Raw genomic sequence first — 288,358 nt, 5'->3', positions numbered from 1 at the left:
TTGTAAGGAGTTAAATCTATTAAGCACACAAACAAAAAGTAGTAAATGAATTCCGTGTCTGTGTAAGCATACTTTAATATCCTAGACCTAACTATGAATGAGGAACTTCAACCCAATGAGAGGAAAAGCTGCTCAGTATAATTATGTGGAAATTCATGATATTAGTTGCATTTTTACAGATTATCCTAATTTTGATAAATGTTGATTCTATATATTTTTTCTTTTCTTTTTTTTTTTAATTCTTTTTGGTCTACTGTCTGTCATTGCAGGCTAAGAGGAATAGTCATTAAAAGTACCACTGGGAGAAACCAGTTGATTATTACAACAATAAGGTGGATGAAGAACTGAGCAGAGGTGGTCATGTTGAGAATATCTCCTGTGGGATGTCAATTAAGAACAGGAGGTTCCTCAAGAAGTTAAAAATTGAGCTATTCTACAACCCAGAAATTGCACTACTAGGTATTTACCCTAAAGATACAAATGTAGGAATCCAAAGGGGCACCTGCACCTGAATGTTCATAGCAGCAATGTCCATGATGGCCAGACCAAGGAAAAGAGCTGAGATGTCCACTGACAGATGAGTGAATAAAGAAATGTGAATGTATACACACACACACAATGGGATATTAGCAATCAGAAAGAATAAATACCATTTACATCTACACGGATGGAACTGGAGTGAAAGTGAAATAAGTCAGAGAAAGACAATTATCATATGGTTTCACTCATGTGGGATTTAAGAAACAGTGGGAGGTCATAAGGGAAGGGAGAGAAAACTGAATGGGAAGTCATCAAAGAGGGAGAAAAACCTTGAAAGACTATTAACTATAGGAAACAAATGGAGGGCTGCTGGAAGGGAGGTGAGTGGGGGATGGGTAATTGGGTGATGGGCATTAAGGAGGGCATTAATGATGAACACTGGGTGTTATACGCAACTGATGAATTATTGTATTCTACATCTGAAACTAGTGATGTACTGTATTTTGGCTAATTGAATTAAAAAAGAAAAAAAAAAAAAAGATTGTTTTGCCCAAAAGCAATCATGCAGAAGGTCTCAGGATCTCTAAACTGGAACAGCCTACTTGAATACTTCTGGCTTATTTGGACTTCATTTTTAGCTTCTTCAATAAAACAATACAATTTTTTTTTAAAAAATGAACTTTCCAAACCAGTAGTATCTAACATCTAGTATAACACTTTCAGTTTTTGAATGGTACTTGTAGCAAACTTCTGTAAGAAAACAAAACTTTCATTAACTTTGAGTTTTTAAAGTTAAATATATATATATATATATATATATATATACCCACACATGTTTGGTTAAAAATAGCATACCTTACCACAGAAAAGGAGAAGCTAATTCATAGATAACCAGGTGACATTTGTGAAAGCTTAAAAATTACTTGGGGATTGATAGAAATATTGAGAGAGTAAACAACACACAAAATTTAAAGCCAGACTACTGTCTTAGAACATTAGAGTGCCCCCCTGAAAGCTAAAAATTTGGAAATACTGTTTTTTAATATAGTCTATTTTCAAATATTAATATACTGATCAATTGAACTAACTGAGAGAGAACTAAGGGACAAGAGAAATTTAGAAGGCAAATGGATGAGACCAAGTCCTAAGAAAGAGAATAGTGTATGGTGGCAGGTGTTCATCTTTTTTTGTTCTTCCAGTTGCCAAAAATTGTTCTCAGGAATGAAGACGTAGAGATTATTTTTTTACTATCACCTTCCAAATGCAAACTTCTAGGAATAATTGCCCTCATGTACTCTTAATTTTTTTCTGCCCAATTCCCCCGTGGCCTTCAATATGGCCTCTACAATGTCATAGTATTCCAGTAATATGTTTTGATGAGCCCATTAATAACCTCTCTGAGGCAAAATTATTGGACACTTTCATGCCCTCCCTACTTGAGCACTCATTAACACTTATCAAAGTTGTCAATTTGATCGTTTTTGTAACTCTTCCGTTTCCTCATCTGTTTTCAGCTTTATTTGTTTTCATACCAACTGTCTGGGCTTTGAATCTCATTCTGTTATGGTGGCCTTTTCATTATCCAATCTTCATGTAATAAACACTGTAAGACTTTTTTTCTTTCCTTATTCTTCCCTATACCATCTCTTTAGTTAATTTGATCTATGCTCATGATTTTGCATGTATTCTATCCATAACTTATTGTGAAATTAATTTTTAGTATAGACTTTTGTTCTGATTCCTAGGATTAACAAAAAATTCTATGATGACATTTAATATGTACCTGAATTTGAGATTGAGCAAATCCGTATTTATCTTTTGTGTTGTTGAGACTCTCATGTGTTTCTGAGCTTAGTAAATGGTACCACCAGCACCTAATTTATCATGCATTAGTTTGCCACTATAAATCTCATAATTTCTCTCCAATGGCGTATCAAATTATTCAATATTCCTATCTTACTTGTTAAATGTTCTTCAAAAACGTCCACTTCTCTTCATCAATATAGCCACTTCCTTAAATAAGACATCAGATCTTTCCTGTATGACTGCAGGATCTTCTTAGATAGACTGTCTACAATTATCTTAATTTTAAGTTAATTGAATTTTTACAGAGATCCATGATGTTTTTCTTAACAGTTGCCCAGATCATGTCATTTCCAAATTCAAAGACTTGCAGCAATTTCCTGTGTTTTTAGTCGAGTCTGAAATTATTAACCTGGTCTGTGACGTGCTGATTCATGCCTACTTCTGAGGTTTTTCTGTTCTATTCATAAGATTCTGGAAAAGGCTACTGTGATTCTGGCATATTTTCATCCCCAAATGCACCAGGTCCTTTCTTTCTACTTCAGGGCTTTCATGCTTGTTTCTCCTTTTGCCAGGGACATTTCTAATTCATGGTCCAATTCAAAGGCTGCTTTGTCTATTTCAACCTGTGTGTCCTTAGTTTATTACCATAGCACTATTTACTCCTGTAGAGAAAATTATATTATAATATTATAATATTATAATATTATAACTGTATTATAATTATCTAAATAATTATAACTGTATTATAATTATCTAAATAATTTTATGTATTGTCAATCTTCCTGATTAGACTTTATGGTCGTTTCTGGCTTGTTTACCACATTAATACCTTACAGAATATTTTGCTAGTAGTTGACTTAAAACTCATTCTTCACTGACTAAATGAATCCATGCATAATTAAACAAAATCATGAATGTAAGGAAGACGGTGAGATAAATTTTGAACTTTTTAAACTTGATATTCGTGCTGAGAATAGTATTAATAATATTAAGGGTAATAATAATGGCTAACATTCATTATACTATTCTTATGGGTCAGGCAACCTTCTGATATTTTACATATTTAAAAGACTTGAATTTATGGGTAACTCTCTAGTTTAGTCCTCTGAATTTCATCACATTTTTACCATTTTTGCTCTATTTAAATTTTCATTTTCCTCTTACCTACAGAAGGCATTACTTTGTTACTTTTCTCAGTATCACCTAACACAAGTTTATAAGTACAGTGTATTAAAGCTCCATTCTCTTTGTCACACAAAAGAATACAATATATATTTCCTTAGTTAATATCTAAGTGCTTGTTATGGTGCCCTCATTCAATGGATGCTCAATAAACATTGGGGTGAAAACAAAGAAGATATGTCTTATTCAAATGACTAGAATTCAATCAGTATTGTTTAACATCCTCAGCAATTTGTGTATTTGAAAGTTCAAATAAGGATCTCTAAAAAAAAGAGCATACCTGTGACAAAAAACAAACTTCTATTACTTTAAGTATATGTATTATTCTTTTGCAAGTTTAATTTGGTATCAGAAATAAAAGAAAATGGCTACCAAACAAAAGACACATTCAGATTATTATAGTGAAAGATATTGGTATATCAAACCACGTTTGATGTAAGGAGCCCTTCCATTTCTAGGCAAATAGAAAGGCTCTGCCAAGCCTGAATGTGGAAACTCCACGTTCTTTTTTGTTCTTTTAAAATTATTATTTATTGCTGATTATTGATTTATTGTTTTCTCTAAGCCCAGTGTGTAGTCAGGAGCCCGATGCTGAGCTAAAGACAAGGCCCCAGCAGGGCTCTCTCATGACCGAGATCATGACCTGAGTGGAAGTCAGGAGTCCTACACTTAGGCAACTGAGTCACCCAGGTATCCCAGAAACCGCGTTCTGAGAAGATTCTCTGATGGAGGAAATGAAAGCTAGAATGAAGGCTGGGGCACTGTTCCTCAGTTCCATGTCTCAGGCAATCTGACAAAGTGAATGATAACAAGCCTGATGGTGCAGCAAGTGAAAATTTGGTGTGAGTAGGTAATACTTTAATGAACAAATCCTAGTAAATACTGTGAAGAACACACCTTCGGCTGCCTTTTGTGTAATAGTATGTCTAACATGATTCAAATGCATTGTACCCTACTTAATTGCATGATAGTATTTAGATTAAAGAATCAGACAATGCTGTTGGCAGTATGAGCTGGTTTATGATTCAGTGAATAGTTTAGATGACTACATTAGGGGCTGCATGAATAAAATCATAAAAATTCAACTTTAAGTATAATTATTAAAAAATAATTTTGTTCATGTACTCTAGTTGATTGCCTAGTGAAGAATATTCATTTTAGACCAGAAAGTAGATTTTTGCATAGGAATCTAAGCATAAGAATCTCCTCCAGGTAGAGAATGTTTGTTTGTTCGTTTTCTGACAAGAACCCAGACATGAGCAATCAAAAGACTACATAATGTATCGGCATAAAGATTGTCAGATTTTATCCTCTTTTGGAGTCAGTGAATTGAGCAGAGTAAGTATATGTGAATGAGCCCATGCATTTTAAAGTATGTGGCATCAAGATAAGTGAATGTATATTCAGAGTACACAATTTTTTCAACCTATTTATTGATAGTTTCCAGAATTCTCAGTTTGCCAAATGAGTTGCCACTGAAATGTCATTTGTTTTAAAGTCAAACTTTCCAATATGCATACATGAGCATTCTGAGTAATATTGTAAGGGACATCTTGATCAGTATTATTAGGTGTAAGTGAAAACAGGAAATATTTGACAGGGCTGTTACTGCAATGATGCATTTTGGGCAGAAGGCTGCAGTATTAGATCATACTGAATGTCTCTAGAGATTGTATTAATCTCCACTGAATTAGCAACTAGCTGAGCATTTTAATATTCCTACTTTCTTCAAACATCTCAGAGTTGCTTTTTTTTTTTCCCCTTTGAATTAGGGATTCTTTTGAGACCAGTGTGTTCCAACATGAGAAGCAGTGAGCGCAATAGTTTAGGTAGTCCAAAGGACAGGAGAGCAAATGCAAAACCATTTGTTCTAATTTTATATCATACCTATATCAGGGATTAGTAACATCCTCCAAGTGGTAAAATTAAACAATATTTCACATGTATCACTGTGAAATATAAATTACAGACAGACCAATTACCTGAAAGGTTAACAGATCCATAAGAAATGATAGTAAACAAACATTTTACGCAGTAGAACGTGGCGTGTATTAATCAGTATAATCACTTTGAATCTTTAAAAAAAAGTAGGTGGGAGTTATGATAAAATCTATGCTTAATAATTAATCATGGACATCTAGTGTCACAAACACTGTAATTTGTTTTTTTTTTTATTTTTTTCATTTATTATTTTTTTTCACAAACACTGTAATTTGGATAGCACTAGAGGGAGATTTAAGCCAGATGAATTAAAATAAGGAAGGGATAGCTACAAATGTGTACTAAGTGGAGGTCCTTGTAGGCTCTTAAAAACTGGTTTAATAATAGGAGTGTCATGCCCAAAGAAGGAACAGGTCTGCACCAACATCTGGTTGCTTCCATTCTTCCACCACAAGTATCATCTCTGACTCTGGGTCCCAAACCATTCTATTGTCATATCCAGTTTCCCCATCCTATTGCATGAAGTTGGTGATACATTTCATGGCAGTGATTTTTTTAAAAGATTTTATTTATTTATTTGAGAGAGAGAGAGAGAGAAAGAGAGAGAGGCAAAGACAGACAGAAGGAGAAGCAGGCTCCATGCAGGGAGCATGACAGTGATTCTTTACAGACCCTGACTTCACTATACTAGGTTTCCCTATTTCATCTGCTTCAGAAAACCAGGAGGTGAATTAAAGTTTCTAAATTTATTAGAAAATTTGACCCCAGTCTCTCTCATTTTCCCCTGTGTTAGGCAATACTCAGTTTCAAGTGATGAAACATGAAACTCAAAGTTCCTTAAGTGGAAACATAACATTATCAATTCAAAAGAAAAAGAGAGAGAGAGAGAGAGAGAGAGAGAGAGAATCAAAGGAAAAGTCAAACCTAAGTAGAACTGGTCCAAAGTCTTGAAAATGGTGATCAGGAATCTCTTTTGCAATTCCTGATGTTATACTTTGCTTTTGCTTCATTTTTAGTTAGGCACTTTCTAAGTAGAATCAGAAGTGACCACCAGCAGGTTCAGATTTTTGTTCTCTATTGCTAATAGAATGAATATTCCTCTTTCTTAATGCATTTGTTTAAAACTTCAAAACTGTCTAGGCACCTGGGTGACTCAGTTGGTTAAGCACCCTCCTCTTCATTTTGGCTCAGGTCATGATCTCAGGATTGTGGGACAGAGCCCCATGTCAAGATCTCTCAAATGAAGAAATAAATCTTTAAAAAAAATAAAATAAAATAAAATTTCAAGACTGTCTAATAAGACAGTGGACATGGACTTATTTTTAATCAGTTGTTTTTGGAAGAAGGAGGACCCTCTCTTAAGTAACTCAATTTGGATTATCCTTGTCCAGAGCTAAGGGATGTCTGATCTGAAATATCCACACCTACAGTGGGCAAAAATAATTCCCTACAAAGAACTTGGTGTATTTGAAATAAAATAACAAACATGAGATGCCAGAGAGCATAATAGGTGATGATCTGAACACACCTTGGTCCAGAGAGCACATTCTCTGTCCAAAAATTGAAGCGGTTCATCACTGCAGAAAATAATTGCTTTGTCTCTTCATTATATTTCCCTTTTTCTGTGTACTACAATGCATGTTTTAGGCATGGCTCCTCCACAGAGCCAATCACATTAATTTAATGGGTCCAGTAATCAAGGTATAATATGCTAGGCCAATTAAAACTATTCCGGGTATTGATTTTGAAAATGAGGAGGTAAGTAGTTTAAGTATCAGTCTCTTGAGTGAGAAACTCCTTTTGCTGTTGCTGTCCTAATATTTTATTATATACATCTTAAATTATATACATCTTAAACTAAAAATATTATAAAACATGTCATGCTTTCTAGAATCCTGTTAGAAGAAGTTACACTTCTCACGGGGATCTATACTTGAGGTCTCTATTCCTTCAATCTTTCATCAATGCCACACTGACTTGATTATTGTAGCTTTACAACAAGTCTTGAAGTAGGATAGTGTCAGACCTCCAACTTGTTCTTCTCATTCATTTATATGTTGGCTATTTGGGGTCTTTTGGCTCTTTATATAAACTTTAGAATCAGTCAATATCCATGAAAGATTTGCAGGGGTATTCATTGAGATTGCATGGAATCTATAGACCAACGTGGAAAGAAGTGACATCTTGAAAATATTTTTAGTGTTCCTATTCATAAACATATAATTTATCTCCATTTATTTAGTTCTTTGATTCCATTCATCAGAGTTATATAGTATCTTGTACATCTTTTGTGAATTTTATCCTTAAGTATTTTATTTTAGGATGTAAATGGTATCGTGGTTTTAATTTCAAATACCACTTGCCTATTGATAGTGTATAGAAAGGGATTGACTTTTGTATTCTACATTGCTATAATTGCTTATTTGTTCCGGGACTTTTTTTTTTTTTTTTGTCTTTAAATTTTCTGCTTAGACAAAGATGTCATCTGCAAGGAAAGACAGTTTTATGTCTTCCTTACCAATTTGTATAACTCTTATTTTCTTTCTCTATAATTACATTAGTTAGAAGTTCAGTAACATGTTGAAAAGGAGTAAGAGGGGACATTCTTGTACCTGATTTTATTGGGAAAGTTTTGAGTTTCTCACCATTAAGTATGATGTTAGCTGAGAGATTTTGCAGATAGTCCTTATTACAGTTGAGAAATATCTCCCCAGGTGTTTTGTTGTTATTGTTGTTTGTTTATTTGTTTTTATCGTGAATGGGTGTTGGATTTTGTCAAATGTTTTTTTCTGCAACTATTTAGATGATCATGTGATTTTTCTTTTATAGTGTATTGATGTGATGGATCATATTAATTGATTTCCAAATCTTGTATCTACCTGGCATAACTGGGTGAAATCGCATGCATGTGTGGTGTATAATTCTTTTTATCTATTGTTGTACTCAATTTGCTAATATTTGTTCAGTATTTTGCACTCATGTTTATGAGGGATATTAATCTGCAAGGTTGTTGTTTTTTTCTTGTAATATCTCTGTTTGGTGTTGGTATTAGGGTAATGCTGTCTGCATAGAATGAATTAGAAAGTATTTACTGTACTTCTATCCTCTGAAAGAGATTGTAGAGGATTGGTATAATTCCTCCCATTAATAATTGTTAGAATTCACCAGTGAATCTCTCTAAGTCTACTATAATTTGTTTTGGAAGTCTATTAATTATTGTTTCTTTAATTGATAAGACTTTTTAGAATGTCAATTTCCTATGTGTTTCAAGAAATTGCGTATTTCAAGAAATTGGTCAATTTCATCTAGATTATCAAATTTGTGAGTATAGAACTGTTTATTGTGTTTGTTTATTACCCTTTCAACTACTGTGGGTTCAGGAGTGATGTCCCCTCTTTCATTTCTGATGTTAGTAATATGTGTCCTTTCTCTTTCCTTTATTTATTTATCTTTCTCCTTCCTTTTTTAATTAGCCTGGTCAGAAACTTCCAATTTTATTGATATAGAAGGGGATCAGCTTTTGATTTTATTGATTTTCCCTTTTGATTTCCTATTTTTGATGTCCCATTTCCTATTTTTGATTTTTTGCTTTAATTCCTATTATTTCTTTTCTTCGTACTTTGGATTTTTTTTTTAATTTTTATTTATTTATGATAGTCACACAGAGAGAGAGAGAGAGAGGCAGAGACATAGGCAGAGGGAGAAGCAGGCTCCATGCACCGGGAGCCCGACGTGGGATTCGATCCCGGGTCTCCAGGATCACGCCCTGGGCCAAAGGCAGGCGCCAAACCGCTGCGCCACCCAGGGTTCCCCGTACTTTGGATTTTATTTGCTCTTCCTTTTCTAGTTTCCACAGAGGAAACTTAGATTATTTCAAACTAATTTTTCAAGGTGTGTAGCTGTGTTCCTAGGATGAATGAATGAATGAATAAATAAATAATAAATGGGAGTCTTAAACACAATCCTTTTCATTCTCAATGCCACAATATATTTTACTTTCATCTTTACTTTATAATGTTTTCCATGCAATGCTTATGTAGTTCACACATTTTTATACATAAAGTTATGCAAAATAATGCAAATTAATGTTTTATAGTTTTATATAGGTTTCCATGACACTAAACAAATATAACTAGAACTCAAAAATGAAAAAAAAAAAAAAGATTTTGACAGTCTTTTCAATTCTCCTATCATCTCAGTATCAAAATAAATAGATAAATAGACATAGAGGCAAAACAACAGATGAATTAATAACTCAAAAATGTAACTCTGTAAGAGAATATATAGGCAGAAACTCCAGGTTCAAAACCAAGAACCTACACATAAAAAAAGTACTTTGCTATTAAATAAATATCCTTTTTATCCCCCCTAAGTATTCTGGAAAGCAGCAAGACACTCATAAAATCAATTGATTTAATCACATTGGAAGTGGTAGAGATGAATACAAGTGCTATTTTGCCAGAATTATGCTTCCTTTTTGTTAGTGAGCAAAAAAAGGAGCTACAGTGGCAGGATGAAGATCAATGTAAGAGAAATCATGTGCTTATACAGGAATGGGGCCAAATTCTGATGTACATCAGAATACATAATGCGGTATGATCAAATATAATTTATTCTGCTATAGTATGTATAGTTGTAATGCAAATATCCTCAGGCAATGTAGACTTAAAGACAGGAGAATAAGTAGAAGTCACAATATTCCAAAGAAAATTTTTGTGGAATTTAAATAATTTTAAGTAAACTAAGAAAGAAGAGATCAATAAATGCTTTGTTATAATTGAAGAGAAAGTCTTGAAGATACAGAAAGGAAAAATATCTGTAAAATTCTGAGTCATAGAAATAGACCAAAATATACTTACTCAAATTCCCTTTATACTTAAAGAGAGAAATGTTAAGCATTCATGAAATGTAGACTCAGTGGTCCCTAACTGGGGAAGGGGAGCATTAAAAAATTAAAAGCCATCATTAAAAATATGAATTAAAATAAGGAAAAATAATTGAAATCAGCGAAATTATTCTTAATTATTCAGTATTTGTGGGCTTATGTCATTATACATTTGTCAATATCATTGCAAGGAATGAACTCAGTGTGAACTCGTTAACAATACTGTATCGATATCGGTTCATCAATTGTAATGAAAATAGCACACTAATGCAAGAGTTTAATGTTAGGTGAAATTAGGGTAAAGGGAACAGGTGAGAGGGGATATGGGGATTCTTGGTACTTTTTAAAAGCATTTAATTAATTAATTAATTAATGAGAGGAAAAAGAGAGAGAGGTAATGTGAGGATGAGGAGGAGCAGAGGGAGGAAGACAAGCAGACTCTGTACTGAGTGTGGAGCCCGATGTGGGGCTGGATCTTAAGACCCAAAGACCATGACCTAAGCCAAAATCAAGAGTCCAATGCATAACCAACTGAGCCCCTCAGGTACCCCCTCTCTGTACTTTTTAGTTAATTTTTCTGTAGGCCTAAAACTTCTCCAAAAATAATGTCCATTAATTAAAAACAAAATAAATCAAAATGCAAACAATATGAGCTATCAATATATGTCTATTATAACAAGTAAAAACAGGTTAATCATTTCAAATGCTGATGAAAATGCAGAAAAACAAGAATCTCACTCATTGGTGGTAGAAATGAGAAATGGCAAAGTCTCTCTGAAAGGTAGTTAGGCAGTTTCTTACAGAGCTTAACAAAATCTTATCATAAGACACAGCAACTGTGAAGCTAGGTATTTATTCAATGTTGAAAACTTTTCAACTCATAGTTAAAAACCATGTACACATAAAAACCTGCACGCAAATGTTTATAGCTGCTTTATTCATAATTGTCAAAACCCAAAACAACTGAGAGACTTTTCAATAGGCATATGGATAAACAAATTATAGTAGATATGTAGATTATCATATTAATTTATGATTAAAAATCTGATTAGCCAAGAAAAATCATGGGGAATCTTAAACACATATTGAAAAGTGAAAAAAAAGTCATTCTGAAAGGACTGTACTGTATAATTTCAATTGTGTGCTGTTCTGGAAAAAGCAAAACTATAGAGATAGTGCAAAAAAATCAGTGGTTGTCAGGGATTTGGAGTTATGGTAGGAGGGCTTAAAAGTTGAATCACAGGGTGTTTTTTGTTTTGTTTTGTTTTTGTTTGTTCCTTTTTTATTTTTGAATGGCAAAACCATTCTGCATGATATTAAAGTGGTGAATAGATGATATTATACATTTACCAAATCAAATAGAACCTTACAACTTTTACAGTTACAAAATATAGCCTCAATGTATGCAAATTTAAGAATTATATACACGTTGTAAGGGGATCCCAGGATGGACTGCAGTTTGTAACATGAGAAGCTAAATGCATTATAAATATATGAAACAATTGCACTGAACACATCCTAAGGAAAAGTTGTTAACTTTAGATACCATAGGAGTCTACAAGAACATAAACAAAAAAGGAACTGCACAAAAGAACTGTCCTTTCATTGATAGCATCATTTCACACTAGAATAGGGGATAACAACTGACATTGTGTTATCCAGGTATCCTGGAACTAACACCTATCAAAAGGATGGCTGAATGTAGGAGCCAGGCTGCTCACCTGGAGTGGAAGTTTGTAAACAAGCAGCAGAAGAAGGTAGGATGATTCCCATGGTCATGGTTAAAGATAGAGACATCAGGAAGAAAGCGACATTAGAGTAAAATAATTATGGATATCTCCATACAGGAATATTTATATTGTGTATGGCTATATATTTCTTTATTCGGCCAACTGAAGGGGCTTAAAAGAAATGGCATTCTAGAGGAAAGATATCTGGTTCCCAGATCTTGATCTCCAATACCATATGCAATAAAAGGAATTTGAACTTTGTGGAGAAATGGTTGACTCTAAGGAATGAGCAATAAAGATTCAAGATGAACCTGGTGTAACTTGTGTGGACAAAGGTAAAAAAAAAATGCTTAGAAAATATTTCAACACTGCATTATGGGAGCTTATTAAGGGTATGGTCAGAGGTTCAGTTTTGTGCCCCCAAAAGATATGTCCAAGTCCTTACTGTCAGTATCTGTAATGGTGACCTTATTTGGAAATAACTTATGAGGCAATATGATGAAGTCACACTGGTAGAGTGACACCTGATCCAATGCCTGGTGTCCTTGTAAGATGAGGCAATTTGGGCACACGGGCGCTCTCCCTAGAGAGAAGAGAGCAATGTGAAGAAACAGTCACAGACAGAATGTGACCTGAGAATAGAAGTAGAAGTTGGAGAAATATTGCAGAAATATTTCTACAAGCAAATAATCCCAAGGAATACTGGCAACCATCAGAAACCAAGAGGAAAACCTGGAAGGGATGCTCCCTTAGATCTTTAAGTAGGAACCCTGTGCACACCTCGATTTTAGGCTTCTAGCCTCCAGAACTTCAAGAGAATGAATTCCAGCTGCTGTAAGTTGCTCAGTTTGTGGTATTGTTATGACAGTACTAGGAAACCAGTACACATTTTGGTACTGAGAAATGGGATGCTGCTGCCACAAATACTTAAAATATGAAAGTGGTTTTGGAATAGAGTAATGAGTAGAGATTGGAAGAATTTTGAAGCACATGATAGGAAAAAAACAAAACAAAACTAGATTTCCACAAAGAGAAAGCTGGTTAGAAATGTGGATTTTATTTTATTTTTTAAGATTTTATTTATTTATTCATAAGAGACACAGAGAGGGAGGCAGAGGCATAGGCAGAGGGTGAAGCAGGATCCCTGTGGGGGAGCCCGATGAGGGACTCAATCCCCTGACCCGGGATCATGCCCTGAGCCAAAGGCAGACATTCAACCACTGAGCCACCCGGATGTCCCCAAAAATGTGGATTTAAAATTAAATTATGGTGAATGTGCAGAGTAAAGTGAGTAATATGGTAGAAAAATCTTCGGTTTCTTATATATGTAATCATGAGCACACTGTTGGTAAAATATGTTAAAGGTGCCACTGGTGAAGCCTCAGATAGAAATGAGGAGCATGTTACTAGGAGGGTGACCCTTGGAAAGGTGACTCTTGTTTTTAAATGACAGAGAACTTGACTGAAATGTTCTACTGTTGGGTGGAAAGTAGGACTTTTTTTTTTTTTAAGATTTGATTCATTTATTCATGAGACACAGAGAGAGAGAGAGAGGCAGAGACATAGGCACAAGGAGAAGCAGGCTCCCTGCAGGGAGCCCAATGTGGGACTTGATCTCAGGACTCCAGGATCACACCCTGGGCCGAAGGCAGGCGCTCAACTGCTGAGCCACCCAGGCTTCCTGGAAAGCAGGACTTGTAAACAATGAATTTGTATTTTGAGTTAAGGTTTCCAAAGAAAGTATAAAAGGTGTGTCCTGGTTTTCCCTTGATGCTTATGGTAAAATGTGAGAGGAAAGAGATCCAACAAGGAAGGAATTGGTAAACAAAATGGAACCAACACCTGATGATTTGGAAAATGCTCAGCCTATCCATGTAGCTGCAAAAGATGAGAAAGCATGCTCTGCAGTGGGAACATTAAATATGTAACTGAAAAACCATTTGCTACATTTACAAAAAAGATTAGGCGTGTGGCTTATGGATCCAATCAGTATCTCAGCAGAAGCCAGAAATAGAGTTTGGGTTAACCAGAAAAGATCTGTAGGAACTCTACATCTCATGGCATGTATCCCCATAAATTGTAGGAAAGGCCAACAAGGATTATGAAAATTTCACACAGGCAGAAATACTATCAGCCAGGACTGACAAGGATGGAGATGAGATGAAATAAAATAAAATGACTCTGAGGGCAAAGTCAAGGAAGCAGAGGCCAGAGAAAGCAATGCTATTGGCCCAGTGTCTATGCCATGCAAAGGGGCCTCCCCAAGCCAAGAAAGGAGGGCCTTCAACCTGGTGAATCCAGAGGGTAGAGAATAGGTCCATAGGGAATTATTCTCAGATTTTAGAATCTATGAAATTTGCACTACCGAGTTTCAGATTTGTTGGGACCAAAGACCTTTTTTATTTTATTTATTTTTTTATTTGAGTGTAGTTGACACACAATGTTACATTAGTTTCAGGTATAAAATTTGGTAATTCAACTCTTCTATATGTTATACTATGCTCCCCACAAGTGTAGCTACCATATGTCACCATTCAACACTATTATAACATCATTAACTACCTTCCCTATGCTCTGCCTTTTACTCCTATAACGTATTTATTCCACAACTAGAAGCCTGTATCTCTCACTCACCTTCACTCATTTTTCCCATCCTCCCACTCCCCTCCCCTCTGGCAATCATTAGTTTGTTTTCTATATTTATAACCCTTGTTCTGCTTTTAGTTTGTTTGCTTATTCATTTGTTTTTTAGATTTACATATAAGTGAAATCATATGGCATTTGCCAAGACTTCTTTTAAGCTTCCAATTTCTCCCCCTTGAAATAATAATTCTATTTTATATACCACACTATCATTTTTTTTTAAAAAAATGAGTCATACAAATAATGTTATCTCAGTACAATAGGTCAAAATTATAATCAGAAAGCAGAAGGAAAATTTAAAAACTCATAAGTATGTCAAAATTTAAATGACATTGCCAAGTAACTAATAGATCAAAAATAAATTACAATATAAATTATAAATAGCTTTGATATTACTGAAAGTGAAAATAAAACATCAAATCTTCCAGGATGCAGCTAAAGCAGTGCACAGAGGAAAATTTACAACTGAAAAATGCTGTTTTTTAAAAAAGAAATCTCTAAAATCAATAACCTAACCTTCCAAATGTAAGAAATTAAATGATCATTAGAGCAAAGTAAACCTAAAAATGTACTGGTACTGGTATTTTATAGACAAGGCAACTAGACATTAAAAATAAAGACATTCACATTGAAAGGAAGAAGTAAAAGGATTCCTATTTTCAAACAGCATGTTCTTATAAATAAAAAACCCTAAAAGATTCATTTAAAAACTGTTAAAACCAATAAACAAGTTCAACAAGATTAATATGAAATGATCAGTTACAATATACTCACAATAAAATTTCAGCTATAAAATTAAATTAGAAATTTTGTAGAATTTAATTGAAGAGAATGAAATATTTAGGAATATATTCAACAAAAGTAATGCAAAACTTGTATACTGGAAGCTGTTGAATTAAAGAAGATCTAAATAAATGGGAAAACATTTGTTCATGGATCAAAAGACCTCCACTTTCCCTAACTGATGTAAAAATTTAAGACTAATTCTTACCAAAATCCTTACAGGATTTCTTGCAGAAATTGTTGAAAGTGATCCTAAATTTCTTATGTAAATGCAAGGAACCCAGAGTGGTCCAAACAATCTTAAAATAGAAGAAAGATTTGGAGGACCCATATCTCCTGATTTCAAGACTTACTACAAAGCTACAGTAATTAAGCCAGTGTGGTACTGACATATGGTGGACACATAGATCAGTGAAATAGAATGAAAAGTCCAAAAACAAACCCTTCATGTATGGTCAATTTATTGCAAGCAAAGGTGCAGGATCATTCAATGAGAAAAGAACAGCTTTTTTAATACAAATATTTCTAGAAAGATGGATATCTAGATGCAGAATAATAATGTCAGACCCTTGCTACAATTCATATACCAAAAAAACCCTCAAAAGGATTATAGAAATAAATAGAAGTACTACAATTATAAAACTCATCGAAAAAAAAAAACCAAAATAAATCTTTATCTGATTAGACAATGTTTTCTCATATATAACACCAAAAAATGTACAACTGACAAAATTTACAGTGGCCTCTATGAAAATTAAAAACTTTTGTGTTGCACACAATATCCTTTCAGAAGGGAAAAGACATCCCCAGAAAGGAAGAAGATATATGCAATGACTTCTAGATTTATATATTCTGGAGTTTATATTTATATTTATCAGGATATATAATTATTAAGCTCAATCATAAAAACCCAAATCATCTCATTTAAAAAATGGAAAAAGAATCTATAGACATGTCTCAATTGAAGATATATGTATGATCCATAAGCGTATGCAAAGACGTTCAACATCACTGGTCATTAAGGAAATACCAAAGAAACTGTGAGTTGCCACTTCATATCCAAGAGGATGGCTACTTTTCCAAGGACACAGCAAGTGTTGATAAGGCTGTAGAGAATTTGGATAGTAATACTTTTCTTGTGGGAACATAAAATGATGTACTCCGAAAACTATCTGTATTTCTTCAAAGCTTAAGCACGGTATTAAACATAGGATGAAGTTTTTCCACTTTCAGGTATCTACCTAAGAGATAAAAACATATATCCATGAAAAAAGTTGCACACAAACACAGATAGCAACACTATTGGTTTTAGCTGAAATATGGGGGGAAATGTCAAGTGTACATCAACGAATAAATGGATAAACATAATGTGACTCATACATCCAATGGAATATTTATCCATATAATATGAATGAAATCTTGATACGTACTGAAGACTACCTATGGTTTGATTCCATTCACGTGAAATGTCCAGCATAGGCAAACCTGTAGAAACAGGAAGATCCTCTGGTTCTGGAAGAATGTGGGATAAACAGCAGAAATTGCTGATAGACATAGGGTTTCTTCTTGGAGTGATAAAAATGTTTTAAATTTAAATTGTGTTGATTGTCTCACAATGCTCTGTCTATACTTTAAAAAACACTAAACTGTAGGTTTTAACTGGGTATATTTCATGGCATTTGAGTTATATCTCTCTAAATATGTTAAACAATTCAATCAAATTTGTTTCGATTTTTTTAAATTAAATTATTTTATCAATTTCCCCACGGAGTATTCGTCCTTTCTGTTAGATCTGAGTTTTGATTATTTTTCTACCTGTTTATATACCAATTTCAGCTTGATTTGCATGTTTTTAAAAATCAGATCAGTCATGAAGTAATTTACTGGAAAATATTTAGATGAGTCCCAGAAAGGACAACTGGAAAATTGTGAAATCTTAGTGGTTATGGCAGTTATGCTTAGACTGTATGAACACTGCTGCTTTAAAAAGTCATTATAAATCATACCAAAAATCATATGTAGGGAAAGGAAAGTGAGCAAACATTTTTCTTTTGAGATAAATATTTTTGTATCTCTTTATCAGGGAGATACAATTGTATGAAAGACTTTGCTAACTGCATTAGCTGCTCGTAGTGTATTTTCATTTCACAGTTGTTTGTTTATGCATCTGTGTTGTCATACAGCAAAGCACAAACATCTGCAGCAGGGTAAGTATATCATGAGCTTTAGAGAAAGGCAGATCTGAGAGTGAAATACGATCTTTGCCACTTACAAAATTGTGAAAGCAATTTAACTGACGAATCTCAGCATCCTCACTTGTTAAACAGGTAAAAGAGTACACACACGGTGACACCAAGCCAAACCCAGACTCACAGATACAGAGAGCAGGTTGGCTCTTGCCAGACAACATGGGCGAAGGGGTTCAGGTACAAACTTCCAGTTATAAAATAAATAAGTCACGGGGTGTAGGGTACAGCCTGAAAATATAGTCAATAATACTGTATTGACTTTGTATGGTGACAGGTAGTAGCTAGACTTCTTGTGGTGATTATTTCACAACGTACACAGATACTGAATCAGCATGTTGTACACCTGAAACTAATAGAATATTGTATGTCAATTAGGCCTTAATTAACATTTTTGGAAAAAAGAAAAGAGAAGCATACCTACATTGCAATATTGTGAGGATGAAAGTAAATGGTGAGTACTTAGTCTCCCCATGACAGATCTTGGCATTTAAAGAAGTTTGAACTTTGCAAGTGTGGGTATGGGTGTGGATGAATGTGTGTATATGTGATTATAGTATCTATATTTTTGTTACTATATTTTCTATTTAAATCTCTTAAGATATCGAGTTGCCTAAAAATGTCTTGAAATTTAGATATTATTCTGAAGTTCGTTTAATTCTTTTTTTTTTTTTTTTTTTTTCGTTTAATTCTTGAAGTTTAGATACTAATGACTATATTTTCACAGCTTATTGTCTAGGGTTTATTATTTTTGTTTTTGACTACTAAGGTAATGTTTTGGCTTATTCAAAGTATAAATGTGAGAGAATTTATCACCATTTTATATTCATCAAATACCTATCAGTTAATTTATTATTACCATCACAATTTAGTGGAGGATGAAATAGTTTATATCTATTTTAAATGGCTAAATACTTAATGTCTACCGTTATTTGAAACTAAGTAAAATTTCACGTATTGACAAAGTTTTATGGTATTATGCTTATTGTGTTAATTAGTTAAATAATCTTAGTTGATATCTGAACCTTTAAGAATTTTGAATCCTAAAACTTTCATCATGAATTGTTGATTAAGAATCATTTTACCTCGAATTTTCTAAAATAATATTTATTAGCCCAAAGTAAATCTTTTGAGAAGTGAAGCAAATCTATTTCCCAAGAGGTAGTACATCACACAGTGTTGGAACAAACAAACACAAAAACTGACAGTGTATTTACATTTGCCCCAGGAGAACTGGTACTTCCAAATTTTGTGACAAAAAATCTAATTCTTTGAAGGAAATTTGATCTTCTTGACAGTTCTATGAGTTATCATCTCAAGAGCAGAAAGAATTTTGCCACTTTCAGGAGGTCAAGACAACTTATTAGGAGATAAGAAAACATGATTTTTTTTTCATGGCATTCGGTACAATCTTTCTTTCTCTCTAGAACTTTAGACATTCCATTTGGGAATATCGTTCCATATTAAATAGTCCTTTTATTCAGTTAATGCCATTTAGTTGTTTTTATGTGAATCTTTTCCATGAGTGAAAGAAACAAAAGAAAGAGAGAGAGGGAGAGGCAGGGAGAGAGAAGTGATTCATCATGACTTAAAATGATTGCAAAAGACTTACTTTAAATATATTTTCTCTATATAAAAATTAGCATTTTGTACACTTCAATTTCTTATGTTATAGGATTGATTTATTTATTGTTATAGGATTTATAAATGAAATAAGGCTTATGCTTCATTTGATTTTAAATAGGATATAATTTGCCATTTCCAAAATGTGGAATTTCTAACACACACACACACACACACACACACACACACACACACAATTTATTAAATGTTGATTATTCCTTGAGGGTATTATAAATTGCCTATTCCTGCATTTTCCTGCATCTTACACTAGAGATTTAAGATAAGATTTTGTCGGTGAACATTCTGTGGAAGATGTATGCCTATGTGCATGTATGCCTATGTGGTAGGTGATGTATCAGACGACTCTAGAATGAGATGAAAAATTGTATGGAGCCTATGGATGTGACAAAACATGACTATATAATATGGCCCAAAATAGAATTAAAATTGGACTCTAAAATCATACTTGGAATACACTGAAATAAAATAATCTATGTGTGGTACCAAATTAGAACAGACTTCTTGAAGAGACTGATGCCTGAAAGAATTTAGTCCTGCTTATCTTTGAGATTGCATTTCCAATAATTGAAGAATCAGACCCTTTTAGACACATGATTATTATAATTATACGTGGTCATATTTGCCAACGAAAGGAATGTAGAGTAATGCAAAACATTTTACCCTTAGAATTAAATGACCTTAGATGGTTTGCCCTTTTACTTATTTATATCTAATTGGGGTTTATTGAAATGTGATTTTAAAATACTCATATCAATCAATATTCAATATACAATTTGATAATTATTAAATGTTTGCAATCATTTAATTACTGCTACATCATGATAGAGACCATTTCCGTCACCCAAAATATTCCCTCCTATTCTTTTGCAATCAGTCTCTTCCTGATATCCTCTAGCTCTCAGCAATCAAAAAACTGCTTTCTATCACTCTATTAAGCAAAGTCATATAACATGTAGTCTTTGGGGGACAGCTTTTTTCATAAGCCTTTGAGGATTAGCCACATCTTTTTGGATGCCTGGACCTAATTTCAACCTATGTGTATCCAGTAGTGTGACGGCTTCCCCACACAAACAAGAAATTCTCAGACACAAGCTGGGTGTCCTACAATTTAACTCAATTCAGACTACCTACCCAGAGATTGGGTCAGATTTCACAGGCTGACGTCTCAGTTCTGCGAGACTGCCTCCCCTGCCTGCCCAATTATAATGATAGTCATAAGCCCAGGTAATTACTTTTATTTCCAAATAACTAGCAATAAATAAGTTTCCCATGATCCCCTCCTAGTTTGATTAATGACAAGGGTGCCCTGCAAAACACAGAGTAAGATATTACTTACCAGATCACTGGTTTATTATAAAAATATAGAATTCAGAAACCACCAGATGGAAGTGACTCATCGGGAAGGGTATGGGGAAAGATTGCAGAGCTTTCATGCCCTCTCCAGGTGAGCTACTCTCCCCACATCTACACATGCTCACCAATCTACCTGAACCATGTCCTTTTGGGCTTTATGGGGGCTTGTTACATACACAGAACCGATGAAATCATTGACCACATGGTTGGTTCTCCTGGCAACCAGCCCCCATCCTTAGGTAGTGTCCAGAAGTCACCTTATCAACATAACAAAAGATATCTTTGTGGATTTCTTTATTTAGGAAATCCCAAGGCTTTTAGGGGCTCTCTGCCATAATTGGCGACCTAAACCCGATATACATATATTTTTAGTATAAGTCAAAATATAACACCATATGACTGTATATATCAGAAATCATTTCATATTCGGTATTGATTTGCATTCCATTATATGGATATAAACAATTTTTCAAATTATCAGATAGTATGAAGAATGCTATTATAAATATTAGTTCTCATGCTTTAATTTACTTTGGTAATTATGAACGAAATTGCTGAGTCTATGATACTCATGAATTTAACTTTATAGGAAATTGCCAAATTAGTTTTGAAAGTGGCTAGCCCATTTTGCTTTGCAATACATGAGAGTTCTTCACCAGTATTTGATAACAGTCTTTTTTAAAATTTAATTATTCTAGTAAGGATGTCTAGGTGTCTTATTATTAACATGCATTTACTAAATGACTAATAACACGGAGTACCTTGTTCTATGCTTAATTATCATTCAAATACCTTATTTGGTGAACTGTAACTTCAAATATTTTATCAAGTTTTATTGAATCATTTTTCTTTTTATTAAAAACTTGTAAGAGGTTTTTATATATTCTGGGTACAAGTTCTTTATCAAATATAGATTGTGCAGATGGTTCATTCTAGTCTTTCACCATTAAGCATAATGTTAGCTGTAGTATTTTACAATATGCCTTTATCAGCATGAGAAAGTTTCTTTCTGTTCCCGTTTTGTAGAGATTTTTATCATAAATCAATATAGAAGTTTATCAAATTCATGAGATTTTAATGATATTAAAAACTGGTTACTGGAAATGGATCCAGCATTTATTCTCTATCACTGTTTGAACTATAGCACTAGATAATCAAATAGAATATTACCAAAAGTATCTTTTTATAAAAATTATTCTAACATAAATAGAAATAAATGTTTAATCAAAATATCTCTATTTTGCAAACCTGGGTGCATGAATAAATAAAATAAAATATTTTATTTTACCTTTATTTATTCTTTCTCTAACTTTTCTTTCAATATGCAGGTGACAGTTTCTGTCTTCTACATGTTCCTTCTCTCTGAGGAACTTATTTTGATATTTCCTGCAAGGCAGTCCTACAGGAAAAAAGTCCTTCAAGGGGTGCCTGGGTGGCTCAGTCCTTTAAGCATCTGCCATTGGCTCGGGTCATGATCCCAGGGTTCTGTGGTCCAGCCCCACTGGCTCCCTGCTCTGTGGGGAATGTGCTTTTCCCTCTCCCTCTGCCATTCCCCTCACCTGTGCTCTCTGGCTCTCTCTGGCTCTCAGTCAAATAAATAAATAGAATCTTAAAAGAAATCAAACCAAAAGTTCTTCAATTTTTGTCTTAGTGATTCTTTATTGCTCCTTCACTTTTGAAGGATAATTTCATTGGCTACAAAATTCTAGTTTGGTGATAGTGTTTGTTTAAGCACTTTAAATATTTCACTACACTCTCTTCTTGATTGCATAGTTTCTAAAAATCAGTGGAATAGAATTCTTATCCTCGTACCTTTGTAGGTTATGTTTTTGGGTTTTGTTTTTGTTTTTGTTTTTTGCTTTTTCTTCTTTTCTTTTTTCCCACTTGTAGTTTTGAGTCTCAAGCTGGTCTATCTACATTTAGCCTCAGCAATCCATCAATTACCATTTAAAATGTCTACAGGTAGTAGCTCTACCTGTAGGTTTTTGACCCCGGGCTCTGTTCCACATAAACTGTCATTCTCTGTGTCTGCCTATCTGTCCCTCCAGTTTATAGGAGAGCAGTTTGTTCTGTTACCTCAATTCTCCAATGAATCTAGGAAATATTATTGATTTTCAGTTTGTTCAGCTTTGGTCTTGTTTTGAGAAAAGGAATGACAATTTCCAAGTTCTTTACATGTCAGACCAGAAACAGAAACAAATGTATAACACAAAATTATAGAACATGCAAATGATAGCACAGGAGAAAACTTACATGGCCTTGGGTTTGGCAATGAGTTCTTAGATACAACCTCAAAAGCATAATGCATAAAAGAAAAAAAAACTGATGTTAGACTACATTAAAATAAAAAAAAAGTACTGTTCTATTAAAGACACCATTAAGAGAATGAAAAACAAGCTACTGACTTGGAAGAAATATTTGCAAGAGACATGTCTGATAAAGAATTTGTGTCTGCAAAATGCAAATGTCTCTTAAAATTCCACAATAAGTAAACCAACAACCCAAGTAGAAAGTGGATAGAAGGCACACCTAGGTGGTTCAGCAGTTGGGCGTCTGCCTTTGACTCAGGGCATGATCCTGGATCTGGTCCCCTGTCAGGCTCCCACTGGGAAGTATGCTTCTCCCTCTGCCTGTGTCTCTGACACTTTCTCTGTTTCTCATGAATAAATAAATAAATCTTTAAAAAACAAACAAACAAAAAAAAAAGAAAGTGGATAGAAGATCTGAAAAGAAACTCATCAATGAAAATATGCAGATGGCAAATAAGTATATGAAAATATGCTCACCATCACAGGTTATTAGGGAATTGTAGGTTATGCATGACTAAATACCAAAAACATGACAACACCATGCTAGAGAAGATATGGAGCAGAAAGAACTCTCATTAATTGCTAATAGAAATGAAAAATGGTACAGCCACTTTGAAAGACAGGAAGTTTCTTACAAAGCTGAACATAGTCTTACCCATACATCCCTGCATTGCACCCCTAGGTATTGTTAATCTTAAAAGTAAAACTGACAGTTACTTTACTAGTGACAGTGGATTTATTCAAGAATAAAGGAGAAATGCAATCTGGGACAAACAAGCCATGGCAAAACCATGCGCAAGTGAGGGAACTAAGCAGAGGCACACTTTTCTTTTTTCTTTTTTTTTTAAGGAGGAAAGGGGTAACATAAAAAGTTGTTATGAACTAAAAACTCATTGGAATAAACTGGGAGCCAAAGCGTGGTGGCTTTTCATTTGCAGAGCTATTGCCAGAGGGGATGAGGAGAATGTCTCTTCTTTTGGCTGCACCTACGTGCAAGGTGAAGTCCAACTTTACGATTGACTAGAGTGGTTGGGTGTGGGAACTCCCCCAGCCCAAACCTCTCAACTCCACTTTGGTGAGGTTTCCATTACTAATATTTGTTGTATTTAGCAAAAAGAGTTGAAGACTTTTTCTAAACAAAAACATGCACACAGATTTTAGAGCAATATTATTCATAACTGTCAAAAACTAAAAGCAACTAAGATGTTAGGTGAATGGATAAACTGTGGATTATTATTATTTTTAAGACTATTTATTTATTCATGAGAGATGCAGAACGGCAGCGACATAGGCAGAAGGAGAAGCAGGTTCCAGGCAGGATGCCTTATGTGGGACTTGATTCCAGAACACCAGAATCATGTCCTGATTGAAGGCAGATGTTCAACCACTGAGCCACAGAGCCACTCAGGCATCCCAAGACTGTGGATTATTAATACAGTGGAGTACTATTTATTAATACAGAGAAATGAGCTATCAAGCCATAAAAAGAAATAGAGGTAACTTAATGCATATTGCTAAGTGAAAGAAGGCAGTCTGAGAAGTCTCTGTACTGCATGATTCCAATGAAATGACATTCTGGAAAAGATAAAACTAAAAAAAAAAAAAAAAGACAGAAAGGATTGTTGATGCCAGGCATCGTGAATAGGGAAAAAAATGAATAAATCAGGTACAGGAGAATTTAAAGGCAGTAAAATTCTTCCCTTGATACTGTAATAGTGGACATATGACATTACACATTTGGCAAAACCCATAAAACTGTATGACAAATAGTAAACCTTAATGTAAACTATAGAAACTTTAGTTAATAATAGTGTATCAATATTCACTCATTGACTGCAACAAATGCACTATGTTAATTCAAAATCTTAATCACAGGGAAAATTGGACAGAAGGAAGAGTATATGGGAATTCTCTGTATTTGTTTTTAATATTTCTGTAAATGCAAAACTGCTGAGTAATCAAATCCATCAATTAGAAGGAAAAATATAAAAAAAAAATGTAAATATCCTGAAACCATATATATTGAGAAGACAATTCTTGACTTTCTTAACTTTGGATCTTCTATCCAGCAGATATTTTAGTATATTGACAGAATTTCTGGATCTGTGTGAAAATTTCATGTCCTTGTTATTTAAAATTTTATGAGATTCTCATTATAGACATTGGCCCTCAGATTTTAAAACTCACATTAAAGACAAGAATGTTCATGTTAATTTTGAAGCCTATAATTATTTTCTTAAACTTTTATATTTATTTCTTAAGGTAGTTTACTCATAAGTAAAACACTTTATTCATAGGTAGTTCATTTTTCAAAGTCTTGGTACCATAATTCAATGATAGAAATTCCCTCCAAAACATGAAGTAACTAATAGAAAAAAAATTGATATTCATGTATTTGCCACTCTTTTCTTTCTAACATCACTTTCAGTTTACATGGCATTTTTGACTTCTGTAATGATCTTTGTTGTGCTTTATTTTTTCTCAGTTTAGAAACATTGACCTGTTCTAAGTGATTTTTGGCAGACATATTTCCATCTCAACCTTCATATTTGTGCCTTGAAGAATCCTGGAAGCAACATCACTTCCATTAGACTAGGAAGTTCATTTTTATGCCAGTTGGATGCACCAAAATCTTGACTTAACATTTACTGTGACTGTAATGCAATGAAGATAGATGGTTCAAACTATTTTTATTAAAAGTTCCGATCAGAATTGCATAATGGTTTGGCCACTGTAAATGTGGAAAACGCTAAATGAATTACTGCACATGAACTTAATCAACTTCATCTTGTTTATATCCAGGCTCCTCTCCAACTCATCAAGGTCATTTTGAATTTTAATCCAGTTTTTAAATGTGCTAATTGTCCCTCCAAATTGGTGTCATCAGCAAATTTAATAAAGACACTCTGGTTCATCACCCCAATCATTAATTTAAAAAATGTTTAATAGTAGCAGGCTAAGTAATAGCCCCTGCAAAAATATACTTAGCACTTAAATTTTCAAAAGATAATATTGTATAATCAATTTCCTGACAACTTGATGCTTTCCAGTGGTTAAAGATATTATCTATGCATATGTAGGTACACATATATATATATATGTGTGTGTTAAATACATACAAATTTTATTAATATATCAATTTATGTTTATTTGTATATGTGTAAGTGCTAGTGTCATGGAGAAGTATGGAGTTGGAAATATCAAAATAATTACTGATGTTTATATTATATTTGATGTTATTCAATATTTATATGAAATTTGAGTTTGGAAGTGATAATTGTGTCCAGATTTCCTACCTGAAGCTACAAACTTATCAGTTATAAACATACATGCGCTAATGAAAGAGGCTAATGAGAGAACTTTCATAGAAATTAAGAGCTGAGACCATGTCCAGGACATCAACGAAATTTAAGAGACGAGAAAATTGACAAGACCCACAAGGAATTCTGGGAAGTATCAACCAGTGAAATAAGTTAGAAATTGAAAAAGGAAATAATTTCCTGAAAATTAAGGGAAAGGCAGTTTTTGAGGAAGGATGAAGTGATCAACTGTATTAAGTACTGGCAACAGGTTAAGTAACTTGTAGACTTAGAACTGGTCCTTGGACTTTGCATTTGCTTTATGAATGTCATGAACAATTTTGTCGAGAGATGTTTTGAGGGAGAGTAGGAACAAAAGTTAGACTACAAAATATTTGAGAAAGCATGAAAGAGAAGAGGAAGTTAAATGGGGTATAATATTGGGTGAAACAGAAAAAATTTCCAGGTATAACTTTCAAAAAGAAGTGCCCAATAAGTTAACCTGTAATCAGAAGAGTGATAGAACTGCAAGCCATGTTCCAAAAATCCAAATATGACTGCAATTTCCAAATTTATGGTTTCTTTACTGTATTCTTAGAAGCCAATATATAGATACAGCTCCACTTTAAAGAGATCCATTCTTGAAACTAATCAATGTTATCCTTTTATAGATGATATATTTATGCTTATATTTTTAGGTCATAATAATATAAATAAAATTGCTATTTGTGATTTTTTATTCTTTCTAGAATTGAGAAAATTGCCTTCATTTCCAACCATTTTTTTAAAGTACAAGTTTAATTTTTTTGAACCTTAGGTTGAAACATACTATTGATCCATAAAAATGCATTTAATATTGAACTATAAGCAAATTAATTTTAATATATTTCAATGTTATAAAAAACAATTGCATAGGATATCATCATTTAGTTGAATTTTAATCGTTTTATAACAATTTAAAAAACAATGTGTTATTTGAAAGAATTGAGAAAATACCAACAATATAGCTTGACCAATAAAGAGATCAAGAGAGAGACCTATAGATATAATATCCTAATACATTTAGAGGGAATGTTGTTTAATTCCTAATCCTCATGGTACTTTACAGTATAGACAATTATTTTATAACAATGGCTCGGTGTTTTTTATAATCATCTTTTCATAGAGAGCTATTGGTATAAATTAAAAATCAAAATCACTTGACAATGTGTCATTACTATGTCAACATTCTTAATATGATAAACCGTAAGCTAACTCAGATTTTACAATTTCATTGAATATGAATTATATACACTATTTCCATTTAGCATAGTACATAGTACTAAGGTTATTAGTTTATAAAACTTAATATGTGACAGTTGTAGATTTGTTTTTTTCTATTAATTTCCAGCTGGAAATACAGATGGATGTTTCTAGATATATTTTGTTTTACTCTACCTGCTAAACCTGTTTGAGATGGATGGAGAATTAGGCAAGTTAGTTTCTATAACCTTTCTACAAAGACCAGCTTTCTCATTATTTTACTAAACAGGGCTTCATCTACCAACCACTCTCTGATTATGTATAAATACAACTGGCTTGTTTTTGTAATTGTACTCATGGGAATATATTAGTGACTCCAACTTTAATAACTTCTGATCCCCAGTGGGTGACTTTTTTTTCTATTTATTTGTTTCCTTAATCATAGTTAGCAGATATAATTCAATAAAAGAAATAACATGTCCTATATACTGGTTCTAATGCCTACCATTGTGAAGGAAATCACATTCTCAATTATTTCAACAAATACTTTTATGCAGATACACAGAAACATGTATAAATACACAAACACAGATATACAACAAAAATCAGTAATGCTTTCAAACAGATGTACAGTTTTATAAATTTTACCTATATTTGTTTTTTCTTATATGCCTTATGTTATAGACATATAAATAAATATATTTCAGCATCAGCATATGATTTAAGTCTAATTTGGACAAAACCTACATGTACAGATACACACAATATAATTATATGTACACACACACATATAATTATATATAATTGATGTGAACTCTGTTGTCTCATGAGCTCATAAGAAAGCATTTTACTGTCAAACCAGTTCATACACACACACACACACACACACACACAACTGGGAGATCTTTAAGGAATCATTTAGCTCTATGAAATTCACTTTTCTGAATTACAAAATAGAATAACAATGTCTGTTCCAGAAATATTGAGGTTTTTATCATAACAAAAAAAGGAAATTATATGAAAGATTTCTGTTGACTATAATAGACTTTTAAAAATATTGTTTTATATGACAAAAACGATTTCATGATAATAGTCTCCTCTCTAAGTTGCAGAATGATATACACGGTGAGCAAAAAGTAAAATTTTGAAAACTTACTACATTGAGGAAATGAAGGAAAGTATATTCAGAAATTTGAGGATTTAGTGATTCTATAGTAACTAGTAACATTACAACTTATTTTTTTCCAGGTCCATCAACTGAAGGTTAGTTTTGATATCAAGAAAGAGAACAGGAAGATAAAATGAGAAGAAATGATTCCTTTTCTGATGGTCACCTCCAGGAAAGATAGAGTCAAGCTATAAAAAAAGAACATAATTCCAGATTTACATCCCTCTCTTCTGAGAAGAGGCAGTGATAAAGGAGAAGTTTGATAAAAGGCCCATGCTTATTCCAGATAGAGTTAAAATTATGTCACAAAAATAGAGTTACATTTTTGTAATGAGAAGCTATAACTTTCCAAAATGCATGAGGGAATTACATTTCTTTTTCTTTTTTTTTTTAAGATTTTATTTATTTATTCAAGAGAGACACAGGCAGAGGAAGAAGTTGGCCCCATGCAGGGAGCCTGATGTGGGACTCCATCCCAGGACTCCAGGATCATGTGGTGGGCTGAAGGCAGGAGCTAAACCTCTGAGCCACCCAGGGATCCTGGGAATTACTTTTCTTTAATTCATCAAGGATATAAATAATTGTCACATTTTATTTATTAAATAAACTCCAAGTTTGACACCATGGCCACCCAATTTTATTGAGGTGAAAGACAATTGTACTTATCCTTCAAGATTTTAAAAGTTATGTAAAATGGACATATAACTACAGAAAATAAAATGTTGCATGCAGATGAGGCATTTTGCATATGAAGAAAACTCAAAATAATCTACATAAATATAAAATAAAATAAGTACATTGGACATTTAAAACTGTCCTCCAATTCCATTTTGTTGTATTTTTAAAATATTAAAATTAATTTATTCTGTATTACAGTGCCTGACATTAAACTTCTTGATTATAATGTGTCTGACATTAAGCTTTTGGTTGCAGAAGCATCCATTTCAGGACATTCATCTTGAATAAACATATGACACAGCCACTCACACAAAACTATATGAGGAATCAGGACACTACTTCCCATGACGTTCCCTTTTCAAGAACTCTGTATAACCTACACAGTTGATCCCTTAAATGACTTTGCTTTTCCCTTCCTACTCCTTAACTTCAATTCTGGCTCTGATGCTTTAAATTTGCCGATAAAGAGTAAACCTAAGAAACCCTGGGCATGCCACCTTCAACCCTAATAAGGGCAGAGCCCCAGTTCTTGTTCCCTCCCTCTCTCTCTACCCTTGGACCTCACTGTGTAGCCCTAGGGTGTGCTGTGTGCCCTCTGTGTGTAAAAAAAGGGCCTAGGTGAGTGCACTCAGGTATTCTTAGGCAAGAATATCAACCTCTTTAGATTGGGACTTATATAACACATATATATCTAGGAAAATACATTTCTAATGCACCTCTGGGATCAAAAAAGGAGCTAGGCATATCCAAATACAAGAAATGTATGGAGGTCAAGTAAGTGAAAGATGTTCAACATCACAAATCATTAGAGAAATAGAAATAAAAATCCAATGATATATCATCACAGAGCCATCAGGATGGCTACTATGGAAAATAAGAACAGAAAACAATGTGTCATTAAAAACGTGGAAAAATTGGAAGCCTTATGCACTTTTGGTGGGAATGTAACACAGTATAGTCATTATAAAAAATAGTATGACAGTGCCTCAAAAAATTAGAAGTATCATATAATCCATCAATTCCACTTCTGGCTTTATATCCAGAACAATGAAAAGCAGAATCTCAAAGAGATACCTACACACCCCTGTTCATAGCAGCTCTATTTATAATAGCCTAAATATGAAGCCAACCCAAATGTCCTTCTGGGGATCAATGAATAAATAAAAAGTAGTGTATACATACAATGGAATATCATGCAGCCTTAAATAGGAAGGCTGCTCTAACACATGCTACAACATGAGTGAATCTTGAGAAAATTATGTGTAGTAAACTATGGCAGTCAAGAAAGAACAAATATTGTATGATTCCACTTATATGAGATACCTGGAGTATTTAAGCTCATTGAGATTTCTTCCTGGGGTAGGGAGGTAAAATGGGGAGTTGTTCAATAAGTATAAAGTGTCTATTTTAAAGGATGACAAAGTTATATATATTGGTTTCACAACAATGAGATTATATAACACTACTGAACTGAACAATTAAAAATTATTAAGATGGTAAGTTTTGGGGATCCCTGGGTGGCTCAGTGGTTTGGTGCCTGTCTTCATCCCAGGGTGTGATCCTGGAGTCCCAGGATCAAGTCCCACATCGAGCTTCCTGCATGAAGCCTGCTTCTCCTCTGGGTCTCTGCCTCTCTCTCTCTCTCTCTCTCTCTCTCTTTCTCTCATGAATAAATAAATAAAATCTTTAAAAAAAAGATGGTAAGTTTTGTGCTATGTTTGCTTTTCCTATATTTAAAAGAGGGAAAGGAAAGAAGGAAAGAAGGAAAGAAGAAAGGAAAGAAAGAAAGAAAGAAAGAAAGAAAGAAAGAAAGAAAGAAAGAAAGAAGAAAGAAAGAAAGAAAGAAAGAAAGAAAGAAAGAAAGAAAGAAAAGAGAAAAAAAAGAAAGAGGGAAAAGAAACAGAAAAAGAAAGAATTATATAGGGAACCTATAGTATTGAATAGGCATAAAACCATGTCTACAGATTTTGGGGCTAAATTCCCAGTGGAATAGGAACTATATGTCAGGATACATTGGGCATGTTGAATTGTACTCCCTATATAAATACAGTAGCCTAGAAAGGGTGATCTTTTCAGAAAAAGTAAACTAAACAAACAAAAATAATTAAATTACATTAAAAATTTAAAAAATACAGCATGATTTACAGGTAATCATAGGCATCCATTTTTATTTGAAAAACAAAAGTATTTACAGAACGTAAGTTCTTTTTCTTTATAATTTTATATAGAATTACTGCAATGTATAAAATTGTAATTTTGCATATAATCAATTTTAAATGTTTATATGATTGTCCTTTTTACAAGAATATACCCCATTAAATTGTTGGATTTTTTTTTTCAGATTTTAGTTATTTATTCATCAGAGACACACAGAGAGGTAGAGGGAGAAGCAGGCTCCCTGCGGGGAACCTGATGTGGGGCTCCATCCCATGACCCTGGGATCAGGACCTGAGCCAAAGGCAGACACTTAACCGCTGAGCCACCCACGTGCCCCGAATTGTTTACTATTATATGACATTAGCTACTACTATACTTTTAATATCTTTAAAAATCAATGCATTAAGAAAAACATTTCTATTGTTTTTTATTGTTATATAACATTGAGATAATCTATTTAGAATACAACAAAGTTACTAACAAAGACTCATATCATAGATCATTTCTTATATTGAAATACAAACTGCTTCCATTGTTACTGATCTGCTATTTTTCGCTTTACAAAAATATATGTGTATAAATAAATGAAACATTTAACTTTTGCAAATTTAGGAAATAATTTGAATGAATCATAATAAAGAGCCCTCTGTTTTATCTTCTGTGACAACAGATGATTCATATTTGGGGGTTAATGAATGTAGGGTGTGTGACTATTTTTACAAAATGTTCTGCAAAGATACATTTTAAGCCTTGGAAGTTTAAGAGTCTTTCTATTGTATAATTAAACATCTCCAAGTGGTAGGAAAATCACTAAAGAAAGCAACTGAGTCTTTTAATCAGAAACAAGGACTCCCCCCACTCCCTTCATCTGCCTTGCCAAATTCCACAATGTAAAATGATGAGACCATAAAAATGGAAAATTTGGGTCATGTCTTCACAAAATGAGACATGTCATGGCATTGAGGCAAACAGCAATATCAAATTCATTCTATGCCAATCAAAGTTGCCTTTTCAAATTATTCTAAGCAGTATGATCCTAGTCCTTTTAAATGTGACTAGAATACCTCCTGTAGTCATGAAAACCCCAAAGAACAAATTGATATTTTTCACTCGGTCTCATTAAAACATCCCATATGTAAGTGTTTTAGTTTGTTTTGTTTTTGTTTGTTACTTACCTGTTTACACTTTTTACACCATTTTCTGTTATCGAACTTATTTTCTCTTAATTTCAAGTAACTTTATTGTATTTCTCAATTACAAGATTCCTCTAAAAAATACAAGAGGTAAAATTTCCTTCAGGACCAAAAAAAATATTGGAGGAGGACTACTGGTTCATCCAGGAAACATTGTACAAATTGAGTTTACAATGTCAGGAATGTCTGAAACTTTATCTGCTAGCTTGCACATGTGGTCCCGATGCAAATTTCTTTGAGCAGATGTTGAGAAAGCAGTGAAATTCTAGTCAATAGGATCATTCACAAGTTCAGTCTGGTCTTTGTAAATATAATCCAGCATAAATGATGCGTAGAGTCCTTAGCTGTGTTCCTTATGTGCTGTAGTCATACTGAAGGGCCTCTGGGACGAGACATCTGGAAGTACATGCCATTGTGTTTGACTAATCATTCTCCTGGATTTCACCTTAAAATTGCCATGTATTTCAAGAAATTCAGAAGAGCAAACACACACACACACAGAGCTGGAATAAGGAATAATTTATATTGTAATAATGTATCTATTATGAATACATAATAGTATAATAATACTATAGCACATTATATATAATAAGCAATCTTAAGTATACATATATATTTTAATGTATGGTGATATACTTTTGTTTGGTGAGATCATTGCATATATATCATATATATATGATACCACCTGTCTGCCTTATATAATTTCCTGTTCAGAGTTCATAAATAAAGTAAAATATTAATTGATATGAGCCATGTTAGCAAATGTTTAGAATATTGAAAAACTATTTATCAAACCTCATTAATTTACAGAATGACCAGAATTTTTGTTGCCATTTTTAAGTGCTTGATTTTTTTTTTTTTTTGCTTTTTTCCTTTAAATTTTATAAAGCTTCATCTGTCAATCAGAAATATCAACTAATGTCTCCTTACATAGATATACCTTGATAGGGGGACCTGCCTGAGTGGCTTAGTCGGTTAAGCATCTGCCTTTGGCTTGTGTCATGATCCTGGGGTCCTGAGATGGAGTCCTGTGTTGGACTCCCTGCTCACTGGGGAGTCTGCTTTTCCTTCTCCCTGTTTCTGGGTGCCCATGCATGCTCTCTCTTTCAAATAAATAAATAAAATCTTAAAAAAAAAAAAAAAACGTGGATATACCTTGATAGACATTACCAGTGTTTACTAGTATCATATTCACTTTCAACTTGGAATGACATATGGATGTCTAGTTCCCAGCATTGTTTAAGTAGCAAGACTGTTAGGAATATGTTTATGTCCCTCCAAAATTCAGATGTTGAAACCCTAATGTTTAATGTGATGTTATTAGGTAGGGGGCCTTTGGGAAGTAATTAGGTCATTAGGGTGGAGCCCTTATGAGAAAGATTCCAGGGAACTCTCTCTATACATCTTTTGAGAGATAGAGACCAAGGAAAGTGATCACTGAGGCCAAAAAAGTGTTTGCTACAATAAAATATTTACTAATTTTGTTGTCTGATAAATTCTCAAGAATCATATAGCCCTACTAAAACTAAAACATTAAAGATAAATATTGGAAAACAGAAATTTAGGTGAAAAAATGCTGGTTACTATTTGGCTGCATCTGACAAAATATTATAAGAAAGAGATGAGCTTGGGGGAGAAAAAGTCCAGTTTGCAAGCAGAAACAAAAGGAAATAAAGACAAGTTACACATTTAGAGGCTTACAAGATTAGAATGGCTGACTACTTTTAGTCCACAGAACACAAGAGTTTTAAGTGAGGTTTGAATGAAAAATACCTCAGTCTAGTATATGCCTGAATTGCAAGGATTATTAGTTCAAGCGCTGGTGCCAAGCAAAATTGCTTGATGAATAAAAATACTCATGGCAAAGTTTAGGTCAAGGGTATTATATTAGTTTCCTAAGGCGGTAATGACAAAGTACCACAAAGCGGCTTAAAACAAAAATTTATTCTCCTACAGTTCTAGAGGCTAAAGTCCAAAATCAACAAAAACCCAACAAGATTGGTTCCTCTGGAAGCTCTGAGGGATAATATGTTCCATACCTCTCTCCCCGCTCCCAGTTTGATGGCAATCCTTATCAAGTAGACATCTAACTCCAATTTTTGTCTCTTTTTTTCACATGCCATTATCCCTGTGTATGTCTGTATATCTTTGTCTCTCCTTGTAAGACAACCAGTGATTGGATTGAGTCAATTTTTAACCTTGACTTACATCTTAATTATATCTGCAATGATCCTACTTCCAAATGAAATCACACACTGATCATTACGAATTGAACATTTTTTTGAGGAACAAGATTCAATACACAAAAAGGTACTATCTTTGCATTGAAGGCCAACAATCAGCAAGTAGTTGCAATGAAGTTAAGAAAAAGAAATATGGGGCAGCCCGGGGGGCTCAGCAGTTTAGCACCCCCTTTGGCCTAGGGTGTGATCCTGGAGACCTGGGATCGAGTCCAATGTCAGGCTCCCTGCATGGAACCTGCTTTCTCCCTCTGCCTGTGTCTGTGCCTCTCATGAATATATAAATAAAGTCTCTAAAAAAAAAAAAAGAAAGAAAGAAAAAGAAATATGGGTTAAAAAAGATGAGTAAATTAAGCTCACAATGATATCTAATAGAGAATTTTGAATGTGGTTGTTGTGTGTAGAACGATAGGAAGCAAACAGATTAGAACCCAGCTAGGCTTTGTTTGTTCATTTTGCTTTTGAGATCAATGTTGGGATGGATTGATTAGAAATATGTTTTACTCATCAATTATTGGCCGGAGCAATTATAAGCCATATAATCTTAGGTAGTGTACTTACTCTCCTGTACTTCAGTGTTTGTGTCTTTAAGGTGGAAATAATCATGACACATAACTCATATGGAATTTGAGGGCACTAAAAGCATTTAAATATGTGAAGGAAATCCTAAGAATAGTGTCTGATAAACAGTAAGAATTCAATCAATTTTGGCTATCCTTATTGGAGTATATTTATGACAAATTCAATCTGTAACTGTATCTACACCTTTAAAAGTGAAGATGAATATATGTTCTATAACAAACATCCCTGACATATCAGAGGCTTAGGATATTGAAGTTGATTTCTCACAAAAAGTCTGTTTTGCATCTAATCATTGGGAGGCCATAGTTATGTTAGGCATTGGAAATATGACATCCTTGGAAGCTGCAGTCTCTTCTCAGTCATCTTGGAATCTTTACATCTAATGGTTTTCATGGAAAAACATGTGTATGGATTAGTGACCTCTTTGTAACAAACTACACTAATTATTGGTGGGTTAAAGCAACAATTATTTTGCCCAGGATTTGATTGTTTGGCAATTTGACCTGGGATTACAGGGTGCTATTCTTCTAGTCCCTGCTCATCTCTGCTGATGGTCTTCAAGCATCTACAGTCTCTTGGGTGGGTTGATAAGGAGATAACTGATTTAGTTGACCTCAGCTGCAATTCCTCTCCCCTGCTCCATGCTTCTATTATGCTGACCTGAGTGTATTTCCATTGCAAAACCAGATTTTACCAAATTTCTATTATCAAAGAAGCATTCAGTGAATGAGGAAGTAAGCTCCATCTATTGACTGGAAAAAACTGGAAAACCACATGGTAAACACTTTCCAAAGACCCTAATTGGGAGCAAAAATAGACATTACTTGAAACAGAAGATAAGTGGAGAAATTTCTGATTCCTGCAATAGCTAGTAGAATTTGCTGAATGAAAACCTTTTAGAAATTAGAATGGTAATTGTTTCCAGTCCTATATATAAAGCTCTAATATTCATACTACCTTCTTATTCTGAAATATCCTATGTGTTTTGTATTACTGCTTTAATAAATTATCACAAAAATATTGGTTTAAAAATAAGATAAATGTGCTATAATTCTCAAGTTTAGAACTTTTAAGATCAAGGTATTGGCAAAGTTATATTCCTTCTAGATCCTCTAGGGAAGAATCATTTGCTTTGCTTTATTCAGTTTCTAGAAATTGCCTACGATTCTTGGCTCATGTCTCCATATCACTCTGACCTCTGCTTCTTCCCTTTTTTTCACTGTTACCCTTCTGACTTTCCCCTGGGATTATTCTGGGCCTACTTCAATAATTCAGATCAATCTTTTCATTGCAAAGTCTTGGTTTAATCAGGTCTTTAATGTCCCTTTAGCCATGTAAAGCAATATATTCACAGGTTTCAAAGATTAAGTTGTGGGTATTTGGTGGAGGTGTTGGGTAGCTATTGGTGGAGGATTGGGTCTTTAGATGGATAGGCTGTGGCATGGATGGTCCTAAATATCAAAATATATTCTAATTATGCTTTTAGGTACTTCTAGTATCTTTGTGCTATGCCATTTTTACCTATGTACAGAAATTTGAAGAAGTCCTATATGGGTATTTTTTAAAATGGTAAAGTCAATCACTTGCCTTTGCCTTAGACTTTTCCAGTTATTTTTATGGAAATGTTAATTTTAATTTTTCCAGTTTATTGAGATGTAATTGATATATAACATTGTGTCGGTTTGGGGTATACAGTAGGGTTGATTTGATATATATTGCAAAATGATTACCACCATAACTTTAGCTAACACCTGCATAACATGGCATAATTATCATTTCTTTCTGTGGTGAGAACATTTAAGATCTACTTTCTTAGCAATTTTCAAGTATATAATACAGTGCTATTAACTACAATCACTATGTTGTGCATTAGATCCCCAGAGAAATTGCCAATTTTAAACATGCTAATATTAAAAATAAAAATAATGTGTGATACAAATTTAAAAGCATAATTTGAAGATAGGAATAAGAATATTGAATATATTATAACACATTCCCTTAATTCCATTAAAAAATCCCATAGGAGGAAAAAAAAATGTTTGTTAATTATGGTGTTCTCGGAAAATACTATTATCTTTTAGAGAAAATTCATAGGAATGCGTGCTTTAAATATGCCTCCACTGTTCCAATCTAGATTATAGAAAATAAGTTTACGTGATCAATAACTTCTAAGGTTAAAAAGAATTTTTATGACTTTTGATAATTTTTCCATCATATAAATTCTCCAATGCATTTAGAAGTAAAAGAAAATCTTAATAGTCTCTGTCAAATCACTGTATGTTTCCTATTACCTGATTATAAAATACTATTGGATTTTTAAAGTTTTGTTTCTTTAGTTTTGTCAAATTAAGAATCATCAATACTACCATGTGATTAATCTAAGACTAAACTGAGCTAAATTGTCTGTGATGTGTTAATAAAAGTCACGTTGAAACATGAATTGGGCAGACTAAGGGTTTATTCATCTTGTGGGAAGAAAATAAAAGTTCTCCTTTCCTTATTTTTCTTCACTCTAAACCGTGTTTTAACATCAGGTAACGCTGGAAGCTGTAGAGGAAAACAACACGTTGGTGCACTTTATAAATACAGGGTTTTTTTTTAATGCCAACTTGACATGTGTGCAGTAGAAGTTATATGTAATAATACAGTGAGACATTTCAACTAATGAACAGTTTCATCTTATTCATAGCTGCTCTTTATCTAGCACTGAGGCCCTTAACTCTACCCTACTTGGGCCAATTGTTTGTTAATGTATGTAACACATGTGACATCATCCATAGCCTATAAGCCCATTGCCTTCATTATAATCTTTTCTCAAAAACAAACATATGGAAAACCTAGCAAACATACTACATTAATATAAAAGGCACCACCAACACAAGCTCTCAGGATTCCACCTATCATTCCACTGCACATCTCACTTTCCAGAAAAATCAAATGTAAACTTTGCTAAGAAGAGTGAGACTAAAAATGGGATTAGTCATGGAAGTATACACTCCTCCTTTAGCAGAGATCTTTTACCCACTAAACATTTGGAAAGCAAAGGACCTAATCAAATTTAAGTAATGATTTGCAAGTAAATATTCTGTTTCTCATGGGACTAAGGGGAAAAATGTCAAATGCCTCATCCCCATCTGAGCACCCCAGCTGGACCCAGCTCTAGGCAGACCCAGGGTGGTGTGCCTGGGACGTCTGCAGAGAAAGCCCCCCCTGCCTGAGTCCCAGCCCACCTCTCACCACCCTGTGCACCCATAGCCAGAGGCTAGATCTAATGTGAATTATGCAGGGTAGGATCTGCTGGCAGGTGGTTACCCCTCAACTGCTCCAGGTGGTGGTGCCTGAGGAGATGATACTCCCCCATCCCCCAACACACACACAGACATGTCCCCTATTGAGCTGGATAATGTGGCCAACTACACAGGGCAGTTTAACGGGGACCACCAACATGTCTGGAACATTCAGAGGAGCCAATGTGCCAAGCTTGTATCCTGAGATCCTCTGGCTTCCCTGGGGGTTTTGGGCAGCCTGCTGTCCAGCAGCCTATTCCTCCACATGGAATGTACCTGCTGCTTGGGGGAAACCTATATGCGGGGTCCTCAGTGTCAGGTCAGCATATGTTATTCTTTGGGCAGCAGTCCCCATGGTCCTACCCTGGGTAGCTGCCAATGCCACCTCCTGAGCAGCAGCAACAGCTGGTACCAAGCTATACTGGACACCTGGGATCCAAGATGGTTGCCCCAACTATGTCTCCAGCACAGTCTGAAAATCAAGACACCATAACATATGTTCCTGCCTTTGGACCCCTGAGAAATGGCCAGGTCCTCTGGAAGACTAGGAAAGGCTTCAGAGCTGAGGAGCAGGCCTTCATAAGTTACCCGGAGAGATGCTACACCTGGTGCCAGCAGATCCTCCAGTCCTTCAAGATGGCTCCAGGATTTGATCAAAGATCTGAATTCTGAATTGTCAAGAAATTTTGAGATGACATCTTTGGCTCTAATGAAGACCTCATCCTCTCTGTTTGTGAGAGGAGAGATGCCATCAAGAAAGCCTGGACTGAGGAAGCCTGCCTATTTGAAATCCTCACCTCCCACAGCAATGAACACATCCAGGAATTGAACAGAGCCCACAAAACAGAATTCTAAAAGACCCTGGAGGAAGCTTATTCAAGATGACAAGTCAGGGTACCTCCAGAGGCTTCTCATCACTCTGTCTCAGGAGAACTGGGATAAAAGCACACAAGTGGACTTCCACTTGTCCAGAGACATGTGGAGGAGCTATATATAGCTGGGGAGAACTGCCTGGGAACATGTGAGTCCAGATTCAACACAGATCTGTGCTTTCAGAGCCAGGACTACCTGGTGGCAGTTTTCAACGAGAATCAGAGAAGGCAGGAGGAGATAGTGAGAGGAACATCTGCCAGGAGATATCTGGGGACCAGGAGCAGGCAATGCTGGTGGGGGTGAAATGTTTCAGGAATACCCCAGCCTTTTTTTGCTGAAAGGCTCAATAAGGCCATGAGAGGAGCACCCCAAGGTGCCCCAGTGCAGACTATCCATGGACCATGGCTCTCTCTTCATTCTGCCCCTCCTGATCCTCCACGTCACTGGTGCTGAGGGATGAACTCTCTCAGATGCCTTTTCCACCCCCACACCTCGCAGCCTCTTGCTGCTAAAGTAAGTTGTTTTATTTACTGACTCATGTAGTCATTCCCCTTTGCTTGTGGCTGAGACACACAGCTTTATTTTAGTCGGGTAATTTTATATTTTATGTGGAGGCAATCATTCCCCTTTGCTTGTGGCTGAAATATTTGGCTTTATTTTAGTCAGGTAATTTTATATTTTATTGGAGACATGTATTCGTATATATGTCATCGCTAGACAGATGTGTTCAAGTCTCTTTGCTGCATACACATTTTGGGTGAGAGAGGACTTGTAAAAGGGAAGACCTTGAAGGTAAACTTTGCATTTGGTGAGAATGTGTCATGCTTTGTTATTGCCATATTCACTCCTTTTTAGAAAAGAAAGAAAAATCAAAGAGGTCAAAAAGTCATCTATTCCATCTTCCATGAAAAACTGGGAGACAGGGCAGCCCCAGTGGCCTAGTGGTTTGGTGCCGCTTCAGCATTGGGTATGATCCTGGAGACCCGGGATCAAGTCCCAAGTCAAGCTCCCTGCATGGTGCCTGCTTCTCCCTCTGACTGTGTCTCTGCCTCTCTCTCTCTCTCTTTCTGTGTCTGTCATGAATAAATAAATAAAATCTTTAAAAAAAAAAACAACAACTGGGAGACAGGGCCATTTGTGTAATTTGAAGTGTTCCTTAAACATGAATATCTATAACCAAAAGCTGTTTCTAAATTAAAGTCAGCCAGCTCTGAAGTGTTGGGGTTGGGGCCACAAGGGGGAGGTAAAATATATAATAGCACATTTGAAAATGTAAAATGTTTAAATTTAAAATATTTATATATAAATTGCTACTCATGTTTATTAAAAAACACACAAAACAAATGGATCCATACCAAACACCTCAGAATAGTGGTCACTGTATAGTAGGTAATTAGGAGAGAGGAATAGCGTGTTTGCAGCCCTTGCTCCGCCAGGGTGGCTTGCTAACTCCAAGGTCGCCTCTAGCTCCCTGAGCTCCAGCTGAAGGAGAAGGGGATAAGTAAGGAGGCCTCTGCACCATAGCTCCTACACAGCCGACTGCCCACAAATCCACTGAGGGGTAGAGCATGGAGCAAACAACTGGCTGCAGAAGCCACTTGCAAGAGTGCGCCCTCCATGAGAGGGGTGAAGAAACCTCATGCTGACAGGCTTGGAACTGTGGTACCCTGAAATTAGACATTATCAGGAGTCCTTTCTAGTGTCTGGTGAGAGAAATCGCCCAGAAGTTCAAAACAGACCTGCCCTTCCAGGGTGGTGTTTCCAGGAGACAAGTGAAGCCTATCAGGTGGGTCTTTTGGAAGACGCCAACCTGTGTTCTATCCATGCCAAGCATGTAACAACAATGAGTCAAAGGACATCCACGTAAGGAATGTGCTTAAGAATTTACTCTGATGGAAAACATTTTATTCCTTCAATAATTTTTCTCTTCTTCTTGTCATTGGGAGTTCCGAATCTTAGATAGTTTTCCCATGGGGTTAAAAGGTACTGATGTGTATACTTGCAAGTGGAAAAATAGGGGACAGGTATTGGCAGTTTTTCCATTTTCATTTGTATGTGAATTTTTAATATAAACGTGAGTACTTCTCAGTGAACAAGAACAATTTAGAGCAATTATAAATAAACCTGTTAAAATTTTCTTTTCTTTCAGATGTGGGGTCTGAAAGCCTACTCTGTCCATCAGCCATCCCTTTCATTTAATTAAAAATCAGTTTTTTAACTTTTATATAGCTACTTGGCGTAAAGATGAGGATATTTATAGGTCTCTCCTGAGAGGAAAGCGACATCATTGCTTTGTTAGTACAATAGACTAGGACTTGTGTCTTTTAATTTGCCTATCAATAAAATTCAATTTGTATAAAGTCATCCATAAATTCTTCACAATCTCTGGTTTACTTCCATTCCATCATTATCGTTGTGTTTGTATTGCCTTCTGTACTATGTTGCTGTCATTTCACTGTGATTTTATGGGAGGGAGGACAGATCATAACAATAGCAAAACACTCACACGTGTCCCATATAGAGCAAATATATTTATACACAGACACGCACACACATACACACACACACACAATAGTGTGTTAGGGTTTTCCAGAGAAATAGAATCAATAGGGTGGATATAGAGAGATAGATACATAGATAACATAGATGTAGAGTTTTAGTATAAGAAATGGACTCATATAATTATGAAGGTTGATAAGTCCTGAGATCTTCAGTTTGCAAATTGGAGCCTTAAAAGATCCAAACCAGAAGAGCCCCTAGTTCCAGTCTGAATGTGAAGGCCTGAGATGCAGGAGAGCTGATGGTATGTTTCAGTCCAAAAACCATTAGATCTAAGATCCAAGAAGAATCAATATTTCAATTGGAATCTGAAGGCCAAAAAAAAGACCAAGGAACCAGCTCAGAGCAGTCAGACAAGAAGAGTTTCTCTCACTCAGGCTTTTTGTACTGTGTAGGTCTTCAATTGATTAGATGAGACCCACTCACAATAGGAAGGGAAGTCTGCTTCATTCAATCTTCCAATGCAAATGTTAATCTCATCTAGAAACTTCTTCACAGGCATACCCCCAGTAATGTTTGGCTAAATGTCCAGCCTCCTCATGGCTCAGTCAAGTTGACCCATAAAATGAAGCATTAAAAATGACACTTATATACAGTTTATGATGTATTCGATATTGTTATTATATATGTCATGGTATATTATGTGCTTTAGATAGAGAGAGGATTCTTGTTATTTACAGTAGCTATGTTCTAAAATGTCAACGCAAACCAAAAATCAGTGAATACTGAATCATTGCTTCTAGGAAAATACAAGATTGAGTTTCTGTGACCTCTAGTCAGAACCTTTTAGGCAAACATTCACTACATGATCTTGTTTTATATGTTTCTCTTTAAAGATATATTATTTACTTTTCTTTTTTTAAGATATCTTATTTAATACATACTGTTGATTCATCAACATTGAACTCATGACCCACAGAACTATAACACATGCCTTATCAAAACTAGTCTGACAAATGAAGAACATGTTTTCTCTGTAAGGCGCATCACACTCATCTTGTGTTAGGAACATCAGACAGCCCTTTGGTATTTTACTTGGGGTCATTTTCAACAGTGAAATTACCCACAAAGACACAAAGATGCAAGAGAATGTGATGCCAGATACATCGCAAAGAGGATACGTGTTTATAGCAGGAGATCGATATGAGGAGGCAGTGTTACCTTGCTGGACCTGAGATGAAAATATGCATGTCAGGGGATTCAATTTTTTTACCCCTCTGCACATGTCCACCAATGATCATGAAAGCACTGAGAGTATGTATGTGGGATCTCTACACATGTTTTGGAGAAAATCAATGAATAACAAAGACAACTCTGTATTACCATCTGCAAGTTGCTATGATAAGCACGTATGTCCTTTAACCCACCAGAACCCTGGGATGGAAACTAGATGATTGGGCTCCACATCTCTCCTCTTATCTACTCTGCCTTTCAACATCAACCAGAAAACAATCTCTTTACTTTTAACAAAGTGTTTGATTCCACGTATTTTATCCATATCTCTAGATTGGAGAGTTTGTTGCCATAATTGAAATACCATAAAATGCAAGGTTGGATTTTGTTAATACTTTATTGATAAATACAAAACCGTGTTTGAAAATTAGGATCTCACTTAATATTTTGTCATCAGCTCTTACACACTACCTTATTATCATTTCATAATTTATAGAAGTTAAGGAGAACATTTGAACTAACTGAAAAAGAAAACAAGTAGTAAGTTTTCAGGTAGAATTTTTTACACCATTCACTGCAAATATATTAATAAACACCCCTGAAATGTAAATGTTTGTCAAGTTGCTTGTTTTTGCTGCTCATTGAGGTCTAACATGATCTGTTTTCTTATATGCTCTTTATCAAGTAGTTTGGATGCACAGCTAAGGAAGCAAACAGCTTACGGAATCCCAGACAGCATCCTCTCCGGCTCAGAGCAGGTGCTTTCATTGCTTTTATACCTCTCCTACGGGTGAGTTCTTCCAGCTTCAGAAGAGGTGGTAATGCGCATCGCTTTCATCAATACCAGCTTCAATCCAAGGAATGTCGCTCTTAAAATAGCAGTGAACATAAACCATCTGCATTTAAGTACTTGACATTTTGTTAAAATATGACAGCTATACCAGAAACTCCAACTGTTTGACTTGAATTCCTTTGATCTTCTTTTTTTTTTTTTCCCTTTCTATTTTTATGGGGCAAAGGTTCAAAAACAGCACAGTTACTGTTTAATGAAAACAGCAGGCAATGCTTTTCACAAACAGAGAACTGCTCTCCTATTCCCATTTGAGAGACCTGAATTTTAAAAATCTCAATTCCTCCTTGGAAATCATCCTACTTTTTATTCAAATTACAAACATTCAGGTTACCAACTGTTTGAAGAATTGAAAGAGATTTTCAATTTGAAATTGACATAAGAATCTTTTTTGTTCCAACTGGGAAAAGAAATTCAGCTTGGTGCTTATGAATTCTGTGTAATACAGCACCTCGCCAGATAAGAGAAAGTGCATTCCATAATGATATTTCCATTTTTCCTTCCGTCTTTCCTTCCGTCCACCCTTCCTTTCTTCCTTTCTTCCCTCTTTCTCTCTCTCCCTTGATCCTCTCCTCTCTTGCTCTCCTTTCTTTCCCAAACTATGCAATCATCTCAATGGGTTACAAGTATTTGATTCAATCATTCACTCTTTACATATTCATTAGCTGTACGTGTGCACTGAGGGCCTAAAGCGTACTGGGACCATTCTCTATACTGTGGACAATGCCTGAAAGCCCTTGTCCTCATGCAGCTTGCATTCAAGTAGGAGGAAAGTAGACCGATTAAATAAAAAAAATTAAATAGTTTTGGGATGCCTCAGTGGCACAGTCAACTAAAGCTGGTTTTGGCTCAGGTCATGATCTCAGGGTCCTGGGATCAAGCCCCCAGTTAGGCTCCATGCTCAGCAGAGAGTCTGCTCCTCCCTCTCCCTCTGCTCCTCTGCTCTCTCTTCATCTCTCTTTCTCTCAGACAAATAAATACAATCTTTAAAAAAAAATAAATGGTTTTGTTTAAATAAAATATTTTAATTTATATTTTTGTTTATAAAGCAATGAAATACCATATACTTTCCTAATCACCACTGTCTATTTCTTATTTGGAGTGAGAAATAAATATTTGTAATTATAAATACAACATAAAATTAAACATACTTAAAAGCTATTATTCAGTTACCTCCACCATAATTTAGGTTTGAGATATTTTTCTAAATGATTTAAACAGTTTGAATTCAGGAGTAAAGCCTGTAATCAATTTGGGGATTGAAAAGCCCTGGTTTTCTGGCCAAACATCAGACCAATGAGGCTAAACTTGAGACAATAGCCACACCAAGTAGTACCTTAATGACTCCATTATGTGCAGTTTCCTATCTCTTTCCCTCTCTCTGTGCCCCTGCACAGATGTATATGTATATGTAGAATGAATCCATTTTTGCCCCAACGGAATGCCTGAGACAATGTTTCAAGTCATTTCATTTCAATGTAAAATAAAATGGTTGATACAGAATTGCATATTCTTTACCTACAGGGACAGTTATATTGTATTCACACCATCCTATAGTTATTCAGTCCCTTTTCATTGATATGCCTACTTATTGATTGTTGTTATTGCTGCTGTTGTTTTCTGAGCCACACCCATAAAACCAACCCTGGGATTTGAGAATTTTTATTTTGTTCTTTGTTTTGGTTTTAGTCGCAAATTATTGTAGCATTTTAAGTTTTTTACTCTATTTTCATTCCAGTATAGTTAACACACAGTGTTGTATTAGTTTCAGGTGTACGACATAGTGATTTATCCTAGCAAATTATCCAGTTTATTTTCAGACAGGAACATGGTTGAACCTGGAGGATTCAGTGCTAAGTGAAATAAGCCAGTTGCAGAAAGACAGATACTGCATGGTTCCCCTTCTCTGAGGAATCTAATATAGTCAAATTCATAAAAACAGAGAGTAGAATGGTTGTTGCCAGGTGTTAGGGGCAAGGGAAACAGGAGTTGCTGCTCAACAGGTATAGAGTGTCAACTATTCAAGGTGGAGAAGTTCTAGAAATCTGCTGTACATTTGTTTATTGCTATCCTTAGTGTATTGGGGCATTATATACCCTTTCTTTTCCATCGTGATTTCAATTTGTATTGTTCTACGCCATCACACAATTCCTGCCACAAAATTTTAACATCTTTAATTGTATTTTCAATGTGCTCATTCTTATTTTCACTTCCCTCTAATTTTAATGTAAAAATGATTTTTTATAATTGCTTTTATTTTTATCTGTTAATTCCAAACACTTTCTTTTTATATCTGCCCAAGAGCTCTTATAATTTGATTTTTTTTACAAGCTCAAGAGGACTTGCCTCCACAGGTTTTTCTTCCTCAGAGTTTGCTTCAAGTAGTTCTAATCTTTCTTGACTTGCCTAAATCAGAAAGCACAGAATGCCTCAGCAGCCACAGGGTTGGGGCTTCTTATACATTTGTATTGGAGAATTGGCAAGATATGATCCTTAGTGTGATTTTCTGCTTTGGAGGACTCAGTGGTCATCATGGTCTGTCAGTCAGAGACCTCCCTGCTCAGGATAGTGAGGAGACTCTTCATTCTGAGGCTCCATTAAATTGCTTGAATAGAGGTAGCCATCACTCTACAGAGCATGGTAGGACAAAAAAATAAGAGCAATAATGAAACTCGTATATGTAAGATCTTTGACTTTCATCAGGCCAGTGCAATGTAGGTAAGTGGGACAACTCTTCCCTGGGTGCTGGCAATATTTACTCAACGGCCAGCTGGACATTTTGATGCAACATTCAGATTGGTGATTTTTTTCATCTCTTCTCTTCCAGAAAACTTGCCATCTCCAAGACTTTCACAAATAGTCTCATATATATAGTTCTGAGTTACAGTTATGAGAAGCCATTTCAATCTAGATTTATCCTAGTGATCACTGCACAATGCATGTATATGTTGAATCACTATGTGATTTACATGAAATTAATCTAGTATTGTGTATCAAAACACATCAATTTAACAAACAATTTTGAATAATTAAATAAAGGTTGTCTGCTTCTAGGCATTAAATAAAAAGAGAAAAGACAATCCCTCCAAAACACAGTCTGCTTTGGATGTCTCAATATGATTTTCTATGTACATATATTAGTTGTGAGTTAAATATATCTGTTTTAATGACTTCTTAAATGGCATAGTTTTATTATTATTTTTTTTTAATTTTTTTTAAATTTTTATTTATTTATGATAGTTACAGAGAGAGAGAGAGAGAGGCAGAGACACAGGCAGAGGGAGAAGCAGGCTCCATGCACCAGGAGCCCGATGTGGGATTCGATCCCGGGTCTCCAGGATCGCGCCCTGGGCCAAAGGCAGGCGCCAAACCGCTGCGCCACCCAGGGATCCCAATGGCACAGTTTTAAATGGTAAATGACATTCTTAGAAATATACAAATTAATAATCATATTATAAAATGAAAAAGAAAAATAATATTATAAAGAAAATCATATTATGATATCTTTAGGGTAATATAATTTATATATATGTATTTAAATATATTTATTTCATATATATACACATATACCTTAACAACATTTAAATAATCAATACAGAAAGAAATATAAGTAGTATAAATTGTATATATATGTATATATTAGATTATTAGAAATATATTCCAATCAAATTATGTTTTAAATTAGCTATATTTTACATATAATTCTAGTAATCACCTCTAATATGTTAACTGTCTTTGCCTGTTTTAGGGAATAATATTAAACAGACATAAAACTCAGTCCATACTGCATTAAAAAGTTATGACTCCTATTCCATATACAGTCTTTTATTTCCATGTATAGTCTTAATAACCTAATTTTTGATTGGCAATTAGTTTCATGGGTTCTTTTTTTAGGAAAAGTCAGGTCTTTAGTTGAGACCAAGAATTATCTTATCATCATTTAGTGACAATGCATAATGAAAAGAATATCAGTGTAATATCAAAAGAGATTTTTATGAACTTTTTCAGAAACCTATTAGAATTCATCTGAAGAAACTGACATGTAGCATATTACTGCAATTTACCTTTGTGCATATAAGAATGAAATTCAGCTTCCAGAACTTATTGAAGAATTGGGGGAAAATTAACTCAGATACAAATCAAGAGCAGGACAAGAAAAGACAAAGAAACCGGGTCCTTGGTCAGACAATGATGTGGGGGAAATTATTTGTGAACAACAAAATGATGTAGGTGTGATCAGCTATGAGCACAATAGCATCTCTAGCAGCTACAGGGAGAAGATTCTCGTTACTACATTCTTTTTTTTTTTTTTTTTTTAAGATTTTTAAATTTATTTATTCACAAGACACACAGAGAGAGAAAGGTAGAGACACAAGCAGAGGGAGCAGCAGGCTCCATGCAGGGAGCCCGACATGGGACTCGATCCTGGGTCTCCAGGATCACGCTGAGCTGAAGGTGGCGCTAAACCGTTGAGCCCCCCGGGCTGCCCACATTACTACATTCTAATAACTTTAGTAATTGGTATTTTCTGAGATTTTTAAGTTCCTTTCCTAAATAATAAAATTATTATTATCATATTTTTCATAAAACTATTTATTTTAGTAGAAAGCATGTATTCTAGCAGAAAGTGTCTATTTGCAGAGCACCTGGGTGGTTGTGTCTTCCTTTGGCTCAGGTTGTGATCCCAGGGTCCTGGGATCTAGCCCCACATCAGGGTCCCCGCAGGGAGCCTGCTTCTCCCTCTGCCTGTGTCTCTGCCTCTCTTTGTGTCTCTCATGAATAAATAAATAAAATATTTAAAAAGAAATAGACTTTTTTTAAAACTACTTCAACTTAAATCCTGTGTTCCAGGGAAAGAACTTATTGCCACCTTTCATAGTTATTTAACAAACTCAGTGTCAGCGAAGTGTAATACATAGAGCAGAAAGGCCAGAGTAACTTAGCTGGCTTGACAGGTATAAGCCCAGTATCTTTGAAAAACTTGCCTAACCCATCTGAAACTCATAAGTTTAGCTGAAACTTAGAAATTGTAGATTCCATGAGAATAAATGAGATAATTTTGTGAAATGCTATTTGTAGAACATAGTCAACAAACCCACTTCTCCCTCTTTCCCTTGAGGCACCCACTTCTCTCCATCTCTCTCTAACACACACACATGCACACACCAACACAATTATTGGAAAACGTAATTATTATTGAGACATGTTTAGGAATAGTATAACTATAATAATATTACATGCTTACCTACAAAATAGTGACAATAGTTCACCTAGACTAAGTACTTTTGCAGTGGTTCTTCACTGAGTAAAAAGAGGAGATATTAGAAGCAAAAATTAGAAGGTCTAGTAGATGAGATACATTGTTCATTTCCTTCTTTCACTATTACACACTACTAGTTCTTATTTTTTTAATAATTTAAATTGTTTTAGTGGTCAATGGTAATGGTTTCTACTCATAGTTGGTGATTATAAGACAGATACAAACAACTTCCTTCAGACTGTATTTTTCTTAGCATATGTTCCTCCATCTTATATTGGCCAACCTCCTTATTCTTCCTCTTTTCTTCTCACCATTTAAACTTACTTATTTGTGTATGAAAAAAAAAATACTTATTGCAGTCCCTATAAAAATATATATAGTAGCATAAGGTGGTTAGCATATAGTCCTACAGATACAAGTATCTTGCCCACTTTTCATCACCTAAATATTTTAGTGAACCAAACAGTGCTGCTTACAACTTGCCCATTTTAGCAAAGAGTCTTAGCACCTCACTTATATACACTGTCTGCTATAGGAAGAAACTGAGGCCATCACAATCTACTTTTTTTCATTTTTAAACAAGTGAAAAGCAGATAGGGCATATATACATGCTTACTTTGGAGCATAACAGGAAATTTGCATAGTGTTAGTTGCCATATGGATTAGAGTTTCTAAACAACAACAACAACAACAAAAAAAAAAAAACAGAAGAAAATCAGTGACATTCTATTTCAAAACTAAATTATTTATCTTTTTTGCAGACAATCTACACACACACATGCATGCATGCACACACAGATATGCCTAAGACTTGGCAAAGAAGTTAGTAAAAAAAAAAAACATACTCTTTTTTTCCAGTGAGGTGGAAATTACTGGCTATTTTTATCACGTATATAACAAGGGAGGCATAGAAGTATAATTATTAAAGAGGTGACTATATACCTTTTGTGCATACTTAATATTAGAAAAGCATCACACAATCTCATTTTATTTTGTTGTTGGACTTTTTAGCTAATGGCATGACTGAATTCTGCTTTTATTATTTCTTTTTCCTGTTTAAAATGGATAATCTAGAAAGCTTCTTACATAACCTCTCTAATAACTTTCTATAACCTTTTTCGGTGAGTCATTAGAAAGACAAGGAATAAAACCCATAGTTAATGAAGACCACTTAAAGAAGACAAACCATCCAGCTTTGACAGAGTTCAATGTTCGTTGAATTGAATCTGGGATGTTTTCCAAATCTTATATGTAAAGATATAAAGTTCTCTTCCTCAATTTTCTGTTAATAAAGAAGCTTTTTCTTACACTTTTTCCTTTCTTTTTAAACATCAGTATGAAAACTCTTCATTGAACACTGCCTATTTTCTCTGCATTTAATGTGAATGTACATATAAAGACATTTCAAAGATAATGTTATATGATAATGATCTATAAATTACAAGGTATGAACCCCAACTATCTGTCTTACAGCATGGAGCCCTAGTATGAGTTCTGTTGAATTTACAGCTCCATTGTGACAGCCACAATTCATTTATGACAGAGCTATATAGGTCTTCACTAATACTGTGATATATTTAGCCGTCTAGATTCTGCTGCACTAATACGGAGAATGAAAAATAAGTTGATAAAAGTCCAATTTAAATTCAACAACTAATAAAGATAGGATAAAATTTTAGCATTGGAAAAAATCTTCAAATATGATATGTGAAATGCCTGTTCTTTTGTAGCTCATTTACATAAAAGAAGATGGTTTGTTAGGAGGGTAAGCCACAAATTTAACAACTTTTGTGACAGATCACTCAAACAAAATTGATATTGTTTTTATTTCTTTATTATGGAAATTTTAGCTGTATTTTTGAAATAAAAAGAATTTAAAAATCACATTTATTTTTAATTATTTTAGAAAAAATAAATTCATAATAAAAAAGGTGTCTACGGCAAAGTGAATGAAGGATTTGTCTAGAATTTTATCTGTAATTCATGTCTCCAATCCAGTGAGTGAGTCAGCATACAAGTATTTCTCTGAGATGAGAATTTTTGTTAATTTCCTAATTGAAAATATCATCAATGAAAATAAATTTTAGATAATTATAGGGAAATCTACTAAAAAGACTAATTGTACTAAAAAAACTACAGTTTTAATGAAGGCAATATCATTCTTAAACAGACCAGTATTGGTCCTTGTGGTGATGTGAAAAAGTTATGATTTTTATGCATAAAATACAAGTGTGCATACACAAACAGATATACAATAACTAACATCTTTGGCACTAAAATGTCATGGCAAAAATAGGGGGAAATGTCTACAGAAGATCCTTAAGAGGACAATATATACATTTTTTTAAGTTTAAAAAACATCTAAAAGTGTTCTTTTTTATCTTTATTTTTTTTCTTTTTTATCTTTAAAATATTTTTAAGTTGAATTATTTGTTAAGTGATTCATCTGTTATACCGTAGTGAATCATACAAAATCTTAGACAACGAAATATACTAATCAATATATTAATAAATACCATTCTTCAATCTATTCTTTTGACTTTGAGGCACTCAAATGCAAGTGTTACCACCCACATCCAAGTATTGAATGTTTTGACTACAACATTTTGTTTTCCTTCAATCCATCTCATTTTATTCAACTACAGTTCCCTTTTCCCCACAACCTAAGTATAGCTAGATTGCAATATTGGTGAGATTATAGACCAGTAGTCAGTATTTATGCTATTATAACAGTCTAAATTTTGCTTACATCTAAGTCATAAAATACTTCATAATATCATTTTCTTTTTTGGTAAAAATTCATGATATCCCTAGATATAACAGTTATCATGATTTTGACTGCTTAGTTTCTGTATATCTCTGCATCAATTTCCTAGAGTTGCTACAACTGCTACAAATTTATTGTCTTAAAAAAAAATCAGACATTTACTATATCAGATTTCTTGAGGCCAGAGTCTGAAATCAAGATGTTGGCTGGGCCACTCTCCCTCTGAAGACTCTGGGGGAGAAGAGAATCAGTTTTACTTCTTTCAGCTGCTGGTGACTCTTGGTGTTCCTCAGTTCATGGCAACAGGACTCTGCTTTCTGCCTCCATCTTCATATGACCTTCTTCCATCTGCCTCTGTGTCTCAAATCTTTCTCTTCTTTGTCTTACAAGAACACCAGACCTTGTATTTAGGGTCCACTCCAAATCCAAGATAATCTTATCTGAAGAGCCTAACGTGATTACATCTGAAACGTTATTTCCAGATAGATTCGCATTCACGGACATGGACAATAGGACTTGGACACATTTTTGAGGGACACAATCGAAACCACTACAACAACAAAAAAAAGAAAAAAAAAAAAGAAAAAAAGAAACCACTACAACATCAAATATGCATAAGTGCATGAGGTAGTTTATCAAGTTCATCAGTTTAAGCAAATCTCTTTCAGATGCTCCAGACCTGCTCCAATCTGGATGGTTGGTTCTCTAGGGCAGATTCTTGCTCTCACTTTGAAAACTAAATCCAGTCATCCAGGACTTGCCTTCGTCTCTATCCTGTGTTCGGTTTCCTATTTTCTGAGTTCAGTGTCTAACTTGTTTGTTGCTTTATATTCTTTGGTTTTTGAATAGCAGTCCTGCAATAGCTCCATGGAAAGATAAAATTACGATATTTTGAATGTCTAAAAACACTTTAACTCCTTTGCCTCACCTTTAAATGTAAGTGTAGCCAAGTGTTACAGAGCATGAATCCGTAGATTAGATAATGTGTAAGCAATGGGTTAACTCTCAAATGGTTTGTGATAACCTGCTTATCACCTGGAGTCCTGATACTGCAGTTTGCTCAAGATAGGACTGGGATATACTGGTGATTGTTGCAGCATAACTATTTTACATTACAAAACACCCTGCAGGCATTTAATAACAGCTTATTTACACTATTGATTGAAAACACATTGTGTGATGTTCTTCAACTGGGTTTAGTTATTATCAGGTCATGCAGTCTGAGCTTCCCCAAGACTGTGGTATCTCATACATATTTTAGTGGCCTGAATCTGAGCTCTCTGCAACTCTGAGATAGAACACTAACAGCTCTGCTTGGGCGTTCCCGTCCCCTCTACTGCTCACTTATGTTTCCTTGGCCCTGATGTTATGTATCCTGTGCCTATAATTAAACTTCTGTGAGCATACCTTGTTAGAATCTGCTCAATCCTGTTGATTACCCCAATTGCCACAGATTCTGCTTTCGGTTAAGTTTTGAAAACATGCTTTAGTTTTCATTGTTTTTTTGAGAAGTCTTTGTACATATTCTGATTCTTTATCTTTGACTAAGTCCTTTTTTTTTTTTTTTTTTTTTTTTTTTTTTTTTTTGAAGGTTGTGGGATCTAATTTTGAGATCAACTGATCGGCAATGTCAGGATGGCATGTCTTATTATAGAATTATTTTTATTCATCTAGCTAGACACTTGGCATATCTTTTAAATCTATAGGTATCTGTGCTTGGCATTGCTAATACATCCTTAAATTATATATGTAGTGATGTCCTCTGATATAATATTGGTTTTATTATTTTCTGAAATTTCTTTGTTAGGCTTTTGGACCACCTAGGTTTGTTCTATATATTTCTTATCTTTTTTTTTTTTTAATTTTCTATTTCTTTTTATTTCTATACAAGACTTCTCTTTATTATTATTATTATTTTAAATTTGTTTTTATTTTTTATTTATGATAGTAACAGAGAGAGAGAGAGAGAGAGGCAGAGACATAGGCAGAGGGAGAAGCAGGCTCCATGCACCGGGAGCCTGATGTGGGATTCGATCCCGGGTCTCCAGGATCACGCCCTGGGCCAAAGGCAGGCGCTAAATGGCTGCGCCACCCAGGGATCCCCACAAGACTTCTTCAACATTGGTTGTATGTTATTTGGGGTATCAAATAATTATTTTACAAAAATCATTCTTTTATATAGCATCCATATTTAAATAGATTTTTATATCTCTTTATGAGAATGGTTGTGAGGATTCTGGCTCCTGGTTAAAAATATATGTGTAAATCTTCAAGCTTGATAGGAGACAATTACTAAGGCTTTGCCTGGGAGGCCCCAAACTTCCCTCCCCCCACCAGACTTGGTACACAGGGCACCTCGGCCTCTGAAGGGATTTGCAGTCAATGACCCAGGCTCCTTGGCTGGTCATGCTCTTTGCTAGTCCAGGCTAGTTCAAGCTAATACACATGCATTCATTCCTGGGTTTCTTTACCTGAGACCTCACGAGGGGTCATCTTCGGGCACCTCTGCTGAGACATCATAGTGGGGGGAAGTGGGGAGAAATTTTCCCCACTCTGACTCAGTACCTAGTGCTTTTTTACTCCAAGTCCTCTCCTCACCCATCACCAAGTCTCTGGGTCCATACAGCTGCTGAAACCTTTTGTTCAGGCTTCCTTAATAGTGAGAGCACCCCTACATCTGATCCGCTTGAGCCTCTGCCAATTGCACCATTCCACGTGGGAAATGGAACGTGAGGAATCAGCTTTCTCCAGTTTAACATCTTCCTATACTAACACAGTAAATGATTAGAGGCTTAACACTCATTTTTGACTGAGTGCTTTAATTGGATCCGCAAGCATCCGACAGCTTGGGTGCAAAGCTCAGCTGGGCTCCTGACAATTTGAAATATATGTTTTGAAATTTCATTCTACCTAAAAAGTCAACATTCTTACAGTTTATGTTTTTCTCTCTTTGGATCATTCCTAAGGATCTACCAACATGGCCTTCTGCTAATATTTATGAGGTAGATGTTGAAAGCATTAGTAAAAGCTCTGTGTATGTGGGCTGGGGTAACCAATTCAAGTCTTTACTGCAGAGTGTACAAGTTTCTCTTTCAGTGGAGAATTTGAAATTGTACATAGTCATATTCCGACTGCTAGTTATTGAAAGTTATTGACTGTTAGTTCCTGAAATGTATTGACGTCTGTTACCTTGGGGATGTAGGCATGGCTGCCAGTGTTTTGGAAATCAAGATCAAAATAAGGCCAGGTACCTAATCATTTAATACAGGAATGCTTACATTAAGGTGTTTTCAGTTTTGCTTCCCTACTCTCAGTTGTGCCTGATATCTTTCATATGGAAACTATAGTTTTATATTCTTTAGAAAATACATTTTCAAACTTCTCTTGAGATGGAGAAGGACAATCACATGGCTACTAAGAAATCTGAACCTCATCATTTTCTTATAAATATTTCAAGCAATTATTTAGTTTTCTTTCCCCCACTTTATTTGTTATACTCTAGGGAAACTGGCAAAACAATCTTTGAGCCTCTTGGGAGCCCTGTGATCTATTTACATCTCACTTTTTCACAGTGCTAAGTCAGTTAACACTTCTGCTTTCCCATTTTTTTGCTGCCGTTGTATGTTTCACATTCTCATGTCCTAGTGGAATAGTCTAGCAATGGTTTCACAGTTACTGATGTTTTATATCTGTATTTGTCCCCTCATATAAAAACATCAATCACATTGCGATTTTATTTTATCTTCTACCTATTTCCAAGCACTTACTTTATATATAAAACATCCAGTCTTAATTTCTTTAAAATATAGAAGACTTATTTAAAAAAAATATGAAGTTCTATCTTCCCAATTCTACTCCCAGAGGTACCACAAACATTGCTAGCAACATGTTATGTATGCATGTAGACACATTGATTTGGTATCAACATACATATACAATGAAAAGAACATTTCAAAGACTGTCCTATATTAAATTTCATAGCATAGTCTTACACTCAGACTTAGGAATTTTGCAAAGGTAAAGTGAGTTTAATTGAACTGGGCTGAATACAAATGTCTCTAGTTATATTTTTATAAGATTCATTCTCACTGTCTCCAGAACCGTTGGAGTTTAAGGAAAAACTTGTTCTTTCTAAATTTCTCTCTTTAATAATTCAACGAATTCTAAAGAACTGTATTATTATTTTTAGTGCGGTGACAATTGTTCTCAGTTTATATTTGTCCAAGAGATATTAACTCTTCAATCTGATATTTTTTCTAGCTATAAAAATATAAACTATTTTGTTTTTCACAAATTTGCTCTTTTACTTTCAGTCATTTCTATTGAAAAGTCAGCCCCTGATCTTGTTATTCCATTTTTAAATTGGTACTTATCTAGCTGCTTTTAAAAGTGTTTTTTTGTGTCTTGGATGTTCAACAGTTTGATATAATGTGATGTACAATGTATGATGTGATGTATGGATATGTGTGTGGGGTGTATGTGTGCACGCACTTGCATATATGATTGGTTTTTATAGGCGGTGCTAGTTGTTATCATTCACTATGTCATTTAATGCTTTTCATCAGTTTAGGAAACTTCTTAATGACTATCTTGTCAAATGCTGCTTTGCTATTCTCTTTCTCTTTTCCTTTGGTGACTCAAATTCCACACATGTTAGGCATCTTGACTCTGATCTACCTGGATCTTACGCTGTTTCCTTTTTGTCTTCAGTTTGGATATGTTCTATTGACCTTTCATTGAGTTTATTGATTTTCCTTCCCATTTTATACTGTATAGTATAAAACATGACTCTAGGCTATTTATATTCAGTTATTGAATACATATATAAATATTTCTGAGATATTCCTCTATTGAAACTGTTGAAATTTTCTATTTTCTTCCGGTTTTTCTTTATTTTCTCATTATTTTAAAGCACTTTATCCAAACCCCAATATCTGGCTCATCTATGAATATGATTCTAAATTTTGTTTTGCTTCATTATTAGTCACAATTTTATACCTTTTTCCATACTTTATGTGCTGGGAATTTTGCATAAAAGAATCATAGATGATCTCTATGACACTTTAAAAATATCCAGGTTCACTTTTATTCCATTAAAAAGAAAAAAAAATAATGAGTCATTCTCAATATGAGGGATAAGACTCATTCTATCTTGTTAATTCTGGAATATTCCCCCAAGCTTCTGATCAACAACTGGTAGAACTTTGTTATTTCACATAGGAAAGATAGCAGGGGATTTGGTGCTGTACTAAAATATTGTGAGCTTTAATCATAGGTCTCTGGAAATTTATTGAGGGGCATTACATATTTGTTACAAATTCACTCTCTCCATCAGCACTTTGTGTACTCTCAACTTTGAGACTGAAGACATACTCACATAACCATTTAAAAGTATGTATTATGGGATCCCTGGGTGGCGCAGCGGTTTGGCACCTGCCTTTGGCCCAGGGCGCGATCCTGGAGACCCGGGATCGAATCCCACATCGGGCTCCCGGTGCATGGAGCCTGCTTCTCCCTCTGCCTGTGTCTCTGCCTTCTCTCTCTCTCTCTGTGACTATCATAAATGAATAAAAAAAATTAAAAAAAAAAGAAAGCAGAAAAAAAAAAGTATGTATTATAAAACCCACAACCTCCAGTATGCCCCCACAAGTACCAAAAAAGTACCAAAGGGAAAATTAGCTGTGCAATGGTGTGCTCCTTTCATTTCTAAAAGTCTACATGTTTTGTTCATTTCCAATTCAGATCCTTATTGGTCTTCGAAATTGATAATAACACCTTGCAAAACAAAGCATCTAGTAACTCCCCGCTCACCATGGATAGTCTCATTTTTTTTTCTTTTTTTTTTTAAAGATGTTATTTATTTATTGGAGAGAAGAGAGACAGAAAGAGAGCAAGCACAAGTGGTGGGAGCAGAGGGAGAGGGAGAAGCAGACTCCCCACCGAGCAGGAAGCCCAACATGGTGCTGGGATCCCAGGACCCTGAGATCATCATGACCTGGGCCAAAGGCAGATGCTTAACTCACTAAGCCACCCAGGTGCCCCAATAGTCACATTCTTCCTAAAGTTCTAGTTTATCATCTATATTTAAATATTTAATTTAATTGACTAGTTCCAGATAGCACAGAAGAAGTTTGAACTTTCCAGAATCTAGTATATCTAATCTTGAAGCAGAAGTCTCCTCCCCATAGTTTAGTTAGAAATGAGAGGTATGTTTTAAAGTCCCAGTTTTATATATCTTGTTTAAATGCCCAGGATTTATTTTTTCTTTTAATTCCTCCAGTATGACTTGCTAAAAACTCACTTCACTTTCATTATATTTCACAACTAACTGAACATCGCTTTAAGTACAGGGATGGTTATTACTCATATACACCTGTTTAACAAGACCTACACAGAGTGTTTTGTTTATAGCTAAAATTCAATGACAAGGTTGGCTTTACTGCCACTGAATCATTGAAATTCTAGTAGAGCCTATAAATATTTTATTCTTAATTTTTATACTTTGAAATTCATCAGCTTTCAGAATGAACCATAGAAATTAGTCTCAATCAACTGAACCACTCAGGCACCCCCTCTATAGTCATTCTTAACACTTTTAAAATTTCTTTCATACCCATTAAGATCATAAGATTTCTCTTCCACTTCCTCTTTCTCCTTCCTCAAACATATGTATTTATGTTTTATGTTGTCTCTTATTCTAGGGTATAGGAGGTTGACTAAAAATCTCCTTAAAAGAATCTGTTCCTTGAGAGAGAGGTTTCTATTATTTCTATACTTGAACTGTGGAGTTGCTTTCAGTAGATATTTGGGCTGAGAGTGTCATTTACCTATCCATAGCTACTAATCCTTGAGGACTATGTAGGAACTTTTGGATTTAAGGAAAATATTATTTCTTTTATTTTTTTTTTTTAATTCTTTCAGTGTTGACCAATTCATTCCATTTCAATGGTAGCATTAATAGTCCTTTCTGTCTTATCTTCTATTATGGGACATTGCTATGTCTCTGCCTCTCTCTATGTGTGTGTACATATAATACACACACATACACATTATAAATAGTTATAATTGTTCCTCCTTTTCTCTCAAAGAGGTCTAAGTGGTATCAGGTACCTTAAGTTGTTTGTATATTTCATCTTGTGTACATTCTCTGATGGATCCAAGACCTTCTTTTTTCCTTTTACATCCCCTTTGCTTTCAGATAAAAACAACAGTTTGTCTAATTGTCTCATCTAGGATCTTCTTTTGTAGATTTCTTTGAGAAATGTAAGTCCATGAATTAATGCCTACTAAAATTAATTCATTTTCAAATGAATCCTGTCTACCCATTACTAGAGTAATTTAACTATATTTTTCAGTTTAAACTGTAGCTCAAATATGAAATCAATCAATTTTCCTTCTTGCTTCCTTTTAGTATGTTACCTCTTCTGTGTACTTTGGCATAGAATCCCAATACCATAACATTTACCTGCTTCCTTCACAGAAATGGTCATACTTGTATCCTTATGTACAATAAACAAACTCTATTTAAAATGAAATGATGTCAAGGATATTCTAAGCCAAACATTCTAATCTTTCCTTCTTAAATATACCCAAATGTATGCAACTACCCATTATGAATAATAAAAATAATTATAACCATTGTGTTAATATTTATTTGATGCCAGATAATATTACATATAATTTCTCATTGCATTCAAACTACAACTGTAGGAAGCAGACCCAATTACTTTCTGGGCTAAAGCCCAGAGACATTAAATAATCTACCGAGTTGTTAGGCCATGGAAACTAAATTTGTACCTGGGCACTTGGACTCTGATACCTTTGCTCTCATACTGTACTACAAGTGCTGTGATTTCTATTACATCCCATTTGATACTCTTGGTCAGCCAATGGAAAAAGACAGATGGATCTGGGGTAATGGAAATGTGTTTACTTAAGCTTAATGAAGTTAAGATTCCATTTGCAGCCATGGCCTCCTTAATGGTGAAATCAATACATCCCTGGCTCCTGTAAGCAGCTATTGACATAGTGAATCTATTTTATCCATTCTGTTAAATAGAAAACACATAAGTGGTACCCTTTAACCTAGTACATCATTACTACCCTACAAAGGAAAAACACATTCATTTTTTCCCAAGGACAGGAACAAAAACAAGTAAGTAAATAAAGAAGTAAGTAAAATTTTATTAATTTATTAGTTTATTTACTTATTTATTTATATATATATTTATTTATTGTATCATTATTTTCCTGCCAAACATGTCTCTATGGGGAAAGAAAAGCTAATGCTCCTATACTATTGGTCCTGGGTAATAGTCATGGAAGGAAAAATATGCATGTCTGTGTATCCATGTGCATGTATAACAATAGACCCATAGAATATAATCATAAAGTGTACAAAATAAAAGTTTCTTTAAAAAATATTTAATACATTATTATTTACTACAATTTGCTTAATATATATCAGAATGACAATTTTAATGATGGATATACAAATTATAGTTTTTTGTTTGTTTTTAGAGAGAGGGAGAGAAGGTGGAGCAGCAGAGGGGATGGAGAGAGAATCTCAAGCAGTCTCTGCACCCAGCATACAGCCTAACATGGGACTCGATCTCAAAACCCGAGATCATTACCTGAGCCAAAATTAAGAATCAACCACTTAACCGACGGAGCCACCCAGGCATCCCTCCAAGTTACAATTTTTAAAACTAAAATGTTTCATATGTTTTAACATGTGATGAGAAAGATTTTAATTTTAATCTCAGACTGAAATTTTTCTCAACAGGAGACCATTGTCAATTTGGCACTTAAGGGCAATGCTAAACAAACAATGAGTCCAAAAAAAAAAAAAAAGTTCAAAAATGGAAAGTAAAGAATATCCAAATGCCAAGACGGTATTTTAGGTGGAAAAAATGCTATAATAATAAAAAGATTCTGAGCAGATGGCACTAAACACTATGTAGCAATGTAATGGGGAAAACTATGTGAGTGTTTCCAAAGGTTATATAGGGTGACAACATAAAACACATAAAGTGGCTTTAAAAATCTATTGTTGAAAGACTTGTACTCCTTGAGAAAGAGTCCAGGAGACCAAATTTTTTTCTGGGTAACATATTGGTCACAGTGAAAGCAAAGTACTTTTTGACCTTTATTATTTACCAACATAAAATCTACTGGTGCCTAATGCCAGGAGGTAGCCCAGAACAAGTCAAAAAACAAAAAAACAAAAATCTCTAATGTTCAGGACATAGCCGCTTACATATCTGCTGTTTGGGAACTGACATTGCCTGTTTGTGCATCTACTGTTTGGGAACTAAAGTTATGACACACCTTTACAACAGCAGGGCTAATTTATTTGCTCATTTTATTCACATGCCATTTTAGAAAGAGTTCCTATTCCTTCCAGGGAATGTTGGCTGACGCCTTGTGGAGACTGTAATATGTTCTTTAACAGGAATCAATATCAAGTATTTCCCCCAATTGTTCTACAGAGTCTATGCAATCTTTATGAAAGTATGAGGTGCCTTGCTTGCAGAAACTGGCAAGCTTATCCTAAAATTCATGTGCAAATGGGAAGGACAAAGTGTAGCCAAACCACTCTTTATTTAATTTATTTATTTGTATTTCAAGTTTGTATTTAAATTCTAGTGAGTGAGCATACCTGGTAAAATTCTGCCAAAAAAAGAACAAATTCAGAAGACTCACACTTCTCAAATTCAAAACTGACCACAAAGCTAGAATAATCAAGACAGTAGTACTGGCATAAGGATAGTTGTATGCCAATAGAATTGAACTGAAAGTCCACAAATAACCTATGTTTTACTACTTGCTTTTTCTTAATTTTTGATCTTTAGGCTTTTTTTTTTAATCTTTCCAGATGTTTAAGGATTCAGAGCAGCTGGAAGTTCTTTGTGAATGCTTCTTAAATTTAAGTAGATCTGAATAGAGGGCTGTCATATAATTTCAATTAAATGAATACTTAAAAGATTCTTCTAATCAAAAATACAAAGCAAAATGAAATACGTGGAGATGCCAATTCAATTAATTGTGACTTGTTCAAACCATAAAATAAAAACTTCAAGAATATGTGACTAGTGCTTGAATAATTTCATTTTGTTTCCTTTCTTTTGGTATCGTATGTCCCTTAAAGTTGTAATCAGAGCATTTTGATTAGATTAAGTTTTAGTTTATAGCTTCTTGAGAAAGGTTATTGTATTTATTTCATATAAACCAAAAATAAATCACATTACATTTACATTTCTACTTTCCTTAATTGAGTCACTAAAGCTATATGATTGGCACATAACCCTAAGTGTGGTATAGTTTCTTAGAATCTTTAAAAAACAAAGACTTCCTGGAATTAGATTCAGATATATTGATCGTACCGCTGGGCCAGGGAAGTGCTGACCAGGCAGTGGTGATTCATACAACTATAGTTGGTGGCATATATTTGGTCCAGAACAGAGCAAGTCAGCCATCATCTATAATATTAGAGCAACAGACATTCTTTATTACCCCGTCTCACAGAATGCTTCCATCTCCTTCTATTCTTACACCTTGCACCTCCTAATGCAAACTTCATGCCTACCATTCCAATCAGGAGTAACATTAATCTTTGTTTCATATTCATGACTATGATTGTCTTTCATATTCACAGATGACAGCTTTGAGAGTTTCAGTCCAAAATGATGTGAGCAAAGAAATCAGTGGTCTGATTATATTTTTTCCGCAATGATTATTTCAAGAATTGAATTTGTGTCGAACTTATTTTTTTGCCAGGCTGCAGAAATAGACCTGTAATTGCCCAGCAGTTATCATCCATAAAATTATTTTTATGTCATATTTTTGCATTTGTTTAGTTTTCATTCACATTCAGAAACCTTACTTGTTCACCAAACTGTCTCTGTACATAATGTCATTACTTTGTGTGTTAATATCTATTGAGAATTTTATCAACCAAATGAGTATCTATTCACTGAGGCTTTGTTTTTATGTTTTAATGTAGAGTGAACTTATTTCACAAGGCATTCTGCCGCCCCTGTAGGTCAGTTATGTAATACCTCACGGTTCTCATTTAAATGGAGAAATAGCCTCTATACAAACATAAATCATCTCCTGACATGAACAATTAAGAAATATCCCCGTAAGTCACAACATCTTAAAAGTGTTTTGTGCCCCCTTTAACTTTTACCTATTTTTAAATATCATTCAGCATTTTTCCCAAGGGAAAATCTAACCTTATGATGCTAGTAATGACTGGGTTCCTTTAAGAACCATAAATGTGAGCAGAAATTGTATTATTGTTGATTTTACGAAAGTAGTATATACCCATTGTGTTTAAAAATGAAATTACACAGTAGGAATTGTAATGAGAAGGAATCGTTTTCTCCTTCCCCCATCCCATGCCCATCACTTCTTAAATCAGTTCCTTTCAATTATTATTTTTTTAGTCCTCTAGTGATTTTTTCTGTATTTCTAGATAATATTTTATACCTCTATTGCTTAATTTCTTAATCTTGCAATTCCATAGATTTAGCTTAGCTTATGCTATGTGTCTTCTCTTTGCTCTATTTTGTTTTAACTTTTCTCCTTTTCTAAGTGCTGTTTCTGTATCGATTACTTTTGTGTATGTAACTACTTTATTTAAAATTCATTTTGGGATCAGTTAATCTTGACACCATCTCTTGTTTCTCCACTGGTACAACAAGAATTGTTGCATCCTATGTCACAAAAGTGCTTCTTTCCCTCCACACTCTCTCTTCCACTCCCCAAGGTTGTCACATCTGCTTTCCTTTCATATTGGCAAAATCATGGTTCTACTTTGTGATTCCATGTGTCTTTTCTTTTTGGATATGTTGATTTATATTTGGAGATTCAACAGTGTTTACATTTTGTAGCTATTAAAGTATAATTTATTATTGAGCCAAATTATCTATTATTGCTGACTCACTTCTATCCAATGTCCCCAGGTCTTATAAAATTTACAGGATAATATTCCTTAAAAGGTCAAATTGAGTCATCTTCCTTATATATGGCCATTTCTTTGAATATATCACACTTTCATTTGCTTCACATCTGGCCCTTGCATTTTTGTACGGTTGTTTTGATTTGTTTCTTAGGATTTATACTTCTCTTTTATTTTCTACTTGGGAAAATAAGCATATACCTCCTCCAAAATGTTACTGATATTAGCAAGTTCGTTATTAATCCTTCCATTGTTCATATTTTATTCCACATAGATATTCTTATTTGTGACCGCCAACATGTTTCTGTAAGATAAGATGTCTCTTTTAATTCTTTACTGTTTCTTAATTTCTATAACTATTTCTTTGTTCATTCTCATCCTTATGTTGTTGGACTATATTTTTTTAAATAATTTTTTCAACATGGGTCGGGCCAATTGAATTTTCTAAGATGGCTACAAAAATGTCTCTCACCTTACAAAATCTTCTTACTTTGCCACCCTTCCCATCAAATGGTGGGGTCTCTGTCCTCTGCTACTGAATATGTGAAAACAAAGTTTGTGGCTGCTTTGATAAATAGTGACAGCAGATATTATGTTATGTGAATTTCAAGACTAGATGAATATAATCTCATACCTTAAAACTTGTATTCTTGGGACAGTCACTCTTAAAACCCCACTGCTATGCTATGAGGAAGCCAAAACTAGACCATCAAAGATATCACATGAAATGACCACATGTATTATTCCTACCAATAGCCCACTCAGAGATGACTTCTGTAAACTCTGACCCCAAGGCTTTGAGTTCTTCTCACCCCTAAGGCTTTCTAGCTAAGGCCCAAACAAGCTTATCAAACCCGGTGAAACCATCTGACCCACAGAATCCATTAGTAAAATATAAAAATAAAATTTGTTTTATACCATTAAGTTTCAGGAGTGATTTATTATGCAGCAGCAGAATACAGCTCAATCTTATATTGGCTGGCCCTTTTTCTGAAGACCTAATGTCACTTTTCAACATTAAAAAATATTTCATTGTATTTTAAAACTCTAAAATCTGTTATTACTATTTTTCAGAGTTAGTTTGGGGGCAACACTTCTTATCTTTACTCGCTTTGCTCTCATATTGTCAATTTCCTTGTCAATATGCTTTGCATTAACTTTGACACATTCTATTGCTTCTTTTAGTAATACCCTTGATTTCATATATATTCACTATTTTTTTTCTGTTTCATAGGATCTTGTCCTGTTTTAATATCCAGGATCTTCTAAATTCTCTCTTAAAACAAGAAAATAAGAGGGTGCTTATTTTTGTAGTTTTGTACCTTCTCTGTGTTAGTTCTTTCAACTCCAGTCATGTTTTCTGTTATCTTATTTTTTTTGCCCGTCTTAGTCCTTTCAGGCTGCTAGAGCAAAAATGCTATACCCTGAGTGGCTTATAAACATATTTGCACAGTCCCAGAAATTGGGAAGCCTATGATCAAGATGCCAGTAAATTGGGTATCTGGTGAGGGCCTGCTTTCTGGTTCATAGACTGCTGTCTTCTCTTTACATCCTCAGGTGGTAAGAGAAGCAAAGGGAGCTTTCTGGGGTCTCTTTTATAAGTCCAGAGTCTTATTCATGAAGGCACTACCCTCATGATCTAATCACCTCTCAAAAACCCATTCTAAATACCATCATGCTGGAGATTAGGTTTCAACATAGGAACTTTGGGGAAACAAAATTTTAATTCAAATTATGTTTTCTGTTTGTTTATCTTGGCTCTTTTGCCTAAAGGTTTTATTCCTAAGATTTTAAAAGATGAGACTGGGAAATCTGGCTGGGCTCTCTGTGAACCTGAATGAGTCATTTGACTTGCAAAAGTCATATTAGTCTTTACAAATGAGTAACAGCATCCACAATAAATGCTTTATTGTTCTTAAGATATTCAATCAAATAATGTTGAAAAAGTTCCAAAACTTGGGTCATGTCTTTCTGTTTCTCCTTCTGCATGTTGGCAAAGAGACAGGAGTAAATGGTATTCACCTGTTCGTATACAACCTTTAAACTGGTTCTTTGAATTTTGCCCATGTTTAAGATAGTTATTTGTTATAACAAGTCTATAGTCTATTCATAATTGTGCTGATATATAGGCTTTTACTATTTTGACATTCTCTCTGCATTCATTCCATGTTGGTACTTTTATTTCCATTTAACAAACTATCTATTAATTATATGATTTCTTATAAATGTATTGAAATTTCTCATATATTGATGTCCTTTTTTCTAGCATGTTATATATTTATAAGTTTTTTATATTTAATATAATTTAAATGAGATGTTGCCATTAAGATGAATCTCATTGGTGTGCTTGGTTTAACATCTTGAACTGGAAGATTCATAACTCCTTAAACTGTTTATTTTCACTTCTCATTTAGGTAATACCTATACAATAAGCTACAAGATCATTACCTTTTAATTAACCAATATAAGTAAGTTAATTATTATTTTGATGACTAAGGTCATATAAACTGATTAGGTATTACGCAAGAAGGGATTATATCATATTATATTTGTTGTTTCATGCCTAGTTGATATACCCAGTAGTGTATTATGCTTTTCATCACTAAAACTAGGTCAAATTTCCAGGTTCAAGTGAGCTCTGGAACTTCTGTATGCCATAAAACCCTGATTTTTTTTTACTTTGTAGGCACACCCAGAGTAATTTCATATATGTAAATCCAGGAAAGTAATATCTGAAATCCTCTAGAATTCTAATCTGATTTTGGCAGAACAGAACACATTGAAATCCATATGACATAAAGAGTGGCCTACATATTTTATTGTAAATTATTCCGTAAAAAAATACGGGCATTTAGTTGTACCTGCAGAATCTGCAACTAACTGTGAACTGAGGAGGTAAAGAAAAGAAGCAAACTATTTATATGAGAGCTTAATGAAAATAATTTTGTTATTTTCAATCACCCATCACACACAAGGTAAGATAAAGTAGGCTCTTTCTACAGACTGAATGATCATTTCTCATTCCCTGGGGCTTTTCCATTCTGAGATTTAAAAAATTGGGTGATTTTACTTGGAAGTAAATTGGATGAGTGACAGTGTTTCCAGCAGAATTTGTTACCTATATCTGGTAGCAGGACTTCAAATTATCTTCCTCATTGCTCATTTTGATAAGTCCATGCATTCATTTTTTTAAAAAATAATAATTACTGAAAGCAAATTAGAATCAATACACTTTAAAATATTAGAGATCACATTTCCAGTAATCACTCCTTTCTGTATTAAGGGGTCCATTAGATTCTTTTGGCTTGACTGACAGTTTCTTGAACATTGCAATAAATCTGACAGTGCCTTGGTGGTCAAAGATATCAGTTGCAAATTTAATAGAAAAAATTAATGTTGTGATAAGAAAATTATATGTCGCCCTTCTCCTATTACTTACCTATAAAGATGAAATAATCTATAGTATATACTACATAAAACAAATACTAAAATTATATTTCTGTCTTCCTCTAATTATTAAGTGTATAAAAAACCAAGAAAATTCAAATAATTGAAAGCATTTAATTACCTCTGGTTTCCAAATCTGTTGGGAGGGATGATTTGTTCAAAAAATTTCATGACTTAATAGAAAATTTTCTACATGAGCTGTTGAAAAAAATCCAAGATCACTCGAAAATTGAGACAGGCAATTTTTGTAGACAATACATCTAATCTATTATGTGTCTAAAATATCATTAAAATACATTTTGTTGGGGATTCCTGGGTGGCTCAGCTGTTTAGCGCCACCTTCAGCCCAGGGTGTGATCCTGGAGACCGGGATCCAGTCCCACGTCGGGCTCCCTGCATGGAGCCTGCTTCTCCCTCTGCCTGTGTCTCTGCCCCTCTCTCTGTGTGTGTGTGTGTGTGTGTGTGTGTGTGTGTCTCAAATAAATAAATAAAATCTTAAAAATAAAATAAAATGCATTTTGTTTTAGGAGTTTACAGCAGGGCACATTTGAACTACAGTAAGTGGCATATGAAGCAATTACTTAGGTATAAGCTTCAAACTGATATGAAATAAACAGAGAAACTATCTGTTCTCTCTTCCTAGTATGTATCAAATATTAAAGTAAATCCTCCTTTAAATTATTATGGCTTATTTTCCTAAGTGGTCAATATACTTAAAACAAATTAAATCACCTATATCTTATACCTCATTTATTGGTGGAAAAATAAATCTGCTCTAATTATGCTTTTAAAAATTGGCAAAAGTAGAGCAAAGTCTAATATCTCTATTTGTATTTAAATATTCCAAGATTATGATAAAAACCTTTAAAAACTCATACTATTTATGTATGCTAGAAGACTTTTTATATTCAGCACATTTAAATCATTCTACTTAGTGACTTCTATTATAATGAGATATTGCCAGTGGCTCAGGACTTGGCTTAAAATTCCTTTCTGTGTTTAAAGTGATACATTTTTTTAATTGTTATTCAGAGAATTCAATTAAGTTAGATCTGTGATTTCTCGCTCTGACACACTGCCTCAGTTCACTCCTGCTTCCTTGTCATTACCTTAATTGTGTAGCTATTGGGCATTATCCCTGGAAACCTGAAACACTGGTTAAATTTCTCCTGCAAAGCTTCTCACTGTAAAAGCTTGTTAACCCAGTGTCAGGTCTCATTGAAAACTCCAAGCAAGACAAGAATAAGCTGAAAAATAAAATGTGGTTTCTTATAAATATCTCTAATTACTAACCATGAGTAATATTCAGGGGCTAATATAGATTTGCAGTGAAAGAGAAACAAGCTTCAGACAGGTTTTTTGACCAATGGAAGTTCAGATCAGAACAGTCCTCCCCTTTCTCTCAGTCATGGCTTAATGTCAAAAGGTTGAGTTTACCTAACCCAAGGTGTGACATTGAATGAACCTTAGAGAGCAGAGCACCTGGCCTAAATATCTGTGCTTCTCTAATCAATACCTACACACCCGAGAGTCTTCAGATATTTTCTAGAATCTAATTATTTGCTTTCAGAGAGTAAAAGGAAAGATGGAGTAGATCACTACTCTGACGGTCACCAAAATCATCACTATTATTATTTGACATTATTATCTTATTATTTACAATTGAACTAAGGAATTTCTGTCCTTCAGATTATTGAAGCTGGCAAAAAAAATAGTTTGATCCTTAATAATAACCACGTAGTGTAAAATTAATCACGATCAATTTTTGTGATTGTAACACGGGTGAGGGTGAGATCATAACTGCTATCTAATCCATCTGCTCTGCTTCCAAAATTATTACTAAATTATTTCAGATTAATAGCCTCAGGCAAATACAATATACAATATAATGCCGGGAAGTGATAAGTGCATTATGAAGAAAATTGGGGCAGGTTAGAAGTCATGACTGGTGATTATTTTAGATAGGTTTGTGGGTAAAGACCTCTTTGTGGAAGTGACATATAAATAGAGATAAGAATTACATGAGGATGAAGCTATATATAAATGTTGACCGTGACACAGTGGTCAGCCAGACAGAAGTGCAAATTCAAAGGCATTTTCTGCTCTTTGCCTCAGAGCATAGAAATGAAATTAATGTCTTCTGGACACATCACAGTCAGTGTTTACCATATGACCATTTTTCTGAGTTAGAATGTCTCACATTTCATAAGAACTCTCCTATTTATGGCAAAGTTTGTATGAATAAAATGTTGCTTATTATTGATCTCTTTTCTTCTCACCCTGCCCTTCCAAAAGCTTTGTTCCCAAAATCTTTATCCAGATTAGTGACATGATTGCACCCCACTTTCATCCAGCAATAAACACATATATAGTTATTGATTCATATTGTTCCTTGTATTCTGTGGGCATTTCTTTTCCTCTGATGGCTCACTACCCCTCTCCCAGTCTGTCAGTATAGGAAGTTATCCACTAGCCACCATACCAACCATAGCAAACCATGGCTAATTAGAGAGCCTACGCCTTCAACCTTAACCAAACAGATTGATATGCATTAGTAGTTCATGAAATTTATACATTGCTATGCCAACACTTCTGTCTAACAGGGCCCACAGGTGCTATAGCATCCCTTGGGTCAATGTGTGCCTTTTATTGGCATCCTTCCACTTTCCAAGCTCCTGTAAAACTGTTGGGTTCAGGGGCATCCTGAAAAATCATGGGGTACATAGTGTCAGAGAATTATTTAGCTAGATGTTTGATTACTCAGATAGCCTATTAATGTTTCAACCAAATTTTCATCTTACACATGAGCCTCAGTCTTAGCAATAGGGCTCCCAATCCTGTCACACTTCTCCCCTGCCTCAGTATACCCTTGCATTACTACTGACACCGTACAGACTAGATGAATATATAAAATTACTGATTGAACGAATGAGAAACATTCCCCCAGTGGAATGAAGAAACTTGTAGGATAATGGGAATCCTACTTAGCTATCTCTTATGCACACACAAAAGTAAACCATTTGTTTCTAAAACGGCTCCTCTTCTACTCTTTTTAAATTTCCTTGATTGTGTCTAGGCTTTTCACCTCTGCTTGAGTAACTTTCTCTCCCTCACATGCTTCACTTTTGTTCCAATCCTCCCCAATCTGGAGGTTATGTATCAAGTGGAATATACTGCAGAAAGCTTTCTCTGCAGTAGAAGCCCCTGAGGTTGAGGTTTTCTCAACCTAACATGATCTTCCCTTTACCCTTCAATAGGACTATGTATCTGACTTATTCAATTTATATTCTATTCTTAAAGTATTGACTATGCATCATATTCTCTAAGATTTTAGTTCCCATTGACATCCTCTCGCTATTCCACAGTATGGCAAATTCTGTATCTTAAAAGCAACACGCATTACTGCCATTCTTCCAACACTGGCCACCAATAATGGCTTCTCTTGTGAAATTCTTTTTCTCTAGGTTAATAAAATTGTTATGGAACTAGTTGGCTTCACCAAGAAACCATTGCACATATCATTCCTGACGTCTTCACATCCACAGACATTTCTCTTACCCATATTGGCTTAAAATCTTCTCCTGACATAACAAATTTTCCATCAGACTAAAAGATCTGTTATGTTTGCTTATTTCTATATATCCAATACCTATGCAATGCTGACTCATGAATTAGTAGTTGATTTAAAAAAGTATCTCTTCATATCATCTCCCTTTCTTATCATCATGTATGGTAACTTCAGCCTCTTTGCTGTTTCTAAAACACGTCAGTTTCAGTGCTTATGCAGTTTTAGTCACTTCGGCCTTGAGCACGTCATCACAGCATATTTCTGTATCCCAATAGAAGATAAGCTCTGTAATAGCTCAGATTTTATCTTTCTCAAAATTATAATCTAATACTTTATTTAAATGTGCCTAACATAGTAGAAGAGCTTAAGTAATTTGTTGAATGAAAAAATAAGTGATATTTGACTAATTGGTTGATTAATTAAGAGTTCTCTCCTCCTGCCTGTGCAATTTCTCAAACATCTCAGGCTTCCATCCCCACTTCACTTCTCTTGTCTGAATCTGCATCATTTTTGATTGTGAATATTAGGAAACACTCCAAATTGGCCTTTCTGTGACCCAAATTATGCTCTCTTGTCCAGTCCACGACAGCTTCCAAGGGCTGAAAGCTTGATCTTTATAATTTTTTAAAAGATTTTATTTATTTATTCATGAGAGACACAGAGAGAGAGGCAGATACATAGGCGGAGGGAGAAGCAGACTCCTTGTGGGGAGCCGGATGCGGGACTTGATCCCAGGACCCCAGAATCACCATCTGAGCCAAAGTTAGATGCTCAACTACCGTGCCACCCAGGTGTCCCTGATCTTTATAAATGTTAATTCAAATGCTAATTCAAATAACCAGCCCTTATTTTAGCATTCTTTAAAGGTTTCCAATACTTACTAGACCATTCAGGTGTTTTCTTTTGAGAATACGTTGGCCTTGAAAACATTTTCAGTCTCACTTCCCTGCAATAGTGACCACATGCACCTTCTATGGCACAGCCTTATTGGACATTGTGCTATTTCCTCAAATAACACTTTATGGCTAGCATAAACTAGATGCTTCTCACCAGAAAAACCTGTATCTAGAAATTTCATCACCTCCTCACCACATATTTTCTTAGTACTATAGAATAATTGTCTTGATTCTATAATGGCAATTCTAATATAATTTCCTATATCAATATGAGGGGCACCTGGATGACTCAGTCAGTGAAGCATCTGCCTAGGGTCCCAGTCATGGTCCCAGCAACCTGGGATCAAGCCCCGAATCTGAGTCCTGCTCCTTGCTCAGCAGGGAGCCTACTTCTCCCTCTCCCACCCCCTGCTTGTGCTCACTTTGTCAAATAAATAAAATCTTTAAAAATATATTTATATTAGAGTTGCATTATATATTTATTTATTTGTTTCAGGAGCAAACTTATTTTTCCCTCTAGCTTTATCGTGGTATAAAGAAATGAAGAAAAAATATTTATTATATCTTAATAAAGCTAAACAGGAGATTCTTAATTAAAAATAATGTTTGACTAAATAATAATAATAATGTTTGACTTATTCTAGATCTCCCGTTACCAGTTTACACCCACGTTATGTATAACTTGTAGTATTTTATTACAAATTCTGTAAAAAGCCAACACGTATATAAAAGACAAAAATAGAACTTTACTACTACAAGAAATATTGGTTTAGTGGCCTTAATCTGCCATCTTGTGGTATGATAGCTTCATCTCACATTTTCACACAGTCACTAGGCATTTTAAAATATTTTCTTAGATATATAAACATAAGAGCTTGCTTTATTTCTGTAAATTTGATTTTTTTTAAAAAAGAACTCTTTGTAGGTAAATTTAAGAATTTACATGACTTCCTTGTTTTGACATTAAGGTGTGTTAAAAGTGCTCCTACTGCAGCTAATTTTTTAATATGAGCAATTAGGAGTTAAATAGAAAAATGAATAACAACGAAGAGTTTAGATGGTCAAATCACACTAAAAGCATGATGAAAATAAACAGTTCATATCACATGGCCAGGAATTAATATACTTTTGCATCTTTTCATTGTTAAGACACTTTTGCCACAAAGACATACAGATGTTCACTTCTTTTACAAACTTATGCAAAGAAAACAATTTCATATTTTACATAGGAACAAATGTATTTTGCTTTCAAATCATGACCTCAATAATCAGAAATATATAATTGTGAAATAAGAAAACATTTCACTGGGTAAGTTGAGCCTATAAGTAATTATTGCATAGAATTAAATTTACTCATTTAATTTCCCCTAATTTATTAATCTATTATTATAAATCATTAGTTAAGAATACAATTACAATGTGAACATTAGACCTCTCTCTGGACTTAAAGGTAAATTTTCAGAGTTTAGTCCTAGTGGCTGAATTAGTAAGAATTATATTTACCCTGCTTAATGTGGGTATTATGTATTTCGTTTGCTTGTTTGTTTCTGTCCTATGGAATTCAGATATGGAATCACCAACAATCACAAATTCCTTGAAAAATATCTCTGTAGAATCTACTAAAGATTACCCCAGAGTGTCACATTGGGAATTTTACTTTGAGTAACAGCAGTGAATACTTGTCACTGCTTTATGAGCAGCTTCAACATCCACTGTCCTGGGTAAATGTGAAGTGTATTTATAAATTTGCATATAGTATCACAGAGTTTTTTAAAGAAGTAAATTTGATAGTACTGAGATATATATATATTTCTATCGGTACATCCTAGAGCGTAACATTGCATTGTTCTTGTTTTTTGTTTTTTACGTTTTTTACTTTTAATTCAACTGATGTGTAAAAACTTATTGTAATTCCTGAATCAGCAACTCTGCACTACCTCATATGGAAAACAATTTAAGGATTTAAATGAATTGTATTGCCAATGTCAAACCATCCTCAACTTAAAAAAAAAAAAAAAAAAAAAGACAAAACAAACCCTTGGAGGACACTTTTAAGATCTCTATTAATGCTTTTCTCTTAATGTAATTAATATAGGTTATATTTAGAAAATATTAAATGATAAAAATTACACTTATTAAGTCATATTAAATTTTAAGATTCCTGCATAAAATAGAAATATGAGAGAATAAAAATATAGAAGGCTTTATTGGGAAAAGACTCTAAGAGATTTGTCTTTCTGGAAAGAATAGTGCAGTTTCTCTGTAACTTTCCATGTTGGAAACAAAATTGATATGGCAATTTTAAAAAGTGAGAAGCTGGGCACCCAGTGACTTGGAAAATTTGTGTTGAGATACAGATGTTGTGAATCCCCCTAAGTTGCCCAAACTCATCCTCAATTCACATACGGACTAATGGAAGTCTCTTCCAAAGATATAGAATGTCCCTATGAAATATTTCTAACCAATTTAAGTGCTTTCCTCATATCAAATTGGATGTTAGAAATATCATGACCATCTTTTTCCTAGAATACAGGTGCATATGCCGATGTTTAATATGATTTCTTAGATTTTTATAGTGAATATCCACACTTAAAAAAGTTAAGGAAGTATACTTAATCAATCAACAGCTAGACTAAGTTTTATGTAATTTTGGTTGGCTCAATTATATAATGACATAATTTTATATCTCAGTCTATGAATTTTCTATCAGTCACAGTAGTTTACATAATTCATCTTTTCTATGGTTAGAAATGGAAGCATGATTATTATTTTGAATATTTTTTTAAATTTCAGATGTATATTATGTAGCTGCTTTCAACATTATCTTTCTCCATCTCATGGTCTTAAAATATAGTTCTTTGACATTGTAGATCACCTATCAGTTCTGCATCATTCCATTTGCATATTAGCTTTGAGCATAAAACCTGACACTTGACACATTCCAGATACATCTGTATCATTGAATGAATAAATAATGGAAATTATTTATTTATATTTGTTAAACAACTGAATACCTAATCTCAATGAATTAAAGTCTTGGCACTTTATAACACTGGAGCAACATGCCACATTGTAGGAAGTTAGAAAGATCAAACAAGTTGTCATGAACAGGAAAGTGATTTAAAGAATACAACATAAGGGGGCACCTGGGTCGCTCAGTGGTTGAGCTTCTGCCTTCATCTCAGGTCATGATTCTGGGGTCCTGGGATCCATCCCCGCCTCAGGCTCCCCTCTCTGTGGAGAGCCTGCTTGTCCCTCTGCTCCCCACTCATACTCTCCCTTGCTATCTCTGTCTCTGTCTCTCAAATAAATAAATAAAATCTTAAAAAAAAAAAATCGGTAGACAATGAGTAAAGTTGATTAACCTCCCCAGTGTGGCTATGCCTTGGGCAGTATATTGAAAGCTTAAAAGTAAAGACTGGTTTCCCATACAGGATAAAATTCTCAGGATTGCAGCACAGAAACTCTGTCTGAGTTTTAGTCTTCAGCTTGCCTGTCCTGCCCTGTGGATTTCTGACAAGATGGCAAACATCTAGTTTTACCTGAATTTCCAACCTGCTGGCTTGTCCTATGGAATTCTGACTTGCTAATTACTTATAATCACCACTTTTTTGAAAAATCTCTCTCTCTCTCTCTCTTTCTCTCTCTCTCTCTCTCCCCAATATGTATGTGTGTTTATGTGTTTGTATCGAAGCTACTTTCCACCTAAGGAGGCTGTTTATTACTAAAGTCTCCCAGACACACACTCCTCCTTCACAGCTGCACCATTTCACAGGCTGTACATCTTAGCCTTATACTTTCAGGCCTGTGAATATTTAAAACATATTTTGCATCCCAGGTTCAATTATGCCAATTCTGTGGACATTCTCACTTGATTTCCACTTCTATTGTGCTTTTATCCCCACCCATGCATGCAATCCAAACACCTATATTTTTGATGCTCTTGGCTTCTCACATGTGTTGTCAAAAGTTGCAGAAGTCAAAGAAATGTCAAAGAAGTTCAGTACCTTGGACTTTTTAACCGAATATGTGATGGCTCCCTCAGCTTGGCTCATAAGTGAATCATTTTGCATCTGGCTACCTAAGCTATCTACTTTCCATCATCTATCCACTCCCCCTAGAGTTTCTTCTCAAGGACTCACCTGTTCTCCTTGCTCCTCCTTCTCCACCTCTCTTCTAATCTGCCACACTAAAGGCCTGTTATGTCATCTGGTGGTTCGATAGTTTAGATTAACACCATGTCTTTTTTGTTTTTAAAGATTTTATTTATTAATGAGAGAGAGAGAGGCAGAGACACAGGCAGAGGGAGAAGCAGGCTCCATGCAGGGAACCTGATGCAGGACTCGATCCCGAGTCTCCAGGATCATGCCCTGGGCTGAAGGCAGAGCTAAACTGCTGAGCCAGCCCGGCTGCCCTATCATGTCTTTTCCTAACTCTAAAATCTTTATCAGAATTTCTCCTATTCTTTCAGAGTTCAAAATTTCCAACTCTAAGCCATAAAAGATCTTTTCTATACGATCAGTTGCATTCTCCTATTCCTGAGGAATAAATGAAGGACTCTCTAGCTCTTGAAGAGAATTAAAAAAAAAAAAAAATCAGGGGTAAAGGGGTAATAGGAAATTGAGTGTGAGGTAGACTTGCATAATATTTCAAAAGTACAGTCTTGACCACACATCAATTATATTCCTGCTGTTCCACTCAACATTATCAAATTTGGTTGGGAAAACAGGAGATAATTCTCAAGATTGGAGCATAGAAACCAGAATACAATTATGAATACAATCAGAAATAAAATGAAGTCCTCCTAAGAAGATCTTAAATTTACTCATAATTAATTAATTAATTAATGATGTTTATGCCTAAAATCACTGCTTTTGTTGAGTCTTAAAAATATCCTCAGATTTTTTTTTTTTCCAAAATGTGTGATTGAGGAAATTTCTATGACACCATGAAGCCATTTACTATTACTTTTCCAGGTACATAGAAATTCTCATTATTGTGTTAATGTTGACCCAGTTCTAAGCATTTTAGATAAAATTCAAATAATCTATCTACACTTTTCTGTGTAACAAAATGCCAAGATCCATTCTGAGACTACAGTGACGATGCTAATTTGAGAATTTTCATCAGTCTGGAATATCCTGAGTCTGTAGTGACCATGAAACTTTTCAGTTTCAGAAAAGTGATTGATATTCTCAACAATTAAGTAACTTAGGTTCCTCTTCTTTCCTTTCTTCTCTCCTTTCCTCCTCCTCCTTAATCTTTTTTTTTTTTTAATTTTTAATGCTGGTTTCTCTAAAAAATAATTAAAGGAAGATTAGAGAGGGGTGAGGCTTATATACATAATTCCATCAGTTTGTTCATCATTTTATTTTTTTTAAGATTTTATTTATTTATTCATGAGAGACAGAGAGAGAGAGAGAAAGAGGCAGAGACAAAGGCAGAGGGAGAAGCAGGCTCCATGCAGGGAGCCCAATGCGGGACTTGATCCTGGACCACAGAATCATGCCCTGAGCCGAAGGCAGAAGCTCAACAGCTGAGCCACTCAGGCATCTCTGCTCATCATTTAATATAATACATTCAATTATTTAAAGAATTTGCTGTTTATGGAAGAAACAGCCAAAATAGAAATATAATAATGGTACAAATTGTAATATCATTTATCGTGATATTCTGATTTGTTTGTACCAAACGTGGCTCTTTAATTCCTCGGCTTTCTCAAGAAGACAGTATTTTAAAGGCTCATCTAAAAACTGTAAACATAAAAACTCCTCTCATCACTAAAGAATTATCAAATGTTGTCTAATATAACTTGACTCTGTGTATGAAAGTAAACTAGAAACGTGTAAAGCACGTAATTGCTTCAGTGAGACTGCTCCAGAGAGCTATTATGTTAACAGATCCTTTTCTGTGTGTGTGGTGACATAAATCCTCTCACCTTGAGGATTTATCAAATAATCATAGCTCGAATCCTTACTGTTAGCACATAGCCCAGCAATAGAAATAGCAAAAGAAAGTGTCACCTAAGAGAGGAAGTATTTTCACCTGATTCATGAATTTCAAAAACATCACTTTTCTTGTATTCGTTAAGTGTTCTCAAGAAAATTGCTTTCTAAGTAAAGGTTGGGCAAATGAAAATAAAATGGACATCTTCCCAGAAGTATTCTCAATATGAGAATACTCTTATGCCTTCTCCATAGTTCCTATTTTTATAAATCCCTGGACATAAAATATTAATTCTATTAACTATATATATAATACGTATGGCATAATATACACACACATATATGACTATCACTAATGATAGAGTTTCATTATTGAGAAATTAACATTTTTATTCCATTTATTGTTGCAGCTGATACTGCCTTGAGTATTTAACATATTTTATAAAAAAATAAAGATTCCATATAATGCAAGACTGCTGGTATAGATAGTTGGATAGTATATCATGCAGTTCATAGAGAAATGTTGTTCTCAGTCTGCCAAGGAAGAAAAGAAAGGTTTGAATATCACATTGACATATATTCTTGAAAATCTATAAAGATGAACAAAGTAGGAGAACCAATATTTACATTGAAGAGTCTGCTCCACAAATATTTCCACAAAAATTTATGGCTTAAGAACTTGAAAAATTGTCATCACTGTTTAGTTGAAATGTTCACATAAAAATGGTTTTCTAGAGCATGAACTGAACACTTTCTGTGCATTCCCACTTTATCCGTATTCTTCCAAAGCCAAATTTTATTGTTCAGGGAGAAGAATGTAACCAAAGTCAGACTTACTTGGCTTTTGTAATGTTCAGACACTAAAAACGTGTCTACTGGTTATTAAACTTAGTGCCTGAATTTCAGAGGCACTAAAACAGGGAAACAGCCTCCAAATTGTATCATCTCTGCTAGTTCATGGAGAGACACTTTGTTATCAAGGGATCTTACTTAAAAATGGATTTTGTCTCTATTTGCATTGGATATTTTTGCTTTTGGGGTTTCTTTCTTTTTATAAGATTTATTTATTTACTTTTGAGAGAGAGAGAGAGAGAGCGAGCTCCAGCGAGAGCATGCATGAGCAGGTGGGGAAGGGACAGAGGGAGAAGCAGACTCCCTGCTTAGCAGGGAGCTGAATTTGCGGCTCTAGCCCAGGACCCCAGGATCACGACCTGAGGGGAAGACAGACGCTTAATTGACTGAGCCACCCAGGTGCCCCTGCTTTTGGGGTTTCTTTATTGCCATTTCAAATAACAAACAATAAAAGTCAACTCATTTGGGAACTTCCAAATGTTTTCTGGTTCCTACGTGTTTCCTTTTCTACACTTTATTTCATCCATTAGCTTTTTATTAAAAGACTGAATTCACCATTCTAAGCCATGTACCTGACATTTCCAAACAACCTGACCTATAATAACATTATAAAATAAAGTAGTATTTAAATGGAGTAAATTTGGAATCAAACCAATTCATCTTGGTCCACTTGGAGGTCCACTATGCAGCCTCCCTGAGATGGTTTCCTGCTTTACACACCTGTGTGAGACATAGCTCTGCCTCACAGAATTACTGGAAGGGCTAAATCACATGACAAAGGCAAAGTGCTTAGCAGAATGCCTTAATACAAAAAAAAAAGTTAAAATAAATGATTTTTATCATTTACTATGAATAGCAATGAGCAGCTCATAAATTTTGTGAGAGAAATGGCTCCAAAACCACCTTTGGCTTTCTACTTATTTCAGATCTAAAAATATCACCTGAACAATGAAGCTCAACTATAGACACATTTAAACTCATAGCATAAAAATAATTTTTTTTTCTAACAGGTTGCAACATACTATATTTATTTTGAATGTTCCTTAATGAGCTTTCATTTCAGATGACTTTAAACGGAATATCTTTATAAAACTGGTTTGTCTAGCTCCAAACTTGATTATGAATGCATAAATGTGATGCTTTCTCCAGGTCAGGAGGTTAATGCCTTTTTTTTTTAAAGCTAAGCTAATCCAGTGTCTTAAGGTCAGAGGTTTATATCGAAATTTTCAGAGAGCTGTTGAGCCGCTTTTTCAACTTATACCACCACAAGGTGAGCTCAAAGGTAGACTGAATTATTTGTTCAGTTACTCCCTCTCACTCTGGCCAGTCTTTCCTGAGGATCACAGATAAGTCATTACTCAGTTGAGACGAAATTCCATACAGTATTTCTTTGGTATTCCAACCTGCTTCCCGAGCATGATATGTTCAGTTGTTGTATATCAAATAAAATTACCAATTACACACATGAATCCCCTCTTATTCCTGAGCACTGTTAAGCTGTTAAGTGTGGAGATTTAATTGTGAAGTTTGAGAATTTTCTTTAATAACGTTCATTTGTATTTATGACAAGGTGAATAGGATATGACTTTTATTCTATATTGAAGAGACTCTTTTTCTTTCTTTTTCTTGACTTTCATTTTATTTTCACATTAATGGTACTGTTATAAAACTAATACCAATCAAGGTCATGCAACCATTATTTAAAACTTATAAAACTATAAAACTTCTAAAACTAATACCAATCAAGGTCATGTAACCATTATTTTTCTCCCTATAGTAGTAGGTGGCCACAATACCACATCTTATATCACTGCATGTGTGTTTTGAGAACAGTTTATTAAATATTACAGAAGAAAATATAAAATATCAGCTTCTATGTCAAGGAAGGAGAAAAATGTCCATTTAGTAGAAAACTATTTTTCTAAGCCCTTCTTATCTACTATTTATAAATCACTACCTCTGTGATGCTACTTAGCTTCTCCTCAAAGCCTTGCACCCATTTGAGGCATAATTAATACTCACCTGGTGCCATAAACTGAACCTGTAGGGCCCATCCTTCTTGCCCCTTCCTGAAAGCTGAAGTGACACATATGCTAGGGATTTTCCAGATCCTTCTTAAATCAAGTGCGGCAATTGTTTCCTTGAGAAAATTTACAATCTGGAGATGCTTTGCCCTGTTTTTACTTTCTCCCAGGAGAAAGTAGACAGCAGCTCAAGAAGCTGTGAGACTACTAAATGTGTTTCTATGTCCCCAGGCTAATAATAAATTCTAAGGATCTGGAGAAATTAAGCCTGCTTTGCAAATCATTGTGTTTATCTTTCCCAATATACCATCACTTGTTTCTAATAACAATAAACTTTTCTCCAAATGGGGAGGCTCTCTGGGTCTATGAATGATGTAAATGTACATAGTGTTATTAGGAAGTTAGTTACATTTGAAATAGCTAATACTTTTTTCTGTATCTGTAAACGATGCAAATTCTTATTTTGCCTTCTATAAATCCTGTACAATTTCTACTTACTCCAGTTATCCTTTTAAGTTTCTAAATTATATTTTCTTGCTTTTGGAGTAGAAGAATTATGCAGATAAATACCTTGTGTAACAAAATGTTAATTTTGTTGTAGCTATAAGCTGGATAATTTTGGTCATGAAAAGAGCAAGTAAACTAGATTTGGCAGAAATTAGAGTAGTCCCGATTCAGCAGTAACCTTACACAAAACTTAGATTCTGTTGTAATCAAATCAGACAAACTAGATTTGGGCATAATTAGATCAGGATAATTAAATTCTCCATCTCTTAGGGAACATCGAAATGCACATATGTAGGATTCATTATTATCCCTTTGTATTCAGTTGTAGCATTGAGAATCTATACCCAAAAGGAATTCAGATGGGTCTACACTTAACAAGAGGGTTTCTTATCCATTGATATGTCTCAAAATTAACTTTACCAAATAAATAATAAATATGGTTTTTAAACAATCAAAGCTAAAAGGTTTCTTAGGCTAATTCTGCTTTATTGCTTACCCACAATTTTAAGGAATACAGTTCTTGTAAAAAACGTAACAATCAGGAATTAATAATCGTGCAAATTCATTCTCTTTTGTCATAATATTAATTAATTAATTAATTAATTAATTAAGAGAAACTCAGAGGCAGAGACACAGGCAGAGGGAGAAGCAGGCTTCCTGTGAGGAGCCTGATGGGGACTCCATCCCAGGACCCCGGGACCACACCCTAAGCCAAAGGCAGATGCTCAACCACTGAGCCCCCAGGTGCCACTGTCATAATATTTTTTTTAAACCAAAATCTTTGTTTTAATTACTATTAATACAAATTTTATACTTTATTATATAGTTTGTTCATTAAAAATAATGACAATTCATTTTTTCAAATTAGGAAAATCGTTTATAAGAAAAGTTAATACTCGCTGAATGTTGTTTGATGTGTGGATTTTCCATGATTTTTACAACCTCATATAAATTGCTATTTACTTTTTGTTTAATGAAGACATATGTTTAAAAGATCTAAATATAATTGGGCCAAACTTTATTATAATATATGTGTTCCTTATTAAACTTAAGAAGAAGACTTAGGAATACTATTGTCAAATTATGATACCCAAACCCAGAGTGAAAAATCATATACACTAATCAAATACATCTTTTTTTTTTTCAAAAGGACAAAAAATAGATATAAAGCAGAATATAATGTAAGATATTTCCTCTGTATATGTGGTATTTCATGGGACTAGGATGAGGAATATGTTAAGTGAACTACATGGATTTCTGTTAACCAGGATCTGTATTCTTTTTATAGTGTGCTAAGAACTAAATGATTTTTCTGGACATTCCAAACAAAACCAATGCAGACTTTGTATCAAGCATGGCTTTACTTTTAATTTTACTCTCACACTTTTGGCCTCTTAAAAGACTATTATTCTAGCTCTGTAAATCCTTCCTCCTTAGAGAAGGATCCATGTTACTGTATTCTGGAGACGAGCACTTTTTTCTCACTCCCGTTATCTCACTCACCTGTTATTATCTTTCAAGTTGTAAATTAAGGCATAGGGTAACAATATATTTATGTATGATTCCCCAAAAGAAGCACATAACCAAGGAAAACAAAACAGATGTTGGACTTGGAAGCCCAATAAGTGTTATTTTCAGAATTGAATGATATCAGATATCAAATCAAAATGCTAGATGTGCTCATTCCTACTGTGGTAGTGTCTGCTTTAAAAACTCTCATCTAAAAGAGCAAAGAAATACATGTGTGCTTACTAACCCACGTCTAAACAAATACGTGTTAATCAGTGTTGTCCAGAGAAACAGAGCGATTATATACATATATAATATAATACACACACACACACACACACACACACACACATTTGTTTTGATTGTCTGTAGAAAGTCAAGGCAGACTAGAGATGAGAGAGCAACACTAGGCCAGGGCAGGTGTCGTTATTAGCTTTAGTGGGTGAAGTGCTTTGGGATTCTTGGGTTGAAACCAGATGGGTCAAGTCAGTTCAAAAGAGTAGGGGTTTGGTAAATTAGGTGGGGTCTTAATCTAATGGGTTATAAAGGGGGGGTGCCTGGGAGATAGGGGAAGATGCTTATCACAAGGACGATTGCAGAGGCCATAGCAGGAAGTTACACTTATTGACTCTCTGGGCTATTCTCTAGGGCATGTGCATACAGGAGGAGGCCAGCGTGAGCTACAGGAATTAGTTAGACTTCTTAGCCAAACAAAATGCATGCCAAGGCAGCAATACCACGGGATAATTTAGGAAGCTCTCTGCAATAGTTTACCTTTAAAGTGATTACTCATATACTTGGATTAATCTCTACCACTTTTGTAACTCCTTTCTAAAGTTGTACTTGTTCTTTTCTTTTTAGTTGTCCTTTCATTTTCCCTTCTCTGAATGAGCATTTTACATGAATTGATTTAATATTTTCTCTTTACTTATCAATATTTCCTTTTAAATCTTTTGTAGTGGTTTCTCTTAAATGCTTTTTTACTTGCTTGACTTTTATATTTTCACCAGTTATGGTTGTGTATCTATGGAGAAAGTCCATGGGACTCTTCTTGTTAAAAAAAAAAAAAGATTCTGGCTATTAATAGATAATGAATTGTGTACATGCAAGAAAACATGTACTTAGACTGTTAGGATACTATTAGTTTCATCTAATGAGATATGGTGGTGGTTTGGGCAGGAATCATGACATTGCAGGAGGAAATTCAATGGATTCATATAATATCCAATGGCACTTGAGAGTGGATTATATAGGAGAATGGAGTAAAGGAATTGATAATGATGTGATAAGTCTTTGGCTTGATGAATTAATTCTATTACAGTGCTTTTTTTTACAAACCTGGCAAACCTGGAAGTGAAAAAGGAGTATCATAGCATTCAACATTTTATATTAAAGAGCATAATTTCATGTTTTTCTGCTTTCTTCACTACATATTAGTTTATGTCGTGGCTAGCTGCGTCAATGTGAAACTCAGAATTTGGTTTTGTAACTATAAAACAGAGAGTTATTAATTTATAGTCATAGGGTAAAATCTAAATGCATATGTGGACTTCACACCAGCTGGGAATGAAATAAAGACCTGAAATTGAGGATTCCAATTTCGAGAGAGACATCGAGAGAGTCTTGACTTTCGAGAGAGACATCGAAAACCACATCTGACTTTCGAGAGAGACATCGAAAACCACATCTACCCAAATCATAAAGGATTCTTGATCCCAGGTGAGTCTTTTCATTGCTTGTCTTAGATTGGGTAGTAAAGCCAAGGGAAAGTATCTTAGTGCCCATAGCTCACCAGTCTCCACGCCAAAAGTCCAGAAAATATCTGATATTGTCATTGTCCCTCTGAGCCAAGCACAGCACCTACTACATAGCCAAATATTCTTGAACCTGTAAGAACAAAGAACACTGTTCACTCACACACTGTTACTAAAAGAAAATTATTTATTTTTATATAGCCTTATACTACTTGGTAAATTTGTGATTGTTTTGATCTTCTTATTAAGCAATTAGGAAACTTAAGGCATACATTATTTTTCTAGTTTTTTGGATAAAACATCAGAAGACTGCCGAGGTAATGCCCAGAGTCACAAGACATAGCTAAAAACTATCGGAATCAGGGCTAAAAGAGACACTTACTCTTACAACTAAATCCTCCTACCCAGCGCTGCAACATAGTTGTACAGGATTGTGTGTGTTAACCTCTAATTAGGAGAAGAAACTTTCTCTCTTGAAGTACTCTTGCCCAGGGTTACATTTACTATAGATACTTAAATGCTGAACCAGTTATTATCAAAATCCAATGATTAATAGAAACTTTAGACCCCTCAAATATCTAGAACTTCATTGTCTTTGGGATGCAAATATTTTATTCATAGAAATATTTTACTCTTCATAAATTGTTACTCAAAACTGGAAAAGATAGAGTATAAATATCATCATCACCATCGTGATCAGGCCTTATTTCTTTAAATGGAATTCATAAGAAAATATTATGGCTTGGCTTTTCTTCTTTTAAAGTCATAAACATTCTCTGAATTTTGGCAAACTTGAAATATCTCAGCTCTAGTTAAAATCCTACTAACACAATTATTTTTTGTGGAGTTGATTCTGCTTATTTGATTCTGCTTATTCCCTTTGCAAGTGTGGCTGGAGCACGTCGCTCTAGGATGCCAGTGGCATCCCTCTAAGATATAATTGTAATGAGGAACTAGAATATTAAAAAAAAAAAGAGAGAGATTCCAAATCTTTCCAGGCTTAGATAATTGGATAAAATTAGAGTAAAATGAAAGTCATTCCACCCTTGGCAATAACGTGGACATTTTTTTTTTTAACTTCCTGATTACAGAATTTTAAATTAACAGTGGATATCACAGTGGTGGCACATGGCGAGTGAGTGGAGGAATGAGATGAGATCCAAAGTAGGCAAAAGACAAACTCAGATTCCTTCTGGGTGCTGAGGAAGAGCTTGGACTTTATTCTAGGATGAAGATTGGTCAGAAGAAGGTTTTATATAGTAGATGGAGATAATCTGATTGCGAATTTTAAATGAAATAGCCATTGGAGGTCTTTGGTGACACTGATAGGAGTGGTTTCAGTGAGTGACCTGGAAAGGATGAAATTCATATTGTAGCGTGTTGAACTATGACTAGGTGTCTGGTAGGGGAGAGAGCCTGTGGAGGAAACTCTTAAGAGATGTTGTTTTGAGAAGAAGTGCAAAAAGTAGTTAGTGGCCTCAAACTTAACTGGATTTATGAGATTAACAGATTCTTCTCAATTAATGTACTATCCATCCAAGGTTTCATAGGTATCTCTTAAAATCAAGGTCTTACTGAAAAATATACAGATATTAAGGCAAGAGTTTCCAAATATACCAAAGTAATTATGTTGAATTACAAAGGATTTTCATATTCTCTCAGGAGGCAAAATAATGATGGATTTCTGAACTTGATTTATATGTAGATTCAGCATTACAATACTCTCTAGAAAATCAGTTTTTCTAGAGTGATATAAGGGCTCTTTTTTAAAAGATACATAAAACTGGAAGAACAGTAATAAATATATTCAGAATGATTTATGAAGTGTTCAGAATATTTTTAGACACTTTACTAATGGACCCAGAAAATAAAGAGATATACTTTATTTAAGTGGTCAATGGAATATTCAGAGGGAAATAAAAATACAATAATACGAAAACAAGGGTGATGTATAATGAAAACAAAGTAGCTTTTTGTGATAATGAAAATTAAAGCTTTTTGTGATAATGAAAGTAGTAGCTTTTTGTGAAATGAAAATTAAAGATTTTTTAGTTAAATATTACAAGGTTGGGCAGCCCAGGTGGCTCAGCAGTTTAGCGCCACCTTCAGTCCAGGGCCTCATCCTGGAGACCTGGGATCAAGTCCCAAGTCCAGCTCCCTGCATGGAGCCTGCTTCTCCCTCTGCCTGTGTCTCTGCCCCCCCCCCCACGTGTCTCTATGAATAAATGAACAAAATGCTAAAAATAAATAAATAAATAAACAAACAAACAAATAAATAAAAAATAAATATTACAAAGTTGATGGGAAACTATGTGGAAATTAAAAGAAATATATTTTTTTTTAAATATCTGATTAAAGGGACAACTGGGTGGCTCAGTGGTTGAATGTCTGCCTTAGGCTCAGGGTGTGATCCCAGGGTCCTGGGATTGAGTCCCACATCAGGCTCCTGCAGGGAGCCTACTTCTCCCTCTGCCTATGTCTCTGCCTCTCTGTGTATCTCTCATGAATAAATAAATAACATCTAAAAAAATCTGGTTAAGTAATACCTTAAATATTCAGGCAGATATTTAATATTCTTTCAACAGAAATAGCTAGATAGGTTATATATATATATATATATTATATGTAATACATTATATATATATCCTACATAATTGTGTACACATCCTCACATGTATCTATGTATGTGTGTATATTTGTGTGGTATGTATGCATATGTGTATGCAACATGATTATAAATACATGCATGCAACACATACAAGTTTACATAGTATTAAAAAATAAATATGTTGACGACTGCATCTCTTGTTTAAATTAAGTATGTGTGTATTTCAACCTGGCAAGGAGATTTTTTACCCTTTGTATTTATTCTCTGCCATTATGTTTTTACAATTACTTAATTTTGAGAACATTTAAAAATGAGTTATCACTTTTCCAACAGAAGTAGAAGAGATATTAAGGAAACACAAAAATTTCCTCAAGCAAGTGTTGGAAATTAAGACCCTTGGGATGGAAAAACTGTCAATTATTTGTCAATTATATTAGTTTTTAGCCTTGGGCATTTCTTGGGAACTTTTTTCAACTGTTGTCAATATTTTATTACAATTGTCTTTAAAGCTTGTTCTTATGCGTAATCACACTTGTATATGCACCATCAACATTACACAGTAAAGCCTTGAAAATCCCTAATAATCCAATGTAAAACACAAAGTTTGAGTCTCATATCAATTTTTTTTTTATTTTATATACTTTTGTGAAGTATGGGGGGAAAAGCAGAATGGTGAATTCTCTTTCTCCTCAGTTTACTTCCAGCTTCACAACAAAATTCTAAGAATTTTTTTCAGTTGTTTAAAAGCATCATTGGATAATTTATAATGTCTTTTCAATTTGATTTATCTTAAAGTAAAATATCCAGATTGTAATGCTGTTTATAAAAAATGAAATTCCTGACTTCGTATATATTGTATATGAATTTTATGTGAGTCTATGTTTCAAAATTTTAATACCTAAGAAAAAAAGTTAGTTTGTGTTGGGAGATAGAGAAGGGTATTGACTAGAAAAAGATATGAGGGAGTTTTGAAGGTGGTAGACATGGTCTATATTATGATTGTGATGGTGATTTATAGAGAATTGTATAAATCAAGCAAAACTCATCAATTTATAAATTCAAAATAGATTATTTTTTATTTAAATTATACCTCAATAAATATGATTAATAATAGTTATTTTACTAGGGTATTTTCCTCCTCGTGACTCTAGCTCTCTGGTTCTTGCACCAGTCAGGCACTAGAAGGAAGGTGAGGTGTAGAATTAGACTGAGCACCCACCTGCTTCCTCCTTGCTTACAGCATCAAGGTCAGTAGAGGCAGAGTCAAAAAGATTTGCTGTGCTTTATTCCCATGCCTCAAACTCATCAGCAAAAAGAAAAGTACATTAGCAGGGGTAGGTTTAAGACATTTTAGTAAAAAGAAGAGTAAGTCTAGGCTCCTTGAGCTCTTCCAGCAGTAGCTGCATGATGCAGAAGTTAAGTGTCCCACTCTTGGTTTCAACTCAGGTCACAATCTCAGGTCATGATATCAGGGTTCTGATCTTAGGGTCATGGGAACTAGTCCCTCACTGTTTGGACCCTGTGCTCAGTGGGGAGTCAGCTTAAGACTCTTTCTCCCTCTCCCTCTGTCCCTCCACTCTCTCTCTCTCAGTCTCTCTCTCAAATAAATAAATAAATAAATAAATAAATAAATAAATAGATAAATCTTTTTAAAACGTTATCTAACAAGATAAATGTTCTATTATCTATTGCTATCAGCAATGGTATTTATTTTAATAAACTTATACATGTTGCCAATAAGCAAACAATTATGAAGCCTATATTCATTTCAAAATGTGTATTATGATAAAATCAGGTAGTTTTTTTCCTCAATGCTAATTATGTCCACTTTTGTTGACTATTGCAAAAATACATATTTCTGTTGGAAATGTAAATTTCTTTTACAGTTTTAAGCGGGCAGATTCCATCAAATTACAAAGAAAGCTTGTATTTTAAGAAATTTCATGTTTAAGAAACCTTCAACAAAATTCTGCACACCCAATAAAAATGCATAGAAACATGACCATCAGAGCATTTTTATATTATATAGTTCTTAATAAGGATAAGAACTTCAGAGCACAAAATAAAATATGCCCACCATATAATTTCTCTTTAAAGCCAATTTCAGAACCTATCAATATTGTAATTAGTGTCATGGGACTGCTGTCGCAAATTATCACAAGCTTGGTGGCCTAAAACAACTTTAATTTATTCTCTCACAATTCTGGAGCCAGACATACAAAGTAACTATCACTATGGCACAATCAAGATATTGGCAGGTAAGTAGCCCTCAGGAGACTCTCAGGAGAATCCATATCTTGCTGCTTCGAGCCTCCTGTAACTATTGGAATTCCTTGGCTTGTGGTTGTATCACTACAATCTCAAAAAAATAGCATCTTCATATCTCTCTCTGCTCATCTTCCCATTACCTTCTCCTTTTCACCTGTTAAATCTCCCTCTACTTCTTTCTTATTAGGATACATATGTTTGCATTTAGGGCCTGCAAGGATAATAAGGACATTGCCCCCATCTAAAGATTCCTGACTTAATATACATCTGTGAAGTGGGGAGCCTGGGTGGCTCAGTCCTTTAAGCATCTTGCTGGATTTCAGCTCAGATCTTGATCTCAGGGTGGTGAGTTCAAACCCTTTGGGCTCCACATGGGACCTACTTAAAAAAAAAATGAACAAAAAGTCTGCAGAGTCTTTTTCCAAAGAAGGTAACATTTACAGGTTCCAGAGATTAAGACCTGCTATCTTTGGAGGTCTCTGTTAGACATATCACAAGTAATATGGGATCTTTATAAGTGAAACACATACAAATCCTCACACACAAAATCTAGAAAGACATACCAAAAACTGTTATTTATTATTAGAGAGTGCAAATTGTAATACTGAGAAACCTGTGCTCTTAAGTTCTGCTACAAATATTAAAAGCAGTATCTTGAATAGGATCCTATTTTGCATACGATGCATATTTTGGTACTTACAATATACATAAACAGATTTCTTTTGAGTGATAATATGCATGTGATAATTTAGACTGCTTAGAAGCTGATTTTTTAATAAACGCTAGATACTAATAGTTATATTAATCTTATATAATATGATGAACAATTGATACATTTTTATTTATTATATCCACTTGATATAATCTTTTTTATAATCCTTTTAATAGGCTTTTATAAGTTTATTAAAATATTCCTTATAAATTTTAAAAGGCTCTGGGTTTGGATTCCTATTGACTGTAGAATTTCAATGATTATTTCTCTGGTACAAAATTTTCCTCTCTCTCGCTCAGTCTCCCCCTCCTCCATGGCCTTTCTCTCTCTTTTCGTATGTTTACTTTGACTTTTTAAGTGAGTAATGATCTTATCAATGACTCTTAGAAGATAATTTATGAGAGAATAAAACCCTAATGTATATTTTAACAAATAAAATAAATAATTATGCTGCTGTTTAACTGTGCTATATTCTGTTACTGACTTTAGTTTTATCCTACGAAGCTGGTTGGTTCAAAAAAAGATATCATATCTGACTGACCTTATTTCAATATATTTGAACTATATAGAATTTAAGAAAGACAATAATAACCCCCCCCCCCCCCGCCCCAGCTCCCAGTCATGAGAGAGCTTTAGAAGTCTCTTTGAAAGATGGGCAGAGTTAAAACCTATGCTTATCACAGTACAAAATGTTTCAGGACAACCAGGAAGTAACTAACTGGCCTGAGGTACACAAGCATTTTACCAGGAAAAAGTGATGCTCAACTCAGTGATTTAAAAGGTTTACTAGGATTTATTCTATCGACATGCATGGAGTTAGAGAGTTAATGCTAACTGAAATAAGTCAGTCAGAGGAAGACAAATGCCATATGATTTCACTCAAGATTGGAATTTAAGAAACAAAAGAGCATGTGGGGGGAGAGACAAACCAAGGAAAAAAAAAAAACTTAACTATAGAACAAACTGATGGTTACCAGAGGGAAGGTGGGTGGAGGGATGGTTTAATAGGTGATGGGGATTAAGGTAGGCACTTGTGATGAGCACCAGGTGTTGTACAAAAATGTTGAATCACTATATTGTACCCCTGAAACTAATATTACATTGTATGTTACCTAACTGGAATTTAAATAAAAAACTTAAAAAAAAAGAAAAATGTTGTAGTTAAATAAATTTCTGAGGAGGGAGTAGCAAGTTAAAAGGCTCTGAGGAAAGAAGTGAAAAGGACTACTGGGGAGCTTTAAGCAGATTGTTTGCTTTGCAGCAAGATGTAAATAGAGGGTAGGATAAGCCATAAAGAGAGATATGCCTGAAGAAATACACAAAGTCTTAAAAAGCTTTTTATTTCAGGGTCACAGATTTGGAAATTAATTGGAAATGTAGGAAACCTTTAGGAAGATATTCTCATTGCAATGTGGATTTTGGGTTAGAAGGGTATTTTGCAATGGGAGCAATGCTGTTCCCCAGGGTACATTTGGCAATGTCCAGAGGCATTTTTGTTTGTCAGAACTCAGGGGAGAGTGTATATTACTGGCATCTCATCAGTAGAGGCCACAGATGCTACGAAACATTCTACAGTGCACAGGACAGACACCCACAATCCCAACAGGAAATCATGTCATCTAAAAGTCAATAGTGCAGAGGTAGAGAAACCATGGATTAAGGGTAGGGAGTCTCTAGTTCCTTTTTTAATTTTTTTTTTTACTTTTTTTTTTAATTTTAATTTTTATTTATTTATGATAGTCACACAGAGAGAGAGAGAGAGAGGCAGAGACACAGGCAGAGGGAGAAGCAGGCTCCATGCACCGGGAGCCCGATGTGGGATTCGATCCCGGGTCTCCAGGATCGCGCCCTGGGCCAAAGGCAGGCGCCAAACCGCTGCGCCACCCAGGGATCCCTTTTTTTTACTTTGTAAAAATATTTTATCTATTTATTCATGAGAGTCACACGGAGAGAAGCAGAGATACAGGCAGAGGGAGAAGCAGGCTCCCCATGGAAAGCCCAATGTGGGACTCAATCCCAAGACCCCAGGATCATGACCTGAGCCAAAGGAAGATGCTCAACCACTGAGCCCCCCTGGTATCCCTTTTTTTTTTTTCTTTTTGAAAGAGATGATGATAGATAGATAGATATAGATAGATAGATAGATAGATAGATAGATAGATAGATAGAGAACAAGCAGGAAGAGTAGGAAAGGGAAACCCAGGCTTCCTATGCAGGGCTTGATCCCAGTACCCTGGGATCAGAAACAGACACTTAAGGGACTGAAAGCCCAGGAGCCTCTATTTCCTTTACTTATGTGAATTCAAGTTAGTTAACATACAGTGCAACACTGGTTTCTGGAGCAGAATCCAATGTTTCATCCCCCACCTACAACACACAGTGCTCATTCCAGCAAGTGCTCTCTTCAATGCTCATCACTCAGTCAGTCCATCCCTCCCTGTCCCAACTGCCCCTCCTGCAGCTCCCCAGTTTGTTCTCTATCATTAAGAGTCCCTTATGGTTTACTCCAGGATAAAGGGTTAGTATCCAAAATCTATAAGGAGCTTATCAAACTCAATATCCAAAAATCAAATAACTCATTAAGAAATGGGCAGAAGACATGAATAGACACTTTTTCAAAGAAGACAAACAGATGGCTAACAGACACATGAAAAGATTCTCAGCATCACTTATCAGAGAAGTACAAGTCCAAACCACAATGAGATAAACCTTACACCTGTCAGGGTGCCTAAAATTAACAACTCAGGAAACAACAGGTGTTGGGGAGGATGGGGAGAAGGGGGAAACTTCTTGCTCTGTTGGTGAGAATGCACACTGGTGCAGCAACTCTGGAAAACAGTATGGAGGTTCCTCAAAGCGTTAAAATAGAATTACCCTACAATCCAGCAATTGCACTATTAGTTTATAAGAAAGCTAGTTAATAGGCTATTACAGTGATCAAGTTAGTTAAGAGGCTTAAGCAAGATGGTTGAAGCAAGTGGGTATGAGGGGAAAGAGATTGTTTCTCAATATATTAACAAAAATTCATAATTGAACTTGAGCACAGATAGCTAAAAGGAAAAGTTGGAATATTATAATTTCATAAAAAAACAAATATGATAAAATTGTAAAAAATAAAAAATATGCTATAAAAATGCCTTAAGCATAGCAGAGGTGTAAAAAGTTAATTTTACTTACATGTTTTTTATTCCAAATGTATTTGCTGAACTTGAGGAGGGCCTATCAATGTGCTTTTATCCAGATCCTGTCTTATCTCTGTGCCACATTTTTAAACATGAAAAATAAAAATTAAGGACAGAAGAAGAGACAGTTTTGAATTGATTTTTTTTTTTCCTTTACAACATGGTACTCTCTGTGTGTGAGTCCTTTTACAGAAAACTACTTCCTGTCATCCTAATGTCATGTTTGCATATTATTTACCTATTTGGGTTTTTTAAATACAAATGCTCGGTAAAAGTTGTAAGGATTCCCTTCACCATACAAGTTAAAAAGCTCTTGTAATAAATGGCCCGCTATTTGACCCCCCACAAAATGTTTCCTCTTTACATATTCCAGATATTGACATTATATCTTTGGAGCCAAGATTCCTAGATATAGATTCTCATTCTACCCATTATTCTAGAGCTTTTTAATCTAGGGGAAATTACTTATTCCCTGGATGCTACAGTCTGATTAACTGAAAATAGCACCAGGAACAATGAATAAAAGTGGTAAGGGACAAAAGAAAAGAACATTTCTGGGGATCCCTGGGTGGCTCAGCGGTTTAGAGCCTGCCTTTGGCCCAGGGCATGATCCTGGAGTCCCGGGATCGAGTCCCACATTGGGCTCCCTGCATGGAGCCTGCTTCTCCCTCTGCCTGTGTCTCTGCCTCTCTCTCTCTCTCTCTCTCTCCCTCTCTCTCTTTCTGTGTCTCTCATGATTGAATAAATAAAATCTTTAAAAAAAAAAAGAATATTTCTGGCTATCCATCTGACACATAGGGTACTACCTGGGTTATAAATATGTATGTGTAGATGATAGATAAATATTATATGAGTATCTATGTCCATGTTTCTTTCTATCATCTACCTGTCTGTCTGCATGAACGTAGTCTCTACAAATTGCTGGGTTGTGGCTATTGTAACCTTGATTTTGGTACATATGCTTATTTAGAAGAACTTGGACAACAGATACCCGCAGATCTGATACTTTTCAGCTAGTCAGTTAAGTGGTTGCGGGTGGGGTTATATGCTCAGGCACTTACAGCCTAGACTGCATAGTTTCCCTCCACTCTTACATAGAAAGAATGTCATTAAGAGCCAAACTATGTAGTCAGAGACCACAGTGGAGACAACACACAGGAGGATCAGAGTCGAGGATCTAGTGACATTTCAGACAAGCCAGTGTGTTTTTAATACCTCACTTATTCTACGTTTGGTTCTTCCAGTGTTTCTTCTACCCTCACTATCATTGTTCAGAAATATATGGTAATCTCATTCCTGCTAAAAGCAGAAGAGTTCGGGGTTTTATACCCTCCAAGAGTATTTACAGTTTAACTGGCCGTTGTAGATTGTAAAATATTGATTGAACTTTGTGATCTCAGTGGCGGTATATTAGACATTGTGACAGACAGATGTGTGTTTTAGGGGAGAGAAAATAGCTTAGTTGCCCTTCTCAATTAAGTGATCCCTGTCAGATACAATAAAATTAAACCAATTTATGGATGATAAGCGAGAACTATTTTGCTCTGCGACAAAATTTCAGAGACACCACGGCAAATTAACTGCTGCAAATCAGCATGAGAATTTCTCGATTTGTGGCCAATAGTAGCAGCCCTACCATTAAATCTCCATGGGCTGGAGTTTGTTTTCAGAGTACATACCATAGGATGACCACACATGAAAAATGAACATTTTCTTTGTTCAACTTTTTTCTGTAAGTAAAAAAAGAAAGGAGGAATAATTGGCTATTATCTCTTATGTTCCAAGTGTTCACCACCCTCTGCAGCCAGTTACTCCTGCCTTTGCTGAGGTTTTCATCATGTTTTGCCTAAGCCACTATTACAGCCTTTTTAAAGTTAACTTTTAACAATCAATATAAATATTTTGCCTTTTTTTCTAATCACAGTATCAATGTTTATATTTTCTCCCTGTATCTAGTGACTAACCTGACTCCCATTTTCAAAGTTGATTTTAAGTGTCTATTCAATCCTGTATTTCCGTTGCTAATACATTTCTCTCTCTCTTTTCTTGTCTACAGAAGACAGGGGATTTCTTTGTACAGCCTGAGAGGCTTTCTAACAAGAACTAAATTATTCTCCCAGAGGAAACACTAACCACTTCTACACCTTCTATGCCACATTGACATAACATTTCTCCATGTTGTTTTTCCCACATTGATACCCATGCCTTATATTTTCTGTTTAGTTCATTGCCCCTCTCTTTCACCATTTAGGAAATTCATACTCACTCTTAAAGTCAAAAATCAGTGTTATAAAGCCTCCGTAAATTTCCTGAGTTCTCGTGAAATATTAGGTATATGTTTTAACATTTTAAAAATGATCAACATTCTGTCTTTCTTAAAAATCAGATTCCATCATTTAGATTCAATGAATCATCTATCACAAAACATTTATTCACTCAGCCCTAAATAACACAATAGGCTTCAGTTCACTGAGAACAAATAGTCCCAGTTTTTGAGAAAGAAGTTACTGTATGGTCCAGTGTCCTTCCAAAAGATCATTGACACATCTGTTTCCTCGTAAGTGCTCATAAGTCTTTTGCTGGTGGGTTCAGATGTTATTGTTTTCTTCTTCTTATCAAAGTAGCCTCTTCCCAATAAATTTGCTAATCACTGACACCTGACAGTTATATACTCTGTCACTGCTGATGTTTTATGTGATGCATTGATCAATTCTTAAACCATTTCTTCTTTCCGGTGCAGGAGAACCACTTCAACCAACCTTTTAGCCACAATTGATAAATACTACTGTCCTGAAATATGGCCAATCTGGAAAAGCTAAATAGTGGCACTTGGGGTTTCTGTGTTAGAGAAATGTGTGTTCTCCGTACTTTTTTATTGATGAGAAACTTTTTCCATTGGCTATTATTCATTGATGAAGCAATGGCAATGCTGAAGGAGCAGAAGTAGAAATACTGGTGAAAGTCATGTCTGACATCTGTGAAATTGAAGAGCTCTAGTTTCGTTTTAAATAGATGCTTAAGGGGAATCTGGAACTGCAAATATACCTTTTATGATTTTTAAGAATTATTTTTCAAACATTAACATGCAATATAAAATGTGAGGAACAGATATTACTTATTTCCTAGCTTAAAAAATAATACATTATATAAATTATAAACCACTATTTGTTTTGTATTGCACTCTCATGTTGCTTCCACTTTCTCTCCAATACATAGAAGTGATCACGTTAAATTTACTGTTTATTTTCAGGCATCATAATTTTACTGTAAGTAAATGTGTCCTTAAGTAACATAGAGTACAGTATGTACATCCTATATGTTTCATATGGTTTCATCCTGCGAATAATTTCTATCACTTGCTTTGCTTAAACATGTGTTTAGGAGCATCACTGATATTGCTCCATGTTGTATAATAATTTATTGTATAAATACAATGCAATCCTGAGATCTAGGTTGTTTCTAATCTCTGCTTTTGTGAACATTACTGTGATAAATAGTTCAGTCAGTATCTTCCATCTCTCTCTTTTTTTTTTTTTACTTTTTTACTTTTTTTCTTTAAAATATATTCACAGGGGTTGAATTGCAATGCATAGGTATGTGAGTGTTCAACTTTAATAAACACTGTAAAACCTCTTACACCAAAAGAAACAGGACAACAAAACTCTCCTATGCCAGCTCAGTATATCCTGTAACTAACTACTCATCTAAAAGTATATCATGTAACTATCCATCTAAAAATTCTCAAAAGAAACCTCTAGACCTAATTGATAAAATTAACAAGGATACATGACATAAGAGCATTGCAAAAAAATCAATAATGATTCTATATACTAACAACAAATAATTTAAAAATGAAATATATATGTGTATATATAGAAAAGAGAGACAAGAAAACATATATAACAAAGGAAATAATTAAGTGTAAACCAAACAAAACAAATACATGATATGTACACTGATAATGAAAAAATGTAATAAAAATGTATCTATCATAACTAATAGGGAAGATGTAGCATGGTCATGGGTTGGAAAGCTTAATATTATTAAGATATAACTTCTCCACAAATTGAACTCTGAATCTAGAAAATTTTAATCAAATTTTGACAGAATGTTTTTTTTAAGATTTTATTTATTCATGAGAAACACAGAGAGAGAGGCAGAGACATAGGCAGAGGGAGAAGCAGACTCCATGCGGGGAGCCTGTTGGGGGACTGGAACCCAAGACCTGAGGCTCATGACCTGAGCCAAAGGGATACGTTCAACCACTGAGCCACCTAGGCACTCCAATTATGGCAGAAATTATTGTAAGTATAGATAAGGATATTCCCAGATACATTAGTGAAGCAAAATAGTCTAGAAATAGACTTATACAATTATGGATAATTAATTTTTGACAAAGTTACAGACAATTCAAAAGAGGAAGTATGGTCTTCTTCAACAAATAGTCCTGGCACAATTTAACATGAGTATGCAAATTAAAAAAAAAACTTGACTTAAATTTCACACCTTATAAAAAATTCACTGAAAGTTGATTATAGATCTAAATATAAAATGCAAAATAAAAAATTAGAAGAATACACACATGCACAAATTTTCACGATGTTGGGCTAGGCAAAGAATTTTTAGAAATGATATCAAAAGCCTTTTGTCTAGATACACACAAAAAATCTGACAAATTGGATTGATTCAAAATCTACATTTTTGCTCTGGGAGTGAAAGACCCTGTCAAGAGAGTGGAAGAATAAACTACAAATTCAGAGAAAACTGAGTATCAGGCAAAGGACAGGTATACATAATATGGAAAGGCCTTCAAGATCAAAAATAAGAAAACACAATCCATTTTTTAAAATGAGTAATGTCCATGTGGGACGCCTGGGTTGCTCAGTGGTTTGGTGCCTTCCTTCAGCCCAGGGCATGATCCTGGAGACCCAGGATCGAGTCCCGCATCCGGCTCCCCGTGAGGAGACTGCTTCTCTCTATGTCCATGTCTCTGCCTCTCTCTCTGTCTCTCATGAATAAATAAATAAAACTTTTAAAAATAAATAAAATGAGTAATGTCCTTGAGCATATACTTCTTCAAAGAAAATGTATAGCTGGCAAATGAGAATAAGAAAATGTTCAACTATCATTACCATTAAAGAAATTTAAAATAAAATCACAATAAGACACCATTAGTGGTCATGTTTTCATGGCACTGTCTCTATCTCTTTCTCTCTCTTTTGAGAAAAGCCACCATAAAGCACTTTTATTGCAATAATAAAACTTGAAACTCATACCTAGTGTGGGCAGGTGGAGGTGGGGGGTAAGCAGCAATAATTTCTCTCACCAAATCACTACACAGGACAGCAAAGGGGTGAGAAGGGGAGGAGGAAAAGCCAGGAAACTCTGAAATCAGCAGGCGGAGATGAACATCAAAAACCAGGAGATGCTGAAGCTGTGATGACCAGCATCATTTTCTCAGGACAACACTCTTGGGTTTGTCATGCTGGCTGGGCTTTCATCAGGTGTTCTGTGTCCACAAACAGCACCTTCATTTTAAACTTTCAATTAAAGTCCTTAAAATTTGGGAAGTGGAGCTCAGAGATCTATGAGATTACAAAAGTCCTGAATATCCATTAGAAAAACCACAGGATGGAAAAACAAAACAAAAACAAAGAGCCAGGCCATGAAGAAGGCTTCGGAGGTCCCTGCTGGCCTGGGGACAGATACCTGTAGTGTCCAATATCACAGTGAGAAGGATCTGCTTCCAAAAGGCAGAGGGCTTATGGGGGAGGGGAGGCAAGGGAGGGGCAGTGGAGGCAGATGCTCTCCCCCTCCCCACTGGAGGCTGGTATGGCCACTAACCCCTAACGTGATACCCTTGGGATTTCTTACCACAGTTCAGTGCCACACTCTGGCTTCTTTAAAGAGCATTCCTGGAAAAAGCAATAAGGAAAGTCACTTTGTGGTTAAGATGAGCCATTTAGATGAGCTGCAGGGCTGTCTGAGAGGTTGTCAGAAATCTGCGCATTTGTGCCTGTTGAACTGGTCACCCTTCATCTGTGTAGAAAAGAGGATCTGGAGTTGAGGAAGATTATGTTAATTCTGCTGCTTGCCTATAATTGACTACAAATAAAAACATTATGTGAATAAAAAATAAGACACCATTATATATTTATTGGAATGAGTAAAATTAAAAATAAACTGACAACACCAAATCTTGGGGCAACTAGAACTCTCCTATTTTTCCAGCAGGAATGCAAAATGGTACAGCCTCTTTGAAAAACCAGTTTGCCAATTCCTGTAAAGCTAAACATACATTACCTTATAACCAGGAATATCCTCCTAGGAATCCTCCCTAGTGAAATTAAAACTCTTGTTCACACTAAAATGTGTACACAAATATTGATAGCGGTTTTAAGCATCATTGCCAAACAGTGGAAACAGCCCAAATGTTCTGTAGTGAATTTTCTGCTTTTGAATGAATTAGTTACACAAAATATGGCATATTCACACAACAGAAAGATACTAAGCAATAAGAGATAACCAACTGTAAATATAGGCAAGAACTTGAATGAATCACGAAATCATTGTGTTAAGTGAAAAAGCCAATCTTGTCAAGCTTATATGCTGCATAATTGCATTTATAAGATACTCTGAAAAATTACAAAAATATAAGATCAGAGAACATACCAAAATTATAAATTAGAAAACTATAAAAATGGAAACAAAAACCTGATTTCACTGTGTGTCATTTTAAAAATTATTTAAAAAGGAAGGCAAATTCAATAAAAGGAAGCTCTGAGATATTTCACCTTGTATAGAATGATTTGGATAAATGTCATTTCTGGAAACCACCAATTTCCATGAAATGTTTATTAAAAATTTATTTTAATTAATTAATTAATTAATTAATTAATTTACTTTTTGCCTATTGCATCTCCAGGAAAAAACATGTAATTATATACTTGCCACCATTTTTTTAAATTTATTTTTATTGGTGTTCAATTTAACCCCCAGTGCCGTCACCCATTCACTCCCACCCCCCGCCCTCCTCCCCTTCTACCACCCCTAGTTCGTTTCCCAGAGTTAGCAGTCTTTACGTTCTGTCTCCCTTTCTGATATTTCCCACACATTTCTTCTCCCTTCCCTTATATTCCCTTTCACTATTATTTATATTCCCCAAATGAATGAGAACATATAATGTTTGTCCTTCTCTGACTGACTTACTTCTCTCAGCATAATACCCTCCAGTTCCATCCACGTTGAAGCAAATGGTGGGTATTTGTCATTTCTAATAGCTGAGTAATATTCCATTGTATACATAAACCACATCTTCTTTATCCATTCATCTTTCGTTGGACACCAAGGCTCCTTCCACAGTTTGGCTATCGTGGCCATCGCTGCTATAAACATCGGGGTGCAGGTGTCCCAGCGTTTCATTGCATTTGTATCTTTGGGGTAAATCCCCAACAGTGCAATTGCTGGGTCGTAGGGCAGGTATATTTTTACCTATTCTCTTAAAGCTGTTTGGAAAGATAGAAAGAGATGGAGTACTTCCAAATTCGTTCTATGAGGCCAGCATCACCTTAATTCCAAAACCAGACAAAGACCCCACCAAAAAGGAGAATTACAGACCAATATCCCTGATGAACATGGATGCAAAAATTCTCAACAAGATACTGGCCAATAGGATTCAACAGTACATTAAGAAAATTATTCACCATGACCAAGTAGGATTTATCCCTGGGACACAAGGCTGGTTCAACACCTGTAAAACAATCAATGTGATTCATCATATCAGCAAGAGAAAAACCAAGAACCATATGATCCTCTCATTAGATGCAGAGAAAGCATTTGACAAAATACAGCATCCATTCCTGATCAAAACTTTTCAGAGTGTAGGGATAGAGGGAACATTCCTCGACATCTTAAAAGCCATCTATGAAAAGCCCACAGCAAATATCATTCTCAATGGGGAAGCACTGGGAGCCTTTCCCCTAAGATCAGGAACAAGACAGGGATGTCCACTCTCACCACTGCTGTTCAACATAGTACTGGAAGTCCTAGCCTCAGCAATCAGACAACAAAAAGACATTAAAGGCATTCAAATTGGCAAAGAAGAAGTCAAACTCTCCCTCTTCGCCGATGACATGATACTCTACATAGAAAACCCAAAAGTCTCCACCCCAAGATTGCTAGAACTCATACAGCAATTCGGTAGCGTGGCAGGATACAAAATCAATGCCCAGAAATCAGTGGCATTTCTATACACTAACAATGAGAATGAAGAAAGAGAAATTAAGGAGTCAATCCCATTTACAATTGCACCCAAAAGCATAAGATACCTAGGAATAAACCTAACCAAAGATGTAAAGGATCTATACCCTCAAAACTATAGAACACTTCTGAAAGAAATTGAGGAAGACACAAAGAGATGGAAAAATATTCCATGCTCATGGATTGGCAGAATTAATATTGTGAAAATGTCAATGTTACCCAGGGCAATATACACGTTTAATGCAATCCCTATCAAAATACCATGGACTTTCTTCAGAGAGTTAGAACTAATTATTTTTAAGATTTGTGTGGAATCAGAAAAGACCCCGAATAGCCAGGGGAATTTTAAAAAAGAAAACCATATCTGGGGGCATCACAATGCCAGATTTCAGGTTGTACTACAAAGCTGTGGTCATCAAGACAGTGTGGTACTGGCACAAAAACAGACACATAGATCAGTAGAACAGAATAGAGAACCCAGAAGTGGACCCTGAACTTTATGGTCAACTAATATTCGATAAAGGAGGAAAGACTATCCATTGGAAGAAAGACAGTCTCTTCAATAAATGGTGCTGGGAAAATTGGACATCCACATGCAGAAGAATGAAACTAGACCACTCTCTTTCACCAGACACAAAGATAAACTCAAAATGGATGAAAGATCTAAATGTGAGACAAGATTCCATCAAAATCCTAGAGGAGAACACAGGCAACACCCTTTTTGAACTCGGCCATAGTAACTTCTTGCAAGATACATCCACGAAAGCAAAAGAAACAAAAGCAAAAATGAACTATTGGGACTTCATCAAGATAAGAAGCTTTTGCACAGCAAAGGATACAGTCAACAAAACTCAAAGACAACCTACAGAATGGGAGAAGATATTTGCAAATGACATATCAGATAAAGGGCTAGTTTCCAAGATCTATAAAGAACTTATTAAACTCAACACCAAAGAAACAAACAATCCAATCATGAAATGGGCAAAAGACATGAACAGAAATCTCACAGAGGAAGACATAGACATGGCCAACATGCACATGAGAAAATGCTCTGCATCACTTGCCATCAGGGAAATACAAATCAAAACCACAATGAGATACCACCTCACACCAGTGAGAATGGGGCAAATTAACAAGGCAGGAAACCACAAATGTTGGAGAGGATGCAGAGAAAAGGGAACTCTCTTACACTGTTGGTGGGAATGTGAACTGGTGCAGCCATTCTGGAAAACTGTGTGGAGTCTCCTCAAACACTTGCCACCATTTTGTACACATTTTGTTTTGTTTTGTTTTCCAAAGAGAGAGAGAGAGAGAGAGAGAGAGAGAGAGAGAGAGACAGTGTGTGTGCATAAGCTGTTGTGTGTGGGGAGGGACCAGAAGGAGAGGGAGAGAGAATCTCAAGCAGACTCCCCACCCTGCACAGCCCAACATGAGGCTAGATCTGATGACCTTGAGATGATGACCTGAGCTGAAATCAAGAGTCCGACACTTAACCAACTGAGCCACCCAGGTGCCCTCCTTTTGTACAGTTTAGCTCACATATTTGATTATTGTTGTTGTATTTCTTATGCATCTTCCTCCTCTTGTTCATCTTGTACCATTAAACTGTAGCTATGACAAATAGTAAAACTGAGTTTAGTGCTGAATAAATACATGAATAATGAATGAATAAAAAGTAGATCAAATATTTGAATTATATAAAACTACAATTGACACTGACACCGTAAATAATGTTTATTCATTTAAGCCAGGGAACTTTTCTTACTTTATTTCACTGCACCTTATTGATGATAGAACGTTATGTCAAAATCATCTTCTTACAGGTGCACAAATTAAATTTAATAAAAGTTAATATTTAAGTGTATATTTTCTCTCCTTCTCTCTCTCACATAACTCTGCAGAGTGTATATACAGTATGAATATATTATATATATAATATATATGTGGGTTATATATGAATGATAGATACAATAAAAATGTAATATACTTTACATAGAGTACATATGAATATATATTTAGTTTGTTTATACACACATACACAGGCACACATATCTTTTAAACAAAATTTGAATAGTATAGGTTGGCATCATGCTTTTCCATTCTTTCTAATTTACAAAATCTCATTAACAAGTCATTCTCATATGTTCATTGTATTTAAAGATCACTTAGTTGTAATATATTCAATTATAGAACTATAAAATGATTTCTTTGGACATGAAGACTTTTTCTATTTTTTTTCTGCTATGTGATTTTATAACTTCTATAATATGTTTAATTATTAAATGTCCCTTTGATTCAAGGTTTATTTTTGTGGGTTCGTATAGAATTAAAATCTGCCACTATTAGATTTAAGTATGTGGTATTTCTTTATTTTTATCTTTACCTCACACTTTTGATAAATAGTATCAAAAAATTAATTCAAATCATTTAGCTTGTTCAATTGACCCCTCTTCATGTTCAAATGCTACTCTGATAAATGAATAAGAAATATTTTGGTTTGGCATATCTCTAGAAAGTCAAATTAATCATATATAGATTCAAACTCATGTGGCTGAAATTATAAGTGATTTGATGTCTTATTTTTTTGATGTTTTAATAATAAAAATCTTTGTTGTCAATCATGTTGAAATATTGAATAAAGAGTAAAAGCATTCTTAAAGATTTTGATAAATTAACAGGCATATATATAATTTTAACTGCTATCCTTGACATTACACAATATACAAAAATGATTAATTTCACAATAATGTACAAATCTTTAAACGTCTTTAAATATAACTGTTGCCAATATTAAGTGTCTAACATCCAAGAAACAAAAGACATGATTGCTTGCTTAAAGTAACATATATGTGATAGTTTTTAAAATATCATTTAAAGGGTGCCTGGGTGGCTCAGTCAGTTAAGCATCCAACTCTGGATTTTGGTTCAGATCATGATCTCAAGGTCCTGTGATCAAGCCCACCATTGGGCTCCCCACTCAGTACTTGGGAGTCTGCTTATCTTCCTCTCCCTCTTCTCATTCTCTCTGTCTCTGTTCCAAATTAATGAATCTTTAAAGAAATATATCATTTAAATAACTTATTTAAAAATCATTCACAGGCCCGTGTTTTGACCATTTCTGAGATTATTTCCTTAAAATATATAAGAAAAAAAAACTCTGTTAACATAATAGTTACTTCATTAAAATAATATGGCTGGACTTCCCATTTGATTCTCACATAATTTAATATTATTATAGAAACATAAAAATGAAAACAAGATAAAACAAAGGAAAAGCTATCTATATAGGTTTTTCTTGCAGAAACATACTTGTCTCAATGAGCTGTCTTTTTAAATTCTCTATTCTTCTTTCCACCTTTCCTTCATAATTTGTTTGGATTTAGTTGGAGACAAAGATCAGAATGTAGATACTTCTCATCCCAGATTACTGTTTTATTTTACATTTGTTAATGAATATGTTTTTCTATTGATAGTCATAACATAACATTAGTCTTTTTATTTTTCTATCAGGGAATAATCATTTTATTGTTGTTCAGGAGCTTAGTTAAGTAAACAGTCAGAACAGAGTCTTCCTTTGTCCTCCTCATCCTTTCCTTACTTGACTTCATTGCCATCACCCTTATCACTATTTTCATAATAATGGAACAATTTCTTAATAATATTAAAGTTCATAAATCAGTCCCATACCAGTATTAAGGTTCATATATTATAATATTCAAATACTCATATCTATAAATGTAGAGTAATCAGAATAAAGAAAATAGTTACTAGTTCTTCCATTCACCATTAACATGTTTATGACAAAATCATAAACTTCATCTATGTAATTTGTGAAATATTAATGAAATTAAGAAATAAAGTTAAATAGTATTAAATATATATAACTTGTAGTTGAATTTGAGGACAAACAGTGACAATAATTTACTTTTATAGTTAATGAAACAAAAGAGCAGAGCGACTAGGACATTTGTTCAAGTGAACATAAAAAAAATAGTTAATCCTGGGATTCTGAGTTTGCTTTAACTCAATTAGTCTGCTAAAGAGCATTTCCAGTTCTAAAGAGCTGATACTTTATTTTAACTTGTTTATGCTCTGGATTCAACCTCTTCATTGGTTGAGTGACTTAACTCCATGTCACTCAAGTGAACACATCCCCACAGCTCAGGTGGTGCCAGAAATCAGGTGAGTTACGTTTTGTCCAGACTGAAATTTCTAAAGCTTTCAACACTTTTTTTTTTTTTTTTTTATGTCAAACTCAGTGAGTCAAGATCTGTCCCCTTTTCCAAATTATTTGATTAAAATGAATGAAATTTACGCTGTCACAAGTGTTTGGGCCTCAGGACTGGACAAAATAAAAAAGATAATTTTAGAAAATTAGAGACTTTTAATTTATCAAAACACTTGAAATAATCTTTCCAATTTACCTTTTCCATTTTAATGGAATGATAAAAAGAAAATATGTTGGTATTCTTTACTGGAGATTAGTGTAAGCTCTATTTGAGTAAATGTTGAAGAGATACAATGCATGAAGAATGTTTTTACCTCCAAGTAAGTTAAAATCTTAAAATAAAGAATCTTTAGAGAGAATTGCTTCAGACCAAAATAACAATTAGCAATGTACTGTGCAGGCAACTACTATCATAAAGATCGAGGATTAGAGATTTGAGCAACTGGATTTATCCCATCAAGAAATAACTTAAAAGGTTTAATATTTATGTGATCCTCTCAAAAGTGATATAAAAAATGAATGTTTATTAAGCATATGTAATTAATTGCAGTAATTCTTCCACTTTTTTGTATTTCCTTTTGAAATAAACACTGATTGGACATTACTAAAAAGTTTATATTTAGATTAGACTATCTCTTGCTAAAATATATATTACTTTTATGCAAGAATGTTTTCATTTTTTTCATAGAGAAAGTACATAAATTTCCCTCAGTTATGAAATCAACCTTTAGTTTTTGGTATTTAAGTAATGATAGTGGTTACTATTTATTGAAAGGTTTACTACATGTTTCCTAAACTAAGCACATTACACGTTTTCTCAGTAAGACCTTAGAATATTTCTTTGGATTGAGGACACTGAGTTTGAGATTACATAACTTATCTAAGGTCAAGAGTTTGGTAGTTTAGGGGCACCTGGTGGTTGAGTGCCTGCCTTTGGCTCAGGTCATGATTCTGGGGTCAAGTCCCGCATCAGGCACACAACGGGGACCCTGCTTTCCCCTGCCTATGTCTCTGCCTCTCTCTCTGTGTCTGTCATGAATAAATAAATAAAATCTTAAAAAAAGAAGTTTGGGGGATCCCTGGGTGGCGCAGCGGTTTGGCGCTTGCCTTTGGCCCAGGGCGCGATCCTGGAGACCCGGGATCGAATCCCACATCGGGCTCCCGGTGCATGGAGCCTGCTTCTCCCTCTGCCTGTGTCTCTGCCTCTCTCTCTCTGTGTGACTATCATAAATAAATAAATAATTAATTAAAAAAAAAAAAAGGAGTTTGGTAGTTTACTGAAGCAGGGTTTAAATTCAGGTTTGTATAACCTCAAGTCTTGTCCTGGAAATGATGCTGTAAGTCTTTCACATACATTGACTTTTTCTATGAGAAATATTTCATTAGTGTAGGATTATAATATACTTGAAATCATTCAGATTTTTTAAAGGTGGAATGATACTTTAAAATTTTTATGTCAAATCGGGAAAGGTATCAAAAAATTAAAATGAAATATTGCTATATTCCTTCCATATTACATTCCTAAGGATGTTCTGTCTAATGATATTAGACAGGATTATAAATTATATTACAAAGATTAACCAAGGCTCACCAATCATTCATCTGCAGAGCATTCACTTGACTCTAGATAAGATCTTTTGAGTACCAAGACTTACTATATTATTATGTAGATATATGAAGCTCCACATTACCATACAGAATAAAGCAGATGGCAGATGTTTCCAGTTATGCATGATGATATTAACATGACAAAATCCATATCAGCCCTGCAATTCATCTAAAATTCCATTACCTCATTATTGATTAATTCCTTTGACTTTAAATTTACTTGAGATGAACTTGACATATAGGTCTACTTTGTCTATTTATTCCAGAATGTTCTACCTGTCAAAATGAAGGAATCTGACGATGTTCTTTCAATCAGGAGAAATTGACATTAGCACATTTGCCCTTGATAGAACAACACATACATAGTAAAGTCTTATTCATTCTAATAAAGACACATTACCCATGTAACAATGATGAATGTAATTAATTTTCCCGTGACTAAAATTATGGGAAACTTTAAATTCTACCAACATGCTTAGTGCCTTTTTTTTTTTTTTTCCTGTTTTCCCTTTTACAGTTTTGGCCCAGCTAAAGAAAAGAGGAGTAAAAAAAAAAAAAAAAAAAAAAAATTACTTGAGCCTTAAATACTGTAAGCATTTTGGAAAATCTCTACGGAGCTGGAAATAATATATCTGTGAGGTTTCTTTGTAACAGTATTAATAATGACATGGCAATACTCTTTTGACTTTTTAGTTTATTACTTGAAAGAATGAAACTATACATTATATTATCACAAAATTATAAGGTTTACCAAGTAAATATACATATTATAAGTGTCTTCTATTATATTGTGCAGGTATCTATTGATGTATTTTAACATATTTTTGGTTTATTTTCATAACCTAATGAATGATTGAAAAAAAGTCTATTAGGCAAGTGTTTATTTACAAAAACTGCCTTTTTTGAGGGATGGAGAAAGCTTCAAAAATAATAAGAAATTTTTAATGTGCTTTGAAAGACATATATTAATCAGATAGTTGAAGATGAGGAGCTAGAATGTCTCAGCAAGGTGAATTACTCATTTAAAGTGTGATGTTCAGAAAAGAATATAAAACACAATCAATGGAAGATGTATGATCCACTATTCCTGGAGTAGAGATTTTTACTTGGTATGAGTCAGCATGCCACACAGAGTTAGAAAGAGGAAGAGTAAGTTAGTTCTATAGCTAAGGAAACAAAATAATATATTCAGTCAGCATTTACTGGATGCTTACTCTGCTCAGCACATTTCTGATTCTTTCATTGTTTCAGTTAATTGAATTCTTATAGCCAACCTCTATGAAATAACCCCATCTAACAAGAAGGAAGCACAAACAGACACCATTACTCTCACTATCACCACTGCTATCACTTTCACCCACCACCACACCCACCATGGCTACTAATACCATAAACCCATCCAAAACTACAGTATTCAACACTGTTGCCACTGTGACTTCCACTACCACTACCAGTCCAAAGCCCAAGTCATCATCAACTCTTCATTTTGTTATAGGAACTTGATTCTAATTGGTCCTCCTCTGCTACTAACAGACTCCTACAAATTTATTTTCTACAAAAAAAATCAGAGAAATCTTTTAAAATATAAACCTGACCATATAACTTCCTTAGTTAAAACTCTAGTGTCTTCTCTATTAACAGCAATCCAAATCCCTTACCATGCCTGGAACACTCTGTAAGATCTAATTTCTGTTCACCGTTCTAAAAGTAAAAACCTGTAAGCTTCTGCTTCCTTTATTTCAAATAATTTGGCTTTTCTGCTTTTTCTTAAACACACAAAGCTCACTTACCTCAAGAACTTTTTAGTTGATATTGCTTCTGCCTACAATAATTCTCCCCAGTTTTCCATGACTCATTTCCTCACTTTATCCTGGGGCCCATAAGAGACTAACTTTTGATGAAATTCTTTCCCAAACAAAGATTAAATAAAGACCTTGTTTTAGAACACATCACCCTCTCTCCTCTTAATCTTTGACTTGCTTTGATTTTCTTCAAAGCACTTAAAATATCATGATTTGAATAACTGAGTTATGAGTTACTACTATACACTAAGTAGAGCCATAAGCTCTGGAGATATAGTATGAACAAATGAGCTATATCATGAACATATCAAAATACAAAACTCTACCTTTATGAAACATGCATTCTAATCCACAAGAAAAGACAAATAAACAGGAAAAACAAGTAAAATTTATGTTATATTAGAAACAGAATTATTGGGACACCTGGGTGGCTCAGCAGTTGAGAGTCTGCCTTTGGCCCAGGGCATGATCCTGGAGTCCTGGGATTGAGTCCCACGTCCGGCTCCCTGCATGGAGCCTGCTTCTCCCCCTGCCTGTGTCTCTGCCTCTCTCTGTGTGTCTCATGAATAAATAAAAAAAAAATTTTAAAAAGAAGCAAAATTATTATTTTTGTCTTACATAAGTGAATCTATGCACTCTGTGATTAACTTCTCCCTGATTCTTTATTTTCTCAAACCCTGGTAACCACCATTCTACTCCCTGCTTCTGCAAGTCTGACTATATAAGTAATTATCATGAACTATTTGTTCTTTCATTTCTGGCATAATTCACTTAGCATTATATCTTCTAAATTATCCATATTGTAGTCAATGGCAGGAGCATAGTTCTTATTCTGTTAGACACAGGGATTATAAGAAGCACTCAATTAGCTTTCATTGGGAGATGGTATTCTAAAAACCCCAGTGTTTGGACACCAAGAAAGTTAACAGTGTATTATATTTGTCATCTTCTGTCATACATAAACTTTACCAAAATATAATGCATCCACATCTTCCATTCATTTTCATATTATCAAGATGCAAACGTAGTAATAGGTCATAATAGTATTGCATCACATAAATATAAGATGGAAAAAAAGCATAGAGTCCTTGCAGACAAAACTAGCACAGTACCTTATAATCTATATATAAAAAATATTTAAGCTCTTATAGACAAAACTGCCATAGTGGTTTAGAATCTATGTGTTTTTGTGATTAGGTGTCAAAAAGTCTCAAAGTCCTTGCCATATGAAAGCAAATCATGTTTAGTGTTTTGATTATTTGAATGTTGAAAAAACATGTCTTGATAGCTGTATATCAGGTGCCAGGTGTATTTGCTCAAGTTAAACATACTAAAAATACATATACTCAAACACATTTGTAGGTGCAACTAAATACGTTTATGAAACTTCATTGAAATTATCTCAATCTATCTGTCCTTTGCAAAGACAAAAGAAAAGTAATAGCAAATGGCATCCATTTTTCACATCTTTGATGGCACTCATCTCTACAATTTTCTGAGAAATGCATTAGAAGTTTTATTTACTATTTTGATAGGAAGAGGAAGATCGGAGGGCTTCCACCTGACTCTTCCTAACCAGAAACTAGGAATAAATGTGGGGCTCTGTCAGTAGCTGAGCACATAACTCTAGCTTTATATTTAGGAACTGGGTAAATAACTACAGACAACATTCATGGTTCAGGTGGATGCACCTTGAGTTGGACTCAATCAAAACTTAAATGCTTAGACCCTAGTAAACTTCTATGTTGACAGATTGATAGTGGTATGCTTTGGTCCCCTTATATTGGTGTTAACTAAAGAGGGCTTCTAATAATGAGTGATCTTTCTAAATAGTTACCAGTCTCCTGGAGTAAATATTCTTACAATTTGCCATAGATTTCTTTGAGGAAGGCTGGAAGGAAGATTTACAGCATATGCCTCTGTTTCACAGGATTCTTTCAAAGAAAAATAGCCTTATGTTCATTCAAGAAGCTTTAGGACTGTGTAATAATTTAAATCTAAGATGTGAGAGACCATGATGATAGTCCAAATACTATTTCATGATACATGAAACCCTCTCAATTACACATCTAGCATACAGCAGACCTTTGTCAGAAGCTTAGTTTTGGGGAAACTGTGATCAATTTCTTCCTAAGTTTTTGAGTTTCTTTTTTGTCATCTAATTCATTTAGCTTCTGTTTACTCTGAAGCAGAGATTTCAGTCCACCATATGAACAAACATTCACAATTTTAGTCATGTGTGAGCTAGCACAAAGGTCAGGTCAAACCCAACACACTACTGATTTTTGTAAATAAGTTTTTATTGGAATGCAGTTGTGTCTACTAATTTATGTATCAACTATAGCTATCTTCCTGATGCAATGCCAAAGTTGAGCAGTCATAACAGAAATAACGTGGTTTGTAAGGTTTAAAATATTTACCATCTGACCTTTTGGAGAAAGAATTGGCCCACTGCTCAACTAGGGGATTGGATTCAGAATCTCTGGCATGTATATGAATATTAGTTCTCATACTATGCTTTTAAAGACCTGAAATCATTAGAATCCATCTCCACATACTTTCTCTACATTTTTGGTAACATCTTGCAAACTCTTGAAAGTATTCTGCTATGAAAACTTTACTCCAGCTTTGCCCAAACTCATCTTCTCCCACACAGGAAATGACTTGAGTGTAAAATTAGAGGCAATGGGGTGAGGTGAGGGTGGGGGCTGTAAAGTATCTACATACACAACAAAGCACCTGCCTAAAATAGATTATTATAAGACATTTAAGCAAAATATGAATGGACATGAGAGAAAGGAAGAATAACTATTGCTGGCAAAGGAAATTCAGTAGAGTTTGGAATGTTGCAATAACCTAAATGATCTATACCTCCCATATTGCTGAATTTCAATCCTCAAGGTCTCACACATTAATAAGAATTCCCTGAGTTTCAAATAAAAGAGCTAGTGAGGCTGATGACTCAAATGGCATTACAATTCTGTAATCTTTGAATTTGATTTTTAGTCTCTTTAGTTCTGTGGTGACTTAAAGATAAATTATTTCAGCATGGCCAGGACAACTCCTATTTATCTAATCATTCCCCAGGTTGAGAAACTGAGAGTCATTATTTTTCTATAAGGCTAGAGTAAGATTAGAAACAATCAGCCTATCCTATAGCCCTTATATTCCTCATGCCAACATCATCTCACTAGACACACTAAGTATAAGTAGATTATATCAGTAACCATGGTTGAAAATTTAAATAACTCTTTTGCTACTATCTAGCAAAGATTGCCACTCTCATTTTTCAATATTAGCTGGATCCTTCCTGCCTGGTAATCCAATAAGGCCAAATAACCAGGCATGAGTTTTCATTTCCTTGAGGTTCTATTGCCTGTAACTACATTTGTCATCAATTTCAGAAATAGTGAGGATTTTTAGATTAAAAAAAAAAAAGGAAAAGGAAAATAAAAAAAGAAAGAAACTAGCCAATTGAAGTTTAAATGAAAGTTACTGAAAGTTATTCGGATCTTTGGGTGGGTCATGAAGTTAGGCATAGAGATTACTATCCAGCCATATATACCTACCTGGGAACATTATAGCAAAGACCACAACTGGCAGGGCCAGACAAAATCACCACATCTGACACTGTCAATGTGGTCACTAAATGCCAGAAACTTTTTTTTTTTTTAACTTTGTTCCTGAAATCCAGGTGACTATTTTCTAGGTATGCACAATATATGGTGTTTGCTGCCTTAAATACTCTTTTCTGGATATAAGAATTTTATATTTAAAATTGAGATGGAACCATTGGGAATTATTCTGCCTGTAAAAGAGGCTAGGAAAGGTCTTTTTTTTTCTTTTTTTTTTTCCTTATACCTTGGTGAGAAATAAGTAATGGTATGATAATTTACTTAAACATAAATAAAATAAATAAACAAAATTTGCTATGTGACTAAAATTATGACAAATTTCCACCACATCTATTGGAAAAAGATGAAGCAATGAAACATAATTTTGACATCTTTATAATTGTTTTAGTGTATGCACTCTAGAAACAATAATGTGTTTGCTACTCTTGAGTGAACCATAAAAACTGCACATCTGTTCCTTAAAGAATTTGACATGATCTGGCTCAGTAATTTTTATGTAGTGATTGTTGTTCTTCTTTAAAACATCAGTGAACATATTGTAATGCAAAAGGTACTGAATGTCTGTGTTATGGAGTCACTTAATTTGATTTCACATTGATTACAAATAGGTACTATATTTCTAATTTCAATAACAGGTAGTATTTACATCCATATGGCTTAAGTACTAATTAAAAAGCTTTTGCGTAAATCTAAAGCAAAGCTTCTTAACTCACAACAAATTCTCTAATATTATCTCATGCTTTCTTATATATATATATATATATATATATATATATATATATATATATATATATTCTTCTTCTATGTAGTCTTCTCATGGCCTGGTAAATTATATGCTACTAATAAAAATGCTTAGCATTTGACTTCAGGTTTTAATCAGTTGTAATAGAGAACGTAATTACGAAACAAAAGAACTGGAGATGAGACTAGTCAATTCAGAAGGAACATATTTTCTTCCTTTTTTTGTTTTTTATTTATTTTTTTATTTTTTCTTATTTTCTTCTTCAGAAACATTCTTCTTGTAATGGGCTTCTTGGAAAATAGAACCAGAAGAATTCAGCCACCTTTGACTAATTCTTGGATTACTACCTATTTTCCTTATTAATTTGATGTGCATTTCAGTATCTCATGGATTCTAGGAGTGTTAATTAACTCATCAGCACATGGTGATTTGGCTAGCAAAGTAAGGTGACTCATTTTAGAAAACAAACAAACAAAAAAGTTGTTAGGTGCAATTTTAGATGTGTCTTTTTCATTAAGCATGCCCTGGGCCTCGGGTTAGAATTTTAGCTCTGATCCACGAATGAAATAGGACAAAGATATATGGCTTTTGTTTCTTAAATAAATATTTCTCTGTAAAGTATATTTCTTTATCTCCTGTCTTTATTTTTTGCCTGACAAAGAAACTACAGCTTCCCAAATAATGTGGACAGTACTAATTATAGGGGAAGTGTAATTGGTTACACTTGAAACAAATGTTAATTTTTTTTATTACAAGGTATTTTATCAAACCAACATATTTAAAAATAGAAGAGTAAATATATAAATATATATATTTACATAAATATATATATGACAACATAAATGTTGTCTTGGCATATTGATAGTTATATATATATATATATATATATTGTCTTGGCCTATTGATACCCAGCATTGTGGCTGGATTAGCTATGAGGTTCTTATCATGAATGCAAGATGCTCTTCAGAAATAACCATCAAGAAACTTTGAGGGGCACCTGGGTGGCTCAGTGGTTGAGAGCCTTTGGCTCAGGTTGTGATCCCAGGGTCCTGGGATTGAGTTCCACATGGGGTTCCCTGCAGGAAGCCTCCTTCTCCCTCTGCCTATGTCTCTGTTTCTCTCTGTGTGTCCCTCATGAGTAAATACATTAAATATTTAAAAACAAAATCAAGAAACTTTGTTTCTTGAATGATAGGTTATTCCTTAACAAGCTGTGGAGCACACAAGGTACATCTAAATGCACCCTGTGAGGTCTGGGTGCAGGTACAAGAGTTAGAAAGTGAGAGTGCATGGCTTAGGGTTCTGCTTTTATCAGGGTTCTGGGATGGGGTCTAGGGTTTCTTGAGCTTACTCATTATTGGTGAATTTAAAACATGAACAGGAACTTAAAGCATGGAAAGAAAAAAGCAAATAGCCCAAATAATCGTTTATGGGAATTCTATAACAAGGGAGCCTGGGAAGACAGCAGCTGCCTAGCTTTTTATCTGGTTATGTGGCTGGCAGTGTGTTTATTCTAGATAGCCATCTTAGAAATGGAAGCGGAGCAATCAAAGATTAAGTCAAGCACTTGCATTAAAAAAAAAAAAAAGAAGAAGAAAGAAAGAAAGAAAAACCAACTGTCAGAGCTTACACTACAATATATATCAAAATAGAGATCAAATTAGACAAAGCAGTCCTAATCATGAATGCAGACAGTAGAGAAGGTCATCCTTACCCTGTCTGTCTCATATCCCTGCACCTGGGTCCTTGCATCAAAAACTCCTTTGTGCTGAACCATAAGAAATGGCTGACTTTTGACAGTTTTTAACGAAAATAAGTTGTTGATTTCCTATGATTCAATCTAGTAAATCTAAAACCACGAGTATTCCATGGGATTATAACAGTCATGACATCAAATCAGAAGCTGTCTTTTCCTACTCAAACTTTGACTGCTATTACCACAGCAAAGAGTAGCAAATAAACACATTTTATGGCATAGAGTATTTTACAAGAATTTCTCCACCTGTTAACTGTATTATCTACTTACTCATTTTTACAAGGAAAGAAACATTTCTATCATTCACCTGATTGTTGCCTACCCCATTTGTTGTGAGTAAATAAAATTTACTAAGGATGTAATTTCTGCTGGAATAAATAATATCCCTGGTAGTGCAATTTTAGGAAAAATGTGTTTGCAAAGGGAGTGGAAAGAAAACAAAGGAAGTGTAAAATTGCGACCACTCTAACTTTGATAGCATTTCCTTTCTAGATGAAATAAACAAACAAAAATTTACAAAATGTCCCAACAAACAGTTTATAATTTATTTAATGTGGGGACAGTTCTCTATATGGACTGTATTTCAAATATTACACTTTCATTCCAATAGTTTGCTCCTTTAAAATGATTGTTTGATCTCAAAATAATGTTTTTAATATTTCACTATGTGTTTCTCTTTTTCCCCACAAGAAAAAAAAAGGGGGATGGGGAGAGAGAGAGGGAGAGGGAAAAAGAAGGAGGGACAGGGAGGGAGGAAAGGAGAGAGAGTTGGAGAGGAAGGGAAGAAGAGAGGAGGGAGAGAGGAAAGGTGGAGGGAAGCAGAGAAGGAGGAAGGTAGGAGGGGAGGAAGAAGGGAAGAGAAAAGAGGGATAGAGGGTAAGAAAGAAGAGAGAGAGAGGGAAGGTTGAGGGACAGAGGGAGACAGAGAAGGAGAGTGAAAAGGGAAAGAAGGAGGGAGAGAGAGGGATTATGCAGCAAAATGTTGGTTATAATTGTAGAAAGAGTTGTGACAGAGCAGCTCTCATGACCAATAACGCTCTGGACTCTACACTCTTTTATTTCCCTCATCTGTTACCAACTTTGGTTTCTATATTCATTCTTTTTTTTTTGTTTTAATTTAATGGCTGCAGGCCGTTGCTTACATATGACTTCTACTACTCAACATTTTGTGTCAGTTTTGTGTTTCCTGGCTCTGAGTTCTGGCCTGATGAGCCAGGTGTCATTGATTATAGAGCACCCCATCGGGAAATGTGCTTCTCCTCACATGTGTCCTTCCTTCTGGATCCTGGCCAATGTGAGTAATTCCTCTGTGTCTCGTATCATGCCGGTTCCTGTTGGCTTTATTGAAGATGATCATCTGATAAGTGTGGTAATTTGTAGACATGAAACTTAACAGAATGCGGCCATTGGCATGCCTACGATTTGTGTGATTTTCTGTGCGTAGAGAAAGATGAACTGAGAGAGATTACAATAATTTTCACAATTATCATCATAATTTAGCTTTGAAGTAACAATGGAAGTGCTGCAATATCAGTCTGAATGTACCTCACATTTTGCAATGTGCAAGGTTTATCTTATGATTTTGCAATTCCAGAAAGGTGATGTATGGCAAAGTGCATGATGTCCTACAAAGAAATTATTTCAGAGTTGAGGAGGTTTTCACACTGTTCCATTTTCCTTGTGGCTTATTATATTCCATAGGGGAAATCAGCTATTTACAAGTGAATTGTAATAATTGCAAATTGTCAGGTTATTAAACACCTCACAGGAATAACCAAAATGGAAAAATGAAAAACACAGAAAGACCAGAAGATATGCATTAAACATAGATTAATATACCTATAGAAAAAAGTAAAGCCATTTTATCAAATGGGCAGAATTTGTTGCAATGTGATCAGATTTTTTTTAATACAGTATATTGAAGTTGCCAGAAAGACCCTGTAGCTAGCTGTTCAGTTACTTTAAGTTTCAAAAAAAAAAAAAAAAAAAAAAAAACTGGTCCAATTTAATTCAGCACCCTCACATCCATTTTCAAGTTCTTTAGGCCATTAGTCTCTGTTTACCCTTTGAATTGGAGACCTGTATTTGGTTTTATCTGGCACTTTTCTATCTGCTCCTTTCACATCATCAACCTTGTTCTGTAGCAAGACCTTGCAAGGCAATGGATTAGAAGTAGAGTCATATATGAAATAACTGGTGCCATCCTGATCTGCCATCAGTACCACTCTTGACTGGTAGGTGTGAAAATGCTGCCTCTCTCCCTCTGTTGCATTCACAGATATGATTGATTCACTGATGCCACTGCTGATTCAGTTTCTATCCCCTGAATAGTACACACACAACTGTTTTTCTTCTATGTTTTCTTCACCAAAAGCAGATATCCTCCAGCCAAAAATAAAATGTGAAGATTCTTTGAAGAGATTAATCTCAGCAAAGAGAAGGAGCTATATTCCCATGGGGGTAAGGGAATGCTCACCTCCACTTCAAGCTAAAGCAAGGTCAAGGAAAATCTTATAGAGAAAACAGGGATGAGTCTCAGAAATGGAGACCAACCTCACCTGTGTTTCTCTAGGAGGGAAACTAGAGAAGCCTAAGAGCATTGGACCTATTTTTTTGCTTTTTAAATAAAAAATCTTCTCTATCTTCTTATAGACACATTGGCCAAAATGTGGGTCGATTAAAAATAAGAAGATGCAAAATTTGGAGAATTTAGAGTGTGTCTGTGTATGAGAGTGATTTCGCTGTTTAGAAGATTGGGTTCCTGACCCATAAGGACAGAACAGTATTCCATATGGAACAGTGGAAGGTGCATACCCCTGGAGAAGCAGGATACATTAGGATAATTTTACTTGACACTAGCTCTGCAGACTTGTCTATTCCTTTTTGTTCCAAGTTCCCGTCTATACATCAAACAAACTCGTGATTTTAATTTTTTTGTATAGATTAGTTTACATGAGAAAATTTGTTGATCACAGCTTATGAATCTGCTTGAGAATTATATTTTTATTTAATAAACTTCTGATTTTATAGCTAGCTTTCTTTGAATTTGATAAAAGCCCCTTGGAACATAATAGACAATTCCCAATGAATACTTGATATGTTAAGCTTTCTTTTTTCAAAATACAACTACTTTAATAATGGATATAGTTAATTGTCATAAAGAAAATTCAGATTCCATGATCTGTATTGAGCTCTCCATTCATTGGACAATGTTTCTATCCTCATATATTTGACTCATAAATTAAGTAATAGGGGAGTACTAAAGAAAGAAATTTAAATTGAAATAAAATTCAGAGAATGGTTCCTAAGAGAGATTACCCTTGAGTTGTATTTGGTAAATAAACAGGATTAACTGGGTTAAATAGAAATATTAAATACACATGGAGAAAATGTCATCCTGAATTCTGAATGGCATCCTGAGTATTTTAGGAACTTCAAGTCATTCTTTATTTCATTTTTTTTTTTTTGTAAATTGTCTAAACCTCATTCATCATGGTCAAAATAATTGTAATGTCTATAATAATAAATGTAATGTTCAGTTGTGTACATGATAAACATCATCTATCTTAAACTATTGACTTTCTGGAAATTTGCTAATGATCCCATTGTGTTCCAAAGGAAAATTGTAAGAATATTCTCTGTATAATAAATAAAAATTATAAAAATATTTGTATGCCAGTATCGATTATATTTATGTTTGAAATATAAAAACAACCAGCTTGGTTTACAATTCCTCTGTATGGAGCTTTATAATGCTGTTTTGAGTTGATTTACCACTTTTCCTTTTTTTTTAAAGATTGCATTTATTTATTTATTTATTTGTTTGTTTGTTTGTTTGTTTATTTATTTATTCATGAGAGACACACAGAGAGAGAGGCAGAGACAGAGGCAGAGGGGGAAGCAGGCTCCATGCAGGAAGCCCGGCAATGTGGGACCCGATCTCGGGTCTCTAGGATCAGCCCCTGGGCTGAAGGCGGTGCTAAACCATTGAGCCACCCCGGCTGCCCCACTTTTCCTTTTCTATAAAAGGAGTTTAAATATGGGAGTTTAAAATTTAGTTTTAACTACAAATAAATGAATGACTCCTAAATGTTCTTTGAGATAAGATCCTACAGAAGGCTCAGAAAATTTTATTTCATATCCTTAATAAGAATCCATTAGGTAGTTCATAAGATAAAAAGCTATTTTTATTCCCTTGAATCAATCTATTTCTGACAAATACATGTAACCCGAATCTGGTGTTCACTCAATTAAAAAGAAATATATTCTTCATATAATGTGCTCACTATTATTGGAATTTTTAAACTTTTGGATTGTAAAGTAATTTGGCTACCTTGTAGTATAAGTCAGTCATGCATCCTTGTACATATAAATGTGTAATCATAATGCCACATTACTACAATATCAAGTTATCATTAGTCTCATGGAAGAATAAAAAATATACCCTGTATTCTGAATATTAACACAAGAGTCATGATTTTCTAAAAGAATGTTATTTAGAAGAAATAGACATTTGTTTACATACATATTCTCGTTAGCCTAAATTCATCTACCTGATTTAAATGATGCTATAGAAAATATAAAAAAAAAAAAACAGCTTGTCTCATGAATTAGATCTTAACTGTAATCTTTCCTTTTTGATGAAGTCTGATGGATTGAAAAAATGTAGTTTTAAGAATTCAAAAAAATTGAACAATTTGGAGTTTTACTAAGTTCACGACAAATTGTTACAGGAAATTTATTTGAATTAATCTTCTGAAATATTAACTGTGAATGAAACCACAAAGGAAAAAAGACACCTAATTTTAATGCACCTTTTAATGTTGGATTCATGATTCTAACACTAAATATATGGATATGGTTTATAGAATGTGAGGAAATTTTCTAATTCATCTTAGTCTAGCTTCCTGTAAGCCAGTCATTTTGATAACTAGTTCCTTTAACCTGAATTGATACAACACTTAATTAAATACTACTCGCTACCCCTGAACCATTATTTACACACAATTTGGTTTGTTTAATAATCATGATTTAAACCAATAGAATGGGTGAGAAACATATTTCTTGAGAGATTCACAGTACTCATTCCAAAGACTAGTCTATCAGATTGAAAGAAATAAAAGGATATTGGATCCATTTTCCCTCGATAGATTATTACTAAAAAAATCTGATTCCTTACTACTAAGAAACTATTAATTTCCTCCTCTGTTTTACAGACTTCTGATTAGAAAAGCAAAATTGGTAACATACTAAGACACAATTTTTTTATTGTATATCTTTTCAAACTAAAAGTAAATCCATGTGAAACTTGCATTTTTTTTCTTTTACAAAATACAATATAAATCTATTATGATGTTTTCAATTCTGTATATACTAGATAGCTTTTTTGTTTGTTCTGTACTTTGGCTTTAAATATCTATATGATAAAAAGAGACATATATTATGAGCATTTGCTTTTTCCCTAAATATATCTATATATATAAACATAGTATAATTTAGGAATCTAAATATGCAGGCATGTATGCATACATACTACATACTATATACCAATGCACTATAAATTTTATAATAGATGTATCTTAAAATATTTATTGTAAAGTAGTGGAGTTTTATTGTTTCTTATTTACAAATATTTACTTTTCCATGAATGTTTTCATGTTTTTAGATGATTGATAAAAGCTTATTGGACAACCATTTCCAGTAAGAAATTAAGTATGTTTAAATTTGATAAGTTAAATACCACCCAGGATGAATTTGTGGGGAAATAATGTCATTAAGCAGTAGCAATCAGCAGCTTTATTCCAGAGAGGAGATTAAATTATGTTTTATAAACATAGTTTATTTCCACTTTACTGAGTCTTTCTCTTGAATTTGGCTCATTTTCCTTTACATTTCTCACATTATTTCACCTGCTTGACATTTGTATTCACTGGTATCTGTAGAAATATGATTGAAGAAAACATATTGAAAGAGACATTTTCATATATATAGTTGAAATAAGGCTGGTATTTTGTTCCTTCCCCAGCTTTTAAAAATAATAACTTGTATTTGTATTTTAATTATTAGGAATATTAATAGCATATTCATTCTTTTGATTTTACTTTATACAGTAATATATCTGACAAGTAAAGTATACAGAGATTTATGGTGAGAAATAGCATAGTTCATTCTATTCAGGAAAGCCACAGAACTTCAATTTAAATATAACTAAGTCAAATTTTAATATAACTATCTTAATTTAATATCTGTTTTAGACTACCTTTAATCAAAATCCAATTGAAGCTATACTTGGGAGGAATTTTTGTCATGAATTCCTTTATATAAATATTTGAGACAGCACATCAATATTCCTAAATAACTTACTTCTTTATGTTAGTAAACATAGATTGGATATAAAATTGAAATATGAACTTTCATTACAAAATAAAATTATAAAGCTATTTACTTAAAATTATTGACTAGCAATACATTAAGAATGCATTAGAGAGCATTTAGGAAAGTCATTTTTTAAATAATTGGATTTCGATTCATGAATGCCTATTATTTATGAATTTTAAAACATTATACATCATAAATAAACATGTCATTTAAAAGAATAAATTATTCATGTGGATTAAATGGTAACATTGGCAAAGTACTACACCACACTCCTAATAAATTAGTGAAACTAGACTCTGCTCTCCAGAAGTATCCTCACATGGTATATACATACTTAAATACATTTATGTGGGATTCGCTTCCTTTTATTATTGTTTTCTTTTTCTAATCAACATTTTATCCATTAGGATCCACTTCTATCTTTGTTCTCTTCTTTCAGCATATGATCTTGTTGGACAGTTAAAAAATTAGATGATTGTAATATATTTAAAATCATTTTTTTTATCTTTTGATCAGACCAATTAGTCACTAAATTTTGTCAAACCATTCTTAGCAATTTTTCTATGTATGGCAATTATTTATTGACATTGCTAACATGATTCCTGAAAAACTTAAGCAGAATGTAGTTGTATTATTGCAATAACTATGTAACTGGGCATTTGCTTTCAGTGCCTTCATATTAACATAAGCATATATACAAATTGTTTAAAATAAAATATTCAAGGACCTTAACACAGTATTCCAAGTATCTCAAATACATCATTTAAACTTCTCTTTTGTGATTCTTTTTTTTTATTTTTTTAAATTTTTTTTTTTATTTTTTATTTATGATAGTCACAGAGAGAGAGAAAGAGGCAGAGACACAGGCAGAGGGAGAAGCAGGCTCCATGCACCGAGAGCCCGACGTGGGATTCGATCCCAGGTCTCCAGGATCGCGCCCTGGGCCAAAGGCAGGCGCCAAACCGCTGCGCCACCCAGGGATCCCTCTTTTGTGATTCTTTCTCACAAAAGAAGTATATTCTGAGAGTTTCATTATAGCACACTCAGTCTCACTTTCACAACTTTGCTTATGATTTTCCTCTTTGATTAAATCCAGAATCTTTATCCCTGTATATTTAAGTAGTATCCATTTATCTATACCCTTTACTTAGGCTTTCACTGTAACAAATATCCCAGAGAATGGAGGAGGACTGCCAACCACAGCCCTCTTTCTGTAGCTCATTAGATTGGGAATGTGTCTAACATACCAGAAACAATTTATTTCTTCTAACCACTCTCCAGATATTATGTTTTCCTATCTTTATTAACATCTTGATCCATTAATTTTTCTTTCTAACTCCTGTATACTCAATGTATCTCTCTTTTTTTTCTAGATTATGTATCTTAAACCACTAATATGGTAAAGCCAGTGGCTCAAAATAACATTAGTAATAATCTGTTGCTGTTTATAGTTACATAAACTGAAAAGAATAAAAATTTAAAATATTTTTTCATTGCATACCATAAAGTCTCTCTATATTTTTTCAGTGCCTTTATCTCTCTAGGCATATGTAGCTACATTCTTTAAAAATACAAAATGCTATCTGTCCCTATTTCCTTACCCATCATATGTATGTAACCCATTTCAGTTGATTTATGACTTTGAAACTAACCCCAAAGTAATTGTCAGTTAAAAACAACAACAGCAAAAACAAAGGAGAACATTCAAATATTCTTCTCACTGGAACTTTGATCACCACTTGACATTGCTTTAAATTCCATTCTTGAGACCCTTCATCTCCATATTAGTGACACACTTCCTTCTCTTATGTTTTTGTTTTTTATTTATTTATTTTTGTTTTTGTTTTTTAATGATTTGCCATCTCTTCTTAAGAATCCTCTTCTTATACCCATATAGACTCTGTAATCTTGCATAGAATCTAATCAACACCCTAATCATTTAATCATTTTACTCTAAATGTTTTTGGTAAGTGGTCTTCTCTAGATGTCAGTTTTCAATGGCCACCTACATAGATCTCATTCTAAATCTCATTTACCTGTTTAATTACCTTCTTAATTCCAGTTATATTTCCCTATCAATAATTTTCCAGCCCCTTTTTACTTATTTTGTAGAGTCTGAATCCACTAACTTATTCCCAAACTTACCCCCTTTGGGTATTCTTAATGTTACCACCATAAAGGTAGTCCTTAAAAATAGAAAACTATTACATATCCTAGGCTGTATTTTCTGTGTTTCTCACATATGAGGGGTCACAATTGCCTCCAGAAAATCTCCAGTTTTCCCATCACATTTTCTCTACCTAAATTCATGAAGTCATTATTTCTCATCTTTTGCAAAATCCTCCTAATTCCTTCTACTCCCTCAGTCTCAGTCTTGTCTACATACATATCCTTCTTCACCTTCAGTGTTCTATGATGATTTCCAATGACTGCAATGAATCTGTTCTTTCTTTCCATAGCATGCAAACCTTTCCTTGATCTGAATTATTTCTATCTTCCTACTCAATCTCTGATGACTTTCTGTACTCACTCTTCATGATTGTTATAGAAATATTTGTAGCCTGCTTGAGAGAATTTACACTTGCTTGAAATATCCTTTCTTCATTTTTTAGCTTAAAAAATACAATCATCCTTTCAAAGTCAGTCCAAAAGGCAAACTCAGTGAGGAACTTCCATTGGCCTTTCAAGCAAAAGAGTCCTTTCTCTATATTCCCAAAACATCATATTTGTCTATATTAGAACCTTTTCAAATAACATTTATCAAACAATAATTCTTATGTAGAAATTAAGGTTTGATTGCAAAGAGGAAATAACTCTTTGGGAACAGTTTTCAAATTTGGGCCTCTGACTAACACACACACACACACACACATGCTCACACAAGTACAGTTCACCATTAAGCTAGCTATCCTGATGCTCATTTATTACAATGCTATATATTGTTTACTTGTCTCAGCTCTTATGATCTGAAGTGATACAGCTTGGTTATAATTATTCTTGTTCTATCAGCACGTAGTACAGTTACTGAAATATAGTTTTATCATTGGTCAAAAAATGGATGATACATTCCTGGTATTCACACTATAAGTATTATTTTGAATGACTGAAATTGTGATACCAGCTGAATGAATGAATACATTAATACATAAATGATTGAGTAAAGGTAAAAAAAAAAATCAATGAAAGAATTTATTTTTGTTTCTTTCTTACCTGATATTTCACAATGCTTATGGTGTGTCCTTTAGTACTGATTAATGTGGTGTGTACTTATTTAAGTTTCACACGTGGGTAAATTTATCTATCTAATTGGATTATATTCTCAGTGAAAACCCAAATACTACCTTATACAATACTTCCCAAAATAGTTGGAAAAATGCTATGCACATAAACACTTACTGAATAACTAATATTAAACCCAATACCTCATATATTAATTTTACTTATTTTATGAACTTTTATAAGTAACTTTGATTCTGAAAAAATATAGCATTTTATATTTCCCTGGCTGGGGGAAATTAGCAGTACAGCAAAATATAACAAATAGAAACCATAAGAGAGACAAACTATAATTATTTCTTACTATAAATTTGACCATCTCTTTCCACTTGCTAGGTTCCACACTTTTGCTTTATTTTCTTCAGCAGGGTGGAAAACACCAGTATCATTTATTAAATCAGTCAAATAATCTTAATATGTCCTCAATTTATTTGATGCATCATACATGGATGATACTTTAAATAGCACCAGAGAGTTAATCAGATGTCTCAGATTTATAAATGGGGAAATTAGGAAGATAATGAACTGATAAGTCTGTAATAGACCCCTTATAAAGACCAAGACGTTTTGATTCTCTTCATTAAGACTTGTATCTCCTTAAAAGAAAATTATTTCTTAAAGTGAAATCCTCTAGAATTTGATGTAATCTATTTCCCAACTCAAAATTTCAAATGACAAATAAATTGTTTAAAATAAAGTTTATAGAAAAATATTTTTTATTGGGTGCTTTGCCAAAAAGTAAATAAAATATGTTATTTATTACCATCTATATATTCTCCAAGATAGTATATACCAAAAACATTAAAAGTTTCAAAATGCACACATTTGCTAAAACCATTGTATATAAATGTACAAAATAAAGTGACTTTTTTATGTTAAAGTAAATTTCAAAATTCCAGATATATTCCACATATCATGTTAGTATTTCAGTTATTTTCTTAATGTTTACTTCTGCCAAAATCAGTACATTTTAAGTATTGTTGTATTGATATATTGACATTACATAGTAAAAAGCATAAAGAGAATAATTTTATGTTGTCTTTTTTATTTGATTAATATGGTATATATAAAAGATGATTTAGGATGAACAGATTTGTAAGTATCCAGAAAAAATGTTCAGATGAATCCTGATTTAAGAGAAAAGGAGAGATTTTAATATGAATGAATAGGACAAATAAGTGAAATTTAGTGATTAAAGGAATAAGAGTAAAAACATGTTAAAGAAAAGCTACAATGGGGTTACATCGGTAGACTAAAAATTAATTATATATTTGCAAAGAAACAGAGTCAGGAAAATTTTACAATTACCCATGAATATTAGCAAACTGTATAAATGGCAAAATAAATTTTAAAAGTTGTTAATGCTTTAGGTCAGTGGAAAATTGATGAAAACAACAAAAAATATTGTTTACTTTGTTCAGAGCAAAAACATGAAGGAGAATAGATTAAATTACTGCTAAGAAAAATGTTATGATACTGAGTTAGTAGTTTATATATACTCCTTTTATTTAGTTATATGTTCTCCAAAAAGGGGACAAGAAAAACAACATTATTTTGAATGAAGTTTTTAGTGATTTCTCTGGAGATTACAATTAGTATCTTAATTTTAAAACAGTCTGCTTTGGGTTAACTTTATCTTAATTTCAATGGTATACACAAAGTACTTCATTATTACTCTACCATCTTTGTACTTCTATTACCATACAAATCATATATTCATAGAGAAGCCCATCAAGACAATGTTATATTTCCTTATGCTCTTATTTTTTAAATTAAATAGGAGAATAAAAGTAGCAATTACACTTATTTGGTATTTCAACTTACGTATGTAATTATACTTACTGGTGTTCTTTATTTATATGGATATAAGTTACTCTCTAATATCTTTTCATCCTGAAAACTTAATATTTCATGTAGGTCTGCTTGTGTAGTGACAGATATTTTCTGTCTCTGTTCTGTTGGTCTGAATTTTTCGTTCATTATTGAGGGATAGTTTTATTAGATATAGTATTCTTGATTGTTCACCTTTTTCTCCCATATTTTCAAACTGACCTCCTATCGCCTCTGGCTTCCATGATTTCTTAGTAAAAATTATCTGTTACTTTCATTTAAAATCCTTTGTAAATGATGAGTCATTTTTCTCCTGCTGCTTTCAAGATCTTCTTATAAAGTTACCAAATTGAATTAGGGTCTACCCTAATAGCCTAATTTTAAATGAATTAACTTTCTAATGACCCTATGTCTAATATAGGCATATTCTGAGCACTGGGATGTAAACCATAGTAATTTGAGAGGCACAAAATTCACCTCATAACATTTATTAAGCATACAGGCAAAAAAAATATATTCTCATGACTAAGAGTTGTTGCTTTTTTTTAAGGTTTTATTTATTTATTCATGAGAGACACAGAGAGAGAGAGGCAGAGACACAGGCAGAGGGAGAAGCAGGCTCCACACAGGGAGCCCTATGTGGGACTTGATCCCGGGTCTCCAGGATCACGCCCTGGGCCTAAGGTAGGCACTAAACCGCTGAGCCATCTAGGGATACCCAGTTTGTTTGTTTGTTTGTTTGTTTGTTTAAGTAGCTTAGATCATCTCTGCTACTAATGAGAATTAAAGAGATAAAATTTTAAATATTATCAGACTCAACAGGACAGTAAGGAAATATCAGAATCAAGATAAGAACTCTCATGCTTAATTATTATTATTATTTTTAACCTGCAAGGATATTTTCCTCCCTAGAAGTAACAGTTGTAGCCCTGGGCTGTTTTTTTTAAAACTTTTCTGAACATCAAGACGATAATCTTAAAGATGACGTTACAAAAACTGGAAATCCAACAGACTGAGAAAAGAATAAGTTGGAAGAGAGCAGATCTTCTGTGAATGTTTAGCTTATTTTCATATTTTATTGATTGTTCAAAAAAATTAAAACTTTCAAACATTTTATGAAGCTCACACACTGGTATCACTGCAAGGAACCTGACAGAAACAAATGACACCACACCAAAAAAAAAAACAAAAAACAAACAAAACAAAACAAAACAAACAAAAACAAAACAAAACAAACAAACAAACAAAAAAAACACCTTACAGCAAGTTATGTTTATCTTAGTTAAAAATAATTTCCTTAAGGGCACCTGGGTGGCTCAGTTGATTAAGCATCTGTCTTAAGCTCAAGTTATTATGTCAGGGTCCTGGAATTGAGATCTGTGTGGACCTCCCTGTTCTCCCTCTGCCCCTCTTCCCACTCATTCTCTGTCTTGCTCACACACATGATCTCCCTCAAATACATAAATAAAATCTTTAAAAAATAATTCCCTGAAAAGTATTTTAATATATATTTAAATGGCCTGAACACAGAAAAATAATAAGTGCCCATCACAAACACTATAAATTTCTATACTATTTCTGACTAAACAGAAATAAAAGATAACAGAAGTAGATCCAAAGATCCATAGTTTTAAAAATATTTTATGTAAGTCTAATGGTACTTACTACATTTAAAATGTAAAATGATTAATATATTTCTCAGGGAACTAACATTTTTCAAATTCAAATATAACAGATTAGACACACACACACACACGCACACACACAATTCTAGAACTGAATTCATAACACAAAACTTTGAAATTCAAAGATGAGTATTAAAAATAGTTAAACACAAATGAAAATAATAAATATGGTATAGTTTAGATGCAATTCTGAAATGTAAAGTATAAGAGACAAAAGAGAAAGTATAGATGGAGTGTAGGAGATCTAGAGATTATATCACCATATCTAAAATAAATTTAAATGGAGGCATAGATAATGGAGACAAAATGATAATAGTAAAGACATGATAAAAAACCTTTCACCAAGTAGGTTTACAGGGAATATACCTTAACATAATAAAGGGCATATATAAAAAATCTGCAGCTAATGTCATACTCTACAGAGAAAACCTGAGAGATTTTCTCCTAAGATCAGGAACAAGACAAGGATGTCTACTCTTATCACCTTTGTTCAACATAGTACTAGAAGTCCTAGCCAAAGCTATTGTATTCTTGGCGATTTACTATTTGGATGATCTATTCATTGATGTAAGAAGGGTGTGAAAATCCCCTACTATTATTATATTATAGTCAATTACTTCATTTATGTTTGTTATTACCTGCTTTATGTATATGGGTGTCCCTGTGCTGGATGCATATATTTACGATTGTTATATCTCCTTGTTGGATTGTTTCCTCTATGATTATGCTGTGTTCTTCTTTGTCTCTTGCTACAGTCTGTTTTAAAGTCTATTTTGTCCAATATAGGTATTGTTACTCTGGCTTTCCTTTCATTTCCATTTGCATTGTAAATGTTTTTCTATCCCTTCCATTTCAATCTGTATGTGTCTTTACTTCTGAAATGAATATCATATAGGAAGCATATAGATGGATTGTGTTTTTTTTTAAAGATTATTTATTTGAGAGAAAGAGAAAAACAGAGATAGTGAGAGAGAGCATGAGTTGCAGGGAGAGAGAGAAGAAGGCTTCCCGCTGAGCAGAGAGCCCAATGTGGGGCTTGATCTCAGGGTTCTGGTATCATGACCTGAGCAGAAGACAAATGCTTAATGGACTGAGCTACCCAGGCACCCCTGAATCTTGCTTTTCTATTCATTCTGTCACCCTATGTTTTTTGCTTGAAGTGTTTAGTCCATTTCCATGCAAAGTAATTATTGATAGGTATGTACTCCCCCCCCCCCACCGTGATGGTTAGTAAGGTGAGCAGGTTTCATGTAGCTGTTATGTCTTAAAAAAAAAAAAAGATTGATTGATTGATTGATTGATTGATTTGAGAGAGTGAGACCGGGGTGTGTGGGGGAAGCCCAGAGGGAGAAGGAGAGAATCTCAAGCAGATACTCCACTGAGCATGGAGCCCAATAGGGAACTTGATCTCACAACCTGGAAATCATGATCTGAGCATTCTTGAAACCAAGAATTGGATGCTTAACCAACTGAGCCACCCATGTGCACCAAAACGAAAAGCTTCTGCACAGTAAATGAAGCAATTAACAAAATGAAAAAGCAACATACAAAATGGGAAAAAAATGATTTGCAAACCATATATCTGATAGAGGATTAATACTCAAACTGTATGATGAACTCTTAAAACTCAATGGCCAAGAAACAACCATTTCTTAAAAATGAGAAAAGATTATGAATGGACAACTTTTCAAAGAAAAGCTTTTTAAGTGAAAAGCTGCTCAACTAACTGTCATGGAAAAAAATGCTAGGGATATTGTGCCTTCAGGAGAGAAGTACACATAGACACATAGGGAAAGATACAAAATCTATCTTTGTCTATATGTTTTTCTATAAATATAAATCATCTATCATTGTTTAATTATTTAAAGTCCTCGTAACTTTCAACCTCACAACTTTCTTTGTACCATGGCTCTCACAAAGTATAGATCAACCAAAGCTGATACTGTTCACTTTATGCAATCTCTTAAAATCATTCTTTAATGACTTCAATATTCATCTTTATCATTTTTAAACTAGCAATGATTAGTTTCATTCCTCTCTATTTCATTCTATATTGGCTTCTCAATACTATTATTTCATACTAACCATATTATTTGAAGGCATTTTTTTTCATTTTTGCCAAACAAGAAATCAGTATGATAGAATAGTCATACTAAATTCAGACCCCATAGCTCTTATCTAAAAAAAATTAAAATATTCAATGAATTTTTTCAGTCTCCTAATTTCCAAAATCAATGAAATTTTACTTCAATTATTCCATCTATTATACTCTTAACACATTGCATACTATCATTTGTTTAAATAGATCTATCCCAACAAAGCATTCACCACCTCTTTATTAGAAAATAAGTCTTAATTATCATGTATCCTTAGTACTTGAAATATTGACATGTAGCAGATGCTATGTTAATAAGTATTTTTATATTATTGGCTTTCTTCATTCTCTGCACATATCATGTATGTCTTGGCTGTTTACCAGGTGCTGCTTTTAGTTTTTTTATTTTATTTTATTTTATTTTTTTTTTTAAGAATCTTTTTAAAGCTATCTGAGTGAAGTATTTATAGAAGTTTCCGTATTCAAGGAAAATACTATTTTGTACATAATCTAGCTTTAAAAACTGTGGGATTTTTTTTTTTACACCAACATCTGTAGGTGTCAGAACAGTGACCTTTTAGCGTGTGGTGGCTCTTGTTGTTTATTATGAAAACCTACAATTAAATTATCAGTTAAAAGTAAATTCATTTTAGGGGATCCCTGGGTGGCTCAGCAGTTTAGCTCCTGCCTTCGGCCCAAGGCATGATCCTGGAGACCCGGGATCAAGTCCCACATCAGGCCCCCTGCATAGAGCCTGCTTCTTCCCTCTGTCTGTGTCTCTGCCTCTCTCTCTCTCTCTCTCTCATGAATAAATAAATAAAATCTTTTTTTAGAAAAGTAAATTCAGTTTTGGATGAATCAACAAATATTAAAATGTCATGATCCATCACAGTATTTATTCCATGTACAATATGATATACTTGAGAACCCACAATTTGTTTTTGCATATAGTAGGTGAGGGATTATTTTGGTTTTAATTGTCCATTGCCATACAAACTTCATATCACATACCCAATTACCTGGTCTCCACGTGGGGTTAAAACTGATTACCAATAATGAAATGTGAATTTAGCAGGATGATAAACTTTTGATTTGTTTTTACTTGTCTCCTCTTTACTCTTCTTGATGACATAAAAATATAATACTTGGAGAGAATCGACTTTTCAGATGTAGCAATCTTCCATCTTTGAACAGGGCATCTTTGGAGAGCGTGACTTGTGGCCTTGTTGTATGTTGCAGTAGGAATGATAGCTATTTTTAATAAATTAAGACTGAATCAAAAAGAACCAGAAAAATGAGAAAACTGAGGGACTCCGAATTCTATATTAAACAGTAATGGTTATTACAGAAAATTCTAAAATAACTTCATCAGAATTGCACAATATTTCTGAAATTATTTTTAAATGGGACAAAAAAAACATTTGTCTAAACAAGTAAACAAGGAGTTTTTATATACCCTGAACTATGGACTATCCATATTTAATTATATTTAAATTACATTAATATGCTTATAACATACTTCCTTTTTCTAACTACATAAAGAAGATTAAAAATATGGAGAAAAAAATTACTTCTTTTTCTTGTCATATCAGTGTATACCCTTAAATAATTTTATGATATTATGTTGTATTAAAGTGATATATCACATAGATCCTGCCCTGAATGTCATTTTAAACTTCTTGAATAAGAAATTTTGCTTAAAAGAAATAGAAAATAATATAAAATGTGACAACCATTTTGTGGTCTATATCCCGAGTTCTTGATATATTTAAACCAAGCTAACTTTTAGAATATTTGGAGATTTTCAAGTCTTCCTGGAACTTCTTCCACTTTGTAATTTAATATTCTGGGAGAAGATATATATTAAGCCATACTGGTGCTATGTTCCAATTGTGTATCGCTTTCAAGTAACTTGGTGCTCCTGGAAATCTTTGAGCAGTCTATCAACCTGTTGAATCATGAATTCCTCAAACACTTCTAATTTTGTTTATTTTACAACCCCATCCCTGGGCTGACTCTCAAATTTAAATCCATTCATCAGCTTGCTAAATTCTATATTCAAGATCCCTGCTAAGGGTGTATTATTTTTTTCTTCACTTGTGAAGTATAATTATGTATTTATTACCATTGGAGGTCATCTAAAATACTCATTCAGATCCAGTAACCATTAGTTTCTGTCTAGAGTATCATCAGTGAACATTATCAGGTGGCTTTGTTATGTGTAACATGAAATGGATCCATAGTTCTAGTCAAGTTTCTCAGTTGCCTGGAAAATCCCATAGGAACATGTCTATACCTATAAAAATGAATCACTTTGTTAGTAAAGCTCAGCCAAATGTTGAGAGTGCATATGCATAAGAATTGGAAATATCATGGATTGCTAAGGATCATCATAATGTGCAGCCACACGATTTGGTAACAGGTTACTTTAGTGTTGTTGTTATTAAACCAAAATGTAGATACTTGGTTCTCCCTAATGGCCAAAAAAAATTTAAAAAAGAAAACACTTTGGTTAGAAGTACTTTTGAGGAAACACAAATATAATGATGCCAATGTTTCACTCAGGGATCTTCCTCTCTTGTTTGACTTCCCGTTTTTCTAAAACAACCTCTTCCCAGTACAGTCTGCTATTTATAAAAACAAACTGACATTGTTAAGTAACCACACCTAATTAAAAACAACTAACTACAGGAGTCTGGATGAACAGAGAGTGCTGACGATCCATTGGGCATATTGGTAAATTCTGGTAGCTAGAAAAAAACATGAGCAAGCCATTCTTACTTTTTATATTTTAATTGAATTTTATTACACTTATTAAAGTCTTATTTTTACTTTGTGAAAAAAAATACTCTTCAAGTATACTTATGGTTTCACGAATCTGTGAATCATGATAGATTAACTCGTAAGTATATCATGCAGCAGATTTTAAAATCTAGAATATGAGGAGGTCTATTTAAAATGAGAATATAGAGAGTTTGTGCATATGAACTTGTAATGCTTCCACTACATTTATGTTTTACTAAACCTGGGATTGAGGTGTTGAAAGAAACATAAAGAAACAGTAAAAGTGCTATCTGACAGTAGGAATAAAGCCATATAATTTTCTACGCAGGAAAGACCCATGATTGCCTTGAAGGCTTGTTAAAGTTATTTATTGTGTTTTCCAAGCCAGGGTGCCCAAATCACAGTTTACTTAGCACTGAAATTCATCATTTCTTAAATAATTAACAGTTTTATTTCACTTTATATCTCTCCTTTCCCTCTACATACTCATTATTATGGTTGTCAATTATCTTCTTAACTGTGTGATTTTAATACAGGTAGCTCTACTATTAGCAAATTGCTCAGAAGCTGCTAATAGCTCTCCAGAGAGCACTTGTCTCACCCTGTATCTCCCACCTTATCAAAAGGTCACGTTAATTATATCACCCTTACAGAGAGGAAATCAACATGTCAGTCAGAGGGCCTCACAATTGTGCTTCAGGTAGAACATGAAGAGTGAATCAGTTATATTTAGTGCCCAAAGTAGTCCATTTACATTTAGCTCTTGTAAAGTGCAATTAACACAAATGAAACAAGATCACACTTACGAGGTTTACTTTTTTTGACAAATGGTAGTTTGATATCTTATGTTTATAGTTGTGTGTAAAATATCAACTGTTAGTTTAAAAATGATTTTAAGGAATCCTCATAAAATGATTTCAAAAGAATAAGGTTTTCATTGTACGAGTGGAGATCCTTTGTTTATTGTTTTAATCTCAAGGTGATTATTCACAGAAATTAATCTCTGATTAATCTTCTCTTGCTTTCACATGCTCTACATTCTTGGGATCACAGCCTAGAATCTAATTCTAAAAAAAGCCAGGATGGTGGCAAAGAAAAACTCCAAGAATGTGAATATCTAATTATTATCAATACATTTTGCCTGAGTAGCTAAATAATTTCCATGTACTTTCTCAGATAAATTCAGTGTGCCATGCCGATTTTCCTGCTCAATATTCTTTCACCATTAAAAGATTATTTTCCATGCAAAGAACAATTTTCCATTGGTTCATTTGGAATAGTAAGTATTTTGATGATTTATTGATTATTTGAGAAAAATACTATTTTTTATAATGATTTTGCATTATTTTGGCCAAATAATGGGCTATGGATCAGTCATGTTCTAATAGGAAACACGTGACTTACATACTTTAGAACAATTTACATATATTTTTTTCAAAAAAGAACAATTTACACAAATGGGAGTGGGTGAGGACAACAATAAAATTGCAAGCATTCTTTAGAAAAAGAAGAAGAAATAATTCAGAGGAAGTCATAACGTATAAAAAAACTATGGCTTAACTAAAAGAAGTACATACTTGGATGAGAAACTAGTTAGAAACCATGAGGTTTAAGCAAGAATAAAACTTCACATCAAGCACAAAGATTTAGAGAAACTTGTTAAGTTACTAAATATCTCTAAGGCCAACTGTTCCAACCCATTAATTAGTATCTAATAGGGTGAAAGGATGCTGAGGACTATGAGCTAAAAAATGCAAATGAGAGTCCTGAATTTAAAACACCAAGTTTTGTAAATATATATAAAACACAAACAAACACACACACATATATAGATATATAATTTCTTTTTTAAAAAAATTCTAAGCGTATTTTTCCATATACTCTTATAACACTATCTTCTTCCAGCATCCACTGCAAATTTAAAAATCATAATTAATATTTACCCAAAAATCTAATAATTGCAGGGCATAGCTACTCTAATTTTCACTTCCTTGTAATGAACATTTAATTATATCCTAGATTAAGTGATTTACAATTAGTTTTTGATGTATTAGAGAATCCTCTTTATGTGATATCTTGAACCCCAATTTTAACTGGGATTTTATTCATGATAACATATTCCAATAATATCTTCATTAATACAGCTAGCGTTGAACTTGAAGTACATATTTTTGCCATATCTACATGGACCCCAGCGCTGCCCTCTCATTACTCAAATATAATCTAGTCACAAGAGAAAGCTCAGTGAAGGAGAGAGAGTTCTATTTCCAACTTTTCTGTGTTTGAAGAGAAAATTATAGCCTCTTAGAGTGATTTCTATAAATAGTTTTGGACTCAATTACAATTTAGATATTTTGTTTTTGACTAGACATTAAAAGTCATGTCCAAATCAATATTCCCTATTTTATGCCTTTCTTAATTATTTGTCATTATTGAACTTTCCTTGATATCTCATTGTCAGATAAATATTTTCTATGGACTCTTAACTCATATATGATTTAGAATAGCACTTATAATATACAAAAAGAGTTTAGCTGTTATCAAGCATTGGAAATATGATGCTTTCAGTACTGATATTATTGATCATGATTTTAAAACTATGTACAACATAAAATTGGGGAAATAGTATAGCTTATTATGGATCTCTAGAATATAAGTCTCTGCCTACAAAATAAATATTACACACTTGAAAAACAGACAGGAATTAGTTACTTATTAATTAAACAATGTTTTTAGCTTAGAGTTGAAATAATTTATTAAAAATTCAAATCAATAAAAGGCATGGGCTAGAGAAAATTACTTTTTTCAAACATCAAAGGTTTATTTTGAGTCAAATCTATACATATATTTGTGACTACACTGTAAAATATATCATTGGAAACAAAGACAAATAGACTAACATTTAATAGGTTTTAGATAAATTATGGTGATTTTACCCATTTAAGTTTTCTAAACTTCCCATTCTGGTCATAGCTATTTCATAACTACAATGAATATTTTATGGAATCAAAATATTCACATGTATCCTTCAATTCTCTAAATTTTTTAGACATTTTGGTGACTCAGTTGGTGACTCAGTTGGTGAAGAAACTGACTCTTGATTTTGGCTCAGGTCATGATCTCAGGGTCTTGCAATACAGCCCCAATTAAGGATCCATTATCAGTGAGGAGTCTTCCTGAGATTCTCTCTCTTCCTATCTCTCTGCCCCTCTCTCCTGCTCTCTCTCTAATAAATAAATGAATCTATTATTTTTAGACATTTTTGTCAGCATACTAGAGAAGACCAACAATGATTTTCATTAAATATGGACTCTGTTCACCAGTGGAGAATCCTATTTTATTTTTTTTTTCCTCCTTAACCAAAGCACCACAATTGTTCACTGTTTATTTTCTTGTCTTCTCCCTCTTCACTCTTCTGGAATTGTTTTCTAAATTGAAATTGCTGATTGTATTTACATCTAGAAGTTGCTGGAATATTAGAGCAGTAGGCTGATGACAAATGTGAATAAAAGGAACTTGGTGATTCCAAAGTGACAGAAATCACATGCTTAATGTGATCTGCAGAATCTGTAGAACGAGAAATGTTTAACCAGGACCACAATAAAGTGATAGAGTACATGTAATGTTCCTGGAGAAGTAATTCATTGAACACAGATGGTGGTGGTTTGCGCAGCTGTGAGGGAAGAGAAAGGTGTTGAGAAGGAGAGAAGAAGGTTCATTTACCTAGAACTTTCCACATAGCAGTAACTACAGGATATTGAGATGGATCATTTCACTTCATCCTAGTCATAATCATATGATGACAGTGCAGCAAAGTGGTCAAAAGCTTGGCCTTTAAAACCAACTGTCTTGTTTTATTCCTGAGTTCACTATCTTGGTGTGTTTTGTGGGGCAATTTGTTGACCTTTCTGCAGGTGTTTCCTCACCTAGCTAGTGAGTACAGGGATTCAAGTCCATTATTATTCTTCTGCAATTCCAAAATCCAAATAACCCTGCAAACCAAAATCCTTTTTACAACTCCTTCAGTACCTAAAAGGGACCCAACCTGAACTTCTCTTTGATGGCAAGACCGCACCCAATTAAATCGGAGCCTGTTTAGAATTTTAATGTATGCCACTTGGTATGACAATTCATGTTCCGCTGCAGAAATATTAATATGATTGCTATTATTTGTTCCAATTTTAAGGATAAGAACTCTAGGTTTCAGAGCGTAATAACTGCTCACCATCATCAGGAATGAAATCTATCTGACCCAAGTTTTATACTCTCCCAAGTTATGTTGTCTCCAGGGTGGGACAAATAAAGAAGTGAGTTAAACCACCTATGCGAATTTGCTAGACTTGGGAATCTGTTTAAAATATTCTTTCCCCATGGGATGCCTGGGTGGCTTAGCGGTTGGGCATCTGCCTTTAGCTCAGGGCTTGGTCCCCGAGTCCCAGGATTGAGTCCCACTTTGGGCTTCCCACATGGAGCCTGCTTCTCCCTCTACCTATGTCTCTGCCTCTGTGTGTGTGTGTGTCTCTCATGAATAAATAAATAAAATCTTTGTAAATACATAAATAAAATATTATTTTCCCTTAAAAATTCATAAAAAATTTGTGTAATTTAAACATTATTCAGTAAGGAAATGTGAAATAAAATTACTGTAGGCTTTGTGTTTGGTTTAGAAAGTAGTGTATTAAACTGAGCAGTATAAATGTTCTTCAATTTTATTTGCTTACTCATTCTTATTTACTCATGTACTTACTTTTAATTAAATAATGAATAAGTAACCACGCATAAATTATGCATATTATATATGTATATACATTATAATGCATATATATGTATTATATATACATCATATTATATAATGAATGCATACATATATAATATGCATAATTTAATGTGAATATTCATGAATGTGTTATGTATGTGGTCACTTTTATATATGAGAAGAGAATAGACTCCATTTAAGCAACTAAATTTGAGAGGATGTATCAGGGGCATCTGGGTGGCTCAGTGGTTGATCCTTTGGCTCAGGGCATGATCCCGGGATCCTGGAATCGAGTCCCACATAGGGATTCCCACGGGGGGTCTGCTTCTCCCTCTGCCTGTCTCTGCCTCTCTCTATGTCTCTCATGAATAAATAAATAAAAATCTTGATCTTTGCCATTCTACAAAAGACTGTTTTCCTTTTTATCTAGTACCCTAATCCTCCTCGTATGTATGCAAATAAATGTATTTTGCATTATTAAATATGTATATTGGCCATGAAATTCTGCATAAGATATATAGTAAGTATATAAATCCAGATGTTAAGTCAACAGAAGAGTAGAGAGAGTCTAGTGTAATGAAATAAACTCTCCCTAGTGTCATTTTAATTTCAGACTTTTAACTATAGTTTCCAACTACTGGTGATATTTTTGAGATTAATTCCTTGACAAAAACCCAGTGTGATAAAAGTTTTACTTTCCTTATATTTATCTTCAGTTCTTATTAAACATTACAAGGCATTTTGCTTTTCATTCTTTACATTTTACTAACAATGTATGTGTATACTCACATTGCTTCTAAAATAAGATGGATATTAACTTCTTCACTGATACAGAAAATATGCATAAAATAAAGTATTATTTAAATAAGTGTAATTAAAAAAACATTTTAAAATTGCTGAGTCCCAATTTTACAGTACAAAAATGCACAAGATTTTCACAGTGCTTTAAAAAGAAATCTTAGGCCAGAAGTTAGAGGTCATTTAACTTTGTCAAGGTCTAGAATTTCATTCATGAACATAGTTGAATCTAACTCTGATAACTTTGAGTGTCCATCAAGTTTTACAAAAGACATGACTTGAAATTACCTGTCATAATAATGGGTATTTATTAAAATGAATTTGGATAGCTTCTTTAATTTTAGATTTATTCTTTGTCTCCAACTTCCAATGTTTCCACATCACTCCCTACAGATTTCTCTCCCTTCTATTTTTGAGGGTACATGGTTTTGTCATATCTAATGTGAGAGTATTATTAGTCTTCCCAGCAGATTTCTCTCCCTGGAAAATTATGACATTTTAAAAGAAAATCACCAAATTTCAATATCCCTTTATTAATAGGGATTCTGAAATAGAATTTTTAAGACATATTCTGGCTGCTGGATATTTTCTTCTTGTCCTTCTTGATCTCTTCTTTACACTTTGTCATCTTTCCAGTGACCTGGGCCACTGACCTTAATTAATTCAAAGCATCCCGGAGCTTTCTGATGTCTGAGTCTCATTAGATTCAGTCAGTTGGAAGAACCAGTAGATTACAAAATTAGAGTAAAGCTGAGGCACTCATTAGCCAGGATTTTTCCCTACCTGTCACCGTGGGTTTCTGTGGCCCTCTACTGGAGGTGACATCTGTTGTCAGATAGCTCTTCCCAGAAAGCTAAACCCTTCCATATAACCCCATATAACTCCTTCCCAGGTTATATGACCATTCCCTTCAGTTCCCTCTGCTCCTCTAGTTGCTAGGACCAGATACTTTGGTGTCCTTTGGTAGCTTTCCCTTTCCTTATCTACAACTTTGGAAGTACTGACATTCATTTATTTGACTTTCATCAATTCTCTTGTTTTATGGGTAATCTTTTTCTTTTTTTTTTTTTTTTTTTTTTTTTTGGTAATCTTTTTCTGATGAATCCTTACTGTTGCAATAACTTGAGAAAACTGTGGTAGATTATAAAAAAGAGTGAAATTAGTTAATCAAATAGCCAAAGTAGTTAATTTTACATGCCAACCCCCAAACCACTGGGAAATTGATATACCATCTTGATATTTTAGGTTAAAGGATTATCACAGTTTATAAATCTGAATCTAGACAATTATATCTAGGGTTTTTGGACTTTTTTGAGGACAAGGTGCCCTGTTTTAGCATATGTGTTGAATATTCTCTGTTTTGTCCTCTAAATATAACCTTCACCCTTTTTTATCTTTCTCTGTACCCTGAGTAGCTGATGTCATAGCTGATATTATCATACAGTCCCATCTGAGCTCCCTTCACCTGTCACTTCTATTTGATGTTTATTAATCAATAACAACAAGAAATGAGAAAGGGATGAGAAAAGATAGCTCAGGGTATTTATTCTTACAACTCCTTCCCTGTTACCTCTCAGCCCTAAAGATGGTAATAATTCCCCAATATTGCTAGATGCTAACAGCTTCAGTATCTTTTCCTGGTTCTTTTACCTCTACCCACACCTTTGTAACCACCTTTTAATCAATAAACACTATTCAATTACAAATTTGTGTGTGTGTCTTCTGGTTCTTGCCATCGTTTTGACTGATTTAGCATCTGATTCAGTTACAAATTAATAAAAAAATATGGTGTCCTCATCCTATAATAAAATAATTGTTTTATTTTTTAAAGTGGCAGAGTAGAAAATTCTAAATTTTTAATATGGACATATTTTCTGCAATCCACAATCATTAAAACAACCTAGAAGGCTTTTTTTTTTTTTAACTTTTAAATTACCTTGAATCTAAAATGAAATATAGCTAGTTTTAAAAACAATAAAGAACAAAAAAATAACTAAGCAAAAACAAAAAAAGAGGGTTTATATCAATAGAATTGAGATCCAGAATGATTGTACATTTAGGATGTCTAAGAGGAATTTATAATCAGTGTCAAGAGTAAATTATACTGTCCCCATACACATAGACACACAACAACAACAACAACAGCAACAACAAAAACTCATTTGGATCTGTTACATGGCCACTCTAGTTACATCACAATATTATTTTAATTTGTTAGGTAATATGAGAAATATTTATATAATTTAGAGCATGATCAAACTAAGGTAATTGTTGATGTCAAAAGTTGGATTTGCTCAACTAAAGAAGTTGGAAGGAAAGTTGTTTTAAATTACACATAAACTCACTTTCAACATGTGTGAGTCTGTAACTCAGGGCAAAACACCTACAAAGATAAATGTTAATAAATATTCTGTTAATATCCATTTCTTGAAACATAATTCTGTAGCCTTCTGAGGTATGCAATAAATTGTGCTGAATGCCAAAGTTTGTGAGGCACTGACTGTTCATTTCGTAAAAAAGTAAATTGTAATGGAAAATTTAGCAGTCTGCAGTAAAATTTCTGAGGATACACTAGAACTGTCACGTATTTTTAGTGAATATAAAGTAATACTGTGTTTTCTATGTGCCTCATATTAAAACATGCACAGATTTAAAGGCTTACACTCATTTATAAAATAATCATATACTTCAACACCACCATATATTTAAAAGATAAAACTTATCTTTTACACATACCAAAAAAAGAAAAAAAACCCACAAAAACTTGCATCCTTCCTATAGAAATGTTTGTCAGTATTCTCTGCCTTTATGGAGATTATTTGCTAGTGATCATGCCAAACTATTGGATTTGCTAACTATTGGACTTAGTAGCCTTTGCTAATCTAATTTGATTGAAGGAGAGTCAGTGATCCTGATTTAACTCAAGAATAACTGTGACAAGTACCCTCTGCCACATTATATTTAGTAAATGCCTTCAAATATTTGAAAGGTGTCAAAACATATCAATCTCTTCAAATATAAAACTTCTGTCAAGGATAAGAATGTACTGGTTAAGGAGATGCAGTTCTTGAAGTTATATAACAAATTGTCTTCACTTGTTCATTTTTAAAATTAGTAGGAGTATATCTTTAGGTGGAATTCATTAATACCTCTTAAAATTAAATACTACCATTGTCCTATTTGAAAAGGTATTCTATTTCATTTCAGGTAATTGTGTTTTTTTTTTCTCCCCTCATTTAGATGCATAAAATTAACCAGGACTTTTACAATACATTGAAAACTTTTAGTTTTTAGGAAGACCCACATGGCTGATCTATGGTAATATAAAATATTTCAAAAATATCTAAAAGTATCTAATCTCATTTTTTTTTACATCTTTTATTTATTTATTCATGAGAGACACACAGAGAGAGGCAGAGACAAGGCAGAGGGAGAAACAGGCTCCATGCAGGGAGCCTGACGTGGGACTTGATCCTGAGTCTCCAGGATCATGCCCTGGGCTGAAGGTGGCGCTCAACCACTGAGCCGCCCAGATGCCCCTCTAATCTCATTTTTTTTCTAAGATAGCTATGTGCTGGTTATCAATTTATTGGTTCTTTGCTCCAAATTTACTCTTTTTGCCTGCTCTGTTAAAATGAATTTAAGTATTTTTTTCTTTGCTGGCTGACAATGAAATTGTGTCGGTGGAGAGCACTCATGAAGTATGAGGCCTAAAAGAAAAGATTTTTGCTTCCTGACCCTGGTGGGCTCCCTTGGCAAGATTCCATGGCTTGGGTGGCTCCCCTTAATCCTGCTTCCTCAGTGCCTACAGCTCCCCCAGTACGAGTCCCACAATGTTTCATGCTGTCAGTATGCCAGTGACCAGCAGTAAACCCTGGCACCCTGATTTAGGGAGTTTGGTAGCAGAGTGCCTCCAGCTAGCTCCTGGAGTGATAACAGCTTCTCCAGTGCTCTGCTCCTGCATTGAGCGGCGGCCAACAAAACCCAGTTGCCAACAGCTTCCCTTGGCACCTCAGTTTGGGTGGGATTATAAACATATTACCACCAGAAAAACCTCTCATGAGTAGCTTTTCTTGGTACACTTGAGAGCAGATTTCTAACAAGTTCCAGAGGAAAAACTTCCAGCAACTTCTACTGGCATGACACCACATGTGCTTCTTTGTCCTCTCAGAGGTACAGTTGTATCCTTCCCAAGAGGTCTGGATCTCATCCGTAGAAGTGAGGTTTTTCCTTGGTGTAGTGACTGCTCTCTATATCTGTTGCTCCTATATTCTTTAGAGTTCCTTTAACTTCTTACTAGCCCATCCCCTCGCTTGTTAATCTCTTGTTAGGTTATGGTTACTTACATTAAACATTTCCTCTTCAAATTACTGTGTTCTTTCTATCTCTTGATCGGGCCCAGATTGATACAATAAGTATTTTTAAATCAATGTTCATTGACCAGTCACTCTTTCCTACACTTACCTGAGTCCATATTTATGTGAAAAGAATTTGCAAAGAACTTTCAATAAGTATTTGGAATAAATTTTAAATGACAAGACTTTTCATCATTACCTTAAAATGCACAGTTTCAAAGGAAGCAATAGGTGGAGTATAACTGAGTCGCTAGTCAGGACCTACCCATCAGGGTACATATAAAGATATTACCTAACCTCTCCTACTACTTATGAGTGTCAAGAAACATTACTTTCCCTCAAATGAAGCATAAGTGGTATTCAGTTACTGGGAGAACAGTTGGCAAATTGGGCTTTGGAACATAAGAAATAATAATTGACATGAAATCCATCCATCCATTCTAGTTTGACAAAGATTTGGTTGTTTTCATTTTTTGGATTAATATGAACATTCATTTCATTTTCCCATTTTCCTCATTTTTAAATGTACAGATAGGAAGGTACCTGGGTGGCTCAGGATTGAGTGCCTGCCTTTGACTCAGGGCATGATCCCGGGTCCTGGGATCGAGTCTCACAATGGGCTTCCTGCATAGAGCCTGCTTCTCCCTCTTCCTGTGTCTCTGCCTCTTTCTCTGTGTCTCTCATGAATAAATAAATAAAATCTTTTAAAAAAATGTACAGATAGGGATAGATAAATAAATATAGGTATAGGTATAGGTATAGGTATAGGTACACACATATATCTATTTATATCTATCTATCTATCTATCTATCTCCTTATCTATCCTGTATCATCTATCTGAACTCTCTATACTATTGGCTCTGCTTCTCTGGAGAACCCTGACTAACACAGGGAGGAAGCTTTCTTTCTGAACACTATAAGGGTTATAGATTGGTGGTGGGAGTTGCTCTCCCACCCAAGCTGTGACCTCAGGGAGACGAGCACAGGCAAGATCAACCCTTAGGAGAGCTGTGAGGTAAAAAGGAAAATAAAAATCATTTTTTTTTACTCTGTCTACCATCTAGATAAATCAGAAGCTAGAGTAGGAGTCCTGGTTATTATAGTCAGTATAATTTATTCTATTATGATACAAAGTGAAGCAGAGAGAGTAGAGTGTAAAAGGTTCTGGAGAATATCCATCCCACTGACTAAGCCTGTTTGTTCCCCCACCTTAGTGGTTGGACTTTCTTTATACAGTCAAATTCCTGTTTTTGTGGAGATTAGCTAGAATCATTTCCTATTTCAGCAACAAAGACTTACGAGCATTGTATGTGCATTTAATTATAATAGGTATAGACACTGCTAGATTTTTCCCTAATGCCTCATTGCAGATGCTATCTACCCATATATCCTCCTCCTAGCTCATCTGTGATGGAGAGTTTCTACTGATACTGACAGTTTACCACCTCTAGCTCTGCATCTCTCTGACTTTGCTAATCCTTTGTGTAGGATATTCCAGAAATGTCAGAGATTTAATGCCTGGACAACCATCAATCACTAGGGGATGGAAAGTAAAAAATAAAAATTCCAATGAACCTATTATTGAAATAATCTTGAGATTCATTCTTCATGACTCTTTGTAAGGCTCCCTGTGGATTTAGCCACAGTTGTCCATGTTAGCAATCTTTTTTAGTAAAGTATAAATACATGAAATTCTTGCATCCTTGTCAAACATTTTCCTCTCTCTCACAGGAGATCTTTAAGTTTACCTCTCAAATAAACTACCTATACTTAATTCCCTGTCTCAAGTTCTGACTTGGTGATAGTTCTTGGCATTCTGTGGAATAACAATCACTCAATCTCCCACCTGTGGGGGAGTAGAATAAAGTAGAAGAAAAATAGAATTAATTGGCTTAGTCACCATTTCCAGCACTTGAAAAAAATGAGAGCTGTGATACATCAGAGTCTATTTTTAAGTCAATATTATAAATTTTTAAGTCAAATTTTTAAGTCAATATTATAGAAAAATATAGGTTTTCGTTCTCTTACATAACCAAAACATAGCAAAAGCCAGAAAGAACAAAGCAGATGTCAGCTGATTTAATTGAAAATTATCATCTCTGGCTTAGTCTCCAGAATTGGAATTTTCAGACCCAGAACAGAAAAATTGAAGAGGAGATCTGTTTCCTTTCAAAATAGACCCTAAAACACTACCGCATGCACATATAATAAATCTTACCCTAATCATTTCTCCAAAGAGACCTAAGAATATTTATCAGAGCAACTGTACATTTGGAAAACAAATATCCATATCTGTCAACATTTATTGAATAAGTTCTGACTTAACTCAGAATTAAAGGAAATCAAAATGCTATTATTTCCATTTATAGTGGGGGGCTACTAATAATTGATTAAAAAGTCCTATCATAAAACAATAAAAAATAAAATAAAATAATTTTTAAATATTTTATTTATTTATACACGAGACACACACACACAGAGAGAGAGAGAGGCAGAGACACAGGCAGAGGGAGAAGCAGGCTCCATGCAGGGAGCCTGACGTGGGACTTGATCCCGGGTCTCCAGGATCATGCCATGGGCTAAAGGCAGCACTAAACTGCTGAGCCACCCGGGCTGCCCAAAATAAAATAAATTTAAAAAATTTTAAAAACCCTTATTTTATGTCATCTCACAAAGAGTCCAGTGGACTCATGGATTCATTCTATGGTCATTTATTTGGCCTTTGTGTTGAGTCATAACTGGCAGTAGATCGTAGCACTATCGCATTAGTTCTCTAACTATGGAGAAAATGTCATTATGGTTAGAAGGTTAATTGAAAGCTCCTGAAATCTCCCAACTCAGCCCTATACTAGATGAGATAGCAACAAGTATTGCTACTTTCAAATATTTAAAAGGTACAAGGCTAATAGTTTACATGTCATTTAATACTCAGTTCACCAGTCTGGCCCCTAAAAAAAACGACATGGATCATGTTAAATGACAGTGCACTATTCTAAATTTGTCTAATTGCTGGCGACAACTGTAGCCATTAGATCAAATGTGGTATCTTTCATAGACAGATTAGCACAGCTTCTAGCATTTGATAATAGATATTGATTTGGTTTTTTTTTTTCTATCCCTTCAGAAAAGTCCATCAAAAAAAGTTCACATTCACAAGGGATTTCTTAGCTCAGGTCAAAGTTATCTCCCATGATCTCCATCCCAATACACAACCTGAAGGGACAATGGTCTTCTTGATATTCTGTGGAACATCTTGAAAATCCATTTTATTAAATTTGTTTTGTTAATCAGGCATGATAAACAGGAAGTGGCTGGTATCTAGGTGTCCTGTTTAAGCAGAAGCATGCTGGACATTGAGAAATCAGCAGTCTGCTGCGTTGATAAAGATTTTGGGGATCCAGTGTGGTGTGTATCCTGAAAATATCCCATCTCGTACATCTTACTTTTTTTTTTCTCAATAAACTTTTGTTTTAATGGGTCTCAAAATTCTGTGACAGATTTTTGGTGAAGTTGTTTCCACTAAAAACTACTGATTTTAAAAACTAATAACTTAAAACTGCCACACATGCACACACACACACACACACACACACAAAACAACAAGTGGTCCACAAAATATTATCCTTTCCTTCTGAAGGTTTTACGATGCATTGGTATCATTAACCAGTCTTACTCTTAAACGGCCAATTGACACAAACAGTTCTGAGGCTGTTCTTCCACCATTGATTAAAACTGGGGTGGCAGGTATTGGAGATAATATTCATTTAGCCTTCTGAGCTTTCTGGGCAGACTTGGTGACTTTGCCAGCTCCAGCTGTCTTCTTGTCTACTGCTTTGATGACACCCACAGCAACCGTCTGTCTCATGTCACGAACAGCAAAATGGCCCAGAGGAGGAGAGTCAGAGAAGCTCTCAATCCACATAGGTTTGCCAGGAACCATATCAAGAATGGCAACATCCCCAGATTTCAAAAACTTGGGACCATCTTCCAGCTTTTTTCCAGAACAACGATCTATCTTCTCCTTCAGATCAGCAAACTTGCAAGCCATGGGAGCTGTGTGACAATCCAGCACAGGTGCGTATCCAGCACTGATTTGGCCTGGATGATTCAGGATAATCACCTGAGATCAAAGCCAGCTGCTTCCATTGGTGGGTCATTTTTGCTGTCACCAGCCACATTGTCATGACGAACATCTTTGACAGATATGTTCTTGACATTGAAGCCCACATTGTCCCCAGGAAGAGCCTCACTCAAAGCTTCATGGTGCATTTTAACAGGCTTTACTTTAGTTGTAACATTGACCAGAGCAAAGGTGACCACCATGCCAGGCTTAAGAACACCAGTCTCCACTCGGCCCACAGGGCCAGTACCAATACCACCAATTTTGTAGATGTCCTGGAGAGGCAGACCCAAGGGCTTATCAGCTGGATGAATTGGCAGCAGAATGCAATCCGAGCTTCAAGCAGTGTGGGCCCACTGGTATTTCCATCTTTACGGGTGACCTTTCATCCCTTGAACCAAGGCATGTTAGCACTTGGCTCCAGCATGTTGTCACCATTCCAACCAGAAATTGGCACAAATGCTACTGTGTTGAGGTTGTAGCCAATTTTCTTAATGTAGGTGCTGGCTTCCTTAATGATTTCCTCATATCTCTTCTGGCTGTAGGGTGGTTCAGTGGAATCCATGTTGTTAACACCAACAATTAGTTGTTTTACACCCAGTGTGTAAGCCAGAAGGGCATGCTCACGGGTCTGCCCATTCTTAGAGATACCTGCTTCAAATTGACCAACACCAGCAGCAACAATCAGGACAGCACTGTGAGCCTGAGATGTGCCTGTAATCATGTTTTTGATAAAATATCTGTGTCCTGGGGCATCAAGGATGGTCACATAATACTTGCTGGGCTCGAATTTCCACAGGGAGATATCAATGGTGGTACCACGTTCATGTTCAGCTTTCAGTTTATCCAAGACCCAGGCATACTTGAAGGAGCATCTCAGCAGCCTCCTTCTCAAACTTTCCAATAGTTCTTTTGTCCAATCCACCACATTTGTAGATCAGATGGCCAGTAGTGGTAGACTTGCCCAAATCTATGTGTTCAATGACGACGATGTTGATGTGAGTCTTTTCCTTTCTCATTTTGGTTTAGGTTTAGCTGTGGTTTTCACAACCCCTGTGTTCTGGCAGCAAACCCATTGCGAAAGAGTACATTTTACTTCTAAGAAAGGAACTCATAATTAGTGACACCTACAAATTTTTAAAGTATTATATAGCACGCTTGGAAATATTGCTCCAAACAATTTAATAAATTACTTGGAAGTCTTCCATGCTTGAATAGATCTCAAATAAAAGATGTCTCTCGAGCAGAGCCAGACTCTGGTGTAAGCTGTTACTCAGACCACATAACCTAGCAAGCACAAGTATACTATAAGTAACCAAGGTAGATAAAGGTATCTGTGAGGAAACACCCTTTAGGCGAATTATGATGCAGACCCTTATAATTCCAGAATAAAGTCCTGTTTTCTGCAGAAAAGAATTACTCAATATTGGAAAATAAACTCTTGATGTGTTTCTAGACCCTAGTGGAGTCTGAGGACCCAGTTATGGACCAAAATCAGATATTCCCATCACGAGTTGAATGCCATAAGATTCTACAAGTAGTAGAAGTACTCTGTAAGGCTTACAAAGATAATTAGGAAATGGTCAGTGATTTGACTGATGGTCAGTGACTTCAAAGGAACACAACCGAATAATGTAATCGACGAGTTAGGGGGGAAAAGCATATGCGTGGAACTATATGAGTAAATAGTGTGAAGATCGTTGCTAATAGTGGCTCTACCCACCAAAAGACATCCACTGCAATGGTGATGCTGAAAAACCGGGTAGATAACATGATCCATCTGGTGGGTATTAACTAGTTTTTAACTTAGGATACTGCAGTGTTTGAAAAATAGTCTCATGCATAGAGTAGTCATGGTAACTAACACGAATATAAACTAGACAGGTGTAACCACATGTGTTCTTTCTTGTTGTGGTTTATCTTACAGATGGAATCTGCTAAATTGTTCTATCAGCTTCAAAAGCCAGCATTGAGCACTTGACATGATATGATTTTTAGGAGACCAGTCAACCATTTGTAAAGCTGGTTACATCAAACATCTTCCAACATAGAGAAGGTAACAAGTTTTTCTCACTTGAATTGACATTTTGTATATGGAATTGTCTTTCCTGCCCTTAGCAATTTCTCACTCAGTGCTTCTGCAGAACTGTTACCTGAGAGATGACAGTATCTGATATAACAATATGAGATCTCACATAACATCCCTTTTGAACAAAGGATCTATTCTGCAGTGATGGCGATGCAATTATAATTGAATTGAACCATGGGATCCTCTAATTCTACCGAAAACTGCATCACCTGCAAGTTCATAGAGCATTGGTATATTCTTTTAAAAGTTCACCTCCACCCACAGAATGGGAATGACACATTGTGTGGATAAAGTGATGTTATATTTGTGTACACAGTTATCATTACATCTTGCTGAGATCTCAATAGCTAGAACACTTAAATCCAGTAATCAGGGAGGTGATGTTTGCATTGGCTATTACCTTCACGGTCAGGGACCAATTGCAAAAATTGATTCCCACTCCTTCCAGTCTGAGGGGTTAGTGATTCTAGAACCTATGAGAAAACCCCTTCTAGTGAATTAAATTTATGGATGTTTCCAGGTGATTTTAGTCTCCAAAAGCTGACACATCAGCAAGCTAAAAGAAAGGCATTACTGTATTGGTAAGTGAATTTCATAGTTATTGAGACTCTGTGCATGTTGTTATATAATGGTAAAAGGGAAGAGTGTCTGGAACTCAGCAGATTCGCTGGAGTACCTCTGGGTATTTCTAAACTTAACAATAAAAATCAACCTACTGAAGTGCTACCCAAAGATAAGAGCTACAACTGATTGAGAAATGATATAAAGTTAATTAAGCCTAGGTATACTTGCTGCACAAGGATTCTAGAGTATGGATTTACATTCCAATGTTACTATGGCTAGTCATCACTTGAAAGGCTCCATTATAGAGATAACTCAGTGTAGGTCATGGGCAAATTTGAATCCTGCAATGGGTGGAGTATTAAAGTCAAGGTAGATGTACTGCTTTGTATTGTTGCAGCCACTTTTGAGTCCAGTTGATGGTATTTTCCAACAATACTGAGAGCTTTCACCTTAATATGTGTCTCCTTGCTTTTCTGACCGAGGGCTTCTTATTGCACCATGTGAACAAGTTCACCAGTTGAATAGCAGTAGAATACCAGAGATTTAAGGCTTTGTACCCAGCTGTCAATTCACGAGGAACAGAAGCCAGAGGTTAAATATTTTCATCTCCTTATCTTTCCTTAGAGCAATCCTGAGGTGCAGTCTACATGGTTTCCCTGATACTTCCAAGAGAATTGAGTTTTAATTGCCCATCTCATAATCTACTCATATAACCATATTTTATTGGGTATCCTCTATTTCCTCTGACATTTTTTTCTACTCCCTCACCTATATCCCCCAAATGCACCTATAACATACTCTTTGCTTCAGGGACTCCTCCTCAGGAAAATCAAACTAATGTGTCTCCAGTTTCCTAGAAAATATAACAGATCTGCATTATAATACTGACTTTATATATTATAGAGAAATAATATATAAATCAATATAATATGTATAATATTATATATATCAGGGAAATATACACATTAATATATATTACCCTGTAAATATACAGGGTATATTTGTATTTTACAAGGTAATATATATATATATATATATATATATATATATATACATATGTATATATATGTATTACCTTCCCATTCAGTTTTCCATCCCTTCCCCTATGATCCTCTATGCTGTTTCTTTTATTCCACATATGAGTGAAACCATATGATAATTGTGTTTCTCTGATTGGCTTATTTCACTCAGTATACAGGGTAATATATATATATATATATATATATATATATTACCCTGTAAACATAGTATTGGTCCTTGATTTTGCTTTCTTCTCTTTTGTTCATATGTATCATGTCAGATCTCTCCAGAATAGTTAATCAGTGAAAGATGAATGTTTAAAGTCTTATTCAGTCCCATCTAGAATTTATCTCTTGCATTATAATGGTCATAGTAATCCTGTTGTAACATTTCATCCTTTCATACAAAAGTAGTAATCCTTCTTGCTTTTGGGACATACTGTTAAAATTGCTGCTTTAACTATTAGCACATTCTTAAAAATGAATAGCAAATCACATACTAAGACCAGGAACTAATCTCTCAAGCAGAACAAATTTAAAGAGAGAAGTCTGTTGCTTTGAAAAAATATCCCTCCAAGGGTACATGAACAGATACAATCAGACTATGAATTATGTTTCTCAGTGTAAATGTTAGTGTCTGCTAGTATTCTATTATTTTATGATCATTGAAATGATAACAGCTTAATTTGGGGGTTAGAAAATTAATTTAAAAAAAGAAAATTAATTTTTATATAAAATTATTATATTAGAATTGTAAGTAAAAAGTATGCTTTGAACTTTTAAATATACAGTGTGACTATCAGTATGTAAGATAGGTAAGGTAACTATTTTTAAGAAAAGTGGGGTAACCTGGAATTTGGATATAACTGGGTAAACAAAATATTTGAAAGTTTGCATTAAGAGACAAATTAATAATTATTCAAAAATTATGTCTAGAATAAATGACATTCTAGAAAAAATACCTCAAAAATTAATACTATTTTCATTACAGGGACTTTGGGATAATTTTTTGTACTGTTTCATATTTTTGTTTTTTAATCTAAATTCAATTAACCAACATATAGTACATCATTAGTTTCATATGTAGAGTTCAATAATTCAGCAATTGCATATAACACCTAGTGTTCACATCATGTGCCCTCTTTAATGCCCATCACCCTATTACCCCATGCCCCCACCTACCTCACCTTCAGCAACCCTCAGTTTACTTTCTAAAGTTAGGAGTCTCTAATGGTTTTTCTGCCTCTCTGATTACTTCCCATTCAGTTTTCCCTCCCTTCCCCTATGATCCTCTGCGCTGTTTCTTTTATTCCACATATGAGTGAAACCATATGATAGTTGTCTTTCTCTGATTGGCTTATTTCACTCAGTATAATACCCTCAGTTCCATCTGCGTCAATGTAAATGGTAAGATTTCATCCTTTCTGATGGCTGAGTAATATTCCATTGCATATATATATATACCACATCTTCTTTATCCATTCATCTGTCAATGGATATCTCAGATCTTTCCACAGTTTGCCTATTGTGGACATCGCTGCTATAAATATTGGGGTGCAGTTACTCCTTTGAATCAATACATTTGTATCTTTGGGGTAAATAATAGTGGTATTTTCTGAACTATTTTACTGAATGCAAATTGATCAATAAAATATCCAAAATGCTATTTACAAAAGAATTCAATATTTCAGATATCATTAAAATATAAATGCTAAAGAGTATGCAATGCCATCATAATCATTTCAAGGTAGAAATGATTGAAAAGCTATTTAATCTACATACTAAGTACTTGAATATTCAGCAACTGTTTTAAAATATTATGTATAGTTCCTTGTACATTTCCTCTTTTTACATCTTACATCCCTTACAGAATTAATGTGCAATAGTGCTTTCTGAAATTATATTCTAATTTCAACATTTTTTTCTGTCCAATCAGGTAAAGTTACTAGCAACTTGTGAACATTTGGTATGTGGCTAGTATGACTAAACCTGACTGTTGAAAATTTTATTACTTACATCTTGGACCACATGTGGCTAATGGCCACCATACTGGACAACATAGTTTTATGCAATTTAAAGTCATGAGTGCAGAGATTAGCTTTGAATTAATTATAATTAACTTTGAATTATAACTTGAGTATTAAAATTTAAAAAGTGGAGACTGATTTGTCTGTAAATATGAAAATGTTCTGAGCCCAGAAAACACAAAGTCTATTTAACTGCCTGAGCCTAGATTCCATGATTTTTGTGGTGTATGTCATCAACAGGTTTGAATACTCAAGAATCACTTAATGGAAATTAAATATGTACTGTAGGTGTGTGGATTTTACTTTTATGTTTTGTGGTTGGAAGATCAGGTAGGGTTTGAATTCACAATTAAACTTAATGTACCTTTGTGAATGAATGCAACTATTTCTTAATTGAACATGTTACGATATTGAACTATTTTATTGAACTAATAAAAAGACTAATATTAAGGGGGCAATATGTCATTGGATGCTTAGAGGAAGTGAATGAATAATTTAATTTAATATTGAGTACTTTAGAACAAGAATACATGTATTACAAGGTAAAATGATCATTACTGCTGATTAAAATGAGCCACTACGTTTATATATATGTGTGTGAATGTTGAATTCTCCTAAATATGTTTAGTATATGGTTTTTTTCTTTCTAAATATGTCATGTATAGATATAAAATGTTTGCATACATTTGAATATAATTAATCCCTTCAGTAAGGTAATACTGTAGAATTTTTACAAATTATATACATGTACCTTATTATATTCATCACAAAAATGAAGGAATTGATGATCGTGGTGAAGTAAGGTCATTGCAACTTTTCAAACGTTGTATTAGAAGAGCAAGATATTGAGAATAGCATATTCTAACTTCTCTTTGGTAACATTAAGTAAATCACTTAAACACTCCTGAAAAGTGCTTTCAAAAATGTTAATTAGATAATAACCAAAATTCATTTTAATCTAAAGTTTCAAAGGGCATAAAGGTTGAATAAATTCTAATGATATTGATAATAACCATCTGTACTATTTACCTGTGTATGTATTCATTCATAAGAGTTAATTTAATTCTGAGAAAAAAAAAAAAAAAACATGTGCTAGGCACATAAACTGAGAATATTACAGCAATACATGTATTCACTTTCTTATATCACAAGAATGCACCAATTTGTTTTCTTACTTTAGTCTAATATTCTCTCTTCAAAATAAACTACATTTCCTTAGAAGTAATAATAAATAAAAAGTCACTGGTCATTCTGGGTGCCTCCTGGGACATTTCAGCAGTATTTATTATCCACCCACAGTTGTAATAGAGTATGACTATATTTTTTGATGTTTGATTGCTATTTTTTTTTTAGATTTTATTTATTCATGAGAGACAGAGAGAGAGAGAGAGAGAGAGAGAGAGGCAGAGACATAAGCAGAAGGAGAAGCAGGCTCCATGCAAGGAGTCTGATGTGAGACTTGATCCCGGGACTCCAGGATCACGCCCTGGGCCAAAGGCAGGCACCAAACCGCTGAGCCACTCAGGCGTCCCAAGATTGCTGATCTATTTTAAACCTACCTCTCAAAAAAAAATAAAAAAAAATAAAAAATAAAAAAAAATAAACCTACCTCTCTCTCTCTTCTGTTCCACATCTGAAGGAACTAAAAAAGCCTGGATGATTCCCCTTTGGTGGAAGATTCAAATGTTGCAAATCCCTGCACATGTGAGAATCCTCTTCTTTCTCTGCTTGCTCAATACACCTTTGGACTTACTTGTAAGTTCCTCTGCTCTCTTAAAAAAAAACTTGTTGTGTGAGTTATACATATTTTATATTCTCTTGTTGTGTATGTGCTGTCATCAGTCTTGAGGCATGAACCCATTTTGAATGAGGGTCCATCCTGTCTATTCACAGTGGCTACAACAATTGACACAGTATTCAGAGTGGAGAGATGATGACCACCATCCTCCGTGATCTTTCTTCTCTTGTTTCGTTTGCTACTGGCTTTGATGCCTGCTCAAAGCACGTATTTTGAGCTGCTGGTAATTGCTGGCTAGCTTGCACTTTGACATCTTCTGTCTTGTGTTATATTTGCTGAGTATTATCAGATTTGTTATAGATACTGCCCACCTAAGTCACAAGTGTTGATAATTGGTATTTAGAGGCAGATTTACTGGATTGAGTCCCTCCTTCTAGTGGCCCGGGGTCATCTGCTTTGGTCCATAACTATCTGTGTGTCTCAGATGGAATTGTGTGTATCAATTCGAGCATATGCTATGTTTGACCGTAGACCAGAGGAATGATTCTTACCCTATGCCAGTTGTTTGTGTGCCTCAATCTGGTATCGGATGCCATTCTACAGAGCACTCAGATAAAAGATTTATACCATGTAAATAGCTGCTTTTGTGGAGGAAAAACACCCACTACTCACATTGCTAAGATCCACATTTCTGAAGGCAAATGGTTCACCACGCTCCTTCAAAAGAACTTTGTTATTGTCACTGCTACCTATGTCTATATTACCAAAAATAAACTGATCCCCAGAATTATAAAGGAAAACACTCATGGCACCCCTGTGGCAGAGCTAAATAGTTAATTCAGTCATTACCATGAGGGAGGCATTTAACTCTGATGATGCTGATTTTAGGCTCTCTGGAGGAAGAAACATAAATATAAGCAAGTAACAGTAATGAAGGAAAGAAAGAGAGAGAAACAGAAAAAAAAGAGGGAAGAAAAAGAAAGAAGAAAAAGAAAGAAAGAAAGAAAGAAAGAAAGAAAGAAAGAAAGAAAGAAGAAGAAGAAGAAGAAGAAGAAGAAGAAGAAGAAGAAGAAGAAAGGAAGGAAAGAAGGAAAGAAAGAAGAAAGAAGAAGAAAGAAAGAAAGAAAGAAAGAAAGAAAGAAAGAAAGAAAGAAAGAAAGAAGAAGGAAGGAAGGAGGAAGGAAGGAAGGAAGGAAGGAAGGAAGGAAGGAAGGAAGGAAGAAGGAAGGAAGGAAAGAAGGAAGGAAGGAAGGAAGGAAGGAAGAAGGAAGGAAAGAAAGAAAGAAAGAAAGAAAGAAAGAAAGAAAGAAAGAAAGAAAGATATAAAGAAAAAAGAAAGAAAGAAAGAAAGAAGAAAGAAAGAAAGAAAGAAAGAAAGAAAGAAAGAAAGAAAGAAAGAAAGAAAGAAAGAAAGAAAGAAAGAAAAAGACAAACAGATGGGCTGCTGGGAGGCTGAGTTGGTTAAGTGTCTGCCTTTGGCTCAGGTCATGATCCTGGAATCTCCAGGATAGAGCCTTGCACCAGGCTCCTGGCTCAGTGGAGAGTCACTTCTCACTCTTCCTCTACCCCTCCCCCTGCTTGTGTTTTCTCTCTCTTTCACTCTCTTGCTCTTAAATAAATGAATAAATAAAATATTAATAAATAATATTAATAAAATATTTTTAAAGAAAGAAGGAGGGAGGGAGGAAAGAAAAAAGAAAGGTACCTGACCCATTATGACCCAAAGAAATCCAAAATTTATTAAAGTAATTTATACAACAGATTAAAAGGCATAGATTGGTTTTCCCACCATTAAAATATAGATTCTGATTTAACTTTAACATCTGCTGAAACACATAATTGGCAAGCCTTCATGGCCTTAATCAGTGTAGGGGTTCAAATTTAATTTACACCTGAGGAGCCCACTAAATTTAAACAAAGTGCTGCTATAATCTTAGGGAAGTTACTGAACATAAAACAAAACAAATAGGCATGCATCATTTTAACTAATGTAACTATGGCCTTGCCTAAATTCCCCATAGTCATAGCACCCATTGCCCTAAAATATCTCATAGTGCACTTGGGCACTCTGATCTAATGAGTAATAAATTAAAATTAAATTAAGTCTTGGGCACTTGCAAATTGGTTTGACAAATTAAGAATCCATGGTCCTTCTCCTGTAGACAAAATGGTTAATATAAAACAATGTAAATCCAATCAAGGATTTTTTTTTCTTTTTTTTTCCAATAAAGGATTAAAAAATCATCATAGAAGACCTATTCCACAGAAGAGTAATTATTCTCACTATGTCTCCACAGTCCAATCTGATTTGTTCTTAAGCTTGGAAAGAATGAATGGGACTCACATGGATCACCACAACATTAATGCCACTTAACTCCAGGAACCCACCCACTGAGATTTCCATAACCAATATTATGGGACTACTGACTCTATCCAATCAGCAACTGGTAAATATTTTGCTGTTATAGTGTGGACTAATATATTCTCTTTAATACCACTTTCAATATCTATGCAGATGAAGAGATAGCATATACTTTACCTGGATATATATAGGTACCCCCATAGCTTTGACAGCTCATGCAACTTTTGTAGAGGAATTCCTTAACCATATGTAATTTCTGCCTGGGGGTACAAGTATAAATGTGTACTGAAGACATTCTTCTCTGAGGACATTAATCGGACATATTCAGAACATAAACATATTCACAGGGGCTCACCAAACAAGAAACAAGCATGGTCTTCCACAAAGCAAAGACCTACTACCTCATTTAAATTTCTGAAAACTATGTGATAAACTGAGGACCACCTCATCCCTGACATTGCCAAGAAGCAGCTATTGACCTTCTCAAAGCCCACAATGTTAAAAAGAGCCCATTACTTTTTAGCATTTTTTTGTACAAATTGTACTTAAGATAATTGTACTTATTCTATTATTTGCAAAAGAGCCATATTGAATGAGATTCCCTTCAACTAAAGGAACGCTACCTATACACATTGCAATTCAGCAGGCACTGCCTTTAATGCTAACAGATACTCTTTCACTATAGAGGCCTTAAAAACTTTGTCTCCTGACTGTTAGAGTCTTTAGCCTGTAAGTTTATTGCTATAAGTTGCATGGATTTGTGATGGAAGAAACTGTACCTTTTAGTTCTTGGTCCCACGATATGTCCTTAGGTTGACAATTCCCAAACCTTCATACCAAGTGACCCACTATATCTTGGATCGTGGAAGCCATAAAACAAATTCAGAAGAGCTGTGAAAGCCTTTTTGCTACAGGATGGAAGTAAAAAATGGAACCTCTTGTATATTCTACCTGGGGTTGTTCCACAGCTATTGCCAGATGTCAGGTTGTTGGAGAAAGTCACCTCTTGAGCAGCTTGGGTGGCTCAGCGGTTTAGCGCCACCTTCAGCCCAAGACATGATCCTGGAGACCAGGGATTGAGTCCCACATCAGGCTCCCTGCATGGAGCCTGCTTCTCCCTCTGCCTGTGTCTCTGCCTCTCTCTCTATCTCTATCTCTGTGTCTCTCATGAGTAAATAAAATCTTAAAAAAAAAAAAAAGAAAAGAAAGAAAAGAAAGAAAAGAAAAGAAAAGAAAAGAAAAGAAAAGAAAAGGAAAAGAAAAGAAAAGAAGAAAAGAAAAGAAAAGAAAAGAAAAGAAGAAAAGAAAAGAAAAGAAAAGAAAAGAAAAGAAAAGAAAAGAAAAGAAAAGAAAAGAAAAGAAAGGAAAAGAAAAGTCACCTCTTTTCCAGACCTCCTGGCAACCCAAGGAGCCCCCTAAGGTCAACTAAGTAAACAAAGAATGGAGTTGTGTAATCTGCAAATGGTGTCACTATTATCACACATCATGGAGCATAGAGAGAAGTTACTGTTTTCCATCTATTAACCAGGAAATTCTGTTTAAAAAAATGAGGCCCAAGGGTCTTCACAATTGATCAAACATCAGTTGGTCATCCTAGCACTGGATCCTCTAGCCAACCATCAGCCCCATTTGCACAGACTTTTGGGCCACTCTCAATGGTAAAGTAATTGGCCAATGCCGATTATGGTAGAATGAAGCATAGACCCAGGAATGATGTTATGAGTAGATATGAGATAAAATTAAGTAGAATATTCATGTTACAATGTAGATGGTAAGTATAAGAATATTCACTGTGAAAATACTTCTAATATTGCTGTGTTTTTGAAAACTTGCATGCTAAATATTGTAGAGAAATATTCCAAAAAGCTAAAGAAGGGAGAGGGGAAAAAATAGACTAAAGAAAAAAAAAAAAAAAAAAAACTCTTGCCATACTTTTGTTTTGATAGAATCCTGATTTGAAAACAAACCAACTATAAAGAAAATTTTTGAGAAAGTTGGGAACATTTAAATATGGATTGGGATTTAAATGATACCATTTAAAAATGTTTTATATATAATAAGAACATCACTTTCAGATAGGAAATATACTTAAAAGATACATTACTAGAGTTAAGCTATATGATATATACAATATGCTGAAAATGTGAAGTGGTTCAGCAATGTAACTACATAAGTAAATAGAGGATACAGACAGAGATATAAATGGACAGAAGTAAATATAACAAAAATTACTTAACCTATGTGGTAAGTTAAAAATCATAATCATTCTCTCTCTCTCTCTCTCTCTCTCTCTCTCTTTCTCTCAACTTCTGGCTATTTTGTATTCTTAACATATAGTCTTGGAAGGAAATATGAGAAGTGCCCAGATTTAACTGTTGATTGGAAATTAGAACTCAGATAATAGAAACTGGTGCACTTGAATAATTTTACAATAATTTTAAAAGTGGATATTTTAGATTTAAAGGCCTTTTCTCACTTTTTTTGTAATTTTGTTTTTCTTTTCACTTTTTGATTGTGTAAGTCAATTCCAATAGGTATTCTTGTAGGTAATAGTTACATTGTTACTTCCTTTAGTTTTGTGACTGTTGTGTCTTACATCTGTCTTTCTGCTATTTTCCTTTTCATATAAAGTGATTGTCTTCTGAGAATTCTTAATTTACTTCAAAGAACTTCACTTGCTGTTTTGACCACAAGATGTCCCCTGCCACCATCTACTAGAGTGAATTGCATTGTAAACTGTCAGTAGCACTATATTTATTAACACTGTATTTAAAGGATTCTATGTATTGATGTAATACAAAACCTAGAGAGATTTTCTTCTGAAATGAGATGAATTGATTAGAAAAGACTGACCAGTATGCAAACAAACAAGCAAGTAAAACTAATTTTAAATTTACATATAGTTAAACCTGCATGAATTTGAAATGAGAGGGATCCCTGGGTGGCGCAGCGGTTTAGCGCCTGCCTTTGGCCCAGGGCGCGATCCTGGAGACCCGGGATCAAATCCCACGTCGGGCTCCCAGTGCATGGAGCCTGCTTCTCCCTCTGCCTATGTCTCTGCCTCTCTCTCTCTCTCTCTCTGTGTGAATATCATAAATAAATAAATAAAATTAAAAAAAAATTTAAAAAAAAAAAAAAAAAAAGAATTTGAAATGAGAAATCTCACTAGGTGTCAATATCATGTACTGACATGAGTTGCTAAGGAGAACAAGAGATGCCCTCTTTCAGGGATAGCTGTCATAGTAGCATTCTACAACATAAAAAAAAAAAAAAAAATTCCAAGTACTATCTCTTTTTTGCTTTACACTATTTTTTTGTGGACCGAATGTTTATTCCCTACCCCCAATTTACATGTTGAAACCCTAATCCCAATATGACAGTTTTTGGAGGTGAGACTTTGGGGAAGTAAATAGATTTAGGTGAGATCATGAGTGTGGAGCTACTATGATCATATTAGTGACCTCATAAGGGAGGAAGAGACACCAGAGCTCTCTCTCCGTCAAGAGGTTACAGTGAAAAGAGCTTAAGTTACCCAGTCCATGTTATTTGGTTATATAATAGCCTAAGAAGACTGAAAAAGGATTCCATCTCCCAGGAAAATATAAACATTTCTCAAAGGCATTATCATCAGCTGATAATTTACCATAGATTAACAAACTATTTCAGTGTTAAAGAATAAAATCAGAATCCTAAGAAGCAAGTCGGAAGGCCACTCAAAAATGTGATAATTTTAAGATATTGTGTCTTGAAACTCACTCTTCTCTATCCTTTTTTGTGCTGCTTGTATGGGGGACTCTGCCAACACCTCTTTCCTTTGTCAGCTGGTTACCTACAATTTTAACTTTTCCAATAGGAACACCCAGGGCATCACCTGCATGCTGCTGGAGGAATAAGCACATGCTCCTTTATGTTCTCCTGCTGGATCATGTCAGCCCCACTTCACCAATGACTCTACGGGTGAGTTCTGGTTAGAATTGATTCCACACTGCTATTACCAGTCCCATGAAACGTCATCAGAGGCACCAACACCAGCTCTACTCCCATGATTTGGATCTCAGTACTTATAGATCTAGAAAGCTCTCCATCAGATAAACAGAGTGACACCCAGGCTTGGGGTGGGATGTTGTCAGTGTGCATAGAAAACATCTTCTGTACCTAAAACTGGCCTCAGAGGAGACCAAGAAGTTAGGGAAAAGTTCCTCTCCACATTGACTTCTATAGTCCATTCATTCAAATTCGCCTATGTTATACAATGAGTTTCTTCTGTCATGGATGCTTTGGAATTCACAGTTAAACATGTCTAAAATGATGTGACATCAGAAGTAGAAGAAGCAATGGCCCCTGCTGTAACAACCACTCCCAAGACTGTAGGCAATTATCCATCTCCTCTAGTAACCCTCACCCTGGGCTAGCACTTCAGCTGACTGTTTTCTTGTTGAGTAGGGTGATGTAGATAGGGACCCCTGCTAGTTTTGACCCTCCTCTTTTTAGCCCTTGTCAGGCCATGGTCATTGCAATGACCAGTTAGTAGTTGTCACAAGTTTGGAAATACCCACAGATAACTCAATGAATTCTATTCCAGTCTTTCTCTTTCCTGTCCTCATTTTGTAGCAAGATCTCGAGTATCTCACTATACTCCAGAAAGTTTACCCATTAATAGAGTAATGTCTTCCCTTGGTTGCTGGTCCATCTGCTTTAAGGGCCCAAATGAACTGATAGTATTCATAAATTCAAATAATGAAAATTATTCCTCCACCTCAGGGAGACCAGGATAATCAAATCCTTACAGACTAAGAGGGATGGGAAACAAACTATTCAACTGATTACTTAGAGTGATGAGAATAGAAATCAACCCGACTATCACATCTTGATTTCTGGATCAAAGTCTTATCAGCAAGATATAATTACCATTGGTTTAACATCTATACCATGTGGTGTCTTACACACTACTCCTACAATTTATGTTTCACACCCTATCTGGTGATTTAGCTGAGCTTTTAAGAAAGTATCAATGCTCTACTTAACACTGGCACTAGCACCAGTCTGGCAGTGACTTGTCTCCTGATTCTGAGCCTCAGCTCTTCAGGATCTTTTTAAATATAACAGTCTTGACCTTCATCCATTCAATCTTTTTGATCCCATAGGTGGTAAGTGTTTCCTGCAGTTATTGTGTCTCTGATACCTTAGTGTCCACCCTATTTTTTTTCTTTCAACCCTTCATTACCTGTTCAGAAAATTCTTTATCTAAACTTTGTTAAAACAACTAATGCAATTTCTGCTTTCCCAACTAAAATTAGAAGAGGTAGAGAGGTAGCTGATGAAGAAATTAGTAATGTCAGAAGAATTATAGGCATATTGGGGCAATGTGTCAAATTGAGTTCAAGGCAGTCAGAGAGAAATTCAACTCTCTTAGAAAGAGTCATCACTTTTAGTGGGGCCAAAGGAAAAACATAGAAATAGCTTGGCACTCAGCAATATTAAGAACTCTGCTAGATGATATGCTCTAGAATAGGTCATATAAAGGTTCAAATTGTCTTTATGAGGAGTTATAGCAACCAGACCTAGCTATAATCAACTGATAGAATTATTGGTGGTCCCAGTGACTGGGAGTTCCTGCTATGACGAAGGACCAGAGAGGCTACACATCCTGCAATGCATGAGTCTCCAGCAGAAGGAAAAATTGTCTCTCCCCAAATGCCAAATGCTCTGATAAGAAACATCATCTCAAATACTGTTTTTAATAAATTTCCTGTTGGATTTTTTTTCTTAAGTCACTTCCTTGCATTTTATCTTATACGCCATATGGCTCAGGTAACACTTTAGTAATGAAACATTTAACTAATGAATCTAAAAATGTCAACTGAATGAATATTAAGCATAAGACTCTTGAATTTTGTAATATATAACTTTCAAAATCACGTAAGTACTTTCTATTAATCTTATTCAATATGGAAAGACAGATAATCTCAAGATATCAAAATTGTTTATGTCAAAACAGTACTAAATATATGCAGATTCTCTCAGTGAAATCAAGCAGATTTGTAAATGTTTTGCCTTTGAAATAGTGTAAGAATTTGAGTTCATTTCTTCACAAATTCCCTCCTCATTATTTTCCCCTTGTAAATATTTAGATGAAGTAGTTAGAATTTCAGTTTCTTGGTACAAAGAAGAGCTAAAAGATAAAAATGTAGATTACCTGTGGCAGGAAAAAAAAAATGGTGCTTCGTTACACCTGCTACCTGGCAATACGAGAATTGAAATATCCTATGCTTGCATCTGATCTGGTTGAGAATGTGAGGATTTAGGGAAAAAAAATGAGATAAGTAAATAGCACATGAGAAGAACATTCAGGACAAACAAAAAATACCAAATTTTAAAATATGTGCCTATTTTGAATGCAATCTAGAGTCAATGAAGTAAATCTCTCTTCTCAAACTTGTCTGGGACTTTTTTTTTTTTTTTGTCTGATGTAATTTATAGCTTCTTCTGGAGAGTAGAAAGAATTCCTATTAAAATGCTGAAGGTTTTTTTTTTTATGATTTTAAAGAGATTTAGAATTCATTCTAGAAAATAAGAATTACTTGCCTAACTGATAGATCATCCATCTTTATAATCTTTAAGCAATTGTGTCTTTACTACATTTTTTGTTGTGTTTATATATATGTGTGTGTGCATATATATATATATATATTTTTTTTTTTTTGTATATACATGCCTCTATGAATAGTAGCCACCTTTGAAAACACTTTTTAAAGCACCTTCTGGCAATTTGCAATAAAAATTTTTACAAGTACAGTCAAGTTATTGTACACAAAGACAACTAAGAGTGGAAATAGCTCTTTCATACTGAAATACTAATACATTTCAAGAATTGAAGGTTACCAACTTCTAAACTGCCACAATGCAATTGCCTCTGTAACTATTTTACAATGAGGGAGGGATTCCCACTCAACATTATGGGAGATGACCAAGCAGATGATACCCAACACCAGACAAATGAGGCTAATAGCAATGTATTAATCACATACACTCAGTGCAGGGAAGAAAACACAACGTGCCACACAAGGCCACACTGTAGTAGCACTTAGGTACACAGTAAAAGTGCAGGAGCTGTGGGAGGTAGGCTTTGTAGCATAAAGGGAATGAGTCACCCTTGGTTCCACAGGAAGATGTGACTGGCTTGTCTGAATAATTTCATAGAAAGGCAGGGAAATGAAACCTGCTCTGATAGTGGTGTCAACGAGAGCTCCACCATGGAGGAAGGTGACTTTAGGGCCAAATAGACCTAAGTGTAAGCTGAAGTTGTCCTACCTGGTGTCTCTGTGGTCTTTGGTTGATTCCAAACACTTGAGATGGATTTAGACCTTTTTGAGAAAGGCACTTCTAGCCTAGGTGTCCAGGTAGCATGGGGCTGTTGGGGGTTTTATGTTTGCCCAAACCCAGGAGGTTCAAAAGAAAAAAGTGGCACCTCATGAACCCTGACTTATTTCCATATAGAATAATTTATAAAGTTCTGCTTGTAAATGGAATCATTGTATAATAACCCATTCAAAATCTCCTAGCCTGAAAGAACTTTCAGATACTTAAATGTGATAGTGAAGTATAACCTGATTGTATCTAAATCACAATATGATGATATCACTAATATAGTAGTTTTTAAAACAAAATTTTAAAATTAGGTTATAGAAAAATAGTCCATTTAAAATATTACCTTTAAGAATAATCATTAATCTCCAATATTAAGTGGTATGACTTGAATTTTTTTTTGTATGACTTGAATTTTAGGTAGTTTATCTACCAATTATATATTTAGGAGAATATATTTCCACTTTATCAAAAATATTTGAAGATAAAATATTTGAAGAGATTTGAGGATAAAAATATAAACTATTGTAATATGCACAATTATGTTACTTTTAAAAAGCATTTTAAGGTCTTTACGTGTATTCATACTCTTAGTACTGTTAAGTGGGAAAGATGTCACTATACTGAATAAACACTTAACTATTGCTATGGAAATAGAAACCACTGCAAAACATAAAATATCAAGTGCCTTGAAAATAAGATTAATTAGAAAAAATGATATTAAGTATACAGGTTTCTGTGCTTCTTTCTACCCTGTTAATTATCTTAAATATTCATTTCATATTAAGTTCAATGCATTTCTCCCCTAATAGTTATATATTTTTTCTGCATCTCACATAAAATTTAGTTTAGGATTCTTTTTTTTTAAGATTTTATTTATTTATTCATGAGAGACACAGAGAGAGAGAAAGAGAGAGGCAGAGGGAGAAGCAGGCTCCATGCAGGGAGCCCGACATGGCTAAACCACTGAGCCACCTGGGCTGCCCTAGTTTAGGATTCTATCTACCCCATCCTACTCTTAGCCTGCACTCATTCTTTGGGACAAGTCTTTCTCAGTTGTCAAAGTAGTCTTTCTAAAAACTCAAATAAGCCAAATTTGTTTAATAAATCCTAGTATCCCTTGAATTTAAAGCCATTTATCAAAGATAGGTCCTCAGGGATCAGGCACCTGTGTCTTGTCTCATTCTTTTAATGTAGCATTCATCCATCCCTTTATTTACCCATCCATCCACCCATATTGATAGGCCACCAGTTTTTGGTCATGCACTGTTATCAGGCTAGCGATGAGACAGCACGAGCAAGTACCCTGGTTATTGCTTTTATGTGAATGATGTTTTAGTGAGTAAAAACATACTGAAAATAAAAACAAATAAAAAGTTAGTTTTGGAAAGTAACACAAATCTTAAAAGTATAATGAAATGGTGCAGTTTGATGGCAGTAAGATTTGTTCACCTCCAACTGAAGATCCCACTTTCTGACCTTATAAAAAATGTGCAATGATCTGTTTTATTTCAAATATATCTATACCACATTGAATACAAACACAGTTGTAACCTGGAAACCTACAGTTCTGTTCCAGCAGGCAATGGGTCCAATGTATGTCTAGTGGTAGACTGCTATTTTTCACAGTGAGGGGAGAAAGAAAGGATAGGAAAGAAAAAAGAAGAAAGTAACTATGGTTTAGCAATATGAATGATGAAACTAAAAGGTATTAACTGTGGGCCACCAGTTAGTCCAAGTTATAAGTAGACAATACTAGAATAATAACTCCAGGTCCGTGTGCATGAATCAACACAGTAAATCTGAAGTTCTAGATAACTGTATCCATACTAAAGAAATTGGCTGCACTAAACCTAGTATTTCTTCTTGCTTGATTTCACACTCTTGAAGTTGACTTCCACATAAACTCTTCAGAATCCTAATAATATAAATAAGTTTTGGGTTTGGTATTTCACTGTGTAGGCTATCTCTTTCTAAAATAAATCTGAATATCTATATTCAAGATTATGTTTGAATCTAGTTAATTTTGTACTTGTAGTCAATAAGACGTGGTGGTGAGGGGGAGGAGAATCTGGAGGAGAATCAGTATCTAATTTTGATAACACAGTTTTGAAAATAATTTATATAGTAAGTGGAGGGCTGGTTCCCTCAGATGTGATGGAGTAGTGCTGTCACCTTAGTCAAAGATGTTCAGAGAAATTTCAAGATTCAAAATTCTCAGTCTCCTTTTCAGCTACCCAATGGCACTTTTATGTGATGCAGTTTCAATCTCTTCTTAAAAGTATCCTGGTAGCAAGGAGCTAAAAATATTTCCTCCTCTTTTAGTATTAAAACCTGATCTCTCAGTAATTATCTAAATCACCAACAATTTATACTTCAGGTTAGTATCTTTGAGTGGCAGATTGGAAGTTATTAAGTGAAAAATAAAATCAACTTAATGAATCGACAAAAGGGATTTAAAAAATGAACTAAATTGGCCGTAAAAGAACATTTCTGAATGTATCACATATTATAAAATACTGATTTGTTCAATTTTAATATTATGCACACACAAGACACAGAGGATTAATTTAAATTAAATTTGCCTAGATATTCATAAAAAACAACTATTTAACTTTTTTCAAGTTTGAATTTTGAAAATTTAATAACCACCTACTACAATGTCAGTAATAGTTCTAGATCTTTGTATTTGTGGCATGATCAATTATCCGCTGACCGTGCAAATACCATCATTTCTAATCAGCAAAATCACAATAGATGGCATTCTGATTTACAAATAATATTTGTATATTCTGGTTAAATTTAACAATTTTCTAGAAAAGAGTCAGATTTATATTTTAAAATGCCATCCACCAATTGCTTATAAATTGTAGATATTATCAGAAAGAAGTAATGTTGCAACAATAAATGATGGTTTTAATGCATTTAATTATAAAACTAATTGTAAAATAATTTCAAATAAGTAAATCAACAGGAAACTTCATTTCAGTTTCTGTAAAGGAAGGGGTAGGTGAGAACTAAAAAGAACAAGAGTAAACAATGTATAAAAATTTAAATAATATGCTAAGCCAAAATAATATCAGTTGTATAGCATCATAATTTTAATCTTTATGGATTTGTTTGGTGTACTAGCATTCATAACATTCATTAAAATAATCAATAGCTAAAACTACATTAAAGGTTCAGTTATTTAATTCCATCTAAAACATGAGCCTTAAAGAAAATTTGGAATTTTTTCAGGTCTTTGGAAATTAAATAAAAATTTACTATCATGAAATCCACATGGAGAGAAATTTATAAAATCACGTTCAAAAACATTAATGAAAAATCATTCTCAATAATATTCGTGAAGAATCCTCTTTCATCTAGTCATATTAAAGATTATCAAATATTTCAAGAAGAAAAGAAATCGTAAGGAGAAAAATAACATAGCTAATGCACAACCAAACTTCAAAAAGCAGGTTTTACAAGAGTTCTAAGACACCTTACAATTTTTATTCTACGGAAACGAACATTTAAATAAATTCTTGTCAAGATGACTTCTTAATCGATACACTCTGTCAAACAGAAGAAAGGAATTTGGAGATATGCATAAGAAATGCTCCATCATCCTTCAAGTTGCCTGTAATAAGGTCACCAATGCTGTTCACGTACTCAGATCTAATAGTTGATCCTCAAACTTCTTTCATCCAAACTTATCAAAAATGTTAGTCATATTTGATTATATTTCCTTCAGATTCTATCCTGTCGTGAATTCTGTGCTTCCCTACAGAGTATATGTTCTCTCTTCACTACTGATCTCGCCTTCGGAGTGCCTCTTGTTTAAACTTCTTTTGTCTTTCTTGCACTCATACAACATAGACAATTTATATTGGTAAATTCTGAACTTAAAAAAATCTTGTATGATGGACTTGTGCCACTCTGGGCAATCTACCATTATTTTGTGCCTGCACTGAAAAAACCAGGTAGCAACCTAGTATCTCCTCTTCAGCTCTCCTTCCCATCACATATTCCACCAAATTCATGTCACTTCTCTCTTAAAAATTTCAATCGTTTATAGCCTGTCCCTTAAATGTGTTCTAATTAGAAGCCTAGGCCTCGGGTTGCAGCTTCTTAAGTCTATAGATAAAACTTTTTAAGGGAGATACTAGGAGATGGGTGCTTTTGCTTGCTCCCTCTGTGCTGATCCCTGGGTGGACAGCCTGTGGGCACTACTTCCTTGCCTCAGTCCTGTGGGACTTGCAAATGGAAGCCCACTTGGCTATCAGAGCCTGGCTCTCTGGGGACCCATTCCTAGGACACAGGTGTAAAAACTTTTGTGCAGACAAGTATACAAGCTTCTTCCAGGAAAGTACTAGCAATCTGGCTAGAAGGAGAAGGTGGGGAGATATCTGCTGACTTTCCTTCCTTGGGAAGGATTCAAGCCAGACCCTAGATGCATGCGAACTTAAAAGCCTGTGAGCCTCAGGCAGCAACCTTTCAAGTATGCAGATAAATCCCTTTCTAGGAGGGACTAGGAAATGCAGGTTCTGACTCCTCCACCAGTGCTGAACCCTGGGGACACAGCTAGCACTTTCATAACTGTTGAAAACTACTTCTGTGTTTTCTACGATCTTATGGGTCTCGTGGAGGCAAGTGTCACTGGCATTTAGAGCTAGATGTTTGGGAGATGCCCCTTGGGGTGGGTGTCTCATAAGTTGGGGTGCTAGATGTGAGGTCCAAACCCTCCACATCTCAGAAAGAACCTGGGAGTTCCGTTCCCTATCAGTTCTATGACATAGTGTCAGAGGTGGCATTTATAGGTTTATGGAGACATCCATCCTAGCCTTTTCAAAGTGGGTATTTTCTCATTCATCCCACATGTGAAGTCATTCGGGTAGTTTCTGGATTTCTTTTAGAGAGAACTGCTCCATGTATGGCTGTCTGTTCAGTGCATCTGTGGAGCAGGAGACCTCAGCAGTCATCTCTATTGCAATTTTGGACAAACTCCTCTATCATCTTAATAATGCAGTCTCCAAACTGATTGCACAAAAACTCTAATATATACATATATATATATGATATAAAAAGAGATATATATTATATCTAATATATATATTATATATATTTTTTTCTGTCAAAATCCTCCAATGAAGTAAAATCTAGGAGTAAAAACAAAAACAAACTGTAATGATTAAAACATTCAGACAAACAACCTCTATAATACCCTTGAAGACCCTACTATACAGCAGGATGGCCCATTACCTCTAGACTCACACTAAACATGGTCCCAACACATTATTCGTTCCCCAGCCATAGTAAGGCTTATTTCCCCTTTCCTTCAGGTTTGTGTTCAACAGAGAGATCTCTTGCAACCCTACCTAACATACTTCCAAATGCACCATCTTTCACCTTGATTTAACTTTTGTTTGTTTAATATTGATTTTCTTCCTCTGAAACGCAAATTCCATAAAAACATTGTCTTTTTAAAGTTCACTGTGAACCCCAGTGACACCCTGTGTGGATATCAAAGGGCTTTATCAGGCAAGATAGTCGAAACATTGATGTAACAATTTGATCAGCATCAAAAGAGGTACTTGGCAAACGCTAAAGTGCTTGAAACAGGAAGACAATAAAATATACATTTTAGTAAGGTCTCTCTTCTTGAAGTCTAAAATGGAACAAGTGTGGAGAAGGGACACAATAGGGACGTGAAACTGACTTAAAGTAACAATGAAAATGTCTGTGTAAAAAAGAAACAGACTTGAATGGTGATAATAAAGTATGCCCAACAAACCTCGAGAGATAAATTATTGGATGTACATTCTGGGGAAAAGGAAGGAAACTAATATAACCCATGTTTCTGTTTCATGTAAGTGGATGGATGATGGTGTAAGAGGGGTATTTCGTGATGACACAGCTTTGCTAGAATAGGTAATACAGATTTATGTATTTCAAGTAGATTTAAGGGGAATTTGCAAGTAAGGAAGCGAGAGCCGTTAATAAATTACTGTCTTTCAAATAATTTGGTGGTGAAGGGCAATTACATCATATTTTATTTGTTTTAAAATAGAAGAAATTTGAACATGCATTCACTTTGAGAAAAATTTGCTAATAGAAAAAAACTAAAAAATTAAAAATGCAGGATAAAGAAAGACAGAGAAAGGAGACAGAACAGAGGTTTGAGCACAGATGGTAGGATTAACCTCCAAGCAAGGCAGGGAGGCTTTTCCTCAGAGACACAACAGGAAGATCTGAAGTTGGCTTCAGGTAGAGATAAGATTGAAACTGTTAGGTCAGTACGTCCAGAGGTCTCATATGAGAGAGCCTTGATTTTCTCTGAAAATAATGCCTTACATTGATAAGTATATTTAGGAAGATTAGCCTTTATGAAATAAACAAGAAAAAATCGCTTAAACTTCTAAGATACAGTCTAAAACAGTGGTAAATATGAATGTCCTGAATTTTCAACATCTATGATTTACTCCAGCGATCCCTATTTCACCTAGACAACAACCAATGGAGCAAAAATATTTATCAAGTCTTTTATATGTGTATATATTTAGATTAAAGCATACCAATAGTAACAACTCCAGCATCTACTGTTATGTTATATTTTGTATCTTATTATTTTTAAAATTTTGTAATTATTCTGATTTTGATAAGAGCATCTATTTAAGTTTGCAATGTGAAAAATGTTGATATTGCAAAGGCAATAAAATATGGCAAGAATTAATGTCAATGATCACTTTGCCTACATTTTTCTGTAATTACAAATCAGTTTAATCAGTGAATAAACACAAATAGTTTATACTTCAGTCTTAAAAATCTATTTCACAAGACAGATTCGTAAGTAGTATAGCTGATCTAGAAACAAGGCCTTTATGCACTATTCTATAAAAATATTTCAGGTGTTGTATTTGCTAAACAGATGGTTGAAGTAATGTGTTTGTATAAACTGCTCATCTTACAGATTCTTTTAAATTTTGCTTTTGAAAGTAGTATATTAAGAATGTGCTTTTTAAATTTTTGTTCAAAATCTTATTTTTCTGATTTTTTTTTTTTTTTTTTTTACTTTTATGGCCTTAGTCTTTGAATACATAATTTTAGGCTAATATGGACAGCTATTTTTTTTAATTAAAAACATCCTAAGGCACATTCTTAAGATACACAGCAGGAAAAGTGTGAGCTGAATATATGTTTGTTATAGATCTTCTACTGATGCCTACTTGACTGAAAAGAGTTTGGAAATTTTTTTTTTCTTTTGTCCTATGCATTGAAGCCTATTACTGTATCCCACACATTGCTATTTTCTCAATACAGAATAAAGAGGCATGAATTATCTAATATCGCATATTTTTACTATATAGTAAATGCACATTATTTAACTAAACCGGTATCTGATCACTCATCCCAAAAAGAGAATCATAATTCATATTTCATATATATCCTGAGTATATTTGGAAGCAAAACTATATTTCAAGGCTATTTTTGCCTTTATTAATCTTTATTAATGGTTCACAGATATTCTTTAAAAAGCCCCCAAAAACACAACAAAGAAAACAACTTTCTAGAGAAGCACAATCCTCATGAGTGGCTTCAGCTTTGCATCATGAGTCTTATATTAAAAGAAAATACAACTACTACAATTTGTTTACACTATGGTACTTTCTAAACAAGCTCTTTAAAAAAAAAAAAGTTTGGTCTTTCGTTAAATGTCACAGCAAAACAGATATATAATAGATAATAAATTATAGCTTATATTTATAAAAAAGTTGCAAGTCCAAACAGTTTTAGATCATAAATACATTAATCGGGTTAGTATGAAACTGATTTCCCAGTTTTCTGTATTGTTTATACTGCTTACTGAGAACAAGCCCTTTCATTTGGCCAGTGACCTTCCTCCTAACTTCCTTTTGGTCGGAAATAAGAAAATTCCTCCGTGGGGGAAAAAAAAAAATCAAATAAATGTCTCAGTGAAAGAATATGTGTTTCACATTCATAAGAGTTAAAGTAAGATATTAGACATGGCCTTTGATTTCAAGGAGATGAGATCTATCAGAAAAAAACAACATATTGATATATAATTATATATATATAATTTGTATATATATATACAAAATGATTTTTGTATTGAATGTGCCTGAGTAGTTTTCACTAAGAGAATGCAAGGTAGCCGTGCTTGACTCGGAGGACCTCATAAACATTTCACAAGACAGTACAATAGATACAGTCCAGAAGAAAACCTCTATTACTCTTTTTCCTAACCCATTTTTTTTCTTAGTCTTTGTACAGAGGTAAATGGAAAAACTGAAGTATTCCTGGAGCTCTGGAATCCCTAGTGTACTTTGTTCTTGATCAGGCCAAAGTACTCTGCTTTTCTATTACACACGACAAATCTGCACAACGTTAGCAAAAAGATTCTACAATGGCAGAGGGGACTGGGCCGAAACTCAAACTCTCAGAACAGGGTTCTAAATGATTAATGCCCTCTTAACTTTTAAGCTAAGCACCTAAAAATTGGATTCTTCAGTCACTGTTTTTATTTTAATCAGGCGCTGAATAGAACGGCTGGTGCTTTACATGAATCTTAACCTAGGTTTTTGTTGTTCACCATGGTGAGTGTTGAAGATATATTCTGATGACAAGACACAGCTGTCCCATGATCCCAGTCTTTGCAGAGTTTGATTTGCTTACGGTCTATGTATTAATATTAGTATGCTTAGGGCTGCCATAGAATGTCAAAGAATGGTTGGCTTAAAGAAAACAAATTTATTTTCTTACTTCCAGAGGTTGGAAGTCCAGCATCAAAGTGTCCACGGCTTTGGTTTCCACTGTATCCTTACTCTTTGTCTTGCAGATGGCCACCTTCTGTCTGTGTCCTCTCAAGGCCTTTGTTGTACTCACACCCACCTCTGGTGTCTCTTTTTTCTTCTTATATGGACACCAGTCCTATCGGATTAAGTCTCCATCTTTATGACCTCATTTAACCTTAACTACATCTTCAAAAGTCCTATCTCTGAATAGGACTCATTGGAGGTTAGGGCTTCCACATTAGAGGTCAGGGCTTCCACATAGGACTTTTGGGGAGCATAATCCAGTCTATAAGAGTATAGTTACATGATTTTGCCACCAAAATCAGAGACTTGTTTTGGATTCCTTTCTTACCAAAAAGCAACTCAAAATTCAGCAGATTTTTGGTTAGAAGTTGCTGGCAAACACTTCTGTTATAAAATTAATTAATTAATTAATTAATTAAGACAAACAACAGTAACAAAAGGTCCACTTATTTGCCTAAAATACTTAACAGTCTCATTTATAATTTCTCAGTGAAATTATTATATATATATATACTGGGTTGTATAACACAGCATATAATACTCCAACATAGTGATATGGGAAACAACTGTTTCTAAAGTTCAGGAAAATGAGCTTGAGTTGTTAAGAACTCTAGAGTTTCCAGAACTGGTTTTTCAGACTGAATCATAAAAGCAGTAACCAAGCATGAATGATTTGTAATTCCTTCTGATCCTCCACTGTTAGTATAGATGGATCCCCTAATGTCACATCTAAGGACTGAGAGAACTTTCTTCTGTACTTGTTTGTCTGGACACATTGAAATATAGAGAAAAAAGGAGGTTGGCTGAGAAAATAACAAAGTCATTTTCAGTTCCAATACTTTTAAGAGCAGAAAATGGCATTCTAAATCAGCACACATAGAAAGCAAAACAAACAGCTATTTCTTTTCTGCCACCAAAATATCAAAAAAGATTAAATGCTAAGCTAAAGATGAGTCATAGATTATGAAAATGTATGCTTTTACTATTGGACAAATAAAAATATGCATGACTAAAATGGATGGATAGATAGTTGATAGATAGAGACGATAGATAGTAGATAGAAAATCATTTTTATTCAGTTATTTTGTATTGTTTCCTAGTCATGCAGTGCTTCAACTCTGGTAAATAAATATATGATTGATCAAAATAGTCTATCGCCCTTTTATGATCAACATTTAATTAGGAAAATATTTATTTTTGAAGGGAAGAAGAAGAGGGAGGAGCAGACAGCCCACTGAGCAGGGAGCCTGACAAGGCTCAAATCCAGGACCCTGAGATCATGACCTGACCTGAAATCAAGAGTCAGTTGCTTAACCAACTAGGCCACCTAGGCACTGCTTTGAGGACATTTTAAGATAAATCAACCTTATCATATTCTGTAGAACACAATTCTGTGGAAATATTTTTCTTATAGAAAGACTTTTGAGAAAATGTAAATATGATATGATATAATGGGTTTCAGATAACATCTTAGACATTATATAACACAGCATAGCTCTCACAGACTCTTAGGTAAAGGTGATATTTCTGTCATCGCTATAAAGTCACAAGGTATAAAAGTCATTCATTCTCACATTGGCCACTGTGCAATCTATTCATTATATTTTCTTTTCATTATTTCTAGTTTTTGAATATATAAAGCAATATAGCCCTTGGAATAGCTTTTAGAAAGTATAATTCGAGCCCCATGGCCCTTTGTGTGGAAAGTTAATTCTTAATGTCCAACCTAAAATTTTAATACTTTTAGCTGTGGCAAATGTTCCTTGTTCTCCTCTCTTTATTATTTACTATTGAAAGAATAGTAAATTCTGGTCATTTTTAAAGGAACCCCTCCCCATCTCCCCTTAGGAGCTTGAAATTAGAATCAGTTGGTATCTCTTAATAAATACTACTTTAAACATCACTAGGAAATTAGACTGGATATTTAGAATACATTGCTTAGCATATGAGAGACAAAGTAAAATCTGGGATTTCCTGCAAACTGGCAAAACCTCAACCAGAATAGAGATTGCCATTGATATAACCCAAAATGTATCTCCTGTATTAATAACCTGGTAGACTCAAGAAGTCAAGTTCACTGAACTTCTCTAGCTTGATACTGGTATCCAAGGAGGACACCGTACTCACTGTGCTTGTCACAATAAACTATAGCTTTCACACCATTTTGAGTACACAGTCAAAGGTCATCCTGTAAGGAACTATTTTATTTTTACCGTGTTGTATATTTCTGATAAATGAACATTAGCTAAGTAATATAATAAATATTGATACGGATATGAATTAATATTAAATAAAACAATCCTCCTCACAGAACATGTCATTAAATAACAAAAATTAATCCAAATTCATGGCCAGTAATTGAACTCCTCTAACCCCTCCTCCTCTCCCCACTGTTTCATCCCATGAGGACCTTAGCCTATCACATAAATGCCTGGGCTGATTATATCTTTATAACACTCATTCTTAGGGGAGAGCAAAATCTTCTATTACTTTAAAGTTATTTTTTATTTCTTGAAGAAAAGGGAGTCTGTGTCTAAAGAGAACTTAGTGACATACAGAATGTTTTATGAAAAACAACTTGTTGAGAATGAAAAGATGACTGCTGGTTTGTGATTCCTTTAAAGTTTACTCACATTTGTAGAGCCTGAAGGAGACTGTGTAAAGAAGATAAAATAAAAGCTTGGATGCCACACAAGATTAACTTGGCAATAGAGATAAGAGCATTTAATCAATGGAAAACTAGCTTCATGGAGCAGATCAGATCACAGTGACTGGAGGGCAGTACACAAAGCCCAAGAATGATTGCTATTTACCTTTTGAGAACAATGACAGTAATATTTTGCATTTTGATAGCTACTTTGATCAGAAGTTTCCAAACTCTTAGCATATTTTAACATATTAAACCTTCTTAGATAGATACGACTTCAATCAGAATTTTATAAAAAAAAATAGACTGCTTGGATTTCTGTTGGAGAGAATGCAAGATGAGTGGAGATTAGAGATACTTTTGAAAACATCCCACAGCTCAACCCTTGTGGAGTACAGGCTTATATTATATGTAAAAGCCAATAGAGTTTCAAGATAACCAGAATCTTTGGGTAAGTATTAATGATATTTCCATGTGGACAGAAACATCAAAATTCTATTGTAAATGGAATGTATATTAATCACTGAAAATAAATACATCACAAGTCTTCAGAAAGCAGATATAATAATAAAATATGAGAAGAAAAATAACATAAATAATAGTAAATGACTATAATAAATAAGCTATATGATTATAGTATGATTTATACACCTGTATGTGGAGTAATGATATACAGAAGTTATTAATTATGATGATACCACAGATATGTTGGTGATAGTCATTAGTATTAACTTCTTTAAATGAAAACATCTTTCATTCAATTTGTAATTTCATACACATAATTAAAAATAAATATATTTCTTCACTATAAATATATGACATACACCAAGACCTTATATATTTATAAGAAAAAATAATCTCTAAATGAGACCCAGAACTAGGTTATAAAAAGGGGGCAGGGAATGGTGAAAAGAGATATTTTATAGTTCTGTTTTTGTACTACATGGCTGAATAGATAGATGATAGATAGATCGATAGCTTCAATTAGAGACAAATTTGATATTTATTGTTTTCTGTCTCAGGCTTTATATAATATTATGTTTAATTTTTCTTAGCTGAATTTTGTGGGAATAAGGCATTTTTCTGTTCTGAATTTTCTTTTGTGTACAATATTTTTGTGCAAATGTGTATCCAAAAATGATACTATTTACCCAGAATTATTTGAACAGGTGCTTTGAATTTATTAACTAAATTGAACCGATATTAAACACATTCTTTTATTATTAATAACTTTTTATGAAGAATAAAATGAAATTTCAGGAGAGTTTTCTGGAATAAGGAACAAATTAATAAGTTAAATAATCTACTATGGTTTACTATACAGTTGAATGAGCAGCCCCAGTGGCTCAGAGGTTTAGCACATATATATTTAGCATATTTATATATATATGTCATATATATAACATATATTTATATATAAATATATAATTTATGTATTTATATATGTATTTATAGTTAATAACAGGTTCTCTCTGTACAAGAAAAAAACAAGTATTTCTAATATACTTATTATATTGTAAACTTAAACATATTAGATGTAAGTCTTTTTATTAACATTTTATTAATGTGAGACAGAGTGAGAGAGAGCACAAGCTGGCAGCAGGGAGGGAGAGGAAGAGGGAGGAGCAAACTCCCTGCTGAGCAAGGAGCCCCACATGGGGCTTGATTTCAGAATCCTGAGATCATGACCTGAGAAGAAGACAGACACTTAGCCTAACTGAGCCACCCAGGCATCCCTAGATGTAGATCTTTAAAACATAAGAAAACCATGTTAAATTATTACGTTTATGGGTTTAAATAATGTGGAAGCAAATCGTAAGATTTTGTCAGCATTTTCAAAGGTATAGGATTCCTGTTTATTTTACTGATTAATATATAGATCTATAATCCAGATTTATTTTGAGCCTTGATTTTTATTTCTGTTTGTTTTTTAAGATTTTATTTATTTATTCATGAGAGACACAGAGAGAGAGGCAGAGACATAGGCAAAGGGAGAAGCAGGCTCCATGCAGGGAGCTGGATATGGGATTCCATCCGGGCCTCCAGGATCACACCCTGAGCCAAAGGCAGGCACTCAACCACTGAGCCACCCAGGAGTCCCTTGAGCTTTGATTTTACTGCTTTCTCTCTTCCTCTCTCTTTTGCAATATATTGTGGTATAAATATATAAACACTTATATGTATATATATGATTATATGATTGGATGAAATATGCCTATATGTTTGATAGTATTCTATGATAAGGTTGACAAGAGATAATTAATTTTGCTATATTTTGAAATTTGTCTAGAATGACCTTACATGAGATTGATTTAAAAATATAAAAAAGGAGAGCAAAGCATCCTGGTTTTAAAAAGGCAATGTGAAAATGCTATTAAATGTCTCAGATTTGAGCAATATTGTAAAAATAAAATGGAATAGAATGGATTCCTTTATCCCTAAATATCTTTTTTCCCATATATTTAGCAATTTATTGCATTTTCAGTTTTTGCTAAATATAAATAATCTATACATATTTTGACTGTTCTTTGAGCATGGATGGTTTGGACATGTGAAGTAACATTTATCAAGTGTTTGCCTGGTGATATAAAATACAACTATTCTATTTTTACTGGACATACTTTTTTTCCCTCCAGAAAACAAAAAAATGCTAATGGATGTCACCTGAAACATAGATCTGTAAAAATCAGGTGCTGAAAAACACTATAAATCCATATTTTAAAAAATCTTCATTACTAAAAATAGTTTTCACTGAATTTTAAATCTCACTATAATGAATTACAAACATTAAATTATTTTTCAAAACAATATTTAGAGCCAGTTTTCAAAAAAGTGGCATGAAACCAAAATGGGATTTTATATTTTGCATAAAATTAAGAGACTTGGTATTCCCAATTCATGAATAGAAAAAATCATAGTAAAAGAACTAAAGAACAAAAAAAAAAAAAAAAGAAAAAGAAAAAGATATGAGAAATGAAATGCTGTTATTGAAAATTTTATGTGAAGATAATGTTCTTTCCAAGATATAAGGAGACTGTCTTAAAGAAAAATTCTATATAATTTTAGATAATGGTGTATTAAATAGCTATTAATATTATAAAACCACAAGGAAAAATTCACAGTTATAATTATATTGCCACACACTTTATAATCATATATCTCTAATTGATGCTTTAATCACTTGCTGTGGTTGAACTACATCTGAAAAAAGGTTATACTCATACTTCCAGTACAAATTGTAAGGTGTATTGAATGTAGAACTGAGTGCAACATTGATAGAATAAATAACAATTTTGTGAAAATAATTTCAAAGTTCTAAAGCTATAATTCTTATTTTTTTCAATATTATCCCAATAATATCAAAGTCCTGAAATTGAAAAGGAGTGATTTAGGACATCTGGAATAAAAAAAATACACATGTATGCACATATGTATAAATTATACATATTGTCTAAGTTTCTTTCTTTCTTTTTTTTTTTTTTTCTCATGCAGCCCCAAAGGGGTTTTGTCTAAGTTTCTATTTTAAATGTTTCTTTAGGAAAATGTGATCACAATGCCTGTCCGGTCAGTTTAATTGATCTCCTAAACAGTAATTGCTTGAAAGTGATAAATTATTATAGTAGTTTTAATCCAAGTAATACATCCTCCAAATTAGGTGTAGGTAGAATTTTGTAAAACTTACATCTGATAATGTCATAAAATTATCAAAAAGCCTCTCATAGCTATTAGGAAAAAAATTCTTAGATTAGTTGGCATTAACCCAAATGATATTAGCCTGTTATATCTCTAATTCTAGGCTTCAACTATTCACCCTATATACCTGTCACCCCAAGTATATCAGTTCAAGACTCTCTATGTGTTTCAAAAAACCTGTTCAAACCAATGTCTTTTCTTTGTTAACTCTTATTTATTTTCTATTTTCTTTAAGCTCAAGACTTATTTTCTCTGAGAAGTGTTTTGAATATCCTTTCTCTGCCTTAGCATCTCGTGTGGTTAGTTCTATTATCTGACATAGCACAATATTAAACTCTATTTTAATTTATGACATATATTGGTGAGCTCTTTGAGCTCTTTATGATTTATATAAGTGAGTCAGGGCCTATCTGTGACTACTTTTAAGGACATTTCAGAATTTCCTTGTATACTTTAAACATATTTGCGATAAACAGAATTATCGAAGACAAATCAGTCTCTCTTTCATCTAGCATTTTCTCCACATTGTTAAAAGTAATAATTTTCTCCCCTTTGTTAAAGGTAATAATCTTCCAATGTCACTAGACTTTAAATGAAGCAACATATTGTATAAATAATCATGATATAAACATATGAAGTATAGGTAAATTTATTCAAAATATAAATTGCAAACTGTGTCACATGTAAAATCTAGCTGTTAAAAATTTAATACAATCTCATTTTCATTGGCATCCCTTTTAACTAGTAAACAAGACCTGAAAACATTTTAGCTTCATTATCACTTTTTTTTGGGGGGGAGGGGGACATAGGCATCTCTATACCTTCACAAATTTTAATTTTCTTTCTTTTTTTTTTAAAGATTTTATTTATTTATTCATGATAGTCACAGAGAGAGAGAGAGAGGCAGAGACACAAGCAGGCTCCATGCACCGGGAGCCCGACGTGGGATTCGATCCCGGGTCTCCAGGATCGCACCCTGGGCCAAAGGCAGGCGCCAAACCGCTGCGCCACCCAGGGATCCCTTAATTTTCTTTCTGTATGAAGTTAAAAGGTCTAAGTGATGTAATTGTCAAATTTTTGTGATTATTTTTGAGGTTTTTAAATAGGTATATTACTTTTTAAATTACCAGTAGAATTTATCTTTACAATTGGATAATCACCATTATTTTATATCTCCACGTCTATCTATCTGCAGAAACTATTCTCTAAGCTATGGACAGTTTATATATTTTATTTATCTTCACAAAAATAACATTTCCATTTTAGTTCCATTACATAATTTTTACCTAATATAATACATTTTCATACTTAAAATGTCATGTATATTTAAAGGTATTCAATTTATCACTTCTCTTTTTAAAAAACTATTTTTCTTCTTCTCTCTTGGGATATATAGATAGTGTATTAGTCAAGTTTCTCCAGAGAAACAGAACCAACAGGCTATGAATAAGGCATTTAGAGAGAAACCAAAAGTGATTTCTTTTAAGGAGTTGGCTTCGCAAATATGGAAGCCATGCCCAGAATTTGCAGAGTAGACCAGCAGGCTGGATAACCAGAGCTGAGGTAATGGTGCAGCTTGTGTCTGAAGATAGTCTCACGGTTAAACTCTATGTATCTATATCCAAATTTCCTTTTTCGAATCAGGACAGCATTTATATTAATTACCTCATTTTAACTTAATTATCCTTTTAAAAAACTCAGTCTGTAAATACAATCACAGTCTGAGTTATTGGATGTCAAGGCTTTAACATAGGATTTGCTTTTCTTTTTTTTTTTACTTTAAATTCAATTAACCGGGGATCCCTGGGTGGCGCAGCGGTTTGGCGCCTGCCTTTGGCCCAGGGCGCGATCCTGGAGACCCGGGATCGAATCCCACGTCGGGCTCCCGGTGCATGGAGCCTGCTTCTCCCTCTGCCTGTTGTGTCTCTGCCTCTCTCTCTCCCTCTCTCTGTATGACTATCATAAATAAATAAAAAAAAAAGTTAAAAAAATAAATAAAAATAAATAAATAAATAAATAAATAAATTCAATTAACCAACATATAGCACATCATAAGTTTCAGATGTAGTGTTCAATAATTTATCAATTGCATATAACACCCAGTGCTCATCACACCATGTGCCCTCCTAATACCCATCACCCAATTACCCCATCACCTCACCCACTGCCTGTCTAGGAATTTTGGAGGGACACAGTGTAGCCTATGACATATAGGTAGATATAGAGAGATAGCCACATATAGATATAGATGTTAAGTATAGAAAGACAAATATATATATATATTATATATATATATAATATATATATAAATTTAATTTTATACTTTTATGGTATCCAATATGTATTGCAGTATATTAGAAATTCTACTGAATGATATAAAATAATTTTGAAATATTCATTTTTGGGGGAAGAAATGTGTATTTCCAGAATTTGACATATTCTGCATGTCTATGCTTTTAGATTTTGTATACAGAATTAAGGCCAGGGAAATGTTAAACAAATAAATGACTAATTTTCTTGAATTCTATTCCAAAAATATAAACTTTTACACATACTCATATATTCTATTTAATAATAGTCAATAACATTAAAATTTTTAATTGTTTCAATTTTGGGGAGGTAAAAATTTTTAAATCATATGATTTGCAAAATGATTTTTTCCCATTCACCACAGATCTGGATGTGTTTTATTCTAGAAGTGAGTGACAAATATAAACAAAGTCTTACCTGAAGAGACCTGGAAATAAAAAATAATAGCATCCATATATTGAGAATTTGTATCAGGTGCTATACCAATTCTTTATAAAAAACAAATTCCACTAATACTGCCTTTTAGGTACAGATAAGGACAGATGGAATAACTGAAACAAAGAACGAGTGAGTAACTACCCCAAGCTAGTGAGTGGCAAGACTGGGATTTGACCTCAGGGGGTCTTGCTCCAGCCTCCTTATTCTCTATGTTACGCTGCTTCTCCAAAATGATTAAGTTTCTTTTTCCTTGTACAATGAATTAAGAATTTTTCCACATCCATTTAGAACTAATGTGTCCTGATCCCTGAGTGGCTCAGCGGTTTAGCGCCTGCCTCTGCCCCAGGGTGTGATCCTGGAGTCCCAGGATGAGTCTCCGGATTGAGTCCCACATCAGGCTCCCTGCATGGAGCCTGCTTCTCCCTCTGCCTGTGTCTCCCTCTCTCTCTCTGTCTCTCATGAATAAATAAATAAAAATCTTTAAAAAAAACTAGAACTAATATGTCCTGCATCCCATTCCTAGTTCAGTGGATAGCTTATTCATAAAGCCAATCATTAAAACCCATACCCTAAAAGGAGCATGGGAAGAAAACAGTTTAAGGGATTCCTGTAACAATGAGCTTTTAGCACATTTTGTTTCGCAAAGGACTCAGTAAAGTCAAAGAAGCTGTGCTAAACCACCATGATATTAGTGGACCAAGATGTTTCTGAATAAGTGGGATACTCTGTGGTGCCCAGGCAAATGGTTTCTCTCTTCTGGTCTGAATGTCTCATTTACATAACAGGGAATTCGCACTACATGATGGCTAATGTTCCTTCCATGCCTATATCACCTACCCTAGCTTATCATTGTTTCCCGAGGGTGTGAGGTAGGCACATGACTCCCCAGGGCTCTATAATATCCATCTATAATTTTGGGGGGCTCTTGAAGCAAGTGTGAAGGACAAGGGACCAATAAAGTAAAACACATATATGTAGTGACAAAGCAAGACACAATTGATGGGAAATAATGCAAAGAAATTTCATGAAACTCAGATGGGTTTCATGCAAAATGATTTTTTATCTAGTCACTAGTATATATAAACATGATATTTAGAATTGCATTTTTATATAAACATGATATAAACATGATATTTAGAATTGTATTATTTGGTTTTGTACAGGATTGTACTTGACTTACATCACAAATAAAACTCTGGGTGGATGAGAGTTACATTTTCCATGCAATGAAGAGTGGAGAGAGAAAAATTGTCATGCAATGGGCCTTTATTGCAGAACTCAATTTTGGAAAATTGATATGACATGATAGTTATGAATTCAGCATTGATTGACTTAGAATGACTCATGCCTTTATATTCTTAGAGTGTATACAAACAATATGGAGAGTGCCGTTATAGAGAATAAAATGATACACATGCAAATATGGATCATCTTCCAATATTAGCATCAATACAAAAGGAATTAGTTACCTTCTATGATTAGTTACTAGTGTATGATTTACTTGCATTAAATACCTCAATTCTCACAGTTATCTTAAAGATATTGAAAGCCAGTAGTTAAATAATTTGCTGAAGATCATAAAATCATTGAGTGACAAAATAGGAATTTGAATAAGATATGCTTAATTTTGAAGCACAAGTTATTTCCACTAATCCTGCCTTTTTGGAGATATTTGGATTTGGGTTGAGTGGAAAACATATTTTTTACTATGATAAAGCATTTAATTCATGATGAATAGTTTTGGAATTTGGAATATACCTTCATGATGGTTAAGACTCCAGCAATCCCCTTAGACTGTTTGATTTTTCATTTATTCCAGCTATCTGTCACAAAGAACATTTGTATCTACTCAGTGGATGGAAAAGAATGATTTTAGGTCATGCTTATGTTCTAAAGATTCACAGCCGCCATATTCTCAGTTTCAAAGGGGGAAAAAACACTTTATTGATATGAAAATCTAATAGAAGCAGGAAGAAGAAAAGGGAAATCTGCACATAGATGAGGGCAAGAGTAAGCAGTAAGGGAGAATAAAACAAAGTTACATCAAATCGAGTACTTACAACATCCAACCTCATTAGCTGGGGAAGCTCGGTGGAGATAGCCAAGTTGGAGTCCCGACTGGAGGCCTAGTGGGGCATTCTCCCCTCAGTTGTGGCTTCCAACTAACCATCCCCAAGAGGCCATATTTATAATACAAATGGTCGGGTCTGAAGTAAACATTTGTTTGCCTACATGTAGTTTGGAGCGAGCTGCATTTCTATGTTATCATGTCTTTCCATCTTCAAGGAGCCTGGGCTAGATGTGCCTGCCTCCCCTCCCAGATTCTACCATTCTGGGGGGCAGCCCAGCCTGGACCTAGAGGGGATAGAAGGCAAGATTTATACCTTTTGGCATTCAGCCAGAAGAGCCAGTTCTGACCTGGAGGCCAGCTAATGTTGATTAATCAAATGCCACGGTCACTTAGTGTAGCACAAAGCTCATGACAACATGCCTTACCCTGTCTGCATTTAAGCAGGTTGGGGTGGTCAGTTATGCAGGACAAGTCACAGAAAACTCCATATAATACAGCTTGCAAAATAATCTTTCGATCTAACCAAAAGAGATTTTGGGGGGCAGTTTGTTGTGTAACACAATATATTTATGGTACTTTTTAACTCAACAATATAAGCAATTCTTGTGTTTTTAATATTTACTCAACATGCTAGATCCCCTGAAATAATGTCTTTAGCTCAGAATAATAGATAAGACTTGAAAACTCAAAAATAATTTATTAGTAAAAATGGTAAATGTAAAAACATAAGATGGGCACCAGATCACTTATTTAATAGGATAAAAAAACCCAATGTATCCAAACACCTGACATAAGTTCCATTCCAAAGCAGGGTATATCTGAAATTCCCATATAGAATTATGAATGATTTCTCAGAAGGCAGATTTATTGATCAGGCAATTCAGAACCTAATTTTTTTTAAGTTTTGTATTATTATTTATTTTTATTTTTATTTGTTTATTCATGAGAAACACACAGAGAGAGGCAGAGACATAGGCAGAGAGGGAAGCAGGCTCCGTGCAGGGAGCCCAATGTGGGACTCGATCCCGGGACTATGGGATTACACCCTGAGCTGAAGGCAGACATTCAGGCATCCCCAGGCATCCCCAGAATCTAATTCTTTTTTTTTTTTTTTTTTTTTTTTTTTTATTTATGATAGTCACACAGAGAGAGAGAGAGAGAGAGAGAGGCAGAGACATAGGCAGAAGGAGAAGCAGGCTCCATGCACCGGGAGCCCGACGTGGGATTCGATCCCGGGTCTCCAGGATCGCGCCCTGGGCCAAAGGCAGGCGCCAAATCGCTGCGCCACCCAGGGATCCCAGAATCTAATTCTTATACACAGAGAGGGACTGCCTAGGAAGAGTTACAAGTATTGGAAATATTTGGGGAAAAATATTGTATAATTGTCTTGGAATTTGCCTAAGAAATAGAATTCTGATTAGAGTCAGAAACACTGATTTTTTTAATGTTTTTATATGTTATAAAAAGGAGGAATTTTAAGATGGTCAGATTTAAATTGATTTTATGAATAAAAAATACTCTTGCCCTAAATGCCAACTCTAGACTCATACCAAGAAATTTAAATGGTAAGAGGTCAAGTTTCTTGTACTTCATAGGTTTAGAAAAGTCTGTATTATATCTTGCTATTCAAAAAAATGTCAGGATTGAGGCACCTGGGCGGTTCAGTTGGTTAAGTGTCTGTTTTTGGCTCAGGTCATGATCAAAGGGTGCTAGGATGGAGCCCAGCATCTGGTCCCTACTCTGCCGGGAGTCTGCACTGCCTATCTCTCTGCACCTCCACCTTGCCCCCTCCCCCCACCAACTCCTGCTCTCTCTCTTTCTCTCTCTCTCTCTCAAATAAATAAATAATCTTAAAAAAAAAAAAAAAAAAGGAGCCACATCATCTACCAAGCAAGCCAGCCAGGCACCCATATTCAGAAACACTGGGGTGCTTGGGTGGCTCCATTGGTTAAGTGTCTGTCAAGATCCTGGAATCCTGGGATAGAGCCCCAAGCTCCAGCTGGCTCTCTGCTCGGTGGGAAGCCTGCTTCTCTCTCTCTCCCTCTGCATGCTGCACCTCCCTGCTTGTGCTCTCTCTGCCAAATAAACTAATAAAATTAAGAAAAAAAAAAAAAAAAAAAAAGTCAAGGCAGTTTACTTCCTGAAGGGAGAAGGTGCTATTGTGAATACCCAAAACTATTGTGAGCCAGCAATAGCCTCACTGTCACTATACAATTTAAATGACTTAGTTGTTTTTCCTTGCCAGAAAGGCCAAGGAACTTTGTTCTGGGAATGATTATGTCAAACCATGGGAGGAAGAGAGAAAAGTAGACCCTTGATGGGGGGAAAACAGAGCAATAGCTAATGTACACACATGTACTCAGTAAAACCATAAACTCAAAGTTTAAAATAATTTAAATATAGCCAATTATGATGTCATTTAAAAGCTATGATTAACTTCCTTTACTCATATTTTGGTTACAGATTTAGCAAAGCACCTATAAAATAGATAATCTCCAAGCAACAAAATTGGAATAAGATAACAAAAACTAGGCCACTCCCCAATTACTCTTCATTTGGGGCACTTTGAGAAACATTATCATGTCTTGGATTTCTCCCTTCCAAATGTAACTATCCAGCTGTTATCTTAATTAAGTCTGCCATAGGCAAGGATCTGGTTTTCCACACCTGTGGAGAAAATTGTCATGGCATTTTAATGACTTAATAGAGCTTGAGGAAATAGAGGCTAGTGTGAATGTGAGTAATGATTAGTTCAATTTAGTGCCAAAGCTGTCAATTTCCAATTATGAGATGTGTTTGTTTCTGAACAATGTAGTGCCACAAATTGGATGTTATGACACTGTTAATTCATCTTTTGCCACCTGATAGAAATAAATCAAATGGCTTCCAGTAATTTCTTCCATAATAGAGAATTATTAAAGTTAGGCACAGTTGGATATCAAGTTTAAAACCAAAGAAATTATTTTCAGTAGTGGAAATATGTGAAAAAAAAAAAAAAAAGAAATAGCTATCTTTGGTAATGTGCCCAAGGTACGGTTTAATTGAATGCTAACGATGTCAGAGCATGTAGTTATAAACATTGAATGTTTTATTAAATAGGAAATTATGATATGGCTTATGTGAATAGAATAAAAAAAAGAAAAAAATAAGGGAGTTATAGTGTCTAGTGACAAGAAACTTTAGCAATAAAAGACTAAGTAAATATAAAATTCTTCTCCCAATGAAGCATCAGTCTATGTATTATTTTCTTTGTAGATGTGGGATAGCAAGTTGGAAGGACTGTTAGAGAAAATATGAAAAAAAAAGGTTCAATAACAAAAGGGTGAAATCTTTATTTATAACTAAAGAAGCAATACATCTCTGCTCCACTTAGTAGTAATAAATACTACGTGTGAATATTATGTAATAATAAAGAAGTTTTAAGATATAGAACCAACAAAATATACAGAGAGGAATAGATATACTTGTATTTCTGAATATAATAATAATAATAATAATAATAATAGCTCTTATTTATTAACTGTTAACTATGTGTCAAAGATTGAGATAGGTTAATTTTCACATATTTTATTTAACCCCCCCAATCTCCATGCAATTCGATTTTATTATTATTTTTCCATTTTACAAATGACAGAAACAATGTTAAGAAAAATTAAGTTAAATACCTAAAGTAATAAACTTAGGAATGACTATACTATCAAAAGAACCCTTGTCATCGGATACAAAAGTCTACACTCCTTTAAAGTGTCAAGATTTTCCAACATTCCTTAAGGTGTTAATACCTTTTATTATTGCATGGTGATTCACATGCAAACGTCATATTATATGTTTACCAATAATATTATCTATTGTCTACTGTCAATAAAACAAACTCATCCTAAATCTTAATGGCTTAGGGTGTTGCAAGTCAGATTGAGCTTGGTGGGGATAGTTCATTCCTGCTCTACTTAGCCTCAGCAGGCACAGCTTGATCTGGGAGGAAGGAAACACTTTCAAAATGGATGGCTCACTTTGCTGGCAACTTGGGGTTGGCCATAGCAGCTCCGCTGGGGCACTGACCACATCTGCAGGTGATGTCTGTCCATGTGACAGCTTGATCTTCCTTATAGCATCACAGTTAAGTTCCAAGAACAAGCCCTTCTGGGAGAGCCCAGTGAGCTTCTCTATGCATCTTGCTTGTTAGTGCTCCTTTCACCAAACAGAGCTCCATGGACAAGCCCATTGTCAAAGTGGGAGGTGACTTCTGAGACTATTAACACTGAGAGGTATGGATCACTGACAGCACCCAAATAACAGTCAATCTGAATATGATTCCTACAACTTTGGTATGAAAGTGGGAGACACAAAACTATGTTTTTCCTTTATTTGTGGAGGGGTATTAAAGAAGTGCAGAGCAAATTCCTCCCTTTCATTGTAGTACAGAATAGGCATTTAGTAATTAAATATCTTTTTAAAGATTTTATTTGTTCATGAGAGACACAGAGAGAGAGGCAGAGACATAGGCAGCAGGAGAAGCAGGCTACCTGAGGGGAGCCCTATGTGGGGCATGATCCCAGGGCCAAAGGTAGATGCTCAACCACCGAGCCACCCAGGTTCCCCAATTATTACATTGAAAACATCACTGATATAGAGGACATAATTTGCTAGAGGCTTTGATATTCAAAAGCCTATGAACATTTTAAAAATGTGTAATCATAGGTTTTTAAAAATCAGAGGTTTCCATCTAGCAAACACACTGAGTGTCTTCATTTATCTCAGAGGAAAAACGAGGAAAAATTAAAAATGAAAGATAAAAATATTAATTCCTTTAAATACAATTAATGAAATGGCAATATATTAAAAATTTGCCCTTACATCAAAACTAATAAAATTAAGAATTCTGAATATGACTTTTTTTTTTAATTTTTATTTATTTATAATAGTCACACAGAGAGAGAGAGAGAGGCAGAGACATAGGCAGAGGGAGAAGCAGGCTCCATGCACCGGGAGCCTGATGTGGGATTCGATCCCTGGTCTCCAGGATCGCGCCCTGGGCCAAAGGCAGGCGCCAAACCGCTGCGCCACCCACGGATCCCCTGACTTTTTTTTTAAAGGTATTTGCAAATGAGGTGAACTTGAGCTTTGCTTTACTTGGCCTTGAGGAACACAGGGGCACTTGGTAAAACCTGAACTTGTCAGGATGGAAAATCCATCTTGGAGGTAAACCATAAAAAGTCAGAAGCCAAAATTTCTAACCCTTCCGTATATGAATTTATTACAACATCAGAGAATTGAAAGAAAAACCCCTGGTTAGCGATCTTGGTGGTAAGTGATACCATCTCCTTGATAATGCAAAAGCAAGTATTTTATTTTTAAAAGATTTTATTTATGTATTTTTATTTATTATGTATTCGTGAGAGACACAGAGGCAGAGACACAGACAGAGGGAGAAGCAGGTTCCCTGCGGGGAACCTGATGTGGGACTGTATCCCAGGACTCAGGATCATGCCATGAGCCAAAGGCAGATGCTCAACTATTGAGCCACCCAGGTGCCCCATAACCAAGTATTTTGAACATAATCTTTATTAGACTAGTTTACATCTAAATTTGAATTCACTCCCTGAAAAATCACTAAGAATATTAATGCCTACAATAGTGAAGTCTCACAGCTGTGCACGTTATAGCAACTCTGGACTATTTGAGTGGAAGGAATCTCTATGAAAATGGAATAAGTAATATCAAATTAGAGAAAATACATCACAGATGAAAAAATAAGTAATGATGACTCTTCAATATATTTGTCCAAAAATATTTGACTAATTTTTGCATAGATTGCTTTAATACTTCCTGATAGTTCTAATAAACCTACTAATCCATTTATTTAAAAAAATATGTTTTCCACATGTAATCTTCAAGTCAAAGAAAAATATCTCAAGCAAAGATTTCATTTATAACAAGAAAAATTCATATTATGAAATTCCAGGATACTATCCTAATTCACAATTCACAATTATACTTGGAATTTTTTTTGGAGGGGGGAGCATGAAAGTTTCATTCATTAGTTTACTGTCCATTATGTTTTAAATAATGATTGGTTTTGCCTATGTCTTTCTGCAGAGTCTTCCCAATCTCTAGTCTTGGTAAGGAATATGGCATCCAGATAATGCTGCTTATAATGATAATAATCTAAATCAAGAAATAAGTAATGTGTTAAAGGGGAATATACTTTCACAGCTCCTGATTTCCATCCATGAAAGAAACCCTTCTTAAGCCTAATATGAGCCCCCCAGGGTGCCTTTGGAAACACATGGGCAGAATTTATTGGCAAATTTGGAAATGTGGGGTTGGTTTGTATGCATTTAGCATGTATTCTCCTTTACTCTTCCATTTTTCAACGTTAGTCTAGGTACAGTACAGTTTAGGAATGAGGCATATCTGTCATTTCTGGAGTTCCCTTAGCTGATCCATTTGGTTCCAGACTGAGCCATGCTCTCCAAAACTGATGTGTGGCCTTACATCTGTTATTTATTTACTTCCTTGGTTATTTAGACACCAGGTGCAGAGGAGGAATTGTATTAATTAAAAGACCCTTCAGAGACTACAATAGCATTATTAGCATTGAAACATTATTAAAACAGTGTTAAATTGAATTTAGTATACCAAATTGAATTTATTATTATTTATTATGTATAGACTTATCTATACATAAGATAGATTATCCATCAAATTGTCAACATACATATTATAATGTGGTTTAATAAACAGTTCTTGAATATGTGTCATTTGTTTTATAGGTATAATGAGAGTATTGATCAAGTATTTAAATAGTAAATGCCAGTATTTTTTATTACGAGTTTAAGAAGAACTTCAGTTTCAATAATTCATATGATAACGTCAAATAATGAAAATAAGCTGATGCATTTACCTTTGTAATTTAAATCTTCTAAAAATGTTAACAAAGCTATTTGGTGAGAATATGATTATTGAATATCTAACTGGAATATAAACACTCAGAAATAAGTGATAATAAGTATGATGAGGTTTTCCACTCTTTGTGAAGTTTTTATTCTGTTGCTCTTGGCTTGGTTGATTTAGCTGTTGATTTATTCCTTCATAAAGCATGTGTATCTTCGAGGTCAGAAAGCAATAATTAGAAAATTAAAAGAAGACAAGACAGATTTCCTGTCAACTACATGTCACATTCAAGATCTGAATCAAGAAGTCCTTTGAAAATCAGTGTCACCTGTTGAGTGGGGGCAGGAGCTTTGTATCAGAAACATTTTGAAATACTTGTTGTACATTTACTTTCTTTATGATTGGGCCAAGTACTTCAACCTTATTTTGCCATGTTTCCTCATATGTGAAATGGAGTAATAATCCTTAACCAGCAGCAATTACATACGTGGGACTAAAATTATGTGAGAGGGCAGCCCAGGTTGCTCAGTGGTTTAGCGCTGCCTTCAGCCCAGGGCCTGATCGAGTCCCACCTCAGGCTCCCTGCATGGAGCCTGCTGCTCCCTCTGCCTGTGTCTCTGCCTCTCTCTCTCTCTCTCTCTCCCTGTCTGTGTCTCTCATGAATAAATAAATTAAACATAAATAAATAAATAAAATTATGTGAGATTTGTTATTTAACTATTGCAATGATTTATGTTTTATATGCTTTTGTCTTAATGAGTGGGACACTGTCATTTTGTCTGAAGGAGGATTAGGACTACAGAAATGCAAAAAGAAAAACGATGTAGATGAAATTGAATCATCATATTCCGAGAATTAAGGCGTTCTTAGTCTGGAAAAGATCTTTCTATATTTCTTAACAGTGGAGCATAGATAATTCAGAATATGGCAAACAGGGAATGCATCCAATCTAAGGTGGATGCGAAGGGGCTTTCTGATGGAAAATAGAAATACTTGTGAATCAACGGGGCCAGGCATCAGATGTCTAAGCTCCCTCCTCTTTAATAGTAGAGATTCTATTAAATGATGGTAAAATAATTAATTAAGGAGATCACATATTACTTTCTATATTTTTATCTGATAAAGGTGCAAATTATTTCTTTCTGGTGAAAAGGATAACCCCTCAAGTTTGTTGCCCTATGAGCTATTAATCAGTTTTGCATTCAACAAAGCAATCTTAACATTCTCGTATTAAGTTGCTGATTAGTATGTAGCTCCCCAAATGCTTTAGCACACATTCTTTGATGTTAGAAATAGAATGTCAAATGAAAACTTCCATCTAATATATTCCAAAGGACAGAGCAAGAGAAACACATATTCCAAAAACAAATCTTCGCTCTACAAAAATACATTAAGCTTTATTTGAGACAAATTAATTTATTTTGTGAAAAGAACAAAGGAGAGAATCGACTAAATCAAAAAGATTAAATGTTAATTCACTAGATACTTAAAAGGAAATTCTCTGCACCACATTTCTCCAGTGGTCTTATTAACACCACTTCAGGCCAAATACAATATACATGCATCATCAAAGAATTTACAAGCATATTCAGTTCTCTGATTTATCAACCGCATTTCCCACTGAATAATCATTTTTTCATTACACATATGAATTAGTTGCGAGTTAAAGTTTATTTTATTTGCCTTTTATTCCAATTAGTGTCCTGATAATTGTTACTTTGATTGCCTATGACACATCTGCTCTGGAATATGATATATAGCTCAAGGTTTTTGTAGAGATGGTGATGTTATTTTCCACACCTTGTGATTTCAATCATTATAATTATTAAATTTGTCAAAGTTGTACACTCATGTAAAGAGACAACCGGTTTTATAAGGTTTGTTAAGAAAAAAATGTGGTCAATAGGTTTCCTCCATTTCCCTTCCTCGTTTTTTCTTCCCCAGGTAACTATTTTCAAATCTGTTAGCTGAGTTTTTGTGATTTACTTCCGTATCTCCAGAGATTGCGCTTGATTGATCCTTCAGGCATTTTCTATTGACTTCCCACCATAGAAGTTGAAGACTTAACTTTCTTTCTTTCCCCAAGCCCCAACACATGAGCATATATTTCCCATCTTCCATCCTCCAAAAATAAATACATCATTAAATTGGTGAGGTCAATATTGAGTGGTTACATTATCATAAAGTAAATGAATTCTGTTCACAAATGATAATACAGGACAAATGTTTACATACTTGTATCTTACTGGATACAGCTTACTTGCCTGAAATACTGTGTTATTATGTGTATCTAACCCCTAAAAGGACCAAATCCAACCAGGAAACTACATTGGGTTTTGGCTTAAGGTATAAAGTTTATCCAATAAGATTGGATGATTACAAGAATGGAGAAAAACGGGTTTTAAACCTCCCAAGTAAGAGATAATGGTTTCTGAGACTAGTGTAATAGTAGAGGAACTGGAGAAAAGGACATAGTGTAGATAATTTGGGAGTTAGAACTGGCAATTTGATAATTGAATGATGGAAGGTGAAGAAGAATTCCATTTTTGTGGCATGAAGGGTTGGGAGGAAGGAACACAATATAATAAAATGTACAAGAATAGAAAAGAATAATCTTTGTTGCAGACCGTAAGCATATTGATAAAATAATCTCACATATAAAAAATTAAAAAAAAAAAAAAAAAAAAAAAAAAAGGGATCCCTGGGTGGCGCAGCGGTTTGGCGCCTGCCTTTGGCCCAGGGCGCGATCCTGGAGACCCGGGATCGAATCCCACATCAGGCTCCCGGTGCATGGAGCCTGCTTCTCCCTCTGCCTGTGTCTCTGCCTCTCTCTCTCTCTCTCTCTCTCTGTGACTATCATAAATAAATAAAAATTAAAAAAAAATAAAAAAAAAATAATCTCACATATAAATGAAACCATAAAACTTGGGGAATTATTTGCTAGGCAAATATACTGTTTTTAACAAGTACACTAAAAAACTTTGAACATATGTGCACATTTTAGTAAAACACAACATAAACCATTCAGAAAGTATTATGTTAATATACCTGTTGAACAGTATTATTTAAACCTTTAGTACATTAGTTTAGTATAATAATGAAGCATTTTGCTCTTGTGAAAAGGATGAATTATGAGTGGGCGCTACATAAATATTTGTTTCCAACAAAAGCAGATTGCAAGAATAATTTCTTTGCTACATTATAAGTTTCTAACAATTAGAGAAAGCAAAATAATGCATTAGAACACACAATTCATCACAATAGTTAAGTATGATATTTAAGTGGTAATTATTGCACATATTAATTATGATTGCCATAGATATTGAATAATAAACTATTTCCTATGTAGTTTTTATTGAGCTCACTTGGATTTCCAAACATATACCTCATCATGAAGAAATTAAAACGTTCAAATTACTTTTGAAATAACAGATAAATTAAGTTTGTAAGTTGTATTTTTTGTTTAACAGAAGAAATAAGTTTATGAATACTTAAATAAACAGATTTGAATAAGTTTGATTCAGTGAGAACATTTTGAAAGCCAATTTCTAGGTGGAAGTGTGTATGCTTAACTTGTGTGTTGCTTAAATTGATATGCAGAATTTATCGAGTTTCACTGCAATATAAAGGAGAAAGAAGTTATTGAAACTAGATTAGAACATCTACTCTTATTCTCTACTCTCATCTTCATATAATAAACCTGTGATTGCCCTCTCCTTGGCTAGAGAACTCCATAATTTTCCCCCTACCTCATTATTTAGACACAAATTCAAGTCATTTGAAAGGAATAATTAGAAATTGTTATCATGCACAAGGGTAGATATTGCTAACTTTTCAATCTGGAGGCTATCTACTTATCTTTAGGGAATTAGATATTTTCAAACTAATATCAAATATCACTATTACATGAACCAAACACAGATATAATTCAGTGGATAAAATCATTTATATTTACTATCCTTTTCTCTGTCTCATATGTAACATAATTAATGAAAACACAAATCAAAATTTAAAATTCCACAACAAGCTATGTTGATTTGTATAATGATAAATTTATATTATATAAAATTATATGTGTTGGGGTTCTATTTCCATTGATACATTGACGTTTTAGTTTGTCAGATAATTGTGCAAATTAAATTCTCAAAATAAGATGTTACTCTTCTATTTTCTCTCTGTAGTTACATATCCCCTTTATAATCACATGTTGACCTTATGTCAATTAAGCATTTAAATTAAAATGATTTCTGATATGACTTCAGTAAAAATATAATAGCATTATGTTTCTGTATAATATTTTGTCTAAATATACATTATAGCCAAAATTACATTGAATCTATTTTAGTGTATAATTATACCAGACACGTACCATATATATATAAATAAAATATATATATATTTTAAATATATATATATTTTATTATTTGCATATGCACAGAACAAGAACAAATATAGTCCTATCTCTAAATTGCCAAAAAGGCTACACAGTATTTTAAAGAAGTTAAACTTTTATTTACATCAAGACATATTTTTAGGAAAAATAGGACGATAATGAAAATTTGTTAAGCACCCTTGTTTGAAGCACATCCCCAAAACAAAAACAAAATGTTTAATTACATAAAAATAGGGAATAGCAACAACCTCAAATGTAAATGAACACTATAACTTAGAATAATTGGAACAATATTTAAAAATGACATGAAAATTTAAGTATTATATCATGTTTAATGTGTAACATGGTATAAAATTCAAAGAAGAGTTTTGAAAGGTTCTGTTATTTGCAACTGTGTTGGAAGGATTTGGACTTATCATCTGGTCTTGCACATGTCAAAGTAAATGAGGAGAAGAGTCAAGAAAAAAATGTATTCATGTTACTATTTCATGATTGCAAACCCAAATAGAGCTGTCTGTGCTTAAGGATGAGGAAACCAAGGACATGAATAACCTACAAAAAGGAAACATGTTAACTTTACATAGTTGGTCAGAAAAGTGGTGTACTAGAGATAGCAGAAGTATACACTTTGAAAGAAGATATTTGGGAGTAAAAAAACAAACTATACTTTCAACGAAAGTGAAGTAAATACTGGAAGTATCATGTAAGGAAAAAAGTTTTATGTTGTGTTGTAGATTTAGAAACTTATAAGAAGTACTTCTAATTCAATGCAGTTCTGTTGAAAAAAAAAAAAATACCATAACAGAAAAACCAAAAAATTGTCTCAAATACCAAAAAATTACACTGAATTCTTCTTTTTTATTGAAATGCAGTTAGGGGGCAATTACATTAATCATACTAGCTTCAGAGGCGTATTTATTTTTTTTATTGTGTGTAATAAAAAAATTGAGTTGGGAGAAATAAATAGAAAAAATAATTCAACAAATAATATTTAAATTCAGCTAAATCTGAAACGATTAACAATAGGTGAAATCTGTGAAATATTATCAGTCATGATTTATGGCTCCCTACAATTACCTTAAATATGTTCAGGAATGATAGCATATATACAAGATAGGGTAATGTTTCATATTGATAGAGATAGGCTATGTCACAAAATTATTTGACGTGATCTGGAGCCCGTTATAATTGAATGCCACAAACGCAATAAAACTTCTTTATTCACAGTAGAAAAAACAGCAAAATCACATATGAATTTCTTTAAATCTTTGTCTCTACTTAATTATTTTTTAAAAATAGAATCTTTGTTTAGATGCCTGAAACATATCCTATAGCTTTCTAATCGGCACAGAGAACAAATTTAAAGCACAGTAACTGGCCAGCTGAATTAATTTTAGCTCAAGGTGAATCGTTTTGTTATTTTTTTTTTTACTGAAAATTTCACCATAAAGTTAAACAGATATCCTTTATTTATTTATTTTATGCTCTTAAACTAGTTTCATTATTGTTTAGCTTCCTTATTATGAAACTGAAAATATATATATTAAAACACATAAATGAGGAGAGATTGGCAGAGTTAATGAAGGAACTAAAATAAAAGAAAGGAACATTTTAATTGTAGGTTGAATCATCATTAAAAAAAAACAAACAGTACATCATGAAAAACTAGCCTAATAAAGCTACAGTGAATATCAGATATAATAATCCACTCCTGCTAACACTCAGGTAAAGGAAATAAGGTTTTCCTTTCAGTTTTTTTCAGTTTTCCTTAGTACTATTAGCTGTGAGGAAACAACAGAAAAAATTTTCCCTCAATCATTTGCTAGAACTAAAAGGAATTTAACAGCCTTATACAGTGTGAAGTTAATAGAGAAATATTAACTGATTTCACATATCATTATATACGTATCATACATTATGTAATTATTAAATTACATAAAAGTAGATTATATATTTATATTACATAGACTAAATATACTACATGTATTTAATATTATATAATATATAATTAATAATTGCAATAATTTAGCAAAATGAAATCAAATGTGTAAATATCTGACAAGGAGATTCATAGTGACAGGGACGCTTGGGGACTCAGTGGTTGAGCATCTGCCTTTGGCTCGGGTCGTGTACCCCGGATCTGGGATCGAGTCCTGCATTGGACTTCCTGCATGGAGCCTGCTTCTCCCTCTGCCTATGTCTCTGCCTGTCTCTTTCTGTCTCTCATGAATAAACAAGTAAAATCTTTCAAAAAAAAAAAAAAAAGAAGAAGATTCACAGTGACAGTAATTTTGAGGTTGATAAAACTATTGCCCCAAAATACTATACAAGAAACAGAAGGTCCATACTGTCAACATTCAAGTGGGTCTCACAGAAATTACATCTAAAAGAAGCTGCATGGAGAAGTGACATTTAAATCTAATAAGTCATATATTAAATTACATATAATAGGTTATTTTTTATGTATGAATACGATACCAAGATATGCATGTCTGAGCAGGAGAACTATTACATCTTTTTCTATAAAACACAGTTAGACGTACCCACTTTATGAATGTACTTCCTTCATAGGATATCATAATTTTTAAATAAGCAAGATTTATCAGCTTTGCATAACTATCCTTTCCTTGCATAATTTTCCTTTCTGAAAGCAAAAATTTTAAGAATCCAGACACCAAATCCCACCAAGCTCCATGGAATTTGGTATTATGGACTCCCACAGAAAATTATTGCCCTTTCTCCTTACCTGACTCCTGGGTTTGCTGGCCAGTGCCCCCAAAATATCTTCTGTGCAGATCTCAGATACTGGTCCAATTCTTCCCTCAGGGTGTAGTTTGTGGATGACCAAGTGTTCTAGATAACACGCACAATAACATCTTGGAGATGAGCTACAATGTCCAGATTAGGATCTCTTCTGGAGTATGAGTCACTTAGGATACTTGTGGCCATTTAACAGGAAAAAAAAAATAACTAGAAATATATGAAAATAAAGAAAATGTATTACTTCAATTAAAAAAGATTGACAGAGAAGGCAGTTTTAGGGTTAATTAACTAAGGAGCTCAAAATATCATCAAATAACACATTATACTACTCCTTCCGCTCTGTCAACCTCAGCATGCTGGCTTTTGTTCTTAGGTTTGATTTCTCATGTTTACAAAATGGACAAAACCATTTTAAAAATTCAATCTCACACAGGAAAATATAAATCCACAGAAGAAGATAACATGTTTTTCCCACACGTCCCTCTTTCAGAGAAAAGTTTTTAAAAGTTCCTCACACCCCAGCAGATAATTTCAACCCTTAACAATGCCTGTCAAAATCTACGAAGATATGCAAAATGCCCATAATATGAAGGCATAAAGGGTATATGTGTAATATGCTTTTAAATTAGGATAATAGTAATTTTTCAACCATTGAGATATTTTTAAATATGAAAAGATTGAATGTACTCAAAACAATATTTTAGGCCTTTTGTTACGTTGACAAGAGCAAAGAAATTCATTCTTTGCAGTTGACATTTCTAATTCCTGTTGTGAATTTTTGTTTCATAATGGTGTTTTAAAAGGATGTCAGTTTTAAGTTATCTTTTATTGATTTAATTCAAACCTCCAAGCACTTATTTTTTTATATTTGTTTTTCTCTTTTTATGTATGACACTTTATGCTGCTAGAGTTAACATATTTTGTCTACCCAAAACAAAACAAAACGAAATGAATCAAAAAGCTGGTGAATCATTTATTATTATAAATATCCAATCCAATTAGACCCTGTATTTTTAATTTTTAAGTGAACCTACATAATAGTGAATTTGTCGTTCAATTATAGTATTCACTTTTATGAATCATATATGTCTGGGTAACATTTAGGTAACTGTTTCAATTCATCAGGCTCCAGTGTGAAATCTGAGTGGTCAGTTCTATCTACTGATTCTCAATCTCTTGCCATCTATATCTAAGTAATTCTTAAACTAGGGATTTTTGAAAATATTAATATACATTGTTTAAGAAGAATCAAAGAATGGTATAAAACAATAATACACAATAATGTATTAGCAAAAATGTTACTTACTTATAAGGGAACACATGTCCTAAGTGCCTTATTTATATATCATCTCAAACAATGTCCAAAAATAATCATGCAATGGGTGTTTTTTTCTTTTTCTTTCTCTTCACAGATGAGGAAAGCTACATGGCCATTAGGGACTTCTTCATGACACAGGAGGTTCTGCCCAGAGGGAGGATTTCCCTTCAGTTGTGTCTTGTAGAGACATTCCATAAAGAGGGTGCAGCCCTCAGCAGTCCCCTTCCAGAGGTGGCTACACATCGCTCAGAACGACCTGTAAACCAGGCTCCAGTTTTCTCTACCACAGAGATTTCCAAATGAAGCCACAGGTACCATCTGGGAGAAATAAGTTAATATAGCAGAAGTAGGAAACACTGATATTTTTTTCTCCTTGCAATTGCTAGTTATTTGTGCCTTGAAGGCCAGCTGGAGCCTTATCTCTTATCAAGCACTTCCATTTAATAATGAAGTATTGCTGTGCACGCTCATATTTATGACTTGTTTCATCAGGCAACATGCTGTTCATAATAAGCAACTTTAACTTTCACTCTCTGCTAAGGCCCAGAGCAAACCAAAACCTGCTTCTCAATAGTGATGCATCCACCAGGGCCTGCCAGAGGCTCCCCATAGCATATCTACCACTGATGCTTCAAGTAGTAAAATATTTTACAGATCAACCAGTCTAAACCTGTTTACGATCCTCCCCTCTTTCTGGGCTCCACTCAGAGCTAACAGGTTTTCAGGTCATTCATTGAATGGAGCCAAATAGAACATCCAAAGAGGAATATGTTTCCTCCAAAATGCAGGGATTTTGTACTAGGAGCACAACAGTTTTTCCTTTGCATTAAGAGAGATAGGTCTCCACATAGTCCACACCACTGGAACCCAACAAATTTTACAGAGGGGGGAAGACCCTGAACATTAGCAGGATTTATTTTTCATCTTCTGTACACAAACATCTTATGAACATGTCTGGAGGTAGTTACTACTTTTCTTAGCTCACTGAATCCAATCAATATGGCCATCAACGAACTGGACGACGTGATGTCTTATGGAAGGGAAAAGTAATCAAGATCCCCATGAACTAAATTATTAGGTAGGGCTGGAGAGCTGATATAAGGCTTGCTGCTTGAAGAAAAAAAAACATGCATTTTGTGGCAATTACTAATATGTATAGAGCCAAAAATATCACCAGATGAAATGTGACATGTCAGTACCTAGGGATGTGTTAATTTGCTTGAGCAACAAAATCAAATCTGAAAGAGCAGCTGCATTTGAGGGACTGAGTAAGTTTACAATAACCCACTGTCACTCTTCAATATCCATTTCTTTTTCTGCAGAGACTGAAAAGGCGAGTTAAGTGGAGGTGTGTTGGGAATCATCGCCACTGCCATTTTCTAATGCACTACAATCCATTCAGGAAGGTGGTACTGCTTTGGGAGAACCAGTGTTGTACACAGAGACAGTCTTAAGGGCTTCTACTTGCCATTTCTGACTATAACAGCCTTTCTTTGGGTCAGGGAACCAATGTGGGGATCTGGCCAGTTGCTGAGTATATGCATTTAAGTTATGTATTCTGGAGATGGGGAGATCATTATGTGATGGCTTGGGGGACCTAAGCTAAAACTCTGTTGATCAACTGACTTGCATAAGCCTTTATTCTGTGGTGGAACACAGTAATGTTTTAATTCTTCTAAATTAGTGCCAGTTCACAGTCATCATCCAATAATCACTGAAAATCTAATGATTTTCCTTTCTGTAATGCACAGTGATCCCGATAATGGCCGTAGTTCCTTCTATAGGGGCTGGGAAAGAATAACACTATATATTCATTTGGAGTATTTAAATTAGTCTTCTGTTCATGAGACCTAGAAGATTTCTGATTATAGAATTTAGTACAGGGCTCATCTTTTAATTTCCTAGATATAACATCACCAGCCAGCCATTGCCATAGGTTTCTGCCATGTCCCCAACTTTATCAGAATCTGCCCATCTGTCCCAATTACAATTTTTAGGATTTCCTTCTTTCTCAATCAATGCCCTTGCTTTAACAGAAGACATTCTGCAAAGCAAAATACAATTTGTATTGTATTTCAACCACTTGTAAGACTAGATTCTAGGTTTAGTTTTCAGAAATCTCAGTCCTGTGGTTGAAGGATAAAAGGAGATTTGTTTTTGTTTTTGTTTTGTTTTGTTTTGTTTTGTTTTGTTTTGTTTTCAGGGAAGATACATATTTTAGGTCAGGCATGTGGAACTTGAGCAAGAAATTTGAATCTCTGAGCTCATTTCCTTTCTCCATATTGTCCCACTCAATTAGTAGCAGCCAGTCAGCCTCGTTATATTCATTATTAGTCTGACAAAGATGTTTTGGGGCAACGGAGTGGCTCAGTTGATTTAGCATCCAACTTTTGGTTTTGGCTCAAGTCTTGATCTCAGGGTTGTGTGATCCTCAGGCTCTGCGCTCAACAGGGAGTCTGCTTGAAGATTCTCTCCCTCTGCCCCTCCTCACTCCTCTCAAGAAATAAATTAATTTTAGAAAATGTTTTCAAGTATCAAATACATGGTCACTCAGAATTTTGTGTTTAGCTGGGAGTATTCAGTGATGATGTTTTGTGTACATATTACCATATGGTTCCATGGGCCACCAGTACTCTCTTCTCCAGTAAAAGTAGAATAATCAGCATATCTAAATCTGATAAAATTAAAGAACCAACTTCGTGTCCCACAAAGTCAATTCAGAAAAACTCATCATTAAGATTCTATTCCTCCAGAACTACTCTCAGTACCAAAGTCCGTTTTTAGTAAAGGTTCTCTGGAGAACCAGAGTGAGTAAGTAACACATACTAAGATATTTATTGTAAGAAATTGGGTTACACAATTGGGAGAGCTAGGTGTCAAAGTCTGCAGGGCATACCATCAGGAAAGACATGCTTGAGCTTGGGGCATAGGTTGAAGTGCTGCCTCAAGGCAGAATTTCTCCCTCAAGGAAGCTTCAACTTTGCTTGTGAGGCCTTTGAACCAAATGAATCAGGTTCACTTACATTATTCTGAATAGCATTCTTTACTTAAACTGACTATGATGAACTGATTATGGAGTTTAATCACATCTAGAAGATACCTTCACAGAAACACCAAGTTTGTGTCTGAACAACTGGGAATTATAGAGAAAAGCAGATGCATCAAAATGGCCATCACAATAACAAAGAAAAATTACATGTAGCTTACAGGCATAGGTCGGAAAATGAAGACATCCGTATTCCCCGCTAAGGAGTATAGGTTTTAATCCTATAAAAAATGAGGTGAAAAATTTTAAACAGAAGAAAATTATCAGAATTTGAGGTTATTTGACAGTGATAACTCTGAGCCCGTTGTGAGTAATGAAATGAGACTTCATCAGGAAAGAGTCTTAGGATACACAGGTAAGGGAGTCACCAGAAGCTGTAGGCGGTGTATACAACCAGGAGTGAGTAACATCACTCATTAAAGTATATGCCGTGGGAGTAAGTAAAATCACTTATTAATCATTTCATTTAATTAAGATTACATAAAATCACATTTCTTGGTTGCCTAGAATAAACTCAAAACTAGGAAATTAATAATACTAACTTTATGAAAATTCTGCTCTTGCCCACAGGACCTCACAGTGCAGAGGTACTAAACATGTAGAGAGAAAAATGTCAAAAACTGGATGTAAAATGATGGGGATATGCCTGAAGTGGTATGGGTGTGGGAGTGAGATGCCTGTGTGCAGGGACCAGAGTTCCAGAAACAAGACTAGTACACTGAAAAAAGATAAGAGGGTTTTGGGCAGGAACGTATTTAAACAAAATAGACAAACTCAAAAATTGAAATTCAGTATTTAACTTGATTACCCAAAGGAACTGTGAGAAAACTAGAAGAGAATAGTGTCACAGAAACTAAGGATGCCATTTTCAAGAATAAATTAATGGACCACAAATTAAATAGTGCAGTGAGGTCAAGTGAGACAAGAACCGAAAAGGATTCATTATGTTTTGAAATTAAGTGGTAATTTGTAAACTGGGGAAAACACAGTTTTATTAGAAATGTGAAGGATACAAGCTCTATTATAGTAGGTTGAGGAGTTAATGGAGGTCAGAAAAATGAGTAATATTTGCAGACTGTGGAAGCTTGGCTTAAAATAAAATATATGAGATTGTTAGAGAAGAACACAGACATGGAGCATTCTTGTTTTGTTTACAGGAGGTAATTTAGCACATTTTAGGCTAGGGGAAAATAATCCAATGGTTTGGAAAAGATTAAAAGAGCAGAAAATCATCTACCTTCTAGAACACAAGCTCCAAAGGAACAAGAACTTTCCATTTATTTAATTCACTGCCATATCATATGCACAGTAGTTAATCAAAAATATTTGCAGCATGATCAATAAATTAAACAAACACATAAAATGTAGGAAGGAATAACCTCAGCCCAAAGTGGCTAGTAGGAGATAATTCTCATGGTCACCATGTAAGAACACAACTACCATCCAGATAAGAAATTAGAGGCAGAATGATGTTTGTAGTGTCTACCCATTTGCTATATTTTGAAATATCTTCTCCTTTAACTTGGCTCTTTCAAGGTCATTTTATTTAAATATTATGCTTTTATAATCACAAAATCTAAAACTGAGACTTTCACAAAGTAGAGAATCCAGAATTTGGATCCAAGTCATTCTGATCTCATGGTCTGAGTAATAGGTGATTTACATATACTGTATAAAATGTTCTGTACTATTTACCTTCATTCTTTTAGGTCGGAATACAAAATATATCATTATTAATGGAGTAAAATCAAATTTTAATTGTGTCAACATTTGTTCTGGTTTTAAGGTTATCATACATCAATTACATAGGCATATATGATAAGCACTATTGAGTAACCTGCTCTAGATATCGGCCTAGCTGTCACTTCCTCTGAGAAGCTTTCTCTGACCATCACAGTAGGGTAGTTATCTCTTTTACATATTGTACAGCACAATTTAATGGAAGGATTGTCTCAGATGGGAAAAGAAAAAAGATTCCCTACCCTGGTGTCTTAGATCCACTCTTCTTGAAGATTGAGCCAAGGCAAGGCTTCAATACAAGTGGTTTTTTGGCTGAAACATTTGCTGAGCAGAGGGTGAGGAAAAGAGAGACTGAGGTAGAGAAAGATGAGAAGCAAATGCACCTGCTAGGACCTCACAACAATGTGTGGAGAGTGTTAGTGAGTTGCCACACATCTGCGTCTTCCATCACGCAGTGTCTTCCAAGAGGCCATACCAAAGACTACCTCCGAACTGAGCACTATAGGAAATAAAGGAGGAAAGACTGTTTCCTGTCTCCCTTGCTTCTCATGGAGAAACTCCATGAGTCTCCATGAGGAGTTAATAGCCACCACCATGACCTTGCCCGCCAGAGGGAATTATTACCTGATCATTTTTGCAGTTTTTGAAGAAGTCAGATCCCATGGACAGAGTAATGTTTTAACCAATTTCTAGCCCATATTTTTTATCCTATTGGCCTTAGATGGTGGGATGATGTGGATATGCAGAGTGATCTGCACTACTCATCCAGTGAAGAGAGAAAGAAAGCAAAAAGGAGGCAATCGAAACCAAGGAAAAACATAAAATACTTAAAATATAATGTGTCTTGTGTGTTTCATCAGCATTGTAATGTGTTTTTCTCCGGTCAGAGGATATAGGAAGGAGACAGGCAGATGAATAGACTTCTATTCTTCTTGCTGGAAGAGAAAGTATGCTATCAATTTCCAGAAAACAAAAGCAATAAACAGATGCAGTTAGTTTACAAGGTATTATTTCATGCTTGCCCATGACAAAAGAAAAAAAAAACAGATCTGTAGAGTACATTAAGATTACAATAAGAATTTTATTCTGGAATTTCTTTTACAAAACACAGTGTTTTTAGAGATTGAAGGCCAATCAATGTTCTCCGGACCAAAGAGGCCTCAGAGGGAGTTTGATGCAACCACGTCACAAGTCACAATTTATGAGTAAAAATTAGAAATACACTCACCCTCACCCATATTTATCTTGGAGGTGAGAATCTGAGATGAGGGAAATCTTTCTCCCTTTTAACACAGTAAAAGAATAGGAGGAAGGGAAAAGGAAATAGGGAAACGAATATCATTATTTACATCCTTATTAATTGCATGTAATAAATTAGATTTTTGAAAACTTCCTCCTCTTATTCAATTTAAATGGACGTTATGGCTGAGGATAAAGTGAATTAAATAATATATTTTTTTCATACCTCTCGCTAACTCTGAAGTTATCTGCACATGATGGCTCTCCACACTTCTCATGTGGTAGGATGGGTACTCTCTGATTTGAGGAAAGAGGTATGGAAACAGAGACGTGACAGCTGTCAGGTTCTTTTTTCAAATTTAATCAGGAATCAGCCAGAAAGAAATGTCCTAATCCATCAACACCTGCTCGGGATAAGCAGTAAACTCACCAGAGACAGAGCCAAATATATTGATTTAATTAATTGAAAGGCTTTGGCAACACCTCAACATGTGGTGCTTCAGAGCAAGCTCCAGTACTCAGCTAATGTAGAGCAGTAGCTATGTGTTAAGTATCTCTACATTTTATATTTAATATAGAAGTTTTTTTTTAATACCAGTTAATTTGGGAAGGTTTCAAAGTACCATGATAAGATAGAAAAGAAAGGATTCTTGATTTTTTGTTTAAACTGTCATTAATGTTTCTTACGACTTTTAGAGGGCAAGATATTAAAATATTTGCAGTTTGGTGCAGAGTTATACTTCTTCTGTATGAGTGGCATTTTTACACAGCTACCAGGGTGCTGATTAAATTGACGAGTAGGTGCTCTATGACAAAGCTGTTAACAGCTCTTGTTCTGAAATGCATATGCAGTAGCATAAAGAAAATCACTTCACAATTAGTTAAGTCATATAAATGGAGAGGTACTAATGTGGTTGTTTGGGGGCTGACTTTTTTCACTTAACATGCTGTTTTCAAGGTTCATCCATATTGTAGCAAATGTCATACTTCATTTTTATGGCTAATAATGTATTATGCCTATAACATTTATGAAGTGTATTTTCTCAGGTATTACAATCATTCCAGCTTCATAATTTTTGCTGTTTGCAATGATGACGTTTTTTTTCCCCATCCTTTTATTTTAACTTATTTGTGTCATTGGTTTGTGTCTCCAGTAGAAAGCATTCAGTTCAATCGTGTTTTTATTATCCAAGGTGTCTTTTGATTGGGTTGTTTAATCCGCTCATATGTAATGTTATTATTGACATTTTTACAAATCGGTCCTACAACCACCATCCAGATGACTAGAAAAAAGTTAATTAAGAGAAGGACATGGATTTAAACATGAATATGAGAGTTAACCAATATAAAGGTCCTTTTTAAACTTAGCGGCCTCTGGAAATTAGTCAAAATAACACATAAGCAAACATTTTTACACGTCTAAAACTTACTGATTTATGTGACACAAACTTTTATTCTCATAGCCTGGAATGGAAGATTTTCTAAACTAAATTATACTTCCATGTCTTTTGAAAGAAATCAAATTAAATGAACTTAATTCCATCAGTAACTTGGTGCTTCAGTATGAACTGTTATATAGAATGGTACTAAGAATTGATAAACTCTCTTAGGGACCCCCCAAGAGCTAGCACCCTTCCTCCTTAAACAAGGTCCTAAAAAAAACTAAGTAAGAAAGCAGAGACATGAAAGAAAGGCTGAATTATCAACCTTATGATGAACATTGCTAAAGTATCTAATGTCAATTTGTGTGAGAGCCAGCTGGACTTGCTTCCGGAACCCCAGAATCAGGCATGCTTACTAATTCTCAATTAGTGTTTTCCGTAGTTTCAGAGCTCCCTGTGAAAAAGACACTGGGGGGAAGGACAGAGCTGACTCCAATATGGTAAAATATTCTTCCCAATTTACCAATAGCTAATTTCTGGGAAATAATTCTCCATGGATTTTTCATGTACCTGCATGGTTAAGGCCTCCTCAGCAAACAGCTTTTGGAAGTCAGAAACCCATCCAGAGGAATTTGAAGACATATCTCCACAGAAACATAAAAAGATAGTAATTATAATGTCCCCTCTTTTGCCTTCCCAGAGACATTTGCTTTCATTCGAGCATGGTGAGCATTCTCTCTCGAGAGCTGAGAAGGGTAGATACGCTGGTAGTTCCATTAAAGCTCAGCCTTTTAATGTCAGCGTTCCTCTCTGGGGTTGCAACCACTGCATTCACAGGTAACATTTGGCCATCATCACATAGTCCTTTGGGTGTGGGGAGCCCATGCAGGATACTGCTCTGGATGTTCTTTTCTCTGTAATTAATGATATGTATCTCTCTGATCCACAGATTTTTGCATCATAGTTTCTTTTTCTTTTTTTTTAAAATGTTTGAAATTTAAATGATTTAAGTATATTCTTCAATCCCTTCTCCTAATTCCTCCATTCCCCCACCCACTTCCCCTCTGGTAACCATCAGTTTGTTCTCTATAGTTCTGGTCTTGTCTGTTTCTTGGAGTACCCGGCTGGCTCAGTTGGTTTAGCTTTCAACCCTTGATTTCAGATTGGATCATGGGCTGTGGGATCAAGCACCAAGTCAAGCCCTGCATTGGGCTCCACACTCAGCATGGAGTCTGCTTGTCCTTCTCCCTCTGCTCCTCCTTCTTGCTCTGCTCCTCCTTTCACTCTTTCTCTGAAATACATACATACACACATACATACATACTTTTAAAAAAAGATCCTGTTTCTTGGCTTCTCTCTCTCTCTCTCTCTCTCTCTTCCTTTGCTTTTTGGTTTTATTTCTTAAATTCTACATATGAGTGAGATCATATCGCATTTTTCTTTCTCTGATAAACTTATTTTGTATAACATTATACTCTCTAGCTCTGTACATATTTTTGGAAATTATAAGATTTCATTCTTTTTATAACTGATTAATATTCCTATACATGAATATATTGAATATTATTATAATTATATTATTATATCATTCATATTATATGAATTATATTCATATAATATGAATAATATTCATATACATGTATCTTCTTTATCCATTTATCTATTGATGGACATTTGGGCTGCTTTCATAGTTTGGCTATTATAAATAATGCTGCAACCAACATTAGTGCATGTATCCCTCTGAGTTAGTATGTTTGTATTTTTTGGATAGATACCCAGTAGTATGATTCCTGGATCCTAGGGTAGTTCTATTTTTAAATTCTCACCCTAAAACAGCAGGATACACATTATTTTCAAGTTCATATGGAGAATAGATCACATATTAGGCCACAAAATAGATCTTATCATATTAAAAAAAATTAAGTCATAACCATGCACAAATACATGGAAGGTAAATAACATGGTGCTAAACCACGAATCAAAAGAAAATAAATTAAAATGGAAGGAAATGACACATAGACACATAGATCAACGAAGTAGAAAAGAAAACCCAGAAAGAAACTCACAATTTTATGGTCAATTAATCTTCGACAAAGGAAGAAACATTATCTGATGGGGAAAAGGCAATATCTTCAACAAATGGTGTTGGAAAAACTGAACAACCACATGCAAAAAAAAATAAAACTGGGCTACTTTTTTTCACCATACAAAGAAGTAAACTCAAAATGGATTAAAGACCTAAATGTGAGACTTGAAACCAAAAGAATCCTTGAAGCGAGCATTGGTAGTAATCTCTCTGACATCAGCCACTGCAACATTTTTCTAGATATCTTTCTTGGCAAGAGAAATTAAAAGCATAAATAAACTATTGGGACTTTGACAAAATGATAAACTTCTGCAGAGAGAAGGAGCAATCAACAAAACTGAAAATTAACCTACAGAATGGGAGAATATATTTGCAAATTATATATCCTATAGGGTTAGTATCCAAAATATATAAAGAACTGGTACTACCCAATGCCAAAAAAACAAATAAACCTCCAAATAAAAAATGGACAGAAGACATGAACAGATAGTTTCACAAGATACACAGATGGCCAAAAGACACATGAAAAGATGCTCAACATAACTCATAATCAGGGAAATGCAAATTAAAACTACAATGAGATATCACCTCACCCCTGTCAGAATGGGTAACATTCAACAAAATAAACACAGTAAACAACAGATGTTGGCAAGGATGTTGGCAAGGATGTGGAGAAAGGTGAAGCCTCTTGCACTTTTGGTGGGAATGCAAACTGGTGCAGCCACTCTAAAAAACAGTATGGAGGTTCCACAAAAAATATTATTGGCATTTTATTTTTTATTTTTTTTTTATTATTGGCATTTTAATTTGTTGTCATTTTATTTTCATTTTGAAAATGTTCATGTCTAATGTGCTCCTTTGTCCCTCCATTACTGTTTTCTTTTTCATTAAATGAATATTTTATAGTGAAATATTTTAACTCCTTTTATTACCAATTCTACTCTAGTTTGCTGAGTTATTTTCTTAGTTGTGTATGTAGAGCTTAATATAAACATCTTAACTGGTCATGATCATCTGCAAATTTATACTAACTTAATTCCTGTAAGATATAGAAGTCTTCCTCCTATAGGGCTCAATTCCATCTCCCCCTTTCATGCTATTATTGGTGTACATGTCACAGCCATTTATGTTACAAACCCCAAAAAACATTGTTTTAAGTATTACTTTATAGATTCTTTTATCTTTTAAGGAGGTGGAAGGAAAGGAGAGCAAGTTCATAATTACAGTTTGCTATATTAATTTATTAAGCATTTCCAGTTCTTTCAATTCCTTCCTATGGATTTCAGAAATCACCTTATGTCATTTCCATTCTCCAATACAGTTATTACATTGTCCTATTATGTCAAGTGTATTACATTTCTATATATAACAAGGTGAAAAATGCAATGATTATATATTGTTTTATGGGATTGTTATATCAGCTAAAACAAGGAAGGAGAATGAACATGCATTTATATTAACTTCTTTAATTGCGTAATTACCTTTAACATGTTCTATGATTTGTGTGTGTGTTTAAATTACTTTCTTGAGTCATTTGATTTCAGCTTGAAGAAGTTTTTTTTTACTATTTCTTAGAAGGCCAATTTGATGGCAATTAATGTCTTGTTTTCTGGGGAAGTATTTTTTTCCTGTATTTTTAGAAAATAATTTTATTAGAGGTAACATTCTTGATTGGAGATATATATATATATTTTTTCTTTCATTCAACACTATGTACATACAATCCCACTTACTTGAGGACCTCATTTTTTTTTTTTTTCTTTTTTTCCCTGATGAAAAGTGAGCTGTTAGATTACTGGAATTTCCAGATATATGAACAGCCATTTTTCTCTTGCTGCTTTCATGATGTTTTCGCTATCTTCTGCTTTCAGTGTATTTACTATGATGTGACTGGGTAATATCATCCTTAAATTAATCCTAAATACCATATTGAATTTCTTGAGTGTAAAAATTAAAATTTGGAAAAATTTTACCAGTCATTTTTTTCAGTGTTTACTCTCTTATCTGTTTCCACTACTTTGTGCTTCCATTATTAGTAAGTTGGTATAAATAAGTATCCCACATTTTCCTGGAGATGTTTATTTATCTTCATTCTTTTTCTCTCTTCTTCAGAATGCATAATCTCTATTGATCTAGCTACAGGTTTTCTCATTCTTTTGCTTATTATGTATATACTAGTTCACATCTGTCAGTTGAACACCTCCAGTTAATATTTCATGTCAATTACTATGATATTCAACTGCAGAATTTCCATTTAATCCATTTTTTATTCTATATATTTTATTGATATACTCTATTTGATGAGACACACTGTCATTAAGCCTTCCTTAGCTTTTTAAGCATTTTTTTTTCTTTGACATTTTACAATAGCTATTTTGAAGTCTTTGCTGGGTCCCTTCCTGGGAAGTTTCTGCTTTATTTTGTGTATATGCATGCCTTGCCTTTTGTTGCTGTTATTAATTTGCATATTTATTTTCTCATAACTTTTTATCAGAGACTGAATATTTTAGATAATATGTTGTAATAATTCTGGTTTCTGATACTACCACTACCACTGCCCCCTACTCTTCCACCCTCCCCTCCCCCAAAAGCTTGTTGATATTATCTGTTTGTTTGTTTAGGGCATAGGTGTACTATTTAATATCCTTTTATTTTCCTAGCAGGATGCAAACTCTAATTTCATTCTTTTGAGGTCACAGCCTTGGGCTTGCACATAGTCAACCTGGGATAGCACCGATTTTCCCAGTGTTGCCTTTGAATGTATCTATCTCTGATATGTTTGTTAATGAGCCTACTCCTGTTGATATCACATCCAACTATTAGCCTTCACTAATTGCCAGCTGATTTCTCTATTGTTTTTGACAATGCCTTCAGGTATAAATTGTTGTACAGTCTTCTCAAATTAAATTAGGCTCCCTTTCCAAGGATATTTCAAAGAAAGGCTATCATTAGCAATCTCTTTCCCTAGTTGTCTCTGGTAAATTTATATTGTTTATGTAGAGTTTAGCTTGTTGCCTCATGGAGTTATCACCCTTCTCTTAATTTCTGACCTCCAAAATCTCCACTGTGTTCTAAGGTACTCCTGAGCTTGATATCTCCCAAACTCTGTTCCAAATAAAGTCAGTTTACTTGAGAATTCAGAGGATCCCACTGTGCTAAAATCCTGTACCAGTGCTCCTGAGTTGAACATGGATAGCGCCGCCTACTTTTCTTGGAATGACAGTCCTTACACAAAAGTGGGTCTACTCAGCAAAGGCAGTAGCCTATGGTCTTTTGGGCTTGCCTCTCCACCCATGATATTTCAAACCCTACTATTTGGCTGCAGTGAATAGGGGCTGCCCAAACTCTCAGACTGACATAGGTGAGGTGGAGCTTCAACTTTACAACACGGGCTAGATAGAAGGAAACTCCAGCTTTCTCAACTGCTCTTGCAGGTTTATTTATTTATTAGAGAGAGAGACTGGTGGTGAAGGTAGGGCACAGGGAGAGAGAGAATTCCAAGTAGACTCTTCACTGAGTGCAGAGCCCGATGTGGGGCTCCATCTCACAATCCATGAGGTCATAACCTGAGCCAAAAAAAACAATAGTCGGTCAGTTAACCAACTGAGCCACCCAGATGCTTCAGGATTTCACTTTTTTGTTGTTGTTGTTGCATCCAAGTTGTTGGTAATCTACTAAGTCTACACCATATGGAGTGAGGGTCAGAAGATGATTTACTTTGAAAATAGCACCTATCTTCCTGTGTTGACGCTCAGTTTTCCTCTTGAGTAGTTTGTGAAAAGGTAAGTGTAATTCTACAGACTCTTCTGCTCCGCTAAGATGAAGGATATGAATGGTCCCTAATGTATATATAAAACATTTGTAAGAGGATATCTTAGTTTCTGAGAAGTGAAAATAATATTATTTCTTACTGAGTTATTTTATTAAAATATTTAAGATTTGACCTTATACTACCATATCCAATCCTCCTAGTATTCCCAAAGTAAATCTATATAAAATAATGTCTATTTGGTTTATTGAATTTCTCTTTATAAAATGTAATGACTAATTCTGTATCACCAGTGGAGTTTAAATCTGTACTATCTATGAATTTAAAGGACATAAATCTAACCACATTATTACACAGTTGGGTAAACTGAGGTTCACAAAAATGAATTATTTTGCCTAAAGTGGCAGAACTAGTTAGTAACTGAAAATATGAGCTCATGAATCTGGATTATGTTCTTTTTCCTCTTCATCACTCTGTTTTACCAAAATGTAGAACCACTTCTTTTTCCAAAGAACAAAAAATAATTCTGTCACTGTTGCCTTTTAGAAAATATATAGATGGCACTTGGCCTAATTTGTGGGCTACAGACAGTAATCCATCATTAAAAGAAAAGGATCATATAGCTTCATGAGATTACACATATAGTGATCAATAGCTACTAGCTACTTTCTTTCTTTCACTTTTATTGCTCTGAGAATTACTAGAGAAGTCAAAAGATTGTAATTTATTGGAAGCAGAAAAAGGACACACCATTCTGCATCTCTTGGTAGTTTATGATGGTGTACTATAAAACTGTGATTGGTGAATTTGAGGGGAATTTCAGAAGGAGTAATTAAGTGCCTATGTGGTATACCTTTTAAAGGAATCCAGAAGTAAGAATTTGGCCATAGCTATATTTTCTTCATAGATTTATCCTCATAGACACAACACTGACTGTCCTATAACAGTTTAATAATATAATTTGTTAAATTGTATCATGTGTTGAAATGTTTATATAATTTAGTAAATCTATATGCTCTGTTTCTTTCTTCATTTTAAGACAGGAAATCCTGATTTCTTATTCAAATTAGATTTTTAAAAATCTAATAGTAATAATTCAGCTCCATGTTACTCTTGCATACTATGTCCCATTAGTCTTTCCCATACACATGTTTGGGCTTTTATCCTTCTAGTAGCACAGGATTAAACATTTCCTCTACTTTGTTTTCCAAATCAGTTAAGTATCCACACCCTATGTTTAGAATAAATGCCAAATTTACAAATGATTTTCATTACTATGTATTTGTTGAGTAAAATCATTTTTGCAACAAGATCAGTACAGTGGGTGGAAATATTCTTGGAAAACAGAAATGAATGTGAACTACATAAATATATAACACTAAATCCAAACTCAATGTGTCTTTAGCCATCTGCGCTTATGTAGATACCAAAAATGCTTGCGACCATTGCAACACCATCTGACACCAGGAAATTGTGACTGTGGGGAAAACATTGACAGAGAGAAATAGCAATGTTAGCTAACCACAGATGAAAATAAATCATTTAAAAAATTTTACAAAAACTACAAGCCCCTGTGAAGACATTTTCGTGCCATTCATGGACCCAGACAAGAGACTGGTCGCAAAGCTTAATTTGCATTAGCTTCCTGGTGAACCATATTTTTGTTTTGTTTTGTTTTGTTTTGCGCTTCTATTTTTTTACTGACACATTGGAAGAAACATCTCTGCTATCATCTAAACTCATACTATGGAAGATGGAGTCTATCCACTTCCATCTACTCTTGGACTCTGGTTTCTTTAATTCTTTCCAGTCTTACTATATATAACCATTCTATTGCTAACTAAAAAAAAAAAAAAAAAGTATATATTATGTCATATATTGTTTCATTTCCTTGAATGTATTTTCCAATGTCTTTGGTTGCTAGCCAAAGGAAAGAAAACCTAAAGGTTTACAAAGCCAGCGCATGATGTTTGGTCATTCTGTCCTGACAATCAAATCTTATTTTCATTACTCTTATTAACTATCTCACTTTAAACTCATTATATTCCTTGAAAATCCTACACATGTTCCATTTTATTGGATTTCTAGATTTTTTTCTTCCATATCCCATGAAAGCTTTCCCCAGTTATTTACAAAGCAGGCTTCCACCTGTAGTTTATATTTATGCCTCCATGTCCACCTGTGCAAAACTGCCCCTGCACACTCCACCTTCATTATCTTATATGAATTTATTTTGAATAGTGTTTATCACAAATTAAATTTTTTTATATAAGTAGACAATTTCAAATATACATAAACATATATATTTATACATAAATATATAGTAGACTCTGTTGGCCCTTAATAGTTGTGATTTGAAGAATAAGTCAATAAATTGCTGTGGATATTTACGGGATGGATAGTTAGAAAGAAGATGTATTACCTGGAGAAAATGAGTAGGAAAAAGTTAGCATAATTGAGAAGACAAAAAAAAAATTGAGAAGACACTAGACATTTTAAGACAAAGGGAGGAAAAAAAAGATCCTATAAAGGGTACGTATAAATGCATTTGATTTTTTAAATTGTGGTTAAATAAAATAAGAAAATTTATTATCTTAAGCATTTTTAACTTCAGTAGTGTTAAGTATATACACATTCTTGTTGAAATAAATCTCCAGAACTTTTTTCATTTGCAAAACTGAACCTCAATATTCATAAACGTCAATTTTTGATATTCCCATCATCCTAGCATCTGGCAGTCACTGTTGTTCTGTTTATGGCCTTGACATGGAGTTGTGGAGTATTTGTCTTTCTATGACTGTCTCTTTCCACTTAGCATAATGTCCTCAAGGGTAATTTATATTATAACATGGATCAGAATGTCTTTTTCTATTAAGGCTGGAGGATATTCTACTATGTATTATGAAGAATGCTGCTTTAAGCATGAATATACAAATATCTTAAGAAATCCTGTTTTTAATACTTTTGAGCATACACTCATTCAGAAATGGAATTGGAATTGCTGGATCACATGGTACTTTCCATTCTACTTAATACTGAACTTGAGTCTAGCAATGTGCTGAATTCATCAATTACAGTAATTTTATGTACAAGATTTTTTTGGATTTTGTTGCATCATCATATCATCTGAGAATAAAATGACTTTTTTCTTTATTTTCCAACTGATATTCTTTTTTTTTCACTTATTAATGTGTTGACAACAGTGCAATATTGAATAAAATTGTTGAAATAGAATTTTTTTCTCAATTTCTAGAGGAATGCTTTCAATATATTACTATAGTTTTTGTTTATTTGTTTTGTTTAAGAATTATTAAGTTATTTGATGGAGTGGCAGGTAGAGGGAGTGGGAGAGAAATCTTCAGGCAGACTTCCCACTGAGCTTGGAGCTTGATGTGGGGTTTGATCCCAGAACTCTGAAATCATGACCTGAGCCAAAATCAAGAGTTAGGTTTTTTAAAAGATTTTGTTTATTTATTTATTCATAAGAGACACACACACAGAGGCAGAGACATAGGCAGAGGGAGAAGTAGGCTCCCTGTGGGGACCTTGATGCGGGACTCGATTCCAGGCCCTGAGCCAAAGGCAGATGCTCAACCACTGAGCCAAGCAGGCATCTCCAAAGTCAGATGTTTAACCAACTGAGCCACCCAGGTGACCCTAGCATAGTTTTATTGTATATATTTTTATTAGTTTACAAAAGTTAACTTCTATTCCTAATTTGTTACTTTTTTTTTCTTTCCTATAAAAGATACTGGGCTGTATAAAAAGATTTTTTTTTCTGCATCTATTATAACTATATGATATGTCTCTTACTTCAATAAAATGATAAATTTTAATGATTCACTTTTGAATTCCAACCCAAACTTACATTCTTCTAAAAATAAAATTGGATTGCTTTTTTTTTTTTTTTTTAATCATACGGTGAAAATCTTTAGTTACTCATCATTAGACATGATGTTAAGGGTAAATTTCTTTTATAGTGAAGTGTATTCTCTTCTAATCCTTCATTAGTGAATGTTTTCATTGTGAATGGATGTTGCATTTTTGCAAATTATTTTCATTGTCAATTGATATAAATACTTGGAATAAACCACTCCAGGTTGTGGTGTACTCATTTTATATATTAGATTAAATCTGCTGATATGTTTTGAGGAATTTTGCATGGATGTTCATGAGTGATATCAATCTTTTTTTTTCTTTTTTGTACTATATTTTTCTGATTTTGAAATTAGGGTAATGCCAGTCTTATTAAATGAACTGTAAAGTGTTCTAATCTTCCATTTTCTAAAAGGAATTTTATAGATTTAGTGTTAGTTTTTATTTGAATGTTTGGTAGAATTTCCCAGGAAAACCAACTGAGCCTGAACTTATCTTTTATAAAATGTTTTTAATTATAATTTTAATCTCTTAATATCTGTGAGACTATAGAAATGAGCTATATCATCTTGAGTGAGTTTTAGTATTTTGTAGATTTGAAAATACTGGTCTATTTCATCTATGATACCAAAATTATGTGTGTAGACACACAATATTCCCTCATTCTTCATAATATTCCCTCATTCTTTTAATGTCTATGATGCTTTTAGTAATATCCCAACTTTCATTCTTGATATTGGTCATAATGTGTATTTTCCTTTTTTGTTGCCAGTTTTGTTAAGCACTTATCAGTTTTATTGACCTCTTCCAAAAGAAAAATATTGAGTATTCTGTTTCTTTTTACAGTTCTGTTTTCTAATTTTACTGAATCAGTATATGTTTACTACCCCTTTTATTTTGCCTTCTTTGATTTATTTTGTTCACATTTTTATGCTTTATTAAAGGAGAAGATTTTAATTTTGACTCTTCTTCAAACAGTGGTGGGCTAAAGAGTTTTTGTTGTTTTGTTTTGTTTTGTTTTGTTTTGTTTTTGGTGAGGTCACTTTCTTGAGACCTTCCCTTCTATAGATCTCTCTAGTAATTTTTGGTTCCCTATAGTTCAATATTTTACTCCTCCATCCATAAAAGTAAAGCTTTAGTTCTCTTGCTCTTTCATTCACCTCAGCAACCAAGACTATACACAAGGTTAAGTGATGAAAAGTCAGCAAGAAAATAAAAGTAGCAAAGGTTGGCCCCATCCTCCTGGAACTACCAACCCAAATATTGAAGATGTTTCCAGTCTCTCTAAATTTTGCTTTCTGTGGAATCCCACTATAGCCACTGACATAGCTACAAGCTTATTAGTTGACTGGAGTCCCAGACAATGGAGAAAATGAAAAACCAACCAACCCACAAACAAAATGAATGATTTCTGTACACTCTCCAACGTTAGGAGTTCTCTTCCCTTTCTACAAGGAGGAACTTGGAGAAATCTGGGACAATTATTTCTGGAACTAGAAAGCAGATATATTCACAATTGGAATCATATTGAGTAAATGTCTCTTAACACAAGCACAGTAAATATAAGAAAGATATTTTGAAACTTGAAAGACAAGACAAAATAAATAAATGCATAATAAAGGAGTATCAATTTCAAAAGTGAGCATGTCTTTTGTTAATAGATATGTGACATTAATGTTTATAAATGAAATCCAACTTCTAGCCAAGCAAGGGTCCACACTCCAGATTCACACAAGAGGAAATGCAATCCTAACGTATTATAATTTTCAGCATAGAAAAATATGTATTAAAACAAAGCACTGTATGGTTTATGGGTGTAAAATTTTAGTTTTCATTGATGAATAAAAACAGAAAAGTTGGTTGTAAAGCAAAACTGAACAACTCTGAAATCATAAAAATAAAAATGCATTGATGTTAGAGCCCAGTTAAGGAATTATAGGATCAGGTATAAAAAGGTATAAAAGAAAAGGTATAAAAAGGGTCAAAATATGTACATTAATTTTGATATAAAGGTATTATCAGATTTGTAAAAAATGGAATGATGTAAATAATATAAGAAATAAATTTAAACTATCATCAACACAGAGAAGTACAAACTCAACAAAGGAAAACTGTTAATATGGTGAAAGAGCCTTTGAAATCTAAGATATCGTCCTTAATTTAATAGATAATTACAATGATAAAAATTGCAATTTTCTAATTAACACCTGAATGTGCCAAAAATGGATAGCACCTCAATATACTAATAGTTCACTCCTAGTAAAAACCGAAAGTCAAAAGCCAAAACAAAACAAAAAAACAACCCCTAGCCACTAACAGGACACTTAAATGATTTACGAATGGAAACAAATATCCTGAGGTGAAATAGACATGGATATGCAAATGAGAGTAGCTCACTTATTATCACAGTAAAAATTAATGGAAAGGGATAATATCTAATTATGCCAATGAAAATGTTGAATTTAAAAATAAACTCTTAAAATTATCTAGAAAAAAAGTAAAAGCAGATACTTATAAAAGTATAAACGAAGTCTACCCCTTTTTTGTGTTCACCTTTCCTCCCTGATAGCCAGTGATGCCCACTTCAGGACTTGTAGCAGATGCCAAGGTAACAGACTTATATGGTGGACGTAACTCAGTCTCACCATTATATAAGATCATATCAGCACAACACATCCCTTTTATTATGCATAGTGGCTTTGCTTCTCTGATGAAACCCTGAAAGATGTATTTTCTTAAAGTAGGATGGTAATACCATTGTTTTTGAATACAAAGAATATAATAATGGTTTGCCTAATAACAATAAGCTATCCTAATTCCCAGAATAAACTAACTGAAAGTCTACAGCAGGAGATAATATAGTAGGATCTAAAATAAATTGATTTCCTCAATTTATATGGGGAAAGGATAATATGTAAATAAGAATATTGAAAATAATGATCTGAACCATCAGTCATGTAGGGTTTCTGAGGAAGTACAAACCACTTTGTGAGGAAAGCTGAGAGAAGTCTTTCTGGTGTTTGGACTAGAGTTTGAGAAAGAATACAGAACATTTCAGTACGATGACATTCATAAGGAAAAAAGATGGTTTGAGTTGGTTTAGCATGCTATCTTATTTTAATAGTAGGAAATAAGATCCCCAGGTTTGCACTGATGGTGCTTCAGCGAGACAGATTTGTGGTATGGCAATGTTTTCACTGGTAACAAGTAATCCATTCTGGGTTGACAAAAAAACCCAGAGCTGCCAGTATATATATGAAGAAACACATCAACACATCAAGTAGGATACTTGAAAATTTCAACACAATTTTATCTGAAATTTAATAAACTAGCTTCACCCAGCATAAATGAAATATGCTCAAAAAAGGAAGGAGGAATTTTGCTACTTTATCAGTTTTGACTTTAAAGCTGTGAATATTGCATAAAATGACATTATTTCCTGACACTAATTCCTCAATCCAAATTAAAAAAATTGCATATCTATTCCTTGATACTTTTACTCATTTTTCAATAGAGGAGGCTTTAAGAAACAGATTCTGCTTACTGTACTTTGTAAATGAGACGAAATATTTAAATTTTAAATTTTCATTTGTTGTTGCCTTTGAGTTGAAATGTGTGTGCATAGTTTCAATAAGAAATGTGATGAGCAATATTTTTGGCTCCTGACAGATAAAAGAAGCTCATACCTAAATCCTTCTTATAAACTAGGTTGAATTGTAAAACTAGTAGGAAAATACACTTGACTGTAGATTTCTATGGGCAAACTAGCCAAGGACAGAGGAGAGTAGAAGAAATAAATTTCAATTAGTATAAAGAGTCAACCATAGTGATGGGATAAAATGAGTTCAGGGTTGATACACTTACAAAAAGAAATAATGACACATGAATGAGTGAAAAAAATCTGCCTCTTAAAATGGTTATTGAGCTGTGGTAAGTCTAGAGCTAAACTGCTTTGAGATCAAAGTGAAGAGTTTCAGAAAATTCAACATTAATTTGCACCATTTTTGTCAGCTGTAAAATCATATGGCAATCAAAGCTTATCTAAGAAAGTTCTTATTTTTTAAATCAATCACAGAAAATTAAACTTGCAATGGGCCTTTTGATTTAACAACTTCAATTATGGTGGCTGAATATATAAAGTTTAACTCAATAATGAAACATAGGAAACACATAGGGCAATGTGATTTTTATATGTAATTTTTTTTCAAAGTTAAAAGCATAACTCTTACACAAGTATGTGTCAATATTTATTAACTCATCAATGAGGAAATCAATAAAATGATAAAGTTGATTCAAAAAACATTTTGAAAAGCTGGACATTAATAGACATTTTTGAAAAATATTAAAAGAGGGCAGCCCAGGTGGCTCAGCGGTTTAGCACTGCCTTCAGCCCAGGGTCTGATCCTGGAGACCTGGGATCAAGTCCCACATCGGGCTCCCTGCGTGGAGCCTGCTTCTCCCTCTACCTGTGTCTCTGCCTCTCTCTCCCTCTGTGTCTCTCATGAATAAATAAATAAAAATCTTAAAAAAAAAAGAAAAATATTAAAAGATGTTGAAATAATGTGACTAAGATAGATATAAAACTAGTAAACGTCCTTGAGGGGCAATGAAACCATAAATTCAGGGGTTGTCTTCTATATCAGACAGAAATCTGCACGTGAGCATGCGCTCCACGTTGTCTGGGCTTTAATCAAATAACAAATAGTAGAGTCAAAAAAAAGAAAATAGCAGAGTGACCACAGGCTCATTGTCCTAGATAAGTAAATAATCCTAAGAAGCTCTTTTTAAACAATACATGGTATGATGTTGAAATCATACTGCAGATTATTTTGCCTTATTTTCAAATTTTGGATACTTTACATTTCATTCACTACAGAAGGCACTGGATGGACCATCTTAATTATTATAATAAATATAATGAAACTACTCAAGTTGATATATAATTAAAGCTGAAGTTATGTAAGACTAATGATAATATATAAACAAAGATAAATCATAAATCATAATTATTAAATAACTTAAATTTCTGTCTTTAATAGAAAAGGTAATGAATTATCTGATCTTGTTTTATACTGATGATCATTTCATTCCTATATTCTTTACTTACAGAAACCTAGGTGGTAGTTTTAAAAAGTAAATTCATAAACTTTGTAAACAGTCACAACATTAACTATTGCTTTTTATCGTTATCTTGATTCTTCAGTTAAATATTCATTTATAATTCAGTTGTGTTTTTAGTAGTTTAGGGTTTTTTTGGTTTTTGTTTTAATTAACTCAACATTCATACCATCAAGAAAAATAGTGGTGAGTAGAAATAAGTTAAAAAGTGATAGAAACAGAGGCTAAAGGATATTCCAATAGAATATACAATTTTGAGAGAAATAATTGGTATGGAGATGTAAAAGGATATTAATCTAGGTTTGAGCTTGTGTATATAATGGTCAATAATTTTACAACTCAATTGTTGACATTAGCATAGCTTCACTTGAAGCCAGTTTTTAAGTTATTTAACATTAAATATAAAGTTGGTTTTTAAAGGATTGATTTGAGAAGCTAAGCAGTTTCAGCTATAGTATTTGACATCTGCTGCTTAGCAAGTAATAACATTAATGAAAGAATGCAATTTTCTACAACGAACAGAGTGGATGGTCTAGTAAATCACTAGATAACTTTACCCATAAAATCTTTTCTTGCTCAAGGCTGGGGCATGACTGAAAACAAGAAAGAAAAAGAAAATAGAAGGCTTTTCAAGGGAGTAAAGTAGATTTTCCTATTTGGATATAAGACAAATGTTTCCAAGGCAGGAAAAACTACTCATTCTTACACAATAGACTTTGATCCCTTTTCTATTCGTCTTCCTGGTGGAACACTTTAGATTGCAGCTCTGCAAATTGATACCCAAGGCTAAGAGCAAATGGGAGCATTTGCTCCTAAATTTCTCTCTTTCTCTTAAATTTTATCGCTGCCTGATTATAGGGGATGGATATCATGGCCACACCCATGTCAGGGCAAGGAAGACGTGGTAATGTCTCTAACATTAGTTTACAGGCTGGAGACAGAACAGTTTAGAGACTAGCACAGAAAACATACCAAAGGCAACAGAAGTAACATGAGTGAGAAACATCTCCCTACACCCACATTCCTATATAGAGAATCTTAAGAATTTAAATTAGGAACCGCAATATTGGGAAATTTTTAAGCAATCTTTATATACGCAGTTCCCGTGCTATGAAAGATCGAGCCAAGGGACTACATTATGTTATGAATTCTCGTTAATTCCCGAACAGTGTGTGTTAAATTCATATAAAATGATTTGAAGACAAGATAGATTAGCATGCATTAAGTATCCATAATAATATTCAAGATTGTCAAAGAGATATTATGAAATAATGATGATATAAGATAAAGTTCAGAGAGTTTCCCTGGTGTCAGTAAATAAATCTCAGCTTTTAAGGTTCATGGGCTCCAATCAAAATGTTATTCAAAGGAACCAAAGTGTCAGGTTCAATAGAAATAAGAAAAAATGGTTAATCACGGCAGAAAAAGCATTTTCTTACATTTGAATAAATATTTCTGCAGAATCTTAACAATATGTCACTTTCTATGAATGGAATTTTTTTTCACTACAGAATAATAAGTTAATTGATTTGATCTTCTTGAACCATATATAAAATAACAACCACTTTGTTATGTACTTATACTTCATGATTCTTCTCTCAACATCAAAGGCATTTTAAAAATGCATTATAAAAACAATAATTAAAGTAATTATCTCAAATAAAAAAAAATTATCTCTGCATTAAGAATGCAAACAGTTTGTGGTAGGGAGAAGCAACCTTGATATGAGCATGTTTGCCATTTTATTTATTTTCTCCCATTTCTGTATAAAGTGTCCTACTATGGTCAAATAAAATCAAAATTTTCTTTGAAAAAAAATTCATGAATAGTCACTTAACATATTATCTAAGTAATCAGTTAAGGTATACATTTGCCTCACTCCCTTCTTTCTTTTTATAACCACAGAAAAGGTAAGTGGTCTGTGGGTGGTCCCAGAGAAGTCACTTATTATTACACTTGAATTTCCAATTCTTCTAAGAATTCACATTATTTCTTCTTTCTAACTCACTAATCTTTCAGCCTTCTGCAGTTTGTGTCAGGCTCTTCTCTGGTACATCAGGTCTACAGAAGAGTATTGTTATGGACAGGAAGCAAGTTGAAAAGCAGAACAGTAAAAAAAAAAGAAAAAGAAAAAGAAAAAGAAAAGCAGAACAGTGCAGTAGTCTTTGCAGTGATGTACCATCAACTCAATTAATGTGAAACTTTCTGATGTTCACAAGATTACAATCTTAAGAAAATTAATTTTCAGATTCTTATACTCAACAGTCTTCCCTAAAACTACCCTCTGTGGGAATTCATCTGCTGGTCTTTCTACCTACACTTTTACAATTGTCCCTTCTCACGTATCTTTAGTATATTTGGAATCTTACCATGAAACAATAGCTTGAGGGTAAAAAAAGGTTCGTATAACAAAGGGACATTTCAAAATACAGTATTTAACTGTTGAAGTTATTGAAAAAATGGGAAATACCAAGTTCTGAGAAACAGTTCCTTTTAAAACCAGTCCATTTTGTTGCTGCTGTTTTAAACATATTGGTTGGAAAATAAAATTCAATTCTCACCTAGAAGCTCAATAAAAATAATTTTTGATTATATCATTTTTGTCATGTAAGTCAGGAAATTTTTGATTATATCATTTTTGTCATGTAAGTCAGGAGGTGTACAAGGAGTTGAGGGACATCGCTATAAAAAAAACAAGCTTTGCCACTTTCACTTACTATTTTATATCAACAAATTTTCTGAGTCCAAAGCTATATAAAAATGAAGACAATGTTTTATTCCAGCTAATATTAGTATTTCTGTGTATATATAATAATTTAAATAAGCAAGTATCTTCTACCAAATTAAGGAACATATAAACCATAAAATGTTATTTTAATAAGTATCAAAATTGAAATATATACATATTCACACTTTTGGAATCATGTACTGATAATAATTTTATAAAACCAATTCAGAAAAATGTTTGAAACTTAGAGACTTAGGACAATAGGATATTTTATGAATATACTTCAAGTTATAAATATCTTTATTGTATGAAACTCTGCTTAAGAAAGTAAATATAAAATATTTTCATAAATAAAATATATTAAATTAAGATGTATTTTTAAAGAAAATTGGAGTGAAATAGAGTATGAAGAAAAATATTTAAACTCTTTGTTGACTATTGTAAAGAAAGAAAATATACACAAATCACTCAAGAACCAGAAAAATATTAGCATTCCTGAGGCCTTCTTTGTGCTTCTTTCCCATCATGATCCCACTTACCTCAAGATAAGCCTATCTTGATTCCCAACACAAAGGCAAGGACACCTACATTACTAGTACTATAAAACATTTTACAGATATAGGCCGCACAGAACGATATGACCAGAACCAAACCAAAACAATACAATAGAATGTCAGATAATATGATATAATATCACATTTTAAAAAATAAAGGCATGTGCTTTGGAAAGAAAGGAATCATTGCTATTATTTGCAGATGACACTATGCATCTATCAAAATGGCTAATATACCAAAGAGAGACAAAATAAGATGTTACTGCCTGATTTCTTTTGCTAATATTTTGTTTATAATTATTAAATCTATTTTCATGACAATGATGTTTCTGTATTTTTTTTCTTGAAATATATTTGCCTGGTGTTAATATCAAAGTTACTGAGGCCTTATAGTGGGAAGCATGGGTGGCTCAGTCCATTAAGCATGTACCTTTGACCCAGGTCATGGTCTCTGAGTCCTGGAATGGAGCCCTAAGTGTGGAGCCCCACTATGAGCCCCTGGCTCATCGCTCAGTGAAGAGTCCACTAATCCCTCTCCCATTGCCCTTACCCTGTCAGTCGTGCTTTTCCTCTCAAATAAATAAATAAAATATTTAAAAAGGCAGAAGATCATAGGGGAAGAGAGGAAAAATAAAACAAGATGAAATCAGAGAAGGAAACAAACTATGAGACTCTTAATCATAGGAAACAAACTGAGGGTCTCTGGAGGGGTGGGGTTGGGAGAATGGGATAACTGGGTGATGGGCATTAAGGAAGAGTGCTTGTGATGTAATGAGCACTAGGTATTATATAAGACTTGATGAATCACTGACCTCTATCTCTGAAACCAATAATACGTTATATGTGAATTAATTGAATTTAAATAAAATGAAAAAAATAATAATTTTAAAAAGCCAAAAGCCAAAAAAAAAAAAAAAAAAACCCACCAAAACAGAACAAACAAAAAACTCCCAAAACACAAAGTTACTGAGGGCTTATGAAAATAATGCTGTCTTTTTTGTTCCCCATTAGCTAGAGAATTTTGCATAAGATTGCTGTAATTCTTTTTTTTTTTTTTAATACTTGGAAGAATTCTGAGGAAACCATATGGGCACAAGTTTGTGGATTATATTTTGTAGGGGGTTTTTTAATAAAAAAAAACTTCATTTCTTTAGTAGACATCAGACTTTCAGATTATCTATTGCTTCCTTTATTCATTTTGGTACATTGTATTTTTTTAATTACTACTTTCACACAAATTGTCAAATTTAATTGGCATAGAGTTGTTTTTAATATGTCCTATTTATCTTTTGAATATCTGTGCAGACTTCTTCCAGGCTAAGAAAAAGTAGTACTAGTAAAACTGTGATGTGATATCATAAAAATCATGTTTTGGAAACAAAAACAAACAAAACAATAAAATGCTTAGAACATATTTTTAAGTGAAAAAAAATAAAGTGTTTTAAAATCTTTACTAATTAGATAATTTGTATATAGAAAGAAAGAGTGAAATGGATTGAGGCATATACATGCAAACTACACACACTTAAACCTAACAGAGTTATCACAGCAAAATGAGATATAAGTGCCTATCATTTTGTCCTTAAAGACTTTTCCCTGCAATTCACATGGTTAATATGAACACGAATTGCTTTCATAGTGAGAACAATGTTTCAAACTGAAACAGAAGCTTATAATTTTGTTAGCTCTCAATCTCAAGACTAATTTAATTTTCTAAACCATATTTATAATTGCATAAATGCGATTATCTTATTTATTCCAAAGTCCCACTAATTGTCCATATATACATTTGCTCTAAAATTTGCTTTTGGAAGGTAAAATATAGTTAACCCTATTTATTTATAGTGATAATGACAAATGAAGGTTGTCATTTCTCATGATGATAATTTATTAACATAAATCAATTGGTGAGAGTTGGAAAAGAGCAGAGACAGACCACTTTTTGTTCCTGCATACATTTCTGAAATGACTGTCCATGAGCACACATAGAATCAAGATCAGTTACATACATAAATGAACTGCAGCCAAGCAGTATCAGGAGATGGATGTGACATAAAGAGGAGATCCATGTGCACATTTTTAAAAAAGATTTTATTTATTTATTCATGAGAGACTCCGAGAGAGAGGCAGAGACACAGGCAGAGGGAGAAGCTGGCTCCCTGCAGGGAGCCCAATGAGGGACTCAATCCCAGCACCCCGGGATCACAACCTGAGCCAAAGGCAGATGCTCAACCACTGAGCCACTCAGATGCCCTCCCCCCTCCCCCCGTGTGCACTTCTGAATCTAATTCAATCCTCTGAAATTATATGAATGTGTTATGTTAGATTCCTGAGGACCGCATCAAGTTCAGAAATTCCGTAGAGGGACTCACAGTCCTAAAACATGGTTATATGTATGGTCATAGTGTATAATAGCAAAATTATACAAATTGAAATCAGTATGGGACATGGGACGAAGTCTGGAGGAAAGTAGGTACAGATTTCAAGGGTTGTCTCCTAGTAGGGTCACACAGGACACCTTGTCCACCAGCAGAAGACTGCAACACATAGAAAATATCATCTGCACTCAACTCATCAGTACCCAAGGTTTTGACAAGGGCTGGCGTAGTCATTCTCTGGTTTGATATGAACCTACCAGGCAGGATGAATCTTTTACAAAATTTGATTTTTATGTTGCAGTTGATGGCAGCATGTACACACCCATGTGTGCGTGCCCCAAGAGTGTAGAAAGAGGTTTATACCCACACAGTGAGAATTTTAGGAGACTGGCTTGAGGTTTTTATGGTGTTTAGAGGATGCACCGGGATGAGGGTTGCCTAGTTTGAATCCCCTGCCAGGACCAACAGAGGGAGCACCATACTTTCTTATTAACTTACCCAGATATGAGAAAGCAGGGCAAGAGTGAGAGACTTTCTGTTAAAAAAGCAAACTTAAAAGCTGCCTATAAACTTCCAAATACTGAGTTAGATACTTTAATGCACCTCGTTGAACACATGCCAGAATGCCAGACACCTAGAAGGAAAGCTGATGTTGACTGTAAACCACAGCTCTAGTACAATAAACCAGACTCATCATCGAGGAAAGTTTTATACTGGCGTCAGGAGCTGTCCATCCACCAGATTCTTAAGCACCAGCCAAGGACCAACCTATCAAGACCTTTTTTCTTAGGATGGGCACCTTCAGCCTGCAACATTAACTTTTTTTCTTCACAAGTGTGCACTGAAGTTCATGTAGATGACCTGACCACTTAGATTTTGTCACATGATTTTGTCATTGACTTTCGCAGGATTTTTTTTTTTTCAGCTTTGATCTTCTGTAGCATGCAGCTCATAGGACATACTCAAGTAGAGATGCAGCAGTACAGAGAAAGCAAAAATAATAATAATAATAATAATAATCTTCAAATAGTGTGTGATGCACCCTATTTTATTTACTTAAGTTCTGAGCTTTTTAGCTGTGGCATCAATTTGTTGAACATTTTCTGCTAACCTTTGGAGTTGTGTAGTATGAATGCTGCATCAATTGAGACAAGTCTGTTTAGGCAACAGGCCTCCTCTGTTGCCGAGGCATGAAGTCTTTGCTAACAACCCAACGGTGAATCTGTAAAATAGATGCTCACCTTGGTTGCCTCTCTGATCTGAGTGGTTGGCGTCTGTAGTCACCTTCAGGAATAATGAAATCCCTTTACATGCTCTCTGCCCCAAGAGCTACTGTATATATATTTACGAGATGTAGTATCATACAATAGCTACTATATATATTTATTTAACTTAATCCCCATATTCTTAACAAAAATCCCCATATTCTTTAGTTTATATTTTTGGTGAAAAATTAATTAGTGAAATCTTAGAGTAAACCACATACAATAAGAAGATAAAGTTTTGTTGACATCTGTGAGTTCCGTAGGTGTATCAATAGGCTTTCAAAGTTATAAGTACCTTTCCATTTCAACGTTATAGTTTTAAAATTCAATTATCTTCTGATATTGAAGAATCAAGGTTTTTGTTGTTGTTGTTGTGGGATAGTTACAATTCTTGTAACGAATAACAGATGGAAACTGTAGACAAGTTATTGTATATTTATTAAAGGAATTATACTCTGAATACTTAGCTACAAATTTCATACCTCCTGGCTGAAGAGTAAAATTGAAATAGCAGACATGCCATAATGCAATTTACAATATAATTAGCTCTTGGTAGTGTTATGTATTTCAAATAATTCCATTATTAAAATGTTTGCAATTTACATAATCAGACAAATAATTGAATGAGGTTGATATAGGAGAGGTTTTCCTACATAGAATGAAAGACTACTCATAAGTAGAAGTAATGGCCAACTTTAAATATTGAAAATAGTTTAAGCACCATAAACCAAGTCAAGGTATTTAACAGAAATAAAGTAGAAAGATGCATTTTAGGCATTGAAGTATGCCTCTTTTTTTTTTTCTTACTATTGCAGAATATTGTCAATAGATGATAAGATGAAATTTTTTTACAGTTTCACCATCTGAACTGATATATGTTCTGAATATATCAGAACATATTTGATATTTACCATAAAATAATATAGTTTTAGCATATGATTTAGAAATATCTTATAAAAGTGATTTTGCTTTTACTTTCACTAGTTGTCGAGATTTCAGAATTTTGAAAGTTATTTTGATTCCTTCTTACTGTATATGTGCAGGTATCACTGAACCTTGACTGTTATCAGTACTAAAGCCAGACTTATCTGGGAACATTAGAAACTAGAATAAGTAGGTTTAATAGCAGTCTCTTTATAGAGCAAGACAAGCCCCTTTTAAGAGGAAACGTATGGAGAGAGATTAGGCTAGTCCCTAACAGCTCAATTTAGTGAGGAGACCTCTAATTTAGACATAAGAGTTTAAATTGCAGACAGGTGTCTTCTGCTGGCTTTTTCTCTTGAATTTTCTGGCACAATCTGAAGTCAATTGGGGCTGAAATTACTGTATCATGTAAACCTTAAGCAAAACATAAGGTATGTTAAGGATCCTATCTCATTGCCTGGGAAATCTTATAATTTAATGAGTATAATTTAATTTAATTTAATGAAACTTCAAGAAGGGCTCATGTGTGTACTGGCTTCAGGGCTATGGTTACAGAGGAAACAGAATTTCCACACACACAGGTGGTTAATAAAGGGTGTGGGCTGGCATGCTTTTTGTTGAAGGTGAAACTGAAATATTTCAAGATTCTCACAGAAACAAGTGTTCAATGCTTTCTTGTAGCCTGCGGTAAAAATAAGAGGGGCTACAAATCTGGGGACTATTGTTTCAGTTAATTTGATATCATCATCTTTTATTCTTTTCCCAGTGCACTTCTGTTTGGTAGATCTCTTGAGTCAATTCGCAGCACTTTGCATATCTCTTCTCATAGCTTATCAAGCATTGGTTTTATCTACTAAGTTATCACCTAGAGTGGGGAGCTACAAACTAGGGCCTGTGGGCCAAGTCCAACCCAAGGCCTATTTTCATACCACCCTATTCGCATCCTAAGAATTGATTTTACTATTCTAAACCAGGTTATTTAAAAGAAGAAGAATATGCCACAGAGACTGCACATAGACTGCAAAGCCTAGAATATTTATTACTTGACTATTAAGAGGAAAAATGTCCACTCTTGATGCAGAGCAGTGCCTTCAATACAACTTTCAGCAAGGATGGAAATACTGGCACTTTTCAAGAGAGTATTAAGCAAAATCTTCACCTTTCTAATGAAAAAAAAAAAAAACTTCTTTTAAGGTACCTCAACATTAAGGATAAACTTGTTTGAGTGAAAATTTTAAGAAGGGAACTTCAGGCTTAGCATAAGAGGACATTTTCTGAAATTAAGTATGGGTAAAAGTTTAATGAACATCATTGAGAAGCAGCTATTGCCATGTTAAGATGTTTTGAAACAGAGACCAGATATACCAACTCATCGGTGGTGTCGATGAGAGTCTCCTGGATTACAAGTGAAGGTTCTTCTAACTGTGCTAAAATATCTTCAGTAAGTCAATGCAGAATTGACTGGCTGTATCTAACATTTTTAATGGGTTTCATGGAAATAAATATTCATTCAAAGCAAAGCTGTTTAGCCTCTTAAAACTGAGTGAGTTTCCAGAAAAAAAAAAAAAAAAAGAAGAATATAAATGTTATAAAATGCAAGAAAGATCTTTGAATAACAGCTTACCTAGATAACTTAAATGTATTGTTTCTCAAATAATGGCAGAGATTGTCTCATCCACCCTTATGATATCATGCAAATAAAAGCAGGCTTTGCCCCAAAGAGAGAGAGAGACAGAAACGAAAAAAGACAGACAGGCAGACAGAAACGAAAAAAGAAGCATTCTCAGTAACAAAGTGGTGTTTGGTGCTTATTTGGTTTCAGAGTCTTGCACAATTAAATATGCTCAGGAACCTCAGTGATTGGCTAAAAACCAATTTTAAAAAGAAGCTCCTCTAGAGTGTTCAGTTTGGTAGACAAAAGTCTTTTAAGCGCGTTAGGAGTTTAGAAAATCTAATATACAATAATAACAATACAAAAAAGAAAGGTAGGGGTGTTACTTAAAAAAAAGTAATGACACCTAATGAAAACACTCTAGAGGTATCCAGGACCATCAGCTGTAATATGTTTCACACACAACAGGACAATTCTCTTACTCCATTGATTCATTCTCCTTCAATTTTTATTTTCTTATTATATGGGAACAATATAGAAAGAAAAAATCATTTTCAATAACTCTAAATCTAGAAATCTTTGCATAGCACTACATGAATGAAAATGTGGGGAGAAGAAATTATCTTTAGTTCTCAGAGCTTTGGAGAGACAACGCACAGTAAAATGGGCAGATTGCACTTTAATTTACATAGCCAGCTCCCATAGCAAACAACAAATACCAAATATCTTTTTTGTACACAATATTTTTGAATGGTGCTCAGTTGGATATAAACACGATAGCACAATATTTTCTGCCGATAGGTTTATTGTACAGTTGAAAATGACAAAGTAATCAGACCTGCTCCCAATAGGCATAGTGTGTATGTTAAAGCTCATGCCAGTCAAATCTCTTAAAGCAGTTATTATTATTATTATTATTTATTATTATTATTTCTAAATTGCAAATGAAGAAACCAAGATATAGAAAGGAGTCATTTATCCAGAGCCTCCACTAATAACTGCTAGAATCTGTTCTCAAATCTAGATTTGGCTTACCCTGGGCTTAGAGTTTATAGCTGTTGAACAGATTAAAAGTTCTCTAAGAAGGAAGTGATGAGTGGTAAATGAGTCTTGTGAGCAGCGTTGGAATATAGAGAAGACGGAACTCTGAATGTGAATGAGCCAAAAAGTTTTCGTACAGAATGGGAAGCAGTATTTTCTCCCTGAGAGATGAGAATGATTTAGATGAGCTGAGAAGGAGTGGGGTGGAATTTTAAGAATTTATAAAATTTACCAAAACACAAATGCACACACACACACACAAACAACTATCTGCCAGAGAGTCACAATATTGCTGTAAACATGAAACCGGATTGAACAATATTCGCTCTTTTGTCAATGCTCAGACAGCACCATAGAAAAGGCTTCCATCTCTATATCCAAAAAAAACAATCTACTCCCCTCAACCAGAAATAAAACATCTTTAAAGTTTTCCCTTTCTCATCCAGCTCTTCAGTTTACCTGGAAATAATTTCTCATATGTTACAAAGAAGGATTAGAAATTTGTTTGTTTTCTTTTTTTTTTTTCCACCTAAACAAAGAGTATTCGAAATGTTCCTGGTGTTATATCATGGGTCTAAGAATCATTACATGAATAACAATGCGCACCTTGGAACATAAGTAGGTTTCATTCTTCGGAAATAGATCTTTGGCTCTTACGAATGAGGCGTTATAGTTTCGAAAGACAGGCAGTGCTAGGTCTGTATTTGCAAAAACTTAATTTCTACAGCTTTGAAACAATGATGATAGACTTGTTCACTCACTATCAAAACATCTATAATTTGATTCTAGCACCCTCCCATGTTGAAATTTCCTGTTGACTTTATTAACGACTGATAATTAGTCATTTCATAAGTTATTTTTTTTACCTATTTTGTTAAATCCAGTTTTCCTTTTTTTAAGCTCTTATTTCAATACCAGTTAACATACTGTGTAGTATTGGTTTCAGGTGTACAATATAGTAATTTGACACTTCCGTAGGATACCCAGTGCTCATCTCAGCAGGTGCACTCCTTAATCCCCATCACCTATTGTAGGCACCCCTGCTTGCTTTCCCATATCATAATGATGATTATATTGGTGATGATGAAGGTAATGATGATAATTATGGTTAGTAATTAATACACGTTAGGTTTAGTAATTGTTATTCATTTTAATGCTTTATGTTTATTAATTCAGTTAATCTCCACAAGAATCCTCTGAACAAAGCATATCATTATTATCCCTACTTTATAGGTAAAGAAACTGAGGCACAGAGATATTAACTGACTACTCAAGATTGAAAACCAAGTAACTTGGAAATCTGAGATTTGGATACAGGCATCTAGCTCCAGATTTGTGTCTTTACTACTATAATCCAGCCTCTTTGAATTGGATCATCAATCACCCACCACTATTTATATTAAGTATCTGTCCTTTGTTCACTGATCTGCAATACAATCTCAGTTAAATATCGTGTTCACATAACATGGTCTATTTCTGAGCTCCCTTTTCTGTTTCATTGACATATTTTCTTATTGCTACACAGATGTACTTTCTATTACTTGGTGTAAATTCTTTCTTAATTACTGTAGCTTTATGACAAGCCCTGTGGTTAGGAAAAGTCCATCAACCCTGTTCTTCTTTAATAGTACCTTGAATATTCTTGGCTGTTTGTTTTTCTAAATAAATTCTAAAAGATTTTGTCAAGTAACACCAACAAAAGATATTTTGAAAGATAGGATTTTGAAAAAAAATGAGCTTTTGATTTATATATTCTTGAATTGATATTCCATGGAGATAATTAACATCTTGACAGTTTTAGGTCTTCCAATCTATGAGTAGAGAGGATCTGCTTATCAATTTGAGTTTTTAAACATGATTTGCTCATTTTCCCTTGAAATTATTTATGAAATTATTGAGAAAAGCTAGTCCAAAGTTTATGTGTAGAGTAGATGTTTAGGTAACCTGATCTTGGCTTTCAGATCCATGTTAGAATTTGCTTATGAATTTAACTTTTTAGAGAATTCCTCACCCATCAGACCTCCTGCTCTACAATGAGAAACTTATATTTTAATCTTCTTTAGATGGGAAAGAAGAGTTTTAGATTCAATTCTCAATTTTACAATGGTTATAGCCCTGTGGGACTGTAGTTTTCTAGAGGAATGGTCTTAAATGCAATTTGAGCAGGAGTTGAGACTGTGTCCTCATCCCTTTGACATCTACTGAGTATTGAAGAGCCAGTGCCAGCCAAGTTCATCGTTTCGTAGCAATGTCTCCAGAAGAAACTGATACTGGGTTCCCACTCTCTTTTTAGATATTCTAGCCAACTCATCATGCTTTTAAGAATACTTTTATAAATAATTTACGTGCTCTTAACTGCTGTATTTTTAGTTGTTCTCTGGATATTTAGCGATTTCTTTACTATAAACAGAGTTCAGTTTTATTTATTTAAATAGCTTATCTTTATCACTATCAGTTCTTCTTGGATATCTTGTTACAACTTTTCCTTGTATCAACCATGTGCTTAGGATATGGCATGTGTTTATATAAAACATATATTCTACTATACTTTTTAGGGACATCCTTAAAACCTTATAAATTACTGATATTATTGTTTAATAAGAAAAGTTGTGAGAAAGTCAGAAATATATGACTACGGATATGAACTGGTTTTTAATAATAGAAAAAAATACCTACAGTGTAATACATGTAAGAAGGAAGCCTAAAAACAGAAACATACTATTTATTCAATAATTTTATATGAGATAAGAGGTACAGTCTGAAGTCTTTGTTGTAAAAACAAACAAAAGACATCCATTCATGCTTTTAATATTTTCAAAGCCAAAGATCAGTTGAATTATCACATATAAAATTTAAATAAAATAAATCACTACAAGCAACTTAGTTTTGGAATTTAGAAAGAGATTGTGGAGGCTACAAAATAGAAAAATGAAGAAAATATTCTGGGTTTTAGGGATGTAGGCAAAGCTACAGATTTTTCAAATATGAAGCTAAAGAACTTAATAAAAATATATTTTTTGCCAGCTGTTTGCAGATTTTCTAAATTACAGCAAATGAGTTTTAAAGCCATGTGCCAGATGGAAAAAGCCTCATATTTCCTAAAGTGTTAATGAAGTTTAGTTATAGCAAGTTAGAAACAGGAAAAAAAAATTGGTATAAGACATAACGATTTTGTCAAGCCAGCAGCTGTCACAATGAGGTACTCATCTGCCCATATTTGGACATGCTTCCCATATTTGTTACCATATTTATTATATAGTGAAATACTGAAAAATGTTCACTTTTGATGCAAGTCAGGTTTAATGAATGCTATTCATCTATAAAATAATTCTAAAATAATGCGACATTGTATGATTACACTAATTTTAAGATTACATACATGGTTTCATGAACAAATTATCTTCCATTTTTTTTAATTTTATTTTTTCAAGTTCTTATTTAAATTCCAGTTAGTTAACATACAGCTTACTATTAGTTTCAGTTGTACAATATAGTGACCCAATACTTCCAAACACCCAGTGGTCATCACGACAAGTGCACTCCTTAATCCCCACCACCCATTTCATCCATCCCCTGACCCATCTCCTCTCTGGTAATCATCAGTTTGTTCTCTATGATTAAGAGTCTGTTTCTTGGTTTGCTTTTCTCTCTCTCTCTCTCTCTCTCTTTCTCTCTTTTTCCCTTTGTTTTGTTTCTTAAATTCCACATATGAGTGAAACTGATTTTGCTTTCATGGACAAATTTATTTCACATTGATGACACAAGACCACCATTTGAAAATATTTCAAGGATTGATATGGAAGAGCACTAACCAAAAATTCTATTCATTTCTGTGATATCAACGTATTAGTAAAGACATTTATATAGTAAAAAGATTTTACTACCTTAAGTAGAAAATTGCCCATTGATAATATTGATATTCCAGAATCTTTAATTCACATTTTATTTTTTTAAAGATTTATTCATTTATTTTAGAGAAAGAGAAAGTGCAGATGTACAGGGGCATGTGCTCATGGATGTGGGGAGGAGCAAGGGAGAGGGAGAAAGAACCTCAAGCAGACTCCTCGTGAAATGCAGAGCCCTATAGGGGCTCAATCTCACCAGGAGGAGATCATGATCTGAACCAAAATCAAGAGTCAGTTGCTTGACTGACTAAGCCTTTTAATTCTCATTTTAATGTAAAATGTTGTCTTCACAAATACAGTATTTTCTTGTTTTAAATTTGATGGGCAAAGATGTCTTCTTGATGCCTGGTCTCTAGTAACATTTGTAATAGGTTATAATATTTCTAATAAACTTTGACTTTATGTAATTATTAACTTTAGTTTTGAAGACATGAAAGAAAAGGTATTTTGAATTTTAGTAGAAAAGTTATATTAAGGGACGCCTGGGTAGCTCAACGGTTTAGCGCCCAGAGAGTGATCCTGGAGAGCCAGGATCGAGTTCCACATCAGGCTCCCTGCATGGGGCCTGCTTCTCCCTCTGCCCATGTCTCTGCCTCTCTCTCTCTGTGTCTCATGAATAAAAAAAAAAATATAAAAAAAAGAAAAGTTATGTTAATGATCGCATATGAAGAAACATGTTAAGCTTTGTCGTAATATTAGTGCAAATGAAAAATTGTTCATACATACTCACTTAATATGATGCAAAACTTTTGCAGGACTTCATGGATATAGTATGATTCAAACCCTGGTTGGATCAAGTAAGAAACTGGACCAAACTATGTGATTGAGAGTAAACACAATAATGATGACAACAATATGAAGATGATATAAACATAGAATATTGCTTTCCAAAGTCAAACATAATGGGATGTTTAAAGTGCTACTGTTAAGTGATTTACCTATGTTGTGTAATTATTCAGTAATTGGTGAATGAAGGGTAGTCTGTAATTAGAGGAAAACAGCGACTGCTATCAATAAGATATAAGAATGTTCTTGAGCTTGAGTATTGAAACAGAGATTCATAAATCATTATTTAGTATAGTTATAAATTTATTAATTCAGAGAAATATACGTTATTTTTAATGTCTATTTTTACGTGTATTAGAAATATCAAAACTTGTAAGATTTATAACGTTTTCACTGAAAATCAAGGATTATACTAGATAAACAATAATTTCTTTTTACCATTTAAATATATGTTTGTGTGAAATATAGCAACCTCTTAAATTCCACAAACTGTATCAACCATATAGATAAAACAATTTTCCAAGGATAAAGTATACTAAGGCAAGCAATGATGTTGCCAAAGCTTGGCACATCCACTGGAATATACTGTTTGAAGTATGTGACATCTGAAGGGGTACTCTGCCTCGAACGTTGAGGGAAGGGTTGGTGTCCAAATTGACTCTTCTCTTTTGGCCAAGTATTGTATAAGGGAATTTTAGAATGATTTAAATCCACTGAAATGTTTAATTCAAAACAATATTGGTTACTTGGGAGATATTCTGAAGTTTCAGTTTTAATTAATGATACACTAGATGCAGACATAAAAATGCCTAAAATTTCTTGTTTAAGAGTCTAGTAGGATTTTTGATAAAAAATAGTGGGTTCTATAAATTATCTGCAGACCCTCAAGTACTGAATAAAAGGGTGCCTATAATAGCATCAGCTGTGCTTGATATAATGTTAATTCACTCCATTAAGGAAGGATGGTAATTTTGTGATGGTCTTAACTAACACTTTCTTTTTGATTTCTATTTCAGAAACATTTTGCTTGACTTGAGATGGAATGAACTATACATTTATTGTTCTCCCACAAGGACTTTTAAACTTTTGTGTATTGACTCCAGCTGGTGAGACTTAGGTTTGATTTAATTGAAAACTATTGTTATTCATTATATTGATGATATAATGTTGATATCTTAACTTGAAGATTAAGGTGAGAATGAATTAAAATACCTGATTTTTGACATAACTACTAGGGAGACATTAATCAACGTAAGTGAAATACAGATTCCAGGACAAACAGTAAAATTATTGTTTATTACTTGGGCTATAACAATTAAAGAGATTTGTCAATCAACCAAAACTAAATTGTTGATTTTTTCCAGTTCCAAAATCGAAAGAAAATGCAGAAAGATTGGTCCAGTTGTTAGGTTTCCAGAGGAATCATGACGCATATCTAGATATTGTTTTCAGGACTATCCACAAAACCATAAAAACATCTAGATTTAAATGAATATTTAAGTGACATAAGGTTCCCTTGAGCTTCAGAGAGCCTCTTCCACTGATCCTTTGGTACCTGTAGCAGGCAGATCATGTTGAATGATCTCCACCTCCTGGTTTTTATGCTCCTTTATAATTTCTCCCCTTTAAATGTAGACTGGCCTGGTGATTTGCTTCTTATCAATAAAATATGGCAAAAGCAACATCCTGTCACTTAGGCTGCAAAAGATCATGACTTCTACTTCTGTCTCCTTTGTTGGATTTGACAAAGTAAGTGGCTATGTTGGTGAGGCATATGTAGCAAGTTGATGAGGGAAGCCTACGGCCGATAGGTAGCAAGATAGGAGGCCCTAATTCCAGTGGTTCTCAAGGAATTGAATCTTGCTAACAATGACATGAGCATGCAAACAGATCTTTCTCAGTTGAGACTTCATTTGAGACCCCCGCTGGGGCCAACATTGCAACATTAAATACGGTCTTATGGAGTAATCCTGAAACAGGGAACCTAGTAATAGCAAGGTCCTTGACCCACAGAAGTTGTGAAATAATAAATGTGTGTTGTGTTTCAGCAGCTATGTTTATGATCATTTGTTGCAGAGTAATAAATAAATAATACAAGCTCATATATGATTCTGACATTCAGAAGACATTAAAAGTAAAAAAAAAAGAGATTAAAAGTATTAGTTATACACACTAATGCTGACTGGAGCCTTTGGCAAAGGCCTATAAGTACCATCTAGTTGTAATGGCTGGGATTTAAAACCAGGAAAATTATTGGAGGCACCAGGAGTACGCTCTTTGAAAAGCAAATTATAACCCTTGTTAAGGGCTTTAGTAGTATCCAAAATACTCATCACCTCAGGGTTTATGTCAGAATAGTATTACAGTAGAGGAGATTCACTCATCATATGTCAGAATGCCTGTCAGGGTAGTCACCTAAATGAACAAGCGGCTGACACGGCTTTGGGACCCACATTAATTCCCTCTTAGAAGTCATCTGATCCCATAAGGATTCCAAAAGGAGTTAAAAAACTCTTGTGTATAATCAGTTATTAGAGGACGCCCAATAAGTATCATGGCAAAAGGTGGAAAACCAACATTCAATCTAGAAGGTAGGGGATCCCTGGGTGGCGCAGCGGTTTAGCGCCTGCCTTTGGCCCAGGGCGCGATCCTGGAGACCCAGGATCGAATCCCACATCGGGCTCCCGGTGCATGGAGCCTGCTTCTCCCTCTGCCTATGTCTCTGCCTCTCTCTCTCTCACTGTGTGACTATCATAAATAAAAAAAAAAAAAAAAAAAAAATTAAAAAAAAAAAATCTAGAAGGTAGCCACATTGTGACCTGTGATAGCTTTATGTAGCTGGAGAAGGAAAAGAAATATCCCCTAAATAAACAGAATTAGAATGATATTTCTAATTTATGAGAAGAATAAATAATAATGACAATGGAAAGGTATGGATTTATACAGCTCCTTAGTAGCCAACAAACAGGCTATAAGGTCAGGAAAATAGACTTTGGATGGCTGGAGGATGAAAGGGACCCTATTCTGGGTTCTGGGTTTGAAGAGGGCATTTCAAAGTGGGACAACCTGTATTTATCAAAACAAAGCCCTTAGAAATTCAGCAGCATCCAGGAATAAACAAGCTAAGGCCTTTATTCACTACTTGGAAGTGATCCCTTAGCTACATTATGTGGGCAGTGATAGAGGCTTTCAAGGAATACAAACAGGGGAAAAGAGAGAAAGAATTTCCTCTCTCCAAACCCCACCATCCCATTGCCCTCCATGAGACAATTGCTGAACTATTAAAAATTGCACACCAGGGGTATCAACTCCTAGCATGTTTTTAAAAATGTCTTCCTGGACACCTGGGTGGTTTAGTGCCTGCCTTCAGCCCAGGACGTGATCCTGGAGACCCAGGATCGAGTCCCAAAACAGGCTCTCAGCATGGAGCCTGCTTCTGTCTCTGCCTCTGTTTCTGCTTCTCTCTCTGTGTGTCTCTAATGAATGAATGGATAAATGAATGAATGAATGAATGAATGAATGAATAAATAAATAAATAAATAAATAAATAAAATCTTTAAAAAAAAGTCTTTCAACAGGGACTCCTGGGTGGCTTAACAGTTGAGCATCTGCCTTTGGCTCAGAGCATGAACCCGGAGTCCTGAGATCGAGTCCCACATTGGGCTCCCCTCAGGGAGGCTGATTTTCTCTCTGCCTCTCTCTCTGTGACTCTCTCAATAAATAAATAAAATCTTCAAAAAAAAAAAAAAGTCTTCCAACCAAAACTATCGTTTCCTCTATTTTAAAGGTATATTTTTAGATTTTTAATTCTGAATAAAAATAATCTTACATTTTAAAATCTCCTACGTTTAGATTTTTAAAAATACACTAAAAGTTCTGATATTAGCATTACCACTACTGCTGATATTAGCTCCCAACAATTTAATATTTGCAATGAGCTGAATATTGTTTAATTGCTTCATGTGAATTCCCTTTAACTAAATTTACAATGTTTTGAGAGCGTATTGTTAATATCGACACCATAAGTTAACTGACTTTCCCAAGGCACACATCTGGTAAGTGAGGAAGTATTTGAACCCAGGCAAGCTTCTTTCAGAAGTGGCATTCTAAAGCACTTTGTTATATTGGATTCCATAATATCAAGACACAATTCCTCTAGATCTAGGTCACAGAAAATACAATATCATATATAAGCTTCTCAAGTATCTAAGGTGTGATTTTGCTCTGAATCTTTTCTGTAGACATATGTAGAGATGATTCTCTTTAGAATTTGCTGGCCCATGGGGTCATTCCTGAGTACATCCCTCTACTTCCGAACACACAGTCCTACCTAATGCTTAGGAATACTTTTAAAACATCATAGTTTCAGATACCTGCTGTGGTATGCAACTCTGAGGGAAAATATTCCACATTTTTTCCATGTGCTACAATGTATCCAAAAATATTTCCAGAAGACCATTCTAGCTTTGCTGGCAGAGAGTGTCGGAGCCAACTTTTCTGCAGTGTCTGGGAGGCTTACTGTATGAGTGTGAATGCCGATTTTGTTTCTCAGATTTTAGAGTAGAATGTCACCTGCCCTACAAAAGTATCCTTTAATTCATTTTAGTTATAATTAGGTGGTTGTGTAATAACCGATTTGGCTGGCCTTTATCCCAGTTGCTGAGAAATAACCTCAAAATCCGGGATCCCTGGGTGGCGCAGCCGTTTGGTGCCTGCCTTTGGCCCAGGGCGTGATCCTGGAGACCCGAGATCGAATCCCACATCGGGCTCCCAGTGCATGGAGCCTGCTTCTCCTTCTGCCTGTGTCTCTGCCTCTCTCTCTCTCTCTGTGTGACTATCATGAATAAATAAATAAAATCTTAAAAAAAAAATAACCTCAAAATCCTTGGAACTTCCTTGGTGAGAGGGGTGTCCTTGTTGTCCTTATGGTGGACTTCAACCACACCTGATGGTTTATGCTGAGGTGGCCCAGGGTAGGCCCCCGCATAGTTTATGCTAAGGTGATGACTCAGGAGAGGAGTTGTCCATGCCAGAAGGGAAGACCAGTCGTGTGAGGCTGAGGGCTTTGCATCACATACCAGCCAGATCTCTAGACAATGGAGAAGAGCTGGAATTTCAGCTCAATAGCATGACCAATGATTCCATCAACAATCTACAAGTGATGAAGCTCCATCAAAAACCTTAGACAAGGGATGCTTGGGTGGCTCAGTGATTGAGCATCTGCCTTCTGTCAAGGGTGTGATCCCGGAGTCCTGGGATCGAGTCCCGCATTGGGCTCCCCATGGGGAACCTGCGTCTCCCTCTGCCTCTGTCTCTGCCTCTGTCTCTGTGCCTCTCATGAATAAATAAAATATTAAAAAGAAAACTTAGACAATACAGCGTGGGTGAGTATATCTTGTTGAAAATGCTGTGTGTTATCACAGAGTGATGTGCTGAGAGGTTGTTACCTGACTCCCACAGAAGGAGTACAACAGGAGTATTGTGTTTGGAATCCTCTAGGAACTTGGACTATATTCTCTGCCTTCAGCTGGTTCTGGTTAGTATCTTTTTGCTAAAATAAAACTGTAATCATAAGTATAGTTCCTCCTGAGTCCTAAAAACTGTTGTGGCAAATTATCCAACATGAAGAGGTGGTGAAAACTCTCCAATTATAGCCAGTTGGTCACAACTGGTTGTTGCCCAGGAACCCTCGGACTTGCAGCTGCTATCTAAGGTGAGGGCTTGAGGAGCACCATGCTCTTAATCTATGAAGCACGGTCTAAGTCTGGATAGTGGAAGTTAGAAGTCTTTGTAACAGAATAACAGTGAAGTTGAATGTATGATTTCACTTCATAATTTAAAAATATGTCAACAAAACATTATGAGATATTTAAGATCACTTAAATAGGGTATTATCTACTATGAGTTAATGTGTGGTGTTTAAAAATTGGAATTGTATTAACATTATATGTAAAAATGTGTCTATTAGGTTAAAATATTTCTGTGTGTTCAAGCTAAGTGTTGTTCTCACAATTTATCTTTAATTTAAAGCAAGTATAATTTGCTTCATTTAAAATTAAGTGAAAAAATAAATAAATAAATAAATAAATAAATAAATAAATAAATAAATAAATAAATAAAATTAAGTGTACTTAGGGAGACTGGCAGGAGCAGTGGAAGCAACCTTCACCTACTTGTATCAAGGGAATGACACTGGTATCCATGGATGGCTCGAAGGAGACCATGCAGGGTTCTGAACAACCATTGGGTAAGGAAGTTTGGAACTTCCTCTTATGCCACTGAATTCTGTGAAAAGGCTTTGGAAACAATAGCACAAATGAAATGATAAAGTGTGTTTGAGTTAGAGAGAAGCTGTGGACACATGTTTGTGCTCTGCCTTGCAATAGTTATGCAATTTTAACTAAGACACAGTCCTCAGACAAAGAAATGAGAAAGAACAAAATAATGGGAGCCTGAAGATGATGAAAATAGCATCAGCTCTGGGTCAGTTTGTGTGTCTGTTTATTGACGTGATATACATCAGGGGCACTGGTCTTTGTCATTCAGGGCTTCAGCATCATCGAGGTGACTGCAGGGGCAGGGAGGGTCCAGTGGGCCCGCACTGACCACCCCACAGGTGGAAGTGGTCATGAGGTCTTCTACAGGATCATGTCTGGCATAGGGATTACTGGTACTCACGTGTTGATCTTCTGGTTTGCACAGTAGCCCAGAGCCGATCCCAAATTGATCCATAAAAACTTCAAAACACTGAAGCCAGCCTTTCTGCATATTCTCATGATCTTGGAGGAACAATAAGAGATGATATTAAAAAAAAATCACTTTGTCTTCTGGAAGGCCAACTCTCTGTTCCTCATGAGAACAGCAAAAGAAAAGGCTCAGAAGCAACTGCAAGAGACACAAGGTGAAAGAAGTGGTTGAAGGCATCTCCTTGCCTGTAGGAGATGGCTATGTTTCCAGCATCAATGGAACAGATGAAGATATTTCAACATGGATCACAGTCAACTTCCTAACAGGCAGTTTAAAGTCCCCAGGAGGAAAAAGTGTAGGCATGCTAGATTTGGGGCAAGATCCACTCAGGTCATCTTGTTTCTGAGAGTTGAGAGCACCCTTCTGACATCTCCAGTTGATAGCACAACAACATTCCAGATGTTTAACAGAACCTATCATCTCCATTTCCACATCTATGGGTCTTGTATTGATGTTAGCAAGACTCAGATTTGGGAGGGCATAGAGAAGAATCTAGTAAAGGTGGAAAGGAGTTTGTCAGTCCTGGTTTGTCTCCCAGTTTCAAAGGAGATAGAAACATGTTGAAATAATATACAGGCTGTCAGGGCAGAGATGGTTAGTTTCCAGGAGTGGCAGAAATCCTTTAAAACAAAGTGAACAAAATGGAAGAAGTGAAGAACTCGGTTCTTTTCTTTTTCTTTCTTTCTTTTTTTTTTTTTTTTTTTTTTTTGTACTTTCCTACTACCATGATTTTCCAGGAGAATTTGCCCTCATACATGCAGAAAGGAGGCAGGCTTGTGGTTGGAGACTTTGAAACTTCAATCAAATGTGTGTGTTAGACAACAGAGACTCATCCACATAACAGCCCTTTTGTAGGTATGCATAGATTTCACCTATGTCAGCTTGCCACTGCAACAATTCATGTTTCTGGGGAACAAAGTGCTAAAGCTGACTCAGAAAATTGACAATGTTAAGACCAGCTATGCTCTGGGAGCCATTTTTCATTACATCGGCTCACTGAACCGACAGAAAAGTCAAGCCTCTTGGTCACCCAGCTTCTCAGTGACCTACGACCAGGCTGCCCTATTCCCCCCATCTCTCAATCAGCACTCAGATTTACCTTGGGACATCCTCCCCAAAGTGGTGACGATCTCCATGAGAACAACAAACATTTTAAGACGAATAAGTTCTGAGGATCTAATGTATAATGTTGTGACCATAGTTGATAGTACTGTATTGTATAAATGAAATATACTAAGAGTAGGACTTAAGTGCTCTCACAAAAAAAAAAAAATGTTAATTAAATAGATCAAGGGAATCCTTTCATAAGAATTGCATATATCAAATCATCATGTTGTACAGTTTACATTTATCATGATTTTGTCAGTTATATCTCAGTAAAGCTGAAAAAAAAAGTCAAAAATAGAAACAGATCTTGCACACAAGAGAGGATTGAGGACGTTTCTTGATATGCCCATCCTTGTGGTTATATACCACAGTCTGCCTCTATCTACCTACTATACTCCTTAGAATGGATTTTGTAGCATGGGAAATGGTTTGGGAAATCTCTCCCACTTTAACTCTTTAAAATATTAAAATAAATAAACAGAGAAGATCCTTCAGGATCTCCCTCCCTAGACAGGTCTGTCAGCTGACCGGACATCAACCAAAGTGATTTTACCCTCAGTTGAGCTGTTGAGGTATTGAAGGGCCCACAACATAGCCTAACACCCTCCTCTCTTCTAACCTCAGAGTTGGGGTGCTTCTGTGCAGACTTGCCCCAGGGACTTTTAGAGTTCTCCGTGTAATGGTTCTTAGGGCAAGCTTTAGCTTCTTCATCCGGGCAGCACTGCAGCCTCACTGTAGAATGGCAGTTTTGTCTCATGTGACCTGAAGATCAGAGCATTGGGAAAGGCTCTAGAGGAAAGAATGAAGGTCCAGGCCTCAATGGCTGTGTCCGTCAGTTAGCTGTAAGTGGGCCACGGAATACAGAGGGGCAAAGTAAAGCTGTTCAGGCCAGTAACACTCAGCTTCCACCTCCACACTGCCCCTCGGTCTCCAGGGTTGTTGTTTCTGTGATAGGGCATCCTTGTGATACAGGAGTCTTTTATTGTTCTCCCTGCTACCTGCCTGGTTTCTTCCTGGAGGAGTAGACCTCTACATTCTCTGAGTGGGGAGATTCTATAGACTGTCCTGGTTGCTCTCAATGTGAGCCAAGTAAAAGTAAAACACACACATATACACATATACCCAGCTCTCTGAGAAAGATGGGGTAGATCTTGGGGTGGGCACCCATGAACTTTGTGACCAAACATGTTTATCTCTTCCTTGGGTGTGGACGTGCACTGTTATCCAGATGCCTTCCTCAAATCCTTGACTGGTTTGGTTTGGAGCTAAGTGACAGAGATATCACTACAAACAGTCATAGGAATCCCAAGGAAGAAGATTTAGGGGGTGCAAAATATCACTGTATAGACCCTCATATGCCCTGATTCTTCAAAACTGGTACTTAAATACTGTTTTTTAGGGTGAATGTGATGTTGAGAGTCAATTGCTGTAAAAATATTTCTAGTCATGATACTTTCATTTCCAGATCTCTTAGCAACATCTTTGTAGTGTGGGTACGGAGTGGCTCATGGAAGATTTATGTTCCAACAGTGTCCCCTTTTCTGGGAAGTGGCTCTGTTCAAGTGCATCCCTACCAGGAACTACCTTTGCAGTCAAGCAATGACAAAAGAAACTGAGGACTCCATTGTACTTCTCATCTGTAGATCCCAACTCAGAGATCTTCCTGAATCAGAGTCCCAAGCATCATCCGCTCTTTACCCTTCCTGGTGTCTTGAGTCACAGCCCCTTCACCTGCCAGCACAGAGATGTCCTTGATACTCTCTCTACCCATCCTGTGTCCTTCTGGGAGACCCTCCTTCATCAGCAGGCAGAGGTCTGTTCCTTGGGAGACTTAGTCCATTCATTCTGCTTAAATATGGTTTAGGGTGTTCTGGACCAGCCCTTAGAGTCACTCATCCAGTAAAGGTACAGTAAGAATAAGCTGAACCTTGTATGTTCCATCCTAAATAAAATAGTTTAAAAAGGAAAAGAAATAAAGTGTTCTCATAAAATGTCCTCAAGCAAGAGTAATGCTTGTCAAAACATGTATTAAATGTTGCTTAGTTCTTTACTGAATGAATTATAGGAACACCTTTAAACAATATGTAAAGTCTACACTCTGAAATTTGAATTAAATATATACTTTTTGAGCCCCAACCCACATAACCTCAGTGTCTAACTCTATTACCCATAGTTTTATATTTCACACAACATTTTTACAATTCATAGAGTAAATTACACAAGGTTTCGGGCCATCAAACCATCAATTTTACTTTCAATAAGATGTCATAAAAAAAGATTTCATAAATATACTTATCTGAAGAAAAGTAAAACTTAGCACTAAGCTATTTGGATCATGCTTTGTCAAAAAAGATGGAGAATGGGACCACTTTGAACAGACAGAGGATTTGTTCTTAACTGCTTTAGGGTGAACTATGTGAAGTTAAACTTTTACAGCGGGAAAAGAAAGAAGTTCCCAGATTTCAAAGATAGAATAATTCTATAGTTCCGAAAAATGAGGCAGCAATTGTCCTTCCTCCATTCCTAATATAGGCCATTGATGCTGTTAAATTTTCCTGAAATATTTCTGCAAGTCAAAAGGCATGAATGATTCAAGGAGTTACCAGAAAAAGAAATTTATCTCTTCTTGCAACATTATTTTATATGTTTCTCTTTGAGTCGTTTTTGGGGGGAAGAATTTCAACTAATAGAACACTAATGAATTGAATCAGATCACACACACAAATAAGGATTCAGAGTCCCCTCCTAAGCTAGAGGCAAGAGACCTAGTGATCAGAAGAGCTTGCAAATATCCCTGAGAAGCTGAGCTCCTATAACTTCCTGGTTATTGTGGAAGTTAATTCTTTTCCATAAGGGCAACTCAGTCCACATGGCAAAAGAATCTATTCAGATCTTGTGAGTTTACAAATTGAACAACCATGTAGCATGAGAAACTGTTTCTAACATCACCAATTAAAAATCCATTGGGAAGAAATTCTTACTGTTCTTGGGGAAAGGGAAGAACCTACTAAGGAGTAGATCCTGTAAGATATTACTGAACAGATGGAGAGGAGTCTCTGCAATTGACGGATTTTGATCCCATCATGATAGCAGTGTTTGTTTGTTTGTTTGTTTGTTTGTTTTTATTTTTTTTTTATGATAGCAGTGTTTGAAGCCAAACTCATACTTACCCTTCAAAAGAATTTCTGGCAGTCATGTACAGGAGTTTTATTAATATAATTATATAACTGGTAAAGAAAGGAAGTATTTTTATTAAAAGTGGAGTCCAGTGATTAACTGAATTTTTCCTCTTTTCATATTTTAGCTATATTGCTTCTAATCATTAATCTGTAATAACAAAGAGGACTTAAAGTTAATCTCATATAATCATAGATTTCACTAGGGAATCTGGTGCTCTGTATATTCCTCCTGTAATATGATTTCATTGAACTTTCTTAAAGCTTATACTCTTCACTTAAATCACATCTGCATCACCAGCTTGTTTCTTTCCCTTAGGATTAAAGATTGTTTTAATAATAGGCCTCCCAAATCCCTAACACAATGTGCTTGATAAAATCAAGTGAAAAGAGGAGATGAAGTAATTCATAGAGAAAGAGAACAGATTTTCCTATGTGCCTTCTCATTCCACAATGTTTTGATGAGCTGGATAAATAAAACTGCGTGTACGTGTATGTGTTTGCTGCTCTTAAGGCTGTTTTCTATTAACATTGGACTTTTGATTTTATCCCATCCTTTAAATATGCTTAATTTATATGTATATATAATATATATAATATATTATATATGTTTGAAATATATAATGAAATATATATATATATATATATATATATATATATATATATAAGATAGGTAACTGTATTGGGGAAAGGAAGGAACCTACTAAGGAGTAGGTCGTGTAAGGGATGACTGAACAGATGGAGAGGAGGAATTATAAATAAATATAAATTAATAAATTATAAATATAATAATTTATATAAATTATAATTTATAAATAATTATAAATTAATAAAACTCCTGTACATGACTGCCAGAAATTCTTTTGAAGGGTAAGTATGAGTTTGGCTTCAAACACTGCTATCATGATGGGATCAAAATCCGTCAGTTGTAGAGAATCCTCTCCATCTGTTCAGTCATACTTTACAGGACCTACTCCTTAATAGGTTCTTCCCTTTCCCCAATACAGTCACCTAATAGATATCGATAGATTAGATATAGATATAGATATAGATATAGATATAGATATAGATATAGATATAGATTAGATATAGATAGATATAGATATAGATATAGATATAGATATAGATATAGATATAGATTATTTTATTTCATTTGATAGGTCATTCTTAGGAGACCAATATAAATTATCTAATAAGCATTAAAATGATCACTGAGATAATATGATTAAAAAATTCATATGTATAGAAGAATCCTGAATTCTTTCTGTACTTAGGGTAGCTCTTCATAATCTAAAAACTGAACTCCCAAATTTCAATGACTCAGCACAAGAGAAGTCTACTTCTCGCTCATATAGCTAGCTAATGTGTGTGTATTCTTATTTGATGTGAGGTTATCTCCTCTGTACGGTTATTTAGGAACCAGGGTGCTTTTAGACTGTAGCTCTGCTGTCCCCCAGAAACTCGAGTCCTCTGTCCTCAGTCCCCAAAAGGGCCAACAGAAAGCAAGAGGAAGGCTCCCCTGATTCTTAACTAATTTCACTTACACATTTTACTTTACTTTAATCTTCACTTTCATCGAAGACAGCTCTTATAACCGTCACAGAAAGGGTCTAGGTAATGTTATCTCTAGCTGGGAAGCCATTTCCCAATGAGAGTTTTATAAGATGAAAATGGGAAAAAAGATTTAGTTGGAAATCAACGTGTTGCTTTCTCCATAAAAGTAACCAGGAAAATTAAAAGAAGTTTCCCCCTGGAAAACAGTTAACCAAACTCAACTTTGTGCAGAGCTTAGCACTCGTTGAGTCTACACCCTGACTCTAAATTTTCTCTTTGATGTGAAATTGTAATAAAGTGAAATGGAGATAATATATAGCACCATTAGATTCTCTTAACTGGAAGTTATTCTGGACTGTAGACTACACTCAATGGATAAATATGTACTTCTTCATTTTGCTATTGTATTTGCCAAACTAGAATTTACCATATATAATAATAGAATGTAGTACATAGCAACAGGACAGTAATTAATTAGTGTGGTTTATATACAGGGATTGCTTTTAAATTATAGTGTATTGACCAATACCGTAGAATTTGCAAATAAAGTAATCTATCACATACATTGTAGTTTATAAGATTAAGATAGTTTGAATTTAACAGCAAGTTCATTAAAACTTCATGAAAATAAATATTGCATGCATAGTAATACCTACATTTGGGGGCAATTTTTATTGAATTCTACATAAACACATTTCTGTTTTGATCTTATTATTTTAATGTTTGGGTGTATTATATGTTTATATGTTTTGTTATATACTTGGTCTTATACCTTTCCTCACTATTACTACCTTATGATCTTATACTTCACCTTACTATCTCTGCTATTGATTAAATTCATTAAATAGTATGACTAAGCTGGTTTTTAGTAGAAATACTTTGAGATAACTGAAACCCACTAGGATTTTGGCTTCTAAGCTACAGTATGGAAAACGGTAAATAGACTGCTAAGGAGAGACATAGCAAAAACTCATTAAAAACGCTAATTAGCAAGCTGAATCTTTCTGACATACTCACTTCACTAATCTGCTAGCTAAACACATCATAAAAATATGCCTGCGTTAGAAGTGAGCAAATATCCAGAGGAAAGCTGTTTTGAATTTCCAGATTACTTTCAATTAACTGGATGCAGAACAATCTAGAATATGAATGGCTGTGTTATTGAAATTGTATCCTAAGTCCCTAAAGGAGCCATGGAGTCCAGTCGCTGTTCCTGAGGCAATATTATTGTTTCTGCTTCTTCTCACCCATCTCATTACCCTCTTTCTATTTTATTTAGTTTACAGGTTCTGGTACTTCTATTCCAGTGTCTTTCACATTAAAAAAAAAAAGATTTATTTATTTATTTTAGAGAGAATGAGATAGAGAGAGAGAGAGAGAGAGAGCGCTGAGCAGAAGGAGGGGCAGAGGGAGAGAGAGAGAGAGAACCTTAAGCAGGTTCCCGGCTGAATGTGGAGCCTGACTCAGGGCTCTATCTCATGACCCTGAGATCATGTCCTGAGCTGAAATCAAGAGTTGGATGCTTAACTGACTGTGTCACCCAGGAGCCCCTCATATTTTGTTTTTTATCGCATCTACATTATTACAAATTTTATCTTCTACTAGATATAAAGTTCTGTGAAGTCAGGGATTAAATTTTTTCTTGTTACCAGAAACCCATTTTAGAAAGTGTTGAATCTGAGAATAAGTATGGATGTTGCACTAGGCCTTTAAAATTTGTTCAGGAGGTGGATGATGGTTATCTAGTTCCCAGTCCTACTGAACACAGGTCTTCCCTGTGTGTGTGTGTGTGTGTGTGTGTGTGTGTGTGTAAGAGAGAGTGTATGGAGGCAGTTATATCTTCCTAAAATACATTAGATGAATTTCTTTATTTTTAATTCCCTAAAAAACTGATATCGAGTATAAAGAAGATAATGACCATAAGTTAATATTCTCTAATTTGGGAATCCCATGATTTAGTGCAGATGGCAATTCATAGGTTTTTAGTCAGTCTCTTGCCGTAAATCTAAATCTTTATTATTTAGTAAATCTAAATGTTTCCTATTTATTAATAATAAAGTTTATATCTTAAATTTATGTCTGTCTTCTGTTTTATTTCTCAATAGATAGATAGATGATAGATAGATAGATGATAGATAGAACCCAATGTCTTAAAACTTTTAACAGTTAAAACACTAACTGTTTAGTGAATTCTCCTGAAATCTTGAAAAAAAAAATGAGACACGGAGGGATCTGAAACAGCCCAAGTGGGTGACTTAAAATTTTAATTTTAGCAAATTAAAGGATAGGATCTTTACAGCAGCAAGTCATTTGAGATCATGGTTCCACTCTGAGGAGTTAGGAGATTGATATTTAACAGGACATGTGACTACCTTACTAATTAAAACTGTGATGAACTTTGCAGCTGACCATGACCATTTATGCAAATATTTTTATTAAGTTGGCATGGTGGAAAGAAGCAAGGATTTATATAGAAGAAAGATGTTTCTGATAACCAAGCATTTTCTATACTGAGGATTAGAAATATATATTGCAAATTTAACCAAGTTGTTCAGGAAGGTGTGTAAACTGAAATTTAGACTGCAAAGAACTAAATTCCAGATGGGCTGCAGGACAACCATGGTGTGCATTTCCCGCAGTGCAGTGCTGGAGGGAATACCTCAAATCCAGTCCACGAAACTGATGCTCTTAGACCAAGGAGGAAGCTGTAGGAGAGCTTTTCTCCACCATCCATGTGGCTTATCCTTGGACATAACTGTCACCTGACAATGACATTCTGATATCAGCATATTATGTGACCTACAGAATCTCTGAGTATGGGGTTCCTGGGTGACTGTCAGTTAAGCGTCTGCCTTCAGCTCAGGTCATGATCTCAGAGTCATGAGATTGAGCCCCACACTGGGCTCTTTGTTTAGTGGGGAGCCTGTTTCTCCCTCTCCCTCTACCTGGGGCTCCCCCAGCTTGTGATCATGTTTCTCTCTCTCTCTCTCTTTCTGTCAAATGAATAAATAAAATCTTTAAAAACAAAGAATCTCTGAGTATAAGTTTGGATCTAAAATATTTGCTATGTGACTACTCCCTTAATTTGAAGCATGCCAGTCTATGCCCAACACCCTATAGATTTCTACCTGACATTCTGTCAATTTGATGCCACAGGAAATAACAATCTGTTGGTTTGACCACCTTTCCCTCACCAATGGATGAATAATATTCCATTGTATATATTTATAACATTTTCTTTATCCTTTCACCCACTGATGAACATTTGGGTTGCTTCCATGTCTTGGCCATTGTAAACCATGCTGCAATGAACAAGGGGGCACAGATGTCTCTTTGAGATAATGATTACATTTTCTTCAGATAAATAGCCCAAAGTGGGATGGCTGCATCCTACAGTAGTTCTATTTTATATATTTTTAAGAAACCCCCATAACCTTTTTCCAAAGTGGATAACTCAATTCATATCCTCAGCAACACCGCACTGGGTTCCCTTTTCTCCACATGTTCAACAACACTTTTTATCTATTGTCTTTTGATACTAGACATACTCACATGTGTGACATTATATCTCATTGTGCTTTTGATTTTTACTGATGATTAGTGATACTGATCACCTTTCCATGTACTGAGGAGACAAATCCATAAATATGTTGCTAAGGTGGATGTCCAAAAGATTACTGCCCAGGTTTTCTTTTAGGAGTTTTATCATTTTAGGTCTCACATTTAGGTCTTTGTGTTTTGTTGAATTTTTTCTCTGCTATCTGATAATTTTCAAAGTTATTGTTATATAACACATTGCCATTTGAGTGTTTTCTCTACCATCTATCTATCTATCTTATGTATGTATGTATGTGTTTATTTACCTATTTATTTAGCTTTCTTCCCTATGTGTGATGAATGCTGTTTCCCTTTATCTATTAGATTGTCTTATATATTTATATAGTTATTTTAAGTACAAATGTAATTCCAATCTCTGTGTTACCTATTCTGCTTTATTGAACTGTTTCCTTTCTTTTTTTAATAATAAATTTATTTTTTATTGGTGTTCAATTTGCCAACATACCAAATAACACCCAGTGCTCATCCCGTCAAGTGCCCCCCTCAGTGCCCGTCACCCATTCACCCCCACCCCCGCCCTCCTCCCCTTCCACCACCCCTAGCTCATTTCCCAGAGTTAGGAGTCTTTATGTTCTGTCTCCCTTTCTGATATTTCCTACCCATTTCTTCCCCCTTCCCTTCTATTCCCTTTCGCTATTATTTATATTCCCCAAATGAATGAGAACATATAATGTTTGTCCTTCTCTGATTGACTTCTTTCACTCAGCATAATACCCTCCAGGTCCATCCACGTTGAAGCAAATGGTGGGTATTTGTCGTTTCTAATGGCTGAGTAATATTCCATTCAGTGTACATAAAACACAAACAGTATATTCCATTGTATACATAAACCACATTTTCTTTATCCACTCATCTTTCAATGGACACCGAGGCTCCTTCCACAGTTGGCTACTGTGGCCATTGCTGCTAGAAACATCGGGGTGCAGGTGTCCTGTCGTTTCACTGCTTCTGTATCTTTGGGGTAAATCCCCAACAGTGCAATTGCTGGGTCGTAGGGCAGGTCTATTTTTAACTCTTTGAGGAACCTCCACACAGTTTTCCAGAGTGGCTGCACCAGTTCACATTCCCACCAACAGTGTAAGAGGGTTTCCCTTTTCTCCACATCCTCTCCAACATTTGTGGTTTCCTGCCTTGTTAATTTTCCCCATTCTCACTGGTGTGAGGTGGTATCTCATTGTGGTTTTGATTTGTATTTCCCTGATGGCAAGTGATGCAGAGCATTTTCTCATGTGCGTGTTGGCCATGTCTATGTCTTCCTCTGTGAGATTTCTGTTCATGTCTTTTGCCCATTTCATGATTGGATTGTTTGTTTTTTTGCTGTTGAGTTTAATAAGTTCTTTATAGATCTTGGAAACTAGTCCTTTATCTGATGTCGTTTGCAAATATCTTCTCCCATTCTGTAGGTTGTCTTTTAGTTTTCTTGACTGTATCCCTTGCTGTGCAAAATCGTCTTATCTTGATGAAGTTCCAATAGTTCCTCTCATTAGATGCAGAGAAAGCATTTGACAAAATACAGCATCCATTCCTGATCAATATCTTCAGAGTGTAGGGATAGAGGGAACATTCCTCAACATCTTAAAAGCCATCCATGTAAAGCTCACAGCAAATATAATTCTCAGTGGGGAAGCACTGGGAGCCTTTCCCCTAAGATCAGGAACAAGACAGTGATGTCCACTCTCAGAACTGTTTCCTTTCTTGATGATGAGCTACAGTATCTTGTTTCTTTTGTGCTTTGTAATTAGCTTTTTTCAGTTGAGTGCTAGGCATTTTGGAATGGAGGTAGGTAATAGCTATATACAAAAATTTCAGGTATTCTCTTCTGTCAAGTTGAATCCTGTATGAGTCAGTCAGGGTTATGCTGACTGTTATTTTTATTATTTACTATTTACTATTATTTACTATTATTATCCTCATCATCAACAACATCATCATCACTTGGCTTTGGTTAGATTCAGGTCATTTATTGCATACTTCAAATTATTTGAATTGAGGACCAGAAACTTCTACTCTTCCTGAATATCTGATTTCAATTAGCTTTTCCTGCCTTTATCTTCCTGCTAGCCCTGGGCAATTACAAACCACGAGAGAGCTCTCTCTTTCTCAGTTCTCCTGCTTTTCTTCCACATGCAGATACCCAGTATTTAATACTCACTATAAGATTCAGAAAAGCGTTTTCTGTTATTAATGGGTCCCAAGACTGATATTTAGCACATGCTCCGTCACTTCTCCTATTTCCCTACCCTATAGAGTTTATTCTCAGTTTTCTACTTTGCCATTATAGTCCTTAAGGTCTGATATTTATACCTCACAGACAGTTCTCTCTTGGGGTCCTTCTTTGCCTTCAATCTTTCTGCAAGCACTTAGTGAGAACCAATGGAAATAACTCTCTGATTTTTAAAGTCTTACCTTAAGTCTATTACTCTAGAGTTTTCACTCTTATGCTAGTTCTTAGTTTTCCATTAAAAGGATCATTAGCATTCTCATCTGATTTCTTCTTACCCAGGTCTTTTTTTTTTTTTTTTCTTCCCTCTCATGTTCCATCAAAGATAAAAGCAACAGTGGGCCTCTTTGTTGGCAAGATGTATTCATCGAATTGCACATTAGTTCATTGGTTTTCTTTGTGGCATGAGCTCTCTTACATGCTTTAAAACTGGTTCTGTTGGTTTTCTAGCTTGTTTGCATTGTTAGAGAGCATTCATAGTTCTCATGACTACCTACATAACAGCGGGATGTGAACTATCTCTCTGCTTCATTTGTGCTGAAATTCTCAAGATTATGTTGCAAATCACTATTAGGCTTGTGTGCAGTCTGTTGTTCTTAAATTATATTATATTATGTATAAATTGTATGTTATATAATTTTATCTAAGATTTATATTTTTTCTAAATGTATTTATCTAACAGTGTTATCTGTATAAGTTTTTGATTAATAAATTCTGTCTATAAGTTTTTTTTTAAAGATTTTATTTATTTATTCATGAGAAACACAGAGAGAGAGAGGCAGAGACACAGGCAGAGGGAGCAGCAGGCTCCATGCAGGGAACCCGACGTGGGACTCCATCCCGGGTCTCCAGGATCACGCCCTAGGCTGAAGGCGTCGCTAAACTGCTGAGCCACTGGGGCTGTCCTGTCTATAAGTTTTTAAGACAAATATCTTTAATCTCCACAAACATCTTCAATAATTTTACTTAATATTTTTTCAAATTGTTAAGTAACATTATTATAACCTGTTGTGAATTTATATTTTAATTATAGAATACATTAGCTATCTTTTTTAGAATTAGGAAACCTAATTCTAAGGTTTGTCTTTTATTTATAGATTTTTTTTTCCTTTTCTCATTATTATAAATTTTTCTTTTCTTAGCATTATCCACTCTCCTTCCACCTCCCTGTCTTTCTTCCTTTCTTTGGTTCTCTTCCCTATATTTAATCTGTGTGCCTGGATCCAGTTTCTCATCTGTGTCTGAAGTGTATTTAGTACCTGTTACACTGCAAGACCCAAATTTCTTGCCACCATTGCACATATGGGATGGATGTCCCTTGTCCCTTTAGTGACATAAATGAGCTCATTATTTTTTAAATTTTTAAATTCTTTTTGTTGTAGGTATTTATTTTTTTAATTTTTCTTTTTTGTTGTTGTAGATATTCATCTGTTTTTATGAGCCTGGATGTGTAACTTTATTTATCATCCATCATTGTAATATATTGGCAGCAAAAACGATTATCAATGGGTAAATTCAGGGCACTACTTTTGATGCACTATATATATATTTTTTTTTTAATCATTCTTTTTTTCCAAGAAGCTCAACAGAAATTTTAACACAATTTTTAATCATTACCTCCATATATATATATATATATATATATATATATATGCCACAGAGTCTGAACCTAATAAACCATAATGCTATAATGCCATAAAAAGGTCAAGGCTCATGGAAAAGCAGACTAAATAAATGCTGATTACACAAAATGTTTGCTCTTCCCTCTGACTTTTTCTTCACTATGGTCATATGCAAGAGCATGTGGGCAAAAAGTGATAGTTAATTTATTTACTTTGCATTAGACTTTTGACTCAATGCTACTTCAATGTCCCCTGGATAATTTAGAAACTTCTGCTTAATAACTCTGGTAAAATATTGTTTTCAATTTTCTGAGGCTTTCATTAGGTAGAGGCAGCATTTTAGGAATACCCATGTATAACTTATGAAATAGTTACATGCTAGTGTGAGGTATTTAAACAACAACAGCAAAAAAACTTAAAAAGATGTGTAGAAAAGTAACATTTACAAAAATAAGTCAAATCTCCTACTTATATACACATGCTTCCTTGAGCTTTGGATGCTTTTTTACCTTGAATCTTATACTCTTTACTGAATTGAATCTCTGAATATGTTAGAATTTGTTTTCACTAGGTGATAAAATAACTGAAAAAAATGAGCTAGTAAGGTGTATAAAAATTTAGATATCTCACATATCTTTAGAAAAGGTGACATGTGTTTCCAGTAAATAGGAGTTAAAATTTATAGCCTACCCATAGGAAAACTGCAAAAAAACAAGAAAGTAAATAAAAATTATAATACAAAAGAGCTAAAATGTATATTTAACAAGTGAGAAACTGTAATAACACAGACTTCTCATCATCCTCATTTTTTTCTTTATTTCATCTATTCTGAAAAACAACAAAAAAGTTAACATCAACATTTTAGACTCTATTCTTTAATAATCAAATTTGTTTATTGTTAGCATTCAGCTAATTTCATACTGAATAAAATCTAAATCATGGTTAAAAATCAGGGAAATGCACTCTAGAATCAATTTTACAAATTAAGACCAAACATTATAGTTCTAAAACTATAGAAGAAAAAATGCCAAAGAAAGTACTTCAATTTTTGTTCTGGAGTAAATTTAAAATATAACACATTCTATTTTATGTTAAAACACCAAAATTAGATATTATGTCATATTGCTTTGGTAGCAGTTCCCAATTTTTCACACCCCTCTCTGTCTATACACTTTTAAGTCCTCTCTTATTCTGATCCTAGGCTTGCCTGTGTGACTTGTTTTGGCCAATGTGACAATAGCAAATCCACTAGGAGCAGAAACTTTAAGCTTGCTCAATAGGGCTTGATATCTTGATACTTACTCAGCACTTCTACGAGGTGAAAACAGCCAGGCTAATCTGCGAGAGATGAGACACATTGTGTAGACTAAACACAAGTCTATATTTCTGCCTAAATAAAATATTTTGTATCCCATTGGACACGAATGATCAACAGAGGAAGGTTGGTACAGTTGCTACTGAGGAGCTGTAGAGTGTGTAATATATTACCCTAACTTGGGCTAAATGCATATTCAAGAATTCATTATCTGGAACTTTAGTGTCAGGAAAATAATAAAATGGGCCTTAAGGTACACACAATATTTGGGGAGAAAGAAGAAGCACACAATGTAATTGGGTGACAAAAGCAGAATATAAAAGCTAATAAATTATTAAATTCCACATATGAGTGAAATTATATGTTATTTATCTTTCTTTTATTTATTTTGCTTAGCATAATACACTCTAGCTTCATTCATGTCATTGCAAATGGCAAGATTATATTCTTTCTGATGGCTGAGTAAAATCCCCTTATATATATAGATCATTTCTTTATCCATTCATCTGTTCATGAACATCTGGGTTCTTTCCATATTTCGGCTGTTGTGGACAATGCTGCTATAAATATTGGTGTGCAGGTGCCCCTTTGAATCATTATGCTTATATCTTTTGGATAAATACCTATTAGTGCAATTGCTGGGTTGTAAGGTAGTTCTATTTTTAAATTCCTCAGGAAATTCTATGCCATTTTCCAGAGTGGCCACACCAGTTTGCATTCCCACCAACAGTATAAGAGGTTCCCCCTGTCTCTGCATCTTCTGCAATATCTTGTCTCCTGAATTGTTGATTTTAGCCATTCTGATAAGTGTGATGAGGCATCTCATTTTGTATTTTTGATTTGTATTTCTCTGATGTCAAGTGATGTTGAGCATTTTTTTCATAGGGGAAGGGAAGGAAAAATAAGATAAAAACAAGAAGGCAAGCTGTAAGAGACTCAACTCTAGGAAACAAACTAAAGGGGGCTGGAGGAGAGATATCGGGGAGAGTGGAAAAACTGAGTGATGGGCATTAGGAGGGCACTTGATGTAATGAGCACTGGGTGTTAGATGCAACTGATGAATCACTAAATTCTACTCTAAAACTTATAATATGTACATTATATGTTAACTACATTGAATTTAAATAATTTTTTAAAAAGCTAATAGATTCATTGTGATGCAATGCGGGTAACAACAGCAAAAGAATATCTCACAATTCTTTCTCTCAAAAACCAAGTAAGAAGATAGATCAAATAATGAACATTAAAGAAATCCATAGGGTAACTGGGTGACGGGCTACAAGAAGAACACTTTACATAATGAGCACTGGGTGTTATATGTATCTGATGATTCCGAGTTCTAACCACTGAAACTAACAATACACTGTATGTTAATTAAATTGAATTTAAATTTAAAAATAATAAACAAACAAACAAACAATTCGGCAAAGTTCAACTTCATCCCTCCCAGGCAACAATAAAATGGTTTTAAAAATAATAATATACATGTTTGCTGTATTTTATGTGCCTCTTCGGTACTGTAAAAATTACTTCATACACCTACATTGTACCAAAATTATATATTGCAGAAATAGGAAACCTATATTTTAATCAGAACTACAATCTTGTTCAAAATTCAGAGAATCTTTACTTATTTTGATAATTATAAGAATGTAGGATACTGAGAAACCTTAATTCAAAAAGCAATCATTTGTATTTTTAATGAGCCATTTAAAGTAATAGAAATGAAAGCTCTAATGAAAATACAAATAAATCATAGAGTAATATATATTGGTGCTGAAATGGGCATTACAAGTTGTCTGATTTCACAATATCATCTTTCATATGCAGAAATTAAAACATAGAGAATATTGGTGGATTCTTCAAGTTTGTATTCAAATAGCAGCAGAGTTTTTCTGCTCACTTCCATAAAATTTTGTTTCATATTTCTTTAATATGTAAATGTTTAATAGCCTGAAATCTGAGCAAAGCCCTTTAGAATTTTATGCCCTAATCTCCATAATTTAACTGTTTTAATATTTTTAAATGGCCTTTAGACCCCAGAAATAGATTTCAAGGTTCAAGGAGACATTTATTTTAGACCAGCAACTTAATCTTTCTTGGCTTTCATAGACCTGATGAGTCCTCATATTGCAAGTTGGCTTAACTGCAACATTTAAATGAATGGACAGAAAATGCTAGCCAACTGCTGTTAAAATATCTGTTTTTTGCTTTTGACATTCCCTCTCCAGTTTTTATGCCTGTTTAGTGCCTCTGAGGTCTGAGTGACAATGATATTCTAAACCAGTAAAAGAATTCATTTTTATAATGAGAAAACCCAAGTGCCAAGGATTGTTCAAGTCCTACTGCCTGCTTTAGATGTGGCTTTGGTGAACCAGTTTTATGTGTCAATATATTATCTGTAAACACAGCAGTAGAGAGAGCAAAGACAATACTTATCCAGCACCACAGCTAGAGCAAGAGAAATTCTTTGGACAACAAATGTACTTGTAGCTTAAGTATGTGTGTTAGAAATGGAAAAACATTAATTCTACATTATGGTTTCTAAGTAAAGGTGACCCAGATGTTCTACTTTGTCTGATTACTTTGTTTATTTAGTTAAATATCCTTGTAACGTGATTGTTTCTAAATGTTTATTTATTCCTATTTTTATCAATCTATTTGATGCTTAATATTTGAAATGAAGTGTTATTAGTTACTATATTCTAGTTTGCATTTTTATTTTTCACCTGTTATTTACCTCATAACCACCATGAAATCAAAGGATGTTTTGTGAAGTTTTTAGTTTCTTCATTTTGTTTTGTTGTAAATGAGATGGCTTTAAAAATTCCTCAGTAAGTTATGTCTAATTTTTGATAGTAAGTTATGTCTAATTTTTGGCAAGTCCAAAATTTAAAACTGCGTAGCTCTTTATAGACAAATCTTTCTCTTTATTCACAAAAACTGACTACTCTCAGGAAGTAGAACGGTCTGTCAACATTTGTTAAATCAGACAATAAGCAAATTACTCAAAGATAGAGAAGTTGACATTGGAATTGTTAAATTGAGCAAAATCACCAAGTGATCATTTTTATTTATTTATTTTGTTTAAACAAAACAGATGTGCCTCCAAAATCAGAACAAAACAAAACAAACAAAAGCAGTGCAAAAAAGGGCATGTTGCCAAAATATGTCATCTGTAAAATAAATTGCGTCAATAGTCTTCAAAAATTAAAGCAACCAAAATGCACATCTCATCTCTTGAAAAGATAAACAAAGATTCATGTTATTTAAGCAGTAAACTGTTTATCTAAATTATGTTTATGAAGTGCAACATGAGATAGTCATAGACCTGACACGCGCTATGTATTGCTCCACGTTCACCATAAACAAAGCGAGAACTCCAGAGGCACACACACATTGAATGAGTGTACATTACATGGTTCCAAATTTAAGGTGTAAAACACTAAAGATAAACAATGAAATACATAGATCAACTTCACTTATATTTCAAATTCCTTAGTATACTCACTATGTAGTTTGTAAATTTCAATATTATTATCACATTAATAAAACCATAATGCCTTTATGAAATGATAAGACAGTTTTAAAAAATACAATGACTAGATAAATGTGTATTAAATTAAGTCAGGAGCAAGGACAAAAATAAAATAATGAAAATTATATACTTCTTTAGTTCTGAAGCTGTAGTGTTTTTTTTCTCCAAAGCAAAGTAAATTATTTATAGCTGTCAAACTTTTTTTGTTGTTTGATCTATTCAAAATCAAGCTGAGTAAAACATACTCAACACTAATGTTAAAAGAGGTTGAAATAATAAGAGATTAATTATATGGGATACGTGTCATAAATTTAGGTCCATTTGTGAAGATTTTCTGAATTTTTTAAAAGATTTTATTTATTTATTCATGAGAGGCACAGAGAGAGCGAGAGAGGCAGAGACACAGACAGAGGGAGAAGCAGGCTCCATGCAGGGAGCCCAATGTGGGACTCGATCACGCCCTGGGCCGAAGGCAGACGCTTAACCACTGAGCCACCCAGCTGTCCCAGATTTTCTAAATTTTAAGATAAATTCAAATTTTTACAAACTAAATTAAGTTTTACTCTTCACTCACATGAATAATTTGGAGTTGCTTTATCTTAATGTCTACTTGGTATAAAGTTGGCAATGAATATTAACATTTTGACTGTTTCTGAGTTTCCCTTCTTTGCCTTACTCACTACTTCTTTGTACTACTGAGAATGTATCATTCTTCAAGAAATTGAGAATTTGACAAAGTGGCTTACACAAAAGTGTTATATTGTCTCAAGATAACCAAATATTTAAAGGTATGTGACTCATTCCTCTTTTTCTTAAATATTTACTTATTTATTCATGAGAGGCACAGAGAGAGAGGAAAAGACACAGGCAGAGGGAGAAGCAGGCTAATACTTTTACTTTTATTGAGGTATAATTGATATATAAAAAGCTGCACATATTTAATATAAAGAGTTAGGTTAGTTTGGACATATGCAAGCAACCATTAAACCATTACCACGATCAAGGTAAAAAGTATATTCATCCTCCAAACTGTACTTTTTCATGCCCCCCATCTCTTTTTGAGAGGAGTGTAGGGATCAAGAACACTTAGGAGATCCATCTATTTTTTATGATTTCATAGTGCATTATACAGCATTAACTATATCATAGACACTGTGTTGTACAGCAGACTTCTAGAACTTGCTCATCTTGTGCGATTGAGTGATTCAGAGCTACGTGGGCAACAGCTCATGATTTTTCCCACATTACCCTGCAACATCAGTCACCCTATTCATATTCAAAACAGGAAGAAGGGAAAGAGAGATGGGACCAGCAAAATCACAATCTCGTATGAGGAAAGTGAGAGCTTTCCTTGAAGGTATCCAGCACTTTTGTTCTCTACATGAAAATATTGTTTTGTTGTTTATTTTTAAAAGATTTAGTTTATTTACTTGAGAGAGAGATAGTGAGAGCATGAGCAGGTGGAGTGGGGGAAGGAGGCTCCCTGCTCAGCAGGGAGCTCCATGTGGGGCTCTACCTCAAGACCCTAGGATCACCATCCAAGCTGAAGGCAGACACTCAACCAACTGAGCCACTCAGGAGCCCCTTTCTTGGTCATTCTTAGCAGCAACAGAGATAGGGAAGTAATCATTTGCCTTTTTCAGTGTCTGGAGTCAAGTTGGCAAGTGAGAAGTCAGTTAAGAATGGGTGTCGAGTTAGTCAACTATTTCTCTAAGGTTGAATGTCTTATTTCTTTTCTTAAATTTTGTCAATTCTTAAATTTTGCTTGGCTCTCGGTTTTTCCCATCAGTTCTCATATGGTACAACATTCACTCCTTAAGCAATCTCTCAGATACTTCTCTACCTAATGTTTTTTTTTTCTTCCCAAAACCATACCTCATCTCTGAGCTCTACACCCATATGCACATATATTACCAACCAGACTTTGTCCTCTGAATAGTGTCTATATTAGCTGTACCAGACAACTCAGTGTGCACCATTTTCAACAACTGCTAACAAACAACCATCCCCCAACTCCCATCACACGTGAACACAACAAGTACAACATCCACAAGCAATCACTGCCCACAGACAATAAATCAATCCAATCCGTCTACAATGTTGGGCCAAAGTTAGAAATCTAGGCTTTGACATTGACTCTTCTATGCTCCTTACCACTCATCATGACCTACTTATCAAATCTCTCAAGCTATTATTTGACTCTATCCTTTGTTGCTTGTTACAGATGTAATTACATTAATTTAGGTTCTTATTTTCTGACAGTTGAACTTTTGCAAAATCCTCTCAGCTGCAAACCTCCGGTATCTTTATTCCACAGCACCTCTTTGAATAATACCATGCATGTTATTTTCAAAGCATAAAAGCCTAATAATGCTACTCTGTGTTGATAATCCTTTCTTTGATTCCTAGTACTGAGTACAAACACCTCAAATGTCATTCACTATTCCCTTTTCTCACCTATCTCCTCACTCTTCTGGCCACAATGAACTATTTGCAATTATACACAAGTCTGTACAAATTGTAATACACAGCTGGGCATGGACTCTAACCAACCATTTTCCTGTGAATTCTGGTTTCTTTGTATAACTCAAATAAATAACACTTCTCTTTAAAAAATCATTTTCTCCTTGAGGGTTATAACTATCCACCCTACTTGGTTAGCATTCCAACATGCCATGCTTTTATTATGGAACTGACTCATTTAGTTACCCTCTGTTTCTCATCCTAGAATGTGAACATCTTGGTGGCATAAATCTTGTTTCTCTTTGAATCTTCAGGACCTAGAGCCTTACAAAGCATGCAGTTCAATAGGACTGGTGCCCTTATTTAAAAAGAGAGAGCCCAGAGTGTGCTCTCTTACTCTGTCTCTTTGTCCCTCTCTTTATCCCTGTTTCTGTGCACATGTACAGAAGGAAAACTAAATGAGGACACAGAGAAGACTTGCCATCGTAAGCCAGAAAAAGAGCCCTCACCAGACACTAACCTTGCTGGCAACTTAATCTTGGACTTCCAGTCTCCAGAATTAGAAGAAAATAAACTTCTGTTGTTCAAGCCATCCAGTCTGCATTATTTTGTTATGTCATCTTGAGCAGATTAATATAATTAGTGAATCAGTTGTCCATTTAACTTTGTTTAATGAATATCATAGATTGTGCTATAAAATTCATCATAGACCTGCTTTTTCATGAGAAGGCGAAATACGCAAAGATTGAGTTCACAGCAATTACAACATAAGGAAACTTGCATTGCATCTATACTGTAGGTTTAGCAAATTGTAAGATTATGGTGTAAAAGTTATCGGGTCTGAACAGTTTAATTCAAAGTTAAATTCAGACTCTGAATTTAGACTCTAACTGAATTCAGTTAATTCAGTTCAGTTCAGTTAACAGTTTAATTCAAAGTTAAATTCAGACTCCATTTCAGAAGATAACAATGTAAATTTAATTACCAGAATCAAAACTTTTTAATTTTAAAATTTTGTTTTTTCTAATTGGCTTCTAATGCAAAGGACTCAGACAGACTAAATTTATCAGTAATTCTCGTTCACACTGTAAGGGCTTTTGTTTTATGGAATAGAGATTGATAATATGCTTTATATAAATTATTCTAAATTCAAGTACAGTTGATTAGTTATTAAATTACTATTTTATACAACCATGAATCTATAATTACACTCTCTATATAATGAATCTGAAAGCAAATAATTTTGCTATCTATATTGACTTCTCCCCTCTTTTATGACTACAATATATTTTAATTATATTGATTAACAAAAAAAGGACAATGAATTGAACAAGTTAAAAAATTCTTAGTAAATCCATACACTAGGATCACAGGGATTTAAAAATATTCCACTGAGAAAGAAAAAGAAGATAAAAAATTTGCCACTTTTTTATCTATGTGGGAAATTACTTGAAGTGCATTTCAGGGTTATTACTATTCCTTGAAAATTTTCTAAAAAGCTTTAAGAAATATGACAATGAGAATAGGTGCTAAAATTTCAGTAAATTTCCTGGGATTTAATTTAGACTCTGCTGCTTATTTTCTTTACGACTTTGGGCAATTTATTTGACCTCTCTGAACTTCAATTTCTTGCACTGCAAAAAAGGAACAATTATGGGACTCACCTTCTAAGGTTGATATAAAAATTGCATGAGTTAACATATGTAAAATGCTTGGCATAATGCCCGATATCTAATAAACAGTCAATGGGAACTGGCTATCTAATAATGCCAGTAGATATTCATAACTCATTTTGTGTTTGATATTCAACATGAACTTAACACATTTACATTGGGTAAATAAAGACATTCCTACTTGATATATAATAAATTTCAGAGATCTATCTAGCTAACTTCACCACTTAACGGTCATCCGAGGTTTTGAACTTTTGACCCCTAAAAAAATAGGTTTTACCTGTAAAACTAAGAGTATACAACACCTTTCTGATATCCTGTGAGGAGCAAAGAGTTTGTTTATTTTTTTTCAGATATGGCAAATGTTTCCAAAATATGCAGTTTCTGTATAATGCAGAGAAATAATTGAAGTAAACAGGTAATTACCAGGTTGTCTTGATACCAATTTATTTTCATAAACACACACACATACATACACAGACACACTCAACATCCCCAGAATAAACAGCTAACAGGTGAAGAATCACAGAGCAATTTAAAAAGTCACATGTTCTTAAAGCCAAAGCCCAAGCATAAATGTCATTTTTTTATAAATGTCATTTTTGCTACAATAATATACTCAGTTTATTTTCTTCTTCTTTTTTTTTTTTTAAAGAGTCTATTTATTTATTCATGAGAGACAGAGAGAGAGAAAGAGAGGCAGAGACATAGGCAGAGGGAGAAGCAGGCTCCATCCAGGGAATCCAATGTGGGACTCGATCCCAGGACTCCAGGATCACGCCATGAGGTGTAGGCAGACGTTAAACCACTGAGCCACCCAGGTGTCCCAGTTTATTTTCTTCTTGATATGAACAAACACTTTCTAATTTGACGACCTTAGAGATGTTTTAGAATTCACAAAATGGTAAGGTGGTTTAGGGATTAATATAAATGGAACTTCTAATTAAAAAAAAATAATATATACGTGCCTTAGCCAAGAACTAAAATAATAATAATAATAATAACAATAATAATAATAAATCAATCAATAGTGGCAACCATAGTGGCGAGTAAAAGATATCATCAACTGCTTTTCAACAGCAGTGGCAATGTTTCAAGGTTGTCTGCCGCCTGCAGATTTGTTAGCTCCTTCATGGAATGTGTCACAAGGGAGGTATTTTTGAAGCAATCACAGAAGTGTGTGAAAAAACTGCATATGATGCATGAGTATAATCTCCTCCTTGCAGATGTTAATTCCCTGCTTGTTGCAACTAGAAAGCAGATGTCAACATATTTACGAAGGCTCTTTCCTGCTGGACACCACACAGGCAAGTTGGGAAAGAATCTTCTAACAAGCCACTTGCCATTGATACGCGATAAATCTTAACAGTTCAGAAGTCTTTCCAAATGCATGAGTGGTTTTTAATAGTATTTAATCTCCTTTAAGTTGAAAGATGAAAGGCAGTAATTGAAGCTGAGTGTGTACTCTGAGCTTGGAGGTGAGATATTTCCTCATCATAAGTTGTCTCTGATGAACTCTCAACAAAAAAGCAAAATCATAGATGCTATCGAATACTTTCAAAAATGATTTCAGTGTCAAAAATAAAAAAAGTTGCTTTTTTTCCTAGAAAAGTTTTTTAACAAAAAATATCATGGTAGGAAAAGAAAAACTGAAGAAAAAAATTCAATCTTCAAGGTGATATAAGAAAACCATAATTTGAAGATGATAGAAATGAGCAAAATATATCTGAACAAATACGAAAGCTAGAATCAGATAACCAAAATTTATATTCTTACAGAAAAAATAGATTAAAAAGTACAGTATAAAAATTTGATTTTTTTATTAATAGAAGTGATTTTTCAGGATCAGTGTAAACTTTCAAGCTGACATCTCATGGTAAACTATAGTACTTTTTTAACCCAACTGATGAGCTTACTTACCTTAATAGAATGATTATTCTATCTGAGCAAGTATGGATAAAAATGAGTTTTCTAAGGGTTGTGATGAAATTCTAATTGCCCAAATACTAATTCAAACACATTTTCCATGTACTAGGAAATTCTGTCTATATCTTCTAGAATTGGGAATGTAATAGGTAGAGAGAACTAATATTTATCTTTAGCATGTGTGTGACATAGTTTTTTAAACCTTGGATGTGTAAAATAATCTAATTTCTACAAAAGCTCTAAAATATTATTGTTTTCTTTATCTGGCACATGGGGACACTGAAGTAAGAGAAATCATGTAGCTTCTCCAAGTAGTTACCTTGTGCCACATCTATCTCCAAAACTGCCTTCTGTTCTTTTGTTGTTGTTGTTTTGTTTTGTTTTTAAGATTTTATTTATTTATTCATGAGAGACGCAGAGACACAGGCAGAGGGAGAAGCAGGATCAATTCAGGGAGCCCAACTTGGGACTTGATCCCGGGTCTCCAGGATCGCCCTGGGCTGAAGGCAGCACTAAACTGCTGAGCCACCAGGGCTGCCCCTACCTTCTGTTTTTGTTGTTCGTGTCTATGTGTGTGTGTGTGTGTGTGTGTGTGTGTGTGTGATTTTTTTTATTTTTTATTTTTTTGTGATAAGAAAGTTGGATAAATCAAAGGAAGAGTTGGACTTTTTTTGTTTGTTTGTTTTGTTAAGGAAATGCATCCATCATTTGGAGTTGGGAACAGGAAAGAATAAGAAAGAAGCATTTGAGGAATCAATAACAAAAGAAAAACAAAAAAAAGCATTACCTACTTTTGTACCTTATTAAATCTGATTATCTACAAATGAACTAAGCCACTATTTCTAAAAATCAAACCAACAAAAAATATGGCTGGAAGAGAAGGCAATTATTTTAGCTATTATTTTGATTAAAGCTGAACCATTTTCACTCAGGTCAAATGAAACCAATAAGGTTTTAGGATGGTAATATTTAAAAATTGAGTATAATAGCTATATCCACATCATATAATAATGAGATGAATGCCCTATAGCACAATGAAGATCAAAGGTTAAATCCAGCTGTATTTTTAATTTTTCCCCTATCTCTCAAGTAATACTAAGTTCTTTGAACTGGGAGTTTGTTTTAAATGATTTCATAGAAAGAGGCAATGAACTGAATAACTATATTTATTCAACAAATATTGTTGAGTTTCTATACCAGAGTTTGTTTTTGTTTGGGGTACTTGAAACACTACAGTGAAGGAAGCATTAGAAAAAGGAAAAAGAATAGGGAACCCTGGTGGCTCAGTTGGTTAAGCATCTGCCTTTGACTCAGGTCATAATTCTGGGGTCCTGGGATCAAGCCCAGCATTGGGCTCCCTACTGAGCTAGGAGTCTGATTCTCCCTCTGCCCTTCTCCTGCCTTACAAGTGTATGCCCTCTCTCTCTTTGAAATAAGTAAATAAAATCTTTAAAAAGAGAAAAGAAAAAAGGAAGAGGAGGAGGAAGGGGAAAGGAAGAGGGGAAAAAGGAAAAATAGGGGAAGAAAAAGAAAACATTTTTTCTTTTTTTTTTTTAGAACATTTTCTTTCGTGGAACTTGCATTTTATCAGTGGTAGACATACAATACACTACTGATACACTAAATAAGCATAATATTTTAGTATGCTAGAATGTGGCAAGGGCTTTGTCAAAAGAAAACCATGGCAGGGTTCTGCAAAGGGACTGGAGGTGTGGTTATCCTGTTGACTCTGAGGTGTGGATATACCATTATACAGTTGACTCTGAACAACACAAGTTCTAGGGGCATCAACCCCCACACAAATGAAAATCCATGTATAACTTTTGACTCTCCAAAAACTTAACTCTTATTAGCCTAGTGAAAAGAAAATGTTATTAAGAAAATCATAAGGAATGCTTCACAGGGATCCCTGGATGGCGCAGCGGTTTGATGCCTGCCTTTGGCCTGGGGCGTGATCCTGGAGACCAGGGATAGAGTCCCACGTCGGGCTCCCTGCATGGAGCCTGCTTCTCCCTTTGCCTGTGTCTCTGCCTCTCTGTCTCTCTCTGTGTGACTATCATGAATAAATAAATAAAATCTTTAAAAAAAAAGGAATGCTTTACAGTTTTGCACCATATTTTCAATACCATCCATTTATATATTTATCTATTAATTTATTTTTATTATTATTTTTAAGATCGTATATATTTATTCATGAGAGAAACAGAGAGAGAGGCAGGGACACTAGGCAGAGGGAGAAGCAGGCTCCCTGTGGGGAGCCTGATAGGACTCAATCCCAGGACCCCAGGATCATGACATGAGCCAAAGGCAGACACTCAACCACTGAGCCACCCAGGTGCCCAGTTTAGATATTTATTGAAAAAAATCCCCATATAAGTTGACACGTGCAGTTCAAATTTGTGCCATGTTTTCAAGGGTCAACTGTCATTTCAAAAGAGGGGTCATGGTAGGCTTCATAAAGAAAGGCACATTTGAGCCATTGTTTGGAGGTAAAAGAGTTATGTGAAAATCTAAGGAAATACGTTCCAGGCAGATGGACTACCAGTGAAAATGCCCTAAAGTAGAAGCCTGGATGGCTTATTCTAGGAAGAGCAAGATTGCTACTCCTACCACCTTGCCCTGCATGATTTGATGGAATGAGCTACAAGAAGAACAAAATGAGATTAGAAACAGCCTGCTGAATCACATTGAGGCACTTGTAGCCAACGTAAAAACATTACATTTGTACTCATAGTTCGATAAGAACATATTGCAGGATTTTGAGTGAGAAGTGATATGATTTCAGATACCTTGAAAGAATCACTCTCGCTCCTCTGTTAAGAATAAACTGAAAGAGCACAAAGGTAGGGCACAGAGACAACCAGGAAGCCAGTGCAGTAATACAGGTAGTAGCAATGATGAAAGTTTTTTATCAAAGTGATGCACAATGAGACATCAGTGAGATAGTAAGAAGTGGTTGGATCCGGTTTATACTTTAAAAGCAGAACCAGTAGTGCTTCCAAATATCTAGTACAAAGGGAAAATACAACGAAAACCAACACCAAGTATATAGTCTAAAGATGTGGGAAAACAAAATTGTCATCAACTGAGACAGAAAAGGTGGAAGGAAGAATAGATTTGGAGAAAGATGATGAAGGGTATACTATCAAAGATGTAGAATTTTAAATGACTGTAGATGCAAGTTGAGACATATAGTAGACAGCTAGACAAATGAGTGGATTTCAGGTAAAAAGTCTGGGCTAGGGATTATATTTGGGAAAAACTGGGACATAAACCATGAAACTAGATGAGGTAGCCAGTGTAATGGAAAACATGGGAAAAAGGTCTGAAATTCTGTAAGACAATATTATGCAGTCAGGCAAAGGAAGGAAAAGCAAGAATACAAGAGTTAGGAGAGCAAACAAGAAAAATAATGCCTTGGAAGCAAAATGAAGAAAATACATTAAAGAAGATATAAAGAAAAAAAAGAAGATATAAAGATAAGCTGAATTTTATGCTGCTAAATAGGTCATGAAAAATAAAGAATGAGAATCCCACATTGGATTTCGTAAGGTGGAGATCACTGATTACATCGACAAAAACACTTTTGCTAGAATAGAAATAAATGCATGGTCAGTGTGGCTTCGTGACAGGATACACACACACACACAAAAGGAGATGCTGTGTGTACACAACTCTTTCAAGCTGTTTAAATGCAAAGGAAAGCAAAGGAATGCAGTTGTAGTGGATAAGAATAATGGAATCACATCAGGATAAATTATGTTTTTAAATGGGAGAAATGTCAGTATGTATTTATGTTGTTGACAATAACCTGTTATGATGGTTAATTGTAGTGTTAACTTGCCTAGTCTGTTTTGTCCGGTTACGTGATCAAACGCCAGTCTAGATGTTGCTCTGATGTATTTTTCAGATACGATTAATATTTAGGTCAATATTTAGAATAAAACATATTACCCTCCGTCATGTAGATGGGACTAATCTAGTCAGTTGAGACAAACAAAAACTGGAGTCTTCCCTAAGAGAAAATAACTTTGCCTCCAGATCTATCTGGATACTCAAGACTGGAACATCAACTTTTCCGTGGGTCTCCAGCCTGCCACCTGCTGTGCAAATTTTGGACTTGACAGACACCAAAATTGTGTTAGCCAATTCCTCAAAATGTGGATCTATCTATCTTTCTATCTATCATCTGTCTGTCTTTATCTCGTAATCTCCCCTACTCTTACTGGTCCAGTCTCTCTGGAGAACTCTGACTCCATGATAAAAAAGAAAATTACTGAATGATGCCCTTAAGTGGATAAGTGGTAAAAGATCTAGAGCGCATACAAAGGGATTGACTATAGATATGATATGGTCATTTCTTCTAGAGAAGTTCTTTTTTTTTTTTATAAAGATTTTATTTATTTATTCATGAGAGACACAGAGAGAGAGAGGCAGAAACACAGGCAGAGGGAAAAGCAGGCTCCATGCAGGGAGCCCGACGTGGGACTCAATCCCGGGTCTCCAGGATCACGCCCTGGGCTGAAGGCAGGACTAAACCGCTGAGCCACCCAGGCTGCCCATCTAGAGACGTTCTTAAATCCCTTTATGCCATGGACCTTTTGGGGAGCTGGAGAAGCCTATAGACCTACCCTTAGAATAATATTTTAGGATTTTTAAGCTAAATTACTCATATGTAAATGCATACATGTCTATATTGCTAAAAAATATTTTTTCAAGAAAATAAATGAAATTTTATCATAGTAATATGAATTTATTAATGGTTTAGATAACAAATTCAAGTGGTAGCTTTGTTAATTGTTTGCAAAGTTGTGAGTAGTAGAAAGAATATTTTGGAATGCTATAAGAACTGTAATGCAATGTAAAAAATACCTGTGCTTTTCAATGATGACGGTGTTACAAATATTGCAATTCAATTTTTGCCTGTATTCATATTTTAAAAACATATAAAATGTGAGGAATTAATAAAAATAAGAATATAGGTTTTTTCCATCCAAGTTCATAGACACTATAATTTCCACCCATAGGGGATTTGGTAGCTGCTGGCACCCAGTTTAGCACCATTTTACAGTGATTAAAGGGCAGTTAGAGGCTATGATTCAGATGCTGTAAGTGTCTAGATTTGGCAGTGGGAGTCTGAGAGCTTGCCTCTATTTGGTACCAGTGGTGTAAGGCATAGGTTCATCAGGGGTGTTGGAGGAATAGGAGGCGTGGAGGTTTGGAGAGAGATGATGGATAATTGTATGAAAGAATGAATTTTCTAGCAGAGTCTGATTGTTTAATTGTTTAATTACATTAAGATCCCACTTGGGGTTCATATCATAAATTGAAAGTGAGATCTATCAATGTGATTGTGTATCTTTCTCCAATCATGTTAAACTTCAAGGATGCAGATACATAGTAGCTGGAGCGTTGGACTTAATTGGAAGACTCGTTTTGCCAATTGAGTATGAGGAAGCAAGTAAGGGCCCAGGAATTAAGTATATGCACTCGACAGTGGAGTTCAAGATGGGTAAGGAGGTGTCAAGTATGTTAGGAGATAAAAAGCAGTGAAACTAACAGAATCAAAAGATCAATGGTTTTTATTATATTTGTGATTGTCGTGGGCTGGGTTAAATAGTGAGCTATAAATATAGGAAGCTAATGATATCGCTGTGCTTTTTTGCAGATATTTGAAATAACTGAGTGTTTCTTTTAATAGGTGCTTTTTGTGAAATAACTGAGGAAAAGATCTTCACAGAGGAAAAATCTCAGAAGGGAACATACTCGTTTGATCCAGAGACTGCCATAAAGTCCGTTTTGTAGGCCCTGGAAAACAAGTCTGGATCACATATCACTATTCTTTACTGAAAAACCAAGGCATAGGGACGCCTGGGTGGCTCAGTGGTTGAGCATCTGCCTCTGACTCAGGTCCTGATCTCAGGATCCTGGGAGGGAGTCCCTCATCAGGCTCCCTGCAGGAAGCCTGCTTCTCCCTCTGTCTATGTCTCTGCCTCTCTCTGTATCTCTTATGAATAAATAAATAAAATAAAAAAATACACTGTATATAATTCTTGTTCAAGAGTCCTGCAATGGACTCAACACTTGTGCTCCCCCAAGATCCATATGTTGTCCTCCTAATCCTCAATGTGATTGATTGCACTAGGAGACAGGGTGTTTGGAATGTAATTAGGTCATGAAGAAAGAGCCCTCAAAGAATGGGGTCAGTGCCCTTTCAAAAGAGACCTGGAGAGTTCTCTAGCCCTCTTTCTTCCAGAAATGATACAACCAGAAGGTAGGATTCTACAACGATTACAAGTGGCTTTATCCAGAATCAACCATGTGGGTACACAAAAGGGGCATATGTGCCTACATGTCTAGAGGAAAGCATTTTCATCTCTTCTTGATGGAATATGGTAGGAAAAGTTGCGATGGTCTTTTTTTTTTTTTTTTTTCTCCAAGCTACATCGTTCTATTTAGCTTGACCAAAATGAAGAGAGAAAAACATTCTCCAATATCATGGCTCATAGACTCCCAAGAGTACTGACTCTAGGAAGGAAGCAGAATATATTCCTAGAATACAAGGCTTAAGCAGTATCCTTGATATTTAGTAGAATATCCTCCAGCTTGGTTTCAAAATGCAAAATCAATTCTTGTTGTATATTAGACAAGGGAACAGGCAGTTAAGGAATGATAGGTACCAAAGTCTCCTCACAGGCCCATCAGTAAATCTACAGCTGTATACTTTACAAAAGATATTCTGGACCCTAGATGCATAGTGACCACGAATTACCAGAATTTCAAAATCAGCTTTGCTCTTGTTTTGTTTTTGTTTTTGTTTTTGTTTTTGTTTTCAGAGAATTTGAAAGGAGTTTATACAGTATTTAATTGGTCACAGAATATGAAGAAGAAATGCTTATAATCCTGGAGAACAAATTATATCCAAAAAAGGATATTATTGTTACGTATCATCCAACTCAAAAGAAAATTACACAATAAACTATTGTATCACAAGCATTTCCATGGGATACTTATAGTCTCTAAATGGTAGGTTTGGGCAGCCCAGGTAGCTCACGGGTTTAGCGCCTGCCTTTGACCCAGGGTGTAACCCTGGAGACCCGGGATCAAGTCTCACGTTGGGCTCCCCGCATGGAGTCTGCTTCTCCCTCTGCCTGTGTCTCTGCTTCTCTCTCTCTCTCTCTCTCTCTCTGTCTCTCATGAATAAATAAATAAAATCTTAAAAAAAATAAATGGTAGGTTCTTTCCTGCATTATTTGCAAATATTTTAAGCTAATGAGTTTAATTTCTGAGATTCAACTTTATGTTCTTCAAAGTAGCAGTAAAGGAAACAGACCTACAATACTAAAAAGAATATGATAAAGATCAAATTATATAATATATATGAACAAAGCAAAATCAAAAAAGTTGATGTTCAGTAAAAAATCAAATTAGGATAAGTAGTCATAGAGAGATAGATGATAGATAAATAGATATATGATAAATAGATGGTAAGTAAGATATAATAGGTATAGATAGAACTATACAACATTTCCTCAATTAAAATTTACCTGCACTAACTCAGGTAGAAAAAATGAAAATCAGTCAATAAATATGTCAAAGAACTTTTGAAAAGCATAAATAATATTCCAGCAAATAAAACTCTGCCTATTGTGTTTTATAAAAATAAATGACTTCTTACTAAATCGGTGATTTCAGTAAATTGAATAATGAGCAACTTTATTTTTATCAAATTGTTTTGATACCTATATCGTTTCAAACACAGTACGTACTTATCAATGTATTTTTATTTGAGTAGGCCATCCTGTACTTGTTCTTTCAACATTGTTTACCAGTTTCTATTCCACGACTGCTATGACCATTTCAACTCTCCTAGCTAAGTGATGAGAAAGATGTAGAATACAGGATAATTTGGACAATAGCAATACACACTGTACTTTGGCCTAAGGATTGCCCTTTTTTAAATCTGGTATATATGGAACAAAGATGATAAGATGAAGTGATTATACTGAATGCAGCTATCAGAAAACAAAATATGCAAGGGGCTCTCTATATTTAGCAGACTTCCACAATTGTTCAGAGTTTAGGGAAAACACTAATATGCTTAGTTCCTGAGTTTTGGTGTCAGTGAAATGCAGTCATCCATTTTTATTTTTTAACTGAAGTATAAATATCCTATTCTCAAGCAAGTTCATGCTATTGAATAGAGAGATTCAGTGACAGGACAGGCAGTGGCAAGAAATCCCTTTCAAAATCAATGCTCTACCCTTTATTAAAAAATTCATAACCCTAGTGATAGAAATAGACTCTAGAAATGTACATATTTATAATATTAATAGGATTATTTGCACAATTTAAATTATAATGACAGCATATAGATCATTTACATGCCTAAGAAGTTATCTGAAATTCTTTTACATAACCAAATACAAATTAGAGTATCAGAGAATTATGATTTATTAGCAAAATTGCCTTTGAGTATATAAACAAATTGCATAGTTAATGTACAGGCAAATAATGAAATAGCCTTCTAAATAGTATAAGACAGATGCCTTCATTTCATAATAATAATAATGTGTTTACTATAATCACTTATTCACTAATTTCAAAACAATCGTATTTAATATCAACTCTTTGTTATATTCTGTATTTAAAGTTTTAAAATTCATTACAGATGAGAAGTCATGTGCAGAAATAATTACAAAACAGATTAAGATATTATGAATTTTAAAGAAAGTAAGATGTAGCAGAAACCATACTCATGATTAGCCAATGGAAGAAAATGTTAGTCTCAAAGAGTTTAAGTTCATTAATCCATTTATCCCCAAGTTTATATTGATTGCCAAACATATATCATGGGCCATGCAAGAAGTTGAGATTTAAATGGTGAATAAAACAGATATAATTCTTGTATTGATGATGGTTATAGTTCATTTGAAAACTATATATATATATATAGTTGTTTTGAAATTAGTGAACAAGTGATTATAGTACACAAATTATTATTATTATGTATATATATATATACACTTGCATGTGTGTGTTTGCAAAATTTGTGTACATGATAATGAATGTTGTAAATACTATGATGGAAAAATACCAAACTCCTTGCTCAAAAAGAAATTGAATGGATAATGTAGTCTTTTTGATCAGTGAAGCCTATTGCATGACAGGGTCTATAGAGGGAAACAAACAAATGAACGAAACAAAAGGTCTTTGGGAAAACACAAGCAATGGAAAGAAACAAACCAAGAGTTCAGTTTTGAAAAGGTAGACTACAGAGACTTGTAAGGCAGAGAAATATTAAGGAGACAATAAGAATTGTGAGGTTGGGATGAAGAGCTGAAATGAAGTTGGTATTCTTTTTTTCTATAACGATATTCCTTAAAACCAGGGTTAAAAGGTAAGATTACCTGTTTTAAAAATGTGTTCCATAAACACTTGTAGAGTGCTTATTAACAGTCAGGCACTTGAAATTGAATTGCAGTAGTGCACTATGATGTCTATAGAAAGATAAGGAACAGAAGGGACCCCCCTCTTGAATTCTAGGGGACACCAAAATTAGATGTCTATTCAAAGGGAAGAAAGGTATTGGTAAAGGTATTGAGAAAAAAGAAATATCTTGGCGTAAGGAGAGACAGGAAGATGAGGATGAGAGAGAAGGATTGAGTTAAAGAGAAAAGAAAGAGACCATGTAGTGTTACAATACATAGAGGAGAAGAGATACTACTATAGAAAAGAAACACCGGCAAAAAAATCTAGTAAAGTATGGTGGAGTAAAATGTATGAGGTTCCCTTTGGCTTTGGTCTACTGGAAATTAATGGTGACTGCAAGAGTATTTGGTTTGAATACTAGTAGCAGATGTAGATGCTAAGTGGGAATGGCTTAAAGATTGACTGGGATGTAACAACACAGTGGCTTTATATGAAAATAACTCTAGAATATGTTGCCAATGATGACGGTGGAGCATAGGGCAGTAGCTCTAGGCAGATGTGTGCCCAAAGCACGTCCGTAACTGCTGTGGAAATCTAAACCCCTGAATTCAGCAACCACAGATCCAATCAAAACAACACATTGCTTTTGCAATTTGTACAGATTTCAAAATTCATTAATCAAAATATATTTTCTGTTAGATATAGTATTTGAACAGGCTTTGATTTTCTGTCTTTATTAGCATACAGCAATAACTATTCTGTCTCGTTTCATTGGGAAATAGAATTATGATGTAAAACAAATGTCTTACTGCGATTAAATTCCTCATCAATATAATACGAGTCATATTCAAATATTGTCATTTCCACTCAATATGCAACTTCAGTGTGTAGAGCAATATGTGGAAACACAGAAATAGCTTTGTCCCTCTAGTTGTTTTATTTTTCAAGGGAGAGAGCAAAGGTTATTAGAGAAAAGGAAAGTTCTAAATACAAGTTATTAATTATACTAGAGAAAAGCAAAATTGGCTCTGTGTTTTATTAGAGAACAGATATCTTTCTACAAGTACATTGTAGAAATACTATATTTTATTAAAATCTCGTTCACTTTGTGCTTCATACTTCAAACATATAATTATATCATTTTTAACCACTGAATAACATCATGATAGTAATTCTATTATTGTGTATATTAATCATAATCCATTTTTGAATTAACAACCTGTCTCTATGGTGGTAGTTGTTATTCGCTTTGAGTATTTTCCTAAATCTTCCTATTAACAATCTTTTAAAATATCATTCTCAATTAGATAAATGCTCATGGTTTTCTGAGCAATGGATTTTGTCAGTTAGTAACAGTTTATACCATTAATCGTGATGCAAGATCATATTCACCAGATCTATTATATTGGTACATCCTGCATGTTAATCGTGGTTTTAAAAATTCTCTAACTGTGATATCAAAATCATGAGTGTTCTTTTTTTTCTGTTGGTTTTCAGGTATTTGGCCGTGTCTTTTAGCTTGTTGTGTTTATTCACTTACCTGTTACACATTTGCACACTAGTTCTTGGTTATATAAAAATGTCAGTTTCTAAATAACATTTCTTTTCTCCATGTGAGGCTTACAACTTTTTTTTTTCTGTCAGGCTGTTAGTTTAAGGTCAAGTAATCTTGGACCATACACAGACTGCCGATATTCAAGGCTAGGACTGTACTTTTGTGAGAAATGGCCTATTGCTGATTTCTAGAACATAGCAGTTGATAATTGAAACCCAGAGATTTTAGCCCTTCTCCTTATCAGTTCATGAACTCCATTTTTTGTCTCCCCTACTCCCGGAGCCCATAAAAACAAACATTTTCTGGCTTCTTAGCTTCTTAGTCTCCATTTCTGAGCCTTTCCCCATGAGCCGCTTATAGACAGCAAAATACCTCAAGACACAGAGGACTGTTGCATGAGTTTCAGCTAACTTCATTGAACTTTCCTTCTTTCTGGGATTTTTGACTCCCTAAGCTCTGTCTGACTCGGTGGTTTTAACATGCCATCAAGAATTTTATTTTTTTAACTGAACGCCACTTTCCTAGTTATTTCTTATTATTTCCTCTGAATCTAACGGTCTATGATAAACTAATCAGTCATTTCCAAAAGATAAATTTCATTTCTTTCTCATTCAGTTTTGCCAACTCAGATATGGTGCCATGTGTTTTAACAATACCCTAAATCTGTTTATTAGTGTATTTTACATTAACAAAGTAGTCATATCTGGAAAACAAACACATAAAGACATATACACACACTTTAACTTATTCTTTTCCTTTTTTTACCATAATTTTAGCTCATCTTCAAAACAAGCAAAATAGACTAACAAATCCAGATCACACACCAAGGTATACACAAAACACCTGTGTATTTTTTGATGCATGAAAATAATGGTTTCTAAAAAGATACAGCTTTCCTTAAAAAATTCATGAGATACACTACATTTTTTATGCCAATCTTCAAAATCCAGTTCTTTACATTACACTTGACAGCATGTCTCAATTCACACTAGCCACATTTCAAATTCTCATTAGCTGAGCTCCCGGGTGGCACAGTCAGGTGGTCATCTCACTCTTGATTTTGGTGCTGGGCCTATCTCAGAGTATGAGATGGAGTCCCACATCAGCATGGGGTGTGCTTGAGATTCCTCCTCTCCCTCTGTACCTCTCACTTGTGTTCATAGGTTCTCTCTCAAATAAATAAATAAATCTATCTTAAAAAAAAAACAAATTTTCATTGGCCACTTGCGGCCAACAGTCACTATATTTGAAAGCATGGTCCTAATTCCATTTTAATATTATCTTTCATAATTAACAAGTGAGTATGGCAATCAACAAAATGTGTACATCGTTTAACATAACCTGGATGATATTGGTAAAGATAAAGATAAATAAATAAATTGACAAAGAAAAAAATATATCAGTCAAGGCAGAGGGTATTCTAATATCAAGATCTATTATGTATGATTTTTCCATTTTATTTTCTTCCATATTAGTTACCTTTATTAGCATTAGGGAATGAATATTGGTTGTTTTTACCAAGTATTTCTTATTTGTAAATCTAGATATGTTGCCATTCAGGTTTTCTGTTAATAAGTGTTGATTTCATTAAATTAAACAGCCTGTGAAGGAATAGAAAATTGTAATACAATCACATATAAGTACTTTAAATCCAATTTCTCACAGATTTTTGCCAAGGAGATAAGTTTCTAGACCACATAGTTCTAGAAAATACTATAAAATTTAGGGAATCACAGGCCATAGTATAGTCATATCTTTGTCTCAAAGACATAAGAGTGACTGGACTAGATAATTAGTTTACTTTTATAAAAATAAAAATACTTATCTTCTCAAATTATCATTAAAATTTTCCAGGAAATTTTTAATTTTATTTTTCTGAATGGGTATGGGTGGACAATTTCTGATCTGATGTCTGCATTTGGAGAGATTCAACAGCACATGCATGCATGGATGGTAATAATCTTTTATTACAGAATGGTTTCCAAAATGATCAGAGAAGGCAATAAAATTCTAATTTAATTCCAAAAATATCATTTGTTTTGGTACATTTGAATCATATAATCTATGCTTCATTTTATTCTGTGCCAGCAACAGCCTCCACTAAACTACATAATCACTTTTTCTAAGACATTCGGCTTTTCTGAACTAGTACGTTTCATGAGAAGTGGAGTTTGAGGAAAAGGAGAGATATATTGGGGGAAAAGTTTGAAAAGTATTAAAATAGTTATTTCTTTGATATAGGCTGCCATGAATTGATAATCAAAGGTTACAGTACCAAGTGTATTATCTTTGAAACATAGATTCATCATTTGTAAAATTAGGAAAATATTATGGAACACACAAGCAATTGTAATACCTCCCAGCATTTGAATACAAAGCTGAAACTGTTCTTGCTGGTGGATTTCTAGTTTCATTAAATCATAGGAAATGAGTTTTATGAACAATCCTCCAGATGGGCAAATGTTCACATGCCACACAATGTTCATAGATTTATATGAAAAGCAATCTATAACCATATGCATATCAGAAATGAGAAAATGAATCTTCAATATACATGGATTGCTGTTAGGGAAACAGCTGTACAAATATAATGTTTTCCTTCCAGTGGGTTTACCTGATGCCCTCTTATTTTTTGTCAGCTAGAGTGATTAATAGTGATTAATCTTTACAAGAAATTAAACTGCTAGATATAAACAGTGTTTGGTTTGGTTTGGTTTGGTTGCATTGGCAACATATGAGAATAACCTATGCATTTACAGTTTAATCTAAAATTAAACATTAATTTTGTATCACCTTCAATTCTCCTAGCCAGAAATACAAGGGTATTTTACAAAATCATATATTTAGCTTCATATAGTATCACATAATTGCTTTGCTTTTTCTTTTGTGTAACAAAAGTGTCATTAAAAATAAGAATAATATCTATCAAAATATGTTAATCTCTTGCCTAATCAGAGATAATTTACTATGTGTGCTTTACAAAAATCTATTTCATAATCTTTTGTCAATAGCATAAATATAATACATGTAATAGCATAAATAATGACAACATAAATACTACCTAAGAATCCCCTCCCTCCCTCCTTCTCTCCCTTCTCCTCTCTCTCCCTCCCCAGTTTTCAGAACTTAATGATTCCCTCATGCATGTGGTTAATAGATAGAATGTAAAGATGTATAAAAGACAGCATATAACATTTTTTCTTCTTTTCTTTTATAATGAAATAAATTTTCGATAGAATACATTTAATATGTGAAAACAATTTAAACAGCTTGATTCAAGTCTCTTAAGGACAGAGTTTCTTATTTGACTTAGTGCCCACGGGTCTTGGAATTTTGCCCAGCATATAATAAACTTTCACAAACTACTAAAGTAAAACTAAACCCATTGAGTCCATGTGGATTCTATTATACATCTTTGGAAAATCAATTACCATTAATGTGTAAAATATATGTTTATAGACTGCCTTTCATATTTTCCCCATAGAAATTATATTCAATTAAGTGCTAAGTTCCCTACATGAAATTATATCATATGATGTGAAAGTAATCATCACTTCTGAGTAAATCTTGCAACAGATAAATAGTCTATCATCACTTTTAATATAGTTTACTTTTTGAATTCTCTGAATCATTCTGAGCTACTCTGGATTTTCCTAAATTTATTCGATAATCACACATCATACATTATCCTTTCCAGGCTTCTCCAGACCAATTAAGTCATTAATGTATTTTTCCTTCTTGGACTCTTCAACAAATTTTTGAGCAGAACGAAATCCCACTGAGTGTTCTCCTTGACCTATAAACTGGATGTTTTGAAGTTTGAAGTTTGGTACCTGTAACAATATGGTGAGTTCTTAAAATGGAGTTTTTTGTACTAAGTATGAAACTTAAATTTGTGTCATAAATTGTTAATTATGAAACCAAAGAAATTACTTTTGGCAAAGAATGACAGCATTTAAACCATTGCAATGATCAGAACTGCACTGTCTAAAGGCATCCATAACCCTGTTTACTTACTATTATGGTAAATCTCTTCATGTAGTTGCCCTTCATTCATCTATTCATTTAATATAGAATGTTGTGACAAAAATTGAATGATTTTTCACACATTTCCAGCGTGCATTGATTTATTTATTAAAAATAGAAGAATAAATTGGGAATACTGTGGATTTAATAGTAACAGTTCACTGCTTTATGTTCTCCCAAATCTGAATTTTAATTCGTAATTCTCACTCCACCCAATCTCACTTCCTCTCCAGAAGTAACTCCAGGCCAAATATTTATTGCTTTTCATATTCTTATGCTTCTATTTGTTTTCTGAAATGACTAGACTGGCTAACCATGTCTGGAAACTGTTTCTGTATGCATAACTAGACCTAACAATATCACAAAATAGAAACAACATAACATTAGGGTCCCCGATATTCCCAGTTTTGATGATAACTTTACCGTTCACTTGGAAAAAATCATTTAAAATGGCCATGCTCTATATTTACAGACGTAAAGAGGTGATACATTCTGGGGTAATAGGCAATCTAGAAGAAATGGACGCATTCCTGGAAAGCCACAAACTACCAAAACTGGAACAGGAAGAAATAGAAAACCTTAACAGGCCAATAACCAGGGAGGAAATTGAAGCAGTCATCAAAAATTACAATGTTCTTATACAAAAGCTAGCCCAATATCTAGCCAGAAACTCTTTCTCTTTTTAATATTTTTTTGAATATTCCTTTCACCTCTCTTCTATTAATCCTTCTCAAAGATCTTGCATTCTTTAGCAGGCAAGACCAGAATCTCTGTAAATACGGACCATTTAACTCTAAACATGATTGTGATAATTGGGGAGGCTGTTTATACTTCTTCCAAATCTAGCCTCAAAACAGAGAAAGAAGAGCATCTTCACCATTTTATAAGCTTAAGTGTTTTAAGGCAGATTGTAATCACACATTAACAGCCAGCCTCTACTAATTCAGCCTAACTGGAAAAAAAATTATCTATATACATAAAAATATTTCATTTATGTAATGTTAACAATTTCTGCTGTTTAATTTAAAAAATAGATGTTGCCGTGAAGTAGTTAATGATTTCTTCCCAAACAGAGCTTTAAAAATGGGTAAGTGACATACATTAATAAGCCACTTATATATAATTTGGTATTTCTAAATGCAACTTTTCCTTTTAAGTAAGTTAAACATCCTTCTTGTAATTCTAGTTAAAAAGTCTAATTTATTAATTGCTTTTTCATATTAGAAAATGAAACCAGATTTTATACTTTGCTCAAATCATATTTACTTTAAATGAGACTCATCTAGATGAATATTTTTCCTGTAATAAGCTCAAATGCTTATTTAAATGTTTTAAAATACAAAAATAAAATTAACATCCAATATGTTCCTTAGTCATCCCAATATGAAAGTGAACTGTGCCAAGTATTACCATCATATCCAAGAATTATTCATTGCTATTCTTGATTCAAGTAAACCTGCACGCTTTCCTGGGTCTGAGGTTTGCAATGCCCCATTTCCCAACTCTCAAAGAAAGAATAGTCTAATGCCCTGCTTCCTTGAGATTAGGAGATATAAAAGATCTATATGTTTTTAATTTGCTGAAGCCGTGTGATTCTCACAAATTCAAAATAGGAAAGAAAAATTTATCATGCTCATTTGCACATAAAGAAACTCATGGGTGCCTGGGTGGCTCAGTCAGTTAAGCATCTGCCTTCAGCTCAGGTCATGATCTCCGGGTCTTGGGAGCAAGCTCCACACAGGGCTCCCCGTTCAGCAGGGAGTCTGTTTCTCCCTCACCCTCTGCCCCTCCTCCCTGCTCGTGCTCTCACTCTCTCTCCCTGTCTCTCTCTCATGAATAAATTAAAAAAAAACAACTCATACATTTACTAATATGGAAATCTGCCCGAGGAGAGAGATCTGTCCGACAATTTACTTGCACTTCCCTGAAAAATCTGTAATCTGAATATTTTAAATAGTTATTATTTGTCTTGACTTACTCTGTTCATTTATCCATTTTCCACCATTTGCATACATCACATTCCCAAAGACTACTTTAGCCTATTGACAAAGGAAAGGAAGGACACTTATCAAATATCCTACTATTGAAATAAATATTTACTTTATGTATTCCAGCAAATACCCTTAAATGTTAGAAGACATATCTCATCCATTTCTTTATTCCACACGGTCCTCAACATTTATGTTTTCTGTAGAAGCAACTCTATAACAAAACACATTTTGTTTTTGTTTCCTTGAATATTAAATCTGAACTGTACCGATTCTACTTCCCCCCACTCTGGTAACAGACTAAATCCTTAGTCACAGAATTATGTTACATTGACTCAGACCAAATCAACTCTAATTAATATCCTAACAGAAGTAATTGCTCAAGAAATACATATATAATCTTGGGACAGACCAATGAGAAGCCTTTCTCAGATATTTTGCTCCTGTTTGCTTTTGGTGCTGTTTTCTTCAAACAAAGAAAAAGAAGAGCCTATTTATTTCCTCTGTATTTATGACACTCTTAAAAATAGAAACACATATCTGCCTGCAACCGTAACTCTAGCTTTGTGGAGAGAACTAGCCTGAGAGTTCAGAAAAGTCTGGGAGAACAGCCAAAATTCAGAAAGGAGATGATGCTCACCTCTACAATTCTAGTCATTTCTATACAATTCTTCCTCTGTCTCCTGATCCTTTACAAAAGCGACTGAATTCCCCTTTTTTTCTGTCTGAGCTAGTTGGAATTCATTTGCAAACAAGTAAGTACTAGTACTCTAATGGTTTAATATTATGACAAATCCTAGGGCTACCTACTTAGAGAAGTTTAGGGTGCTTCCAAATTAGCACCTGCCCTCACGCAAGCTCTGAATCAAATAAAAAAAAAAAAAAGATAAATCTGGATAGAAAACTAACCATATCACTAATATGACTGATATTAGAAAATACAGTTTGAGTGATTGACAATAGGGATTTCATCCCACACTCTCAAATTGGATAGAATTATCCAGGGGTGTGCTGGACTTTCCCATTTCTCTGGGCAGATCCTGTCTTTGTAAAAGTTACAGTATAGAGTAACAAACAAGAATGCTTGCTGTGAGGATACCCTAAATCCAGACGGACGGGAGGAAGGAACAGACTTCCCACTTTCTCTCCCAAATGCTCTCGTGAGGCAAGTAATTCTTTCCGCCCAGAGGAGGAAACAGTGAAGTAATAGATAAGAGATCAGAATTGTTACACTGATGGATGCCCTTCTTTATGGATGAAGACATCAAATTGCTAACAAGTCTTCTCTCCTAATGCATAAAGACAAGTACAGGGTATTTTTTAATTAAAAAATACATTTGGTGTTCTTAGAAGGATCATTTTAGAGAAAAATCCAAAATGACCGGCAATTTGTTTTAAAAAAAATTGCTTGCTATGTAAAATATAACTTTTCCTCTGTTATAAAATTCTACTACTTTTGTAGCCAGTGTGTCTGGTGTAATTTAATTAGTTTTTTAAACATGCTTTTGCATCCTAATTTTATAAAAATAATTTGATACATGAACTTCTCGATAGGAATGGATAAATTTTAACAAAAAAAATAAATGTTGGTCTTTTTTTATATCTCAGTGTGTTGTCAACAAATGCTATCTCAGGGATGTAGTGACTTTAGTATAACCTGCAATTTCAGGTAATCTTTAGTCATATAATTTCTCTTCTCTGCTACAGAGAAGTCATATTTGTGTATTATAGTCCCTAGTCTTTCTCTTTTTGGACACATATCTAGAACTATAGAATCAGGATAACAAAAGGTAAGATAGATGCTACTGCTACAAATCGGGTTTTCTAAGAGACAGTCAAAATAGAACAACTCTTGCTAGGATTCAAAATGATGGTCACTTTCATTACCAGCTGCAAATAGGAGAAAAGTCTCACCACCTGTGCTGTTGTACTTGTACCACTACTTTTTCGGTCTCTGTATTAATAATTCAACATGAATACATTCAATACTGTATTTAAAATTTTGTTACAGTCAGCAAGTACAAAATTTAGACAAGATGAAATAATTCTTATAAGTTTCTCCGACATCTAACAATCTTTAGGCAACAAGCTTCAGACATTTGACCTCATAGGTTTGATGAATAGGTCTATATTACAATTTTAGAAATTAAAAACATTGAAAATTGTATCCTATCATTTTGTGTGATCATTCAGCAGCAAGACAATGGAAAACAGTTATGAAGGAAGTCTTGAGTTGGTACGAAGTTAAATTTACTTATGCAAAAGTTACTTGCAAATTATCTGTGAAAAGTAGGATAAAATAGATATCTTAGTTATGACATAGGTGTTAGAGTTCTAAGCAATTAATTCCTAGCTACATGGTTAATCAAGACAAGATGACTAAGTTAATTTAGGAGATGATTTAAATTACTTTCCCAAAGAAAAACCACTATCTAAATTATAATATGAATAAAAATTTCCAATAGAGCATCTTCAATTGAACTTTTAATATGTTACTGTCTTAATTTTATTTTCTATATACCTGTAGTGTATTTGTTGTAACTTGTTTATTTAGGTCACCATTATTTCCTGGACATGTGACAAAAAACAACACACACCAAATTTACTATAATTAATTCTTAATTCTTCCACTGAATAAAGGACTTTTTTTTTAGGAATAAATTAACTCTCAAATTAAATAATATATCGTAAATAAAAACAATAATTTATATGTGATTTTAGTATAACAATTTCATGTAATATGCTATTTAATTATCATTATGA

The 288,358-nt window shown here is 34.3% G+C and overlaps 2 pseudogenes; both read left to right on the top strand.

Annotated features, from left to right (window-relative positions):
- The first annotated feature begins 39,226 nt into the window (after positions 1-39,226).
- Positions 39,227-40,174, top strand: LOC140631435 (annexin A11 pseudogene; annotated as a pseudogene).
- A 204,312-nt stretch (positions 40,175-244,486) lies between these two features.
- LOC140631434 (ectonucleoside triphosphate diphosphohydrolase 6 pseudogene) lies at positions 244,487-245,608 on the top strand (annotated as a pseudogene).
- Positions 245,609-288,358: the final 42,750 nt, after the last annotated feature.

Source organism: Canis lupus, chromosome 4 (genome assembly GCF_048164855.1).
Source record: "Canis lupus baileyi chromosome 4, mCanLup2.hap1, whole genome shotgun sequence".
NCBI classification, from domain to species: Eukaryota; Metazoa; Chordata; class Mammalia; order Carnivora; family Canidae; genus Canis; species Canis lupus.
Note: the sequence above shows the minus strand (reverse complement) of the source record. Positions and strands in the feature narration are given on the sequence as shown.